The sequence below is a fragment of the Rhineura floridana genome, chromosome 3 (assembly GCF_030035675.1).
Source record: "Rhineura floridana isolate rRhiFlo1 chromosome 3, rRhiFlo1.hap2, whole genome shotgun sequence".
Taxonomy (NCBI): Eukaryota; Metazoa; Chordata; class Lepidosauria; order Squamata; family Rhineuridae; genus Rhineura; species Rhineura floridana.
In genome coordinates, this window is record NC_084482.1 from 88,299,308 (window position 1) to 88,587,665 (window position 288,358).

Genomic DNA, 288,358 nt, shown 5'->3' on the forward strand with positions numbered 1-288,358 from the left:
TGGGCACCCTCAGTTACTTAATTTTTTTGCATGTTTTTTCTATTTTTGTTTTGAGTAGATGCCCATATCTGTGCCCTGTGCCCAGCAGAAGCTCTGGGCCAGACAGGAAGCACTGGCATCTCACAGAGCACACCCTCCCATTTCCTGGGGTGTATGATTTGTCCTGGCCCAGAGCAGATTGTTAGGTGGGCACCCCCAGTTACCTAATTTTTTCTGCATGCTTTTTCTATTTTGGTTTTGCATATTTATTTATTTATTGCACTTGTATACCGCCCCATAGCCGAAGCAGTCTGGGCAGTTTACAGCAATCAAAAACATTAGAACAAATATACAATTTAAAAACATATTTTAAAAACAATTTAAAACACAATTTTAAAATCCAAAACAATATAAAAACAATTTAAAAAACACATGCTAAAATGCCTGGGAGAAGAGGAAAGTCTTGACCTGGTGCAGAGAAGATAACAGTGTTGGCGCCAGGCACATCTCGTCAAAAAAATCATTCCATAATTTGGGGGCCACCACTGAGAAGGCCCTCTCCCTTGTTGCTACTCTCCGAGCTTCCCTTGGGGTAGGCACCCGGAAGATGGCCTTTGATCTTGAACGTAGTGTACGGGTGGGTTCGTATCGGGAGAGGCGTTCCAACCGGTATTGTGGTCCCAAGCCATGTAAGGCTTCATAGGTCAAAACCAACACCTTGAATCAAGCTTGGAAACATACAGGCAGCCAATGCAAGCAGGCATTGCAGTAATCTAATTTGGAGGTTACCAGAGCATGGACAACTGAAGCCAGGTTATCCCTGTCCAGATAAGGACATAGTTGGGCCACCAACCGAAGTTGGTAGAAGGCACTCCCTGCCACCGAGGCTACCTGAGCCTCAAGTGACAGAGATGGTTCTAGGAGAACCCCCAAGCTACGAACCTGGCCTTTACAGTTTTTGTGTAGCTTACTTCCGTTCCGAGTATGCCTTTGTCCGGGACATTTTTTGTAAGCTCCCATTCAATGTAAAGCCCCAATAGATACAATGCACAACACATAGAGCACAGGTAGGGAACCTCGGGGCCAGGGGCCAGATACAGCCCTCCAGACTTTTTATCTGGCCCTTGGAACTCTTCCCAACCACCCCTCTCTCCTCAGCCACACCCCTCACCAGCCTTACTTCACTCTCCTTGAGTGTTATTACCAGGCTGTAGTGTATATTTGAACTCTGATAACACCTTGTTGGTTGCTTGGATGGAAGATAGAGAGGGATGTAGAAACTAGCCTCTAGTACAAAGGTACATTTTACATTCATTGCTTGACCTAGTTTTGCTTCTGGCCCCTCCCACCACTGGTATGTCAACTGTGCCCCCCCTAAGGTTGCCCAGATGGGAATGTTGTTCTCCGGGCAGGACTAATGTGTGGCTCCCTCTGATCCAGCGTAGGAGGAACAGAGGTCCATCCACAAAGAAGGGATTCAGGAGCTTAAGGAACAGATTTACCTCTGGCTCATGTTTCTACTGTATATGGAGGCTAGAGATGTTATGCATAGAAATGTTAACTGCCCTGTTTTTCCTTTTCCTCCACTGCACTGATCCCCACAACTGTTTTGGCATGAATCTTAGATCAGGAATGCTGTGCGTACAGGAGTGCGGTATCCCAGCTGTAGCAGCAGAAGCTCTAGGCAAGAATCCAATCTATGTCCTCAAAACAAGATAAGGAAAGTACAAGCTGAGCAAGAAACTAATAGTTTGGTTCACAACATAGTAGTGCTTAGTTCACAGTACAGACCGGCTAGATCTCTTGACCCTTCTTTGACCCTGTGAACCTCCTGTGGTCTACCTCTTGGCGAAATTATGTATTTTTGGAAACAGGAAATACGAGCATCCCAGCTGACTACATGCATAAGAGGGGATAAGATGAAATGCTTAAAATACTCTTCTTTATTTACCCTAAAGACACAGGCTCCCTCTTCCATTTATCCACTTGCCATGAGGTTCTGCTGAGTTAAGACTTCCCTAGAAGGGATTGCAGAAACCCCCCCCCCCCGTTCCTCTCCTTAAGAATTTAAGACTTGTTAGGATTTGTTCATAAAGGCTTTTATTCATAGATTGTTCATTATGTACATACCTTCAGAGCCTGTGTTTCACTAGGGATTTATTCAGTCTTGTATTTTTTTGTATCTGATATTTTTGTATCTTTATAACTGCTACATTTTGTATCACATTTATCTTTTATTCAGTTTTATTGAGTAAAGGTTTTAAAATGTGTCCAGTGCCTTTCACTGAGGTATTAGTTTAGTTATTTACATGCCGCCTGTCCACAGTGAGGGGCTTACAACAAACATCCACTGTTGGTCTGTATGTCTTAACATCTTGAATGGCCTAAGAGGGTGACGGAATACCACATTGTACATACAGCTTGCCCTCCAGCCTTTTGGATCAGTCATTTTTCAGTAAATGCAAGCTGTAGGAATCTCCCGTTTTTAAAGTATGATTGAAAAGTTATAATGGAAGCAAACACACTTTATTAGCACCATATCATTCTAATGACTGATCCCAAGAGGTCAACAAATAATAATTGCTGTTAATAGAAACTTGACCTCAGACATCATGCTGATTGTTTGGATTCCTACAATTTGCATTAACTCTTTGTTTGCTGGGAACAAAGCAGAGAGAAGCTTCTAGTCAGTTTCACCTCAGCTAACAGTCCAGCTTTTTTTTTTATTTACATGGTTTGATGTCTGATGAAACTGACAAAGGCCTTTTCCACATTTTGCTTGGAGAATAGTTAGTATCAGTTTTAGTTCTATTTTTTCCCAGTTAAAACAGTCATGTTACCCTCACAACACAGTATAACCATGGAGGGTGAATTTGTGGTGTTTGTCACACGCTTTGGCTTAGAATGATCTGCAGGTGGGAGCCTCCCTTGAGCAAAACTTTGGCACTTCTGGGAATGATGGCATTTTTCTCTTCCCGCTGCTGCCTCTGTGCCCCTTGAATATCTGCTCCGAGGGGGGGGGAATGATGTCCTGCCTCTGCACCCCATTGGGAGCTTCAACTGGCTCCCAGTTTGCTTTACATAGTGAAGGAGCCCTTCCATTCACAAAGGGCCACTTAGGATCTAAGCCATAACCCCTCCCCCTTACCACTGTTACAAGCACATTCTATGCACCGCTATAAATTGAAATGGTCACATCAGCCAGCTTGAATCGAATGTGCTTCAAAACCCTGAAATACAAGGTTTGGCAGTCAGATGTTTAGAAAGGTTTCCAAATTTTGGGTTCTTCCAAGAATTCCAAACCATCTCCATGTTCTGTCTCCAAGAACCTGTTCTGAACTCGTATGTCCCAGCCCAGTGACTTGCTGCGGGCACAGGAGTTCCCAAAAGCTCCCAAATATCCCACTTCTACAAGGCTGCCTCTTTTACTTCTGTACGGAAGACAGTGGCAGCTCTGCAAACACAAGTCTTTGTGAGGGGCTCTGTTGATGTGAATGGGAAGCCAACACAGAAAGAGCATGAAAGAGTCCACAAGGTATATTTTATGCTGCACAGAACTACATATGAATCCAGCAGATCGGCAATAAACATCTTCTTCAAAAGTCTTCATGTTATGCTAATCACCACCCAAGCTTTATTTCCATCACCAGAGATTGCCGTAATTATGCAGGAGTCATGTTTGCAAGGCAGTGGATTCTATTCGATTGGCTTCAAATGAACAACAAAAGCAAAAAGAATCACCCAGCACTTTTAGCTGTTCATGTTGTCAAACAAATTAACCCAACTATATTCAATACAAACAATTGCTTACAAAGAGGGCTGCAAAACAGAATTTAAGGGGAGCTGTATAGCACATTATAACAGAGTTTTGAACCCTTCAAATAAAATGTTTGGATAGCATGACACAAAAGAGTTTGATCAGCTGTTTATATGTACATTGTTCCACATTTTATAGTTCCATTATTATTGCACATACAGGGATTGGGAAACCAAAGTAGCGCAAGCATTTTCCAAATCACTCACAAAAACTACCAATAGGGAACAATCAGATTTTTTTTCAAACTCTAAAGCCAACAGATAGAGGGTGGCATATCTTATTTGCCTATACTACCTAAATGGGTACCCACAGAGTGCTTTTTCTGGACTGGGACATCATGAAATTCCACTGGGTTTTCTTTACAATCAGTTCCATGCTGATCAATTTTGGACTGGTATGTACTTTTTTACAGGCAGCCAGTTCATTATTGGAACAATAGCTAGACCACCGCTGCATAGCTGGCACAGCTGTTTATCCGAAAGAAAAAACTGGTGAACTGAGTGTGTTTGGTAACAGATCGGAGTGTCCATCAAACAGCTCCAAAGCATCCCTATTAAGTATATTCCCGTTTCTAGAGAGAGCGATCCTGGGTGGGATCTTGTTCCTTATTATTTCCATTATTTCTGAATGTCAGCACCTTTAGAAGAGGGAGAAAGGCTAATTAAAATAAATAGATAAATGCAAATCTTTTCTACTTGCTCATTATAATTTTTTTCTTTAAAATAAAATTTTCAAGTTTTGTTTATTCAGTGCAAGCCAGAGCTCATATTCATGGGCATCAGCAGTCTGCTAATGAAGGGGCGTATAGAAGGCAGGGTAATGGACTGCTTACCGTTTCTGAACAGGGGCTATTTTAGGTCCTCCCTTAGACATGTGAGCACCTTCTCGGACAGCCTCTGATCAAATTACATTTTTTTAAAGAGGCAAGTCATGTGAGCACAAGGCTATCTAGTATGATGTTTACAACCATACCCGAAGGGACTCTGCAAGCTCAAAAAGATAAGGGGTGCACCAGAGCTAGCTATGCTCCAACTGGAAGTTATTCACAAAGATCTCTTAAGGAGACACAAAAGGAGGCGTTGCTGTTGTTGTTGTCATTTAAATTTATATCCTGCTCTTCCTCCCAGTAGGAGTCCAGGGCGGTAAACAAATACACTAAAACACTCTAAAGCATAATAAAAACAGACATTAAATTATATTAAAATAAGACATATTTTAAAACTTACTTTAAAAAAAAATCTTTAAAAACATCTTAAAAAGCAATTCCAAAACAGACACAGACTGGGATAAGGTCTTTATGTAAAAGGCTTGTTGAAAGAGGAATGTCTTCAGTAGGTGCCAAAAAGATAACAGAGATGGCACCAGTCTAATATTTAAGGGGAGGGAATTCCAAAGGGTAGGTGCCACTACACTAAATGTCCGTTTCCTATGTTGTGCAGAACAGACCTCCTGATAAGGTGGTATCTGCAGGAGACCCTCACCTGCAGAGTGTAGTGATCGACTGGGTGTAAGATGACCTTTCAGATATCCTGGTCCCAAGCTATATAGGGCTTTGTACACCAAAATCAGAACCTTGAACTTAGCTTGGTAGCTGATGGGCAGCCAATACAATTATTTCAGCAGTGGGGTGACATGTTGGTGATATCCTGCCCCAGTGAGCAGTCGTGCCGCTGCAGCTTCCAGACCAACCTCAAGGGCAGCTCCACATAGAGCACATTACAGTAATCCAACTGGGAAGTTATCAGTGCATGGACAACAGTGGTCAGGCTATCCTGGCCCAGAAATAGCCATAGCTGTCTTACCAGCCAAAGCTAGTAAAAGGCACTCCTAGTGACTGAGGCCACCTGAAGGTCACTGAAGTTGTGATTCAAGTATCTGTGGGTCAGATAGTTACAGCCTGAGCAAGCAAGTGCCAACTTTCAAAAATATTATTCCTTGTGATTTTAACATTAAAAAGTTGTAAAAATATTGAAGTAGTTGGGAACCTTGGACAGACAATATACTATGCAGTTGTTTCATAGTTTTTGCTTTCTGCTTACCTGGGTTTGCTCCAGATATGTCCCTAGTCAGTGGTGGTGGTGGTGATGGGAAGACTTCACAAATCACATCTGATTGAAACAAAAGGAACAACTAGTAGAATTGCTTTTCATTAGCAGTGGATAGTGAGCTACATAATCCTATCAATGTGCAGCTGTTCACAGACAACCAAATCAAAAAAATTTCCCATTTAATTCATGTTATGGAATGTATGACCAAGTAAGTGTGCATAGGTTAATGCATTCTGTTGTTTTGTTATTACAAAACATAGTGCAAACGAAACATACATAATATATTCACACTATAATCTATCTTTATAAATGGTTCCTAATATTCTAATATTAGAATAATGCATCCTAACTGTGGCCAGACTGAACTGCACATCCATACAAAGTGCCTTGTTTGATGTGACACCGAACACCATGTTTCAAAACCGCTGTCTTTATTTTTATCTTCCACTCTAAATAACAAAAAGACTCACATATTTAATTCTTCATTCAGTGGTACACAATATATGGGATATTTGAATTATACAGAAAAACAGGCATCTTTGCTTCAATATCAATATTGACAAATGCTTTTGTAAATTTATTGGCTGATCTCAGTTCACTGTAGCCACATCCTTCATTTAATCAGTTTCCTACCAGCTCCATCATCACAGAGGAAGTATGGTCTAAACTACATTTTAGAAGGTGTTGACATCATAATTTTGGAAGAGGTGATACAGACTGTTAGTTTGAAAATTAATAGCGATGCTTCAAACACCTACCATCAAGACAGAACTCAGCAGCTGGAATTGCCCTTGTGTGAAAAGAAGATAATGGGTTTCAGTTCACAGAAAAACATAATAGTATCAGATGAACAGTCACACAAATATAGGGGAGCTTCCTAGTAATCACAGCACCAAGTCTTCAATCCTATACCCACCTACCTGGGAATAAGTCCCAGAGAACTCAGCAGGTTCAGTTCAATGGGGCTTAGTCCCAGGTAAGTGAGTGTAGGATTGCAGCTTTAATGACTATAATATCATATGATTGCATTCATGTGTGTGAATGAGCCATCACAAGCCAGATGCCACAGAGAGACTTTTAATGTTACTTCATTGACTGAAACACATTGCTCTTCGATAGAGCTAGTTCACAAAATCAACTGTGAATTGGCAAAGCCCTAGGAAGAAATCCATTGCCATTCTTCTCTATCCATGGCAGGGGCAGGTCATGACTGCAGCAGTATTGCTCAACCCCTCCACGGGCCAAATGTCCATGTATACATAAGAACATACATAAAGAAGCCTATGCATTTAGGGCCTTGTATGTCTACTCTAAACATGCAGATTATTCAGTTCATATCTATGCACATAGGCAGCAATAAAGCAACCACTGCTTTTTTTTTTTAAGTGAGGTGTCAGTACTTATGCCTTGACAAAAGCCCTGTAAGTGCCTGGACACAATGTTTGTCAAGGGCAGCAAAAAAAGAAGTGACAGTATGCTGTACTGGTGAGTACTAGGGCTATGCATCCCGAGCCAAATTGAGCCAATTCAGAGGCATTTGGGCCTCAGCCAAGTTGGGCTGAGATAGCTCTAGATCTCTAGGCGTCGGGTTGGGTGGCCTAGAGTGAACCAAGGCTATCAAGGGGTAGGTGCAGGCATGCACCAGCTGGGATGCAGGATGATTCCATCCTGTGTGGCATTAGTGGCACCTGCCTGTCCTCCATCAGGATGCGGGAAGAAGGAGACGCTCCCTCCCAACCATATTTTTAATTTTTTAAAAACCCTTAGCCCCACCCCTGAATAGGTTCAGAGATAGATCCAGGGCAGTCCGGGTGGCCCCCTCTTTGGAACAAGGCAGATTGGCTCTCCCCAAGGCCCACAGATCAGGGTCATAGGGAGAATAGGAAGGACTGTGCTCAGCCCTAGTGAGTACTGTTAAAAAAATAAAAGCCCTGGTGGCAGCTACGATGCTGTGTCCATGGACATCAAGCATACAATGAGCCAGGGCTATTGCCATGCTCACACTTCCATTTTCCATGTATAAAGGAGACACCGAACATTTGCACATAGTGCAAGAGTACTGAGCGAATTTGCTCCTTGATAAACAGGAACCCACTTTACGAGAAGTGTACTGAATTCCAGTATGTGAATTCCTGTATCGCAACCCTCAAATTAACCATGTTTTTTTCTCTCTCTCTCTGACCAGAGGAGTGCTTTTATTTTTAGACTTTGGTCATATGAAATACATTTCATATTATAGATCAGTTTGTTGAGTCAGGAGCAGGTAAAAACATAATTCCATGTACATAATCAAAACATTTTTGTCTTATTAATTTAGAACATTACAGGTGTAGTAAATTACCTTACCAATTTATTCCATGTATTCAGGGAATCAGATTTTACAATTGATTATCTGACCTCATTTATTTTTTCCCTTTTCCATTTTCTCAGTTCCCAAAAAGTTCTATTCATCTGCGCCATATTTCTACATAGACCGAGGGTATTGGGTACCTATGTGTACCGTCACTTGTATAAGAAATAAAATCCTGCCATATTACTAAAAATTAATCTTGTGTAGTTTGTCCCCTAGATGCCCTCAGATTGTGTGATATTTTCTCTAGCAGGACTGTTTGCTAGACCTTCTTATACCAGCAATCTAAACTGTGCAAATTGAATACCTTCCAATGCTTCGCTATCAATGCCCTTGAAGCTATCAATAAGTGTGTGACCAACTCTTTATTTTTTATCTCTCTATCAGCACTGATAAACAGATTTTAAAAAGCCAAATAGGAGAGGGAGAAAGATTTTGTTTAATTATTAAATAAATTTCTGAAAAGACCTTCCAAAAGGCTTTTCCTTTTATACATTCCCACCATATGTGGTTCTGGCACCAGCACATGGGGAGAATCCTGGATGTATAAATGAGAGCTGTTGGGGAGTTAAATGCCAGCCATGTGCTCATTTTAGCAAGAGTTCTGTTGTTTGTGACAAAAGAGATTTATATGGTAGTTTCGTCCACCCATTTTGAAAACTTTAAATTTACACCTATCCTGTCTTTCATTCAACAGCTGATCCATTAAAGGGCATTAATCCTAGTGCCTATTGAATGCTATGTTTATTTCAGCAAAAAACAGAGTTACTTGTATTGTAGGAATTCTGCCCAACTCTTGGTCTTTATTATTGTTTAATATATGAATTACCATTTATTCTATAGGCACTGTGGTTTGTGATCATTTTTCATAGGTTTCATCTAGAAATAATCATTCACTAATTAGATTTTCACAACATAATCTTTTATGAAGGAAGATATGGGGAATCTGTGGCATTTATCTAAAGTATGACTTCCACTCTTGCTTAAGCATTCTTCTTCCAAATTCTCAGGGTTCCTAAACTTAACCACAAATGAATGGAAAACACTATGTCAGATGTGATGCACATACTGAAAAACAAGATGGGATTTACCTGCTCCACTGTGTTTGGTTAATGATTTTACCTACAAAGAGTAACAAAAAAAGAACAAGGCTGCTGATTCATGCAAAACCACAGTTGTAATAGGAATTTGTTTCTATAAGACCCATTGCGAGGGACAGATTTGGCAAGATGAGGTTTGGGAAGCAAACAACCTGGTGAGCTCCCATGGGCATGATCCAGCATGTTATTTGTGAAAGTTAATGCAGACATTCAGAACAGGGTAATGAACCATCAGGAGGAGAAGGATGAAGGCTCAAGGCAGGTAAGACTTAGAATAGATGTTCTCTTCATGTTTTAAGGCAGAGGCAGCCAGATGGAGCCCCCCAGATGTTGTTGGACTACAGTTTCCATTGTCCCTGATCATTGGCTATGTTTGAATTCACAGAAAATGAATTCCTCATTTGATGCCTGAATTCAGGTGCATCACTAATGGACAACGGACATTTGAGTGAGGCAGTTGGCTTTTGGAGAGTGTGCCATAAGGTGCTGAAGAAAAAATGAGATCTGACTCCTTTGGGAAAACAATCCTCTAGCACTGTTATATTTCCAATTTGCCTGCTTTATAATAGCTAAGTTTAGTTCCATATAGACAGTGGCAGGAGCTCCTAACTGTTTCCGCCCCTTGGGAATCAAACAGCTCCACCCCTAGCCCAGGATCTAGCCAACATACCACTAGAGAGAACCTTTATATGCAGTCACCTGTGAGGAGACACAAATTGCCTAATAAAGATTTTGCATCACCAAAATATTGGGAGACATGTAAAATGTTCAAGAAAAAACTAGGTAAGAAAAATCTAGGCCATCAGTCCCACAGTAGTTCTACTGCTGACCAGTTACCACAATCTATGCTTTTAGATTAATTGCAAAGCATATTTGGCTAGGTTATCTTTTGTGTCTATGAGTAAACAGATAAAATTAGATTGTACTCTATGAACGCGTCAGTGAAAAATATGCAGGATGCCAGTAGGGTAATTCAGGTTGTATATACATATGTTACAGTAAATGTGTGAAATAGGAGAATGTGCACAAAATGTGTTTGTGCATATCGTGTTAAAGTGTATAATCTCTAGTTATTTCTTGTACATATTTGTATATGTGCACATTTGTATATTTTCACATTCACCATAACGTATATAGCTTAATGAACACTGCTAGGATACAATAAGTGCACTTACCATGTACTACTTGCATCAGGGTGTCAAGGTTGGAAATGTAAAGTGCTGTGTGACTTCTCACATCCTGAATGTCTGACTGATCCAGATGCACTGTTAGCACTTCCACACTGTCATTGCTGAAATTTTGTTTCTTAATCCTAGCATGCATAAGAGGTCATTCAGTTAACCTGATTGTAATAGCTGCCACTTCTACAAGTAAATACTATGTTAAATTATATATCGGGTATGAATAGAAGAGAGTGCGTTTGTTATAGCTATTGGGTGGAATTCCATTGGTGCCCTTGCACTCACAGGAGGGGTTTTGATCCAGTAGAGTTGTCTGCTAACGGAAGAGATAGGGAGGTGATTTTTTGACAACCCCCCTTGCAGTCTCCCCCATGAACCTTTCAGCCTGCTTTAGAGGGTCTGCTGACTCTCTGGGGCACTAGGACTGCAGGGAGAGAGGAAATAAGCAAAAATTGCCTCCCCCCCTTCCCTGAGTGGACAACTCTGTTGGATCAAAGGGGAACCAACTGCAGTCCACCTAGTATAAGCACAATTATTGAATATTATTCAATTATTGGTACTGGAGAGGCAAAAGCACTTCATAGGAACCTAGGAAGCTGCCTTATCCTGAGACAGACCATTGGTCCATCTAGTCCAGTATTGTCTACACTGACTGGCAGTGGCTCTCTGGAGTCTCTCCTAGCCCTACCAGGAGATGTTGGGACCTTCTGTATGCAAGGAGGATGCTCTATCACTGAGCCACAGCCCTGAAGGTAGGTAAGCTAATACTTTAAGATGTTGCTTGCAGTAGGATGGGGAAAAACTCAATAGTGCCAGGCTTTTTATTATCTAACAATGATTCATTTTACTGGATCTCCATAAGGTATCACTTATGTTTGGAGAGAGGTGCAGTCTATGTTACATGCGAGCAAACCAGAAGGTGTGGTGTGTAAATTACCTCTCTTGGGCCAGTTGAAAATCCTACAAAATGACAAAAAGAAAAAGAAATTGTTTTGACTGCAAACAGAGAAAGGGAGACATCTTGGAAATTAGACTTTACTTACTGAAGCAAAACAAAAAAGCTGCTTACTTTGAGGAAGAGGCAAGCATCTGTTTGCTCTGTCAGTGCCTGTAGCTCCTGAAGGCCCTGGAGAGCCATAGCCCTCTTCTCTGCTACTTGCGTTTTCAGCGCAGCAATGTCAGCCAGCTGCTTTTTCTCGTTGGACTGGATGTCGCCTAGGATTTGCTTCTCTTTTTGATCTACCTGAGACTTGATCTCTTGGAAGATCTTTGACAGCTGATCTGTGAACATTTTCTTATTGTTCTAAGAAAAGAAAGAGGTCAAGTATTAACAGTCGAGTGATTGGACTTAGAACATAAATCTAGGGTGACTTAAGCAATACTCTACACTAAACAGATTGTTAGCTGCATGGTCAGAGCCCTTCCTCTGGCTATAAAACTCTCTATAAACAGCATGGTGTGAAGATTATATATGTCAGATAACATTTTTATAATGAAAGATGACATTTCATTTCTGCTAAGGAAGAATTTAAAACAGGCCATCAACCTATCAAGCTTATAGCTCTCCTCCATCTACAGAGTATGCTGTCAGTCGGTCTGAAGAGCACTGGGGGCATTAAACTCTCAGCAGATGACTACAAAATATTTTTCTCTCAGCTATCCTGTGGCGACCACCACTGAGTAATGTGCAGTGCAAACTGTTGGCTCTATGTGTGTGTGTGCCTCACATGAGTAGAAGAGCAAAATTGTACTTATGGGGTTAATCCAGCCAGGATGAGCACCAAGGACGTTGGCAGGCAGCTGTGCCCAGCGAGGCCATCCTTATCTACAAAAGGCTGGATGGAAACCGAAAGAAGCTCTGTGGGGGAAGACGTGGGGGAAGAAGTTCTTGTATGAGGTTTTGTAGCTGTAAAAGTCTTGTGAGCTCTCTGTGTTTTTTTGCTGTCTTTAATGTCCACAGTAAAGGACTCTTACTCAAGTTCTCTGCTTGTGTTTGGATTCTATACGCTTCTCACTGTTCACCTGTAAGGAGCCAGACACGCAATTCCTTCACACACCAACACAAACCTATGCATATTTACACAGAAGTAAATCCAAATATATATAGGATTGCAGCCCTAATGTCAACAGATTGCTAGATAGTGGGATTCAGGCCTTGCCACCTCCCCTCTGCGATTCTTAATTCCCAAATTCCCTAATGCAGCACAGTTGGGCTGCTGAGGCTGATAGGAGTTATAGGCTGGGGAAGGCTGCCCTAACAGTTCACCCGCCAACATCTCTTCTCGGGTGAGTGGGCTTGCGTGTTCCAGCGAACCCTGTGAGTGATGCCGTCAGGAGTCATGTACTCCCAGCAGGGTCACCCATGGCGGTAAGGTCAATGGAGAGGAACCAGACAAAGAACGATCCAAGAAAGTCCTCAATGGCAGAACAGGCGGAGGATAACAATGTGTATGTTACAATGGCTGTGAAGGTGGATGAAGGCTGCAGCAGATAAAGGACTTCCAATCATCATGGTACCCATGCCATTGGATCAAAGCCTTTTTCTGTCAAGATTGCATGTTGATTGTGGTGCACCGATCTCCTCAAATAAAACAAATTTACGCACAGGCGTCTTCCATAAGAAAAGTCCCATGGCGATTGGCGAATGGCGATGGGGGCAGGACTGTGAAATCCAGAAGCCCCTAGCCATGGTCTGGTACATCAGCGGTGGATACAGATTCAGATGGATCCATTGTTAAAGACTATATTTTGGAAGACAATCTTACTCGGTCATGAGTGATCGCCAAGACGAAGAAGATGAAGAGAAGCTATGGCTGGGATCTCTTGCCCCTTGCCTGGCTTCACTTTGGCTTCCTTACCATGGGATGCTCCATCCTTTCCTCATGCTCTGCTTGCTTGTGCCTCAGCCGCTGAAGCACAAGCACCAAAGCAGCCCCTGGAGGCTCAAATCTCACCCATCTTCTGGTGCTGCAGAAAAGGCTGCCTGACATGAAGTGCCACCTTGACAGCCACCTAGTGTCCGTTAGTAGCCACACTCAAACCACCTCTTTGCGGTGACCCCTGTTTTCTGGCACTTAATCCCTGTCAAAATACTGTCCCTAATTTGGCTGTTGGGGAGATTTTAGGGATGCTTTAAACAAAATGAAAGTGAACATACCCATGCACTAGAGTCATCATTTAGGAAACACCAGTCCTTCTCTTGAGGTTAAATGTCTGAAGAGTGGGCAGAAACACATGCAGAGTGTTGACGTTGCTGGATTGGGGAAGGGCTGCAGCTGAGGGGTCGAGTGTGCGCATAGCATGCAGAAGGCCAGAGGTTCTGTCCCCAGCATGTCCAGGTAGAGCGGGACTGCATGTCTGAAGCCTTGGAGAACTGCTGCCTGTCAGTGACAATACTGAGCTTAACAGACCATTGGTCTGACAGTAGAAGGCAGCCTCCTATGTTTTGAGTTGCAGCTACTTAGTAACTACAATCAGATCCACTGTGAAAGCAAAGATTCCCAAGTGTTTTTAAAAGAGTATACACTAGCTAAGATAAGTGTGTGTGTGTACATGTCCACACCAATGAAACTTGTGGTGAACAGAGTATGCGGTAAGTCTGGTTCCATTAACAGATAGTTTTAAGACCAACAGGGTCTTAAGAATTTTGCGGTCTGAAGCACAACTGTAAATGGCTCCCGCCTCCACCCAAGTCAAGGTGCATCGTACCCAAGGCCAGCTAAGTTATTTTGGCACCTGATGCAGAAAATCCTACAAACGCCTCTCCACCCTCCCCAGCAATAAATATACAACAATAATAAATTAAGCAACTAACCATTTCCCCCTTCCATGACATGATACCCAAAACTGCTGCCTGAAGCTTCTACCTCACTTTGCCTAATGTGGGCAAATTAGGGCCAACTCTGAAGACCAATCTGTAATAGCAGTTATTTCCGTTTCCAACCAGCCTTTCCTTCCTTTCAAGCATAGATAAAGGATAAATATTCTTAGAAAGTAGTCCTTAATTGAACCCAGAGTCAAATTCTAGCCCCCTAACTTAATATAGGCAGGAGTCCTTGACCTGGGCAAGGGGAATCACTGGCCAAAAGTGTATTGTATTGTATGGTCAGAAAGAAAAGATTTGGTGCTGGAAAAAGCATACTGGAGACACTTTTATCCCACCTGACACCTGAAAGTGATGCTTGGTGTCATGAAGTTAGTGCACAAACCTTTATCTGATTCTCACTTTTCTGAAGCTGCAAGAGGGTCTTGTTCATGGCAGTTTTGTTTTCCTGCATTGATTTCATAATCCGAGGGAGAATTGCCTGATTAAGAGAAAAGCAGAAAAATAGAAGGGAAATCATATAATGGTACACTTCAATATGTTTATTGAGTAGACTAATCAAGTATATCCATAGCTGATTAATTGAAACTCTGCAATTTTGAAAGGAGTGCCAATTTTATATAGTATACAAAACAAAATATTAAAGATGGGCTTTCCCTCTAACAGTAGAGACTGCACTATAAGATACCTTATTCTTCCTTCAAAATATCCAATAGGCATCTATACTGAAGTTTTGTTAATAATAAAATTTATGTAAACTGAATTATTTAATGGATTAAAAAGCAGTGATCCTTCATGAACTGATAGCCAATGAATAGCATAGTATAAATAATTGCTAGGTTTTATAGTCTTGGTCACTGACTTGTGTGATCCTATTATTTAGAAGTCCCATAAGATTAGAGACTTTTATTATATTAAATAGTATATTTTTATATAAATACATAAGATTTGGTATTTTGGGGTTAAAACCAAAAGCATGGATTATGATCAGCCCTGTTTGTGAAGTAGCTGCCAGGCACAATAGCTGAAATTATTTTAAAACAAGGCAACAAGGGAGATCCATCTCATACTACCCCTTAAAAGCCATTGACAGCCATTCCTTTTCATGTTTACTCATAAGTGGCATCAGTGGGGCTTAATCCTGTGCAGAGGATTGCAGCCTCATATATATTACGCTAGTGTGTGCTAGTGCTTTGTGGCAGTGCTATGGGGACTATAGCTATGCTATAGTGCTATGGGGGCAGTGCTAGGGGTGGGGGACTGGCAGTTTGTGGCTGAGATTTGGCCTCCAAAGCCTTTCAGGCTGGTCACCAGTCTCTCCTCAGCCTCACAATGCCATCAAAGTACCCTCTTCAAGAACTACTACTGCTAGTGGTTGTTGAAGGGCGAGGTGGGAGAAGCATTGCAAGTATGAGAAGGTATCAGAAATACCTGATGCTTGCAATGCTCCCCTGACCCTCATCTTGGGCCCCATCCACACTTTACATTTAAAGCACTATTATATCACTTAAAGTATGTTTGTGACTGCAGTATAAGGCTGGAGTACACAGTGACTTGGGAGTAAATACCACTGAATTCTGTTGGATCTATATCCAAGGAAACACATATATGTTTGAGCTGCCATCATGGCGAACTTTTGCTTTATTGGCCTTTTGGGTTTTCCTCCCAAGTAGCTACATTCCTAATGATTCAAAGCATGATCAAGTATATAATGAAGCCTGCAGAAGTGTTCCCAGGCTTTTCTGTCCCCATACCACTGGCACAAATTTAAGCCAGCATGCTAGTGTAATAGGAGGCTTTAAGAGGGGCCAAAGTCCCATTAGCCTCAGCAGAACTCATTCTCTGTGTAAATACGCATAGAAGCAGACTGCACATTCTTATAGAAGGCGATCAAAGGCAATGTAAGGCAATGGCATTAGTCACCGCTAACAGTTGCTCATCTATGCTTTAATCTAGCATGGGGCGACTGATAAGGCGTTCCCCAGCAAGGGCTGTTAACATGTAGTGGAGAGTTCATTACTACTGGCTGGCATACTGCCATGCTGCCAGAGGACAGGAGGTCAATGATCAGTGTCAAGAACTGAGAAATTGTTATTGCCACACACACAGAGCACATTGCCCAGCATGGATTTGCTTCTTTTAAAAAACGAAGGTACCTGTAGAAAGCACAGAGATGAAGCAACTTCAGATTATGAACAGGCAGTGTCCACTGTTGATTTAAGGTCATTGCTCAGTTCAAAGAGTCCTTGTAAAAAAGAGTCCAGCACTCCCTAGGGCAATCAGTCAGTGACAAGGCAATCCTATCCCTGAAAGGGCAGCAGAGGGTGTGACAGCCACTGCTGCATCTGCTGTCCTGCCAGTCAGGCTGGCCAGGGTGGAAGGCAAGGACCAGGCAAAATCCTGCTCCATACTACGCCAGCTTGGAGCTTGGAGCTGGCATAGTGATTAGGCCCAGATCCTGGGGTGGTTCTGCCCCTCCCCGCCCTGCACTACAGAGCGGAAATCCCTCCAGCACTTTTGAACAGAGAGCTCCATGCCAGAGGAACAAGGCTGGTGTCACTCTGTGGGCAGAGGCTGGTGGAGATGTTTTGGGTTGGGCAGACAGCAATCTCTGCTCCATCTAAATCCTGCCCGCAGCGCAGCAGTTTGGGGGGTTGGACTGCAGCCTAAGTCTCACTAAGTTCAACAGGGTTTACAAAGCAATCTTTTTTGCGGATACGCAAAAGGAAGGCCTACTGAATTCAGTGAGGCTTACTCCCTGGTATGTTAGTACAGGATTGCAGCCTTACTCACCACCTTATACCAGATCAGACTATTTGCTCATCTAGTCCAGGATTGTTTGCCAGGCAGTGGCTCTCCAGTAGGGTGGCCTGTTGCAAAAGCGGATATGACTTTTTTGCACGACAAGCCACACCAGCGGAAATCCCCTTCTCTACACAGCTACCACATTGTGCTGCTTGAGGTGGGTTGCAGCTGTTGTCTCCTCCTCTGCTACCCAGTCCTTCTGCCTCCTTGCAGGATCTCCAGAGCCATCCTTACCCCTCAATGCCACATTCTGAGGAAGGGATCCTTCTTTGGAGAGGGGCATTGTGGTTGAGGTGACTGTAGAAATTGACTGTACTGCCATCACTTTGCAAAACAGCAGTGGCACAGCTGGACTCTGTGGCTACCACAACTGTAATGTCTCACTTTGAGGAGGAAGGACCCCTTCGTCCCACGGCAGACTAGTACCTGAGCAGCAGGTGGATAGGCCAGTGACCGACCCATCATCCTCCAGTGCTCCAAAGAGTGTTGCCAGCTGCTTCCTTGCAGGAGTGGTGGCTACGCTCTGTGGCTGGTTGGGAAGTGGCACATGGCAGATGGAAGTGGCAGCAGCAGAAGGGGGACCGCCACTGCAGTTAAGCAGCACAAAGTGGGTGATGACCGGACTAGCCACAATACTCATGGGCATCAGATGGCAGGCACAATCTGACACACACACACTCCCACATCCGCCACCTGATCCACCCATGGGCTCATGATCAGGCCAACTCTGGGCAGGAGCCCTATCCTCTCTTGCATCTGGCCATTCTGCTCTCCAGGTTTGCAGGCAGATGGTCTTTCCCCTCACTGGATCCTTTTAAATGTAGATGCCAGGAATTGCAACTAGGATCTTCTGCAGGCAAAGGATTGGCCAGTGGTCCCTCCTCTCTTGTCTCTTCCCTGAGTAACACACAATCAGGCATGCTATGGATGGCGGTCTTAAAGACTTTTGTTAAATGGCTTTAAATGTGCTGTTTTAACTAAGCATTTAAAAATATTAATGGGAAACTAGGAAGGCTGCTTTGATAGGGAGAAAATAAACATGATGAAAGCAGGCTCATGTTGGCTTCGAATGCTAGTCAGCGGGGGGAGATCTCAAGCAGAGAAGCACTTGGCAGGAGGGAGGTGCTGAACCACCCTCTCCTTTCACCCACTCCCCAAAGCCTCCCCCACGCTCTTTTCTTATATCTGGTCTTATTTCTGGTCTTGGAGCCTGGTCAGAAGAAAAACAGGGAGTAACAGGGAGGAGAGAGGTTGCAGGGGGGAAAGCAGTGAGTACAGGAATGATTCAGTGCCCCTCACCAGCTGCCACTTGAAACATCTCCCCCATGCTTTAGAACTGTTTGGAGTGACCTGTGTTTAAAGACACAAGCCTTCAGCCATCACATCTAGGTCTACCCATTAACTCAGTCAGAGAGCTTCTTCCTCTGTTCTCGCCCATCTTGGAAAGATTCCCCATACTAGAAGAGACTCCAGAGCAAGCCCCTCCACATTGTCAAGGAGATTGGGACAGACATCATTCTCATACTACTTCTGGAAGAGCCCCTCTGCCTTTGACCTCTGTATGGCAGCTTAGCAGAAATCAAGCGGGGAAACTTTCCCCCCCCGGCAGGTGCATCTATGGTTGAAAAAGCTTCACCCGCTGGAATTTTGCTTGACCTGCACCTATTGAAAACGCAAGAATTGTATTAGGAAAAAACCCTGCTAATCCTAGACTTATGCTGCTCATGCCTGGAAGTCATGTCTGGGAGGCGGGGAGGAGCGGGGAGCAAAGCAGGGCCTGGCCGGGTCTCTCTTGGTTTGGGATTGATTAGTACTGGCTGGATCATGGAGCTATATGGGTTTGGAGGTTGACTAAAGGTATGCAGCCTTTGAGGGTGGCTGGAACTGCGTGCTTGGCTGGTGTGCGGAGTTACCTGGGAGCATGTGAAATGAAGTTGATGGAGAAAGTACATTGGGGCTGGTGGGCAAGGGCCCTGAATAACTTGGAGGGCAGCTATGGGAGAAAAACATACTGCTTTATTGAAATTCTGCCCCCACCCCCAATATTCCACTGCTAATGATTTTATTCTTTCCCGCCCTCACTTGCTGACTGATCCTTCCCCATCATGAGTCAGGCAGGCCATGTTCGTCACCATCCAGCAAATTCCTTCAAGGCACAAAAAATACTGCAAGAAGAGAAAACTGGTGTCAAAAGAGCTTTCACACCTGAAGCCAGAAGTAGAAGAGTCTCAGAACGTGTCTCTGTTGAATCAACAGTTCTATTATTGGTAATAGACAGGTATGGTTAAGAAGGACTACAGGAAGCTGCCTTATACTGAGGCAGCGCATTGGTTCCTCTAGCTCAGTATTGGCTGCACTGGCTGGCAGCAGCCCTCCAGGGTTTCAGACCCGGGCCCTTCCCAACCCTACCTGAAAATGCTGGAGATTGAATGTGGGACTTTCAGCATGCAAAGCACATGTTCTCCCATTGTGCTACAGCCCTTCCTCTAAGCACGTATTTATCTGTAGAAATGCATACCTCACTCCGGGGGGAGCGGGACCCACAAGTCTAACTTCCTTGCATTCTGCATTATCAGGCTTTGACAGTTATTTGATGTTTGAAGGCAATTTGATGTTTTTTGTTTTCTCCCCCAAATACTTCAAAGTCTTGAAGGATCCTTCCTTCCGCATTCTGACACCAGTTTCTCTGATCTACTATGTTTAACTGAAGAACCTCTTGGGAGTGTGTCATGCCCAGAATTAGCTGAAGCCTCTTACCATCTGCTTGTCATACTCATCCTTCAGGGTGACAATGCTGTGTCCCTTGTGGGAGCCTGTGGTGGAGCACCATATGCACACCAAGTCGTCTTGACAGAAGCACTCCAGCAGCTTTGCATGCTCTAGACATTTCTTCTCCTCCTGGGCCCCAGCAGTGTTGAGAGCTACCAAGGCATGGTCCCTCTGGGTGGCCTTTGAATTGTGTTTCTTCAGGTGGGCCCAGCACAGGGATGCCTCACAAGTCAGACACATCTTCTCCGCTGAGTGAGGCTTCTCTAGGCAGAAATCGCAGGGAATCATCCTTCTTTCTTTCTGACAGGCTCTTTGGGCTTCCAAGGAGGCTTTTCCTTCTGAGGAGGCAGCAAGGGACTTAACTGTGCAGTGGAACTGGCAGCTGTCTGTTGGCAACCTGGCATGAACCTTGAACACAGGATAGGAGGTGCAGACCTTGGACTCATGCACTGCATTTAGTACGTCCTGGGCATACTCCTTACAGAACTCCGGCAGCCACAGCTCAAGGACACAGGATTGCTAATGTGTGCCTTGTACTGCCATGTTTCAGCAAGGAGGTATTCCAAATTTTTGTCTGTCTGCCGTGAATTCAAAAGCCACAGTGACTATCTATGTTCCTAAGTGAATGGAAAGCTGTATGATCTTCTTGTTTCTTCTTTTTTAAAAAACTGCTTCCATGTATTTGGCACTATGAACTAGGGTTGCCAGGTCAGAAGCATTCCAAACTCTGAGATTTCAGGGGTGGGCCCTAGTGATGTCACAGGGAAATCCTGAGTGATGTCAGGGGGCAGGCCCAGTTATGTCATTAAGCATCAACCACAGTTGCTTGGAGCATACCACTCAAAAAAAAATTGGAAATTATGATAGAAATCTTAGCTAAATGAGGGTGTTCCCAGGTCCAGCTGAAGTGACAAGATAATTCCTTCTCACCTGCTTAGGGAGTCTGGGTAGGCAACATGTAATCTAGTCTACTTGCTTCTGGCAGGAAGGGTTTAAGTGCCCTCAGGCCAGGCAAGTCACCAGAAGACCATTGTAGGAAGAAGGGAACCTAGTGTTGTGGAGATGTTAGCTGGAAGCGCTCAGGAGTAAAGATGGATGCCCCTGAGGGCTGCAATTCTATCACACTTATTAAGAGACGAAGCCTCATAGAACTCAACAGGACGTACTGCTGAGTAGATATGGTTAGAATTGTGTTGTAGGTAAGGCTTGACTAGGGATCCTCTGCAAAGATATCCATATCAAAGCAGGGTTGGCAACCCTGAGCCTGAGATGCCCTGCCTGCCTTTTAATGTGGTTGCTCCAAGCATCTTTACAGACTTGACCCTTGTAGAGAGAGGTTTGAGAAATGAGTAAGAGTAAGAAGATTTTTTACCCTTTTCTGCCTACCATTTGGGCTGCTATAAAACTCACTTTGACAGCCAACCCAATTCCAGTGAGTAATAATTGCCAGAGAGAAAACATACATGGTTTGGTCTACCTTCACAGGCAGTAGATTGGGAATAACAGCAATTGAAGCCACACTTCCCAGTATGTGAATTATCTTTTACCACTATTGGGCAAGAAGCAAGCTGTCACGCAACCAAGAAAGTGCATCATCTGTGGGTTTAAGGGGGTAGAGCTGAGCACATGGAATTACTATTGTTGCTTTTATGGATGTAAGGGAGTGAGGTTAAAAGTAAATGAAATGCAAATAGAAAAAGGAAAACCAAAGACAGTGATGATTTCTTAAATGCAATACCATACCAACCACAAGATTCTTATGAGTAAGGCAGAAAACTCAGCATCCCACAACCAGTCAGGTTTCCTAACCAAAACTAAAAAAAATCCTGGCAGCCAGTCAGCCAAGGTTACAGAAATCCCCATACAGCACAACCTGACCCGGGGGCTGAAGTTAGTGTACTTGTTCTGCTCTTGTAAGAAATGGATCCTTTAGTGTGGCAGCACCTATGCTCTGGAAGTCCCTGCCTATTGACATTAGGCAGTTGCCTTCATTGTACTCTTTTTTGGCACCTGCTCGAAACATTTTTGTTTAGGCAAGCCTACCCAGGCATGTTGAAGCTACAGTAGGGCCCCGCTTCTCGGAGCCCCGCTTTTCAGAGTTCTGCTAATATGGCGCCAGTGGGGTGATCAGCTGGAGGGGGGCTGGAGCTCCCCGCACTGCAGCTGATCTTCTCCTCTTCTGGCGTGATCAGACTCCCCCAATCCAGCTGATCGCGCCGGAGGAGGGGAAGATCAGCTGTAGCGTGCTACAGCTGATCTTCTCCTCTTCTGGTGCGATCAGACTCCTGCTTGAGCTGATCACGCCTGAGGAGGGGAAGATCTGATCATCTCCTCCTCTGGTGCGATCAGTGGATTAGGTTTGAGACCCCCACGCTACAGCTGATCCGCTTTTCGGCGGTTTTCACTTTCCGGCAGAGGTCTGGAACCTAACCTGCCGTATGAATGGGGCCCTACTGTATTATGTTTTTTATCTGTTTTTAACTTGTCGGTTTTATTATTTTGAATGTTTTTAAATACCTATCTAACTGTTTTTGCCAATAATGTCATTGTTTTAATTCCTTCTGTAAACCGCTTTGAGGTTTTTTACAATAAAGCGGTATATAAATGTTGTAAATAAAATACATAAATAAATTTCGGAGTCACTGTGGTCCTTGGGTCTCTTTCCTCTTTTAGGAACTAAGGAGTCTGCCTTATACTGAATCAGGCCATTTGGTACTATCTAGCTCAGTACCAGTGACATGGACTCTTTGTGAAAATAACATACAAAACGCCTGATTTAAAGAGAAGACAGGATAAACAATATACCTTAAAAACAACTGGTTAACTTCCATGAAAAGGAAGACAAAAAACTTTAAAAACAGACAAAGCAAGGCCTTTACAATGTTTGTTCCTATCTGCCAAAAGCACATTTCCGGAGAGGCCTGCTATTCTTCAGAAGAGAAAGGTTTTTCTTTTCAGGAAGGCTTTCTGCAAGTAGCCCATGGTTAACAGAGATCTTATTACTAGTTCATTTTACTCTGGGTTACTATGATGGAGATATTGATTTTGGCTTTGTAATTTTATAGTGTTAATCATCTAATTGCAGTGAGCTATTGACACGCAAAAAGGGCACAAGAAGCAAAGACTGCAAGTAGTTCCCTTTCCCCTGAAAACAAATGTGTCTAGGCAAGAGCGTTGAAACAATTTAGGACTGGTGCATTTTTGTTCCTACAAACACACTACCTTATCATGGAGGCTGGGTGAGGCCCACAATGATGGAGCTGTAACGATGGCTCTCTGGCTGAATCCACTCAGTGTTCTGAGCAGCACTGAAGTCAATTGCACTCAGCCACAGATTTGAGTGCTGCTATTTCCCAATGAAACATGGGAATTATGTAAAATCATCCTCAAAGCAGTGTGGACTTAACCTGGAGCCTGAATCTCTGTTAGAAACCACAAGGTAGCTGGTGCCTTTCTGTGGTTTGGAGACCTATATTTGTAAAAAGGATCTAGGATAGGTCTAAGGGTCACTGGACTGCTACCATGGATGCAATTATTTTTGGAACAGAAAGCCTCCAAAAAATGGGACACATAATTCCACACACACAGAGTCTTAAGCAAGCAGGACATGTTGGACTTCATAGTATATTTGTTATGATTTATTTATTTATTTATAGGCAGATCACTTCACTATTTACAGTACATGAATGTAGAGATTCTACAGTCTTTGTGATGTAAACAAGTAACTCCACAGCATGGGAGTTTCAAAAAGAAGCCAGTTCTGAAGTATTTACACAATTTAAAATAGAACTTTTGTATACCCACCAGATAGATATAGAGAATACATTGAGCAATTTGGTTAAATCATCTACGAAACTATAGAATCTGACAATGTAAAAATACAAGAAAACGTTCTCTCATTTAGAAGGTAGACATTGAAATCACACTAGAAAGAAATATTTCTTTAAAAAATGACAGTAACAAGGGAGAGGCATAAGAATCTATGCCAATTAAGGTTAAAGTATAATACATAAATAAGGACACAACAGAATGTGGGGATTAAGTGAAATATAAAAATCCTCTACTATTTTTTTTTAAAAAAACTGCAAACGAAAAACTTGATTTTATCGATTATGAAAGGGGTCAATCCTGCTGCTTTTACTTACCAAGTAGTAAGTTACCACTTAGTTAATACATGTAAAAGAGAACCTGAACTGGCTCCTTCTAATTATTAGCAGTGTCCTCTTCAAAACAAAAAACAAAAAAGATAAAATCTAGTTTTTATTTATAAATAACATAGCAAATGTACCCCTCTTTTAGGTGAAATTCTTATACCTTTCTTAAGAAATGCATCAATTTAGTCTCCTTCACTCTCTCTGGCTCACATACACTCATAAACACACGCCGCAATCAGTGGTATTAATTCATTCTTTTTCACCTTCCTAATAAATAATGCCTCTTCAAGCACCAAGGGCTATATTATAACTAGACTCTCCAGGGGTTTGTCTTGCTATTTACTTCATATATAAATTCTTCCATGAGGAAATGGGAAATGTTTCTGAGACATTTTAAAAAAAACTTCAATGTAAAATGACCCTTTGAAAAATTCAGCCCTCCAGTCCAGTGGTTCTGGTGCATTCTTATGCACATAGAGCTCAGTGCAAACTGGGCTACCCATTCTCTTCAGTGTTGTGAAATGCTTTGAAAAGCAGAATTCCCGAACAATGAAGAAAACAGAGCATTCCTTGTTTTTGCAGAGCTTGGTGTGCACATTGGATCATAGCCTGGGGTGACATATGCCAAGGAGGGGGATCTCCAATTGCCATCAGCCCCAACCACCATGGGCAATGGTCAGGGATGATGGGAGTTGTAGTCCAACAGGTTCCCCATCACTTGTCATATGCCATGCATTCCAAGGACAGAGAGCCTAAGGCTGATGCACGTGGTATATTGTCGTCTGCCTCACTGATCTTAAATTTAATATTAGGGTGACAATATACTTTGCTGTCTTTTTCCCCAGAAATTCACAAGCCAGAATTGGATATCTTGCTCCTTAACACTGGGAGATATCAGTCTAGTTTTCACTGAGATTCTACACATTACCTTCTTCCTGACATGTTAATTTTCCATGTGTAGGTAGTGTATGGAGATGCATTCAATCACATGGAAAGCTCAGATACAGATTGTCAGTGACAACCTAACCATTGATATCACTTCATTAAGGTGCCTCACATGCAGTAATGCTTGTGTACTTGTTACATATTTGTAGCATTTATTCTAGAATAAATTAGTTTTACTTCATCATAGCTGCTCACTTCTAGTACATTTCTTTCATCCATTGCTTATGGTAGACTTCCAGCTATAAAATGTGGAAAGCATAAACCCCCAGGTTATTTGGGGGGAAAGGATGCATTGTGCCTTAAGTGCAAGGAGGTACCTACAATCACACATACATGATTTTTTTTATGAGTGAGCCAGTAGTCACATAAAAATGATGTATGGGGAAATTGTCAAAAAGTATGCAAATGAGAATGAGGCCTAAACAAACAATTCTTTGCAGCATCTTCAACAAAGAAAAGAATGGAAAGCAGAAGGCTTTGAATCCTTATATTGCTAAAGTGTGTCACAAAAAGACTACCCTGCTGTAAGAACAAATTGAGGAAATGCTCAGCTACAGATAAGGCCTTGTTATTTTCACCTGACAAATGAAAATAAAAGAGTCCTCACTCTCTGATTCCTCTAAGGCTTTTTGACATGGGCTACTGAGAAAATAAGATGCTAATCATGGACACACAAGACAAAGCTGACATGAGAGTTTCATGGAGGTAGAAGATGGGATGAATATTTCAGTTAACATTTGGAACCCAAGCTCTTCCGCATGCAGTCTTTTTCTGATGCTAGTGTTTGCCTCTTTGTCCAGATGCTGAATTTCGCAACACAGATTTATGTTTCACATAAAAAGATGATTATTAAAAGGGCCAAGGCTAAGGAAATGGCTTATGACTTATTCCTATCATTAAGGTATTTTTCCTAATTTTTAAAAAAAGTTAGGAGGAATTTCTCTTTCAATCACACCTACACCCACACCCACCCCTACATATATACAGATAATTCTGTTTATTCAAAATATAAATGTCTCCCTCATGATTGCCTTTCTTAATACACCCTCTTGTTCCGAAACACCCTGGAAAATGATTTCCCCCCCTTTTTTTGGTTTCTCACCTGATCTCACAAGGGCTTGGTTTATTCTGCTGCTACTCATTGTTATGGCTCGGCCTACCCCTTGAACATGGGGGCTGTTGGCTTTATGCATATTATTAAGAAAAGAAAGAACATGGGAGTAAATTAGACAGACTTTGCAAAAGTCTACGGTGGTGGTGAGAAGCACAGGAGCATGCTCTTTCTAAATGGGATAGAGGAAGCGACCTTAAGGTAATGAATGTCCTTCTCTAGCTGATAGGCAGCCCTCTGCCATTTTTCTTAGCCAGAGGGCCTCGACCTGCTGCCTCCTATGAAGTCAAAATGAGCTGAACTGCACCAAGATTGAAATCTGCCCAAATATGGTAGCGGCAGTGATGGCTATAGCAAAATGTAGAGCTCATGTTAATTCCCCAGTCCTAAAGAAGGAATAACCTTTTCTTTCCCCTTCCCAGCTCCGAATGGAGTTCTACAGGCTGTAGACATATAGTGGCTCCATACATAAGTGAGGACTGCACTAGGGGCTTCCAAGGTAGCTCCCGACACAATAGCAGATAACGTGGTGGGGTGGCAATGCTCACCTGTCCTCCTGACAGCTAAGTCACTGCTGCTTACCGCAAAGGAGAGGGGGAGGAGTGAGGCAGCAGGGAGGTTGGTGCAGTGCAAATCCACCGGCAGGAGTGCCATATTGGCTCCGCCAGTCCACCCTGCTGCCTTGCTCCTCCTGGTAAGCAGCAGTGGCTCAGATGCAGGGAGATCAGATGAGTGCTGCCACCCCACTCCACAGCCTGCTATTGTCCCCATAGTATGACCAGGACTGCAGAACCCACCAAGCTGGCCACAGCACACCAGCCATCTATTGAGGCCTGCAAGATACTCTGATCTCCACCCTGTTCAAGACAGGAAGCACAAAGAGGCTTATCAAGCCTCTAGCTGGCTGGCAGCTGAGTGTGGTTTGGTGAGCCACAAGTTATGTGATAAAAGGATCCACCATGCTGATCTGACATGTGGGTCCAAAACAGGACCTCCACAATTCCTGTGCTGTGCAAAATCGAGCTTTTTGCCATCAGCATCTCAGAACTACTTCCTGCAGTGTGCATGTGACACTGCAGTTTGCTGCTCTGCACAATGAAGGATCTTGAGGGTAATCTGTCCCTCCAGGAATATACTCTGATACAGACTAGCAGCCTAAAGTCCTCTCCCATAGTACATGGAGCAACTTTCCAAACTATGGAAAGTGTACGTAAAAGCCAAGATTTTTCACACTGCTGTTCCCCCTGTGTAACCAGCGCTAGATGTGTGTGCTTTTCAAGCCATATTGCTAGGTTCTACATTCAACCGTAATGGATTCACAGCTGTTGCTGGGGCCAGCTGCTGTCAGAGGGGCTCAGTGCCCCGCCATTACCTTTCCCCTATGCAGGTGTGCGTTGGTGCATGTGTGCGTATTGCATAAAGTCCTCGTGAAGTTTCTTGCAAAAAATAAAATAAAATAAATATTTTATAGGCTTCAGGCAACACAAAGACCACTTATTGCACCTCTCCCTACACCTAGGTTTGAGAGGCCATGTGCGTTACAGGATCTTCCTCCCTCCTCAATATGCATGCGCTTGCATGCGCTTGCATGCTCTAATATCATTGGCAAGTCCAGCCTCTTGAAAGTAACTTGAAATATACAACTAGATTAAGTACAAACCCATGTTTGCAAGTACTCTACACTGAAGGCAGCTCATTCTAGATAGCAGAACAGCTCCTCCTCCTCCGCAGCTGCATTCCACACTTTCAACATGCTTAAAATTTGATGCATTTTCCATCTCTCTGACCAAAGCCAGCTGTGAACTTTGATCTACCCTTGCAACCAAGCCAGGAGATGGAAGAATTCCACTTACTGGTTGTTGGGGTGGTTACCACTGGTTTTTGTTTTTGTTTTCTGTTCACTTGTTCTCTGAAAACATCAGTACAGCACAGGACAGGACACAACAGTCCTACCCACCCTAAATGTGTCGCTATGTACATTCTACAGTAAGCTCTATAGCAATCACATGTAAACATCATTGTGGTGAGGAAATACTAGGACAGAAAAAGGCAGAGCTACAATGAGGCACTTGTCAATAGCAGATGCTTTGTTTGGGACAGACTTGCTGTGGGCTGATCAAGGGAGGATCTAACAGCCTTGTAATCTATTAGTAAGTTTCTAAACAAAGGTGGTGCAAGCAACATTTAAGCAGTCAATACAGTGACAATGATTTTTGTCAACAACGTGAAATTGTGACATTACCATGTGAAAAAGTACTGTTGTTATAAAAGCTCCACATGAAAAGACAGAAACTGTCAAATATTATGTGATAACATGTAGCTGACTCCTTGACCTCATTCATGGTGTTTCTGACACCATGTTTCTGTGATTCTTACTGAGTCAGGCAGATAAACCTTTGGATGACAAGAGTTAGACCTAAGCCAAGCAGTTGCCAAGGTCTTCGACAATTTGTGCCTTTCCATTTAAATCGAAGACAGGCCAATGCCAGAGAGACCTTAAGAGAGGATAACCTATCTATTGGCAGAATTAAGGCTGTTGTATTCTATCTACATGGTATGGCTGAGTGCTGGAGGTCTTGCCTTTTTGTAGAAAATAAACCAAAGACATGGTGACTAATGAAGGTCTTAGTAAAGTTATTTGGTCCCCACCAGAAAATGCTATCTCTTGGTGCATCTGCTGGTTTCTTGGTCTGCCTCTCAAGTTCCTGGACATTACTTCAAAGTACAGCACAAAAGCAGTGATACTACAAGTTCTGCATTTAGCACAGTATACTGTGGCAAGTTCCTAGTTGCTTTAGAATGTAACAACTGTGGCAGTTGTGTGTAGTGTCGTTTATTCAGTTTTCTGAGCAGGAGGCTTGCACACATCCTCTGCCCATGTTTGTGAATCCATGAGAAGCCAGTGAAGAAAGGGTGGGAGGAAGAAAACAGGGCACAAGATCAGAGCCACGAGGACGTCAAATGGAATGGCCACAACAAATAGGCAGTGACACCCAAGTCTTTCCTGATAGCGAGTGGGAGAGAGGGAGTGTGGGGAAGTCATTTCACAGAGTTTATAGCAATGACTGTATGTTTTATGGCTTCTTCAATTCCACTCATAAGGAGAGTAGTGTTCAAAATGGGGCAGGGATGCTCAGCTGATGAGCCATGTGCTACTAGCTAGCTGTGAGCTTATGCCCAGCCCAAGGTGCAAGGAATCCTTTGACCCTTTTCTGTTAGGTATTGCCCATGAGACAGGACATTTTGCTTTGGTTAGGTGACCAGATGGGTAAAAAAAACTATTCCTGAGGCTACTAGTGATCTGATGTATGACTGTGAAGGAATTACTCCATGTTCCTCCACCTCAAACTCCCACATCGTGTTTAATGAGACCTCATGAAACAACCACTGCTATCATTACATAGTATATGCAATGCTAAGGAACTTTTTGGCATATTCCTTCTGGGGGTGGCTCTCAAACATTCTGTCTCACCATAGACTTAGCCTCCTGGAGGATAAGCCTATCAATGCCTCCTAGTCGTGATGGCTATATGTAGCTTTCAGGATTTGAGGCTCTTTACCTCTTGAGTACTAGCTGCTGAAGAGCAGCAAGGGATGCCCATTGCCATCATACTCTACTTCCCAGCTGTGTCTGGTTGGCCATAGTGGGAAACAGGATGCTGAACTAGATAGGTCTTTGGCCTTTTTTAATGTACAGTATCATTTCCCTGCTTTGGAAGGCATATGGAGCTTCACTACCTTGTGACCACTGCCAATCCAGCATAAAGAAGGGAGAAATGCACACCCTACCTTTACAAACTTTTCCTCTCTCCCACCTCCCCCCCATTTTACTCTCAAAAAGTTGCCATCTGAGACCTACATTCCTATAAACCCAGAGCCAGCCCTGGACTGTGGAACCACAGCATGCTGTGTCTCATGGCGTCAACAATTGCGAAGGGGCGATCCCAGAATTCAGTCCATACAAATGGAAAGAATGGTTTATATGGCAATAGCAGAACCTCATTCAGCAACACCTTGATTCATCAAGGGCAGGGCTGAATGCTCCACCAGGGAGGGGAAATGAATTTCAACTGAGCCACCAATTGAAGGGGCATTCTTCTGGATGGGCCACATCTGCTGAGGGGCAAGTGCCTCATTACAGTGCATAGTTAAAAATCAAGGAAGCGGTACAATAAATCTGAATTACAGTACATCTGAGCCATAAATACATTATAAGTATATATTTCTTTCTTCTATTAAAAATTAGTTTACAATCCTGATTCTATTCACAATTAACAATTTCATCATCACACACTACAGACAAAGAAAAAAAAGTCATGGTGAACAAAGCTACAACTCCATGGTGGAAGTGGGGAAGAGGGAAAGGGGTGGATAAGAAGGGGACAGGAGGCTTTTGCAGGCTCATCCTAACACAACCAGTCAGAAGCAAAGATACTAATGTGTGGCAGTGGAACATCAACACCATGGGGACTCACAGACAGAAGCAGCTTGTTCAATGTAAACATCAATTTAAAGGGACAGCAGTCTCTCTCTCTCTCTCGTTCTTGTTGTATACTTAATCATTTCTTTGAAAACGTAAACATATTGGAAGTGCCTTGACTGAGGTATTGAGGTATTCCTCAAAGGTTAAGGCTGTTACCGATGCAGGCTTTCCTGGGCCTCCTGCAGCAGGCTGTCGAAATCCATGGTTTCGTATTTGCTTTTTAATGGAGCTGGGGAAGACTCCTCTGTACTGGAATCTGGTACCAGGAGAGACAAAGTGCAAATGTTGGTCAAAGAAAAACACAGGAACAGTAAGTAGCCCAAACAGGAGCAGTAAAGAGCCAAACTATGCCTCCCCCCCTCTCTCCCCCCCACACACTTTTGAGGGAGTTAAGTAATTATTATTTATTAATTTATTAGATTTATATCCCACCCTTTCTCCCAGTACGAGCCCGTGGCAAACAAAAGCACCAAAAACACTTTAAAACATCATAAAATATATTAAAACAAAACAACCATTAAAAACATATTAAAACAAAACATCTTTAAAAACATTTTTTAAAAGCTTTAAAAACATCTTTTTTAATGTTTAAAAACATATTAAAAAGCAATTCCAACACAGACGCAGACTGGGATAAGGTCTCTACTTGAAGAGTAGAAAGGGGAAAGTGTTCAGTAGGTACTGAAAAGATAACAGAGATGGCGCCTGTCTAATATTTAAGGGGAGGGAATTTCAAAGAGTAGGTGCTGCCACACTAAAGGTCTGTTTCCTGTGTTGTGCAGAACAGATCTCCTGATGAGATGGCATCTGCGGGAGGCCCTCACCTGCAGAGCGCAGTCGACTGGGTATAAAAGGGATAAGACGGTCTTTCAGGTATCCTGGTCCCAAGCTATATAGGGCTTTGTTCACCAAAACTTGAACCCTAAACTTAGCCCGGTAGCTAATAGGTAGCCAGTGCAATACTTTCAGCAGCAGGGTGACATGTTGGTGATACCCTGTCCCAGTGAGCAGATGCACCACTGCATTTTGCACCAGCTGCAGCTTCCGGACCAGCCTCAAAGGCAGCTCCACGAGGTTACCAGTGCTTGGACAACCATGGTCAGACTATCCTGGTCCAGAAATTGCTGCAGCTGTCTTAACAGCTGAAACTGGTAAAAGGTACTCCTAGCCACTGAGGTCACTTGGGCCTCTAGTGACAATGATGGATCCAGGAGCACTCCCAGACTATGAACCTGCTCTTTCAGAGGGAGTACAACCCCGTCCAAAGCAGGAAACTGACCAATTATCCAAACTCGAGAACCACCAACTGAGAGTGCCTCCGTCTTGCTGGTATTCAGACTCACCAGTGAGTCCAGGCACCAGTCGAGGGCTTGCATGGCCTCTTCCAATTCAGATGTTACAGAGAAACAGAGCTGGGTATTGTCAGTGTACTGCTGACACATTGCCCCAAATCTCCTGATGACCTCTCCCAAGGGCTTCATATAGATGTTAAACAGCATGGGGAACAAGATGGTACCGTGCGGCACCCCACAGCACAACTGCCAGAAGGCTGAAAGACAATGACCCAATGCTATTCTCTGAAAATGACCTTGGAGGTAGGATCGGAACCACTGTAAAACAGTGCCTCTGATACCCATCTCACCAAGTCAGCCCAGAAGGATACCATGGTCAATGGTATCAAAAGCTGCTGAAAGATCAAGTAAGAATAACAGGATTGCACTCCCCCTGTCCTTCTCCAAATAAAAGTCATCAGGGCAACTAAGGCCTATTCATTCCCATAACCAGGCCTGAACCCAGACTGGAATGGGTTAAGATAATCTGTTTCATCCAAGAGTACTTGCAATTGCTGTGCCACAACTCTCTCAATCACTTTCCCTAAGAAGGGCGCATTTGCGACCAGTCACTGGTTGTTGCAGACCAATGGGTCCATGGTGGGCTTTTTCAGGAGCAGTCGGATCACTGCCTCTTTCAAGGCGGCTGGAACCACTCCCTCCCACAACAGTGCATTGACCATACCCTGGATCCACTCAGTCAATCCCCCTCGGCAAGCTTTAATAAGCCAAGAAGGGCAAGGGTCAAGAGGACACATTGCTGGCCGCATTATCGGCAGACGTCGCACTGGACACCTCATTGGAACGTGGATGGGGTGTCAAGATTGCTGCAGAAGAAAGCAGCTTTACCTCAAAGTGCCTTGCAAATAATTCACAGTGGGCCAGTGTCGGAAGGCAGAGCTGGGGTCCCAATCCCGGGGAGCTGGATCCCGGAGAGTTGGGAGAAGAGTATTCGGATGGATGGCAGAGGGAAGGGGGAGGAACTTCCCTCCTTTGGAGCGAAGACGAAACAGAGGAACTGCCAGTGATAAGGTCGCTTAGCAACGGGGAGCCTGAGCCCTCCCTGGACATTCTCACGCCTCCCCCTCTTTCAGGCTCAGAGCAAGAGGGGAAAGAGGGAGGGCTGCTCACAGCCGAAAAGCGGGGAGGCAGTTTACCATCAGCCCCTCCCCTATCCCCCATCCTGGAATCGGAAACTTCAGAAGAGGAGGGGGTGATGCTTCCCCCCTCACCGCGCACACGCAGACAGCTGAAAAGACAGGAGAGAAGGGGGGGAAGGCGGGCAGTATCTGAGGGGCAGTTAAGGAGGAGCGAAAGATTGCGCGCCCGTTTGGCCCCTTCTTAAAGAACAGGCGGGAAGAAGTCCCTTGCTCTGTCAACTTTCTCCCAATGCCGCAGGACCTGTATCCCTGTATTGCTTCATGAGAAAACGCAGTCTTTGTTTGGACATTACCCTAATAAAACACGAATTAACTACAGCCGTTGGTCTGGTTCCTGAGTCACATCCTGGGCCTGACAGCCAGTGAAGGGTCTCCTGGAGTTGATGTCAACAACCACTGACAATACAGAAAAGCTCCACTGGACGGCTCTTTGAGGATGCGATGGTGGCAGAGAAGTGAGTCTTCTTTGTTGCCCTCATCACAGCACAGTAGGCATGGTTATGTTTTACTTGTGCCCGATTAGCCTCACAGCATGTCTTTCACCACTTGCGCTCTAGCTGTCATCCAGCTTGTTTCATTGCCCTTAGCTCACTGGTGTGCCAAGGTGCAAACTGGGCTCCACAATGCCGAAGAGGGCACTTGGTGGCAACCGTGTCAAGAGCCCAATGCACCTCGCTGTTCTACAGGGTGACAAGGGCTTCAATAGGGTCACCTATTTATTTAGCCATAAATCTAAACGTCACCAGGAAGTGGTCTGACTATGACAATGGGGTGACATCCACCTCCCCATCTCCAGGACACCCCCTCCTCTATCTGGAATAAAAACCAAATCGAGGGTGTGCTGTGCCCTATGCATCGGGCTGGTGACAACTTGACAGTCCCATGGTTGTTATGGAGGCCATGAAGTCCCGCGCTGGAACACTCGAGGCAGCCTCAGTATGGACATTGAAATCACCCAGGACTATCGTTCCGGGCTCCTCCAGTACCACAGCTGAGATGGCCTCCGTCCGACGAGCTGATGTCAGCTTGGTCAGAGAAGCTGTTGGGCAGCAGGGGGGACAGTACACCAGTAGTAACCTTGGCCTGACACCAGGTGCAGGCCCTCACAGCCAGCTCCAAGACAGAATGGTTTCCTGGTGACAGAGATGGAAGTTCTGTAGATCACAGTAACTCCTCCCCCATGTCCTTCCAGCTTGTGCTGGTGTTGCACCATGTATACAGGTGGACAAAGCTGGGTCAGATCAACTCCTCCCAGCTCGCCCACCCACGTCTCAGTAATGCACACCAAATTGGCACCATCATCCATGATCAAATCATGGATGAGTGTGGTCTTATTGTGTACTGATCTGGCATTAAACAACAACACACACAGGCCAATGAGCACAGCAGATGAGCAATGAGGAACCCATCCATGAGAGGAGTGGGAGCGAGGAACAAGGCGTAGATAGCCTTGCCCTCATCTTCTCGTTCACCACCTCCCCATGGCTATACCTCCTTCTACCCATGATCTGGGTGGCATCACCCATGTTCCTCCTTACTAAGACTCCTCCTAAACACCTGATATGGACCCAACAATACCTACCTGATCCAGTTATACCAGTAGGCCCCTGAGAGAATTGGGGACAGTCAGACCCACTTAATATCTTTCACACAGGGCACATCTACTCGCCCCCGTCTCACACCCAGGGAGGGCCAGCCTTCTGCCAGTTACAGACTCTTACTCTGAAGGCATCTGACAACTTTCTGCTATCATTCAGTTCACTGCACAGGCTTTCACCCTGCCTGCACAGAAACTACACATGCACCATACACCCTCCCCACTACCAATCTCCTCTAGATTGGTTTTTTTTTAAAGATAGAAGGGGGCAGGGCTCTTGCCCTCAGGACTCCCTAAAGGGCTCCCCAAGGGCAGCCAGGCTTTTATGCCCCCTGATCCAGTCATGAGCTGATGCAAGAGGCTGCAAGATTGACTTGCAGCCTCTCTCTAAAGTCAGGGTCAGGCAGGGGGTCCCAGTCCTAGCAGCACTTACTAGGGACTTCAGCTGTCTCGAGAGACAGCAACCCAGAGAAGCGAGCAAGCAAGCACCCAGATGCTCAGGTACCAACTCCCGGGGCAGGTCTCCTCCTGTCCCCCAGTGCTGCAGCTGTTCCCTAGCTGTTACTACGTAACATAATCAACTGGGAATGAAGGAGAATTTCTAATACGCACCTCTTGTACTAGTACATTATCCTTCAGATTTTGTGTGTCTCCGGATCTTGTGATACAATTCTCAGCTCAAAAACGCACCAAAGTATGTAAAATAATGTGTATTTAAAGTATGTTTAGAAATGCATACATTGAGATAGAATATGTATTTAAATACCAATTGTTCATATGTCTTTCTTAAAAAAATAGATTAATGCAGAAATTGAACAGACAATCAATACATGCAAAATTGACATGGACTGATTCATCCTTCTCTATATTCAACCATGTGCACAACAAGAAAACTGAAAATGAATGTGGTGAGTTGTGGAGGGACAATGACGCAAGTTTGGCTCCCCACTTATGCCAGATGTCTGGAATGAAGCCCAGGTGGATTGGAGGAGGCAGGGGTAGGAAAGGAGAGGTGTGGAATGAGCAGGAGGAGCCATTTCCACTTTATAAGCAGCACAGAACACTGAGGAGAACAGAGGAGGAGGACTTAAAGAAGATCGTGGGGGATGAAATGTAGCAGCAAACATACCAGAGAAGAAGAAGGAAGACGCTATGAATGGTTAGTTGGTTTGCAGGAGGGTCTGGGAGAGATAGGCCAGGGCTAAGGAACCTCTAGCCCGCAGGCCAATTTTGGTCTGCCAGGCCTCCCCATTTGAGCACTTTTTCTCCAAACTGCACCCATGTTCTCCATGGGGCCCATGGGAATAAGAGGGGGTTGAGAATACTCTGAGGAGTCCTGGGGAGAGTCCTACAATGGATAAATTCTGAATGACAAAACTACATTTCATTTGTTATTCAGTGAAGAATAATATAATGCAAGATGTTGTTCACAACTGACAGATTCACAATGATGACTTGTTATAAAGAGTGGCAGTATACTATTGCCAGTGTGGATTTTTCACATTCTGCAATGTTAAATTGAAAATACCCCCCTTCCCATAAGCTCATTTGAAAATAAAACCTTACAAAAATTATAGTCCTGAACTCAGAAACGCTTGCTTAACCCTGTAAATTGTCATGGCGATAAACAAAATAGTCAGAAAGAGTCGAGAGTTCAAAGTCTAAAGAGAGAGGAAAAACCCCAGAGCCCTTTTAGACTTTTTTCTCTCTGAGTTCTCATACTCTGTTGAAATTCATTAAAAATCAGCCAAGGTCACAGAGGAGCTGTAATCCTGTTAATGACCTTGCGCCATACACTGCCCTTCATCTTCTGCAGTTTAAAAGTTAAAAACATGTCTGGCTGATTTTTAATTAATTTAATAAATTTTGGCTGGAACCCTATGATAACGTTGGCCATGCTGAGTAAGAACCAACTGTCAGTGTTCTAAAAGCCAGACTCCCAGCTGCTTGGCTTGGCTAATCAGGGGGTCACACCCACACCAGACTTTGATTTCACTTGAGACAGTCATGGCTACCCTCACAGAATCCTGGGAAGTGTAGTTTGTGAAGGGTGCTGAGAGGAGACTCCTATTCCCCTGAGAGAGCTCCAGTGGCCAGACTGGTTTAACAGTCAGATGCTCTGATTGAAGCTCTGTGAGGGGAACAGGGCGTCTCCTAGCAACTCTCAGCACCCTTCACTGACTACACTTCCCAGGATTCTTTGAGAGAAGCCATGACTGTTCAAAGTGAAATAAAGGTCTAGTGTGGATATGGCCTGGGACAGCTTTAGTTTAAATTTGGGTGGGAGGCTACATGTGCCTGCTGTAGAATAAAAAGGCGGGGAAAATGCTGAAAAGCAATGATACTGTTCACAATGTTTTCCTTTTGGAAAGGAAAGGGGCTTTCCCTCTGCCCAGTGCCAACCCAGCCAATCTCCTCTCCTCCCCCTCCTCCTACCCTCCCTGCCCCTCTCCCAGGTCAGTGTTGGACTACGACCTTGGAGACCAAGGTTCGAATCCCCACACAGCCATGAAGCTTGCTAGGTGACCTTGGGCCACTCACTGCCTCTCAGCCTCAGAGGAAGGCAATGGTAAAACCACCTCTGAATACCATTTACCATGAAAACCCTATTCATAGGGTCGCCATAAGTCGGGATCGAGTTGAAGGCAGTCCATTTCCATTTTCAAACATATTGCACAGAAATAAATCCCACTGAACTCAAAAAGTATGCAACTTATCAAACCCACCCTCCCTTCTCCTCCCTCCTATCCCCTCCCTCCTATCCCCTCCCTCTTGCCCCTTCCTTCCCCTCCAATCCCCTCCCCCTCCAATCCCCTCCCCCTCCAATCCCCTCCTTCCCCCTCCCCTCCCCCTCCCCCTGGTCAGTTTTACCTATCTTAAGCATGATTGCATAAATACTATTGAACTCAATAAGCATGCAAATGATCAAACCTGCCCTCCCCTGCCTTTCCTTTGCCCCTCCCCCTCCAATCCCCTCCTTCCCCCTCCCCCTCCTTCCGCTCCCCTCTCCCCTCCCTTTCTCCTTCTCTCTCCTCTTCCCTCCCTCTGCTCCTCCCCCATGGTCAGTTTTACCTATCCTAACCATGATTACATGGTTAACTCAACCCATTGAACTCAATAAGCATACAAGTGATCAGACCTGGCTTTCCCCTCCTTCCCCCTCCTCTCCCTTCCTCCTTCCCTCCCCTCTTCCTTCTTCCTCATGATTGCACAGGAGTAAATCCCACTGAACTCAATAAACATGCAAATGATCAAACCTGTCCTCCCCCTCCCCTCCCCATCCTTTCTGCTCCCATCCCACACCTCCCCTCTGCCCTTCCTCCCCTCCCTCCTCCTCCTCCCCATCCCCTGTGGTCAGTTTCACCTATCCTAATCATTATTTTGGGGCGAGTAAATCCCACTGAACGCAATAAGCATGCAAATGATCAGCAAACTTGCACAGGATCCCATTTCTTACCTCCCGGATTAAAAAGCAGAGAAATTCACTAATAGGCAAAAAAATGTGCAGTTTAAGATCGTTTAAAAAGGAGGGCAATTGGGCAGCTATAGTGAATGCACCAGAGGAGCAGGAGACCTGACCTCTCGGAGATATTGTACTGCCCTACAAATTTGTCAAAATACAAACACAATTTGGTTGGTCTTTCACAGTCCAATGCACTTCCTGTATTATAGAAAGCTCAGCTTCATATTATATATTTGATAAGAAATATATACATAAGACATATTTCACTGTATAACAGTGCTATTATACTAAATATCATAGTATTTTCTAATCCTAAAATAACACATCAAATAAGTACCTATAATACCTGATGAAGGCACTCTACTAGTCCATTAGTCATTAGTCAGTGAATAAACTCCAGTTCTGCTAAGTTCCTGCCTACCTTCTTTTATTTTTATATACCTTATAAGCTTAGTTATTATTGCAATACAACACATTTTTGCCTCCCATTCTGTTATTACTGGGATTTGAATGTTTTTCCAATATTTTGTGTAACATGTTCTTGCAGCTGCAATCGTGTATGAATTCTCTTAGCTTGTATAGGCACTTTTTGTGTTTGCCAATACAAATAAAGCAGGTTCTAAATGCAGCTGCACTTTTGTTATTTCCTGTATTATATTCTTAGTCTTAGACCCATTTTTGCCTTGTGACACAACCACAAGACACTTTTATTGTATTCTATTGCTGCGTATGCTGTTTTGGAGGCCCTTTGGGTAAAAAACAGGCCTTATAAACTGAAATAATCAACAAGGAAAACAAAACAGTGAATGGCCAGAGAAAGTGAGCAAGCGTGTGCAACCAGCCACTTTAGATGACCCCGTGATAGTTTAAACAAGCCATCAGTGATAATAAATAGAAAGAAACCTGCTGTGAAGTAAACGAACAGTAATGGTAACAAACTCAATGGGAGACACTACAGCGAAGCACTCACCACCACCATCACCAAAACAGAGGGCTGGAGGAGGACGTAAACCCCTCTGGCCTGACATGGTTGCTGGCTTACCCAAGTCAGTGTATCTGGTCCAGAAGAAGTGCCCAAAGCTGCCAGAACTCAGCTGGAACAAGGGCTCGTTTCTTTTCCTTAGCGAGGCACCATTCTTCAAGGACAAGGCGGCATGTTCTGAACACCGATAGGTGATAAAGCCATATTTATCTCCCCTGAGTAACAAAGTGGAGAACTTAAGCATAGCCAACAGTATATCACTATTCATTTCTGTTACTTTTTTTGTTAACCTAGGCTTCCTCCAAAGGTGCAGAAGAACATCGCTTTCTTCTCAAACAAGGTAAGTTAGGCTGAAAGATAGTAAGCATCCCAATGGGCTTTATGATTAGCCAGGAAATAGAAGCCAGATCCTCTGCTTGGTCCAAGCCCAACCACTTTCTCCAATATACCACACAGGCCTTTCTGCTCGCTCTGCCTGCTTTGGGCAAGTACATTTTAGAAGAGGGTTATGTGTATGCTAAAAATACATAAACACATCTGAGTATGGTAATTCAATTAAGTTCTATGGGGAAAATGTTGCAACCTCTATAAAAGATCAAGTCGAGAATACTTGCTTAGGTTTACTTATTTTGCATAATTTGGGGCTGCTCCTGGATCCATCTTTGTCGGTAGAGGCTGATGTGACCTCAGTGACTAGGAATGCCTTTTACCAGCTTCAGTTGGAAAGACAGCTGCGGCTGTTTATGGACCAGGTAGCCTCATCACTGTTGTCCATGCACTGGAAACCTCCAGGCTGGATTACTGTAATGAGCTCTAAGTGGGGCTGCGCTGAACGTTGGTTCGGAAGCTGCAGCTGGTGCAAAATGCGGTGACATGACTGCTCACTGGGGCAGGTATCATCAACAAGTCTCCCTGCTGCTGAAAGAATTGCACTGCTACCCATTAGCTTCTGGGCTAAGTTCAAGGTTCTAGTTTTGATGTACAAAGCCCTATACAGCTTGGGTCCAGAATACCTGAAAGACTGTTTTATCCCTTATATACCCAGTCAATCACTGCGCTCTGCAGGTGAGGGCCTCCTGCAGATACCATCTTATCAGGAGATCTGTTCTGCACAACACAGGAAACGGACCTTTAGTTTTGTGCCACCGACCCTTGGAATTCCCTTCCCTTAAATATTAGACAGGCGCCACCTCTGTTATCTTTTTGGCACCTACTGAAGACCTTCCACTTTCAACAAGCCTTTTAGGCGGAGGCCTTATCCCAGTCTGCAGCTGTGCTGGAATTGCTTTTTAAGATGTCTTTAAAGTTGTTTTTTAAATATATTTTTCAGATGTTTTGTTTTAAGGTGTTTTTAAATATGTTCTGTTTTAATATGTTTTATTTTAATATGTTTTAAAGTCTTCTGTTTTTAAGATGTTTTAAAGTGTTTTTAGTGTTTTTGTTTGCTGCCTTGGGCTCCTTCTGGGAGGAAGGGTGGGAAATAAATAAATAAATAATTCTGCTTGTCATAACAACATAGGAAGCTGCCTTATACAGAGTCAAACCATTGGTCCATCTAGCTCAGTACTGTCTACAGTGATTGGCAGTGGCTCTCCAGAATTTCTGACTGGGGATGTTCCCAGCTCTACCAGGAGATGCCGGGGATTGAGCCTGGGATCTTCTGCATGCAAAGCAGATGCTTTACCACCAAACTTCAGCCCTTCTGATGATCAAGGGAACGGAGCAACTCTCCTCTGAAGAAAGGTTGCAGCATTTGGGGCTTTTTAGTTTAGAGTAAAGGCGACTAAAAGTTGACATGTTAGAAGTGTAAAAAATTATACATAATATGGAGAAAACAAGTGGAGAAAAGTTTTTTCTCCCTCTCTCATGACATTAGAATTCGGGGACATCCGATGAAGCTGAATGTGGGATGATTCAGGACAGAAAAAAGGAAGTACTTCTTCACACAGTGCATAGTTAAACTATGGTTTTCACTCCCACAAGAGGCTTGGATGGCCACCAACTTGGATGGCTTTAAAAGAGAATTAGACAAATTAATTGTGGAAAAGGCTATCATTGGCTACTGACTATGATGGTTATGCTCTGCCTCCATAGTTGGAAGCGGTATGCTTCCGTATAACAGCTGCTGGAAACTGCAGGAGGGGAAAGTGCTCTTGCACTCAGGCCCTGCTTATGGGTTTTCCATGGTCCATGGGCATCTGGTTGGCCACTGAGAATAGGATGCTGGACTAGATGGGCCACTGGCCTGATCCAGCAGGATTTTCTGATGTTCTATGCCCTAGCTGTAGGAAGCAGTTCAATGGCTTATGCAGGATATGGAAGCCCTAGCTCCTGAGATTTCACCTGCCATTAACCACACACATTCAAACCTACTTTTCCAGCCATAAGGGCTAGAAATTAGCTTGAAAATAATAAAAAAGAAAGAAGAGATAAAGTAAAGCAAAGTTAGATCGTCAGAATAGTGAATAGTGCACTCAGTATAGTGGTGCTATCACAGACTGCCTGCAGCCCAGAGTATCAGCTGGCCAACTTAAAGGATGATATGCACATTTGAAACTTTAGCATAAGAACCTAAGAAGAGCCTCTTGGATCAGGCCAGTACCTCATCAAGTCCAGCATCCTCTTCTCATAGTGGCTAACCAGATGCCCATGGAAAGTTCACAAGCAGGACCTGAATACAAGAGCACTTTCCCCTCCTGCAGCTACCAACAATTGTTTTTTCAGAAGCATACTGCATCTGACTACGGTAGCGGAGCATAGTCATCATAGCTAGTAGCCACTGATAGCCTTATCCTCTGTGGATTTGCCTAATCCTCTTTCACAGCCATCCAAGTTGGTGGCCATCACAGCCCCCAGTGGGAGTGTATTCTATAGTTTAACTATGCACTGTATGAAGAGGTACTGTCTTTTGTCTGTCCTGAGTCTTCCAACATTCCCCTTCATTGGATGTCCACAAGTTCTAGTGTTATGAGAGAGGGAGAAAAACTTTGCTCTCTCTACTTTTTCCATACCGTGCATAACTTAATACACTTCTACCATGTCACCACTGACTTGCCTTTTCCCTACACTAAACAGCCCCAAATGCTGCAACCTTTCCTCCTAGGGGAGTTGCCTCCCCTTAGCTCTCTGTTCTTATATCCCAATACACCTCTCCCCATGGCCTTTGCTCCTCCAGCCCCACCATCCTCAGCCACCCAGAAATTCCTGCTGTTTCTATTTGTTTTATTTACTGCCCTAAACTGATGCATGTAAGCAGTATACAGTAAAATCAATACATAAAATACAAAAGGCAAAGTAGGTTAAAATACAAATCCCATATCCAGCAACGTATACAAATATATGATACAGCCACAAGAGTGGCTGTATACTACAGTAGGGCCCCACTCATACAGGTTACGTTCCGGACCCCCACTGTAAAGAAAAAACCACTGTAAAGTGGAACCCACTGATTAACATTGACCAAAATGGCGCCCGACAGCAAAAAAACACCATAAAAGCAGAACAAGCGCTATAAGAGCGGGGCCTTTCTGCAATTGACAACCGCTGCATTAGCGGAACGCTGTAAAGTGAAGCGCTGTAAAGTGGGGCCCTACTGTATAGCCAGCATGGATTTTTTTGCATTCTGCAATGTTAAATTGAAAATACCCCCCATGCTATTCTGCTGCTTCCCATAAGCTCGTATCAAAACAAAACCTTGAAAAACACAATACTGTTAACAGTGGTCTCCTTTTGGAAAGGAAAGGGGCTTTCCTCCTGCCCAGTGCCCAAACATGCCCTCCCCTTCCCCTCCCGATCTCCCATCTCTGTTTCCTTCCTCCTCCCTCCCCTCTCCTTTCTTCCTTCTTCCCTCCCCAATCCATTCCTCCCTCTCCCCCAGGTCTGTTTCATCTATCCTAAGCATGATTGCAAAGGAGCAAATCCCACTAAATTCAATAAGCATGCAAACAATCGAACCTGCCCCTCCTCCTCCCTGCCCCTCCCCTCCCCTTCCTTATGGTCCATTTCACCTATCCTAAGAATGATTGCAGGGAAGTAAATCCTATTGAAATCAATAATGCTCAGAGGCACGTTACCGAATTCTTCCTAGCTACACAGGAAGTGGATTGGATTGTGAAAGACCGACCCAAATTGTGTTTGCATTTTTATGAATTTGTAGGGCAGTCCAGTATCTCAGACAGCCAGACAGCAAAAAAGTTTATTTTCCCCTCAAGCCTTTTCTGATTAATCCTTAATTGCACAGTGTTCCAGATGTTAATGGGCAAAAAACCTTGAGGTTTTAAGAATGTACCTATAGCCAACAGAAATTTCTATAAAACTTTAAAAAGCAGGGAAATTGGGCAGCTATAGTGAATGCACCAGGGGAGCAGGAGACCTGAACTCCTCTCTGAGATATTGTACTGCCCTACAAATTTGTCAAAATGAAAGCACAATTTGGGTTGTTCTTTCACAGTCCAATCCACTTCCTGTGTAGCTTGCAAGAATTTGGTAACATGTGCCTCTGAGCATAAGGTGAGTGGTGGCAACACCTGCCATCTCCAAAGATGGAGAATTACATTTTTGTATGCTTTTTGGTGTTCTTCTTAACTCTGCTTCTTTCCTGTGTTGCTACTGTTTCTACAGAGAATCTAACCTAGAAAATTTTATTTCCCTCATTATTCATCCTAGAAATCTGTGTCAAATTTATTTTTATTAATTTCAAAGCCTTTTTATTGGTCAATGTCATATGATGGTGAAGACAGACATTTGTGTTTCAAACGGGAGGTTTCTGTTTCTATTTTGGGTGCATTAACAGTTGAATCTGAAACTGCAGTTTGATTTAAAATCAGACTGATTACAATATGTTGCTGCTTAAGCAATGAATCTAGCTGTTGGAAAAAACAAACTTGGCCTACTCAAGATGCATGTTTTCAGCCTGCTATGCGTAACCACTCCACTTAAGGAAAGGTGGGCATGGTCAATTAAAAACATAGAGCACACCTACAATTTTGCTAGAATATATTTCACCTCCCACTATTTTATCTTGTGCAAACTGAGACACTCCTCAAGTCCATTGGAAACTATTCTGCAGAATAGTCAGTGCCCAATTCCACAATTGTTTTTGGAGTTTTTTAGTCTTGCAAAGTGTTACTTTACTTCACATATTCACAGAAGCAGAAGCAAAAGAAAATGATTCACTAAAATAGCAAGGTAAATCAAACATATTTAAAGTGACTATCTGAACTATATCAACTGTCTTAATATTGTTGCTTCCTCCCTGCTAAAACAAGATCAGCACAGCACATGTCTTGTTTCTGTTATTTGGGTTGATTGCAAGTGTTGCCACCACTCACCATATGCTCAGAGGCACGTTACCAAATTCTTCCAAGCTACACAGGAAGTGGATTGGACTGTGAAAGACTAACCCAAATTGGGTTTGCATTTTGACAAATTTGTAGGGCAGTCCAATATCTCAGAGAGGAGGTCAGGTCTCTTGCTCCCCTGGTGCATTCACTATAGCTGCCCAATTTCCCTGCTTTTTAAAGTTTGATAGAAATATCTGTTGGCTATAGGTACATTCTTAAACCGCAAGGGTTTTCTCTGCTTTTTAATCTGGGAGGTAGAAATGGGATCCTGTGCAAGTTTGCTGAGAAGAGATTGATCATTTGCATGCTTATTGAGTTCAATGGGATTTACTCCCCTACAGTCATGCTTAGGATAGGTAAAACCGACCACAGGGGATGGGGAGGAGGAGGAGGGGCAGATGTAAGGGACGAGTAGGGAGGGAAGGGCAAAGGGGAGGAGGGGGATGGGAGCAGGCAAGAGACGGAGGGGAGGAGGAGGGCAGGTTTGATCATTTTCATGCTTATTGAGTATTGAGAAGCGAGAGGGGAGTGGAAGGAGGGGACTGAAAGGGGAGGCGTGAAGGCAAAAGGAAGGGGGAGGGAAGGGGCAAAAGGGAGGTGATGGGAGAGAGGAGGAAGGGAGGGCAGGTCTGATCATTTGCATGCTTAATGAGTTCAATGGGATTTACTCCCATGCAATCATGCTTAAGGTAGGTAAAACTGACCATGGGGGAGGAGGGGGGGGAAGGAGGGGATTGGAAGGGGAGCAGGGAGGTTTGATTATTTACATACTTTTTGAGTTCAGTGGGATTTACTGCTGTGCAATCATGCTTAGAATAGGTGAAACTGACCTGGGGGAGGGGCAGGGAGGGGGGAAGTGGGAGGGGAGGGCAGGAAGGGGAGGGGAAAAGATTGGGTGGGTGGGCACTGGGCAGAGGGAAAGCCCCTTTCCTTTCCAAAAGGAAAACATTGTGAACAGTATCATTGTTTTTTAGCGTTTTCCCCACAGTTTCATTCTGCAGCAGGCACATGTAGCCTTCCACCCAAATTTAAACCAAATCTGTCACTGGCCACATCCACACTAGACCTTTATTTCACTTTCGACAGTCATGGCTTCTCCCAAAGAATAATGGGAAGTGTAGTTAGTTAAGGGTGCTGAGTGTTGCTGGGAGATGCCCTGTTCCCCTTACAGAGCTTCAGTCAGAGTGGTTGACTGTTAAACCATTCTGGTCACTGGAGCTCTGTCAGGGGAACAGGAGTATCCTTTCAACACCCTTCACAAAATACACTTCCCAGGATTCTTTGGGGGAAGCCATGACTGTCTAAAGTGAAATAAATGTCTGGCATGGGTGTGGCCCCGATTAGGGAAGCCAAGCAGCTGGGAGTCTGGCTTTTAAAACACTGTGAATTGGTTCTTACTGAGCATGCCCAACATTATCATTCAGTTCAAGCCAAAATTTCTTAAATTAATTAAAAATCAGCTAGGCATTTTTTAAACTTTTAAACTGCAGAAGATGAAGGTCAGAGTATGTGGCAAGGTCAGTAATAGGATTACAGGTACTCTGTGAGCATGTTTGATTTTTAATTAATTTCAACAAATTATGGGAACTCTGACAGAAAAAGTCCAATGGGTCTGTTTTTTCTCTCTCTTTTTACACTTTGAACTCTTGATTCTCTCTGACTGTTTTGTGTATTGCCATGAAAATCTAGAGGGTTATTAAGCAAATGTTTCTGAGGTCAGGATTGTAAGTTTTGTAAGGTTTTGTTTTGAAATGAGCTTATGGGGAGCATCAGAATGGCATGGGGGTATTTTCAATTTAACATTGTGAAATGTGAAAAATCCATGCTGGCTATAGCATACAGCCACTCTTGTGGTTGTATAATATAAAAATGGTTTCCAGAGCATGTCATTAAATACATATGTTAAGTATCTGGAAGATTATTGTGGGTAAGTGTAGTGAGCTTGACCCTACTCTTCCTAAAAAATTATATAACAAAAGCTATTTATCAAGAGGAAGACACCTGGATCATCTAGTAAATTCCACTTAATGCTTCATATCAATATTATTTCTCCTTTACACAGTTAGAAGAGGAATCTAATGGCATTTCTTTTTAACTGATTATGCTGTAGCTGAAGTAAGTATGAGTCTTAAGCTGCTCTACTACATCCACTTACCTGGGAATAAACTCAGTGGGGCTTATTTCTAAATAGACATGTATAAGCTTGCACTGGATGCTAGGCAATTTGATCAGGAGGCTATTTGGTTCCTGCTTACTCTGGTTCTCTTTTCATGCCACACTCTGTAGGTTTACCCTTCAGACTGAATATATAACATGTGCCTCCACATTTCTCTTATTTAGGAAAGAGAGAGAGAGGCTTGTTGTTTTATAAGCCAGCAGATCCATAGAACAAGGGGGGCATATCAAAAGGTAATAGTCCCATGGAATAATGCACGACAAAGCATTCTGTCTTCTTAAAATCCCATAAAGTGGCATCTCTTCAGCTCACTCTTGTGCCGCAAGAGCAGATGCTTCCCCAAAGAACACACATTTTGTGAGTCTCCCAAAAGAAACATTCCCACATCTCAATCTCCAACAAAGACAGAAGTCATGGCCCTCAGCTGCAGGATAGACAAGCTAGCTTCCCAATGCTAAGATCTCCAAATAATGCCTGTAGGCACTAGCGGTGAGGGAGGGGAAGCATAGCTTTGACTCACCTTTTATTCCTGGTCAAAACGCAACACTCAACAATCTCTCCAAACACTTCAAAGCGCTTCTTCAGTTCACTGGAGCTCATACTGCTGGCAAGGTTTCTGATGTACACTACTCGGCCTTCTCCCTATTCAAGGATAAGAATAATTGCTTAGGCCTGTCCTGATAGAACTCTTTTTTTTCCTGATTGAACTCTTCCTACACACACACACACCCGCTTTAACAACAAGGCAGCAGGCTGACGTGAAACAAGATAGCCCCAAATTCACAAAGTCTATCTGTTGAAACAGCTCTTTGAGGAAATGCTGCCTGCTAGTTTTTCATGGCTACCTTGCCGATCATCCATCCGTTATTTTATTTTATGCCTCCTTTTCAAAGGCTGAACTTTCCCTTTTTCCAGCTTTACTACAAAGTTATAGTAGAACCGTGCCAATCTATTCCCTTAGTGGTATCTATCAGCAGGCCTGCCAAGTGCTCCCTTATAGCCTTGCTTAGGATATTGTTTTCACTGCGAAATTGATCCCTAGGTGACTGCTGTTACAAGAAAGAGTTTTTATTCCAGTCAGTCCAATGTTTCAAGAGTCTGATGTGGGTGGGGTGGGAGAAATGGACAGAGGAGAACGAGAAATTGGTGTCAGGGAATGGTGACCAGCAGGGGGATATATAAGAGAACAAGGGAGAAATTGAGATAGCATATCTGTAACTTTTAATCATCACCAGCAGCATCAACTATTTTTTATTGCAGGAGAACGGGAGGCCCCACCCAGCATCTTCTCATAGTTCATGGCAACCTCAGTAGATTACATGAGAATCCAAGAGAGAGGCAGGATTGGAAAATATATGAATGGGCAGGACCAGTCTAGAAGGATTCAACATATATTCTGCCCTTGAATTCGTTAGTCCAGTCACATTAATGGGTGACCACAGAGCTTTCGGCAATCAGGGGAATTAATGGATTAGGCTGTCGTCTTAGAAAAGGAAGGAACAGATGCCTGTTATTGTTTTGTTTGAAGGCCATGAATTCTCTGGGGGATGGAACAGGATGTAGGAACTAACCGAACTAAATCCCACAAACTCGTCTCCCCACTCACTCCCCCATAATTTCTATTTTCTTTTTGAAGAACAAGGCTTGCGAGTGAAGATGCTGGCACTGCAGGTAAGGCTTGGAGAAGAGGCTGCAAGGATCTGAGTGAACAAGTGGGAAATCACACCACAGCAGACTTCTTTGCCTTCACATGCAGTCTCTAGGATCACCCAAATAGGGTCACTGTTTTTCAGATTTCAACTAGTACACCAGCAATTTAGGTCTGCACAATTAAAATAGATTAAAGTGATCTGGCACAACACATCCACTTTTTAAAAAAGAACTTTTTTCCAGTTAGGAAAGTGACAGGAAGTGCACTGAAAAGTGGGATAACAATCGACTGATGGGAAGACATATAACCTCCCTGCACACAAATCAGAATGAATGCTCAACAAAGGCTGGGCAAAGTCTAACCTCCACATAAGTTTTGTGCAAACAAATCAGGATGAATGCTCAATAAAGAGGTAATCTGAGGGAGCCCTGTGTGTGGTCTCCTGCTCCACTTGAAGTGCAGCAGAAAGGGTTCTTGCGATGTTACACGCTGCACAGACATCAATCATTAGTGGGGAGGGGCAGTTGCAGAAGAACCTTTCAACAAATGTCAGCGTTACAACCAACCTCCACTGAATTCCTAAAATTTTATTGTACAAAGATGGCATATGGAATATGGTGGAACAAGCACTAGAAATCTGTGACCCAGAGGTGTGATCTGAGGGCACATGATGCAGGCATCTTGCTGAAGGTAGGAAATGCCATGACGGGAATGCTTCATACCACAAGCTCCACAATGGAAGGAAGGATGGATATCAATATTCTAAACATATAAATGAACGAATCTGTTTCACCAAAAGACTGTAGAAGACCAAACCAGTGGCTTTAAGTGCATTAGTCTCCTACTTTAGTGATCTTGTACATATTTCTATTGTCCTTGATTGGCCTGACTTTCAGGTATTCCCAAGATCCCAATTCCCACTGCTCTTTATAAGTGTGTGCTGATGAATTTGCACCAAGTTTTTTTCTGTGCCAAGAACTGAGTGTGTTGCCAGTTGCTTCCACTTTATTTCTAATTCACCAGCTTAATGTGGTGTTGTGCCATCAGATATTGTAACATCAGCAGATGCACTGCATTACCCTTATTTGGAGTAGAAGTGGAACCAAAATTGCTTTGTCCCCAAATTCAGCTGAATTTTAGAAAGAGGGAGTCATCTGATCTGGCTGGACAGCACAACTTCCACTTCATTCATTGCAAAACCCCATGTAGAGCAAACAGGTCACTTACAATGGCTTTTTCTCTTCTCTTCGCCATCTGCCCTTGGTTGCTCACAGTTCCATCATGACACCGCTTGCCATTTCCGCATCTGTTGGTAAACAAGGAGGCACAAGGATTCAATCCTGAATGGATCCTGGCTGGTTTGAGTATTAGAAATCACAAACAGCAGAGGCAGGCTTGCTGCTTGCAGGGACTTTTCTCATCCATTTAGAAAAAACACACAGGATGCTGTGCCTACGTTAGCAGACTTTCAGAGACATAGGCTTGGATCCAGAGTAAAAAAACAGGAAGAGAAACAGGAAGGTAGCTGTGATGTTCCTGTATTAATGTATATATGGTAAGTGCTGTTTGTATAGGAGATACATGGTAAGTGGAATGAAAGAGGAGGGGGAGTAAATGGGCAGTAGAATGCTGGATGATTGGCTGAGTGTTTAGAATGGCTGAGAGTATAAATGGAAGGATGACAGTTAAATCTGTGTGGACGTGAGTGGGTTGTTTTGGTGGGTTTTTGAGAGGAGATTGTGTGGAGAGTTGGTGGATGTGAGGAAAGTGTGGAGTTCGGATTAATACTAAGACAAGTACCAGAAATAGATGAAACCATATGCTTATGTGCCTTTATAAAGTAATCTTGTTATCTCTGTTATTTAATAAAAACTATATTTGGTTTACCGAAGGCCGGATCCTTGGCTGGGGTTATACAGACCAGAAGGGAGGGCAAGGTGCTTACCAAGGCTGAAGGGAAACTGTAACAATTGGTGGCAGCGGTGAAGGGAAGAATATAACACCACAAGTATTCAGAGCAAACCAGGATTGTATGCTTTATATATAAAGATCAAAGGGATTGGGGACAGCTTAAGCACTCAGTCACAGAGGTAACCTGATAGAGAGACTCAGGCAGAGTCTCTGGGAATACTGGTTATAGGACGTGACTGGTGGTGCTGCCTAGCAGGGGGATCTGTTGAGATCTGTGCTAGAGCGGGGAGAGAAACCATAAAAAAGGACAGTCCGGACTGGTGGAGTCCCTGGTGGTGCCTAGTGACAGGCAGTAACCACGAGCAGGTAGGAACCTGACAGGGAGAGCCAGGGAAGGGCGTCACATGTGGTGGCAGTAGCGGTGGGATACGAACAAAGGAGAATACGTCACAGGTGTTGGCTGTAGTGGTGGTACGAATACTAGAGAATCCCTAACAGTGGTGTGGCAAACAGAAATAACAAAAAAAATATTACTTGTGAGAGTGACTGGCAAAGAGTGTGTGAACTCCAACAAAATGGCTGAATACATAAAAAAGAGAGGAGCTGGTGGAGAAGTGCATAACATTCAATTTACCTCACGAGGGTAAAGGGGTAGATGAATTGAGGGTGGCACTAACAGGATTTACAACTGTCTAGCACAAACAACCTGTCAGGGAAGAGACCCCAGAAGGATATTTAAGCAATCCCGCTTATATAGAGTATTTGAGAGAGAAGTTAAGATGGGAGGCTGAGGAAAACGATAAACAGCGAGAGTTAGAAACTGAGAAGTTGAGGATGGAAGGTGCAGAGAAGGAAAAGCAGTGGGAGTTGGAAATTGAGAGATTGAGGAGTGAGGCGGATGAGAAAGAAAAGCAGAGGGAGTTGGAATTTGAGAGAATGAGAGTGGATGCTGAATTACAGGTAGAAAAGTTAAAATTTGAAAGAGAGAAGTTTCATTCTGATGAAACAAGGAAGGACAGAAATGAAACAAAGATAAAGGGTACACCAAAAGACTTTGCAGTGTTTGAGCCTGGACAGGATCCACAAATTTACCTCAGTACTTTTGAAAAGGCAGCTCAATTGTGGGGGCTAGCAGAGGATAAATATATGCAATATTTATCAAACCTGATCAAAGGGGAATTGGCTGAGGTATACAAATATTTCCCCTCAGACAAGCCCGTCACTTATGCTGAGTTTAAAGAGGCAGTATACAAAAGATTCAGACTGGGACCTGACTATTTTAGAAAATTATTCCGAAACTGTCAGATCCAAGCAGGGAGGTCTTTTGTTGAACTGGGAGCAAAGTTGATGGATATATTTGGAAAGTGGATGAGTAGTGCCAAAGCTCAGTCAGTGGAAGAGGTGAAAGCCTCATGATACTGGATCAATTATTCCATCAGTTACCACCAGAAATAAGGCTCCTTGTCAAAGACCGTTCCCCTACATCGGTGCAGGAGGCCGCAGAGATGGCGGATCACTTTGCCTCCAACAGAACTGGCTGGGTGGGGAAAACATCAAGAGAGTTTAAACCCAGACCACATAATGGTGGCAGAAAGGATGTGGTACCACAGCGAGTGAGTCCTCCAGTAAAATCTGAAGGGCACAGGACACCCCAGAGTGGATCTGTGTACCCTAAAACAGAGGAGAAATTATGCTATAAATGTGGTAGACCGGGGCACCTACGTTTTCAATGTGAGGTTGCCAACCCCATTAGTAATCCTGCTCAGGCAAGGGCAGTAAAAACAGAACCAAAAGATCTAACAATGAAAAAGGTTCAGTTCTGCCAGATAAACTAGACAGAAGTAAAAGACTTGGATTCGAGTCTAAGAGAAGAAGTGTGTGTTCAAGGGGCAAATTATTGGGCATTGCTTGATACTGGTGCCGCTCAGACGTTACTGAGGCCAGATTTAATAAAATCTGAGGAAATATTACCTCAGGAAACTGTGACTATTCAAGGAGTGAGGGGTAGACCAGAAAGCTTGCCTATGGCCCTAGTAAAAATGGAGTGGAGAGGCTGAGAGGGCAAATATAAAGCAGGTATTAATGCCCAACAACAAGAACCAGTGATACTGGGAAGAGATGTTATGGGGGCACAAGGGAAAATATATGTGGTGACCAGACAGCAACTTGGCAAAGAAACAGAAGCCATGTTAACACAGGCTGAAGAAAACAGGGTGGAATCTGTTTTTGAACCTACGGTCACCATAGCAACCCCTAGCAAGCCTGCTGAAAGAGACAAATTGTATCAAGTGGTCTCTAGTGAACAGACAGAGCAGTTCAGGGAAGAACTGAAGAAAGATACAAGTTTGAGGCAAATAAAGGAGCAAGCCCTGACCCAACAGATTCCTTTCACTGACAAACTGAGGAATCAAATTGTGTGTGAGAATGGGATTTTATATAGACTGTGGATGCCTGCTGAGAGAAAGGATGAATGTGAACCAGTGAAGCAATTGATAGTACCTAGCAAATACAGAACCAGATTGCTAGAGGTAGCCCACGATGTCCCATGTGCAGGACATCTGGGAATAAAAAAGACCAAGAGGAGATTGGCTGCACACTATTATTGGCCAAATATCTCCAAAGATGTAAACAACATTGTCTATCTTGTGGCATATGCCAAAAGGTGGGAAAAAGTGGAGTAAAGACAAAGGCACCCTTAAAGCCCCTTCCTATAATTGGACAACCCTTTTATAGAGTGGGAGTAGATTTGGTGGGCCCTTTTTCCAAACCCACAAGGCATGGCAAGAAATATCTACTGGTGGTGGTGGATTTTGCCACCAGGTACCCAGACGCGGAAGCATTAAGATCCGTAGAAGCCCCTGTAGTGGCAGAGGCTTTGTTAAAAATCTTTATGAGGCTGGGTTTGCCTCATGAAGTGCTGACGGATCAAGGCAGTGTATTCATGGAAGACGTGATGCAATGTATGTGGAAGTGTTATGGTCTAAAACATCTAAAGACCACCACTTACCATCCAGCCACTAACGGATTGACTGAGAGATTTAATGGAGTTCTTAAGGGCATGATAAGAAGCTATGTTCAAGATCACCCACAAGACTGGGATGAACGTTTGGGGTGCTTCTTATTCGCGTACAGCGAAGTCCCTCAGGAGTCAACAGGCTTCTCACCCTTTGAACTGATGTTCACTAGAAAAGTGAGGGGACCTTTGGAACTATTAAAAAATTCATGGGAAGGAACCCTGGGAGAGTACAAAACATCTGTAGTAGATTTTGTATTGGAATTCCGCAATAAATTAACATCAATGATGGAAGTAGTGAAAGAGAATTTGAGTCAAGCACAGGAGAAGCAAAGTTACTGGTATGACAGAACAGCCAGGGAACGTGTGTATGATGTGGGAGATATGGTTATGGCATTCATACCCAGGAAACATGACAAATTACAGGCTAACTGGGAAGGACCATATACCATCAGAGAAAGGCTTGACACAGTGACGTATGTAATCACCACAGACCAATTAAACAAAAGCAAAGTGGTTCATGTAAATATGTTAAAGCCTTACCATACCAGGGATGCAAAGGTGTTGCAAGTTACCTTATTCCCTGAGGGAAGTGGGCCTGAACTTCCAGATTTGGTACAGGAAAGCAAAGACAAAGGAGCGGTAGATCAATTGGAATGGTCAGAGGAGGTGCAGGAGGAAGTAAGAGAAGAGATTCTGAGAGTTTTGAAAAACTATGGAGATCTCTTTAGCAATAAACCTGGCCGAACCAGTATAACCAAACATTCCATTGATACTGGAGATCATGCTCCAATCAGATCTGTTCCGTACCGTGTGAATGGGAAAGTTTTGAGTGAGATCAAAAAGGAGATCGAAGATATGCTGGAACTAGGAGTGATCAGGAATCTATCAGTCCCTGGGCCTCAAGTATTGTCCTGGTTCCGAAAAAAGATGGAACGACAAGATTTTGCATTGATTATCGGCTAATCAGTAAAATTACTGTCCCAGATGCGTATCCTATGCCTAGGATAGACACAATGTTAGAGTTATTGGGGGCAGCAACCATTATATCTACAATAGATCTCTGTAAGGGATTTTGGCAAATGGAACTAGACGAGCAATCCAGAGCCAAAACTGCCTTCAGTACACCAGATGGGTTATATGAGTTTGTGCCCTTACCCATGGGACTAAGGAACTCACCAAGTTCGTTTCAGAGGCTAATCAATACTGTGTTGCGAGGCATGTCAGATTTTGCAGTGGCCTATATCGATGACGTGGCCATTTTTAGCAAGTCGGTGCCTGAGCATGTCCAACACCTGACCACAGTATTAGAGGCATTAAAAAAGGCAGGCCTCACAATAAAAGCTAAGAAATGCCAGTTTGGGCTAAAGGAAGTAATCTATTTAGGACATAAGGTGGGGAGTGGGAAAATCACCCCCTTATAGAGCAAAGTGGAGGCAATACAAGCGTGGCCTATCCCCTTAACCAAAAAACAAGTTAGGGCATTTCTAGGTGTGGCTGGTTTTTATAGGAAGTTTGTGAAAAAATTTTGGGAAATCGCAACCCCCTTGCATGAATTGACAAAGAAAAAGTGTTCTGAGAGGGTGGTATGGACGGATGAATGTCAGAAGGCTTTTGATCTGCTGAAGCAAGCCTTGTGCCAAGGACCTATATTAATAGCACCAGATTATGAGAAACCATTCATCGTGGCTACGGATGCGTCAGACCTCGCGCTCGGAGTCGTCTTGCTGCAGGAGAGAGAAGGCACCAGACATCCAGTGGCGTATCTGAGTCGCAAGCTGACGCCGAGAGAGAAAAACTATTCATCGGTCCAAAAGGAGTGCCTAGCGGTCGTGTGGGGACTGAATAAGTTGCGCCCATACGTGTGGGGACGAAGATTCACGGTACAACGGATCATCGGGCCTTGTTATGGTTACAGACTATGAAAAACCATAATACTATGCTGCAGAGGTGGTCCTGGGCCCTACAAGACTATCAAGTGGACTTCTAGTTCATCAAAGGCAAGGACAATGTATTGGCCGATGGACTGTCAAGGCAGGTGGCTGGGACTGCAGTGACGTGACCAGATGGAGGAACAAAGAAAGACATTTTCCCCAGAGAGACTTGTTTTATTTGTTAACGCGGCGTATGAATCCTGGAACAGGAATAATACTCTGCCGTTATTTTAAGGGGGGGGAAATGTGACGTTCCTGTATTAATGTATATATGGTAAGTGCTGTTTGTATAGGAGATGCATGGTAAGTGGAATGAAAGAGGAGGGGGGAGTAAATGGGCAGTAGAATGCTGGATGATTGGCTGAGTGTTTAGAATGGCTGAGAGTATAAATGGAAGGATGACAGTTACATCTGGGTGGACGTGAGTGGGTTGTTTTGGTGGGTTTTTGAGAGGAGATTGTGTGGAGAGTTGGTGGATGTGAGGAGAGTGTGGAGTTCGGATTAATACTAAGACAAGTACCAGAAATAGATGAAACCATATGCTTATGTGCCTTTATAAAGTAATCGTGTTATCTCTGTTATTTAATAAAAACTATATTTGGTTTACCGAAGGCCTGATCCTTGGCTGGGGTTATACAGACCAGAAGGGAGGGCAAGGTGCTTACCAAGGCTGAAGGGAAACTGTAACAATTGGTGGCAGCGGTGAAGGGAAGAATATAACACCACAAGTATTCAGAGCAAACCAGGATCGTATGCTTTATATATAAAGATCAAAGGGATTGGGGACAGCTTAAGCACTCAGTCACAGAGGTAACCTGATAGAGAGACTCAGGCAGAGTCTCTGGGAATACTGGTTATAGGACGTGACTGGTGGTGCTGCCTAGCAGGGGGATCTGTTGAGATCTGTGCTAGAGCGGGGAGAGAAACCATAAAAAGGAAAGTCCGGACTGGTGGAGTCCCTGGTGGTGCCTAGAGACAGGCAGTAACCACGAGCAGGTAGGAACCTGACAGGGAGAGCCAGGGAAGGGCGTCACAGTAGCAAATACAGGGAAAAGCGGGGAGGGGAAGAAGATTGTAAATGCACAGAAAGGAATTTACTGAGCCCAACACGTTTCAAACTTCTTCTTAAGGGCATTCTTAGGCACAACCAGTTTAAGTCTTTGGCTTCCAATTCTGTTGCAAAAGGTCTTAAACTTATTTTTGTGCACATATATGCTTCCTCCCCTTTTTTTCTGTAAAGGGAACTGCTTGTTCCATTTGTAGAAGGAGCTGGCCATCCAGCAGAGGCTGCTGCTCATGGAAGGGGGAGGGGAGAGGATTCCCCTTGATTTCCCCTTCAGTCTTTTCTGCCACTGCCCAGGCTGTTCCAGTGGGTCCCCCAATCTTCTAGAGCAGATCACCAGGGGACAGAGGGGGAAAGGGGAATTGGCAAAAATCACCTCTGCTATTTCTGTAAGCAGGAGGTTCAGTGAATGAACCTCTACTCGCAGGGATCTCTGGATCCAACCCAAAGTCTTTGAGATTAATCATATTATTTATAAATCACCATCTACGTGCAGGGCACTTCATGGAGTGAAATAAGCAAAAGGACAAGTCCTTGCGCTGAGGAGCTTACAAAGCCTTACACCTCTACTGGAGGGCCACCTAGAGAGCAATAGGTAGTTCTGCATTATTTCACTTGCCATTGTCAGGGAGCTTTTAAAGGCCAGCCAATGCAACTCACTGATGACTTGCCCACTACTGGCCTCCCTGAGCCCCTCCCCCAAGGACCTTGTGAACTCACATTTGTACCTGAAGGCCTACCTGCTGGCTGGAGATCTGGACCTGCAGCACGAAGACTCAGAACTGGACCTGCTTTGGGAGCAATAGTGCAAACCAGCCCTAGAAAGAGGATTCTTGTATGGACACATCTTGGATTCCAGTGGACTTGTGCAGCACTCTTCCTCTTCCTCCTCCTCCAATGGGGAACCAATCTCACTGCAGCTGTCCTCAAAGACAGTGTCGTATTCAGGAGTCTTGCAGAAGGCTGTCTCCCCAGCATCAAGGGCGCTGTCCAAGAGCCCAAAGTGTTTTGTTAAGCTGGCTCTGATCTCCTGGTCCCTCAGCTGTTTGCTTCCCTCCTTGGATGAGGTCCCATCAACACCCTCCTGATCTGCATGATGATAATGCACATCAGACACCCTTCGCTTGTGTTGGCTTTCCACATGGCGCAGGGGCTCCCAGGATTTCAGCACCTTCCTCTGGAGGGAGGCTTCAGGCTTCAAGACCTGGCAATAGTCATGGTCACCAAACGAGCGCGAGAAATGGCGCTTCAGCATCCCATGCTGCTCTGGGTGGGACGGATGGGTGGCAGCCCGACACAGGTGTGCGTACAGTTCAGTCCGCACTGGGTGCTTCTTCTGGTGCTTTCTAGAGGCTGCCCCATCCCCTGTCATTGGCTGTGGCTCAGAGGTGGTGATGACAGCAGTCTCCTTTCCTGGCCTCTGGTGAATGTCTGGCTTGTACAGGTCCTCCTCTGAAGGCTTGTATGGTGGAGTAGTTGGTGGTGTGAGACCTTATCTCCCCCAAGAGAGCAAAAAGGGTAAAGCTCTTTTAGTACAGAAGCACAAAAGTAAAAAAGCCGACATTGCAAGAGGAGTTAGGCCTGTTTATTCATAGTATACTCCCACCCCTTTGTTGATCCTTCAAATGCTGTTGTATAATTGATCTTGAGCCAATGGCCCTGCTATTTATATCTAGCTTCTTAACTTTGGGAAATGGCTACAGCAGCTCCCAAACAGTTACTGATTTACACAGGCATGTGCTGTTACAACACTGCCTTTTCAGATGAAGGAAAAAAGGGGGGTGCTTAGAGGTGTCTGGGTTCCCCTTCCTTCAGGTAAGTGGGTGTACAGAGCCTTAACATTCTGAAGTTACTTGCTGGCCACGATGTTTTTGGCATTGCCCCACCCTCCCTCCACCGTTTGAGGGAAGTGGCAGACTCTTAAAATGAACTCTGTCCTTACCTGCAGTGCCACACAGCTCTACGGTCAGCACTTGCTCAAAATTGCACTTTCCAAATGCCGGTTCTCTAAAGAAGAGAAGAAAAGTAGGATGCAGAGGTCATGGAAGAGCCAAGGTGTACATAAAAGATGGAGACATCACAATGTACATATTACAGCAGAAACAAGAAGTCGGTAAAGATAAAGTAACACTGGTGCAGGATGTTGATACTGTTCCCTTCTACTAGTCAATTCCCATGTTAACAGGCTTGTAAATGGTAACAACCAGTGCGTAAGGATCACCTCCAGGTAACTATGCCAGGAAAGTCTTGCAAACGGAACTCTTTAGGCTACTGAAGTGCCACAAATGATCAGCATATGCTGGTAAAATATGTATGGCATAATACATAGACTTATTTGCACAGCTGCATGTTACCTTTTTATACATTTCCAATTTGCATCAACAGGGTGTCGTTTAAAAGCCTGTAGCAGCATGTACACAATATTTTTGGTCAATCATCTGGGAGACAGTCTCTCCCACACATTCCTATATGCACACAACTTCCAACTGCAATATGGAGCTGTTAGTCAGAAGTGAAACACTTTTGCACTCAGCAGGTTCCCTTTAGTGCACTAATAGTTTAGCTCTAAGCTGCTGTTCCTCTCTGTGACATCAGAGCAGGATGGCCAAGCAGAGCTGGTCAGCTATTCCATGCCACTAAAGAGCGTGGAGTGAGAAAGAAGCTTGATTACGCTATACAGCAAAAATTGCAGTGCTGTAACCATTCCCATATTATAAACAGCCACATTCTTGACACATGGAAAGACCTACATATATGAAAGCACAACATGGAAACTAGTCTTACATCCCTGATGATCAGGAGTTTCGACAACAGAAATTAAGCCTTAGCAATAACTTCAAAAAAGCATTCACCAGATGCAGGTATCTATATCCCAGAAATGACTAAGTTCATCTACATGACAAGTACTACCTAGAAACACTCTTTGCTTCCTCGCCATTGGGTGTGCAACACTTTGGAGCCTCCCCTTCCAGCAAAGAAGCCACAATTAATATGAAGTCTTGGTATCAGTCATAGTATTGATAGATCAGCGGACTGAATCTCCACACCAGAATACTATTCTGCTTCCTTTTTGCTCCTATGTCTATCCAGTGAAACAGACCCTATGATGCCATTAGCAGAACATGAATGAAATCAAGTTTTGGTTTGAGCAAATACTGCTGGGTTATTAGTGCTGCAAAGTTCTGCAAATACCATTTGCTGGGCTCCTGACATCTGAAGCCATCCTCTTTCTCTAATAAGATGTATTTTTAATATTACACTTACGTTTGCGCCAAGGGCAGCGACAGACACCTTGGTGCTTCTGAAAGAAAAACAAACAGAGAAAAGCAGAATGACTCAATGAGACATGTCTGTGCCCTCAAACTGGACCAAGCTGCCAATGACAGAGAAGGCAGATTAAGGCTAAACAAGGTGAGATGCAAGAGATCCATGATGAGATCTATCAGCATCATATGTTTTACACTTAAAGCCAGCAGTTGTGGTGGGGAGAGGACTGGATCAGGGCTGCAGTGTTGGGGGAGTTGGGGATTAATCCTATCCCCCAGTGCAGTTTCCCTGATTTAAATCTATTTTTATTTATTTATTATTTTATTTTATTTATTAACTTTATTAGTTGCCCATCTGGCTGGTTACCAGCCACTCTGGGTGACGTACAACATAAAAACATATAATTCACATTAAAACCTTAAAATTCCAACAATAAGACTAAAACCTAACCTGCCCCAAAAGCCCAAGAATCTCCCCTTCCCACAACCTGCTATTAGGAAAAAAGGCAGATGCTTGTATTGCACCTGTCTCTCCCCACTCCACTCCACCCCTGGACCAATGACTAAAAGCAGCTGCAGGGGGAAGAGTTAAATTGGGGGACTGTCACAGGAAGGACTAACTGCCCTCTCCCAGTACTAAAGCTCTGATCCAATTCAGGAGTCTCTGCAGTTGCTTATCAGTGGTGGTGGGTGGTGGCTCCATGTCAGTGTAACAGTGGAATCTGCTCCGGGTTTTATTTCAAACTTTTGAAGTGCTGTCCAAGGTGCTTCAGAAGCACCTTGGACAGCTCCTTGAACGTTCGTAATAAAATCCGAACAGGATTCCACTGCTCCACTGACATGGAGCCACCAGCTGCCACTGAGGCTTATAGATATAAAAAGAGACCTGAGGATCTGATCATGGATTGCCCACATCATGTCTGGTTTGATCCTTAGTGATCTGGGTTATGAAAAGTTGGGAACTCGGAATTCTAGACTCTTTCTCTACTTCTTTATCTGTATGAGAGTTCCTCCATGGAGCATGTCACACTTTCAAAGAACCTTCCCCTCCACCCCCGCAACCCTGGCCACACTTTGCCCAGCTTTAACCAATACTGAATTCCTTCTTTGTCACAACTTTGCTACCATCCACCCTCTCAATACTGAGTGTCCTATTGCAGTACAGGATTCCTGTGTTTGACTTGAGGCATGAACCTTCCCTTACAGGAAGGGCTGTGGCTCAGCAATAGAGCACCTGCCTTGCATGCACAAGGGGCCAGGTTCAATCCCCAGCATCTCCAAGTAGCGCCGTGAAAGACCTCTGCATGAGACCCTGGAGCGCTGCTGCCAGTCAGTGTAGACAATACTGAGCCAGATGGACCAATGGTCTGACTTGATATAAGGCAGCTTCCTACGTTCCTTCCCAATTACTCAATTTCCCATTGGTTAAACTGGGCCACATAACATCAGACTCATACTTAGAGCGCCATGGCTCCCCACCCTTCTGTACCTGTTTGATGCAGGAGGGCGCAGCACTGGCTCTCATTTATCTCGCACACTTCGCTCTCCCCAGAGCTCTCTGGCGAGGGGGTTTGCAACTCCATCGGGAGGCTCTGGTACCTGCCATCCACCTCTCCTGTGCCACTCACTTCAACCTCTGCTGCTGGTGCTTCTGTATCAAAGTTTTGCAGAAGGGAGGAGCACAGGGACAGATCTGTGGAGGGAAACTTGTTCCCTGCTGCCGCTGCGGGCACAGCAGGATCTAGGGGAGGCTGGTCAAGGAACGAAAGCCAGAGACTAAGCTCGGGGTTGAGTCTTTTTGAGCGCCGCACAGCATAGAAAGAGCTCTCCTGCTTGCGGCCCCCTTTCCCAGAGGCTAGGTGGGCCGGGAGAGTCACCCGCTTTGCACCATCTTCTTCTGCAGGGCTGCCAGTCTCTTTCTTAGCTTCAGGCTCCATTTGGGGGCTCTGCCTGGGCTCAGTTTTCACTTCTGGTGGTGTTTTGGCTGCAGGCTTGCACATCTGCAGAGATTCCCCTCCAGTCTGAAGGGGTGGAGGCCGTGGAGCTTTGGGAGGCTGTGACCTGGCCAAGGAGGCGTACACGGGCTTGGCCAACCTGTATGGCTTGCTCACATCACACGGGAGGTCTCTGGCAAGCAGCTCCTTCAGGATGGAGAAATCAGCAGAGGGGGCCCTGGGCTGTTTGCAGCCTGCTGAGAGATGCCAAGAGTTGGAGGGGCAGAGTGGAGGCCGCTGCAGGGGGCAATCTGGCTTGGCTCTTTTGGAGGGGCTATGAAAATGCTGATGTTTCGCACCATCAAGGTCTGTGGGGGGCACCTTTCTGGGGGGAAGGCAGTAGGTGTGCATGTAGCGGATGAGCTCCACGGCAGCATTCAGCTCCTTCTCCCCAACGCCTTCCTCAGAGGAAGAGGGTGGAGTTGCCGCAAAGTTACTGCAATTCAGCATGTCTTCGCTGGAGTCGCTGTCCTCTCCGTTGTGGACACAATGTCTTTGGGGCTCACTGCCACCATGGCACTCATCTTTCGTGTGTGGGCAGCGTGCACTGATGGAGGTGAGGTGCTTATGAAGCTCGGTGCAGCTTCGACTCTGAGCCTGGAGGAAGCTTGACTTTCGGTCTCGGATACCTTCCACCTTCAAGAGCGCAGAGAAAAGGGAGTTAGACTAACCAAGGATGAGCTTTCCACACACACATCCTGCCACACCATATAAAGCATCCTCATCTCTGTACATTCCTCATTTGGGTGGCTCAGCACATTACAATAAGAAACTGCAGCAGATTTCATTAGAAATGTTTACGTATTTCACAGCATCCCAGAAATGGCTCTTTCACAAGTTGACACCAGGCATTTATTAGTACAGACAAAGAAGCTTGCGGCACCAGTTGGAATTTATGGAAATCCATTATCGACCCTGACAATATATATACTTATTTAAAATAAGAACATGAGGAAAGAACCATACAACTTTTTCTATGGTTACCTTGGCGATTTATCAGTGACATTTATTACTGCCTATGGGAGCTGTCCTTAATTCAAACACTATTGATTTATCAAAATTATAAAAAGCAAATATTTGCATCCTTGGTATAAATTAGTGCTCTCTTCTTCCACAGGATTTCCAGGCTCTGGCTTTTCTGTTTCAATTTCGAATGTAATAAATGAAGGGCCTTGCATCCAAATCAGTAGATGACACTGTGATGCCCCTGTAAATGTAATTACTGTAAATATGGTAAGTGTGGGTTTATTAGTGTATATGTGGTAGTAGACTGAGGGAGAGGGGGTAGTACATGGGTTGGAATGTTTATGAGTGTTGTATGATGAGTGTCTGGCTGTCTGAGGTATAAATGGGAGGATGACAATTGTGAAGGGGTTTGAGCGCTGAGAGGGGTTTTTGGAGGGTGTGGTGGTTGGTTCTGGGTTTTGGAGGGGTGGATTGGATTTAGGTGGGTAGTTAGGCAGGTTATTTATGACTAAGAAATATAAAGAGTAACACATCTTATGAAACCACATGCATGTTGACTGAACCTTTAAGTAATCTTGTTATTCCCTGTGTAAATAAATAACTAGTTCTTGGTTTACCAAAACGCCGGATCCTTGGCTAGGTTTCACAGACCAGAAGGGTGGGCAGGGCATATACCAAGGTTGGGAAACAGTATTAATGGTGGCAGCGGTGAAGAGATATCGTAACATCAGCAGGTATCCAAAACAACCCAGGGCTGTAATCTTTATAGGCACAAAGATACAGGAGGGTTGAGGCCTGTAAGTGCACCCAGACAAAACGTAGCAATAGGCCAGGAGGAGATTAAGGCACAGTCTCAAGGCTTTATTGTTTACAGAGAGTGTCAGGTGGTGGTGCCTAGCAGTGGGATCTTGAGAGATCTGTGCTAGGGCTGGTGAAAGAACCGTTTTGAGAGCAGGACCCTGAGGTGGGACCGTGACAGGTGGAGAGCACGGAAGGGGTCCTGACAGATACCTGTTTTCTTTTTCTTCTTTGGGGTAAATTTCAGCCAATTTTTCTAGTATCTAGCTTTGAGATGTCTTCCAGCATTCACACCTCAAATGCAGGTTGCTGCTTAAATGCAAGTCTCCCTTTAGCCTGCGCTTCCATTCCTGCCAAGTTTACTGCATTTACGTGATTGAGCAAATACCGTGGGCATTTAGCGGATGAGCCCCGAGACCTCATGAATAATAAGGGGTGTCTTCCTTGCCACCAGGGGCAAGGAGCACTTTGCCCTGCCTGATTCAGAAGAAATGGGATGATGGTCCATCCACCTCTGCATGGATCTCTGCTATCGCTCAACACAAAGTCCCACAGCATACCTTCAAAGCAAACTCATGGGGGAACATGCTCATTCTGTGCTCTAAGAATCATTTGTGCACAGCTTGAAGGGACATAGTATGAGCTGGGTGGATTTCATCCTTATCCTTAACCAAAAAACGATACAACAATCTTAGAGATATAACCTGAGATACAGAGCCTCATTCACTCAGAGAGTGCGCACTGGGTATGAGAAATCAAATGGAGATTTGGGGAGGACCCTGGAAGTTAATGCAGGGTTTGAAGCACCAGGCCGGGAGACGAGACCAGACAGAATGCTTGTACACTTTTAACAGCTCCTTTTGAGAGCTGTCCAAAGCAAGATGGATCAAAGAGATTCTTCATACCCCTTGGATCGAATTTCTTCCTAGCTGGTGTATGTGACAGACAGCATTATTTGCATTCTCTTTCTTACAGCTGGCGTGGAAGGGTCAATGTCCCTCTTCTCCGCCACCCAATCCCCTTTGCCCTGCCTTTCCCATCCAATTGCAATCCACTTCCCTGGTGCACTGCACAATTTCCAACATCCAAGTGGAAAATCTTTCATGGCATCTTGTGTGGATTTCGGGGGATTCATTTAAATGATTGGACTAGTCCTGCAAGTTTACATGAAGCGCTTTGCCCAGCTAAAGTCAACTCAATCAGCAACTAGGAAGCTCCATTCTAATGATGGGGTCAGGAATGGGAGAGAGGGGAAAGATTGTCATGAGCAAATTTAAAAAGGAAGAGGATCTGGAGGGAAATAAAAGACTCTTTGTGCACTGTGCTCAGGGACGCAGCTCCAAAATGCACACAGAGAAAAGCCTTTTGGGGAAACGCCATTGTCTTCTTGTTTTGAGAAGGCTCACTCCGACATTACTATCAGTCTCCTCTTTTTCTCTTCTCTTTTCTCTCCTTTAATATATATATGTATTGTATTTTATGTATTTTAATTGTATTTTATGTATTTTAAATTTATTTTAATGTTTTTGTGATTTTACTGTTTACAATTTTATTATGTACATGTTTGATTTTATTTTTGTAAGCCACCCCAAGTATTATAGGGTAGAAGGTTGGGATAGAAATATTTTAAATAAAATAAATAAATAAATAAACCCAAGTGTGGCCACCTTCTGTATTCTTGGTTTTTTATTCCTGCTATGGCAAGCATACAACCAAAATCCTTCAAGGGCGGACAGACTGTGTACTAGAGTGGATGCCACCTGTCTCATAGCTTATGGAGCACATGTACCTGGACGCATGGCTGGGGCACTGGTAGGGTGGCCAGATGCAGAAGAGGGACAAGGCTCCTACAACATTAATAGCTGTGCGTGACAAGTTACGCTGGGTGAAATCACCTCCTTTATACAACTATTAAAGGGGCAGGAGCCCTGTCCTTCTTTTCCTTCTGGCAGCCCAAAGTGCTTGATTCAAAACCCCACTGAGATATATGATATTAAATAATGAAAAATCCCTCTCAGATTTTGAAATAAAAGAGGAGGGGGGAAGAGGGAAAGCTTCGTGAGTGAGACTTTGTCAAGTTTTTTTTAACACCTCCCTCGATTAAAACTTGGTATGTTTACAAGGGGCCAGATAAAAATGCATTGTGGATGCAGGCTGTCAATTGATGATCTTTGGCTAAATAACAAAGATGCAGGCTGCCAGGTGACCGTCCCGATATTAAAGCTTAATAGCAGCATTAAAAAATCATACTTACGTCAACATGACCAAAACGCATTGCTTCTGTTTAAAACAGTAAGCAATGATGTTGCTTAGCTAGGCTAGAGTCTTATAACACAGCTTAAGCAGGGCTGCCCCTAATGGCTCATGCAGATGCTTTCGGGTAGTGCAGTATGCAGCTGAGTCACCTGCTGGTCTTCTGATGTCACTGCTCTGACAGCTACCATTAGTTCAAACTGCTCTGATGACACACAGGGCCTGGCAAGCTTAGCCCAGGCTCCTCAAGCACTCTGTGTGAACCAAATGCCACCCTTCCTTTGGGCAGTGTCATGGGCTTTCAAACCCCAGGTTCTGGGTGCATCTCAATTAAATGATCTCAGAGCTGTTCATCAGTCAACTCTAGGTTAGCTCTAGAAATATATAAATATATATATACCTACAATACACAGCTAGCAAGGGTGGCCTGCTTATGCATCACCAAAAAAAGAGGTGAAGAGAGGACACAGATTTGCATGTGTTCATTTATATCCATAGACAGAAACTTAGAAATAATTACTAGACTTTAAACAGCAACTCAATACATCTCACCATAGTGGGGAAGGCTGTGACGAGGTGATCTGTGTGCCCGCCCAGGTACTAACTGTGGATGGGCAACTCCAAGGCCTCTGCTCTCCTTTCTTAGGGTTCTTTATGTTTAAACTGGCCTTGGTTGGGACAACCCCTCAAATAGAGGACTGTCCACTGTAAAGACGTAGCCACCCTAACAAGTAGTAAATTACTCTCTCAATACAGTTACGATGTCAGCCTGAAGGATCATCTCCTTCCCTACGAAACCACCTGCAGTTTGTCCATGATCTGTTTACTGCATTTGAAGCACAATGGCTGGGGATGCACAACCCTGATTGTGGCACCTAGGCTGCTGAAGGCCCTCTCCAAAGAGGTCCATACATCTATCTCCCTGCTGGTCTTTTGGCATGCAACCCAAACCTGGCTTTTTCAGGAGAGGTTTTTGGTTGATTAAGGACCCTATTTCCGAGTTGACATCCCTATGACTGCACAAAGAGTGGGCAAAAGAACTGTCTTTGGCCGCTGTGGCTTCCTTATTGTTGGCTGGTAAAGTGTTGCTATCATTTTCTGTTTTTATTGATGATACAGTTTTAAGTCATGTTATTGCAAGAAACCTCAAGTGTTTTATGGAGAGGCAGGACAGAAGGAGTTTAATGGGGAAAAAATCTAGAAAACACTTCTAACAATATTGATGTCACTGCCCCAGTGCTGACTAGGCCCACATGACTGTACCTTTTGCATTTAAAATAGGATATCAGCTGTGATTAAAACCCTGGATTTGATCTTAGGTAAACATAGTCCAGCGTGTTATCTTAAGGCAGTCTTTTCCATCCTTCGGGTCATAAGAATGCAAGAACAGCCTGCTGGATCAGTCCAATGGCCCATCTACTCCAGCATCCTGTTCTCACAATGGCAAACCAATTGCCCATGGGAAACTCACAAGCAGAACCAGTAGCGCAAGGAGCATTCTCCCCTTCTGGAGTTTCTAGCAACTGGTATTTGGAAGCAAAGTGCCTAACCATTGGCCATACTGGCTGAGGCTGATGGGAGCTGTAGTGCAAGAACATCTGGGGGCCCAAAGGTTGGGAAAAGCTGTCTTAGGGTGGCTAAGGCAAACAATACCTTTGAACAGGGACGGTGGGGCCTGGATTTGGGAGCTCCTTGACGCCATACACTCCCCTCTTTCTGAACCTCATAGCTTGGAGGCATATTGGACGGAGAAAGGAGCAACTTCTTCAACTGGAAAGGAAAGTGGTGAAAGAAAGAGTCGGAATTCCTACATAAATGAATAGCCGCATTTCGTTAAATCCTCCAATGCTACCCGCCCCCTCCAGTTTACAGGATAAATGGTTGGGAGTGGAGATCCAAACTAGAAGCCACTATGCCAAAACAGTGACTCTGATTTACGCAAGCCAGAGTTACAAGGCTGCTCCCCCCCCATTAGTTTTGGCAGTCACAGCTTATTCAAAACATCACATGAATCAGGATCATGGGAAGGCTCCAACACACGCTGGGACTGAAAGGCAACACGCAAAGCCCATTTCTGAATTTCTTGCCTTTGAATTCATTCTGGCTTGCAGTCCCAACAAGCATTGGATACTTACCAAGATCCAGTTCCATGCGGTCTCATTGCCTTGTTGTTAAAGCTCATCAAGGTGATTGCAAAAATTCATTCACAGGTATGCATAATGAAAAGCCGGCATGTGTGATCATCACACATGACGACCTGCCTGCAGGTTTTGTGCTATTTTCTACATGGAGATGCTGTGCATGTAGAAATTATGTAACATATGAAGAAATCCTGAAAGAAATGCACTATATTTACTTCTTTCCAGAGAGCTGATCAGCTGCAGCTATCAAACATTATTGCTTATGAGATGAACAATGCCTTATCAAAATACTTACCACGTGTTATATCTTCAAAACACTTTATAAGCCTTCTCTAAGTATTCCTCCTGACATCCCTGGAGTGTCTGCCAGGCAAACCAATATGCACACCACCCTCTACTGCCTCCTCTAAGTGGGACTAGACCGATTATGGCAGTGAAGAACCTAACCAAATCAAGGCTAATTGTGCAAAATGAATGTTCTGTTGCTGTAATTACATAGGAGCCCATGTGTCGAGTAAGTCTCCACTGATGGTAGAGACCCCTTAGGTACCCAGGAAATTATTAGGCTGTGTGTATCAAAATTATCCTACCAAGCCCTAAATATTGACTGCGTATGCACACTGCCTTCATGGTGCCTTAGAACACAGTGGCAGAGAGATGCATTCAGGCAGCCCCCAGGTTGGGGGTTGGGGGGAGATGCCATTTCACAGTTTGAAGGCTCATTGGTGTTGCTGAATTGGCTTCTGAAGAGTGGGGCTAATTCCGCCCCCCCTTCACCTTAATTTGTTCAATTGTGTCACTGACATGGAAAGCGAATGCATTGCCTCCTGCAAAATCAATCAATTGGATATAACATTCCAACAAGGGCTTTGATAAATTCATTCATTCATCAGCTTGCCAAGTGTTTTGAAGATGTACTTTCTGTCTGAATGCCAAGTATTTACAGGGTATTGTTGTTTTAGGACAGATGCTGCTTTAATCCCATCAAGAAAGTTGTGGATAAAGCAGCAAACTGAAAAATTATCTCAGAGTATCTGGTATCATGATCCAAATGTTCCTGATTACATGGCTAGAATATTTCTGTTAAAAAGAAATGTGTTTGTGTGTGTGTGGGGGGGGGGTTGCAGCAGGATTTCACAATTCAAAATCTCACACTGAAAGCAACATGGGATCAGTAACAAAATGCCAGATTTGACTCTTATAGGAACATGGCAACAGGGAGAAATCTTCAAAGGCAGTCTGGAAACTCAAAAACCTTTTTAAACATTAAGCGTCTAATGGTGATTCAATCAGTCAGTTCCCACAGTCAAATGCCTGCTCTTTCCATCACAATATGGTGAAAATTTCTGCTGTATGTGCAAAACTTCTCATAATCATTATAATATAATATAAATGAAAAGTTTCTTTCCTTCCCCCCTGCAACGTATACATTCTATATATACACATATGGATTTGTGTGATATATATGGTATATATATAAATATATAAATATTATACACCCACACGGATGCACATTTTTGTGTGAAGTGAAAATGCATACAGTTCACCACTAGATGCTGCTAGAACACTTTTAGAAATCATGACATTCATTAATGACACATAAGGTGGTGGTGGAGAAATGATAGGCTGGAGCCTGTGATTGTGCACCAGGTCCTCTAAAACCAGCTCTCTTGTAAAATGATTTTTATAACATGGCCAAGTAACAGAAGGGTGAAGCACATTATGGAGGACTAAAGGCTCTGTAGCTTCCACTCTAGGCAAGTACTACGTAAAACTAAGCTCAGAAGAGGTGACTTTCTTTATTAAGATGCCACTCACAGCACCCTCTGCCTCTTCTATCATTCTCTCTTGTAGGTTGGCTAATAAGTGATCTCAAACAGAATGAAGAACAGGCTAGGGCTTCAGCCTAGCCAAGTCCCCAAGCTTCAAGAGTTGTACAAAGGGCACTGTGTATTCTGCACTTCTGGGTAAGCTCAAGATGGGAGGGCGCGGGATTGAAAGGTGGTTCTATGCATAGAATTTGGCCTTCCAGATAATCCCAGTTTTCAGTATAAAGGCAGGTTTCAGGCCCTTGAAAACGTGTAGGCAACATCTGAGGAAGTCTCAGAAGCATGAAAGGTGACTAAATTTGGCTCCTTTGGGAGCCAGGGATATACATTTAATAAATAAATAGTTAATTTTGCAGGGGACAAATAGGCTAGCAGTAACCCAAGCAAAATTAAATTAAGCAACGTGAGAGCAAAAATATGCAATCTGGTTAATTTACATAATGTATAGCGTGGTCACAGAATCTAGATTTTCAGGTCACAACACTATTTTTCTATTAGAAAAAGCAAAGGCAAACTTTCCCTCTGCTTTAAATGCAGAGATCCAAAGAAGCTTACATTATAATCATAGAATAGTAGAGTTGGAAGGGGCCTATAAGGCCATCGAGTCCAACCTCCAGCTCAATGCAGGATTTAGCGCACAATTGTTTGCTTCCTTTTATTTCCTTATTTCTTTACATTATGGCTGCATATACACCATACTGTCAAAGCACATTCAAAGCACGTTTCCCATCCCTAAAGAATCCTGAGAGCTGTAGTTTATTAAGGGTGTTGGCAACTGCAGCTGTGAGAAATAAACTACAGTTCCCACAATTCTAGGGGGGGGGATGTGCTTTGAATGTGCTTTAAAGGTACGGTGTGCCTGCCACTTTATATCCTGCCTTTCTTCCATTATGGAAGCAAAGTCAGCACACACGGTGGGGATGTGTGTCACCCATCCGGGCACTGACCAGACCCAGACTTGCTTAAGCGTCAGCGAGATTGTGCAGAATACACTCAGCTTTGCCCATAAGGGCTCAAACAAATGAAAGTAACCCGATGCTCAGGGAGAGTAATGAACATCGTAGCTGGGAGAGAGCTTTTCTCATGCTTCTGATCATGCAAGTGAGCAGCATTTGGAGACTTTCTGGCACGGAAGGGGGTGGGTGGGTTGGGAGATGTTGAGAAATGAGATAAAAAACCCAGACAATGAGGCACCACTAGAGTGGGGCTTGTTTAAAGATGATTACAGATGTCTTAACCCACCCCATTCCCCTCCCTTCCCTGCGACAATCACACTCTTCCCGCATAAGGATGGCAATGGAGCAAACCAAGTGAGAGCAATGGTGCGGCACATGTATACGTATACAATAACAGGTATATGCTTTTGTATTGTTATAATTGTAAGCCTAGAATGAAAAAATTCAGACCTTTGCTTCCTATCATACCCATGCAGCCGGCTTATCAGAGGCGCATCCAAATCCACCTTAAACAGTAGGAAGTGGGTTCTTACTAGAGACAGCTCATCAACCTCTGGGGCCAGAGGAGGCCCCCTCGGGACAGGGGCAGCAGGTTTGGGAGAGGGGGCAGGTGATGCGCAGCCGCTGTTGGGCATGTCCCCCTCGTCCATATTTCCGAAGGCAGCCAGACCCAGGTCGTCTCCCTGGATGTCATCCAGTGTCTCGGTGAGAGCCGCCAGCAGCGCTTCATTCTCGCTGTCTATAATCTGGTGGGAGGAGCCAAAACAAAGACAGAGAGAGAGAGAGAGAGAGAGAGAGAGAGAGAGCGCATAAGAAAAGGTGTTACCCAAGCAAAACGCCACCTGCAGGAGAATAACTCTAGTGACATTACATTCAAGGAATGCATACAGGTTAGCAGCCACCAGGCCGGTGAAACAGTTGAGGTTACTTATATAGTCAGAAAAAGCAAAAATAAGCTACCAACTATAAACTACATAGGGTTGTCTTCAAGGCTAGCTTTACTCAGAGTACACCCACTGAAAACAATAGATACGGCTAACTAACACCCATTAATGCCAATGGCTCTACTCTGAGCACAACTTAGATGTAACCTACAGTGGAGTTTGTTAGAACAGCCTTTCCCAACCTTTGGGTCCCCAGATATTTTTTGGACTACAATTCCCATCAGCCCCAGCCACCATGAACAATGGTCAGGACTGATGAGAATTGTAGTCCAGCAACTTCTGGGAATCTAAAGGTTTGGAAAGGCTGTGTTAGAATCCAAAATATAACAACCCACTCCCATGTGGAATGTGAACTGCATATCATAAAATGGAACCCAGACTTTCCCTCAAACCCAGGGCCAGCGACAGGCATGACTGGGCCCTTGGGCACCAGCCTGTCCCAGGTTCTCGGCGCCTGCCCGCACCTACCTCTCCCACTGCAGTAAATGCTGGCAGTGCTATGAGCGCATCTCTGCCATCAACCAAGATGGCAACCGAGGCTTCCCTAAGGGGCTGATGCCCCTGCCACCATCTTGGTTGATGGCAGATGTGTGTACATGCGTGCCATCAACCAAGATGGCGGTGAAGGCGTCAGCCCCTTATGGAAGCCTTGGCTGCCATCTTGGTTGATGGCAGGCATGCACGCAGCATGGCCAGCATTTACTACCATGGCAGAGGTAGGTAGGGTGTGCAGGCAGGTGTCGTGGGCCTCCATGGTTGTAAAGGGGGATGCCTGGGAGCTCCCTGCCTGGAATCCACGGGAGGGTTGGGAGCCGATGCTGCCACAGTTAGTGGAATGGGAGTGCTACCTAACCACCCTAAAGAGGAGCCCTTCAGGGGCCTCTCAGCCAGGGCCTGACCTGGCCGCCCTCTGGCACCAGCCCTGCTCAAACCTAAGCCCTCTCCTGTGATCCTTATTTGCTTGTGCAAAGCTCTTCTTCTTTTAAAAAAGAGAGATCTTACCTAATCTCTGCTTTTCCCCATAGAAGTTGTAGCAAGGCAAAGCATCATTCTTTAAGTTAAAGATTGAGAAGCTGAGAGGGGGAGAGAAAATCCCTTATGCAAGACCAGGCAGGGAAATTGGCAACTCAGTTGTGACTGAAAAAGTGGTCACTTCTAGCTTTAAAACATACCTACACTCAGCACAGTAGGTCTGCAATGCTTGTGCACAAAAAAATGCAACAGGTGTGTTAGAGCTAGGGGGACACTTTTTCCAAAATACACAGTGTAGTCACATTTCGCAGCAATATGGGAAGTGTCATTCACTTGCCTAGGATGACTCTGAATGTGCTGCATGTGCACACTACTATTCAGAGTCGCTGCAAAGCCTGCACTGTGTGGATCAGGCCTTCCTTGTTCCTTCACTCTCTCTGTGTGACTTTGGGTCCAATCCATTTAATGGAAGCCATGGACTTTGAAGAGGCATTGTGACACCTGTATGTGTTGATGATGCCATATGTGTGAGCCTGCACCGAGAAGCCTCTATTAGGCTTAGCAAGGTCTAGAAATTTTTTGGGAAAAGTAGCCCCTAAATGGGGAGGGGGGAAGGGGTATAGATCCTCTTCCAAAAAATTCTCTTTCTACTTCTACTTTTTTAAAACCTGGGGTTTTATTGTCTTCAACACCACATTATTTGACTGATGCATTGTTCTACTGAGTGTTTTGTAAACCACTGAGACAATGTAGGGTGAAAAGCAGTCTACACATATTGAAAACAAATAATAAATGTCTGTCTCCTGATGGCTTGTAATCACCTCAGGACAGTCTGAAAGCTGGCAAAGCAAGTTTTGAGAAGCCTTTAGAAGCGTCACCCATCAATGAACATAATTTCTACCCTTAAAGGTTTTATTTTTTAACAGCATTCACCTAGGTTTGTAGAGATATGATTTGATTTGGCGGTGAGCTTTATTTCTGCATGAGCGATAGATCTTATCTCTATAGAGCTATATTTCTGTTTCAGAAAAGGGCTTACATTGGAAGGATTTTGCTGCCTGACTTATGGCTGGTGCATATTGTTTTTAAAAGAAAAATAAAATGCCCATCACTATCTTAAAATAGCAGATGTCAGTGAGGATACCCTGATTTCCCTGTAGACATTTTTTGTCTTTGTTGTTCCTGGCCTACTTTGCAGCCCAATGCTGTGAAGGTTTTCTTGGTATACCTACCTGAGAGTAAGTCCCACTGAATTCAATAAGACTTCCTCTCAGGTAGGTATGCCTAGGATCACAGCCTTAGATATGTTTCAGCCAGGACAAATGACTTACTGGATGACGTATACCTTTCATTGGCACACATCAACTAAGGGTGCAATCCTAGCACTCTTGCAAGGGCTAAGCCCCATTGAAGTAAATGAGATTCAGTTCTAAGAAAATATGCTTAGGATCACACTGCATAGCTTTGATCTCAGATTAAAATTTTTCCCTCAATTAATTGCTGGGTTTGAGTCTGTTGGATACAAACTCCTATGCAGACTGCACATGTGTAGTAACTCTTGCTTCTCTGTACTAAATATGATAGAAAGAGAAACTTACAAACAGCCTTTCCTCCCCATTGGCATCCATACCTAACAGTTATTTTGCACTTTTTGACAAAAGCACTTTTTAGCAATAAAAACCACAGGCAACTAAAGTACTCGGTTGGAATCAATGCACATGATGCAGCCACCGTTAGTTATTTTTAAGTTCCAGTTTCAATGAAAGAATTATGCACATTCTTAAAACTATTCCACTTAAATCAATGGGACAACAGTGCTCAACTTTAGCTGGGTTGTGCCCACTGGGTTTTACTGGTGTGACTATTCCACACACATAATCCCTGATGTATAGAATCTGTATGCTGTAATGAAGGAGAACCAGCAAGCTGCCTACACAGTTTAAGGCACAGTTTAGCAAAACACCTCGGATGACTCAAGCAGGATATGCGCAGTCACAACATGCTAGTATTGCAGTGGTTCTAAAGCAATTGGAATTCATTTTTAATTGCTAGGAAACCTGGCTGAGGGTGCCTAATCAATTTAGAATGTTATCCATTTGGCACATGAACGTACGCAGGACTATATAATCTTGCATCCCACTTTTGTTTAGATCCTCCAATCCTTCCCAAAACTGTACAATTGCAGGTATCTGTATGATGGACACTGAAATCATTCCTGGAAATCTAAAGACTGGATAAAAAATCTGACCTGTTTAGGTCAGATTATAGTTAAATGATGCAGGGGAGGGTGAGCCAAGTATTTTAACAACCAGATGTCCCACCAAACGTGGGAGGGAGCAAGTGTTGCTGGCAGGATTCCTGCCAGCAGCAGCCAATGGAAAGCCCTGAAATGGGGCATTCTGGGGCAGGGAGAGGCTGAGCTGGCCCAGGATCCATTGTATCCCAAGCCAGCCTCACTGCTGTCACATGACAACATCTGGCCCAGTTCACGTCCAATTGCTGCACAAGCTCTAGGCTGGCACAGCCATTTGCCACCCCCCCTTCTGTTCCACTAGCTTGTGCAGCAGGGCTGCAAATGCAGTGCCCACCCCACTTTGTTAAGCCCTGCTAGACAGCAGTCAAGCTTTGGATTGCACCCTTAGTTGAGTATAGTACTAGGAACTCCAGTCTAATCTGGTCAGAGCGGGCATGGGGAACCTCTGATAGAGCCAGTTAAGTCTTTCTTGGAGACATTTGATAAGTCTCCCACGTGACTTTGTGGCCTCACAATGAACGTAATGCGCTTGCTTGTGTTAAAACCTTCTCCCCAATACATCAATTTTTGATGTAATGCAATCAATCCTCCATGTGCATTCTGATGTGGTACAGTCTCATGGAGTTTTGCGTCACGTGTTTGCCTGAACATTTGAATTGGCTCTCGGACATAAAGAGAGGTGCCTAACTTTGAAGAAATGAAGAGTCCCCGCTGACTGTGTGTGTGCTTATTTGGATTTGACTGCAGCCATCACTAACCCCAAATATTCATGTCGGCTCTGTTAGCAATGATAGTGGCAGCAGCCGGGAGGAAGTGCACCAAGGGAGCTGCATTCTCTGAGCAAATTTATTTTCCTTCCAACATTACCAAGATACTTCTGCAGGCAGGACATCAGCAGGATACGTTTCATCAGGCTCCACTCATTCCTAAAAGACCTGCCTTTTGCTTTTTGGCTCTGTTTATCTTTTCCTCAGGAAGTTCAGTGGAAAATATGTATCCCGCAATGACGGCATGTCAGTCATTCTCGACCTTTTACATGAACAGCATAAAGCTGGAATGTGAAGGTGTCACTGTAGGGAAGGGAGTCTTTAAAAGTTCACTGAGAGTGGATAATACCACTACAAAACATGATCTGGCAGGCACTTGTAACCTGAAATCCAAAAATCATGCTAAAGAAAAGAACTCAAAAGCACCGTCTCTCCATATACAGCTAATAAACTGGTCACCCTGAAGTAGGAGATACTGTATTAAAAGGAGGGTAAGCAACAGAAAGATGTCTTTCTCTGCCAATTTCTTTATTCTACATTAGCCTAGGTATCAGCTCTTATACCACACTGTTGTTGTTCTTCATTCTTGGTTTCCTTTCTCAATTACTCCTGTGAGGCACTTCAAACAGCCTCTGCAGACACCCCCCTCCCCAGCTCCTGCCAAAGATCATCAAAGGAATCCGTGTATAACTCTTCTTTTATTACAGGAACTAAATGGCAGTAATATAAGTTTTTCACACAGGAAGCAGTTCTTTTCCAACATCCTCGTTCCTATTGAGTCAGTCAGTGGGGATTGTGTGGGGCAGCATGCAGAACCTAGACAAGCTAGACCAGCCTGTGGCAGGATGCAGTAATGGGCCAGGCCCTTTTCTTGCTCAGCCTCAAGATGAAGCAAAGCTTACCTGGAAGGTTGTGCTGGGGTTCAGAAGAGGTTGGTGAGGCACCGTTATATGACCTGCCTCTGGTCTGTTGGGTATTTGGAAAGCTGTTGGGATTTGACATAAAAAGGCAACAGCAGGTGTATCACATTCATGTGAACTGAAATACACTGGAGGGTAAGTCAAGGGGAAGGGCCGTAGGTCAAAGGCAGAGCATCTGCTTTGCATGCAGAAGGTCCAAGATTCAATCCCTGGCATCTCCAGGGCTGGGAAAGACTCCCTGCCTGAAACCAGTCTGTGTAGACAATACTGAACTAGACAGGTCAATGGTCTAAGACAGCGGTGTCCAACAGTTCTTTCATACTTGCCAAATCTGTGATGCAAATGCGCATCACAGAGCCATGTTGAGCCACAAACTGAAAACAGTTTTGGAACTACTGTATTTAGAACTGCGAATGCTGTGATTGTTAAGAGTGGAGGGTGGACCCTTTTTTGAACTGGTAAATGTGCAAAAAAAATTATGAAAAATTTCATTTAAAAACCACCAATTTGCCACAGGTTAATAATAGTGTTTCGCCACATGTGGAGAGTGGTAACCATGTTGGACACCAGGGGTCTAAGACATATTGCTATGTTCCAAAGTTAAGAGGGAGAGAACTAGAGCTAATAGTCACAATATATCCTGATTATGGGAGCACTATCTTGAATACATTACAACCTAATGGGAGACAGCACACTTTTTTGTGGAAAGCCAAGAGTAAGGAGGTAGAGACGTGTGGGATGTGCAAAGGGGTTTTTGTCACCCACAGCTGATCTGTGCAGTCTTAATCTTCCTTGCCGGCTCATTGCTCTATCCACCTGCACCATGCCTCAGCTCGGCACATGGTATAATGGGACCACACATATTTTTGGAGAGCGCGAGCAACACACTGAGAGGGAGCCTCAGCTATAAATATCCATGTGCACAGAAATGTAGAGGTGACGCTGAAGCTGGAGTCAGATAAAAGAGGAGCTTTTCTGTGTGCTGGAAATTAACCTTCCTGGGCCATGGCACTTTGCGTGCTGTTTTCTATGAGCTTTCCCCTCATTTCCTCCTTTTGCTGCCACCCCCTCCTCCTTTATTGCCTCCCACCCACTGCTGAAGAATCCGTCAGGTTTAGAAAATCAGGCTGGGTGGCATAAGGCACCATCCTGTAATTTCCTTTTAATAATAGATTGCAGGAGGATTGGCTCGGCAGCCCTCTGCTGCTCTTCTGCTTCCTCGTTAGCTTTACTACACTTACTCCATTTAGAAACCAAGCGCAAATTAATGGAGCACTAATCATCTGCAGAAGAGATATTAATAGTGTGGACCCCCTCCCCACCCACAGCCACCTTTTCTCAGCTTCCCCAGGCTGTTCCAGGAAGAGAGGAGGGAGGGAAAACCCGAGCCTCTGTGATGAGGAATTAATGGGCGGGTGCCGATAGTATTCAGAATCTCCTAGGCCTGTCGAGCATCTGTTGAAAGGGGCAAAGAATCAGGGAATGGACAGAGGAAGAGGATTATTGATTTGTGTGTGTGTGTGTGTGTATTTGTGTATGAGAGAGAGAGAGAGAGAGAGAGAGAGAGAGAGTCTGCAAGAACTCCTTGAAATAGTTTGGTTTCTTCCCTTTGAGGGAGATGTTTTACACTCTTACTCTACCTGTGGTAGACCACATGCTTTCTGTGCACAACATGGCTGGAAAAGAGCATTGGCTGAGACACTGGAGAATTGCTGTCAGTTGGAGGAGACAATACTCAAAGAGATGGGCCAGTGATAGGAACTGAGGGCCAAACCAGACAAAACATTCAATTTGTGATTGCCATCTGCAGATCTTTCATTAAAAAAAAGAAAAAAAGCAACTGCAGGGCCCTAATCCCAATCAGGACTGAGAGGTGCAACAGTGTTTACTTTTGCAATCTTTCTAATAAAAATTGCTCCCCCAAGCTGTCATTTGCTCTGGAAGGAAAGTAGCTTCCCTCCTGGGGCAAATCACATTTTGGGATAAATTATTTCTGTCAGGAACATGGTGCTGGGAGTTGGGAGAAAGATTACTCTTCCCCCCCCACACACACACATTGCACTATAACTGTGATCTGGACTGAGGCTCCCACAGTTGCTATTTTTTTAAAAAAAATGAAAGATAATCAAATGTGAACACACATTTACTGTGTAGTCTTACACATATCTACTGTATCTGAATTAAGTCCCATTTAGTCCAATGTGGTTTACTCAGGTTAGTGGGCATAGGATTGCGGCGATGATGTATTATCTAATTTGGCCTTCAGTATAAGCAGCACAGCCTCAAATCCCAAATGTACCCTGAAACAACTGCTCTTGAAGCTAGCAAGCCATATATTCGTACCTTAGAGCAGAGTTGTTCAACCATGGGACCCCAGCTGTTGCTGGGCTATAACTACCATAATTCCCAGCCAGCTTAGCCAAAGTTCAGGGATGATGGGAGCTGTAGTCCAACAACATCTGTGGACTCAAGGTTGAAGAAGGCTGCCATTGAATAACAAGAGCTCACCCTTTCATTTTTCCTTGGACAAGCAAACTAAGGCCTGATTACAATATGTTTTTCCTTCACAGAAACATGAAGAAAACACGTTAAAAACAGTAGCGGACATCGCAGCAGGGCAAAGGCGCTTATCTGACCTCCTGGCTAGGGAGTCACTGCTGCTTACTGGAAAGGGGAGGGCCAAGGCAACTATGAGGTGCAAACCACCAGTGGACCCAATCCAGCAGTGCTCCTGCCAATGTGTTTGCACCGTGCCGCCCACCCTTCTGCCTTGCCCTTTCCCCTCCCAGTAAGCAGCAGCAATTCATCTGCCAGGAAGTCAGGTAAGCGTCTCCACCACCAGTCCATCTGCTAATGGTTAAAAATGTTTCATCAGAAGACCTGCAAGCAGAAGACTATATGTCTTCGTCCTACCTATGGATGATTCCTGCATAATCCATGAGTGCCAAATGTATTCCTGCACTGTTATCCTTTAGAGGAAGAATAAAGTTCTGTCAAAATTGCCCACAACACAGAAATGTGCTTCTTCTCTATAGTGGGCTCCTAGAACAATCACAGGGATATTGCCAATGATAGTATTATAGTTACATGTAAAGGGAAGCAAACTTCCCACAGCATCACAGAAAATCCCATGGTGAGAGTACCTGAAAAAGCTCAGAGTCATCTGTACTGTACTGGCTGGACTCTGTTTCGGAGCGCTCACAACACCACTGCAACTCACTGAAGCAATTGGCTGAGTCAAAGTCACTGGCATCCAACTGGGACAAATCGATCTCTGGGAAATCAGAATAAAGGTGCTCCTCACCAGACACTTCATACTATGGAGAGAAATGAGAAAAGGACGGTGAGCTTGGCAATTTCCACTGCTGGCTTGCAAATCCTGTGGGAAGGTGAAGGGGACCAAATAACACACGTCTTCACAAGTTAGAGATCAGATCATGGGTGGCTTTAAGTGGTGTCCAAATGTTGCTCAGTAAAAAGCCACGCTAACATGAAGCCAGAAGCCCAAAGGCCAAACCTTTCTAAAACAAAGTGGATTTTAACATATTTGAAGCCAGACTCCTACTTGTAGAAAGCCTTCAAGCTCCAAAAATTCAACCTCCATTTCCCACATTTGTGAGTTTATGTTCAACTTGCTCTTCAAAAGAATTTATCCAAGGCAGTTTTTAAAACATATTTTTAAAAAATCAATAAAAATTAACAATAAAAACAAAACTAAAATAAAAATAAAAATGGCAGATGTAATATGATTCCAAGTGACTCCCAATGGCTCTTATTATTAACCGCCTTGGTATTACTGATGTTTAAATGTTTTAAATAAATACATAAAATGATTGAGGAAACACAACTGACAACATTGCATAGCAGGGATGGGATCCGTCGGCTGGTGCTCGTTCGAAAGCATTCCATCGACCTAACAGGCTGGCATCAATTCGAGTTCATTCTATATCTGCTAGTTGCTGCTTTTACCGATTTGTTTTGTTCAGAAAAATATCAATATTAATATCTATATTTTTAAAAGAAATATCAGTATTTTGAAGGAAATATTTATTTCCTTTTAAAATATCTATATTTTAAAAGGAAATATAGACAAATTATCATTCTTACCATCAATGTTTTAGATGTGTGTGTGTGTTTTAATGTGTTTTCAGAAATAACTGTGAAAATTTGTTACATTAAAATCTAATCCCCAGCAATTGAGAATAAGTGAATTAATGAAAAATTCAGAACCAAACCAAATTGGGCGGAATTCTAGTACATCCCTTGTGCATAGTAAGAGTTGTGCATCTAAAGCAAACTTGACACAATCAATTTTACAACTTTAAGAAGAATCACAGAGTTGGAAGGGACTTCAAAGGCATTCAAGCACAACCTTCTGCTGATGCTGTAAGTATCCCTAATAGGCATCCATCCAGCATCCTTTTTAAAAAAGTGCCACCTTCTGCGTTTCAGCTGTGAAACAGCTTGTACTGTCAAGAAGTTCTACACCAGGGATGGGGAACCTGTGGTCATCCAGATGTTGCTGAACTACAACGGCCATTGCCCCTGACCACTAACCATATTGGCTGCAAGTGATAGGAGCTGCAGTTCAGCAACATCAGAAGGGCCACAGGTTCCCCACTCCTGGTCTAGACCTCTTCCCCTTTTTTAAAATTCTGGTCCTAATCTCTGGAGAAAGGGTAACCAAGGACTCCAATGCCAGTAAGTCCCGAACAACATGGCTAACAGTCAGGAAAGATGGGACTTGGAGTCCAGTGACACATGGTAGGCACCGCATTGGTTACCTCTGCTCTGGAGAAACGGGAGGAAATGGATTCATCATCTGTTTTATACCCTTCAAATATTTTTAAATGACTGTCATTTTGTTTGCTGCAACCAGGAATGTAGGCATCCGGAGTTGCAGGGGGGGTTGTAGACCCCTTATTTTGGGGGGAGCAGGTCCCTATGTAAGAGTCAATCAGCATGAAATGGGAGTGTGATGCCACTGAGAAGAGTCTTCTCACTTGGCTAACAACATGCTTTCTTTTCCTTTCGTGCGGATTAGAGCCAATCAGAGTGAATGGAAGTGAAGTGAGTCACTGAGAAGTTTCTTCTCAGTAGCTAATACACGTCTCCCCTTTCATGCTGATTGGCTCCTAGGGTGAGAAGTGAGCTTCATAGCAAAGTATCTTGATCTCCTAAATCCTAGTCCCACACTTGGCTTCATTTCAGAATTCTTAAAATCAAAATGCTTCTAGCAATGTTTAGCCCTCAGAGAGAGAGACTGAGCGGTGGTAAGCCTATGCACACAGCAGTTTTATTTTGGTTCTGTAATTCTGTAATTGCAGAAAAGACATCCACACCAGACATTTATTCCACTTTAAACAGTCATGGCTTCCTCCAAAGAATCCTGGGAAGTGTAGTTAGTGAAGGGTGTTGAGAGTTGTTAGGAGACTGTTATTCCCCTCACAGAGCTCCAATTCTCAGAATTCTCTGGGAAGAGAGGCTGACTATAAAACCACTCTGGCCATTGGAGCTCTGTCAGGGGAATAGTCCTCTAATAGCGCTCAACACTCTTCACAAACTGGGGAGGAAGCTATGACTGTTTATATCTGGTATGGATGTGGCCGGTAAATCCTGGGGGCATGGCTGTGAGGGGGCAAGGTGTGACTGTCATGAAGGGACCCTGCACTTCTGACTTTACACTACTGGCTAGGATCCTCTCCCAACCCACTCCCTGGTCCAGTGGCAAAATGGTATTATGTATTTCTAGTAACCTGCTGTCATCAATGGTTGTGATACTGGGGTGGGCAGAGTGCCCTCAATTTTGGGGAATTCAGTTCAGTACTATATAATAACACTATATAAGAATATATCCCTAGCTTTTAAAACAAAATTAACAATCAGTTTCTCCCAAGGGGTGGGGTGGGATGGGGTGAGGATGATATTCTCATTTTATTGGAAAAATCCAAATACTCATCCTAGGTTATTATTTACTTTATTTTAAAATATGTTGAAGGGCAGCAATGTTCTGAGACATTTTCTGCCCCTCCTCCAATGTGCCAAAACTAAAACGTTTGAAGTGATTTTCTTTTCCACATTATTACCTGCAGGGATATTCCTGGCTTATCTGAATGATTATTAGAATTTAAGTATGTTCTCCTTCTCCTTCATAGGTTATTAGTGAGAACTTGTATCTGATTGTGATTATTATTTGTGCCTACTTTGAATATGTGTATGAATGCCATTCAAAAGAAACTGAAGGATAAAGCAAAATAAAAACACTTGCCACCAGATCTCCCTATTTTGCAAATAGTATTTCCATCAGCGAATGATGCTGCAGCTTTGGCCAGCTTTCATAAGAAATGCTTGGGTTTTGTATTTCCAGTGTCAATATGATAATATCCTATTATGCAGATTCAAATATTAATATTTCTGTGCTCTTGGAAATATCACTCCCACTATTTTCTAGTGTGAGAGAGGCCAAACCCCCTGAAGAATAGCCCAGATGCTTTGTTTCCCTTTGGCAAAAAAGAAAAGAAAGAAAAGAAAAAACGTACTGGTGGGTGACTGACGACGTGCATCTTTTAAGTCTGTCTCTGTTCAAAGGAACAGGAAAACACCCACCCACCTATCAGCAGATCACTCGGATTAAATGGCTACATTTCTAGGGACAATCTTTCAAAATGAAGAATGTCTGTTTCCTTCACAACTAGGAGGGTCCTTATTTATTTATTTACTTTGAAAAAAGACATCTTCAACATTTCTTGGGACAGTTGGCATGACCGTGAAGTGTTGTTTGTTGCTAGCCTTCCCCATTCATCCTGAGGAGATATTCAAAATATAATAAAACAGCTAAAAAAACCAGTTAGAAAAATAACAGAAGATGAATTTAAAATAGTTTCCCTCTAAAGAGGGAACTATTGATGATTTCCTCAGGTGAACTACAAGACAGACCCCCCTCACACACACATACACGCACTGTGTACTACCAGAGCAGCTGTATGGCTTCTTAAGGGACATTTAAGCTACTCCAGCCCCTAGTGATGAACTGCGGACATTCAGGTCTAATCCTACTGCCCTGATAGCCAGCAATTAGGAAGGAAGGGAAGAGGCTTATAGGATACACCAGACAGTCACGAATCAGCCAAGCTCTGGACATACTGGCTCCTAACCGCTCCCCTCATCTGTCAGTGTTCAGCCTTCCTTTGCTCTCCTAGGCCCTTCTACCCCCAGCTCTACCCATCACCTAAACTTAGCTCTGCCACCACACTCTTGACATCGGCAAGCAGGCCTTTGAGCTGCAATATTTCCTCACACCTGTGACAACCTGTCCTTATAGAAACAAGCTTCTCCAGACACCAATTCAATAACGGCTCTAGCAATCTACTGTATTCTTCCCCTACTTCTCAAACCCAGCCAAAATGAGAGTATAATAGAGCAGAATCAATGGCTGGCGCATGTAAGGCAATCCAAGCTCTAAGAACTGAGCTAAAAATATCCAGTCAATCACACAGAGCAGCTGAGACCCGGCCCCATTTCCACCACATTCTCAAGGCATACGCAATTGCATTAAACTCCCAACACGGATGGTGAGAGCGAGTGACCGAGAAGGACACAGTAATGCTGCACTGCACCATTACTGCTAAGCCTACCAAAGGTCATGGGCATGATAGGGATGCTACTTTTGAAGGTCCATAAGGCATGAAGAGTGGGAAGTGGGGAAACTGTTTAATATCAAGACAAGGCCTGCTCAGACTAAGGATGAGGTAGAAATTAGACTCAGTATGCATTTAAAGGTGAACCCACCTAATTTGCACTTTCCAAAACAATACGCGACCAAAGCAGCCATCCTTTGAAATCTCTGCTTCACCAAATTTTGCAATGTCATTCTCCAGCCTAGTAATGTATGCAAAAATGCATATACTAGTGTAAAGTGTGCCTATAAATGAATGAAAAATGGAAATGGACTGCCTTCAGGTCGATTCCAACTTATGGCGACCATATGAATAGGGTTTTCATGGGAAGTGGTATTCAGAGGTGGTTTACCATTGCCTCCCTCTGAGGCTGAGAGGCAGTGACTGGCCCAAGGTCACCCAGTGAGCTTCATGGCTGTGTGGGGATTCGGACCCTGGCCTCTCAGGTCATAGTCCAACACTCTAACCACTACACCACACTAGCTCTCATAAATGAATAATCAGTGAAAATAACATACAAAAAACATTATATTAGGGAAAACTGCTTTGCAAAAATATGTCTATTAGGCAAAATTGTGTACTAAAATGTGTCTATAAGGAGAAATTCTCACTAAAATAATAATAATAATAATAATAATAATAATAAATTTTATTCTTAAGTCGCCTATCTGGCCGCGACAACGGCCACTCTAGGCGACGTACATAAAAAGATAAAAGGATAAAATACAACATTTAACCAGAACAACAGTCGATGAAAATCTAAAACCGCCCATCTATACAGCTAACCCTAGTCCACCCCAGCAATCCCGTATGCCTGCCTGAATAGCCAGGTCTTTAAAGCTTGGCGGAAGCCTACCAGGGAGGGGGCATGGCGAAGATCATAAGGCAGGGAGTTCCAGAGGGTGGGGGCCACAATTGAGAATGCCCTCTCTCTGGTCCGCACCAGCCTAGCTGTTTTAACTGGTGGGACCGAGAGAAGGTCTTGCATGGCTGATCTTGTCAGGAGGCATATTTGGTGAATTTTCAGGAGGACCTTTTTTCCCCTTTAATCACAAACTGATGTGGAAATGTGGAGAACTGAATTTAAGATTGGAAAAATGAGAAACTGAAATTGACATATTCATCCGTCCCTAGCTCAAACGAGGGCTTCTGTGCAATTGTGCCACCTGGCGCTGCTGATATCTACACCATCCTCAGTGCAGGGAATAATCCCTGTCTGATGTGTCAAAGAGTTTTGCCAGCCTTATTACTCCATTGTTACTTTCTTGAGTTACGTGTGACTTTATTGTTCATATTTTAATTCTGCTCTTCCTCAAAGACACTCTGGCCAGTGTACATGATGCTATTGTCTCTAGTAGCCTTCACGTCAATCCTGTGAGGTACATTTAACTGAATAACACCTTCATAGCTGAGCAGGGATTTTAACCCAGAGTTCCTCAGTCCAAGTTCAATGGCTAAAGATACTTATTTGACAGCCTTGAATACTGAGGTCCCCCTGTTCTCAGAAAACACTCTTTATCTAAGAAAGCACAGCTCCAGCCTGGAAAGTTCTGATCCCTACTTGGTGGCGTCAATACTATTACAGTGTTCACTTAATTCAGCAGAGTAGTCTTCCTTTCTGAGTCGACAAGTCCATTCCATGCAAGCCACCACAGAGCTGGTAGATGATAAAAGCCTTTGTCCTCATAATAATCAAGACTAGCATTCAAAACACTACCAGAGAAATGAAAATTCATGAATCCCTTTTATGTGAAGACCTGCTGGTCTGTGGAAGCTTCCAAACAATGGGGAGAGCAAACTTATTTGTTTTGCATTTAGCTCTCAACTCGTAAGATCAACTGAGCATTTGAGAAGCTGTAATGAGAGAACATCCTAGGCACTGCTTTGAAGTTTTCCAAATAGTCTCCCTAGGACTTAACAATCCATTTTCACAAGAAGTTACAGAAACTAAAGAGACAGCATTTCCCTCCCCCCCCCTCTCCATTCTCTGTTTATTCACTGGGATAATCTCAGATTATATGGCTTGTTTCCCGCAGGAATGGGACTATATGTCTTCTCTGAGTTTTACAATTTAATTTAGGACATAGTGTCCAATAACAGTAAATGACTGGTCCTCCTCCCCTTCTGTACAAGCATCAGGTGAAAAAAAGGGTGAATGGTCATCAGCTTACAAAGCAAAGCCTTGAGGGAAGAGTCAATCTTGGGGCATGGAAAGAGGCCTAGAGGCAGGCAGAAAGAGAGAACAGCACTGGAAGAAAGTTGCGAGCTGAGCTCCATTAATCCTGTCCAGGGTAGTGCAGGGTTTCACCAAGCCACATACTAGGGAAGGGGTTGAAATTAGATTCAGTTCACATTCAAACAGCCATGGTGCCCAACTGCCACTTCCCCATCATTCAATTCAATGGGAATTACAGAAGCTTTGGTTATTTAGATGATAAGGGCAGGAGACTTGCCAACTGAACAGAAAAACAACAATGTTGGCCTGGCCTGTTCCTGAACCATTTAAAGAAGATCAATATGGAAACATGACCAGATAGAAGCTTTTCACATCATGGAGACACACATTACTGCCGACTCATGTCTGCATATCAGGCTGTTGTTAAAGCACATCTATAGCAACCAGTTAAAATGTTGGCAACTGCAATGGTGTATGAGCAGGTTGGCTGAGACAGAGGCTTTTCTAATCTGTTGCCTTTCCACACACTCCCCTTGATGCAATGTGCATGCAACACACATCTTAGTACCTCTATTGTCTGAAGGAAGTGCTGTTAGAATCAGAGCAGCCTTTAAAATTATTGCCTTTAAACCATCTCGGATTGAGAGGGAATTGTATTATATTGTTTCAGTTTACAGTCTAACCCAATGGGTGCAGGACAATACTTCTCATTTCAACCCCAGGGTATTTGCAGGGGATGCATGCTGATAGACCTGTGTCTTGTAGTCTTAATTCTGCTCTTTGTTGCTTTCTTGCTACATTTGTCCACAATTCCCTGGTACAAATTCAGCTTATTTTCCACTTGATTTGTGGCTGGGTGTTTTCCTTTTCTCTTGTCTCTAATAATTTCAGCGTTACTCAAACTACACATTGTGCAACGAGCACAAGAAGCTTTTCTCCACAAAGTTGATCACGGAAGACTGAGACACAAGCAAATTCATCCCATGCATCCAGAGGCAGAACCAAGTAGTCTTGGACCACCCAATGCACATGGACAGAGCAAGAAGCAGCCGATCAAAGGCAAATAGGTTCTAAGCGCATTGAACCGAATACAGCCAGGACATCCTGCACTACAAATCCCAGGGCTTGTCAGTGACTTTCAGATTGTCACCTGAAATAATTTGGAACTTGTTTGAGGAGGGTTGGGAAATTTGAATTTGCCAGCTCAGGAAGCCAAAGTTACAGCCACTGTTGACCACTGAAGTCAACTGGAATACTACAGGAAAAAATTGATTGATTGGCACAGACTTAATGTTTCAGTGTGTTGAACAGAATTTGGATATACTTCAGCTTTGCAGGTGTTTAAGCCTTATAAACTAGACAAAAGGGCATAGGGTTCTAATTAAAACTGAATCATATTCTGCATCCTCAGATATTTCTGTCCCATAAACCACATCTTTCCTAGCCCTATTTGGATGCTCTAATCCCCCATGTGACTAGAACTGTGTGAGGGAGAGAGGGGACAAGCATGTTGCCCTCTGCAAGTTGGCAGCAAAGACCTACTGTGAGGAGCCTGCTCTATTTGTACAGGTTCCCATGCAACATAGATCTCAGGAAAATCAAATCATGGGGGGAACCTACAGGAGTAGATAATGGTTCCTGAGTACATAAGGTTTCCATATTGAGTGATCCCTGTAACTCGTAGAGGGCGATGGATGGGCAGAGCTAGTATGTGCATCTCCCCTCTCCCTCAGCATCTGAGGGATTCAAATGCCTGAATAGGGCTCCTGACTGCTTAGCATTCACACTTTATCTGATAGCATTTGTCCAACATCTTGTCTTGCCCACCAGAGATCTTCTGAAACATAGAGAGAATCCTGTTCCTTGCGCTAGCTGGTCTGCCAATATTCTGCTGCTGAAAACAATGACAGTGCTCTGTGTTGTAGAATGAGGGTAAAGTGGCCATTTTTTTAGTTACAGCGCAGGGCAGAGTGAGCACCTGTTTCCCACTGTTATAATTTTATCCAATAATAATACAACAGTGGCCCCACTTTAGCTAGGAGAAGCTGTTTGCTTGGCTTAATGGTTAATCCAGCCTGAGGCCTCCCAATTCTTGCACCACCTGTTGTAACAGTTAGATTCTGATTTCTATCAATATTTCTTCTCCTCCAGGCCTCAGAGAATATATGTATTCATCAAATGCTCTACTTTTCCTCAAGTTTTTCTCGGGGAACGGAGACAGACATTTATTTTTAGAATAACTTTTAATATGCATTTGCAATTCATATATGAACTTCTGCAAAACACTTAGTTGACTTTGATATGTCACAAGGGAAGAGATCCCAGTTCTGCAATCACAAGGTGCAGCTGACGCTAGCACTTGGGATGTCTTTTGATAATCTCTACAGACGTGACACCTCCCCACTGCCAACAGAATTGGGTATAAATAAACTCCTGCAATCCAATGCCTCTTTGGGCTGCCTACTTGGCATGCTGAGTTCAGCAATAAGATTCAGATGGTGCCCTGGCAATGCCATGTTGTTCAAGTCCAACTCAAGGGTCACCTGGGAGACAAGTAGCAGGGCAGCTCACTCCTGACTGCACATATGAGTCCATCCCAAGTCATCTGAACAAACATTTCACCAATTGACTCTGGATGGGAGGAAATGTGTGTTTTGCTTATGAGTGTGTAAGTGACATTAACCATAATACCTCAATAGTTACTGGGATCCACCTTTAAACCTGTCCTATGACACACAACCTATACAATCATCATCATCATCTCGTATACATCTTCTTTTGTTTTTCTCTTCCATTTGCCCTTTTCTCTCAACTTCTTTTTCTCTATCTTTTTCTCTGAATATCATTTGAACATGAGAAAAAATAAAATGTTGGTACCACCACCATATCCGCATGAGGTAAAGGCAAGGCTGACTTGAGACTCCTGACCCACCAGTACCTAAAGCAGCTGTAGCCTTCCAGTTATCGCTGTACTAAAACTCCCATAATCCCTGACCATTGGCCATGCTAGCTCGGGCAGATAGGAGTTGGAGGCCAACAACATCTGGATGTCCACAGCTTCCTTATTCCTGGCCTGAAGCTTCTGAACTAAATAAAGGAATTATTTCCAAGCTAACACTGAGTGCCATTCAGCTGAGGCACCATAGCCAGGAATTGGACCAATCCTTGCTTGGCTAGTTCTGTCAATGAAATATTTTTCAGTCACTGGAAGGATCTCTGAACACCAGTTTCCTTCCTACATTGCTTTGGAAACAAGAAGAAATACGCATCTTTGGCTGCATGCCTTGGAAAAAAGAAGAACTGAAGCACTCAACAGAAGGCAGAACATCTGATGATATTTCCAATTCTTCTTTCCACCCCCAGTTGTGGGCAGGTGGATGGTACAGGACACTACTTTGATAGGCCCAGTACTTAAGAGTGGGTAATGGATCTTGGCTGTTGTAGTGTTCTCATTTGCTGCATTTCCTTTCTCTGCTTGTGAAATAAGTGAACTTTGTTCTAATTTTACCCAGGAGACTGTAAGAAAAGCAGCCATTGGGCCTTGGAAGGCAGCCAGCAAAATGGCTAGGAATTCTGAACTATCTTTCATTCCAGACACCTCATTCATGTGTACTGGAGCACAGCAAACATAAAAACTAGCCCAGGAGCTCAGTGGAATAAGTCCATTCCCCCTTTTTTAATCTACCAGGGAAGTCTAACAGTCTACAGTGGGCCCACATGTTACTTTGCTTTAAAAACGGGATTGGAAACTTAGATTATGGGGAGGAACCATGGCTCAGTGATAGAATAATCTTTTTGCATGTAGAAGGTTCCAGGTTTGATTTATTTTATCTCCATTTAATAGGATCTCAGGTAGGTGGGCTAGAAAAACCTCTGCATCCTGGGAGAGCTGCTGCCAGCAGCAGTAAACCATTCTGGCCTAGTTGGACCAATTCTGGCCTAGATGGACCAGTGATCTAACTTGGTGTAGGAAGCTTCTTGTATTCTTCCTCATAGGTAGAGCAAATGGAAGAGTACACTTTGCAAAACTAGCCTGGAAGTATGCCATAAAGATGGGTTCTGAGTAAAAATTCAGATAGGATTAGGATTTCACATACCATTATGGGGCCAGGATCTCTTCTCAATCATCCCAGAGGGCAGGGCAGGAAATAACGGACTCAAGGTACAAGAAGCCAGATTTCAGCTGAACATCAGGAAAAAATTCGTAACTGTTAGAGCAGTATGACAATGGAACCAATCACCTAGGAAGGTAATGGGCTCTCCAACACTGGAGGCATTCAAGAGGCAGCTGGGCAGCCACCTGTCAGGTATGCTTTAAGTTGGATTCCTGCATTCGGCAGGGGGTTGAACTCAATGGCCTTATTGGGCCCTTCCAACTCTTCTAGTCAATGATTCTATGATTCTATATATCCCTCTCAATTGAAGTTATTTTGAAGCAGAAAGGCTGGATTTGCCCTTGTCAAATGCATGATGAAGCATCTTGGACCTCAAACTGTGATTTGTTAATTAGGACATACAGACACCTAGATTTTGCCAGTATTTAGAGCAGTCAGGCAATTTATCTTTGAGACGCCCATTTCAATATTGCCCCCGAGTCTTTCCTTAAAATGTGAATTTCCTGTACATAACTGGTGAGGAGACATTGCAATCCTTGATTAAAACAAAAACAAAAGAAAGCAGCCAACGGATAGATTTGTGTGTGGCATAAATCCACAGTCGACAGACAGACAATGACTGGCTGGATGCAACACTTAAATTACAATTTTTTTAAAAGTACTGACAGAGGTCTCTGCCATGGGAAATCTTTAATCTAACCAGAGGGTGCAGAATGAACTGTCAGGCTGGCGGGAAGCCTCCTTCTTGGAGTTTTTTGTTTTTGATGTCTTAATTACAAGCCAATGGGTGACACCTTATTAACAGATGCAGGATGGCAATTGTGAGCACTGGGATAAGATCTGAAATGTGGAGCTCGCCCACCATGACGAGGCTTGTATGTGTGACATGAAGGGCTGCACTGATACTTGCTCTAAATTGGTCACCCTCAAACTCACAGAGTTACCTTCAAAGGGAAACACACTGTGCTGAAGCACTGGCATCCAGGCCTCCGCAATGAAAGATAGACAACTAGATAATTACAGAAGTGGAATTTTAGCTTCTCCTTCTCTCTCATCAGCTTGGGAGAGAAAACCAAATTCTGAGCCAATGTGCAGCATTCAAGCTCTCGGATGAAAGATATATTGTCAACTGGCACCAGCAACAAAACGGTCTCCTTGAACTTGACTCTCATTTGGCTATGTGTCTCATTTGGTTATGTGGACAGTTAGCTAATTGCCACACATCACAGACAACTGGCCCAGGACACAATCCACAGCCTCACATGCTATTCAGTGTCTTGATATTTAGACAGCGACTGAAGACATTTTTTATTGATGAAGGCTTCCCCTGAAGTGTGACCCAGTCATTTTATGGAAGATGACAACTGTATAATTGTAGAAATGCTTTGCTTTTAATTTACTGAGTTTATAATCCTTCATGTTTGATCTTATTGTACGCTGCTTGGGTAGCTTTTGGTTGTGAAGCAGTTATCTTAAGATAAATAAATAAAGATGCCTCTGCTGTTGGAACTGTACCCACTGGGTGTGGGTGATTCAAGTGCTTGAATCCTTCCCAATATGAAAAAATCCCTTGAACACAGAAAATAGGGTAGAGTCTATCCTAGCTTTCATCTTGTATGCTTGTTGTGTTTGTGAAGGGTGTCCCTTTACCTCCTGACCCAGAGGAAAGCATGTCTCTTCTAGTTATTTCTGTGGATGCACCTTATGAACATATTTAGTGGGTAAATGAAAATGAAAACTCAAGAAGTGTTATCGTGATTTATTGAATTTGATAAGCTGCCTAACACACAGTCCTCTTGTGGTGACGTACAATCAAGTTTAGAAACTTACAAAAGTGTTTAAAACAGCCCTCAAAATGGAACAAATCAATACACAAAACATAAAACAAACCAGCTTTCACAGAAAATAAACAAACAAAAATTTTACTGGTGTTTTCCATTTTGCTTTGTTTTCTAAACTAAGCATGGGCTAGTGCATTTCATTGTATGATTGTCCCAGTCCTATTACTCTAGATCCTTTCAACTGGAGATACCAGGATTAAACGTGGGACTTTCTACATGCAAAGCATGTGCTCTTCTACCGAGCTATGAGTTCGTTCTTCTTCTTTAAAGCAGATCTCAATCAGTCAGACAGGCTTTGCTGGCGGGAGGTCCAGAGGGACTCTTGAAGAGGCTGAACGGACTCTGACTGGAGAGACTAAATCATTGCCATCATACCAGCTTTCTCTTAATAAGAGCCCTGAGCCACATGCTTAAATGACAGACCAAAAGTGGGATGTTTGTGGTTTTCTTCTCCATAAACTTCAGTGTGAAGCACGATCTGAGTTGGCAAATCTTTTCAGGGGAAAAGCAGAAGGTTTTGTCAGCTGGTAGCTAAAGTGCCCTTTTACAAAACTTGCAATCAATGCCTGCTGAAATCTCCAGAAGCCAGAGGTGTACTGTTTGTTTTTCTACTGTAGTAGCAACTTGTTTTCTCTTTAGATGGGCTTCTATAACATGGTTTCCTTTCCTTTTTTTTATCATTAATTTTTATTCAAATTTTCAAACAAAACAAAACAAAACAAAAAAGAAACAAATTAAACAATAAAATAAAATGTTGACTTCCGATTTGTCGCAGATCAGTTATAGGTCTATGATATATAACAAACCTGTCTCTTAATACATTACAAAATCACTTTCCTCCAGTAGTTATCTTAATTAATCATCAAATCTCATTAACATCACTTTATTCTTTCCGCAAAAAGTCAAAGAGAGGTTTCCACTCCTTGAGAAATATATCCATCGATTTTTCTCCAAATAAACATGTCAATTAATCCATCTCATCAAGTCTGCTAGGTCCAGTAATTTCAATAGCCATTTTTCCATTATCAGTGTTAATTCCATCTTCCAACTTCCATCCTTGCACCCATAATAATCTTGCTGTCATAGTCATAGTCATATAGTAAGAGTCTGATGGGAATTTCCTTCATCACAAATATTTCCTTGCCATCAATTCTGAATGTGTTGCTGAAATATTGTTGTAAAGTCATATCGCTGTTCCTCTTTTTTACGAAATGCACTAGCACATCTCTTGAGAGTTTTTCCATTGTCACATATCTGGAATTAATTCTATAAATTTTCTCTATTTCAAGTTCCATCAAATCATTCCAGTCCAGAAATTCCATCGAAACATTGATAGCTTTATCTCTGATATCTTCATCAATTTCTCCAGGGACAACACCGAATTCCAAACAGTAATCTTTATCTCCAGGATCCACAAACTCCAAATATTTTTCCAGTTCCACACTTGATATATCTGTTCCAATCTCCAGGACTTGCATCCTCCCTTCAATTTTTGCCATAAAGTCCAAATCTTTTTCCAATTCCACATTTGATATATCTGATCCAATCTCCAGAATTTGTTCCTTCCCTTTAATTTCTTTTTCATCTTCTATTGCTTGTCCATCTGCTTTTTTTCTCATATAATCCTTTATTTCTTTCAACTCCTGTTTCACTTTACCAAATTCAGTTGCCATCTCTTGTCTACTCTGTCCCAGTTCTTGTTTCGTTATCTTAATCTCATCCATTATCTTCTGAAACATATCCAGAGGGGAAAACCCTTCCAGGGGTACATCCAGGGTCTCTGCCACTTCTTTGATTGTCATTCTTAAAGCCGAAGAAAAAAACCTTCAAATTTCCAATATAGCCACAATTCCCAAGCAAAGAGTAATTTGCTTCTTTTTCCAGCAATAAGGGAGTTAATATTCCAGGCCTGTTGACATCATCTGGCCAGCACAGTTCTTATCTCCCGCACGTCCAAGAATGCAAAACAAATTTGGTTCACAGCACTGAACAATTAGTAACATACACGAACAGCAGATTCGTCTAAAGAAAGTAGTCCAAGAAAAAGTAGTCCCTCTTCGGGTAAGTTGCCCCTCATCCATTTTAATCTTTATAGTTTCCAAATTCAGGCCAGCTTTTTGCCATAAAAAATAAGATAAGCTTTTTAAATTTTCTTTCCTCCTCCTTAATTCCTTGTATAAAAGAGAGAAGTGTAACTCACCCAGGTATCTTAATTGCTGATTCTTAAACAAATCTCTTTTACTGTAGTAATTTAAGCCAAATGATAAGATTAGACAGAAGAAAACTCGCCCGTTGTGGATCGTTTAAAAGAAAAAACGTCTCGCTTTTTTCAGCCTAGCTTGCTGGAAGTCCTAACTCCGTCCTCGGCTGCTAGGTATGCCTTCTTTTCCCAGGGAATTCCTGATCAATTCTAGCCACCGACAGCCCAACGAAGTCTTTGTGGATAATCTCTTTGGTTCACCCTTGCCTGGGAGAACATTTATACCAGTCAAAGTTCCCTTTTGACTGATTTTAAACTGAAAAAAGCTTCCTCTGAGACAGAGCTCATCTCAGAGGCAGCCACAGGCGGAGCAATCCTTCCGGGAAGTCAACATGGTTTCCTTTCCTGACGTTCAGTGGGAGAGGGGTGATATGAGCAACACTAATTTCCTACAGATCTATTAGGGTAACAATACGTATCTATAAAATGGTCCTGATGAACATTCAAGGAGAGATTGGAGCTCAAAACAGAACACACACCCTTTGCATTGAACACCTTCACTTCAGGGAACTGGCATCTAAAGTTAAAGGGATCTGAAATAGCAGGGTTTGGAAAATAACCCTGGAGGAGAAGCATGGCTAGACACTGTACACAGTACTAGACTAAATGGACTTCTGGTTTGACTCCATATACTGCTGCTCCTTATGCATCCTTCTAATGCTAGCTGCTGTGCCTGGAGTGCTAGTGGTGGCGGCAGTGGGGAAGGAAATAATTTTCATCAGGATTGTGACTGGAATGGAAGTGATAAACATCCCCAAGGATTGTAGTTCAGTGTAGAGTATCTGCCTCGCATGTAGAAGGTCCCAGATTCAGTCTCTGGTGTGTTGAGTTCTAGCTGGGAAAAGCTCCTTTCTGAAACCTTGCAGAGTTACTCCAGTCAGACAATACTGAGCTCGAAGGACCAATTTGACTAGGTATAAGGCAGCGTCCTGTGTTCCTACCTGTGTGATATGGTCTCCATGAAAATCCCCCCCCCAGTTTAAAGCAAATAAACAAACAACATAAATGTGGCTACTAATCATGCCATTAAAGTGATCCTATTCATTTTGGCCCCTAGAAGCCAGATGGCTGACTAAGATTTCCAGTGGCTGAGAGTGGGGTTTCAGTGCCCTGCATAGGACATTTCCCAAATTCATGAGAAGCAAAAACAGGAAATTGTGCAGAATACTTACAACTGCTGGATAAACTAATTAAAATGTGAGGCATTATGAAATTGTTTAGTTTGCATAATATAATCAAGTTGCAGAGCTTTTATTGCTGCAGAATTTGGGTTGTCTGAGCACAGAATTGCTTTGTTTTTTACCATAGAGCCCTGAATATACTGAAATGGATACAAATTACACTCGCAAAAATTTCATTTTTTTTATATAAACATGCATGAGACTGAAGGATGATTCTCACCAATGTAAACTGGGCTTGTTGCAGACAATCCACAGTAATACTGAGTGCATACAAGATGGCCTTTATCATAGGATCACCACAAGTACAAACTGCAAGCATATGATCCGTAGTGCACTGTGTGGAATGGAAACAGAAATCTACACAGACTGAAAAAAAGCTGAGTTTGCCGTTGTGTGAAAATGGCCCTTAGTTACTAAAGCATCTTAAAAGGATGACTAACTTTTTTCATTTCTTTTCTTTTTGCGTTGCAGCAGAAAATACAGCATAAGAAATCACATGCAAGTCTGTGAAGCGGTAAGCTTCTACCTAACGGCTGCTGCAGCAACAGCTAAAAATGCTGCCGGATGGACAGACTGCAGCAGCTTCTCAATAACCTAATCCCGTTTTAAGCCTTGAAGGCCAGATTTATGTTGTCATTTGCATAAACGCCACCAGGATGCTTTGCAAGTGCTTGTCAAGCGCTGCTTCCCTGCTCTCTGTTTGAAGGTGGAGGGATGATGGTTCTACTTGGGAGTCTAGGGGGCAATGGCCCAGGAGTAGCATCTGGAACAAAACGACCAGCTAGGCTCCTCACAAAAGAAATTGTGGCTTCTGCCAATGATTCATCCAGTTTGATTCAGAGCCTCCCACTCATGAGTAAGTCCCTACGCATGGCATTAAGAGATAAATATAACTTCAGCACCAGCATCCAAATTAGCGTGTAGCATTTAGGTAGATGGATCGCAAATCAGCACAAGGTGAGATAATTTACAAACAGGCTTCAGTGAGGAAGATGGCAGCATTTCTAATGTGGGGAAGAACTCCAAACCTTATGGATTGGAAGGAATTGGGCAGGCAAATGAAAGCGTCCACACATCTTTTAAAAGCTAATGGAAATTGTTTGGTTCCCTGATTCCACCTCTCCTCTCTGCCCCCCCCCCCAATGAAATAAAATCCCTATGCAAGGAGATTTTGTGAGATCTGTCTGGACTTCTCAGGGAAATCCGGAATTACATACTAAAGGCAAGGTGGATTATGGACAAGCTGGGAAGATATATATATTTTTTATTATCATGAACTAGTGACCTCTCAGATGGGACATTCTCTTTGGAGACTGCACCTGTGCAATTAGGGATATTTCAACCACTTGAGGGACACATTATTTACATCCAGTGGAGATAGTCAGTGGGATTACAGGGTGCCCAGACATGTAGCTGAGAATTTTATTTTGAACTAGCATGGCTTGTTAGAGCTCGCATTATTATAAAAGAGAATAAAAGCTAGATCTCGTTTAGAGTTCTTGCCTAGTTCTTCAAAAGTGGAAGGAAGCTGGCAGAAAGGAAGTTAAGGAGCAAAGGGCAGATGTGACTGTGAATGGGTCCCTTTATTATTTTTGCCATATTCAAAAAAGCAGTATCAGTAAATGAAGCCTGATGAAATCAAAAGTCAACCATCCAAGCATATATGCTACAAAACATTGCAGTGTAGAGTGTTCCTGCTCAGGGTATCAGCCATCTACCCATGCCCTCTTCTAGGATACTCCATTCCAAGATGGTAGAATCAAGGAATCATAGAGTAGTAGAGCTGGGAGGATATATATATATATATATATATATATATATATATATATATATATATATATATATATTATCACGCAGGAATCCAACTGATACCATACCTGACAGGTGGTTGTCCAGCTCCCTCTTGAAAGCTTGCTGTGTTGAAGAGCCCACCACTTCCCTAGGTAATTGGTTCCACTGTCATTCCACTCTTAACAGTTAGGAAGTTGAACTACAACTTCCATAATCCTCACCATCGACCATGCTGGCTGGCGTGATGGGAGACAGACTCCAGCAACATCTAGAGAGCATAACATTGGCTATCCTGGCTCCATTCCATTCCTTCCCCCCTCCCAGTTTTCCATGCCCCACCCAACAGACACTCTGTATTCTGTAGACACTGAGCATGCTCAGTCCTCACTGGCTTGTTTGCTTGTTTTGACCTTAGTTTTTTCCCCCCTAAAGATTTTTTGGACTTCTCCAAACCTTGGGTTGCTGCTGATACCTCTCTCTTCTTTTTCAGTATTTCTGGTTTATCTACAATATTATATGCACTGAGCAGCTGCTTTAGGAGAGATGGTTACAACTAGTCAAGCCCCAAGGGAAGTAGGGATGGGACCCATTGGCTGGTGTCAGTTCAAAAGCATTCCATTGGCCTAATAGGCTGACATCAATTCGAGTTTGTTTTGCATCTGCTAGCCGCTGCTTTTACCAATCTGTTTTTTCACTTGGAAAAAATATAAATATTTTAAAAGGAAATATTGATCAATTAACAATCAACGTTTTAGAAGCGGATTTTTTTTTAAAGTCCATTTTCAAAAATAGCAGTGGAAATTTGCTACATTAAAATCCAATCCTCAGTGATTGAGAATAAGCGAATGAGTGAAAAATCTGAATTGGGCAGAATTCTAGCATGTCCCTAAAGGGAAGGTAGAAGCAAAAAAGCCAAGGGCAGGAATCACATAATCATCAGCTCCTGAAGGGACTGTCAATAGCCTGCAAGAAGTTAGGGCAGCCTACCTTTCCAGGGGCTATATAACTGTGTAGAACTGCGTGCTCTAAGGGAATGCAGAAGAGAAGCAGCCCAGGCCACATAGTTAATGGCAGCAGCTCCTGAAATCAGCCTGGAAACATTTTGTACAATTTGTTTGTGTTAATATTTTAAACTATAAACAATCTTGGGTACCTTGACAGAAAGGCATTATAAATGCAATACATAAACGTATGCTGTTCTGAGATCCTGGGGCTTGCAGAAATATCATACAGATTTTAAAAATCAAGAGCTCTACAGGATGATTAAGATCATAAAAAGATTTTTTTTGTATTGGAGAAAAGATCCATCTATCCCTGTACCATCTTCAACAGTGGACAACCAAATAACCTATGGAAAGGTCATAAACAGGGTACAATGGTGATAACCATCCTCTGTTGTTTGGCCCAAGCATCTGGTATTCACGTATCCTGCCTTAGAACATGGAGGTTCCATTCAGCTATTTGTAGTAAATGATTAATTAATAACTGCCAGCTATAAATTGGCTAAAACCATTTAAAAGAGTGGCCTTTCCATACCTTATAATATGTAGAACAATTTCCTTTTTTGATAGTGGTTGGCCTGGCAATCAGTTGTACTGGATGACCCTGATCTTTGAATTTATTGCACGAGAATTTTTTTTCCTTCAATCCATTTCCTCCACATTTGTATTCTTTCATGTAAATGTATACATGCAGTAGGGTGCAGTTGTGTTTTTTGAGGTTTTCATGAGATTTTGAGGCAAGAGATTCCCCCATCTGCACTGTGAAGTGGCACAGTCCACAGCAGGCTGTATCACATGCTTTTGACTGAATAAGTAACATTGTCACAACAGGGTAATTAACACGACTATTCCCAGTCGAAAATTAACTCTCACTGCAGCACAAGGGCTCAAGAGCTTTCACTTACAACATGGCAAAGAGTCTGGCTTGCTCTGGTTTTGGCGCTTTAAGAGAATCCAAGCTGAGGATCTAATAAGCTTTTATGTATGGTTGCCCCTTTGCTGTAAGTGCCTTAAGGAGGAAAGGAACTGGTTGCTGGGAAATAGCATGGCTGGGCTATCAATATGGGTATCAGCCTTCCTCCCTGATAAGCTTTTCCACCCCTGAGAACAAACATCTATGCATAAAAGCTACCTGATATCATCAAAAGAAAGGTCACATTTTTAAGATGTGGTTCTGGGATGGGAGGGAGGGAGGCAGACTCATCGCCCCTCCCCTTGTGTCTCCTGCATTCTCAGAAGCAGCTTCCAAGATTGGGATTATTCCAGGCCAAAGCTATTTTCAGAACCTTCAGGCCGAATACCCAAGATTCAATGGATTCTGCTGGGGATTCAAAAAAAGGTAGGAATTTCTGCTTTGTGAGCCCTGCCTCCAAAGGGCAGTCTATGGTATATGCGCCTCTTTTTTCCACAGTTTTACCCAGGTAACCACCCTTAGCCAGGATGATAAAAATCAGAAGAACAATAATGGAAACTTTACTTTGGTGCTGAGACTAGACTACAACAACAAACAGGATGCAAACCCATGAAGGGATCTTAGAAATAAGCACAGTATGAAGAAAGAAAGAAAGAAAGAAAGAAAGAAAGAAAGAAAGAAAGAAAGAAAGAAAGAAAGAAAGACAATCTGGCAATCAGCATGAAGGTCAATGCTGCCAGGAGATATGCCAACCCCTGCGATGGCATTTGACAAAATGTCATTTTAAATGGGTAAGTGTAGTGCTGACTCGTGTCTTTTGTCAGGCTGCTCCTCTTGACAGTGCGATATTTATAGCTGAGGCCTCGGAAGAAACGACTGGTACTCCCAGGGAGTTACGACTGGAGAGGCAGCCCAGCTTGCACTGGCAAACATAAATATTTGACATGGAGGGAGAGGAGGGGAATGATGTCCTGCTGGGCTAAGGAAAGGAGACAGGGTGTCAAATGAGCCCCCTGCATAGGCCCCCCATTGTTTGTTCATCCTTGCAGGATGCAGATGGCCCACTCAGAGTCTGTGCCAAGAGCCTCCAAAGGGGCTTCAAATTATAAAAACAGATAGGCTGTTGCAGTCAGCAAGCTCTCATTAAGTCCTCCGCTGAGCTTAGATTTTGGGCACAGGAATTATGAGAAATAACCATGCCAGAACTTAGGATGCACATCTGAGGCAAAAGTGATACAACCTGTCTCCACACCTTTCTACAGGCAAGGCCTCCACCTCTCCCCCATATTGTGACATATTACTGCTAACAGTAATCTTCTACATAGTACATTTAATTTGTACAGTGCTTTAAAATATTTAATAAATTTGACCTCTCAACAATCCTGCAAAATAAATCACTAAGGGTCATATTCAGCTAACTGTTTACACTAGCAGAAATCAGTGCAAGGATTCCTGCTAGCGCAACAGGCCTTTCCCCACCACTCCTCCCCCAGTGTGCTCCCCGTGCCCTCACCAATTCTGCTCTGGAGAGGCCGGAAGAACCTCCCAACAGCACACAGTGGGGAGATAGAGAGATAGTTCCTTTGGGAAAGAAGAAATGCTTGCAATGACAAAACGATCTCTTTAGCGCTACATAAATACAACTCTGTGTTTCCCATTTCACAGATAGAAAATAGATGCGACAATTTGCCCATGGCCACCTAGTGATAAAAAGCAATGCCTGCCTCTATATACCAGCACACAACCATTACAACTGAAAGGTGATTGGGATAACTGCATAATTATTCAGTCATTTCTCATCATGATTCATTTGAGAAGTAAACCATCACTATGCTTGGCCTTTCATAAAATAGATCATAATAACAGTATTTTGCTCTTTTTAAAATGCATCTGTCTAAGCTAGCCAGCAATTACATCCAGTGTGTGGGAATTAGCCTAGGCTTAATGATGGGAAAGTTAAGACACTATGTCCCATTGTAAGGCCTGTCTGTGACTGTAACGCTCATGTAGAATTGCTGTGAAAAAGAGCCAGATTGGTTCAGCCTTTACAGAGAGGAGTGGTACTCTTGAATTCTCTTCAGTCTAAAACCTCACTCAGTCATGAAGCTTGCTGGATGACCTTGGGCCAGTCAACAGATTCTCAGCCTGACCTACCTCACAGGGTTGTTGTGATTATTAAATGAGGAAAGGGTGAACTACGTATGCTACCTTGTGCTCCTTGAAGAAAAGGTGGGAATATAAATGTAATAATAATAAAAAAAAAAAAAGATGCAATAAATAAGAAAAGTTAGAAGAATAAGGTAAGAACCTTAAGAACTTGCAAGGACATATCTGAGAGTGAGAGAGAGAGAGAGAGAGAGAGAGCGCAATCTGCCACATGTCATACATTACCTGGAAAGAAAAAAGAACAGCACAAGATATAGCTACTGTTAATGATGTGCAGGGTAAACAAAGTTAAGCAAGAGTATTTTTAGAGAAGCTTGGGAAGGATTAGGAAGAAAGCATATTTCGTCAAAATTTAATTTATCTACAGTTCCCCCCCCCCCGCCCATCTGAGGCTTCTTAGTATTTTAACAGTCCACATTGCTCACATATTCCAACTATCTGTGGTTTAATCCAGTGCTACTGATATTAAGCACTATATGAAACCCTTGCATGTAGAAACTGGTCCCAAAAAATTCAAAGTCCCTTCTGACTTCACTGTAAAGCCACAGAAGTATGAAAAAAAAGATGCAGCCAAGTAAGTCAGCGCTCTTCATCTTGAATGATTAATTATTCGTAACTGATCAAAGATAATTTTGCATAAAATGCAGCCAGAGTTCGGGTGAAGCACAGCATCCATCTAATAAAGTACTCAAGATGATGATGATTAATAATATTAATAATAATATTTATATCCCACCCTTCCTCCCAGTAGGAGCCCAGGGCAGCAAACAAAAACACTAAAACACTCTAAAACATCAGAAAAACAGACATTAAAATATATTAAAACATCTTTAAAACAAAACAGGTTTAAAAATATCTTTTTTAAAAAGTGTTAAAAGCATCTTAAGAAGCAATTCCAACACAGATGCAGACTGGGATAAGGTAAAAATCTGGTTGAAAGAAGAAGATCTTCAGTAGGCACCGAAAAGATAACAGAGATGGTGCCTGGCTAATATTTACAGGGAGGGAATTCCAAAGAGTAGGTGGCACAAAACTCAAGGTCCATTTCCTATGTTGTGCAGAACGGACCTCCTGATAAGATGGTATCTGCAGGAGGCCCTCACCTGCAGAGTGCAGTGAGGGGTAATGTGGTCTTTCAGGTATCCTGGTGCCAACCTGTATAGGGCTTTGTACACCAAAACCAGAACCTTGAACTTAGCCCAGCAACTAATGGGCAGCCAGTGCAATTCTTTCAGCAGCGGGGTGACATGTTGGCGATACCCTGCCCAAGTGAGCAGTTGCACCATTGCATTTTGCAGCAGTTGCAGCTTCCGGACCAACCTCAAGGGCAGCCCCACATATAGCACATTACAGTAATCCAACCTGGAGGTTACCAGTGCATGGTCAGGCTATCCTGGTCCAGAAACAGCCACAGCTGCAAAGAATATATTATCTTACAGTTTTAGGCAAATAACAAAACAAACCTTTTCCCAAGACAGCAGGAGAGACGTGGCAGAATACAACCAAGTCCAGGATAACTCAAAGCTTGGTTTTCATCATAGTGGAAATATATCTTTGGGTGCAGGTATATGGTGATAACTATATTCTCATATGAGTTGGTTGTTTTTTGGGGGGGAGGTTATGTGGGTTTTGACCTGCTGCTGAACATTTGGAAAGGGGAAGAAGAGAAATAGAACTAAATAAAAACTTCATTGACACCAGTCTTATAAATAAGTCCACAGAAAGTTAAAAGCCTGTAAAAATATTTACTAGCCGGCAGAGGAGGGAAGGAGAGCATGGTTCCCTCTTGCAACAGGCTAGCATGCTGCATTTCTATTCTGGGTACAGAAGAGGGGGCTCTCCTTATCTGGCAGCCCACTTGGTGTCTCTGCAAAGTAGAGGAGGGATGGAATTCCTGTCCCTCCATCAGCCTGCTCACTTGCCTGCCCGCAATTCCTTGTCCCCTGGGGCTACCAGGCAAGTGCTTATATGTAAGGCTGATTGGACACTGACACAGGCCAAGCCTGAAAAAGGTTCTAGGGTACCGGATATGGGGTTTTGGATACTTGTATTGTTAAATGATCTTCTCTAATAATCTTGTCACCAGTGATTCCTTGCAAACAACCCCAGATCCTTCAAGGAAACAAATACTGCATTCAGAAAAAAAAGGCAATAAAGCACACTGATTTAGGGTATGCACAGTACATAATTTTACATACATCTTATTGAGTGGCTTCATTTTGACTGCAGCATTTGTGCTTTATTGGTGCAGAATGTGCATTTCCATATCACAGAATGTGGATTGTTTTCCTGGCGTAAACACACTCGTGCTTCTGGCCATGAGAGTCATCAATTCAACAGCTAAAGTCTACGCAAAAAGATGCTACAAACATTATCAAAGTCAATGAGGTTTCATGGTGTTGAGTTTGGTCTAAATCAGGGATGGAGACCTATTGGCCCTCCATACATTGTTGGACTACAGCTCCCATCATCTCTGACCATTGGCTATGCTGGCTCAGGATAATGGAAGTCAGAGCCCAACATCATCTGAAGGTCCATAGATTCCCCCCTCCATGTCTCAATCGAGCATTTTTTTGTGTGTGTTCCACACATGGGAACTGACACAATGTGGTTATCACAAAACTCTTATTACTAATAGTGCACATGTACATATACACCAAAGAATATCTACCTGTTTTTCAGGTATGGTGCTACTGTAGTGAGCATGAGATACTTTCTTACACAAATACATGTAATAGCACTGCTCACATTCAGAAATGTGATGGCACACACATCCAATTATTATGCAATTTTGAACTACCCATATGAGCTGCAGCTGGGCTAGTGCCCATGCAGAAGACAGCAATTGATAGCAAGTTCTAAATCTCATTATTGTAGCTTCATTGTTCACAGAGTCTGTGGAGGAAAAAAAATGCAAAGCAAAGGGATGGTTTAAGATCACACAGCTGAGATCTCAGAGGCGCCTTGAAGCCCTAGCAATATTTTCTAATGAACTTGGTGTTATCTCCTGCTACACAGGAACAGAGACCAGGATAAATGAACAGCAATAAGACAAAGTATGTCTTGGGCATGGCGCAAAAATGTGAGTGGGAAATAGGATCCAGGTGTAACAAACTGTCCAGAGCAGTCTCCCTTTGGAAATAGCAGTAGTGTGGGTATACAGGGAAATCACTGGGTAATATCCAAGGCATATTTTTTTTACAAAATCTGATCTTTAAAAGTTTCTTGAACTTTATAACCTCCTCCCCAAAATGAATCCTTTATAAAAAGTAACGTGAATTCACTGCAAAGTAGGCCGAGACCTAAAATTAATCATGGTTTATTAGAACAGGTTAAATATAAATATAACTAACCTACAGGTCTCCAGCAAACATCATGACAGAAAGGCCATATTCCCACATAAATAAACAATCAAAGAGGAAATAGCAAAGTTTTGAGCTATAACAAATATGCCACAATAGGTGGCATCTCTCGGAAGGGCAGGGCCCTCCAGATGCTGCTGGACTGCAACTCTCATCACCTGTGACCAGTGGCCATCTGGCTGGGGGTCATGAGAGTTGTAGTTCAACAACATCTGGAGAGCCACAGGTTCACCATCCCCAATTCATTCATAGGATCAAGAACTTCTCTATCTGTCTGTCTGTCTGTCTGTCCATCCATCCTCTCTTGCAAAAGCCACAGTGAAAGAAAAAGAAATCACACAACTGCTGTGCATTTAAGTGGGGCCAAAGTTACGGGTGAACAGTGAGGTGCCCAGGTTTGCTGATGACACCAAATTACGCAGAGTGGTCAAAACAAAAAATGATTGTGAGGAACTTCAAAAGGAGCTCTCTAAACTGGATAAATGATGGCATTAAAATGTCAAATGTGGTCACTATAAGCAAGTGTAAAGCCAATCCTAACTTCACACGTACGCTGATGGGGTTTGAACAGATGGTAGCTGACCAAGAATGAAATCAAAGGTCCTGATGGATAGCTCAAGGAAGTGTGTTGATCCAGTGCAGAGCAGTGTGAAAAAGGTGAATTATATGTTAGGGATATTTATTTATTAAATTTATGTCCAGCCCTTCCTTCCAGAAGGAGTCCATGGCGGCAAAGGATTGAAAATAAAACTGCAAATTTCATAATGCCTTTATACAAATCCATGGTGAGACTACATTTGAAATACTGTTTACTGTTCTGGTTGCTGAATCTCAAAAACAAACAAACAAACAAACAAATAAATAAATATATACTGTAGACCTGGAAAATGTGCAGAAAAGGGCAACCAAAATGGTGAAGGGGTTGGAATGACTGCCCTATTACACTGTTTGGAGCTTTTTAGTTTAGAAAAAATGCAATGGAGGAGGGACATGATAGAGGTGTATAAGGTAATGCATGATGTGGAGAAAGTGGACAGTTTCTTAGACTATGGCCTCCCACTTGCAGACTTCGCTATCTAGGGAGGCTCGCCTGGCATCTACACTGTTATCTTTAAGGCACCAGCCAAAGACTTTCTTATCTCCCAGGTTTGTTAATCTCTGCTGAATTATTTAAACACTGCCTTTAACTGCTGCTTTATAGTTCTGTGACATTTTTATCGTTTATTGTACTTTCTTCTTGTACACCACTCTGAAACGCATTTAATTGAGGGATGGCATAAAAATCTTTTTTAAAAAACCAATACAAAGTGGTGATGTTATGTATGCTTAGTAATAACACCTTGTGCCTAGAATGATGCTTGAGGAAAAAAATACTGATCTGAAGAGGATGAGGTTGGAAAGAAGTTCCACTGATAGATGTTGGAGACCTGCATTTAGGGCATAGCATAGTACTCTTTCAAAGATGACCCTTCATTTCTAGTAGATATCATACACCAGTCTGATGGGTCTGAGGAAACTCTGGTAAATCTCAGAGGAGATTATAACCAGGAGTCATGAGACCCTGTATAAAAGTGGATAACCCAATCCAGTCTGGTGAGCTGGTTTGTAAATGGTGCTTCCCCACTAAAATAAACCCAGAAGTAGGGACTGGCAAATATGACACTTTCATTTTCTCATTTTTTCCAATCTTAAATTCAGTTCTCCATATTTCTACATCAGTTTGCAAAATAAATAAATAATAAAAAGTTAAGTCCTCGTGAAAATTCATCAGCATTTTCATTAGAATGTCTCGTAACATACACATTTTTGTATGCGAGTTTGCCTGATATACACATTTTGCAAAGCGATTTCCCCTAATGTAATGCATTTTTGAATGTTATTTTCACTAACATATGCATTTTTATGCACAATGTACCCTAGTATATGCATTTTTGTACACATTACTTGGCTGGAGAACTGCATTGCACAATTTGGAGAACTGCAGATTTCGAAGGATGGCTGAGGTTTGGTTTTCGCATTGTTTCAGAGCCTGTGAATTAGGCAAGTTCACGCTGAAATGTGAACTGAATCAAATTTCTCCCCCATCCCTGTCCAGAAGTGAAACAGGAAGCATGTGGATGTTTGGAGCTATCACTGGTTGATTATCTGAAGTAGTCCTGTGCTGATCCTACTAGCGCATTGCCAATAACAAGAAGTGATCAACCTAGAAATAGGCACAGCTGAAATCTGCCTTCTGAGAGTCAAAACCTATTGACATGTCAGTGGGCTGGTCACCCACAAAAGCACAAAAATCATGGGGAGAAAACAGGCATCTGAAAATGGCTTAGCTGCTGCAAGGCCCAGAGAAGACAGCTCTCACATTTCACAAGGACATTTCTCCTCTGGTTTCCCAGTCCTCCCACCTTTCCCCTCCCTCCCTCCCTCCTCTTCCTTGCACCTGCATGAATGATGGATAGCTCTGTCCCCATTCATGGGTCTAGCCAACACGCAGGGAAAGCCGCAGGGAGGGCTCCAACTGGAGCACTTGCAGCAGACTAAAAAGGAAAAGCAAGCAAGCTTTCAGAGAGAGTAGATCATGAATCAAATAAACGAACAAAATAACTAAACAACCTATGCCTGTCTCCGCCCCCCCCCCCACATGCACACCACATCTAGCTCCTCAACCACGACTCCCAAGCTGTGAGAAAGGAACTGGTCTTCAGAAGCTGAGAAAATGGGTGAGGAGAGAGGGATGTTGCAAAGATACTTCCTTGATTGTCAAGATGACTGTTAGCTCTGCTCTGGCAACTCTGTTGTGTGGGGTGGAACAAATGATTGGGTAAAAAATTTAAAACATATTATTCTACTAATTTTTCTCAGAGAGCATGGCAAGAGAACAGATCTGGCCTTTTGGAGATTCTGTAAGGTATTCCTCAAGGATACACAATCTTGCACGAGGGGAGAGAAGAAAACCTCTTTGCTTTGTTGTCCCACATTCCTTACTTCATCGCTTTCTTGGGGATTCCGGGAAAACAGACTTCTCTCTGTACTGTGACTTACGGTGGCTTCCGGGCTTCTGGTGGCTTCATTTCAGATTTGGGTGTCTTAAAAGAATAGCAAGCATGTCTGCTTTTCAGAACCTGTTTAGAGAAGGCATGCCTTTCCTGCAAAACTGGCATGCCTGTTGTTCTTACATTAAACTACATACAAGCTTCTAAAGAGCTTGTACTGCTGTGATTTGTTTTTCTTATGAAAGAAATTAACGGTTTTAAAAAATTACATGCAACTTGAGAAATGGCAGGAGCATTCATCAGAAAGCCAGTAAGGAAACACGCTAAAAAAAGCATACTTAGCACCAGAAAAAAGGACCAATAGTTCAGTTCTGCTGACTTCATGCAGTCTCCAACACTGGAAACTATGCAGGAAGAATGCATTCCCCGAGCCCTGCCTATTATAGGGTGTGTTTTGGAGTCCTGCTCCCATCAGCCCCAGGGAGAATGGTCAATGATCAGGGATGATGGCAGTCCAAAACCTCTGGAGGGCATGAGGCTGGGAAAGGTTGCCATACCGGTTCAGCTGTGAGTCTCAAGCACAGAAGATTCTGGACTAAGCGGCTCTTGAGTCCCAGTAGCAGCCATGGAGCTGAGACAGAGACCACATTCACACCATGCATGTAAAGCACTATATGCCACTTTAGCAGTCATTACTTCTCCCAAAGCATCCTGGAAACTGTAGCTTGTTAAGGGTGCTAAGAGTTGTTAGGAGACGCCATTCCCCTCACAGAGCGACAATTCCTAGAGTTCCCTGGGAAGACGGTTTCATTGTTAAACCACTCTGGGAATTACAGCTTTGTGAAGGGAATTCTCCTTACCACTCTCAGAACCCTTAACAAATTACAGTTCCCAGGATTCTTTGGGGAAAGCCATGACCCTTAAAGTGGTATAATAGTGCTTTAAATGTATGGTGCGGATATAGCCAGGGTAAATGTCTGTGAGAACGTTGCTATGGAACCTACTTCTAGTTAAGCATGCTTAGGATTGCAGCTGTAGTGAGCATGGCTGAGTGCCAATGTTTATTGACACTGCAGTATCTAGCCACCAGTCTTCAACCTTTACAGACCTGTGAACTGACCCACCTTTAGCCCAAACATGCATATGGGGATCCACTTCTCAATTTTCTTTACCATATATCTGCATAGTGGTAATGTTGTTGATGAAATCCATCTTAGGCCAGGCTGTGGCTACCCAGTAGTGAGTCCCAAACGCACCAGCTGAAGACCAATGACCATTCTAGGCCTTCTCAGGTGTGTTCGGTCTGAAGGATACTTTTCAGATATACTGTTGTTTCTCAGCAAAACCATGTGAAATGTTTTGTGACCAAGAAAGATCTCAAACATATAGGGTGAAAAGTCAGGAACTAAAGCTAGCAACAGGGTCAGGCTCTCAAGCATGCACTGAGCTCTAGGGCCTTTGGTCCACGTTCAGATTATTTTTATCCTGTCACGTGATCTCTTCCCAGTCCCTGGAAATCCCATTCCAAAGAAAGGCTGGGAAAACTGAGCCGAAAGCCCAACAGTTTCATATCCTGTTCAGTTTTCTCACTCCAAAGAGGGGAAACAAATTCTAAAAACAGCATGTATGATGCCTTGGGCTTTCCATCTTTAGATTAGAGAGTTGGGGACAGAATTGTACTTGGCTGTCATTTTACATGGGTGTCTACATAGGCTTGGGAAATATGTGTATCAGGTCCAAGTACCATGGGGCATGTATATTATAGCTTATCCTCAAATTCAAAGAACCTTGCAAATGCTTACAACTCCTCTCCCCTTACAGCTGTGTGAATATGTATCTGCAGTTGAGGATTACACTTCATGAATCTGATAAAGTTGACTCTAGTTAGCCTAAGAGCCTAACAGAAGTTATTTAACTTTTGTTAATTGTATTATTTTATTGATTTATTTTATATTGTATTTTTATATTTGTGTTTTTTGTAAGCTGCCTTGAGGGCCTTTGGCCGGAAGGTGGGGTATGTATGTATGTATAAATAAATAAATAAACAATAGTTCATGAAAGCTCATGCCTATCTCAACGTTAGTCATTAAGGCAGGGATGGCTAGTACTGCAGATGTTGCTAGACTACAAGTCTCATCATCCCTGACCATTTGCCATACTGGGATGGAATTTAGCTGTGACTAATTTAAGACTCATTCCCTCACATTGGTTTCCATGGGATTTCAAAAGGGTTGTCAAAACGCAGTGGGAAAGCAACAGAACTCAACCCACCCCACCCCACCCCACCCCACCATGCACTCATGAGTAGGGGTGGAGCAAAGTGGCTTTGATTTTCTCCCTGTGCACAAGCATGCTATGCATTCATGTTTAAAACATAGTTAAGCTTAACTGTGGCTTAAAGTGACATACAAATTGAGCCAGAGCCTCCTCAAGGACCATTTCAACTTTTCTCCATTCAGCGACTGATCTCCATTAACAAAGGAATTAATTTTACACAGGTCTGAAATTGTATACAGTCCAGACATTTGAAAATAATTACCTGCCATATCATAGTGTTGGTATTAACCTATAAAGCCTTATACGGCGCGGGACCTCGATATCTGTCGGAACGCCTCTCCCGTTATGAACCGGCTTGTGCACTACGGTCTGCTACGAAGGCCCTCCTCCGGGTCCCGACCCATAGGGAGGCCCGGAGGGCGGTGACAAGATCAAGGGCCTTCTCAGTGGTGGTCCCCGAACTATGGAATAGTCTCCCCGAGGAGGTCCGCTTGGCGCTGACACTATCATCCTTTTGGCGTCAAGTTAAAACCTTTCTCTTCTCCGAGGCATTTTAATTAATTTTAATTAATTTTTTTGTTAATGATTGTACTGTTTGTAATTTGATCTTACCTTATGGAGTTTTAGATTGTGAAATTTGATTTTAGATTGTGATGTTTTTGTACTATATTGTATTTTATTGTATTTATGTTCACCGCCCAGAGAGCTATTGCTAGTCGGGCGGTATATAAGTTTTAAAAATAAATAAATAAATAATATCACCTGTGGCAAATGAGAACTTCTTCCAGGGAAGCTCTTTAAAAGCTAAGTCTGTGTGTCTGTGTTTTCCACCCCACCCCATGCTTTTAGGCCACAAATAAATAACTAACACAGGTATGTGTGGGTATGCAGGCTAGTGAAATGTGTATAGGCTGCAGTTTGGTGCTATTCATTTGCAAAGCTGACATAGATCTTTCTATTGCTTTCAAATGAGGAGGCAAAATATTTTCTGAGCCCTCCAGGCCAGCTGAAATCTAGCCCACTCATGCTTACAAATTTCACCAGCAAATGGATTGTAATGCAAATTTTCTCTGCTCGTAATACCAAAAAACAAATCAGGAAAAAAAGGACAAAACAGGATGCAGATTGAAGAGCAAGCTAGGCAATCAAAGGATACAGAAACGTGGCAGAGTTCAGGAATACTTTTTTGTTTGAGCAAGGCTTAACTGCAAGAGGAAGCCCTGTTATAGCCCTTTCTGTCCAGCAGAATCAAACCTGGGTGGCCAGGGTGAATACAGGGGAGGAGTAGGATCCCTATGCTGGTGCCAGTTCGAAAGCATTCCATTGATTTAACAGGCTGGTATCAATTCAAGTTCGTTCATTGTCTGCTAGCCGCCACTTTTACCAATCCATTTTTCCCCTCACAAAAAATATTGATATTAAGATCAATACTTTCAAAGGAAATATAGAGAAATGAAAAGAAATATCAATACAATTATCCCTCAATATTTTAGAGATGATAAAATACCGATATTTTAGAGGTGATTTTTTTTTAAAAAAAAATCATTTTCAAGAATAGCTACAGAAAATTGCTACATAAAAATCCGATCCACAACATTAGGGAATAAGCAAATTAATGGAAAATTCAATAGCAAATCTGCATTGAGCGCAATTCTAGCATATCCCTAGTCCATAGAATCATAGAAAAGTAGAGTTGGAAGGCTATCGAGTTGAACCCGTTGCTCAATGCAGGAATCCAACTCAAAGCATACCCAACAGGTGGCTCTCCAGTTGTTCTGAGCCAGAAGGTAGTAAACCGCTTATGCAGAGGACTTGCAGTTCAGTGGCTCACCACACGGGACACCTGCAAACAAATCCAAACGCTCCCAGTTCAAACCCCAGCAGCTTGTGCCAACACAAGTACAGAAACTTCCCTATTTCACACTGTATTTCATTTATTTATTTATTTATTATTTGATTTATATCCCACCCTTCTTCCCAGTAGGAGCCCAGGGTTGCAGTTCAGACAGCTGTTTGTCCAGATTTGGTGAGGTAAACTTGCAAGGTGAGAAGCATGTCTCCAAAACATACTGCAGATGCATGCCAGGAAGTTGCAGCCAACTGTAGTTATGGGGTGGGGGTGTAAAATGCTGGTTCCAAAGTGTTTAGATATGTAGGTATCCACTTCATAAAGAGTAAACATGAACCAAACATAGGTGTTCCTGCAGCACCATAGAAATGTGAAGAAAGAACCTTCATGCTAACTCAAGGACAAGCAAGGTGATAGAGAAGTTCATGGTTAAGAAGGCACAAGAAAGCTATCAGCATCCACTGTTCTCCTTGAACATTAATCAAAGTCCCATTGCACCCAATGTCATAAGCGTATCTAGTAGTGTCAGGTGATCCTTGCAGCCAAGAGAAATGGAGCCCAGTTAATGGAGAGAAAGGTCTTGACAAATTTACCAGATTGCAATCCTCTTGAAGGACTCGAGGTCAGGCCAGCAAGCTCCACAGCCTTTCACACCAGGCCCTGAATGCACTTAGGGGCAGCTCACAAATGGCAACAAATCCAAACAGACTTCTTCCTCTCCACTACTACACTTATCTCTCACTTTACATTACATGGATGGAAGGAGGTACGAAATTAAAGGTGAAGAGGGCAAGGACTGATTTTCTGTATTAATCCTTCCCATGGGTCAATAGCTGCTTTTGTATTACAAAAGTGGTCAACACCAGTTTCTTATCAGATCGACGGGCTACAGTTTATTGCTCCATTGAGCCCAATTGTCTCACCCTGACTTGTCCTTAACCAGGTTCCCCCTGAGGGCCAATTCAAATGTTCAGCTGTTACAACAGTACAGTCCACCTGCCTGAATGTACTACCTCAAGTTCCACATTGCAGTAATTTTTTTTGAAAGTGCCCCCTCATAAAAATGACTCAACATGTCAAAATCATTTTGAAGAGGATGTGTTGTGCCCAACTAAGTTTTACTCAGAATATATCCATTGAAATTAATTAACCTAAGTTAGTCATGTCCATTAATTTCAATTTGTCTAGGACTAATTCAATACAACATAAGGCTCCTAGCTTCCTAACTTTTTTTGGAGGGGGTACATTTCAACATGAGGCATGATGTTTATGAGGGAACACTTTAAAAAGAAGCAACACAACATGAATAAGTGGCACAAACTCACAGGAGGCACGTACAACCTCAGTGCCTCCATTGACTCTAAAATGGGTCAAAAAGCATCCGTTAATGCCTGGCAACCTTGAGAGGAACAGTACAGAAATGCCTCAACTAATAGAGAAAAGGAGAGACCAAACTGTATCTGAGTTGGCTTCTTCCTGATACTATACAAGGAGAGGACTCAGAATTCCCTCATACTGCAAGAGTCTCACTCATCATTTCCTCAACTGACAAGCAGCATAAACGATGAAACCAGGTCTCTGTAGCTGCCACAATACTTGTGCCTGCAGTACTTGGCTATATGATCTGGTATCTTCTTAATGACCAGAACTGCCCTCACTTCCAAACCTGCTCAAGTCTCACTGTGCCTTCTACACTCCTGAGAAAATGCTAGGAAAGAAAGAGCAGCCAGTTTCTCAGGACGCAAAGGAAACCTTGGGAAGTAGGTATTGTTTTAAAACAAATGACAAAATATGGCCAGGTTCCCAACAATGGAATTGCCCCTGTACTCAAGAGTTTGAGGCATCTGAAATGTATAGTTCTGAAATGAATGTTTACATTTTGGGATAAAGCCATAACAAGATATCTACAGAATATAGAGCCCCTCCAGACTAGTGGTTTTTTTGCAGGTATATTCTGCAACATGCCATTGACACAATAATAGTGGATTAGTAGTGGATTTATACTGGACCATCCACACATCATTCTTCTTTATTAGTTGCTCTGCGATGCTTCCTCATTGTTATCGTATCACTGCCATCCTGAGGAGCACTCTAGCCCTATAGAGCAACAAAAGTGGGACAAAAATTAAACCGAAACATTTGTGGTATAAGTAGTTCAGCAGGAAGTTACAGGACATACCCTGATGGGAAAAGAAGCAGTATGTCTGCACAAGAACTTTTGCAAGTGCAAAAAGTACTGAAAACGGGATTGCATATAACCTCTCCAATACCATCATGAGCAGAAATCACAATGAATGCATAATAAAAAGGAGGGGCTCAAGAAGTGTACTGCATCATCATAATATAGACACTGTAATGTGAGAGGAAAAGCACTGGATCTTTTTTTTTTGTTTCTTTGGCAGCCCTACAATTTATTTCCACTCTGCCTTACTCAATAGGACACACCTTCCACCAACTCTGTTATCTGCTGCCCCACCTCCCCCGCCCTCTAATTTTCTCTCTGTGATACAGTTGTGTGAGTCTCATGGTTCTGGGCCTCCAGTGCTGGTAGGAAACAGTGATGACGGCTGTTGTATTAGAAACTCCTATAACCACCTGCTTTTCAGTAAGCATTGTAAGTATCACACACTTTACTCAGATTAACTCATCCAGAATAAAAATAATCTCCTGGCTCTATGATCACAATTGCTAACACCCTAATGTTACTTGAATTACCTGGAAAAACATTCATACACTTTTAAAAAGATTAAAACAACCACTTCACATTTTGAGCTACGTACTCAAGATCACATTTTCATTTATCCTTAATATGTTTTACTCAGCTATTTTTCTTCACACAGATTTTCCCCACTCTTAAAGTTTTGGGGAAAATATTTATCTGTCCTCACCATCCCCTCTGTGAATCTTTTGATCAGGACTGGTGTTTTTACAATCACAAATAAATTTTAGATTTGCCATTCCAACTTTTCAACCTTACAGAAGAATGGAAAAAGTCCACTCATAAAAAGCTCCAATAATTAGCTATGACAATTTAACAATGCGGTGAGAGAACTAATATTTTCCCTAGGGCACTCATTAAAAAAACCCAAAAACTCTGAGACTGCAACTCTGCAAAATTGTCAAATCAGAAAGAGCCACCCCAAGCGCTTTCCTAGTTTATAAATATTTCATCTTTTCCTGGGGCCAACGTGATACTCTCTTTACCCCCATTGTTTGCACCTCATGCGCTTTCAACATTGCCATCAAATGAAAAGGGCTCTTTTGTTCCTTCTTTACATCCATCTATTAACACATTGCTGCAACATAACTTCCCCTCCCAGTGGAAAACTTCGGAAGATGGTGTGGCATGACCAGACACATTCCCCATCACGACAACAATTATCCCTGCTCCACTATGATCCCTGTTATTAGATTTTTGGGAAACATAGTCAGGGGTGTGCACAGTGTAGAGCCACTCTTGCCTGAAGGCCAACACTTTTGCAGTTTTCTTCCCAGCACCGCAGGAAAGTATAAAGTGAAGTCAGTACAAACAGAGTGGTTGCAGTTTTAAAACAGCACCCATATTTTCCATTCTGCCCTATTTGGGTTTTTCTAATATTCTTCCCTCACTATGGTATCTGAGTTACCAAGGCACCAGTGTGCTGACACCTGGCAAGCTGAGGGATAAAGCCAACTCTGAGCTACCAAGCTTAAAAACCAAAAAGCAGATGAGGAAAACCTATATTTTTTCACGGTATCTGAATAACTCGTTGGTATTAACAATGTACGTGCAAGTCAAAGTTAGGGCATTTGCTTAGGTCTCAGGGATTCAGAAGGGAATATAAACATGTCCTGAACAAACAAATGAAGCTGGGAAGGAATGGTAGGGCAATAGAATCTGCCTGGATTTAAGCCAGGAGTAGAGAACCTTTGGCCCTCCAGATGTGGTTGAACTACAACTCCCATCAGCTTTAGCAAGCATGGCCAATGGCCAAGGATGACCTGAGTTGTCGTTCAGCAACATCTAGTGGGTCAAAGGTTCCCTATAACTGATTTAAGCATTTGCCCTGTTCCACCCCACACCTTCGAGATTTAGTCATTTCTCTCCAACAACTCATCATGGACTGATAATTCCCTAGTGAAGTTTGGGTAAACGCGGCTACCTCATGTTTCAGGGGTGGAGTGGGGCTATTGAGATGGTCCACTCTTGGAGACTTATGGAATCTGAGGGATTTCTGAACGCTCTGGGGAATTTTCTGGCTGAAATGGCTGGTGCATCTGTTGACACTCTAGTCTCACTGTGGAATGGTGAGATGTGCAGAGCCATCTACATGATTACTCCTGAGCACCCTCTCACCGTCGCTGTGGAGCATGTAGGTCACCTTGGTACTGTAGTGATCTGTGTGTGATGAAACAGGAGGATAAGACGGCTACAGTGCAGATGGCATAAATCTCGCTCTCAACTTGACAGAGCCACGTGTAAGGTCACATTATTGTACCTATCAGGTGGCAATGGTGGTGGCAAAGAAAGCCTACTTCTCTGCTACCATTGCGTTTTCAAGGAGCCACCTGGCAGAGCTTTTCCCAGTGGCATGAAGAGGCTCTTGTCATCTGGCCAAGAGAGCTTTGCTCTGACACCCTCAGAAGCTAGCTATAACAACTTTGGGAGGCACTTTAGGGACAAAATCGCTCAGATTTGGACCAAGTTGGATGCCATGGTTAGAGCAAGTCCAACAGAGGCATTCAGAGCACTGTCTGTTCCATCTCTACTGGATCAGTTTCAATTATTGTGGCCTGTGGATATGGACAAGCTGCTTGAAGAAGTGTTACTGACCACCTGCCCCCTTGACCCTTGCCCATCATGGCTTCTTAGATCTAGCCATAAGGGGTTGACTGGGTGTGCCCAGGGATTAATTCTTCACTGGAGGAGGGTAGGAGTCTTTCCTTGGGCCCAGAAGTGTTACATAACTATCACCCAGTGGCAAATACCCCTTTATCAGGCAAGGTGCTTGAAAAGGTAGTGGTGGTCCAACTTCAGGCATGCTCGGACTGAATATCTGGATCCATTTCAGCCTCGCTGAAACTATCTTGGTCACCCTGGTCCATGACATTTGTTGACAGAGAGATTGGAGGAGTGCAACCCTGCTCACCCTTCTTGACCTCTCAGCGGCTTTTGATACCATTGACCACAGTATCCTTCTGGAGCAGCTTAGGGAGGTGAGGGTTGGTGTACTGTACCTCAGTGGTTCTGTTCCTACCTCCAGGGACATTTCCACAAAGTAGCTATGGGAGGCTTATGATTGACACCATGGGAGCTTTCTGGTGGTGTCCCCCAAGGTTCCATTTTGTCCCCCATGCTATTTATTATTTATTATTTATTATTTATTATTTATTTTATTTATTGCACTTGTATACCGCCCCATAGCCGAAGCTCTCTGGGCGGTTTACAGCAATCAAAAACATTAAAACAAATATACAATTTAAAACACATATTTTAAAAACAATTTAAAACACAATTTTAAAAACTAAAACAGAATAAAAACAATTTAAAACATATGCTAAAATGCCTGGGAGAAGAGGGAAGTCTTGACCTGGCGCCGAAAAGATAGCAGTGTTGCCACCAGACACACCTCATCAGGGAGATCATTCCATAATTTGGGGGCCACCACTGAGAAGGCCCTCTCCCTTGTTGCCATCCTCCGAGCTTCCCTTGGAGTAGGCACCCTGAGGAGGGCCTTTGATCTTGAACGTAGTGTACGGGTGGGTTTGTATCGGGAGAGGCAGTCCATCAGGTACTGTGGTCCCAAGCAGTGTAAGGCTTTATAGGTCAAAACCAGCACTATTTAACATCTATATGAAGCCACTGGGAGCGGTCATCAGGAGTTTTGGAGTGAAGTGTCACCAATATGCAGATGGGCTGGATGTGGGCCAACAAACTGAAACTGAATCCTGAAAAGACAGAGGTGTTGTGTGTTCCAAGTTCTCTTGTCCAGAAGATGGAAAGACAGCCTATTCTGGATGGGGTTGCACTCTCCTAGAAGGAGCAGATTTGTAGCTTGGGGGTACTTCTTGATCTGACATTGACACTGGAGCCTCAGGCAACCTCAGTGGCTAGGAGGGCCTCTTTCCAGCTTCAGCTGGTTTGCCAGTTACAGCCCCTTTGGGACAAAGATGACTTGGCAACAACACTGCATGCTCTGGTAACTTCCAGATTGGATTATTGCAATGCGCTCTCCGTAGGGATGCCCTTGAAGATGACTCGGAAACTTCAACTGGTCCAAATGCAGCAGCCAGATTACTGGCTGGGATTCCTTTTAAAACTCATATAACCCCTGTTCTAAAACAGTTGCATTGGTCGCCAGTTCATTTCCAGGCCCAATTCAAAGTGCTCACGTTAGTGTTTAAAGTGCTAAACAACTTAGGCCCCAAATATCTCAAAGACCATACCCTTCCCTAAAGACCCTCTTGGGCGTTAAGATCAGCAGAGGGGGCCTTCTTGGTATTTCTGCCACCCTCGGAAGTTCAGGGGATGGTTGCTTGGCGAGGGCTTTCTCTGTGGCAGCCCCTAAGTTGTGGAACTCCCTCCCTACAGAGATGCCGTTGGCGCCTTCGCTATACATTTTTTGGTGACTGCTAAAGATACACCTCTTTACCCTGACCTTGCTGCTGAGATGTATGTTTTCAGAACCCATCCTATTCTTGTGATTGAAATATGTTTTAATTCCTTTTAATATTGCATTTCAGATTTTGTAACCCACCCTGGGACCTATTGGTGAAGGGCAGGCAATAATAATAATAATAATAACAACAACAACAACAACAACAACAACAACAACAATAATAATAATTCCATGACAAGACACCTCAGATTGAAGGTTAATAATTCACAACTCTGGAAAAAAGTGTGAGTGGAGTGTGAATTAGGAACAGGACCATGTGGCCATAGGTCATGCTCTCAAGGGTTGAAACCGTTTGTAGAGCAGCCAGGGGTCTAAAATCTTCACTTTGGTTACAGATATAAATACAGCTGCTGAAGAGACAAAAAGCTACAAGGGTGGAGGAGGGGGTCATAATTTTCAGGCTCCAAATTTAAGCACTGCAGATTCTCCTCTTCCTCCCACACCAACCACAGTAGCTTGCAGGACAGGAGCAGGGAATCTGCGGGCCTGCAGATATTGTTGCATTCCCAGCCCCAGCCAGCATGGCCAGTGGTCAGGGACAATAGGGGTTTTAGTCCAGCAACAACGTCTGGAGGGCCACAGGTTCCTTATCTCTGCTATATCAAGCCTGGGGAGCCTTTTGTACTCCAGATGCTGCTGAACTACAACTTCCATCAAACATGGCCAATGGCCAAGGAAAATGGGAGTCATGGTTCAGCAATGTCTGGAATCTGCACTGGGGCTGTCAATATGAAGACCGTCTGATTGTGGACTTTACTATGGGGTTGCCCAGATGTGTGAGATCTCCACAGCCAATCTCACTGCATGCTATTAGTCATGACTGCCTTGCTAAGAAGAGAATGCTATTCCCTGTTCGCCTCAATGCAGAGCTACTGGGGGGAGGGGTGGTGGTAAAATGGGAACACAGAATTGCCCTTGATTTAAAGAGCTGTTTCACACAAGTCTCTGCTCATTCTGAGAAAATATGGGCCAAACTATCATGTCTGCATATAATTTACTTTCACAGTATCAACGAATATGGTAATCCAACCAGCAATCACATTGTTAAGAGTATTTTTTTAAGATGAGAAGATGAATCTTTGGAAGTGGGATATAGATCACAACTAACTTGTTAGATAAAGACATATCCATCTCAGAACTGTGCTTAGAATGCAAGCACTAGTTGCATGTTGTTTTTTCAAAGCAATAATTTAGAAAGGGCAATTATTCATTTGATTATGAAAGGTAATAATTACCATATTATAAGGGATCATGCTATTCTCCCCCGAGGGTACAACAGTTCAGGATAACAAATGGCAGTAAGGTGCCAGGAACTGTGTAATATATAATCCTTTGGGATATTTTGCAGAAGGTTGACCCAGTGTAAACGTGTACATATAAACATACATACCCACTTACCCTATAACTCAAACCTGTCCCCAAGCCATGCTTATTTGATCGCTAGAGCTGCCTAGGACCCCTGTGTTCACATCACTATCTCCTTATAAGTCACTTGCCTTAAGAAATTTCATTTTCTGGATCATGAAGAGGACATGGGAGAGATATCATCTCCAGGATCCCGTGAGCCTGGGAAGTAGACTCAAAGTGACAAGAGACAGTGTCTGACTAGACACAATAGATCTATTATTCTATTATTCAGAAAAGCATTATTGCATTGTGCTTGCCAAGGTAGAACTTAAAAAACAGTTCCACTGTTTGTACAAAAGATAACCCCCAACCTACAAACCCTTTCTGCAGGGGAAACTAGAGTTCCACACAAATCAGAAAGTGCTGCCTGTTCTCCAGACCATCCAGAACCAAAATCTTCTTGGTGTATACACAGATGGATGAAGGTGTGTGATCCCCCATTATGATGCCTTCAGATAGATAGATCTCCAGGCACCAGTGTTTGACATGCTATTTGTCCAAATCAGAGGAAAATCAATGTCTGAAAGCCCACATTTGGGGGAAGACTGGGGCAAGACTTTCTCTAAAAAGGGGAAAGAATGTTAATACTTCCATCCAAATGTTCTGAAGAAACTTAAATCTGAATCATGCCCCCTTTTTTCAGCTCCAGGTTCAAAAGTACCCCTGAGGCCAGAGGATGAAACCCTAGATGAAGTTTCATCTCTGGAGGAGCCTATTTGCTAAAATGGGTTTGCATGCCTGGCTGGCACGGCACACAAAAGTATTTAAGGTGCCTGCTTAATAAGCCACCTTCATAAACTTTGAACAGCACCAGCTCTCTGGCGGCACAGAAAGCTGCTTGCAAAAGTTACGTGAGGGGCAGCTCCGGCAACCCAGGATCCATCTGTGCTGTATCTCTGCCTTGCTTTTATCTGATCAATCTCCCTGCTCAGAGGAGACCATCGTTCTCTCCTTTGCTGTTGCCACTGCTCAGCTTTCTGTGGCTTGTAGCTGCTGGACTCAGAATGCAGCCAGTGCCCTTGAGCAAACTCCATTGCTTCCAATGTCACCTTGGCAAGAAAAACTGCAGTTCAAACTTTGGAATGGGGGCTGGGGAGCAGGAAGAAGATAAAGGCGGCATGGTGAATCTGCTTGGGGAAGAAGAAAGAGCCATGGAGAATGGGAATTAGGTTCTGCCACTGCAAAAAGTGCCTGCTCCATCTCTGCCCACTGATCTGCCAAATAAGGGTACACAGAATAAAATGGTACCAGCATACAAAGCCCCATTGGATGCCTGTTGCACTCCTTCCTTGCCACCCACCTGCAGACTTTGTGCCCCGGCCCTCTACGCCTATCTCCATCACAGACACCCCCTGCTATACAGAATGCACAGCAAATTGCATTTCTTTCATCAATGTGCAGAAAACATTTGGCACCCTAGTTTGAGATCTGGTTCCATAGTTCTGCAATCCTGCTTTTCCAAATGATGGATAATCCAGAAGATGCAAAATGTTACCTAAGAAAAGGTTTAATTGACTCATGATTATATACAGAAATAGAGGTAACTGCAACCAGGTATATTTCTTTCTGCCACTCAGACTGCTACAGCCACTCCTTGCGCCCCCCTGATGCCCCCACTCCTGGCATGCTGCCACTACTCAATGCTGAACAAGTCTTGTAGAGATGCCTTTCATTTGTCATTGCATGAGCTTCCCAAGTCACTCCACATTGTTTTCACACCAGTGTAGAACTGTGGGGCATACAGGAGAGGCTCTTTGCTGTGGCAGTTTCCTATTGGTAGGAGCTGGATTACCGATACCTTCTCTTCCTGGTAGTACAAAGAGAAAAAGGCACAGAGTGGAGCGCCTGGTAACTGTGCCCGTCAGCAGCTTTCTCAGACCTTGAAGTGCCCTCAAAAGCTACCGTATTGATGATGCGAGGCAGGTGCCGCCAAGGGTGGTTGGAGGAAAAATCGGCTTCATACACACAGACAGCTGATATCGACTCACTTTCCTTACACTGCTGTTAGCACTGCAAGCCAGGAACGGCAGAGTCACATGCAATGAAAACTGAGAAGGGGGGGGGCTTTAATATTAGAAGGGAAAGGACTGCATATAAAACTACATCCAAGTACCTCTTCCTTCAGATACATATCTCTGTGAAGCTAAGAGAATATGAGGAGTGATGAAACTGGGCCAAAACAAATGTGACACGGGACAATATGCGGTTACATCTTAAAATCTTTTTCTTTACTTCAAAGCTGCTGTGGGAGAGAGAGAGCGGGGAATGCTAAACTGATCTGGGAAGTGGCACCAGTGGAGTGGATGTTTAACCCTTGGCACTGGGACTATTTCCCTGTTCCAAATCCTCCCCTCTGCCCAAATGTACCTTTAGCTGTGCTGGGAGAAAAATACTGTTAACTTTATAGTGGTTTTTTCCCATGGGTGGGATCTGGGTAACGGGGGGGGGAGGTTAAAACACATAATCCTGCACCACCACTTCTGAGATTAAATTAGCAGACCCCCATCCCCCGCAGTTGTTTTCAAGATATGAAAAAAGGCATCAGGGTGACAGATCTCCCACATCACATCTGTTACTCTGCACTTTGTCTCCATCTGCAAGCAACTGAATTCTCATCTGGACTGAATCCATTTGGGGAAAAAATGCTAGTGAGCACATTGGAGATCCAGGCAAGGTACTTCCCTTCTGACTGACATTTTACATTATGTATGGTCTATACATATATATACAGAGCAGACTTACAACTCCTGTCGCTCCATCGACTCTATACCGGTATTTCCCCAAGCAATCATGATAACATGCCCACTGCATGCTGAGGATATTCATTTCCCCACCACACTTTACACCTTTTCTGCCCCAGACACCAGTGTAAGAATTAGCTCTTCCTGTGTAATGCTGTGGGGTGGGGTTGGGGTTACACCATTATTTATGTTTGTTCAGAAAGTGGCTGTGGTGGTTGGCCTATCAAGATATATTTTAGGATAAAACACAGAGGGGGGATATATCTTCCTGTAATATAGATGACATGGTTTAAGGCTGGGAACCGGTTACAGGAACAAAGAGGTAATAAGGAGCATAAACAGACCATCTGTCATGCTGCTGTGGCATCTGTGTCTTCATTGTTAGCCACAGGCAGCCAACAGTGTATGTTCTCTGGCCAAACGTGAACCACAGTCTGCTCTAGAGAACATAAGGAGCCAGCAAAAAGGGCTGATCTTCTCAACACACAGCATAGAATAGGACTGTAGTGCATCTGTCCATATTCTATTTAGTCTGAGTTTCAAGGCTGGCAAAACCTGACGATGTGGAACAAACCAGGAATAAGAAATCACGGGAACTTTTGCAGCATGTTATATCATAGCTCTGAATCATAAGTCATCAGACCCTAATGGAATGAACTGCATTTCACAAGGAATGAAGGCTATACAGGAACTTTGTGGAGTATAGGCTGCATGCAATGGTTGGGCATTGGACTTCCTACCCATGACTCATGCTTTACTCGACTGTCCTCACCTTCCCATTCATGAAGTACTTTATTACATGGGTTGTACCATGATTATTCAGTTCTTATGCTATTCAGTTCTTATGCTCCCATCTACTACTGGTATAGAAATCTGGCAGTCTATTACTAACCGTAGCTGGCTTTCCTTCTGTATCAGGACAAATGCTAATGGGCCACCATTTCTGGCATTCTAAGTACAGTACAAATGGAGGGTGGCTCTGAGCCATGTTAGCTGTGATGTTGTGTTACAAAGTCACTGGAAGCCAGAAGCCCAGCTGAACTAGAACTTCTTCTTTGACTAAATCCAAGGGGTGAGGATAATCCACGTGCAGAAATTTGTAAGTTGCAGAAGTTCCCTAGTTCAGAAATCTTGACCCAGTCTTGGGTTTTGCTAAGCAGTCAGACTTTTCATACTGTTCCTCTCAAGGATGACACACTGAGGGTTATAGCAGATCTGCGGGCAGACTCTGTCCCTGCACATGCAAGAAAGCAGGATGCCCCCAATCCCTGTCAAAAGTAATACAGAAAATGAAGATGCCTCAGGAATGCATGTATTTACTATAAATGTTACTACAAATTTCCTTGCAAGTACGTGAAAGCTTTGCCAAGCCAAATGAGCTGACAGCCAAACTCCTTGGATTTGACTCTTCTCTGACCCTCCTTTGCTGTATGCCAAACTCAGAGTATTTGCTGTAGCCTGTGCTGGATCTTCTCTAAAAGCTTCTTCCAGCAGTGGCGCCAAGGAAGACAAGAAAAGGAAGCAGCAAAAATTGTCAGTATTGTGTAGCAAAATCCACTGGTAGTGCTGCGACACTCCTTTGGTCTATGCATCTAAATATAGCATCTGAACTTATTACCATGCCTGCTGCTGGGCTTGGTTCTAGATGAGCCAGGATGCTTCTGATAAGACTCCCCATGTTCCCAGAGATAATGCAGAATGGAATATGCAGAGATAGATGCAAGCGGCTGGCTAGGACATCTCAGTCAAGAGCTACAAAAGGACAACGGAGAAGGAGTTTGCAACCCACAAAAAGTCTTTCTTCCACCTATACTTTAAATATATATGGGCTATGATGCATGCAAGCCAGGAGGAAAAATCTGAATGGATCTCCCTCTAGGTATTATCACATCCATCTGCAGGCAAAGAATAAACTGCAGGAGGGTATAAAAAAACTGGAATATAAAAAGGATTTTAAACAACAACAACAATTTATAGTAATTGCCACACTTTAAAAATAACTTGGCTTGCAAAGAAGCCTGGATTTAATACAAACAGATTGAGGTCCACACTTCTAATCTCTTAAAACTAAATCATTTATTAAATGGAATGAATAAAAGGCTGCTTTGCATGGTGAAAAATCTATCTGTGGAGGTTTTAAATTTGCAATCCTAAACAAAATTATTAGGGAATAAGCACCACTGAACAGAGTTTTACTTTCAAGTAAATATGCAGAGGATTACTCTGCACACATTAGAAATGGCACAGTAAATCATGTTTCATGTGGATTTTTTTATTGGAGCCAGAGGCTAGCAAATTAATGCAGATGCTACAATCCAAGGATCATCCACAGGACTCATATGGATGATCTTCTACTCTTATTTCATGTGTCCAACTACCTGAGGTGTGTGATGTGTTCAGTTTTCAAATGATGTATGAACATTATGACCCTATTAACCAAACAGCATGGACACCAATGTTGGAAAGCCTATTTTGCCCAATATTTATTATTTTTATTTATTATTTGATTTATATCCAACCCTTCCTCCCAGCAGGAGCCCAGGGCAGCAAACAAAAGCACTAAAACACTTTAAAACATCATAAAAACAGACTTTAAAATACATTAAAATAAAACATATTTAAAAACATTTTTTTTAAAAGCTTTAAAAACATCTTTAAAAAATAAAAGGTTTAAAAACATATTAAAAAGCAATTTCAACACAGACGCAGACTAGGATAAGGTCTCAACTTAAAAGGCTTGTTGAAAGAGGAAGGACTTCAGTAGGCACCGAAAAGATAACAAGAGATGGTGCCTGTCTAATATTGAAGGGGAGGGAATTCTACAGGGTAGAATTCTAAAGGTCTGTTTCCTATGTTGTGTGGAATGGACTTACTGATAACATGGCATCTGCAGGAGGCCCTCACCTGCAGAGCGCAGTGATCAGCTGGGTATATAAGGGATAAGACCTTTCAGGTATCCTGGTCCCAAGCTGTATAGTGCTTTGTACACCAAAACTAGAACCTTGAACTTAGCCTGGTAGCTAATAGGTAGCCAGTGCAATCTTTCAGAAGCGGCGTGACATGTTGGTGATACTCTGCCCCAGTAAGTAGTCTTGCCGCTGCATTTTGTACCAGCTGCAGCTTCTGGACCAAGCCTCACACAGAGCACATTACAGTAATCCAGCTTGGACCTTACCAGTGCATGGACAACAGTGGTCAGGCTATCTTGGTCCAGAAACGGCCACAGCTGTCTTGCCAGCTTAAGCTAGTAAAAGGCACTCCTAGCCAATGAGGTCACCTGGGCCTCTAGCGACAAAGGTGGATCCAGGAGCACCCCCTGACTACGGACCTCCTCTTTCAGAGGGAGTACAACTCCATCCAAAGCAGGCAACTGACCAATTATCCAAACTTGGGAACCACCAACCCACAGTGCCTCCGTCTTGCTAGGATTCAGACTCAGTTTAATAACAACCAGCCCCTTGCTTATGGAAAGGTATGGATACTTGCAGCCCAATTCTATTCAAGTTTATTTAGGAACATGTCCACCTTCATTCAATGAGACCTAAAAAGGAGGGAGGTGCAGCTCTGTCAAATTTACAAAAGCATTCCTGTTTAGCCACCTGGAAAGGAGTTTTATCATTCCCATGCAACTGGGCAAGTGGCTATTTACAAGCTTGCCCTAAAGATAGTGACTCCCCATGAGATTTCTCCTCAGACATCCAACTACTGCCACAGAAGATGGCAAGATATATCTCCACTGGCTCCAGGAATCTGTATTCTCCCAGTCCAAGTATCAAAAACCCTCAAAAGCCCAGCCTTCTCATGAGGCATCAAGCCAAGAACTAGTGTGAATCAGAACTAGCATCTCACCTGACTATCATGGTTGAGAACCTACTGAATGCTGGTATGTGACTTTGGGTAGGACTGAGACTTTCACTTCTTGCACCACAGATTTATTATTTATTTATTTATTTTATTTTATTTCTAGACCGCCCATAGCTAATAGCTCTCTGGGCGGTGTACAAAATGAGATTAAAATACAATATAGAATAAAATCAATAACAGAAAAGAACACATTAAACGAAAACATTAAACATTAAAATGCCTGGGAGTATAACCAGGTCTTAACCTGGCGCCTAAAGGAGAGAACCGTAGGCGCCAGGCGTATTTCCTCCGGTAAGCTGTTCCACAATTCAGGGGCCACCACAGAAAAGGCCCTAGATCTAGTAACAGTCCTCCGGGCATCCTGGTGAGTTGGTACCCGGAGGAGGGCCTTAGATTCTGAACGAAGTGAACGGGTAGGTTCATAGCGGGAGAGGCATTCCACAAGGTATTGCGGTCCCACACCATGTAAGGCTTTATAGGTCAACACCAGCACCTTGAATCTAGCTCGGAAACAAATAGGTAGCCAGTGCAAGCGGGCCAGGACAGGTGTTATATGCGCAGACCGATTGGTCCTTGTCAACAGCCTGGCTGCCGCATTTTGCACTAGCTGAAGTTTCCAAACAGTCTTCAAGGGCAGCCCTACGTAGAGCGCATTACAGTAATCCAATCTAGAAGTTACCAGAGCGTGGACAACAGAGGCGAGATGAAACCACAGAACATAGATGAGCTGCAGTATTATAACCGAGGGGTTGCTGTTGCATCCGTTATCAGCCCTGATTAACATAGCCTTGTTCTTTGCCTTGCAGGTTCTGGGAAGGACCCTAGCACAATAGTAGAACTTCTGGCCCAATTGGACTTTGGCCCCTGGGTCCTGACAGGGGCACTATAAAGGCTGCACTGGAATTACAAGCAGCTGGCTTGCAGAATTGTCCGAAAGCACTGTAAGCTGAAGCTTGCGGGAGAGAGAACGACATACCTAGCCAGAGTTTTGCTTCGCTCATGGCAGTTCCCACTGCTGAAGAGGAAAGATACTCTTGAGAAAAGAGCTTGTTCTTCAGTAGTGGGAAATGCTACCAATCTAGCAAGCAATACTCCAGTTTTGTGGCCTAAGCACATATCCCTTTCTTTAGCTCCTGACTTGTACATTTGCAAGATTGTTTTAGAAAGCTGGACAGATTCTAGCTTACTGAGTATGCAACAGATAAGGGGCTGAGCAAAATGAGCACCTTACAACAGAGGCCATTTCAAAGGCTTGTTAGCTGGTCCTTAAAAAGAGTTTCAAGCATAATGAGCAAAAATTAGTCTCCATCTCTCACTGACAATAGCTTCAATCAACACACCCTGACTTGAAGAATTGGACAAGAGAGCTTGGGCTTTTAAACACACACACATAGACAAGGACAACAGTCAATAATTCTTGTCATAACAATAGCTAGCCAATCTGAGCTAACTGCAACAGTAGCATGAGAAATCTCCAGAAATCTTAAATTATATATATCCTTTTAAAAACAAGCTAAACATTGGCCACAGCTGAAGAAAAACAATCACCAGATTGTTCTGCTTGCAAAAAACCCTCAATATAAGCCTCACCATTCTTTAAGTAAAAGAGACAAGAGACAAACCGGTCACCAAATTCCCATAAGCTGCAGGAGCTCTTGGGCTACAAGGGATAGAGGTGCAAGAAGAGTTTGTAAAGCCAGTGAGACAAAAACTTAGTAAGCAGTTTTCAAGTATGCACTTTAAACTTATCTGGGGCAGGACTTTTACAACTTGCTTTGAGCATTCCCACCATGACTCCAATAAGCAAGGTAATCTGGCACAAAATCCAGGAGGCAGAGAATATTTGTAAAGATACAAAGATTTTTCAAGAAATCAAATAGGGGTGTTTGTAAAAAAAACACCCCTGTTGAATATTTGCACGTAAATGGAGGTTCAGCAGAGCCTGGTTTGTACCCTGTTGCAAGCAGGCTATGAACAGGGCTCGGTTGACCTGCCCCTTGAGCAGCTATTGCCACCTTCACCTATGCCAGAGAAGTGGGAGCCACCAAAGAAGGCAGCAAGCACTGCAGCTCCTCCTCCACTCTGAGAGTCTTTTTTGGCTGAAGAGAAGGATAAACATTTTTTAAATAAAACAACTAAATGTTGCACTATTAAAAATGTGAAGGAATCAGTAATTACACCCAGCTCTACCCCCAAAAGCAGGAGCAGAAACTTACCTTAAGGGGCAATTTAGGAAGGTTATTCAAGGGGAAAATAATAAGCTCTCCTTCGGTAATCCTACTGCCCTGCTCAGTAGGAAGCAATAAAAAGGCAGAACGTGTAAGTTAGACAGTTTTAATTATAGGCCCAGGCGTACTGAAAAGCCTCAGTAGCACTTTCAGGGCTGGTTCCAAAGGACAGCAAGGTGGAGCACTGGCCCAAGGACCACTGGGGCTACAGGGGCCCCTGAGGGGCCCCTCTGCTCCCCTTCCACAATTCATGGCAGTTTTGCTGCCGCAGATCGCATGCATGCATGCTTGCATCCCTGTCATGAACCAAGATGGTGGCAGAGGCTTCAGCTCCTTAGGGAAACCTCAGCCACCATCTTTGTTAAGGGCACCGCTGCGTGTGCAACTGCAGAACAAGGTAGGTTAAGCAAGGGAATGGCAGAGCCCCGAAGCTCTTGCCGTGCGATCCACAGCAGCCATCCTGCCGCAAATCGTGGAAGGGGAGCACTGGGGCAGGCTTGTGCCCAAGGGCCCCAGCATGTCTGCGGCCGGCCCTGAGCACTTTGCCTGTTCACACTGGACAGGCCAGTACTATCAATGTTTTTTTAAAAAAAATTCCTCCCACAAATCTCGCCTGAAAAAAAGGGGGGGCAGAAAACACTGAAATGCAACCATTTGTCACAGTGGTTGTCTGAATTCTCCATAAAAAGTGAATGAACAAACTATGGCAATTCCAGACAAAAGGGAGCAGCCTGGCCTAATATGAAACAAAACCATTCCACTGAATTTTTGCTCCCAAGAAAGACAAGCCGGGTCCAGTGGGACTTCTCCCAAGTTAAATACATACAAGGTTGCAGTCTAAATGTTCCTAGACATTCCCTGCTCCTAGTCTCCAAACTAATCTCTCACTCTGCACCTTTCTCTCATTGCTCTCTGCCCTTGAAGTCCATTTTCAAGGCTTCTACGGTGGACTGTAGTAGAGGGCCCAACCTGTGCTGAGTTTGTTAACAAGATGACTCTCCCATGTATATCTTGCTGCAAAAGCCACCTTGGAGGTGAGAGTCCAGTCATGTGAGTTGGCTTGAAGAAATAAAAGATAGGGCTTGTGTACTCCATTATAGAAAAATAGTGCAAAGTCCAGCCTGCCTTTCATGCTCAGCTCAACAACTAGATCCTATTAACATGAACATGACACCAGACACTGTATACATTCAAAGAAGCATTTTTAAAAGCAAGACTCCTCCCTTTCCCTCCCCCCGCCCCATTTAGAGTGTACAAGGAAGGCAAGTCTGAAAGGTCCCTACCTATGTAACCTGAGCAACTTCCCCACCTCCAACTTTGTATGGATTTTTCACTTGCTTTCTGAGTTCTGCTATTTTGGTAGGTTTCAGAAGCCACAAGCCCCAATAATGAGTCAATTCTGGCATGTTAAATATCTATCTATGGCAATTGTCTTTTAACTTTAGGGAACCCTTTCCAGTGTCAATCGGTTTGTCTAGGGATGCTTATGCTTTGCAGAGGATTGTTGGGCTTTCACCATTTTCACTTGTTGAGAGAACGAGAATGTATCCAACACTCCCCTGCAGCTGCGCATGGCAAGGAAAGACTGGGAATTACAGGCAGACAGAGGAGGAAGCTTGCCTGTCATTACATAACCTGTCATTGGAAGAACAATGAAGAAGGGCCATAGCTCAGTGGTGGAGCACCTGCATTGTATGCAAAAGTTCCTAGGTTCAGTCCCCAACACCTCCAGGTAAGACTGGGAGAGACTCTTGTCTGAAATGCTGGACAGCCACTGCCAGTCAGTGTAGACAATATTGAGCTGGATGGACCAATGATCTTATGCGATATTAAGGCAGGTCCCTATGTTCTTAGCCCATTCTGAAAGACCTTTGGTTTCCCTGAAACACAAGTCTGAAAAACCACAGACCTAGTTGTTCTGATTTCTGTGCCAACTACCCACCACCCATGTCCTCAGAACAGAAAAAGAGCTATTGTCTATGCTCTGAATTTCTTATTTGCAAAGGAAAGTCAAAGCTGTTGTTTTGCAGAATATCTCATTCTATGAATAGTGCCAATTGTCATTTGTAGATTAATATATACCCTCAGCAACTTCATCGGCCTCCCAACTGGAGTTGTACTCACATACAGGGCTCTGAAGGAAGAATTTTTGACCCTTGGTTAAATTATGTAAAGTTCTTAAAAGAAATGACACTAATAGGGATACTTAATCCCCAAGAGCACATAAATGCTGCAAGGCACCAGTTTGGATTGACACAGCATCCACAACACAGGAGATTCATAGAATCATAGAATAGTAGAGTTGGAAGGGTCCTATAAGGCCAACGAGTCCAACCCCCTGCTCAATGCAGGAATCCAAATCAAAGCATTCCCGACAGATGGCTGTCCAGCTGCCTCTTGAATGCCTCCAGTGCTGGAGAACCCACCACCTCTCTAGGTAATTGGTTCCATTGTCGTATGGCTCTAACAGTTATTTCATTTAGTTAAAGTTAGTTATTTTAAAATTTTATATCCCATTCTATAGCCATATGCTTTCAGGGCAGCTAGCACTCAGATAACAGCAATTAACATATCAGAAGTAAAATAAAAACCATAATGAACCATAACCTCGTGTTTGGACTACTGCAATGCGCTCTACGTTGGGCTGCCTTTGAAGACAGTTCGGAAGCTGCAGCTAGTACAAAATGCGGCTGCCAGATTGTTGACAAGGACCAAGCGGTCCAATCACATAACACCTGTTCTGGCACACTTGCACTGGCTGCCAATATGCTTCCGGGCCAGATTCAAAGTGTTGGTATTAACCTATAAAGCCTTATACGGCATGGGACCACGATATCTGTTGGAACGCCTCTCCCGATATGAACCTGCCCGCTCACTGCATTCTGCTTCGAAGGCCCTCCTCCGGGTTCCGACTCATAGAGAGGCCCGGAGGGTGGTGACAAGATCTAGGGCCTTCTCAGTGGTGGCCCCCGAACTGTGGAACAGTCTCCCCGAGGAGGTACGCTTGGCGCTGACACTGCTATCCTTTCGGCGCCAAGTTAAAACCTTCCTCTTTCCCAATGCATTTTAACTTAAGGTACTGATTTTTCATTTGTTGTAATTGATTTTAGACTGTTTTATTGTTATATGTTTTTATTGTATTATATTGTGTATCTTAGTATTTTTGTTGTTCACCGCCCAGAGAGCTTCTGCTAGTCGGGCGGTATAAAAGTTTAATAAATAATAAATAATAATAATAATAATGAAATTAAAATGGCAGGAGCAGTAAAACACACACACATATACTCACACACACATACACATCATAGCAGCAGCATAACACCAAATTCCGCTAATATTTTAAAAGAACCTGGAAAATTAAAAAGGCCTTCACCTGATATCATAAAACATAAAAGCAGAAGCCAGCTAAGTCCACGATGAGAGCATTCCCAAGGTATGGCATCACAGGTGGAAAGGCCCTCTACTGAAGTTGACACCCACCTAACTTCAGAAGGTGAGGGCACTTGGAGAAGAGCCTCTGATAATTATCTTAGCAGACAGACCAGTGGATGTGGGAAAAGGCAATATTTTGGGTACCTAGATCCCAAGCCTGATGGGGCTTTAAATGTCCGCAAAGAGCAGCACCTTAAATTGTGTGAAGTTATTTCAAAACTGGCAGGGTGTGCTCCCTTGAGCCAGTCCCAGTTAACAGCCTAGAGATGTTTCCTTTGTTTCTGTTCCAAATATTGGAACCATTCTGGATATACCTCTGGCATCAGGAGAAGGAAAGGATGGGAATAAAAGAGCTAAGCCCCCCTAGAGAAGCCTTAGCTGTGGCCTGGGAATGATTTTCAGCATTATTGTGTCAAGGCAATGTATATAATAGATCTAAAACTACTGAATGAAGATTGTGCTAATTGCATGCACAATGCACTTGACTCATTCCTTGTTACCTGCTTGGGCCAGTGTCACTGAACCCACTTCAGCCAGCAATCTCCATGATGCATGGGTAAGGAGCATGAGTTCATTGCCTGGCAAGGCTGAGAGAGAGGGGAGAAATGTGTTGTGCTCCTTACCACCATAGGCTCTTGCTCAAGTGCATGAGACTCATCCCCTGCACAGGGTGCCCGATGCTAGTGCTATTGTGGGGGGAGGTGGACACAGAGGAAGGGAAGAGACACTGAACATGGAAGCATCAAGCAGCAGCACATGCATGGGCATATATCAAGATGCTCAATCGCTACAAGGGATTTTCTCAGGAGAGCCCAAAGTTCTTCAACATCTTCCCAGAAAGACCTTCAAAGGGACTCCTGTGGTCAGTAGGGCTTAACAGCCAATGTTGTTCTTTAAGCTACTGTATGGAAACATTCCCAGGCCAGCCTTAATCGTGCTCTCCCACCAAGCGAGCATACTTTGGGCTCTCCCCTGTTAAGCTTAGCAGGAGGCACATTCCATGAAATATGCTACACCAAACCCCAGAAGGAAGGAGGCTATTACAAATAAATAAACAAATAAAAATACTTGTATTAGTTGCACAAACAGTCCAAGCTGCAGAGACTCTATCTACTGATCTGGAAGAAGGTTTCACTGCCATCACCAGAAATCTGGAAAAAATGCCATTGCAAGAACCTTTCCAGGCCTGTAGTGAAACTAATGTTCTTTCTAGCCCGGAGTTCTTTAGAAACTGAGCTGAACCTCTTTCAAGGCATGAATCAAGCAGCCAACCAGAGGGGGGGGGGAGAGGGAGAGAGAGAGAGAATGGTCTCTTGATCTTAAGGATAAAATATGTTTAAGCTAAAATGGATGAATGTTTATTTTAAAAGGGAAGAGAAACAAGTGCAGCAAACAAGGAAAGTGTAAAAATTGAGCACTCAGTACACATCATCAGTAGACATGTAGATCATACTGTCAGTTATAACAAGGGTGAGGAGAAAGTAGATTTCTGGAAGGTTTGCAGTAGATCGGCAGGGGTTTCTGTCTCCCAATTGTTTAACAATAACATCAACAAAATGACTTTTCCCAGCTAAATTAGGCCACTGAAATGAAGACAGCTTGGACTTGTGTGGGAAACGACAATGGGCTCAGTGCAGTTCTGGGACTCAAAACAAATTCTTAGCCTCAGTGTGCTCAGATACTAGGGTTGCCAGGTCCATGGCCTGAGACTGATCCTGTATCTTTAGGAGAAGAGAAAGTCAGCCAAGTGGAGGTTTTCTTGCAACCCTGTAATGGGAAAAACCACAAGGTGGACTTCTCCCTTCCCTCTGCACAACTTTTAAAGATACAGAAGACCTCTTGGAGGCTGGGCCTGGCAACCAAGAGGTCTTCTGTATCTTTAAAAGTTGTGCAGAGGGAAGCGAGAAGTCCACCTTGTGGTTTTTCCCATTACAGAGTTGCAAGAACACCTGCACTTGGCTGACTTTCTCTTCTCCTAAAGATACAGGATCAGTCTCAGGCCAAGAACCTGGCAACCCTAAAATGCACCCTCTCCTTTAACTCTAACTGTATGTCTTTTGCACCTGGCTCCAGTTGATATATCTAGTAAAAAAACTAATGTAAATCAAAAACCATGAAGTGTGCCCATCCCAAATTAGGATGCCAACACTTTTAACAGCTGAATTTACACTCTCTTGCACAAACTATATTTTTGCCATGCAAGGCCCAAACATGGTGAGACCTTTGAAATGATTATGAGCTAGCTCAGTCATAGTCGGCCCTCCCAGCCAGTCTGGAAGTTGAACAATGGGAGACAGATCCATCCTTCCTGACCCCAGCAGGAAGCCTGCAGCTATTGAGGTTTCCCTCAACCTCTTTAAACAAAGTGAATTAACAAAAGAAATACCTGAACAAATATTAATTATAACGTGCAAGATTTCTAGACAGGACAACACAAGCAGCAGGAAACAAAAGGTATCAGCAGTTTCACCCTGGGAGACTGCATCCACAAACAGGCTCACCTAAAGGTTTGCATTTGGAAGGTACAATACCAGGCTGGAATTCCAAGAAGCATGCAAATAAATACATATGTTATACCATAAGATTTGTCTCAAACAGATTTTTAAAACCTCATAAAAGATTCCAGATTTGTCACAAATGTTGTTCAATGCCATGATTTGGGTTCTAAGAAAATGCCTGAGGGGAAAAATCAGGGAGTGTATCTTTTGTATGGTACAGGGAGCATACAAAGGGACAACATCCTATTTATGCACTTGAGCAATACCATCATTACAGAAATTAATGTTGCTTGGAACTGGCTCCCTGAAGCAACGGATGGGAAATTCCCAAGCCAGAAACTGGCTTGCAGTACTCCATGTCCTCACATGCAGCAAACATGTGGGGCAAAAAGGGTGTGGAAGATTTAGATATCAAGATAGTGATATCGTTATCATTTTTAAAGATTTTTTTTTTAATGTGTTTTAAAGTTTGTTTTTATGATGTTTTAAAGTTTTTAGTGCTTTTGTTTGCTGCCCTGGGCTCCTGCTGGGAGGAAGGGCGGGATATAAATCAAATAATAAATAATTAAATAAATAATGAATAAGATAGTGAAGGAAGGTGTTCCCTGAATTTACCATGTGCAAATACTTGTAATCTGGAAACTGCTAGTCCTATTCTGGCTACATGCAGAGTTCTGTTAATGATCTCCTCATCCCAGATTATTCAAACTAAAATCCCCAAATCAGTCTACTCCCTAGCCCTGAAGTGAGGAACCTATGGCCCTCCAGATGCTTGTGGAATATAGCTCCCATCATCCACGGCTCCACAGCTGTTGGCTGTGCTATCTAGGGCTGATGCAAGTTGGGAATCTAGCAGCATTAGCAGGGCCACAGACTCCCCACCCGCAGCCTAACTTCTTGTCAGTGCACTGCTATATTGATCTCCATGGGTTCCAATTTCTTTGTGATTCCTGTTCTCTAATCTGCTAATGCATCTACATTGCTATTGTAACCTAATCCACCACCACCACCTTGCAAACATCCATAGAACCAATTGCATCAAATGCATGAAGTGTTCACCATAATGGGTAGGTATACCTTAATTATACCTGCATTACAGAGAAAAGAGGGGGGATGGTGTAAGCAGTTCCAGAAGGGCAGCTAGGAAAGTCTCTTGCAGCAAGACAGCAGGCTCCTGTGGCATCTTTAAAGGCCAACAAAGTTATTCTGGCATTAAGCTATTGTGGGTCAGAGTGTGAAATGTGATCCTCAGTTGTCACTCACACATACACACACAAAGGGATGGGCAGTGCAAGAGATAATGTGTCACATTACAATGCAGAGCACAAATAAAAACAATATCCAGCCAATAGAGTAAAAGAACCAATCAGGGAAAAAGTGACTCACACTGGATTGGTATGAATAAGAATAAACAATGCAGACTGAATACTGTATATAAACATTTCCTGAAGAGCAACAATTACTTGCCATAGTGAGGTAGCCACTCCCAGTCTTTGGGCTCATCCAGATGACTGTATAATGTGCGATATGATCGCTTTGTGTATTCATTAATTTTCGGTGGTCCATATCACGTTGTCCGTTTTTGCGCATTTTCTTTTTTTTTTTACAATAATTTTTATTCAAATTTTCATAAAACAAACAAAACAAAATCATAAAACATTCAAAGACAAAAAACAAAACAAAACAAAAATGATTAAACAAAAAAATAAAATGTTGACTTCCCATTTGTCGCAGATCAGTTATAGGTCTACAATATATAACAATCCTGTCTCTTAAATTATATTATAAAATCACTTTCCTCCAGTAGTTATCTTAATTAATCATCAAATCTCATAAACATTACTTTATTCTTTCCACAAAAAGTCAAGGAGAGGTTTCAATTCTTTAAGAAATATATCTGTCAATTTTTCTCCAAATAAACATGTCGATTAACCCATCTCGTTAATAATAATAATAATCTTATTGTCATAACCATAGTCCAAATAAACATATCGATTAATCCATCTCATCAAAATCTGTTAGGTCCAATAATTTCAATAGCCATTATTCCATTATCCATATTAATTCCATCTTCCATCTTCAATAGTCCTGTTAAGTCCAGTAATTTCAGTGTCCAATCTTCCATTATCAGTATTCCATAATAATCTTGCTGTCATAGCCATAGTCATATAATAAGAGTCTGATGGGAATTTCCTCTATCCCAAATATTTTCTTGCCATCGATTCTGAATAAGTTGCTGAAATATTGTTGTAAAGTCATATCTCTGTTCTTCTTTTTTACAAAATGCACTGGCTCATCTCTTGAGAGTTTTTCCATTGTCACATGGCTGCAGTTAATTCCATAGATTTTCTCTATATCAAGCTCCATCACATCATTCCAGTCCAGAAAATTATCCAAGCCATTAATAACTTTATCTCTAATATCTTCATTAATTTCTTCAGAGATAACGTTAAATTCCAAACAGTAGATTTTATTTCTAATATCCATAAACTCCAGATCTTTTTCCAATTCCACATTTGTTCCAATCTCCAGGGCTTGTATCTTCCCTTTATTTTTTCTTTTCTCATCTCTGATCTCATTCTCCTCTCTCACAGGATCCCCTATTTCTTTAAGCTCCTGCGTCATTTTGCTCAGTTCAATTTTCAGCTCCTTACTGCCCTGTCGCAGGGTTTGTTTCGTTATCTCAATCTCATCCATTATTTTCTGAAACATAGTTACTTCCAGATTCTCAGCCACTTTCTTGATTGCCATTTTTAAAACCACGAAAACAAAACAAAACAAAAATAAAGAAGAACCACTTCTTATTTCAGCAACAATTGGGTTAATATTCCAGGCTTGATGACATCACAGTATAAACAGAGCAGCCTGCCTTATCTCTCTATGTTCAAGAATACAAAACAAATTTAGTTCCCAGCATCAAAACAGTTAGTGGCGTCGTGAAGAAGCAGATTCGTCAAAATAAAATAGACCAAAAAGAGAATAGTCCAGGACAATATAATGTTCCAAAGTTCATATTTTTTATTTTTTTCTCCTCGGAATAGAAATCCCTCTTCTGTTTATATCTTTAGAATGCACTTCCAGGACAGCTTTTTGCAATAGAAACAGAGATAAGCTGTTAATTTCGTGAATAACAGAGAAGAGTTATAGCTCACCCAGAAGTTCTTTAAAGCTGAAAATCTCTTTTTGCTGCAACAATTTAAACCAAGTAAAAAAAAGAATAGAAAGAAGGGTGCTTGCCTGTTAGTCCGTTTTCTCTTTGAAGAAAAGATAAACGTGTCGCATTAATCAGATAGAGCTTGTTCGGAAGTCTGTCCGGCATTGCTGGCTGGACCTTTTCTCATAAATTAATGAAATCCAGTCCTCCCAACAAAAACAGGCTTTTGAGGTTGATCTCTACGTTTCTCCCTGCCCGGGAGAAATTTCATCAGTCAAAAAAAAAAAGTTCTGACTGATTTATATCTGAATAAGCTTCTTCTGAGGCGGGAGCCCGTCTCAAAAGCAGGCACAAGCGAAGTCACCCTTCCCGGAAGTCAGTTTTTGCGCATTTTCAAGCGGTTAAATCTGCTTTTGCAGTACCACAAAAAATGCAATATGCTTTTTAAAATCGGGAATCATCCTCTGTACCTTAAGGCGCTCGGATGCAATACCACGGACTTTAGAGCTGTGGGCGGTCCATGGGCGTTTCCCCATATCCCTTCCCTCGTTCCCAGCCAATCATGTATTTCCACTTTTGCGCATGTGCGCAAATGTCCGGGGAAAGCCTGGGAAAACTGAACCAATCAGAGCAATGGTGTGGTGTTGGGGGGGGGGGTTCTGCAACTTCTACTGCGTAGCTACAGCCATTTATTTTTAGCCAGCCTGCGAACTGGGTGGCCGCTCCAGGTGAGATCTGCAATTGTGGTTGTTTGTAAAGCCACCCTTTTCCTGGCTGGTCTCACTCAAGTGTGGCTGGTTGGTGCAGGGAGCTCACTTTGCTCTTTCCTTCTCGCTCGGAGACAGACAGACACGCACAGGCACACACAGCGGAGAAAAGCGAGAGCCTGGCGCTTTGCAAATGGCCACGGGAAGGAAAGGGAGAAGGAGGGGTGTGAAGGCAACAGAGCATCAAGTTTTGCCCAAAGTGGCTGGGAAGCTGCTGGGAAGCCTCTCTCTGTGGCTCTTCCCTGACGCTGCCGACGCCTATGCGGAGAGCGAGAGGCAGGCAGAGAGAGAGAGAGAGAGCGAGAATGGGGAGGAGCTGGGAGCCGCTGAGCACTGCACTCTAGAAAAGCTTGCAGTGAAGCCATGGGTCCCAGCTGGCATTCCTGCGTGGTATTTGATTTATTGGACATTGGGGGGGAATGAAAGGTACAAGGACAACTTGAATCGAGAACGCGCCTGGGCGGGTGTGCACAAATACACAGAGTCACAAAGCTGCCATGCCACCCCAGGAAAAGTTGGTTCTGGAAGAAGGGGGGTGCTCCCCATTAAATGCTCAGCTTTCCTGCCATTCTTTACAAAAGAAGCAAGTAGTAGCAGCTCCTCAGTGCGCCAATACCTCCCCTTTCCGTTCTGGAGAAATAAGTGGAATTGCCAGCCGTGTGTATCTCCAGAATTATTGGCATATAAGTGGTTTGCTAGAGTGTCTCGGATGCCCACAACCATAGAGACTGGTGGTCTACCTTCCTAGACATGACACGTCGTTACTTGCAGTTCTGGAGAAATAAGTGGAATTGCAAGCTGTGTGTATCTCCAGAAACTGTAATATGCATAAAGGCAGAAAAGCATACAGTCGGTTTTGCGAAATATCGCAAACACAAGCAAACAAAAACACAGGAATTATTGGTATATAAGTGGTTTGCTAGAACGTCTCGGATGCCCGCAACCATAGGGACTGGTGGTCTACCTTCCTAGACATGACACGTCATTACTTGCTTGCAGTTCCATGAGAAATAAGTGGAATTGCCAGGAGTGTTTACCCCCAGATAATTTGATATGCAAAAAGGCAAAAATACATACATTTGGTTTAGCGAAATATCGCAAATGCAAGCTGTGAGGCGTCCTTCCCTGGCTCTCCCTGTCAGGTTCCTACCTGCTCGTGGTTACTGCCTGTCTCTAGGCACCACCAGGGACTCCACCAGTCCGGACCGCACTCTCTTATGGTTTACCTATCCGCTCTAGCACAGATCTCAACAGATCCCCCTGCTAGGCAACCACCAGTAACGTCCCAATACTAGTATTCCCAGAGACTCTGAATACTGGTATTGTTATTCTCTTCACCGCTGCCACCATTTGTTACAGTTCCCCTTCAGCCTTGGTCATTACCTTACCCTCCCTTCTGGTCTGTGAAACCCCAGCCAAGGATCAGGCCTTTGGTAAACCAAATTAAGTATTTATTAAAGATAACAAAGCTAACAAGATTAACAAGATTTCTTCTTAAGGCACATAAGCATATGGTTTTACTCAATACTAATCCGAACTCCACCTCCCTCCTGGTAAACAACTCTCTAAAGCCCACCAAGCAATCCACTCTTTCTCTTCTCCTCCCTATTCCACTCTCACTCTTCTTTTATACATTCAGCCATTTTAAACACTCAGCCAATCATCTCGCATTCTACTGCCCATTCACTCCCCCTCTTTCACTCCACTTACCATGTATCTTCTAAAACAACAACACTTACCATATATACATTAATATAGGAACATCACATTTCACCCCCCTTAAACAACAGCAGAGTATTATTCCTGTTCCAGGATTTATACGTCGCGTTAACAAATAAAAGTCTCTATGGGGAAAATGTTTTTCTTTGTTCCTCTGTCTGGTCACGTCACTGCAGTCCCAGCCACTTGCCTGGAAAGTCCATCAGCCAGTACATTGTCCTTGCCTTTTATGAACTGGAAGTCCACTTGATAGTCCTGTAGGGCCCAGGACCACCTCTGCAGCATAGTGTTATGGTTTTTCATAGTCTGCAACCATAACAAGGCCCGATGATCCGTAGTCACTGTGAATCTTCGTCCCCACACGTATGGGCGCAACTTGTTCAGTCCCCACACGACCGCTAGGCACTCCTTCTGGACCGACGAATAGTTTTTCTCCCTCGGCGTCAGCTTGCGACTCAGGTACGCCACTGGATGTCTGGTGCCTTCTCTCTCCTGCAGCAAGACGACTCCCAGCGCGAGGTCCGACGCATCTGTAGCCACGATGAATGGTTTCTCATAATCTGGTGCTATTAATATGGGTCCTTGGCACAAGGCTTGCTTCAGTAGATCAAAAGCCTTCTGACATTCATCCGTCCATACCACACACTCAGAACACTTCTTCTTTGTTAATTCATACAAGGGGGTTGCTATTTCCCCAAAATTTCTCACAAACTTCCTATAAAATCCAGCCACACCCAGAAATGCCCTTACTTGTTTTTTGGTTAAGGGGATCGGCCACGCTTGTATTGCCTCCACCTTGCTCCATAAGGGGGTGATTTTCCCACTCCCCACCTTATGTCCTAAATAGATTACTTCCTTTCCTTCCAAACTCATATAACCCATCTGGTGTACTGAAGGCAGTTTTGGCTCTGGATTGCTCATCTAGTTCCATTTGCCAAAATCCTTTACAGAGATCTAGTGTAGAGATAATGGTTGCTGCCCCCAATAACTCTAACATAGCGTCTACCCTAGGCATAGGATACGCATCTGGGACAGTAATTTTATTGATTAGCCGATAATCAATGCAAAACCTTGTCGTTCCATCTTTTTTCGGAACCAGGACAATACTTGAGGCCCAGGGACTGATGGATTCCCTGATCACTCCTAATTCCAGCATCTCTTCCACCTCCTTTTTGATCTCATTCAAAACTTTCTCATTCACACGGTACGGAACAGATCTGATTGGGGCATGATCTCCAGTATCAATGGAATGTATAACTATACTGGTTCGGCCAGGTTTGTTGCTAAAGAGATTCCTATAGGTTTTCAAAACTCTCAGAATCTCTTCTTTTACTTCCTCCTTCACCTCCTCTGACCATTCCACTTGATCTACCCCTCCTTTGTCTTTGCTTTCCTGTACCAAATCTGGAAGTTCAGGCCCACTTCCCTCAGGGAATAAGGTAACTTGCAACACCTTTGCATCCCTGGTATGGTAAGGCTTTAACATATTTACATGAACCACTTTGCTTTTGTTTAATTGGTCTGTGGTGATTACATATGTCACTGTGTCAAGCCTTTCTCTGATGGTATATGGTCCTTCCCAGTTAGCCTGTAATTTGTCATGTTTCCTGGGTATGAACGCCATAACCATATCTCCCACATTATACACACGTTCTCTGGCTGTTCTGTCATACCAGTAACTTTGCTTCTGCTGAGCTTGACTCAAATTCTCTTTCACCACTTCCATCATTTGTTTCACTGGTTCACATTCACCCCTTCTCTCAGCAGGCATCCACAGTCCACATAAAATCCCATTCTCACACACAACTTGACTCCTCAGCTTGTCAGCGAAAGGAATCTGCTGGGTCAGGGCTTGTTCCTTTACCTGCTTCAAACTGATATCTTTATGCAGCTCTTCCCTGAATTGCTCTGCTTCTTCCCCAGAGACCACTTGATACAGTTTGTCTTCTTCAGCAGGCCTGCTAGTGGTTGCTATGGTGACCTGAGGCTGGTTAACAGATTCCACCCTGTTTGTTTCAGCCCCCCTTAATATGGCTTCTTTTTCTGTGCCAATTTGCTGTCTGGTCACTACATATATTTTCCCCTGTGCCCCCATAACATCTCTTCCCAGTATTACTGGTTCTTGTTGCTGGGCATTAATACCAACTTTATATTGGCCCTTTCGGCCTCTCCATTCCATTTTCACTAGGGCCACAGGCAAACTCTCTGGTTGACCCCTCACTCCTTGGATAGTCACTGTTTCCTGAGGTAATATTTCTTCAGATTTTATTAAATCTGGCCTCAGTAACGTCTGAGCGGCACCAGTGTCAAGCAATGCCCAATAAGTTGCCCCTTGTACACTCACTTCCTCTCTCAGACTTGAATCCAGGTCTGTTACTTCTGTCCAGTTTATCTGGCAAAACTGAACCTTTTTCGCTGCTTCTAAAGCCTTGGGCTCTGTTTTCACTGCCCTTGTCTGAGCAGGATTACTAATGGGGTTGGCAACCTCACATTGAAAACGTAGGTGCCCCGGTCTACCACATTTGTAGCATAATTTCTCCTCACTTTTAGGGTACACAGATCCACTCTGGGGTGTCCTGTGCCCTTCAGATTTTAATGGAGGACTCACTCGCTGTGGTACCACATCCCTTCTGCCAGCACTATATGGTCTGGGTTTAAACTCTCTTGATGTTTTCCCCACCCAGCCAGTTCTATTGGAGGCGAAGTGATCCACCATCTCTGCGGCCTCCTGCACAGATGTAGGGGAACGGTCTTTGACCAGGAGCCTTATTTCTGGTGGTAACTGATGGTATAATTGATCCAGTATCATGAGGCTTTTCACCTCTTCCACTGACTGAGCTTTGGCACTACTCATCCACTTTCCAAATATATCCATCAACTTTGCTCCCAGTTCCACAAAAGACCTCCCTGTCTGTATCTGGCAGTTTCTGAAAAGCTTTCTAAAATAATCAGGCCCCAGTCTGAATCTTTTAAACACTGCTTCTTTGAATTCAGCATAGGTGACGGGCCTGTCTGAGGGGAAATATTGGTATACTCAGCCAATTCCCCTTTAATCAGGTCTGATAAATACTGCATGTATTTATCTTCAGGTAGCCCCCACAACTGAGCTGCTTTTTCAAAGGTGCTGAGGTAAATTTGAGGATCTTGACCAGGCTCATAGACAGCAAAGTCCTTTGGAGTAATTTTTATTTTTGCTCCATCTCTCTCTTTCCTTGTCTCCTCAGAGTGAAATTTCTCTCTATCAAATTTTAACTTTTCTACTTGTAATTCAGCATCCAATGCTCGTTGCTTCTCCCTCTCCTCAAACCCCAATCTCATTCTCTCAATTTCCAACTCCCTCTGTTTTTCCTTCTCTGCACCTTCCATCCTCAATCTCTCAGCTTCCATCTTCAATCTCTCAGCTTCCAACTCCCTCTGCTTGTCTTTTTCCTCAGCCTCCCATCTTAACTTCTCTCTCAAGTACTCTATATAAGCGGGATTGCTTAAATATCCTTCTGGGGTCTCTTCCCTGACAGGTTGTTTTTGCTGGGCAGTAGCAAATCCTATAAGTGCTACCCTCAATTCATCTACCCCTTTACCCTCGTGAGGTAAATTGAATGTTATGCACTTCTCCACCAGCTCCTCTCTTTTCATTTTTATGTATTCAGCCATGGTGTTTGAGTTCACTCACTCTTTGCCACACACTCTTTGCCAGTCACTCTCACAAGAAATCTTGTTTTGTTATTTCTGTTTGCCACACCACTGTTCTGGATTCTCGAGTATTCGTATCTGGATTCTCTGTTGTTCGTATCCCACCGCTACTGCCACCACATGTGATGCGTCCTTCCCTGGCTCTCCCTGTCAGGTTCCTACCTGCTCGTGGTTACTGCCTGTCTCTAGGCACCACCAGGGACTCCACCAGTCCGGACCGCACTCTCTTATGGTTTACCTATCCGCTCTAGCACAGATCTCAACAGATCCCCCTGCTAGGCAACCACCAGTAACGTCCCAATACTAGTATTCCCAGAGACTCTGAATACTGGTATTGTTATTCTCTTCACCGCTGCCACCATTTGTTACAGTTCCCCTTCAGCCTTGGTCATTACCTTACCCTCCCTTCTGGTCTGTGAAACCCCAGCCAAGGATCAGGCCTTTGGTAAACCAAATTAAGTATTTATTAAAGATAACAAAGCTAACAAGATTAACAAGATTTCTTCTTAAGGCACATAAGCATATGGTTTTACTCAATACTAATCCGAACTCCACCTCCCTCCTGGTAAACAACTCTCTAAAGCCCACCAAGCAATCCACTCTTTCTCTTCTCCTCCCTATTCCACTCTCACTCTTCCTTTTATACATTCAGCCATTTTAAACACTCAGCCAATCATCTCGCATTCTACTGCCCATTCACTCCCCCTCTTTCACTCCACTTACCATGTATCTTCTAAAACAACAACACTTACCATATATACATTAATATAGGAACATCACACAAGCAAACAACAATACAGCAATTATTGTCAGATAAGTGGTTTGCAGTTCTCTTTTATCAGAGGAAACACTTCAAAGCGGAGAAAGAGGAAAGGATATTTAGCAGCACTAACCTCATTCCCCCTGCATGCCTTCCTATTAGAAATTGTTCCTGGAGAATATGTCCAGCGCATGTGTGTGTGCAAAAGGGGGGAGGAGAGGCCCTGGACTCAGCACCACCACCACCAGCCCCCAAGAATCGAGGGATCCAGCAGCCACGTGGAGTTCCTTAGCTAGGAAAGGCTGCTGGGGGCTGTGAGGGGGGGAGATGGAGATCCCCCTCCCCCAAGCCCTGGCTTGTGAACAATGTTGCCAGAAGGGAGGAAAATGTAGCTGCCGCCGCCACCTCCCGCAACACTGAGCTTGCTACATTGTGGTGCTTCCTATCCCGAAGCTTTGCCAGTGCAGCTGCTGTGAAGTAGCCTCCTCCACCACCACCCCGCATGAGCCGAGGAAGCTCAGCATGGCTCTGGCGCTGCTGGGCTGTGGGGTGGCACACAATGCTGTCCAAGAGCCCATTGGGCTCCGGCTGTCCTCAACTGCACAAGGCAGAAATTTAATAGCTGTAAGCGGAGCTGTACAAGAGCCAAAAACTCAGTGAACTCCATTACAGCCACTACTAGCAAACCAACAGGAAATCCAAAGTTTCGCACTCTTACGTTCAAGTGCATGCGCGTTATTGTGCTTCGGTGCAAAGGGGGAGAGGAGCAAACGTCATATTTTGCGGACCAATTGGCTGATAGGGGTGGTGTTACAGGAGGAGCTGGGAAAAAGCGAAAAGAATGTACGGGTCTTCCCGCTGCGTGTGTGGGTGCAAAAAAAGCGTATTTTTCAGATCAGAAAACAGAGAATTTCAGGCAAAGTGGGGACTGTTAGATGACAAAGCGAATATGGAAAACGTGGATTATCCGGGTCAGTTTGGACAAGCCCTTTACTGAGCCAAAATCTCACTACTTCCACATTACAGTCTTCTGCTGAAATCTTAAGTGTGGCAACTTTTAAGCCTGTTGCTTTGTTTGAGCAGTGCAATGGGAATAGGAAGCTGCCTTATAATGAATCAGACCATTGGTCCACCCAGCTCAGTACTAACTGGCAGCAGCCATCCAGGGATAGAAGAGATTGCAGAGATCTCCATCTACTGTTTGAAGACTCAAACAGTTGTGAATTAGGACTATTTAGCAAAACTCTGTAACCATGCATGCTGTGGCTTCACAGAGATAATATCCCTGATGGCATACAAACCATCTTTGTGTGAAATGTTGGTTTAGACTGAGTGCTTCTACATCCACAGTTGTCAGAATGGTGTCACCTCAGATATTGCCAATGAACCACAATCAGAAGGCCCGTGATGTCCCACAGATAACCAGGAACGCTGGCTGCATAAGACCTGAGGAAAGAGTCCCCATAACCAGAAATCTCTAGTTCAGAGTGGCCCACACTCAACACACACTGGTTTCTGAATACACATGATTAGATTCTGTATTTATCTGTGCTGTGTTTAATATTGTGATGCACTCTGTTGTCTCTTATACTGCTTGAGTTTTACCTCACTTTGTGAAATAGCTATTTCCCCTGCCTCCTGCACCTTCTCCTTAAATTATATTACTTACCTATTCAGGTATCTGATGAAGCGAGCACTGCTCCCCAGAGCTTATTCCATTTATTTATTTATTATTTGATCCTGCCCTTCCTTCCAGCATTGGAGGCCACAGCTTATGCCACGATAAAGTTGTTAGTTTTTACGGTGCCACACAAGGCCTTTTGTTGCATTTGCTGCAACACAGCTACCCCTCAGCAGTTTAATCTTCAGTATCTCTTATATGCCAAACCAATTCACTTGGCATGCAAGATTATGTTTTTCAATGCTCTGAGAACTCCTCCACCAATTGGATGTGTAATAGTGGAGATAAAGAATGCTATTGTTCTCATCCACTGCATAGACATGAACATCAAGAAACACTTCCTTCTTGACTGAAGCTGGAAATACAGAGTATGACAGATTATCTGTTGTTACCTTAAATCTGATGCATTATGGTTGACATCTGATGGGAGCGGCCCTTTCATAGTAAATTTCAAATGTCTCCCCCAGAGAGGCCAGTCTTTGGTACATGGATTATTAGATTTGGACTGTGCCCACGTATCTCTCATGAAGCTGTGCCAGTTTAAGAGGCCCTTGGCCCCAAGGGTGCAGATTAAGTATTACAGTGAATTTCACAACCACCGGGGTTCAGCTGTTTCTTTGAGCTCAGAGAGAACCATCTGGTTTATAAATCGAGGAACACTACAAGAATGGACCACCAGTGTTGAACAATCCTAACAGCCTGGAATACCAGGATTAATCTGCTTGGGAACAATAGTAGTACAGTATAACAGAGGTTGAGGGTTGGTTAAGATCCTAGTCTGGCAGGACAGAGGGTGGGCATGACATTGCTCAGAATATATTGTGTAGTGTGGGACGTGAATCCTTTAAAGCAGAGTTCTTCTCATTTAAGAATCAGAAGCTGAATTTAGAAACCTTTTGTAGACCCTACGAAATAGGATTGTAAGTGGTTTTTCTTCAAAAAGAATAGCTAAATACACTGAATAGGGACACACAACAGCTTTGATGACACACAAGTTGATAGAGGCCTCTAACTGTGGATTTCTTGGGAAAGTTGGTCTTTAAGCCATTCCCTCACTGAAATAAACTACTTTAGTAGCGCCTCACATGCTAGGTGTGTAAAGTTAAGATTGGGGGGGGGGAAGAAAGTGAGAACCTACTGTGAAAGGTTTTTGAAACACTCAGAGGGCAAAATTACTTGGATCCATGCTGATTTTGATACCACTGTTAGTTGACTCTAGACCCTCTGGAGGTCTCAGCAGACCATCTAGTTTCAGTCTGTGGGATCAGTTTCAATTGTTGTAAATGGATGATGTGGAAAGGACACCTGTGGCAGTGAAGCCAACCAGGTGTCCTCTCAATCCCTGCCCATCGTGGCTGACAAAATCTAATAGGAGGGAATTGACTGGATAGGTCCAGTAAGTGGTTAATGCTTCATTATGGGAGGGAGTTATGTCCACTGCTTTGAAAGAGGTGGTGGTGAGGCTCCTCTTGAACAGGCCCTCTGTGGATCCAAAAGTATTAGACCATCCAGTCACTAATAATCCCTTTTTGGGCAACATGATTGAGGGAGTGGTGGCCAGCCACCTTGGGTGTGCCTGGAGGAAGCAGATTATTCAGACCCATTTTGATCTGGCTTCAGGCCTGGTTTTGGCCCTGAAACAGCTTTGATTCCCTGATTAATGGCCTCTATTGGGAGAGAGACAGGGGGAGTGCAACCCTGTTGGTTCTCCTCGATCTCTAGCAGCTTTTGACCAATGCACCATGGTGTCCTTCTGGAATAACTCAGAGGGATGGGAGTTGGAGCTGTGGTGTCCCGCAAGGATCCTCTCTGTCTCCGATGCTATATAACATTTATATAAAACTGTTGGGAGCTCACACCCATGGATTTGGAGCATGGTACCATCAGTATGCTCTACCATCAGTAGGCCTCTGTCTCTCCATTCCACCTAAATCAGGAGAGGTTGTGAAGGAAGCAGTGAAGGGCTGGATGGGAGTTAATAAACTGAGGCTAAATCCTGATAAGACAGAGGTGCTGTGGATGAGTGGTTCCTGTGTCTGGGAATTAAGTGTGTGACCTGTCCTGGGAAGAGTTGCACTCCTCCTGAAGGAACACAGTAGTCTAGGAGTACTCCTGGATTCTAACTTGTTGCTGGGGTCCCAAGTGGCTTCTGTGGTTAGAAGTGCTTATGCCCGCTTAGGATGCTTCACCAGCTGCAACCATTCCTGGACTGGGATAGTTTGGCCTCAGTTGTCCATGCTCTAGTGACCTCCCGCTTGGACTACTGTAATGCACTCTACATGGGGCTGCCCTTGAAGAAAGTATGGAGACAGCAGCTAGTGCAGAATGCAGCTGCTAAGTTGGTAAGTGGGGCAGCCCAATGGGACCATGTGTCACTGATCCTGAAAGCTCTGCACTGGCTGCCAGTGAGCAACCAAGCCTAATTCAAGGTGTTAGTATTAGCATACAAAGCCTTAAGTGACTTGGGACGCAAGCACCTAAAGGAGGAACTCCACCAATACCAACCATCTCAGGCCCTATGATCAGCAGGGGAAGCCCTGTTGATGGTGCCACTTCTGGCTGTTGCCCAGTTGACACTGACTCATGCCAAGGCCTTCTTGGTGGTGGGCCCCCATTTGTGAAATGCTCTTCCTGGTGAAGTATGGCTGTATTCCTCAGTATGGTTTTTAAAGAGATCTTTAAATATTCCTGGTTACCCAGGCATTTGATGGCTGAGAGACACTGGCCATGGCAACTGTGAAATTAATAATGGTGAGGGTATGCAATTGCTTTTAAAAGTTTTTAGATGTTCTAAATATTAAATGTTTTAGTTTTTAATTGTTTTAAAATGTTTTAAATATGGTTTTATTTTATTTTCAATTGTGCTGTTTTAACATTTTGCTGTTTGCCACAATGGGCTTCATTAGGAGGAAGAGCAGGCTACAAATTTAATAAATAAATAATAAATAACTTGGAATATGGTCTGTATTGTGGTTTCTCACTCTGATAAGGACCTAGTTTTCCATCAGACCAATCAATGCTTTTCCAGGTATGATACAAGAACAAGGGATTTCCAGTGTACTGTGGCAGGTTCTTTTAATTATATACTGGTTAAGAGATCGATCTTAAGTCCCATCTGCACTATACATTTAAAGAAGTATCATACCACTTTAAATTATACAGCCATGAGAGTGGCTGTATACTATAGCCAGCGGGGATTTTTCACATTCTGCAATGTTAAATTGAAAATACCCCCATGCCATTCTGATGCTTCCCATAAGCTCATTTCAAAACAAAACCTTACATAACTTATAGTCCTGAACTCAGAAACGCTTGCTTAACAACCCTGTCAATTTTCATGGTGATACACAAAACAGTTAGAGAGAATAGACAGTTCAAAGTGTAAAAAGAGAGAGAAAAACCTCAGAGCCCTTTTGGACTTTTATCTCTGAGAGTTATAATCTGTTGAAATTCATTAAAAATCAGCCATGTTCACAGAGTACCTGTAATCCTAATACTGACGTTGCCCTATACTCTCACCTTCATCTGCTGCAGTTTAAAAGTTTTAAAAATGCCTGGCTGATTTTTAATTAATTTAATAAATTTTGGCTGGGACCCAATGATAGCACGGAGCATGCTCAGTAAGAACCAACTGTCAGAGTTCTAAAAGCCTCACAGCTGCTGGCCTTGGCTAATCAGGGGGCCACACCCACACCAGACTTTGATTTCATTGTGAGACAGTCATGGCTTCCCTCAAAGAATCCTGGGAAGTATAGTTTGTGAAGGGTGCTAAGAGACTCCTATTCCCCTGAGAGAATGGTTTAACAGTCAGCCACTCTGATTGAAGGTCTGTGAGGGGAACAGGGCGTCTCCTAGCAACTCTTAGCACCCTTGACTAACACACTTCCCAGGATTCTTTGAGAGAAGCCATGACTGTCCAAAGTGAAATAAAGGCCTGGTGTGGATATGGCCAGGGACAGCTTTGGTTTAAATTTGGGTGGGAGGCTACATATGTCTGCTGTAGAATAATGCTCAGAGGCACATTTTACCAAATTCTTCCAAGCTACACAGGAAGTGGATTGGACTGTGAAAGACCAACCCAAATGGTGTTTGCATTTTGACCAATTTGTAGGGCAGTCCAATATTTCAGAGAGGAGTTCAGGTCTCCTGCTCCCCTGGTGCATTCACTATAGCTGCCCAATTTCCCTGCTTTTTAAAGTCTGATAGAATAGCTGTGGGCTATAGGTACGTTCTTAAACTGCAAGATTTTTTGCCTCTTAGTGAATAGTCATGGCTTCCCCCACAGAATCCTGGGAACAGCAGTTTGTTAAGAGAGCTAAGAGTTGTTAGGAGACCCCTATTTCTCTCACAGAGTTACAATTTCCAGAGTGGATTAACCACCAACCCCTCTTCCCAGGGAAGTCTGGGAATGGTAGCTCTGTGAGGGGAATAGGGGTCACTTAACAACTCTCAGCACTCTTTACGAACTACAGTTACCAGGATTCTTTGGGAGAAGCCATGACTTTTTAGATTGTTTTGACACTGCTTTAAATGTATTGGGCAGATGAGGCCAGACGCCCATAGGGATGACCCACTAAGTTGCTTGGGCTATCTTGTCCATCACCACTGTGAAAGAGAACACATTATTTTGCACCAAATTCATATGTACAGCAGTTCACATCTCCCTCTAAATCTACTTCAGCACTCTGATCAAAACTTGGCTGACTTCTTCCTTCCCCACTGGAGTATTGGGCTAAAATAGGTTAAAACAGGGAACACTGCTGAGAATCAGCAGCAGCCTCTGTGCATGTCAGCTGCAACACTCTGGGTGGGAAGAGGCTCTGCTGAATGTTTTAGAGCAACTTCTTTGCTCTTGGCATGGAATCCCATTGAGACAGGGCCAAGGAGGATGGGAACTCCAGGCAAACTGCCTCATAATGCCAACACTTCCAGCACATTGGTTCAGTTTAGGACACCTGCAACACCACAGGCTGGAGGGAGCCTGTGTTCTAATTGGCCGGTTGTGCAGTGTTGCCACTATCCCATGGTGACATCTTTGCTCTGAATGCTTTTGCCTTGTTACTTAGATGCCAGCCAACCAGTGTGCCAGAGATACTGAAGGGGAATTGATGGTGGGGAAGAAAAGGGAGCAAGAAGGAAAGGACAACCTATCAGTAGGCATGCAACAGATGTATCTGAAAGCACAAAACAACCCTGCCATATTTCTCCCGTTGAACTCAGTAAGACTTAAAACCATTGAACTATGGTGGGATTACAGCCAAAACTGTGCAATTCCCTCAGCTTTGAACACCACTACAACCAAGCTTCAAGCATAAGCAATTCTGGAAATCATCAGGCAGGTCCTGAACGGTTACTGTTGGTATTTTTAAGAACACATTTTAAAAGATATCAAATGAATGAGCACTAAACCAGCAGCAAAATCTGCTTCATTGGACATATGGGTGGATTTCCCCATTACAGTATGTGGCAGGAAAGCACAGGGGTGTGTGCATGTGTGTGTATGTGAGAGAGTGTTATGCTTTTGCTTTTTGCCATGTGTTGTGTTAGGTGGAAATGGAGCTCACACATATCTTCCTGCATCCTACTGTGCGGAGATGCATAAGCTCCACAGGCATCCAGAGCCGACAGAGATTTGTAGAAGAGAGATGCACAAGCTCCCTTTTTGAACAAGATAATTAGCAAAGCAGAAGTGCCGGCCAGTTGTGCATCTACTTGTCTGTCATATGGCGTGATGTGTGAAAAAGTTCAAATTTCAATACTGATTTTTTTAAAAGGGAGAGAAAAGTTGATCACGGTGTATAACAGGAAGTCTACTTTTCCTAGTGTAAGGGTGCACATGGGAAAGAACTGTTTCAGAGGTGATGCTAACAAGACAACACAGTCTCCAGGGGAGCATGAGCTTCCTAATTATTTGTTTTGATTTTACATCATGTTTCTACAAGAGATTAGTTCTCCTTATATTAATTCATTGCAGTAATACATACAGGGCTGGTCTGCATGAATCAAAATAAGTGACTTGCTCACTGACTATATCCGCTCACAGCTGCTAGCCATATTTTCTGGAAAGGCTCCCCATGCCTAACACCTACACAAGAAGCAAAAATTCAGCAGATAAAGCTGCACAGAAATACAGTAAGGAGGAAACCTTCATTAGTTGACTTCTATGCACAAATTTCATTTACCAACCACAAAGCCCTAAGAAACTTTGTGATGAAATGTAGGGTTTCATGTACCAGCCCCAATAAGTGTTATGCCTGAGACTTCTTATGTAACTTGAGATAACTATATTGCTTGCCCATTCTTTCAGTAAATATGGCTCTATCAATAGTCCACATTTCCAAATGAGTGTTTATCTTTATTACGCCCCTGAATCCTTGGGCCATTTTAGATACAGAAAGCAATACAAGAGCATACACCTGAAAACAAAGCGTACAGAGGTGACTACTTTGTATTGTTTTTAAAATATATGTGCTGTTTTCAGTGTTGGTTTTAGCTGTTTTTATTGTATCTTGTACACTGCCTTGAGATGAAGTTATAAAGAAATATACAGTAGGGCTCCGCTTCCCGGCGCTCTGCTTCCTGGCGTTCCGCTAATGCAGCAGCTTTCCTCCCCTCTTTTAAAGCTGCTTTTGCTGCTTTTGCGGCATTTTCGTGCAACGCGCCCCATTAAAGTCAATGGGGTTCCACTTTACGGCGATTTCCGCTTTATGGCGGGGGTCCAGAACGGAACCCACCGTATAAGCAGGGCCCTACTGTATACATAAATAGTGGCCTAATTTACATGTCACTGTAAATTAGTTAATGTTTTACCACGAGGTGGGGAACCTCAGGTCTGGGGGTCAAATGCAGCCTCTGGGTCTCTCTATTTGGCTCTTGGAACTTTTTCCAGCCCTCACCCTGCATTGGTCCTGCTGTGCACCCCGAGTGTTTTTCCCTGGATGGAATGTGAAACTCTGATAATGTCTGTTGCTTGTCCGGATGGAGGACAGAGAGGGAGAGGGGTGTGAAAATGTGTGTAGAAACTAGCCTACTGTATATAAAGGTAAAATTTACATTTGTTGCTTCACCAACTTTTGCCTCTGGCCCCACCTACCACTGGCATGTGAGTCTTGGAAGTTTGCCCAGAAGGGGATAAGGCCCTAGGGCTGGAAAAGTTTCCTTTCTCTTAGTTTATTGGGAGTGTTGAGATCATTCTCATTTCATTCCACCCCTAGTGACAGCAATAAACTATGATCTCTGGCTTTGTTTCACTCAAACCACAAACAGGAAGCAAAGAACAAACCTTGGTTACATTTCATGGTTTATTTGGAGTGAAGCAAACCACAGTCCCCAGTTTAGATGAAATGACAAGTCAGGAATCATGGTTTGTTGCTCCTGCTTGTGTTAGAGTGAAGCAGGAGCTATCTGAACATTCATGGTGAACCATTAACTATGGTTTACTGTGATGCATGAATGAAGCCAGTATGCCTGAATTAACAATAAACCACTCCTCAACTCCCCACTGGCTTGCACTTTTGAGCTTTTGTTTGTTCCCTTTCTTTGCAATGTAATGAAACAGGTGGTATTAATTAAAAGAAAACCAATTTTTAAAAATATTAATCCCTTAACACACTTTAAACAATCCTTTGTTTTAGTGAATGAAATGGGAAAGCATAGCAAAGCAGGGGGTGGGGTGTTTCCACACTTCCATTTTTAAAAAGTCTGCAGATTCACCTTCAGTTGTCCTCAGTCATATTAGTTGCCTTGTGTTAAAATATATATGACAAATATATATGCCAAAAGGGATAATCCTGTACAGGAAATAAAGCAAAGGAAATTAAGGGCAGAAAAAGGGTAGAAAGAGGAAAAGGGTGCTAGTCTCTCCTTTAAAAATTGATCTAGAATAAAAGATATTCATGAAATCAGTGTCACAAGACTGAATGTGGAGGGGGGAAGGGGGCGTTGCTGTAGCTGGGCACATGACCAGAACTTTAGGCAACCTAGAGGGAGATTATATTATTAAACATCAGGATGGGGGGGGACCTTTTACCTCTTATAGTTGGGTAACAGACCACTCAGCTTTGAAAGCATCATACATGCCAGCCAAAGTTGGCAAAGAGACAATAAGCTAAAATAAGAGTTGGCAAAAGCAGACCCTGGATCTTCAGCAATTCAAGAGGATTCTGAAAGCACAGGGAGGAAGAGGGCAGAGGAACAACCTTTCAACTCTGTTGAATGGCAATGAAAATCTGTGGCAGTCCAGCTCTACCTCACCTTCCCCATCTCCACAGGGAATTATCTCATTGTGCCTGCCCAGTGCTAGGTACAGGATCTTGCTCCTGTCCTGACTCTTGCAAATACCCCAGAGGCCCTCCTCTTTCCAGGTGGCAGCAACCAGCAATATTCATCTGATTCCGAAGGCTGGTTTAGAAGAAGGTTTCCAAATATAAATAATACTTTGTAGAGCTGGCAAATCAGACTACAGTGGAAACCAGGCTGTAATCAGCAGAACAGCTGTGCATCCTTCACATCTCATCTGGCTCCTTCTGTCCTTCCTCACAGCAAAGAAATAGCCACGCATGCTCCAAAAACTCTCCCACGGTTGCAGATAAACATCCTGGGATACGCAAGGATCCAGATGTCTTGGGAGGGAAGAAGGCAGAAGGGGAGCGAGCAGGCTGGGGAGAGCAAGGAGAGCAGGTGGGAAGGTTGTGTATGTTTGTGTGTATGCAAGAGGAGTGTAGTCCCACTGAGATTCTGCAGTTACAACCATCCTGTGGCCTGATCCACACTAACTACTGACCTTTGAAGGGTCATTCATTTGATGCTAATTATTCTAAGGGTAAACAGACAGGGATTCCAAGTATGGTGGAGCTAATTTTGACAGACATTCTCTGCCCTGAAAACAAAATACCACAGAACACAGGCAATGTGTGTTAAAACAATTTCCACCACATTTTTGTGTTCATACCCAAGGATGCATTATGGAGTGCAGTGGGATTTGGACCTCACTAAGAGGGGTCTGAGTTCTACCCCAAACTGAGTTTGGTCTTCTTTTATTTCAGACTGTGACATTTCAAGGCTGAAACACGACAAGATATTTTCCTTCTCGGCTGAAATGTAACCCCCTCAGAGACCCCGTTACACAGAACTGCTTGAGCTCAAATTGACCCCTTTGCAACTCAAGCAGCCTTTCACCCTGGAGTTCATGCTGGTTTCACATCACTAGTTAGTTTCATGCATAGATCAACTCAAAGGGAGAAGAGGCTTGGAAAGGTTCTCACTAGACTTAACTGCTGAGCAACACACTCCTCAGTTGGTTGGGGCTTACACAATGACTCCACTAGGCAGTAGGGTTGCCAGGTTCAATCCCTGAGACTGATTCTGTATCTTTAGGAGAAGAGAAAGTCAGCCAAGTGCAGGTGTTCTTGCAACATTGTAATGGGAAAAACCACAAGGTGGAATTCTCCCTCCCCCCTGCACAACTTTTAAAGATACAAAAGACCTCTTGGTTGCCAGGCCCAGCCTCCAAGAGGTCTTTTGTATCTTTAAAAGTTGTGCAGGGGGGAGGAAGAATTCCACCTTGTGGTTTTCACAATTCCAGTGTTGCAAGAACACCTGCACTTGGCTGATTTTCTTTTCTCCTAAAGATACAGGATCAGTCTCAGGGATTGAACCTGGCAACCCTACTAGGCAGTCACATGTCCTAGGCAGTCACATACCCATTTCCATGCCTCTTGTAACCTGTTATCCAGGCTGGATAAAAATCATTACATATATTTTTAAATCTCTTTTTTCTTCAGATTTTTTAAAGCATTACATTATCTCTTTTAAAACAGAAGAACATCTGGATGTAATACAAACTAACTTGAAGTCCACTCAAGTCTCTTAAAATTGAATTATGATTATCAAACAGACTGAGTTAAAGGTTGCTTTTCTATGTAAAAATAAAAAGCATTATGAAAGACAGAATAATACTGAAATCCTAAACACATTTACTAGGGAGTAAGTTCCACTGAATGTCATGGGATTTACTTTGAAATAAAAATGCACAGAATTGTAAGTCTTGTATTGTGTTTATTGTTTGTGGGCTTCATACTACACCCAGCAACCAGCAAGTCATCAGAGGTGCAGAAATCTAGAAGCCATCCTATCACCAGGATCATCAGAGCCAGTGTGGCATAGTGGTTAAAGTGCTGGGCTAGGCCTGAGGAGACCTCGGTTCAAATCCCCACCCAGCCATAAATCTCACTCACTTGGTGGTTGTGGGTCAGCCATCACTTCTCAGTCTAACCTACTTCACCAGGCTGCTTTGGTCTCTTGGAGGGGAAGGCAGGATGTAAATGTAAATAAATAAATCCAAGGACATAGATGACGTAGCTTATAAGTCTAGTTTAAGTTCTCCAATTTCCTGATCTTCAAAGTGTGTTCAGTTCTCAAATTATGCATGAATACTTATGACTCCATTAACCAAACAGCATGGACATTTACTTTCCATCTTATGAAGAAACATTTTTTCTTTTGCCCAGGAACTACCAGCCTCTTGCTTATGGAAAGTTCTGGACACTTACAGCCCAATTCTATGCATGTTCCAGTTTATTCACCAGGCCTCACTTCCAGATAAGGATTGCAGCCTTAGCCTTAAGGTAAGTGGTCTTGTTTGTAGACTTGCATATCTACAGAGAGACAAAGGGAAATGTTTCCTAAGCAGAAGAAATTCCACAGTGCATGTGGGCTATTGCGTTGTAAAAGGCCTGGTTCTCGCTGAGGTAGCAAACCTATATTTGGGCTGTACCACCTCGGGCTTCACACAGGCACTCCCATGACCTAATAAGTCCATTTTAAAAAAAAGGGATTCCTACACATAGGAAGCTGGGCATATTAGTGAGGATAGGCTAGAACCCTTCTTCCTGACCTGTTAGTGTCTGTGTCTGTGTGTGGGGGGGTGGGGGGGGTGGTCTAGGAGCATTTATTCATGGAAGCCCCAATCTGCAATCAGAAGTGATACAGTCCACACACAGCTTTACTCCCAAAGTGAGAACTAGGCTATTATTGTATGAAGAACTGTAATTCAGTGGCAGAGCTTAAATTTTATATGAAGGACCCAGATTCAATCCCTGGCATCTCCAGTCAAAGTGATCAGGTAGTAGATGATGTAAAAGACCTCCACCTAAGATACTGGAGAGCCACCTAAGATACTGGAGAGTAGATCTGGTTTGGGGAACCTGTAGCCCTCCAGATGCAAGATGAGAAAAGAAAAAGCTTGGAGGTATGATGTATCTTATCATTCAAGGTCAGTACAATATGGAAAATCCAACACTGATTCTACTGCTGAAGTTGCACAGATTCTAGGATGTCAACGACAGAAGCAGTGCAGTGCAGACCTTGCAGCTTGGGTGTTCTGTTGATGTGCAAGCAAGCAGCAGCACATGAGCCACAAACACTGGTCATGCATCCCTACCCAGCTGAAAATAAGTAGTCCTGAACTTTTGCACCCTCACAAGCATAGCCTCTCCAATCACAAGAAGAAACATTTTGTTTTTTCTTATTCTCAGGGAAAGAGCTACAGCTCAGTTATAGAGCATATGCTTTGCATGCAGAAGGTCTCAGGTTCAATTCTTGGCATCTCCAGGATGAGGTGGGAAACACCCGTGTGAAATTCTGGAAAGAGACTGCTTGTCAGTGTTGAGTAGATAATACTAAACTTGATGGTTAATGGTCCAATTCAGTATAAGGCAGCTGCCTAAGTTCCTAGAGGTGGTACTGGACTGGATAAGAGCCAATAAACTGAAGCTTAATCCAGACAAGACTGAGGCACTGTTAGCAGGTAATTCCCTAGAGTAGATGGATGGCATGTGGCCTGCTCTGGATGGAGTTACATTCCATCTGAAGGAGCAGGTATGTAGGTTGAAGGTACTTCTGGATCCATTACTGTCACTTATTTATTTATTAGATTTATATCCCACCCTCCCTTCCAGTAGGAACCCAGGTTACGTGAGGCTCAAATGGCCTCTGGCACAGAGTGCCGTTCATCAGCTTCAACTGGTGGCCCAGATGCGTCCCTATCTGGGTAGGGACAACCTAACTTCAGTTGTCTATGCTCTGGTAACCTCTAGGTTGGATTAATGCAATGTGTTGTGTGTGGGGCTGCCTTTGAAGACGGGTTAGAAACTGCAGCTGGTGCAGAATTCAGTAGCCAGATTGTTGACCGGGACAGGATGGTCAGAACATATAACACCAATTCTGACATGACTGCACTGGCTACCAATTAGTTTCAGGGCTCAATTCAAAGTGCTGTTTTTGACCTATAAAGCCTCATATGGCTCAGGATCCCAATACCTCAAGGACTGCCTTTCTCAACATGAACCAGCCCGGACCCTGCGTCCATCTGAGGCCCTTCTCCAAGTGTCCTCTTCAAGGGAGATGTGGAGGATGGCAACATGAGTGCCTTTTAAAGGGTGTTTCCCTGCTTGTGGAATGCTCTCCTGAGGAAGGTACACCAGGCACCATCATTATCTATTTTTAGGCACCAGGCAAAAACCTTCCTTTTTACCCTGGCTTTTTGCGCTTAATTTGAAGGGCTTCAGGTATCAATGGCCTCTTTTAATGTGGCAAGACCTGTCTTTATCTGTACTGATGTGTTTTCAGGTTGTTGTATTGTTCTTGGTGTTTTTAATGGGTTTGTTACAATTGGTTTTACTGTTTTATTGTTGTAAGTCGCTTTGGGTTGTTTTGCGAGGAAAGTGACTTAGCAATAATAATGATAACAACAGATTTCTGAACCAGCCACCTGATTCTCCAGTAACTGGTGGACTGTGCATGAAATTCTGAACAATTCAGACATGCTAAAGAATAGCTTTGCCCCTATTTCAATCCTACGCTCATATCACATGGAAAATTTGGTCATTTCCCCTGTTTGTGATCCTATAAAGTAATGGTCTCCTGGCCAAGTCTCAGTTATCCAAGTACAAATTACTTAATGGCTGTAAGGGGAGCTTTGCTGCTATAAAACACTTCCATTTTCTGAATCTGAGAAGCCACCTAGGCAGCCAACTGGCATCCATTGTCAAGTGCTGGCAAAGACAAGCTTATATTGATAAAAAAGAAATCCTCTATCTTCCTTGCTGGTCTCCATCCATACCCCAGGAGACCTGCATAACCGCATTGTTGATAAACACTTGTCAGGAGCTATTTCCTCTCCTACTGCTTTTATTTCTGTTTGAACTGGATGGGGTAGCCTTAGATTCAGGCTCTGGAAAGAGGGAATGGGTGCCAGGGCACAGCACAGTCAGGACAACCAAAGAAGGAAAGGAGCAGGACAGAGAAGATTATTGGGCTTCCTTAGGCAAGCAGCCCATACTGTAAAAGGAATGGGAACAAGACTGAACGGCTGAGCTCTGGCTGTGTTAAAATGGCTATGAATCTGCAAGCAGAGCGACAAAGAGAAAAGGCATAGAGACTAACCCTTTTAGCCAGGTCCAATAACATCCAGATAGGTCATCTGTAGGGAGGAAGAAACCACCACCTCACATTCCAAATGTTATTTGAAGAAAACCTACCAATTCAAATTTACCTGCAGCCAAGAAAGACTCAAGGAAGGGTCCCAAACAGCATTCAAAATCCCTGCATCATTCAACATTTGGAGCTGTCTCCAGTGGATCATCACAAACCAATTGCCCATCTGACAGATTCAGACCGGGTGCAGGGCCCAGAGCCATACATGAAAAATGGGAAACGGAGCATTCCCGTCAAAGAAGGCAAATGCAAATGAGGTAGAATTGAGGACACTTGATCCACTTTAGGAATCCCAATGCTCCAAAAAAAGTGAGTTGGCAGTGCTGAGGGAAGAAAAGTTATAGCCAACTACTCTTGCAACATCAGTGCATATACTCAAATCAGCTCTGTGTGAGTTTACTTCAGATGTATACGGGATAAGCAAAAGCATAATCCCATCTACTTTTTTATTCACTATTTGCAAATTCTCAGTGATTCTGTCAATGTCAAGATGTCAGTCATGGGAAGAACAGCAATCAGTACAAGGAAGATAGCCGCTGATATGCAAATCTTTCACCTTTGGTCTGCTTTCACTTGTCTTTGAAATTTTGCAATGGCATTGAGCTCTTGCCTGTTCCTACAAAGTTAAGAGCAACAGGCTCTAGGTGAAAGTTCAGCAGTTTTGCAGTTACACACAGTGGTAATATTTTACCTGGTTGTAACAAGACGGCAACAGACCTCATGTGATTAGTGTCGTTCAGTGCCTGTCTGACCTTGTCCCTGCCCGCCCTCACTCATTCACATATACACACCCAAATTTCCAAACCTTTCCATTGAAAAGGAAATGGGAAAGGAGAATATACTGGCAGAACTACTTTTTAAGAAACCATTGACCCCAAAGACCTCCTTTTTTTTTCAGTGCCTGCTCTGCTCTGCCCCTCCACAGCCAAGCAAAAAATAAATCTCCTACCATTGGGCTGGAAAAGATCTCTATAATACACCTACTAAAATACAATAAATGAGCAAGTTGCAAAAGCTCAAATGAAAACCTCAACAATTCCACCAACTCCTTGTATTTTAAAAATCCATGATCTAATGATAAGGTAATATTTAAAATGCCAGCTTTTTCATAGGATAGTTCCTGTGCCTTCTAGCAGCTGCACGGTACACAATCATTATACAGGTGAAGATTTTCTCATTGCTGTGGAAAACTACCAGTTGAATTTCTGCATGACATGTAACCGGTCAGGAAAAAGGTGGCAATCTAATGCTAAACCTGAACAATCCCTAAAACCCATTCAACTTTTGTCCTATCAGAGAAGACTAGCATTTCACCCAGCATATAATTAGGTAGATTCATGCTCCATTTAATACGAAGCCCACAATCTCCAGCTCAATCTAATATCCCGTCTTGCACTATGCTACAGTTGGCCAATGGTCAGTCAAATCTGCACTAGAAGTAACAAGGACTCTAGATTTGTTGTCAAATCCAAGATTGGTTATAACTATAGGCTAAAATGGTGCACATGGAACAAATATAATCAACACCTTAACTAGTAGATATAGAGTTGTAAATTAATGTTCTTCCACTGCTACCAATGGAAGGATATGAAGTAATGAGTTCAAAATGCCACTGTGCAGTCTTAGCTGAAAGCTGTGAAAACTTTACCATCTTAACTGTTGAAAATGTCAGGAAAATTGTAGGCTCTCAGAGCAAGTTTAAAACACAAAAAGAATGAAGGAACGTCTGTCAGCAGTGTGAGATCCAACAGGTCCTCCCAAAATACAGTGTACAAAATACAAGTAGCCTGATTCTATGCAAGTTTACTCAGAAATAAGTCCCACCAAGTTCTACGAGACTAATTCCTGAGAAACTATGCACAGGATTGCAGCCTGACCATGCAGTCTTTACTCACTGATATCAACAGCTTTCAACAGATTTAAAGTTTAGGGTTACTGTGCTGGTGACCTAATAGGGCTATTTAGATTGATACAACCATCATTTCCTACAGAAACGTATTTCATTTTCACCAAACCTGGCAAGATGACCAGATGGCATCAGGCAAGGCTATGATCCAAACCATGGGCAGGGTTGCCAGTTTCTTTTCTAGCCTCGCTCCTATGTCTTTTAATATCATCCCAAAGCCCATAAATAAACTCCTAGTTTTTCCTAGAGCAGGGATAAGGAACCTGTGGCTCTTCAGATGTTGCTGGACTTTCGCTCCCATCAAGCCTGGCTTTTGGCCATGCTGGCTGGAGCTGATGGGAGTTGGAGTCTAACATTTGGAGGGACATAAGTCTCCCATCTCTGTCCTAGAGCTTCACTTTCTCAATTTCTGTGGGTCAGGCTTCTTTTAAAGATATAGAAACAAGGTTGATAAAAATCTGACAACCCAATTGGGGAAATGGGTGAAGAACAGCTTGGCACCGATTTTTTTTTAACAGAGTTTGATAGAATCCCAGAGCTGGAGCAGGCCTTGTAACCATCTATCCAACTCTGCTTGGTGCAGGAACTTGAGAGCTCGATCATTCCTCAATAGGTAGCTCCTGACTCTGCTTGAATTCCCCTATTCTTCAGTAATGGATGTAAAAACCTCAGTACAAGAACCAGTGGTAGAGTGACCCTCAGCCACACTAAACTCAAGATTTTTCCAAACATTATGATCTTGGATCATTTTACCCAAAGGATAAAAAGCACTTCTCCACTTTTTATCTCTTCCTACCCACAGTTCATGCATTCCTTGTGCCTGTCTGGCATTAACAATAGCTTCAGCATAGCAAAACTGTGCCCTTCACCTCTATTAGCAAGTTCTGAGGGATGCCGTTCACTGCTGAGGTCATAAGAACCCTGTCCCTCTAAGGGAACCATCTTTCTTCGAACACAAACACTACATTCAACCATATTCATCAAATAGCAATGGGAATCTAAGAATAAAATTATCTACAGATTAGCTCTGTCTGCATAGTGTATGTTCATTTCCTCACCTCACACCAGGGTTGTTGTTCTTGCTTACATCTACACTCACATTTTCTTCCTTGATGTGGGAATCCCAGAAGATGCCGTTTTAAGGCTCTATATCTGAAGAACTCCAGTGCCCTTCCCTTAGTGTTGCAATGCTGAATAATAGAAAGGGAATGGGAAAGAAAGCAGGTGGCACCAATTACAGTGTCATATTGAAGATGGAATTGGAACCAATCCCCAAAGCTGTCCATTAAATCACCCTGTAAACTCTTACCGGTAGTGTTACTACATAATGCAAATAGTCATACATGCCACTGCATGAACAACTGTAGGCATATGTTCTTCTACAGGAAAAATGTCCATAAGCACACCCTTAAATTCAAATTATATATCCTTTTGCATAAATATAAATAGTTTCATGTACATATTTTGCAGGTAGCTTTTCCTAGAACATGACATGGCAAACCTGATGCTTTAACTGGTGTGTTTAAATTCTCATTCAGCTTGTAACTACCATTTTAATGCTTCCATATGACGCTCACATATACATGCACTTTGTTTCCTGAAGAAATTCTTGCTTTATATCTTTAACTATACGTCTCTGCTCTTCATTTTTCTATAAAACATGGTGGTTTTTCTCAGATTACTGTAGCTAGGTGTTTGTGTGCTGCAAAATAAGGAAATTCATCCCTTAGTAGCATTGTGACAAGACACAAAGTAGTACAAAACTCCTACAACTTTAATGCTGCAATTCTAAGCATACAATATATCCCACTGAAATCTGGCAGATGCTGCTTGACATGCAGGGGCAAGAAAAGCTGGAATTCATTTTGAACATAGCTGTTAATGTGACAGGAATCTTGTCCTTCCTACAGCAGGAATAGGAAGCTTTTTTTCTATCGAGTGCTGCATTCCCTTTGGAGGTAATCTGTCAGGAGCCACATGCCAGCAATGGGCAGGACACCACCTTCTGTCTCTCTCTTTGCCACCCACTTTCCCTCCCATTCCACCCCCCTTTGCCAGCCACATAAAATTAGGCGGATAGCTGCAGCTTGTCCAACCCTTTCTTACATAAAGGGTCTCAAGATTAATCCACATACGATAGAGAAAAAGAAGAGAAGCAAAAGGGCCATAGTTCAGTGGTAGAGCATCTGCTCTGCATGCAGAAGGTCTCTGGTTCACTCCCCAGCATCTTCTGGTATTGCTGAGAGAGACTGTTGTGTGAAATACTGGAGAGCTTCTGCTAGTCAGTATCAGCAATACTGTGCTACATAGAGGAAGGTCTGACACCTTCCTATACCTAGAAGGAGGTGAAGAGGATTAAAATAGGAAGGTTACAGGAGAAGAAGAGGAAAAGGGATGCCTTTTGATACTTCCTGAGACTGGGAAAGAGAAGGAAAAGGGGCTTTGCAGAATAGACATTTTCAAATCTTCCCAGGAAGGCCAACACTTCTCATATGGTGAGCTGTAAACATACCCAAATGTCAGTGGAATTACAACTAGCTGAGAAGCTTCAAGTTGGCAGAATGCATGCCTATGCCTTTTCCAAAACCTGAGAGCAGTAACTGCCAGAAGCTCAGGTTTAGTATGCCTGAGATATTATGAACACTGATATGATCTTGCTGTTAACATGTTACAGTCCCATTGCACGGTTTAAACTTCAGATGCTAAATTAAAGACTGTAATCCATAAAGCCAAATGATTAAAGAGGATTTTACTAGGCTTCACGCAAATGGACGGTAAAATGGTTGTCTGAATGGGTTCCCAGAGCTGCACTAGTAATCCCCAAATGAGCACAAAATAGAATGTGCAAGAATCATCTTCATTTGTACTGTACAGAGGTAAAAAGACACAGTGACACCAGCCAAAGTTTACTGAGTTTATTGCAAATGTTACCATTTCAAAGGAATTCTTAAGCACTGCATGCTTAAGAAAAAGAAGAGTTGTACAAACATTATCTCAGTGTCTCTTTAATTAGAGTTCAAAGCAAGAAAGTACACAAAATGCAGAAGACTCCAGAATTTACTGCTTTTTTCATTTAAGAAAATATTGTTAAGACAAACTAAAAAAATGAAGGTGTGTGTGTGTGTTTATCTCATGATCTTAGAACAACACTGAGATTCTCCACCTTGATCCCAGAGGCCAGAATTGGGCTGCTCCATGGACTGCACCTTCAGATACCCTCAAGTCAACAGGTCCATAGTTTTGCTTTAAAGTGTCCTGAAATAAGACTTGCAGGACAATCAGTCTGGAGCCAGAGAAGCCCTAATCCCACAAATATATTAACATAAAGATCCAAAAGTCATATCTTAGTTCAGTAGTGCAGATCCACCTTCCTACCAGTTCAGAGACTGCTCCTAGCGTTGAGTTTGAAACATGCCAACCTGTTTTCCTCATGGATGTTCAGAGGAAAAGAAATATGTCTCTGGTGCAGTCTGAGCTTGAGAGAAGATAAAGATGGCACTCTTAGGAGGGAAAGAAGGATAAAACAAACTCACATGATTAAGTGCATACAGGAAAGCCACCATGGCAAAACCACAATTTTGCTTCCACTTTGATAAAGAGGTCTTTTTAGGCATTTGTTGCCCACACTTAAACGGAAAAGTTGGCAAGCCACTGAAGTGAACATTGTCTGCGTGTGGGATGGGAGGCAAGAAAGATCTCACTTCTGTAAATTCCAGAGATTTTAGTAGACTTCCTTGAGTGCTTTTCTCACCACTAGAACTACAAAATGCGGCACTCTGAAAGGAAAAATCAAGGACCAGGTCTTAAATTTCTACACTACTTCTCCACATTATACAGGTTGCCCTATGCCACAGAAGGCAGCTTGATACATCATCAAGTCTGAAGTGTGGAATTCCTTCATTTACTCCAACAAACAGTAGAGTGTGGCAGCTTTCAATCCGATTCCTACTGCAATCTTTCCCAGAGGAACAGTGTGCTTTCTTGGGCTTCTTTATATATGCGAGGTCTTGAGTGAAGAGGATGAAATGCTCCTAAGCTATCCCTGAAACATCATGTATTTTCCCTGCCACTTTGTCATGAGGTAAAGTTGACATCCCAAAGCTCTGACATGGCTGGGAACGACAAAACTCTCTCTCTCTCATTTTTAAAAGGTATTTCCCCTCTTATAAACATCTGCTTCTCCTATCCCAAAACAAAACCCAGATCAGCCTCTCACAGAAATGAGCAGGGGCTTATTATTTTTAGATTACTAGTGTGTCTTGCATGGGAGTTACACCATGAGACTGCAACCATACTGGTTACCATGACAACTTCATCACTTCTTCACAAGACAGCGACAGAGGATTGTCAAGGAAAGTAAGCAAAAGGAGGAGGGATTGGGAAAGGAAGGCGTTTGGGATTCGCCTGAGTGTACACTGAGTTACATGTATACCAATCTATTTCAGGCAGCCTACCACTACCGGGAACTGGTCAGGTTTTTTTAAAAAAATATTCTCACCAAGGAGGATCTTGTAGCTTAGCTGAGCTCCAAGGGACTCATCCCTGCTCATTCTCTTGTCAGGTCTCAGATTCTACCTGTAAAGATGCCATCTTCAGCATTCATTTGGGCTATATTAAGAGCCAAAGGCTTAAGAACTGCTGAGGCAGTCCCTCCCCGCCTTTGCTGAGGCTACTTAAGCCCTCTGTGTCCTGAGGGAAGGTAGAAGTGAGGGGAAACAGGCCATCAACTCCTGCAGAGACCATCCATCAGTCTGAGGGGACTCCTGTTGCTCTATATGTTTTATACCATTTGTTTGTTTTAGTATTTTAAAACTGTAAAATACCTTGGCAGAAAGGCAGTATATACATGCAATTAATTAATTAATTAATTAATTAAATGAATGTAACAGTATGTCCGACTAGGCTTGAGGAGCCTAGGGTTCACGGCTACCTTTACATACAAAAAGTAAATAAGTTGCAGATGGGCAACTGAATGGGCATAGGCCTTTCCTCCATACCTCTGCATAGAGCTTTCATTTGAACCATTTGAGGCCTTCAAGAGTAGTGGTCTGGACAGTGGATAACAGGCAGAATATTTTAATGAAACTACTGGCCTAAGTTTCAGGAGCAATCAGACTCAGCTGGTATTCCTCATTCTCCATATCCCTACCTGACAAACTCCTCTGGGAAATTCCCCCTAAGATAGGAGGCGAGCAGGGCTGGAGCCAGAGAGTGGCCAGGTCGGGCCCTGGCTGAGGGCTCCTGTGCCCCAGAGGGCCCCCTGAAGAGCCCCCCCTTAGGGTGGGAGGGTCACATTCCCATGCTGCAGTCTGCAGCAACGTCAGCTCCTGACCCTGCCGTGGATCAAGAGAGGGAGTTCCCAGGTGTCTCTAACATACAGTAAGTGCAGGGTTCAATATGCCTGCACACATGCCCCACCTACCTCTCCCGTCCCTGTGAATGATATGAGTGCTGTGCGTGCACACCTACTATCAACCAAGATGGCCGCAGAGGCTTCCCTAAGGGGCTAATGCCCCTGCTGCTATCTTAGTTGATGGCAGGCATGCCCGCACAGTGCACACGTCATTCACAGGGACGAGAGAGGTAGGTGGGATGTGTGAGTGGGGGTTATTAGCACCGTGACGCCTGTATGGGGGGGTTGGGCCACAGTGCTGCAGGCCCAGTGCAGGCTGGTACCCATGGGCTCAGTCATGCCTGGTGCCAGCCCTGGGAGTAAGGAACCTGTGGCCCACCCAACAATGTTGGACTTTTAACTCTCATCAGCCCCCAGCCAGCATGGCCAACCATCAGGGATGATGGGAGTTACACTCCAAAAACATCTGTCCTAAAAATACAGAACCCCCAGGTATTACTTCAGGACTGCGAATGCTTTACTTTTCCTAAAGGAATTAAACCACCTGCTGGGTTTCATACAGCACTTAAGCTTAGAAAAAAATGAAGCCCCTTTCCCAACAAGCCAGAGACACAGTTCTGCCCTCAGGAAAATGGCCACAGCTGCACCTTAATTCACCTCAATGAAGATCATGGAACTGGCTGAATGAGTGATGCCCAGCTATTTGTTCTTCTACAAGCTCTTTGCATTTGTGTTTTGTCTGGCAGATGAACAAGCTCCTCGGGACAAGGAAGACCACATATTTTTACAGTCTGTGAATCACCCAGATGGTTTTTTGGCACCACTTGGATGATGATGATATGACTGCCCTCTTCCTAATGTCCACCTGCCTATCTGGAGTCTTACCCAGGATAACAATGCCCTCAACATGCGGGTTCAAATCAAAATTGGCTCTACCTAGTTGTATGTGTTATTTTTTCTGCTGGCAGTCACAACATAAAATCAAACAACAGAATTAGGTCTAATGAAAGCGAATCTGGAGGCAACCAAAAAGTACTCATGAGACTAGAGGGGAAGTGGGAGTGCTCCATCAATAGACACACAACTCTGTATCAAACTGACATTCACAGACATGCTTGCTGACAGGGCTGTGGAGTCGGAGTCGTGGAGTCGGAAGCAATTTTGGGTGGAGTCGGAGTCAGTCGGAAGCAATTCTGGGTGGAGTCTGAGTTGGTAGAAATGTACTGACTCCGACTTCAAAATAAAAATAATATTTTAATATTTAAATTAATTAATATTATTACATTAATATACATTTGCCATTTATGAAGAAGTCAGAGTCGGAGTCAGACAGTAGAAAAACTAATATACATTTGCCATTTATGAACGAGTCGGAGTCGGACAGTAGAAAAATAGAGGAGTCGGAGTCGAAGGTTTGACATACCGACTCCACAGCCCTGCTTGCTGAAGGACAGAAAGGAAGCTACATTGCAATCACCACACAAGGCAGAACTTTAGGAACTGGCATAGTCCCTTGCCACCCCACAATCTGCTGAACTCAGCTAGGCAAGGATTTTACAAGGGCCTTCTCTCCAGCCTCATGCTCTTGATCAACTTCTGAAAAGTATAATTGATGCAATAAAATAATTTAACATATTTATGCCTGTTTTCTGTATGGTGATAGAGTTACAAGCCAGATCCCAGCACTATGGACTTCAACTGGTTCCTCTTGTCAATTGGTTTAACTCCCTAGCATGGCCCTGCTGACCAGCTCTCCGTCTTACAATTAGCCCCACTGACCTCTGAAATCCCCAGCCTCTCTAAGCAGCCATGCATTAAATCCTGGATCCAAGAGTGGAAATAGACTTTGTAAAAGACTTAGGGCCCTATTTATTGCATTGTAAGCATGATGGGTTCTGATGTCATGGCATAAAACTGCATAGGTTTACTTTCCCAGCCTCCATGCCCAGGCAGGCCAGGTGGCTATTGGAAAAAGATGGTACATTCTCAGCACTTAACTGTCATAGTCAATGCTAGGTGCTGAAAAGAAAATAGCATGATCCCAATATTTACAAAATATTAAGCACTAGGATCATGATGCCAAAGCCAAAATTTGTCTACACATATCAATCTCTCAGCCAGAGGCTCTTCCCTTAATTCCTCCTATGTGAAGGCTCTCTCTAATTACTCAATGGTGAGAGAAATGCACTCTGTACCTGCTCAGGACTACTTCCATCTATCTTCCCTTAATATTGCAGGTTTGGTCCCTGATATTAAAAACAAATGCTACAGCTTAGTCATGATACAAACTTAACTTTGTAATGGTGTGTTGTTATATTAAATACTTTATATTTAATATATGAGGAAAGGAGACAAAACAGCACTGAGGGCTGAAAGGAGTGCTTGCACCACTGCAGTCTCACTATCATCATAGGGTATTTCATCATCATAGTGGAATCACAGGGTAAGAAACTTGCTCCAGTCTGTTCCTCAGTACTGGGCCACTGGTGATGAAGAGAGGTACTTGGGGAAAAGCTAATAAAAATGTCATTCACAAAAAAAAAGCAAGGAAACAAGCAAAAAATAACCACAGCCTCCTTTCCATAGGTTAACTCTCCAGATAGTTCAGAACATCCATCAGTTTTGAGCATACACATATTTGCATGAAATCAGCTGCATACTTTGCAAACACAGCAATGTAGTTCAATAGCTCTGATACATGATGCTGCTGGGTATGAGTAAATAGGAAAACTAGCAACTGAGGAACCTTAATAGAAAGACAGAACAGCATATGTCTGATGTGGCAATATTCTATGTGGGGTGGTGAAAGAAAGAAGGTGTGTGTGGGGGGGGTGCGTGTGTGCACATGTAAGAGAGAGAAAATGAGAATGTTTCATACGGGGCCAATAGGCTATGCAGAATCAAAACTCTGAGCATATTTTCCTTTATTAGCAGATTGATGCCTTTAAAAGGCAACAACAGGAAAACCACAGAGCTAAACAGTCAAGTAACCAAGGGATCCTCTGCATCCCTGTGGAAAATATAGAGCAAGCCTTATCCTGTGCACGTTCCAGTCAGCCAGAGACGAAATCACAAGACCGATCAGCTAGCACTTCAAGCAGCTTGGCTGAATAACAGAGTCTAAATCAGGAAAGCCTCAATCCAAGTATCTGCACCACAAAGGAGAGAGTCTCTCTCTCTCTCTCTCCCCCCCCCCACACACACATAGGCAGATAGATGGTTGTAGAGCCTCAGGCAACACAAAGTGTACCTCTTGCCAATTGCTGCACTGGCACATATGCAAAATCAAATGAAGCTTCTCTTCAGAGAAAATGGCTAGCTAGCAGGTTCTGGACCAAAACTGAGAGCATATGGGTGAAGTCAGTATTAGTGTCACTCTGCTGTGATAGGCTGTCAACGGAGACTTGGTGCATACTTCAGTTGCATAGGAGTACATAGGAACACTTCTAAATGCAAAATCTATTGGACCATAAAAGAAAGCCATGCAGTATGTTACAATAATAATAAAAAACAGAATAAATCAATGAGCAAAATGCCACAGACATCATGAACGTTGAACAAAAACAAAAAACAAAACCATGTCTGCCCCAAGGCACAACAGGACACAAGTGAATCATGGGAGGAGGGGACTCTGCTGCAATTCAATCTCTCAAGATCTGCCTTTCTCCTTACCTGCGTAACGCCATATATCTAGCTGAGGATGGATGCAGAAGAGCAGAATAGTAAAAGTCTGGGCACTACACCAAGAGGTGCTTGTTTCACTCATGCAACCATATTCCACTCTACAATCTATATCACAATCAGTGAGATAACTGAAGAAGGAAAGGTGGGGGGAGAGACTATTTTTCTAGCAACACAATATGACACTTCTGAATACTGACTAAATGTCATTTCTTCAAACAGACATGCTATCTGACAGAAAGACCACAGCTGAAATCACACAGGCTTTAATAATGTGCTTTACTTGTGATCATTCAGGAATCTTTCCTGATTTCACCTAATGCACATTACTACTGTTCACAAGTTATGTATTTACCACTTTAAAGTGTTAGCGCACCTGCTCCAGCTAGTGATAGAGAAGCATGCTTGCCCGCTCTGGATGTTGGCCTATACTGCCCTGCCAGTAAATGTGGATGTACTTTGATCATGACATGGTTGGCAATAGTATGACAAGGGCATCCCCCCCCCAATTTGGATCACTTGCCTGCCCATTCCACTGTCATTTCTTTCTGTCTCCTATGTCCAAAAGGTCATGAAAGCCTCGTCAGTTTCACCCATGCTTTGACTTTTTTTTAAAAAAATGAAACACTATTGAGGTATTCAGTTTGGATACACAAGGGCAACAGTGTATAGAAGGATGGGGGCGTACCTGCCAAGCACCTCTGCTCCACCTCCAGCCATTGCATATTGTAAGCACATTTGTCTGAACATGTCCACAAACCCCCTTTCAACCTTCACTGGAGTGGAGGAGAAATGCCTGGCAATGCTGAGGACAGGGCCTACCTACACACCCCTGTCCCTCTACAAAATTTTGCCCTCATGTGTCCAGCCTGGATTCTTGAAGAGAGCTACAGGTTTATGAACTTTTGGGATGGAGTGAACAGGGCTGGGAGACATGCAGGTGAAACTGAGAAAGGCTTTTCCCTAACCACTTAAGTTTCCCACTGAAAAAGAAGGGACAGGGTAGTAAGTGGCTATTCTTCAGATTTCATTAATCTATTCTTCAGATGCTCACATTCATAGAAAAGGAGAAGGCATTCAACGTATGGGATGATGGTTGTGTTATGGCTCCTTCTGGCTAAAGTTTCCCCCTAGGTCTCTCACTCAACATTGAAACATTGGGCTGGATCCCACCTCTCACGGCTGGTCTCTGCACTGTTATTGGGACTTTCAGCTGAAGGATGAAAGCAAGTTTGCTCACTCCTTCTATAGGGCAACACTTCTCCATATTCACATACTCTCTTGTCGTTGTTATGTGCCTTCAAGTTAATTATGACTTACGGCGACCCTATGAATCAGTGACCTCCAAGAGCATCTGTCATGAACATACTCTCTACTTTTTAGTTATAAGTTGCAGGGATCCACACATTTCGATTGGCCTTGATAGCGAGTCCTTATCTATAGTCATTCTTCCTTGAGTCCTCTAGTAGATGTAGAGGAGTTGGTGGAGCAGAGGAATCAGTCTCTCATTGAGTGGGAAGCTTTCAGAAGCATCCCAAATCTCTCTTCTCACCCTTTATGAGTGTCTCAAAAGCACAGGGGGAGGTGCAATAACAACCCCACTCTTCCCCTGAGTTTCAGAAGACTCAGTGGTGGGGTCATTCATTCTGTCTTGTCCAGAGCTTGGAAAAGTTACTTTTTTGAACTACAACTCCCATCAGCTCCAGCCAGCATGGCCACTGGATTGGGCTGGTGGGAGTTGTAGTTCAAAAAAGTAACTTTTCCAAGCTCTGGTCTTGTCACACCCGGCATTAGAAGGAGACTCTTGGTGCTTCAAAGTAAAACCCCAAAATCCAGCACAAAGAGAAAGAACAACCTCTTGCTCCAAATTCAAGAGTGAAGAAAGAGAGGAAACCCAGATCAAACAGGAGTGAATTACAATATAAAAAATGAGAGAGAGAGAGAGAGAGAGAATGGACAGGACCTTGGGGTACACCAGATGAAATAAAGTGTGGATGCAATCATTTCATTTAAGCTCCAATCATATTGTTTGATGAGAAGGCATTACAGAACATTGTAGGTGGAGCATTCTGTCAATGTAGCCTTGTAACTAAAGATGTCCCCAAGCTCTGTTATTCCTTAGCTCAGGATATGAGACTTGGTGACTCACAGTGTTTGCTTCTAATATGAAGCAAGTATTGTGCACCCCTCCCCCAAATTATTCTCTAGATTGGAGGCTAGTGGGTAGGTGGGAGCAGACCACAGGTTAGTGACAGGAAGGCAGAAAAGGGTTTGGAAGCTTATTGGGGGAGGGCTGCAGAAGAAATGAAATGGAGCCATTTTCTGATTTGGGGGTGAAATAGCTCTATATATTCCAAGCCAATCTGAGAAGAGCTGGAGGGTAGAGGTTTTTGCCCATCACTATTTGTGACATTCCTCTGCCCACTCTTGAGAGCAAGCCCCAGCCGTGCTACAAGATACAATGGCACAATACTCAAGGCACCATGCGGTACAACCCAGCTGCCATAGTACAACCTCACCAGAGAAAACTCAACCAGTTATACCACTTCTGACAACGTGAGAAAGTGAATAGTTAAGGGCTCCAACTTCTGTCTGCGTTTAGATCACATACATTGTAACCACTGGATGCAATCACACTCCATCACACTGCCAGAGATAGGCATGGTGGTTTTAAACACCTACTCAACTACGGCTGTCTGGATGGCCTAGATCACTGTCTTTCAGCTAACCTACCTCCCAGGCATCAGATATAAGTGCTCCTGTGCATCACACCACTGAAATAAAATACAGTACTCTCCAACGGGCACCTATCTAGCCTTTGGTCACAAACTTCCAATGATGGAGATTCCATATCCTCTTGAGCAAAAATTGTTCCAGTGTGCTCCAGCTGCAGCAACTGCTGTACAAGGAAGAAAGATTAACAATGAAGTGTTAGTGATAGGAGAGTCAGTGTCACAACCAGCAGAGGAACTCTCTATTCACTTACAGGTATGCTTTCTGGCATTTCTAGGGTCTCTCTCAGATGCTGTCACCACTAAACCATTCAGCCAAACAGGTGAAGAACATAATGGCAACAAGCAGCCTTGGGAAGCCATCCCTAACTAATAGAAATAGCACCTATTGGTTTGTGTTGCTATTGCAGGCTTTTAAAGGGCAAACTGCAGATTTCCCTCCCTCCCTTCCATTAAATGAGCTAAATGTATTCTTAATGTACTCGGTGTCCCAAATATCAGGGCAGCGGAGGGCACTCGCCTCGCCTTGTTTTCCTCCTATCCCCAAATGTCACACCTGCTGGTCGTGCTGTGTATCCTGGAATTCATCATTCTGAGGTGTCACAGCCACTCTTTCCTTTGCAACTCTGGCTGAACACAAAACCTGCTCACAAGAAGGCAGGATGTTTTTAATCACAAGGCAGAGGTGTGCAATGTGTATAATTTAATGCAATTCTTTAACGTTTGTAAAAGCAATTGCTGCTTATGGGACTCTGAATACACTTAGACTTTTTGGGAGGATGGGGGCTGTACATAACTGCAGCTCACCTTTCTAACAAGTTATTTCATTATCATATTCATTTCAGTCCTACCTCTGAATGTCAATCTTGCTGAAAAATAAAGAGAATAATTCCAAGTAAATCAAGGCCAGGCTTTCTAAAGTCTTCAACGTTCTGAGCATGGATCGTGGTGCACTCTGGAAAACTAAAGCATGTGAACTTTGCAGATGTCTAAAGATGAACTATGCCAACAAAAATCCTGCAAACAGGGCTTCAATCATCTGGGCCTTTAAGAGTCAGAAAACAGGACAACCACTGTTCAAATTAAGTAGGATGTAATATAAAAAACAAACTCAGCTTTTAAGACTCACCGAAGAAGAGTTTGAGGTAAAAAGCCAGAAAACTGAAAGATGCCTCTGTCCTAAAAAGATCCTGGCTACAAAAAAAGAAAAGGGATGGGTTTGAAGGGACTAGTGCAAAGTCTATGAAGATCTAGGGCTCAGGGAGAAGGCTGGGTGTACTTGATTTAGGAGCCATCTAATGAACTTCCAAGTGAGAGAATACACATATCATTGGCATCACCTTGTATCTTGAGAATCAGGGCCACAAATATAGGGTGACTACATGCCCCCTAGATAAATTAATAATATTGCAGGCAACTTGCCTATGGGCGCCACATAAAATTAACAATGGAGGTGGAATACTAATCCAGTTCTCCTCCAGGTCTAATAATCTTCAGTTCCTCATAGCTTGGTGAGCAGTTAATATGTGTGTGTGCATGGGTGTATACAACATAACAGCCAATATATTGCAATGTATCATTGATGGAGAAGAGAAACTGTGAACTACAATGGCTGAACCCAAGTATAAATGCCATAACCAGATTCATAGATACTAACTGGGGACAGGCAGTGAGCAATATCCTGGTGCACTTAGAGCTGAAATTACCTTAGTAGGCAACTGATCCAGTGTGCCTGCTGTGTGAGTAAAGAGATCTTCTCAGGCAAGCATGTACATGCAAGCACACACATACATACACCCCAACACAGAACCTTCTAAACACTAAATTAAAATATGACATCAGGCCAACAAAGTGAATTAAGTAAATCCACAGCAACTATTGGGAAGAGAGAAGCCAACATCACTAAACTCTTGTCCCAGAGGCAGAGCAATGAGCAAATAAAGATGCTAGTTCAGTCCCTGAACAAACCCGAACAATGACTGAAGGGGAAGAGTAGTGAATAATTAATAAGAGATGCACATAGAATAGGAGAGAAAGCTAAACCACAAGGAGTCAGTTAGAATGTTTGATAAGTTTGCTTTCAGGCCTTTCCAAGTGATACTCAGTTGCTGTTAAAACATTCCTATTCTTATGCAAGAAGGAAACAGCTTTCTTTATAAATGAAATACTCTTACATTCTGTTCTAATGCACTGGTGATGGTGGTAGACTCATTTAAACCAAACCAGGACTTTCATTAAGAAAGGCTCCTCCACAAACCATTCACAGCAGATAAACCATGGAATTCAGTTCCATAAGATGTGGTGATAACCACCAACTCTGATGGCTTTAAAGGGGGATTAGATATTCATAGGGTTTTAAAGAGAGAAGGAAAGCAAAAGCGAAAGGAGACAGAAACATGGTTAGAACCCTAAATGCATCAATACAGCGACTAATACGTGGGGACAAAGAACTATTACAATAGTTATTGTATAGAAATAGAACAGGACAACAAAAAGGGTAAAACAAGAGCCCTATTCCAAAAGATTAGAGAAATTAAAGGGAAATTTAAACCAAGGGTAGGGATGTTGAATAATCAACAGGGGAACACACTGACTGACCAAGATGAAATAAGAGGAAGATGGAAGCAATACACCTAAGTACTCTATGAAAGAGATGCAAGGATGACAGATTTGTTCATAGAGGAACCGTATGAAGAAGAACCAGAAATTTGAGAATGTGAGGTGAAAGTTGCTCTTAAAATACTTGGAAGAAACAAATCACCAGGAATAGATGGCATACCAATAGAGTTGCTATAAGCTACTGAGACTGAATCTGTCCACATTTTGACAAAAAATTGTCAAGAAATATGGAAAACTAAACAATGGCCCACAGATGGGAAGCGTTCAATAAACATCCCAATTCCAAAGAAAGGAGATCCCAGGGAATGCAGTAATTATCGAACTATTGCCTTAATATTCCATGCAAATAAAGTAATGCTCAAGATTCTACAACTAAGGCTCTTACCATATATGGAGTGAGAAATGCCAGATGTCCAAGCTGGATTCAGGAAAGGAAGAGGCACCAGAGTTCATATCGCAAACATACGTTAGATAATGGAACGGACCACGGAATTTCAGAAGGAAATCACCCTGTGCTTTATAGATTACAGCAAAGTCTTTGACTGTGTAGATCATGAAAAACTATGGAATGCTTTAAAAGAAATGGGGGTGCCACAGCATCTGAGTGTCCTGATGCGCAATCTATACTCTGGACAAAAGGCTACTGTAAGGACAGAATATGGAGAAATCGACTGGTTCCCAATCGGAAAGGGTGTGAGACAGGGGTGTATTTTATCACACTATTTGTTTAATCTATACACAGAACCAGAGCTTGGAAAAGTTACTTTTTTGAACTACAACTCCCATCAGCCCCAGCCAGCATGGCCACTGGATTGGGCTGATGGGAGTTGTAGTTCAAAAAAGTAACTTTTCCAAGCTCTGCACAGAACATATCATACGGAAAGCAGGATTGGACCAAGATGAAGGAGGTGTGAAAATTGGAGGGAGAAACATCAATAATTTCAGATATGCAGACGATACCATGCTAGTAGCAGAAACCAGTAATGATTTGAAACGAATGCTGGTGAAAGTTAAAGAGGAAAGCGCAAAAGCAGGACTACAGCTGAACATCAAAAAGACTAAAGTAATAACAACAGAAGATTTATGTAACTTTAAAGTTGACAATGAGGACACTGAACTTGTCAAGGATTATCAATACCTCGGCACAGTCATTAACCAAAATGGAGACAATAGTCAAGAAATCAGAAGAAGGCTAGGACTGGGGAGGGCAGCTATGAGAGAACTAGAAAAGGTCCTCAAATGCAAAGATGTATTACTGAACACTAAAGTCAGGATCATTCAGATCATGATATTCCCGATCTCTATGTATGGATGTGAAAGTTGGACAGTGAAAAAAGTGGATAAGAGAAAAATCAACTCATTTGAAATATGGTGTGGAGGAGAGCTTTGTGCATACCATGGACTCCAAAAAAGACAAATAAATGGGTGTTAGAACAAATTAAACCAGAACTATCATTAGAAGCTAAAATGATGAAACTGAGGTTATCATACTTTGGACACATAATGAGAAGCATGATTCAATAGAAAAGACAATAATGCTGGGAAAAACAGAAGGGAGTAGAAAAAGAGGAAGACCAAACAAGAGATGGGTTGATTCCATAAAGGAAGCCACAGACCTGAACTTACAAGATCTGAACAGGGTGCTATTGGAGGTCACTGATTCATGGGATCGCCATAAGTCATGATCGACCTGAAGGCACATAACAAGAAGACATTCACAGAGAATAGTTACTGTATATACTATCTCCAGCTTCAGAGGCACTGTATGACAAAGAAGCAAAGTTTCTAGATATTCTACATGACTATTCCCTAGACCAGTTGGTCATGGAACCGACCAGAGGGACGGCAACCCTGGACTTAATCCTCAGTGGGGACCGGGACCTGGTGCGAGATGTAAGTGTTGCTGAACCGATTGGGAGCAGTGACCACAGTGCTATTAAATTAAACATACATGTAACTGGCCAATTGCCAAGAAAATCCAACACGGTCACATTTGACTTCAAAAGAGGAAACTTCACAAAAATGAGGGAATTGGTAAAAAGAAAGCTGAAAAACAAAGTCCAGAGGGTCACATCACTCGAAAATGCTTGGAAGTTGTTTAAAAACACTATATTAGAAGCTCAACTGGAGTGCATACCGCAGATCAGAAAAGGTACCGCCAGGGCCAAGAAGATGCCAGCATGGTTAACGAGCAAAGTCAAGGAAGCTCTTAGAGGCAAAAAGTCTTCCTTCAAAAAATGGAAGTCTTGTCCGAATGAAGAAAATAAAAAAGAACACAAACTCTGGCAAAAGAAATGCAAGAAGACAATAAGGGATGCTAAAAAAGAATTTGAGGAGCACATTGCTAAGAACATAAAAACCAACAACAAAAAAATCTATAAATACATTCAAAGCAGGAGACCATCTAGGGAGGCGATTGGACCCTTGGATGATAAGGGAGTCAAAGGTGTACTAAAGAACGATAAGGAGATTGCAGAGAAGCTAAATGAATTCTTTGCATCTGTCTTCACAGTGGAAGATATAGGGCAGATCCCTGAACCTGAACTAACATTTGCAGGAAGGGATTCTGAGGAACTGAGACAAATAGTGGTAACGAGAGAGGAAGTTGTAAGCTTAATGGACAATATAAAAACTGACAAATCACCGGGCCCGGATGGCATCCACCCGAGAGTTCTCAAAGAACTCAAAGGTGAAATTGCTGATCTGCTAACTAAAATATGTAACTTGTTCCTTGGGTCCTCCTGCGTGCCTGAGGACTGGAAAGTGGCAAATGTAACGCCAATCTTCAAAAAGGGATCCAGAGGGGATCCCGGAAATTACAGGCCGGTTAGCTTAACTTCTGTCCCTGGAAAACTGGTAGAAAGTATGATTAAAGCTAGATTAACTAAGCACATAGAAGAACAAGCCTTGCTGAAGCAGAGCCAGCATGGCTTCTGCAAGGGAAAGTCCTGTCTCAGTAACCTATTAGAATTCTTTGAGAGTGTCAACAAGCATATAGATAGAGGTGATCCAGTGGACATAGTGTACTTAGACTTTCAAAAAGCGTTTGACAAGGTACCTCACCAAAGGCTTCTGAGGAAGCTTAGCAGTCATGGAATAAGAGGAGAGGTCCTCTTGTGGATAAGGAATTGGTTAAGAAGCAGAAAGCAGAGAGTAGGAATAAACGGACAGTTCTCCCAATGGAGGGCTGTAGAAAGTGGAGTCCCTCAAGGATCGGTATTGGGACCTGTACTTTTCAACTTGTTCATTAATGACCTAGAATTAGGAGTGAGCAGTGAAGTGGCCAAGTTTGCTGATGACACTAAATTGTTCAGGGTTGTTAAAACAAAAAGGGATTGCGAAGAGCTCCAAAAAGACCTCTCCAAACTGAGTGAATGGGCAGAAAAATGGCAAATGCAATTCAATATAAAGAAGTGTAAAATTATGCATATTGGAGCAAAAAATCTGAATTTCACATATACGCTCATGGGGTCTGAACTGGCGGTGACCGGCCAGGAGAGAGACCTCGGGGTTGTAGTGGACAGCACGATGAAAATGTCGACCCAGTGTGCGGCAGCTGTAAAAAAGGCAAATTCCATGCTAGCGATAATTAGGAAAGGTATTGAAAATAAAACAGCCGATATCATAATGCCATTGTATAAATCTATGGTGCGGCCGCATTTGGAATACTGTGTACAGTTCTGGTCGCCTCATCTCAAAAAGGATATTATAGAGTTGGAAAAGGTTCAGAAGAGGGCAACCAGAATGATCAAGGGGATGGAGCGACTCCCTTACGAGGAAAGGTTGCAGCATTTGGGGCTTTTTAGTTTAGAGAAAAGGCGGGTCAGAGGAGACATGATAGAAGTGTATAAAATTATGCATGGCATTGAGAAAGTGGATAGAGAAAAGTTCTTCTCCCTCTCTCATAATACTAGAACTCGTGGACATTCAAAGAAGCTGAATGTTGGAAGATTCAGGACAGACAAAAGGAAGTACTTCTTTACTCAGCGCATAGTTAAACTATGGAATTTGCTCCCACAAGATGCAGTAATGGCCACCAGCTTGGATGGCTTTAAAAGAAGATTAGACAAATTCATGGAGGACAGGGCTATCAATGGCTACTAGCTGTGATGGCTGTGCTCTGCCACCCTAGTCAGAGGCAGCGTGCTTCTGAAAACCAGTTGCTGGAAGCCTCAGGAGGGGAGAGTGTTCTTGCACTCGGGTCCTGCTTGCGGGCTTCCCCCAGGCACCTGGTTGGCCACTGTGAGAACAGGATGCTGGACTAGATGGGCCATTGGCCTGATCTAGCAGGCTCTTCTTATGTTCTTATGTTCTTATCTGTAAATACCAGTTGCTGAGGATCAACATAATGAGAAGGCTATTGCACTCATGCTTGCTTATGGGATTTCCAGAAGTTGGCCACTGTAGAAAACAGTCTGCTGGACTAGACAAGCCTTTGTTCTTATCTAGCAGGCCTTTTCCTACATTCTTACAGATAAACACTTAGCTATCTCTCAATTCTCAACCTCCTGCCCTGACCACTCCAACTTATGCCCCAACATTAAATGAAATATACACACAGCACATAATTAAATCAATCTACAGCTATGGTTTACAAAAGGTGTTCGTGTGCGCGTGCAAGTGAACCAACATCAATGCCTCCTACATGTTATCATTAACTTAGGGAATCACTTCCTGGTATTTGTCCACAAGAATTGCTAATGTAAAAGAAATCCAATCAACCAACAGTTAACTGTCCCATCTACCTTGATAGTTGCTGATTTATTCAGATACAGAACTAGGGCAAACTCCATCAAAATTAGTTTGGATATCAGCCAGTCAACCCTCATTCAAATGGCAGCTTCGCCAGCTTCTTCTTTGATAAACCCTCATTTTGAAATTGATTCTCCAGCTAGCTATCATTGTATCTCTAATCTTCATTTTAGGGAGGGGAAGAGGGCATAAAAGTTACCGAATAAGAGATTACCTTGCAGTTCTGGACATACCAGTGTACAGGCATACCGCGCTTAAAGTCGCTTCACTTAAAGTCGCCTCGCTATAAAGTACATGCTCCATACTCCACCATACCCCACTTTAATGTACGCGCTTTGCAATAATGGACACTTAATGGCATGACACCGCTGCCATCTAGTGGCGATTGCTGTGCAGTACATGCATAGATAATTGCTTCACTTTAAGTACATTTTCACTTTACATACACGCTCCGGTCCCATTGCGTATGTTAAAGCGGGGTATGCCTGTATTAATTTTCTGAAAATTGTCAATCTTGCTTCTTCCTGGATATGCAGCCCCAAATTAGAACTACTCTGATGTTACTTTTTCAATCACAAATATTTATTTATTTTATTAAATTTATATCTCGCCCTTCCTCCCAGAAAGTGCTCTGTATCGGGTATGACATCATTCACCTGGTTGGCTGGATTGTTTAACTAGTGACTGCTAACTTCATGATTGTCAGATCTATTTTGCTCTTACTAGAACCAGAGCATGTGCAAAAAATATATTGTTAAAATTGAAGGACAGGATGTCTCTGCACACATTCTGAACCTAGGAATTAGTTTTCAGTGCCCAAACTGAACTGAGCTCACAGTCCTTTCACACAGAAGTCCCCCCACCTCAACAGATAGGTTTCTTCATTTGAACTCTGAAAAGTAATTTTGCTGTTGTTATTGTCTAACATTATGTCTGACGCCCTTCTTGTACTATTGCAAATCTCCTAGAGATCTACCTGTAGATCTCAATCTACCTTCTGTCCGCCTCTGGCCTAGAAAAATTCTGAAGTGTATCTATAAGGGAATAGAAGTCCCTCTTCTGATTTTGACACCGAATCTCACTCTTGTTGTACAGCTGTCATGGCAGCTGAATGTGCACTGGGACTAATTTTGCTCAGGAGAATAAAAAATCTACATCACTGGAGTTTTTTTAAAAAACAAAAGGTCTGAGAGGTAACTGTCAATCAGCTCTGTGTTTCTTATAATGTGTAGTTTGGCCCTATGTCTGGGGAGGGAGGAGGGGACAGAATGACACTTTCACTGATAAGTTTCAGTCTCCATTAATCATTTACATTTACAGACCTGAGATGCTTCAGATCTTATCACCGTGCCTGGAATATCATTTGGAATTGAAAGCTAAGAGTGGTTTCACCAACAACTCCATCTGATGAGAAACCCGCAGCCCATTCTTTGGGATACCAGAAAGATGGTATCTCAAGTCATAGCTGGCAGAATATGTAATGGCCCATTCTCTGTTAAGTGTAAGCAGTTGGGATCACACAATAACGTTACCCAGGTCTGTGCTACTTCAGAGAGCAATTTCATGCACTAGGTTTGAGAAGGAAGGTGTAAAGTGATTTCACACAAAGTAACCTAGAGATCATCTCCTCCTGTTTGTAATAAGTGCAGTCAGACAAAAACGACAATGCCATGGAAAAGTGTTTAAGGATAGGTAATCTGACTATTAGTGTTTTAAAATATTTTATATTTGATTCTTTTATAAATGCTGCTACTAGCACATTGAGATTGGAAGCACAGGATTAAGTTGTGCATAAAGAAAAGGCTACACTTTCCAACCAGTTCATGGAAAAATCTTCCATAGTTGTTCTGCTGGGGTACAATCCACCAGGGAGTTCTCCTGGGCAAGCCCCACTGAAATGAATGGGAGCTATGCAAGGGCACAATAAGTGCCTTTTGTCTAGGTAGGTGGCCTGAGCCTTCCTACAGAAAGGATCATTTGCCCTTGGCAAGCCAGTTAATCAAGACCACAATGATTAACCAAAAGGAATTTTCCCTCATGTATACATTCACTTAGTAAGTTTCCAACACGGTTTGAGGTTCTCTTTTCTTTTCACTGTAAAATGCTTGAATTCCAGGTGGGTCAACAGCTCCCACTTTCCATCCCCAAAAGGTAAAATTTGAAATTCAGCCTAATCGCAGCTTAAATCTCTCTTAATTAGCAGAAAGGGAGCCAACTGATGGCCATTTCGTGAAGCTACTTTCTTCTACTATGGAATTACTAATGCCATCACCCTTAACCATCTGTCTTGTAAAAGGATGATCAAGAATATATGAAGCTACTGTATACTGTTGGACCATTGGTCCATCCAGTCCAGTACTGTATTGTCTAGTCTTTGATGCAACCTATTGGTCTCTCTCTCTCTCAGAATGGCGTGCTACCTTCTGTGGTGGCTGTGGCTGCTCTTTTCCTTGTATCCTGCTGTTACTACATGCCTAACTATTGCTCCATTGTTTATGCCATTCACACCTACTTGGGCTGGGTTAGAGTTGGGATTAAGACAATCTTACCCGGATACTTATATGATGCACATGGAGGCAATCCAGTTGCTGAAATTAAGTTATTAACATTTTGGAGTTTTCACTTGCATAATGCAGGCTCACCAATGAGACATTACTAGATACTATACAACAAGTGAAGGGTGACCCTTCACCTTCTCCATCCCCACTACTCTGATAATATTCTGGGCCTGAATTTGAGACGTGACGCTAACCTAGTATTCTATATATTTTAAAATGTGTGTCTGCCTATTTTATACAGCTCTAGGCTCCTTGCAATAAAACTGGTATTCGTTCTCAGTTCTCTAATTGGAGAAATGTCGGGGGTGGGTGTGAATCAACTTACAAGGGTAGAATTTGATGGGAGGGCAACTTACCCATTTATTATTATGTTGGGAGTCCTGCTATTTTTAACCATTCACTCATGTTATGTTCTCAGTTTTTAGCCTTTTACTTTAATGGAAAACAAAATATCTAGAAAATTAACTTTCAGTTTATATTTAAACTTTATTTTGATCCAAAACTTATACATCAATTTTGGTTAAAAACACTACAATAGGCTCCAGAACACCTTATGGTTTTTTGGCACATGTTTGTTTGGCTGAGTTCAGTAGTGCCTACTCCTCCCAAGTTAGGATATTCCTGGTCAACAATAACAACCTTTGTCACACACTTACATATGGTTCCAGAGACTTCAGAAGGGTATCTGATAAGAAACTCCTTCTACTGTAACTACTGGCAAATAAATAAAAAAGGATGCCCTTAGTGGTAGATGCACAGGGCTGCCCTTAGAATCTGCCTAGCTTGATCTTGTGCACATTTACTCAAAGTAAATCCCATTTTACAATGGGCCATGGAAAAAAATGGACTGCCTTCAAGTCGATCCCAACTTATGGCGACTCTATGAATAGGGTTTTCATGGTAAGCGGTATTCAGAGGTGATTTACCATTGCCTACCTCTGAGGCTGAGAGGTAGTGACTGGCCTCAGGTCACCCAGTGAGCTTCATGGCTGTGTGGGGATTCGAACCCATGCTTCCATGTAAGACCTTTCAGGAGTTATTATTTTGTTTGGCTTTTAACAGAGTTTTCTAAGATCACCTACAAGGTTGTGACCCTGAACTCTCTAACAATCAAGTCCTGACCATGTTTACTCAGACACAGGTCCAACTGATTTCACTGGGACTTACTTTTAAGCCTACTTAAAAGTAATTAAGCTTCACTTAGTAGTGAAGCTTTAGAACAAAGAAAGGTGAGATGACAGTAGTAACAAAATACCACACACATACATACAATCTGAAAGAGGATCTGAGCTTTCTAACTTAGGAGGGCTTACTTGGAAGAAGATCTCCTTTCCCAGGCTGCTCATTGGTTGAACTGCAGGCAGCACATTCATAATTTTCAAGGGCAACACGGCGGGGAGGGATAGAGGCAGGAAATGGGGAAAAAATCAATTAAAAGAAAGTGGCCCTCTACTCATGTTACTGCCAATGCTGGAGGGTCATATTTTAACTTAAGCCATATTTTATTGCTCCCTGAGCACCAAAATAAAAAGAAACACACAGCACTGTCCAGTCTCAACATGAATACAGGAGAAATATAGCTCCAACATTCTCAATGCCTCCCCCTCCTCCCCCTTCCTCATTACAATATTAGAGGGAGCTGAAAAATCCTTCCTCTAGATACCACCCCTTTATTCATACATCATGTATCACTGAACACTAAAGTCAGGATCATTCAGACCATGGTATTCCCAATCTCTATGTATGGATGTGAAAGTTGGGCAGTGAAAAAAGTGGATAAGAGAAAAATCAACTCATCTGAAATGTGGTGTTGGAGGAGAGCTTTGCGCATACCATGGACTGCAAAAAAGACAAATAATTGGGTGTTAGAACAAATGAAACCAGAACTGTCACTAGAAGAAACTGAGGTTAGCATACTTTGGACACATAATGAGAAGACATGATTCACTAGAAAAGACAATAATGCTGGGAAAAACAGAAGGGAGTAGAAAAAGAAGAAGACCAAACAAGAGAAGGATTGATTCCATAAAGGAAGCCAGACCTGAATTTATAAGATCTGAACAGGATGGTGTATAACAGATGCTATTGGAGGTCACTGATTCATAGGGTCGCCATAACTCAAAATCGACTTGAAGGCACATAACAACAACACTTACATCTATAACAATGGTTTGGTATCATTTTGGACAGAGATGGCTTGGTCACAGTACTCCATGTTCTGGTAAGTACCAGACTGGATGACTGCAATGCGCTCTGCCCTTGAAGACGACTGTTGAAACTTCAACTGGTCCAAAGTGCAGCAGCCAGATTACTGGCTGGAGCTCCCTTTAGATCTGATATAAACAGCTACATTGGTTGCCAGTTCGTTTCCGGGCCCAATTCAAGGTGCTCACACTAGTAGTTAAAGCCCTAAACGACTTAGGTCCCAAATATCTGAAAGGCCGTCTCCTTCCCTACAGACCCTCTCGGGTGTTGAGGTCAGCAGAGGGGGCTCTTTTGGTAGTTCAGCCACCCTCGGAAGCTTGGGGGGTGGCCTGGGTAAGGGCATTCTCTGTATGGGTTCATGAGATGACTACTGAAAAACACTGCCTGCACAAAACCATTAAGCTGGCATTGGCCCAATATAGTCTTGAAAGCAGCCTGATTTGGGGCTGGAAAATATCCTTCTGATGATTCATACAAGTCGTAGCATGTTGAGTACTCAGGACCACCCAGTTATAAAGTTGCAGAGCTAAAGGATCCTCCTCAATGTTAGCAGCACCGCACCATACCCCCAACAGGCCCTTGGAACAGGTGTCACAAATTCCACAGAGAACCCAGTTTGCCAAAAATAAGAGAAAAGTCATTTGCTGCCATGAATGCCTGCCACAAACAGCAGTACCAGAGCCAACTCTGGGACTGACTGGCTGGCTGACATTTTGTGTGGCTTAAAAAGCTTCCCTCTCCCCCGCTCCTGCCAGCAAAACTACCCTATTCTGCCAGGGAAGCACAAGGAATATAAGCTCTACAGCAGAGTTGCCATTGTGTAGGCCTAACCCACTGAACCAGAACCTCATGGGTGGACTTTTCCTACCATAGAGCTGTTGTCTGCTGCCTTATGTGAATGGCACCTTATGCTTGGCTTTCTCTTATAAGGCCACATGTATTGGCTTCTAGTCAATGTGTCCCTAGATTACAGTTGCCAGTTGATAGACACTAATGCAGGCCGTTGAGTACAACTGTGTGCCTCACTGTCCAGATTTTGGGAAGTTGCAGATGACATACTTTTAGATCTATGAGACTGTGAAACCGTCACTCACTGCAGTTGCCTAATTCAGTCCATAACCATAAAAATGCCCTTTGTGTCAATCAGCTCTTAGCCAACAGTAATCTGGAGTCTATATCATATTTGGTTCATTTGCTAACTCTCCAGCAGAGAGGTCTAGAAGCAAACAAATCCAAAATAACTAAATTCCCAATATTATTCTTCTGGAGAATCCTGGTTCAAGAAGGTCTGGCTTGTCTCTGTCTGCTCCTGGCCGCTGCCCACACTTCATATGATCTGTGAATAAACAGAGGGTCTAATCTATACAGCTGTCTGGCACTAAATTCACACCTCTTTGAATGGGATCCATATTGAAAAAGCAATTTTAATCAAGTTTCATTTACAATATTATGCCATAAAAAGACACTACTTCCAGAGCTTATATACTCTATTCTCCTGCCTTGCCATAACCACATGATTTCTTGTACCCATAGCCCATATGTATTTAACTGGAAATAAATCCCACTTACTTTGGCAGAGAGAAGGCTGTGATAAAACCTTGACATGCTAGCTTTCTGATGGCAGAGCATTTTTCACATGAGGGCTAACATGCCACTCTCTGTCTGCAATCTAAAGTGGTGCAGTCCAGAAAAGGACTCCATATACACAATTCTTCTGAATTTATAATTCACCCTTTAGGGCTTGCCCACAGGTAAGCAGTATCTCGCTGAAAATACACTCCTTTTACCTTGGAATTTGATTAAAATGGTCCACACACCAGGATCAATTTGAGCTACAAAGCCAGTATTTTCCGGCCATACCAGGGCGTACCAGTGTGGTGGATGTTTGTTTGCTGCCCCACCTTCTAATTTGATATTCCCACTCCCTCCATTTCTGAATGAACTGGGCACACGGGAGGTTTTTTGACCTGCGTGCAAAAGCCTTTTTCTAAACATTTGTATCATCCCAGGAAGTACTCAGTTATGCACTTCTAGAACAGTGAGAGAGAAAAAGAGTACAGTGCCCAGACTTTTCATTGCTTATCTTCTGGATACCTGGAAATCTGCCTGTCCTTAAAAAAAATGAAGTTCCAAATGTAGAAATTTTTAGCGTGGCTTGCTCATTTATTTTTTTTTTTTTGTGCAAATCTGAAAGGTCAAAAGAAATAGATATATACACATACAGATACACTCCTCTGTTCAGGAGCACACCAAAAATAGTTACAAACCCGGCTGAAAAACAAATGAAAGCATGGAGGAAGTAGTGGACCCGGAAAGTGGAGTAGCAGATTCATCCACCCACCCAAAAATACCAAAACAAATCGTCTGTGATCCCAAGAGGAGCGGTTTGGAGTCCAATTTTCCTCAATTTATTGGATTGTCCCTATATTGGGTAAACCCAAATTTACAGGGAGAAAGCATAGAAACTGGTGTTGTTTGAGGGTAACATCATGTGGACTACATATATTAAATGAGAACACAAACATCTGCAAACACACAGTAAACTCTGCTGTGGACAATTCCTTAGTTTCAGTTCATTGCTGACACTTGCCAAAGTGCATTTCATTGCACTTGCCAAAGACAACAAAGCAAACACTGTTAAGAAGAAAATAAAAGAAGCATCTAATTTTTATGTATCTAAGTGACATAAAGGAGAGCCAGTGTGGTGTAGTGGTTAAGGTGTTGGACTACAACCAGGGTTCGAATCCCCACATAGCCATGAAGCTCATTGGGTGACCTTGGGCCAGTCACTGCCTCTCAGCCTCATGAAAACCCTATTCATAGGGTCGCCATAAGTCGGAATTGACTTGAAGGAAGTACATTTACATTTTTTAAGTGACATAACCTATCAAGAAATAAAAAAGTCTACTATCATCACCCCCTATAGAGCACCCACAAATGATCAGGGTCACCTAAGGGCCATATTGATGTTTGCCCAAATGTCGGTGTGAACAGATCTGTGCAGTATTTGAAGATGCTTGAGGTGGTGGTGTGATGGCTTCATCTCATGCCCATTCAGGGCTGGAAAACCTATAACAGGTAAATAGAATCCCCTCCCCCCTCCTCTCCATAAAGCCACTGAAGACAGTGGAAGTGCAACAAAGCAAACCATGGTTTTCGTCTCTCCAAACAGGGTGTGCTGGCCACATACTCAAAAACACCCGCATATTGTTTTACCAAGAAATATCTTGCTTGTTCTGTCAAAAACAAAACAAAACAATACTCATGCATTTGCCTAATTTGACTGATGGAGAAATAAGCAACGGTGATAACTCATGCCAGCCAAAAGGAGCATTACACAGATCTATGAAATAGTTGGAAGTATGTATGTGTCTGAGAGAAGACAAATCATTTTGTTTTGGTCAATAATAGTTTACGTCTCCAGCTGTTAATTAATTGAGCTGTTAACAAGATGCTGACAAAATCAAGAGGAAATATTGCCCAGGGAGGCTCGAAGCAGAAGTCTGAGTTATCACAACGGTTATTTTCCTTCAACAAATGAAAAATGGAAACATTTCTTGCTTTTCTAGAGAGACAGAAAAGTATATGCTAGTAATTCCTGATACCTTCCAGTGCCCGATGAATTAACAACAATGGCCACAAACTTGAAATGAGTAGACCAGAAAGCATCACGTTGCCTTGCGCATAAATCATACATTTCATACTGCTGCACAATAAGCCCATTTTGATGAAAAATCAGACTGCAGAAGAAAAGGCCTTTAATCTCTATCTGTTGCAATGCAGTCATTTTGTGAAACATCCTTTTCCTCAAAACATAACAGCTGTCAAGGTGAGTATAAGACAAGGCAAATCAGGTTAACATTTCATTGCATTTCCCCCCCCAAGATGCCTTTAGTTGTGCTTGGACAGGGCTCTGGTTCACTTGTATTATGAAGCTCATAGCACCTTGATATGAATTTCTGCAATGTTGCTGCAAAGAGAGGATGGGGAAGAAAGTGCCCACAGTATTGTGATGGGAAGAGTTGAAATCCTTCAGGGTCTCCGAAAGAAATAGATAATATTCATATCCTGTGCAAGGACACAGGAGGCTTTGCAGAAGCAGCTTTCAGACTTCATTGAGAACTCAGCAGCCCAACTGCAAGGAGAGGCTAGCACAGTACAGTAGTAATGGAGAAAGACGTCAGAGAGGCGAGCCTAGGAACCACCTCCTGCTTACAGTTACAAGGAAAGCATGTGACAGAAGCCAAGACAGGAGCCTTCACTGCAGTTTCATCAAAGGTTAAGGTACAAGTGCAAAGCACACTTACAACTTCAGTCATTTTTCAAAGAAATCACATGCCACTCTGCTTTACTCCAGACTTTAACCCTCACAGACGTGCAGAGGAGGAGAAAGGGCAATCCAGAAATTAAAAGCACTTCCGAGCAATACAGAGCGATCAAGCAAAGATCAACCCACCACAAGTATTAGCACAACTGGTTTCTAAAGCATATATTAGTAATTATGTTACCTATGTACAGACAGCTGCTTGTACAACAGAGTGAAGATATCCTTGTCTATCCAAAATTCAGGTTTTCGGGACTATTTTCACTCACTGGTCTTTCCATAGCCAATATACAAAGATACATCTGTCTCCAAAACATTTATTTTACAAGTGAGATGTCTCAGCTGTCCCAACCGCCACAAAGCACGCAATATTGTATGTTCTGCTTTTTAGGTATGCAGAGACAACACAGTTATTTACTGGGGTGGGGGGAGAGATCTTTTCTTCCTTATCAAAAGGCAACTGGAGTGTTTGATGCAATCCTCTAAACCCTTTTGTCCCAAAAGATTTTTTCCTCCAAAGCAAACATTTTTAAATGATCCATTAGAGTTTCCTAGTCATTTGTCTGATATTGTGTAAATAAACCTTTGCAAAGGAGAAAATGTAGACCCTGCTTACAAAATATTCTGCCCTTAGTTCTGTAATCAAGCTGTCAGCATCTCCTACTTAATTCTCTGAAAACTCCTCCTTGCCAACATGTCCCATGACAAACTGGTAAGCTCTAGTCCTGGCCCTGGAACAGAGGGCGCTCAGACTACATGAGTCCAGATTGGAACAGGTCCAGCCTAGTTCTGTCTGGCACATAAGCACACTTAGGCGAGGGTCAAATCAGACTGATTGAGACAGGGCACTACTGCTTGTTTGGGACCCAAACATAGCAGACTTTCCTCTGCCTTCTTATAAGCAACTAAATATTTAAAGCAAGGACGGAGGGGAGGAGGGAATGTGCCAGATCCCAAATCAAAGTCCTTTAATAATCTCTGCTTATGAGAAAAAGCAGGAGAGCCAAGGGAGGTAGCGGCATCGTAACCATGGACAACTCTTTGCAATTGCAACAAGCTCTGGGCTTGAGAGACGCATGATGGTCTCGCAGCATACTGGCTCTACAGCCCCTCTCTTGCTTCTCCCCAGGGAAAAGAATGCAGCCCGCTGCCTTTCCAAGAAGGCACCTGCTCGTGATCAGGCGAGGGCTGCCAAGAAACCCTTAATCTGATTTTAACATGCAACCCGGTCCAGAAGGGCCAGAGATCTGCAAAGTTTGCGGGGACGAAGTCCCCCCCCTCCACTTTTCTCTCACCCTCTCTCCAAGCTGCAGGTATATAACCAGCAACCCGCATGACTCACGCGCACCACTAAGAAATTAAGAGCTCCCACCAGCAAATGTCGGGGTAGGGGGGAGGTGTTCAGCATCCATATATTCTCGCTGCCCCACAGTCAAACTGAACTGCTCTCAATCCTGCTTAGGGAAAAAAGGGGTAGCCGCACTTCCAAAGAACAAGCGCATAGGAAGAGGCGGTGGGAGAAGTTGAATTAAATACACACACTTTAAAAAATACTGTACTGCCCCTCTCCCGTCGATTGCACCTCCAACCTCTCACATCCCAACAATTTCCAAGAGGGCAAAGAGCCCCGATAGAGAGAATTGTCCCGGGATTTTGAGGGGGGGATGTCTGTACAGCTCCAACTAGGAAACGCTGCAAAAGCAAGATAGCTTGCTTGTATCTGGGGCAGCAGCAGCGTGACCCACTTGTCCACGTGCGAGTGGTGCTGAAAAGTGGTGCTATAGAGTTCCTCTTTTCTTCCCCCGAGCAGTTAGGCAACGGTGGCGGCGTGGGGAGGAGGACTACCCGCAAATAAAGGCTCTCTGGGGAAAGTCTACATCTTCCTTCCGCCGGATTCTCTTCAGGCAGGCGCTGTGCGGAGAGGAGAGTGCACACCAGCACACACCAGCCTCTAGGGCAGTCGGCGGCTTTTGCTACTCAGCCGGGCTGTGTTCAGTCTGCACAAGCATGCCGGCTCGCCTCCCCACGTTCCTCCATTCTGACTGATGTCTGAAGGAATCCAGGCGCACAGATCTCCACAGATCCAGGCTATGTGCACTGGAAGCTCTCAGGGCAGCCCTGCATCTAGCTCTCTCTCCCATTTTCCACTGTCGGGCCCTGAGAAGGAACAAGGAAGGGATCCGCTATAGAGAAATCAAAAGTCCTTATACGCACACACACTTCCCGCCCTCTGAAATACGCGAGGTGTCCGGCAGATCTAAGCAGGCATAATTATGCTTTCTTCTGTGCACGGCTGTTCTGGGGACCTTATGCCTCAAGACTTCTAAGTTGGGTCTGAGCACACACACACCCGGTTCCTTCTCGGCGCCCTGGATTGTATGCAGAGAAGAGGGGCGTCCTTGTAAGCCCCAAACTCTAGTGCATGTCAGATCAGAAATCCCTACGTTCCAAGCTCCCCAGTACATGACGGACCTTGGTCCCCACGAACCCCAGATTTTACGGTTCATGGCAGATCCGGGATCCTTACACCCCCAACTCCCTAGCGTATAACAGATCTGAGGTTCCCCTAAGCCCCAGTTACACGTTGGGTTCGGAGTCCCTGCGGGCGAGACTTGTCCATGCGTGGTGAATTTGAGGTCCCTGCGCCCCAGGACCATAGTATCCCTTTGCTCCAGACTCAACCCCCTCCCTTTTCCCGCCGTGCACTGGAGTCCCCGCTACCGCTGAGTGCTTGCGAGATCTAGACGTGCCGGGTGCGCCTCGAGGCTGGGCTGCACAGTCCGGAGCCGTACCTGGCTGTCGGTGAGATAGTTGAAGACGAAGGAGGAGAGGTCTTCATCCAGAAGCGAGCTGCAGTCCGGCCCCGGCTCCGCCATCTTCCAGCTCCTCCAGCAACGGCACGAAATAACATGCGGCAACAGCAAGCAGCAGCAGTCAGGAACCAGCCGGGCGGCGGGGCGGGGCTTGGAGCCCGCCGGTTGAGAGTGGGAGGAGCCGGGAAGACAGAAGAGGAGGAGCCCGGGCGGCGGGAGGTTCGTCTGGTCTGGGCTTCCGCAGAGACGGCCTGCTTCTTTCGTGCGTTTCGCTCTGCAAGAACCGCTGAAGACAAGGAAGGGTTTGCGGCCCGCGCTTTCCGGGCCGGGAGACACGCGCACCACACGGAGCTCGCCTAAAAAAGGGTTAATCGGGAATGAGCATTAAGCAGTAAGGCGAGGTCCTTCGTTTTTCATTTTGGCCAGGGGAGTTCCCCTGGTTCTATTTCGAGAGGTTTCTGGCTTAAGATCCTCCGTAGTGCAGAGTGGTAAGCAGCGGTAACGCAGCTGAAGCTCTGCTCACGGAGTTCGATTCCAAAGGAATGAGGAAGTCGAATCTGCATTATCTCACCCCGTGTATACGGTCTGCCTGGTAAACGTCGCAAGACGTCACCCTAAGAGTTGGAAACGACTGGCACTACAAGTGCGGGGACACCGTTACCTTTACTTTTTACCCCGACTTTTATCTCAGTTGGCGTTTTCCTTTAGGCTAGTCCGGTGTACAGTCTTTCCATTATAGAATGTGCCGCTTCTCAGAGACTTCCTTTAGCGCCCCCCTGTTCGACTTTGCAGAGAAACGAGGGGGCAGAAAGAACGCGCCTTGAATCAATGTTATCGCCAATATAAATCTATTAACTGCGATTCGCCAATTTGAGCGTACTTTTCATCAACATTTCCTTAAGCTGAACAGGTTGGCTCAATAGATACACACAATTTTAAAGTCTTCACTTGATTCTTTCAAGCCCTTGCCAGCCATACTGCCAAAGTGAACCAGTAATCCCCACCTACACAACAGACATGGGGGGCTAAACCAGCCAATCTAACTCTTAAGGAGGGGGAGTTCATGTCCTGCTAGTTCACTTGGCCACAAACAAGCATCTGTTAGGTTGGGTAAGTCAAAAACAATCAGGTGTGATATTAGCCAGCTTGCTGTGTGCAGCATGAAGAGATCTCCATGTACATGGAGAATGGAACATTGGGTAGACCTGCTGTGCACATTGTTCTCATAGATGATGTGAAAGCTAAAGCTGCAGGTAATGCTGCTGTATGGACTTTCCCATTACTTCAGTACAATGCCTTCTCCCCACCCGCTTTCTCAGCCTAGTAACTTGTTTTGAAAGGCCTGCTGAGCTGACACATTGTGGTTCTTAGGCATGGAAAGCTCTCATCTCTTCTCTCAATCAATATGTTAGACAAGAACATGAAAAAGAACACAATGGTAAAGAAAGAAAGAAAAATCCATTAGTACATGCTGCTTCAGGCCAGCAACCAGAAAACACTCCACTGAAAGGTGCAAAACATGTAATTTAGATACCCTAGATCAGAGGTGAGCAGGCTTCAGGCTTGCATGATATACTTTGTTTTGTACCAGAACCCCAAGATCTACCAGCCAGAGCCAGGTGCAGAATATACACACTTTACAAATTAAACATCAACATCTGAGTGACTCCGAGCACATTCTCAACCTTAGAAATTTGCTTTCAGTGCCAGAGCTGAACTGAGCTCATACTCTTTTCACACAATTCCATTGCTGCTTAGCTTTCTTCATATCAGCAGCCTAATTTAGGAGGAAAGGATTTGTTATTGCTCATAGACAACTGAGAGTTGGAAACCCCACAAGAAATTACCCAGAGATCCAGTCAGAGACCCAGATCTATCCTGCCCAGCCTTGCCCTAGGCTCGAAGCTAAGCTATATCATGCTATTTTATTTATTATATTTCTCTCCCACCCTTCTGCCTGTAGGAGAGGAGGGTGGCAAACAAAGCAGTAAAACAATACAATTAAAAATAAAATAAAACCCTATTTGAAATCTTAAAAACAATTAAGAACATCTACAAACATTCAAAAATAGTTGCATACCCTCACAGCTAATAATTTCATGGTTGCTGGGAACAGTATTTTTCAGCCATCAAATGCTTGGGTGAACAGGAATGCACACCTCAGTGTTAATAATGAGGGAGACAGATGCACCTCACCAGGTACAGCATTCCACAAATGGGGACCACCACTGCAAAGCCCTGTCATGGGTTAGCACCAACTGGGCACTATGAGAGCTGGCATAGGATAGCAGCTGAGCCTGTGTAGTCCCCAGTTCAAATCCCACTTTGGCCACAAACTCACTAGGGCTGCAATCCTATATTCACTTACCTGGGAGCAAGTTGCATCTAAATTAATGGGACTTGCTTTTGAATAAACCTGTATAGGACTGCACTGTAGATGAGCTTAAACAAGCCACTGCAATATAGGGATGATAATAGGAACCTATACAGCACAGTAATTGTAAGGATGGATTATATGACGTGTTGAGATGCTCAGAAGTACTTTATGCAAACAGGACGGACTGCAGTTCAGGGTCAGGGCTTGTTATGGCCAGTAAAGCACTTTAAACTGGGCCATAGTGCAGTTTCCTAATCCCTCTGCAGTTCCATCATCCCTTTTGTGACTTATGTCCCAGTCCATTCAGCTTAATTCACTTTTCTTTCCAATGGCCCATAGGTCCAGGTTATTAAGTGCAACTTGAAATGTGTGCTTGTTGGATTTCTTTTTTTAATCGCAGCAGGGGGAAGGAACAGTGAACATTGAAGAATTGGCTCATATTTATCTCTGCACACACACAAAAAGTGGTGGGGTGTGGGGAGGAGAATCCACCATAGGTACAGGAAAACTTTTTTAAAAAATCCTGCTGCTATAAAATTACTAGCAGAATTAGACAAAGGCGAATTCAGAAGAACTTGGGTGAGGCTGCTTGGCAAGATTAGATACATATTCTTCCGGCTTTTGCTGATGAAGAAGCTGGTAAGTTAAATATACAGTTTTAAGGTCATTCTCCCAAAGAAATGTTTGCATGTTGGATTTCTTTTTTTTAATCAAAATTAATCCTTTTTTTTTTTTTTTGGTCTTTCTGCACCCGTGGATTCTTTTTCCCTTTTTGTGCCTTCCCCTTCTTCTTGTCACACTTATCCCTAACATTTGCTAGGAACAGCGAAAAGCGAGATGTTTAGCACCTTGGTAAATTATCCAATGTCATCATGGCACGATCAGAGTTTAAACTCTATCTTAATTTTGCTCTCTGCTACCACTGTTAAAGCCCTATTCTACTCATGTTAGTGCTAAGAAACATGCTTCTTATTATTGGTTGTATGGTAAAACTTTCTAAGACATCTCTCCCATTACAGTGATGCTGCTCATTGTACAGAGCAGTAAATAACATGTAGGGCAATGAATGCTGGCAGAGTCGGTCCTTAATTCTGAAGAGATTTCACAGCACCTTGGGCTATGTTGGCAGTGAGCCCAAAGCCCAAAGCTTGCTCCTTGTTGATGTATAAATGCACATAGTCATTATACGTGTTTTTATGGTTTACTAGGCTGTGCTGATAACCACAGGAGAAGTGGCTGCTGAATATTCTGTACACCTGAGCAGAACACATGCTGAGCTAAATTGAAGAATGCAAATAACAAATCTTTCTCCTTAGCCAGGGCTTTGTTTTACTGGCTGGTTACTCTCTGTGGTGCGGGGAATGCTTTCATGTTTCAGACATAGTTTGTTCTCATGTTTTATTGCACATAGACGAAAAGTTTCTTCTGAAGGAATTAATAACAGAACTGAAATCTTCTTTGGCGTACCTATTTCTTTATTCAAACCAGTTCAAATGGAAAGGGCAGCTTTTAACAATGCAGGCAGCTGAACAATTTAATTAGTCAATATATAATTGCCCTGGGCAAAAGCACGTGCATGCTTGATCCCTCTACAAGCCCATCAGACTGTCTATATGATACTGACCTGCATAAAAGGATTATGCTACTGAGAGATATGTACTTAGTTGCATTGTGCTTAGGGTTCCTTGGTGGGGTGTATATTGAAATTGTTTATTGTCAAAGTCCAGTTACAATAGAATCCTGTCATTTATTTGCTGTGTCCTCAACTGTTTTACAGCAGTCTCTAGTTTTTCTTTAAGACTTTTATAGACTGCATTTTAAAAACTCAGTCAGGCAATACCTTTAGCACCAACCAAAATGTCACAGAATTGTGAGCAAGCTTTTTGAGTTCTCCAGAATGCTTTACCAAGCTGGATGTTAAAACATCCAGTGTGATGAGGAGTTCTGGATAACCTGAATGCTTGCTTATTATTTTGTGACACATTTTGGTTGGGTTCTGGGTTTTATTTATTATTTATTTTATTTATTAATTAAACTTATATACCGCCCGACTAGCAATAGCTCTCTGGGCGGTGAACATCAATTTTGTTTTCCTCCTGGACCAACACAGCTTCCTTTATTTTCTGTGATTCTTTTTAATACTATGGTCATAGCCTCTATTTTATATTTTATAAAAAACATTTAAGGGATCTTGTTGTATTCTAGTCCAGTCCTAAAGAAAACATGTATACACCACATATTAACATTCTGGTCTGATTTGGATTTTATGGCTGTGATGGATCCTAGAGACAAATATTACTATTTGGAATTCAGCGCTGTCCCTGAAGGAATTGGTGAAGAGATTAGAGATAAAGATATCAACGGTTCGAAAAAATTCCTGGATTGGAAGGATTTGATGGAACTTGAAATAGAGAAAGTTTACAGAATTAATTCCAGATATGTGACAATGGAAAAACTCTCAAGAGATGTCCTAGTGCATTCTGTAAAAAAGAGGAACAGAGATACAACTTTACAACAACATTTCAGTAATACATTCAGAATTGATGGCAAGGAAATATTTGTGATGAAGGAAATTCCTATCAGACTCTTATTATATGACTATGACAGCAAGATTATTGGGTGTGCAAAGATGGAAGATGGAATCAACACTGATAATGGAAGAAGAGCTATTGAAATTACTGGACTTAGTAGACTTGAAGAGATGGATCAATTGACATGTCTATTTGGAGAAAAATTGATGGATATATATCTCAAGGATTGGAAACTTCTCTTTGACTTTTTGTGGAAAGAATAAAATGATATGATGTTAATGAGATTTGATACTAATTAAGATAACCACTGGAGGAAGGTGATTTTATAATCTATTAAGAGACAGGTTTGTTATATATTATAGACCTATAGCTGATCTACGATAAATCGGAAGTCAATAGTTTTTATTGTATTAGTTATTAATTTGTTCTTTTTCTTTTTGTTTTGTTTTGTTTTTGAAAATTTGAATAAAAATTAATGTTTAAAAAAAATATATTAACATTCTGGTCTACAGATTCACCTGGGCTATAATACACTGCAAGCAGCGAGAACTACATTTTTAAAAATCAGCTTAGTAAAACAATCCAGAGTGAGGCAAGCCTCATGTTACAATAAGAGAATAAACCCACCAGGTTACCTAGATAATCTGATCCAAAGGAAAATTTCTATGGGGTCAGATGTAGCAAACCTATACATACATGGAAGTAAATCTTATTGAACACTGCGACCTACATTTGAGTAGACATGTATGGTATTACATTGTAAGCTTCTCAAATAATTGACCATTTATTTACAGATGTCCCTGCCCAATGCTCCCCTATCTCCAGTCGTGTAAAAGGCAGAAAAAGAAAGGAGCAGGGGAGAATCCTTTTTAATAAATACTAATTTAGGAATGGAATTAGAATTATAAGCTATCCTTATAAATTTATCCAGCTTAAACCAGGCCAGCTCCAGACACTCTTGGATGAGACCAATTATCTGGATCCATTTCAGTTGGGTTTCAGGCCTGGTTTTGGCACGGAAACAGCCTTGGTCGCCCTGTATGATGACCTCTGTCAGGAGAGAGACAGGGGGAGTGTGACTGTTGATTTTCCTTGATCTCTCAGCGGCTTTCAATACCATCGACCATGGTATCCTTCTGGGAAGACTGGCTGAGTTGGGAGTGGGAGGGACTGCATGGCAGTGGTTCCGCTCCTACTTGGCGGGTCGGCTCCAGAAGGTGGTGCTTGGGGAACATTGCTCGGCACCTTGGACTCTCCAGTATGGGTTTCGCAGGGGTCAGTTTTGTCCCCCATGCTGTTCAACATCTACATGAAACCGTTGGGTGCGGTCATCCGGAGCTTTGGAGTGCGTTGCCATGAGTATGCTGATGACACGTAGCTCTATTTCTCCTTTTCATCTTCTTCAGGTGAGGCTGTCAATGTGCTGAACCAGTGCCTGGCTGCGACAATGGACTGGATGAGGGCTAATAAACTGAGGCTCAATCCAGACAAGACTGAGATGCTGTTAGTGGGTGGTTCTTCTGAGTGGATGGTGGATGTCCAACCTGTCCTGGATGGGGTTGCACTCCCCCTGAAGGAGCAGGTTCGTAGCTAAGGGGTTCTCCTAGAACCATCTCTGTCACTTGAGGCTCAGGTAGCCTCGGTGGCAGGGAGTGCCTTCTACCAACTTTGGTTGGTGGCCCAGTTACGCCCCTATCTGGACAGGGATAACCTGGCTTCAGTTGTCCATGCTCTGGTAACCTCCAAGTTAGATTACTGCAATGCACTCTATGTGGGGCTGCCTTTGAAGAGGGTTTGGAAACTGCAGCTTGTGCAAAATGCAGCGGCCAGATTGGTAACAGGGACCAGACGGTCCGAACATATAAAACCGATTCTGGCCCGCTTGCGTTGGCTGCCTGCATGTTTCCAAGCTCAATTCAAAGTGCTGGTTTTAACCTATAAAGCCTTACATGACTTGGGACCACAATACCTGATGGAACGCCTCTCCTGACACGAACCCATCTGTACACTACATTCAACATCCAAGGCCCTCCTCCAGGTGCCTACTCCAAGGGAAGCTCGGAGGATGGCAACAAGGGAGAGGGCTTTCTCAGTGGTGGCCCCCAAATTATGGAATAACCTTTTTGATGAGGTGCACCTGGAGCCAACACTGTTATCTTTTTGGCGCCAGGTCAAGACTTTACTCCCAGGCATTTTAGCATGTCTTTTTAAATTGTTTTTTTAAATAATGTTTTTAAATTTGTATATTTGTTTTTAATGTTTTTAATGTTTTTAATTGTTGTAAACCACCCAGAGAGCTTCGGCTATGGGGCAGTATACAAATGTAATAAATAGTAATAATAATAATTAAACGTATGTAAGTAACTTTCTTCTGAAATTAAATAAGTGCATTGCACTGACACAGAAATTTATACCTCTGATACTTGGACCATTCTGTTTTTAGAAATGACACTTTATACCCATTTGTTGTTGTTACATATAAACAATTTTGCGCTCTCTACTGGGTTCATTTCACTGTATTTATAAATTGATGTCCCATCACTTCACGACTTTCCTTTTTAATAATTCTAAAGAAGCTTATCAATAAATGTATTTTTTGTAGGCCATCCTATCATATTAACTCACTACAGGTAACTGCATTTTAGAGTATGTTTTAAAATATATTCAGCCAATAAATAAATACTTGTCTTTGGTCCAACTCAGTACAGCAAGATCTTGTGTTCCTTACTGGAAAGTTACTGGTTTTTGAATACTGGAAGGGAACTGGGGTCTGTAACTAGAGATCAGCCACATAAAAAGTTTATTCTCTGAATTTGCTGTTCTATAGAAATACACTTTGGAGATGCTACTGTGTGTGGAGGGGGAAAGTGTTGTGCACTTGAAAATTTTTGCACCAGGAAATACAGGTTGTGCCTCTATTGCAGCAATCTCAGCATTGAAACTGGTGGGGTGCTAGTTAAATGTGTTCTCAGTCACCACTACCAGATAGTACCTGAGATTGCTGTGAGCCAAAATGGATGTGGTACATTAGAAATCTAAACCTGACCACCTAAACCCAATTTAAATGAATATGTCTTTAATTTATTTCAGTTTGGGCTTTGGCAGGTCCAAGGGAAAGAAACCTTGTAGTTGGAGGGGGCAGACCAATATTCTTTGTTGTTTGTATTTCCTTTTCTAGTTCATGAATGGAACATCTAATTCCAGAATAATTATCAGCTGAGGCATCATAATAGGACACAGGGAGGAATAGTTTCTTCAGTGTGTATGCAAACATGTAAAACATGTTTAGGGTGTACTGCATTCCCATTCTTCCAGTCTCAGGAAGTACTGTTCTAGTTATACCCACTGAACTCTGCCTAAGCAAAGCCCTTATCAATACAGTATAGCAGTATTTATTTATTTATAAAAATATTTTTATACCACTATTTCATTAAAAACATCAAAGTGGTTTACAACTTGTTAAAAACAACAACCAGAGAATTTTAAAAAATCAAAATGCAATAAAAACAAAGGTCAACTGTTGTGAAAAGAGCATCTTGATTGCCTTCATAAGCCTGTATATCATACAGATTATGGAAGCTAGCATTAAAGCCTTCCTACATGTGCCTGCTAAAAACAGCAGCATAAGAAGCTGCTTTGTACTGAGTTAAACCATTGGTCCATCAAGCTCAATGTTATCTACACTGACTGGCAGCCATTCTCCAGGGACTTAGACATGGTACATTCCCAGCCCTACCTGGAGGTGCCAGGGATTGAACCTGTGACCTTCTGTACATACAGCCGATCCTCTACCATTAAGATGTAGCAGGCATGCTGCAGCCATACATAGCCTGAAGTTCCAGATACAGCAACAGAGCCAGCTTCCAAAGGTGATAAGCCTAAGTAACCAAATGATGCCCTCAATGATCATTGTCTTTCCTCTTCCTTTCTTTATGCTGTCAGCTATCATCACTTCACCAATCTAACCAGCCTCAGGCTTGTCCTAGTTCATTCAGTGAGTGAGGCTGATACTTGGTAAGTATTGATATTCCAGAACCCAGGTCACATATAAGGGAGAGGCAAAACTGGATGTTGTCAGTGTACCAGTGGTACCTCATTCTCAATCTTCATATATATAATGTCTGTTGAAAAGGGATGAGAGAGTTGAAACCAGTGGGACCTTACAAAGAGGAACTGACAAACCACCACCACCATGGTCCTCTCTGACTGTTCTTTAGTTTAACAAGAGAAACTACCCAAGAGTACCTATCACATTATGTAGACGTGTCACAACCCCACCCAGTGATCAACCATATCAAAGGACAGGTCACTGTGAGATCTAATGGCATCAACAATCCACAGTTTTTCCTATCCAGGTTTTGGTGCAGAGCATTGGTCAGTGACTTAAACACAGTCTTTCTGCCATAATCAGACAGAAAACCAGAATGGAAGCAGTACAGACATCTGATAGTGTGCAGAGCTGTTAAGGAGCATTCATTCAACAACATTCCCCTAAAGTAAGGCATTGAAGAAAGTTACTGGCCATAAATTAAGGTTTGGTATCCTGAGCAGGAGTCAAAGGATCAGAAATACAAGGTTGCCCAACTTGCTTAGTTTATAGTAGGCTTGATAATTATTACCCACCAAACTGAATGTAGCCTGGCTACCAGGCATGTACAGCAACTTACTAGGTCCTCAATAAGCCTTGTGGTTTTGTTGCATGCCTGGAATGAGTCCTTCAAGCACATGGCAAATAGCAGAACATGGCTGCCAGACAACAAGTTTTGTAGGCCTGGTTTAAACCAAGCATGTAGTGACTACATTTGTAGTCAAAGTAACTGAAATCATGGTGAATATTAACTAGTTTGCTTGCAAAGTTAATGCTATTTCATGAACTACAAACAAAATAGAACCCATTCCTCTAAGGGTTTGTGCATTTCCTTAATAGTACTCTTTCATATTGACATATTAGGGATACATGTGTAAGATCAGGGACACCTCTGGAAATCTAAGAGACTGTCATGGGTATCACAAAATATCCATTTCACAGAAGATGGACTGGCAATGCTCAGCTTCCTCCCTAGCACCACTACCAAAAATAAAGCTCAAGACAAAAAAGCAGAGAACCCTTCCCCCCAAAACAGGCACCCAAGCAACAGCAAAGGCCTTAATTTTTTTAAAAATGGGAGGGGAGGTGGTCCTTTGCAAACTCCAAGGTGTATGTCTGGGGGCACTGTGGTATCCATGGATGCCACGTTGGGGATTCCAGCATTTGCTTATTATAAATAACAAAATAAACATTTACTAGCATACAATGCCAGGAATAGTGAACCATTTCATAGATACCAATCCAATCTAGACAATCATTTCCTGACTGGGGGCCCAGTGAGAAGTTTCTTGGTTTGGATATTATGTCACCATATTAGCCACAAGGAAAACATGGTGCCGATTTTGAAACAACTTGATTGGCTTCCAGATTGTCTTGGAGCTCAATTCAAAATGCTAGTTTAAAGCTCTAAATCGGGGGTCGCCAATGTGGTAATAGCACCCTTAAGGTCTTCTCCTGGAATGCATTAAATATCTGAGCCCTCCCTCCACTGCCCTCTTGGTCATGAGGTGGTGAAAGTGGTGAGCTTTTTCTCCTTGAAAAGTGCATAGACCTGAAGGATTAAGTTGAAGGGATTATGTTCTTTCCCACTTCCTATTTTAGTTCTTATGCGCTTTTCAAGGTTCATATTAATTCTTGTGGATCTGACTTTTGCCCAGCCTTTGGAAAAGCTAAGTGGGGGTGCATGCACTTTCTTTCTATCTCTCAAGGGGCGGGGCAAAGCTGATCTTGGTCATGAAGGAGAGAAAATAGCACTCACTCAAAAATTCAGCGGTGGACTGGATGAGGGCCAATAAACTGAGTTTGAATCCTGGGAGGGATACCTGCTCCTTTACAGGGAAGGCATAACTTGGCCACTGTAGTCCGTGCATTGGTAAGCTCCAGGCTGAATTACTGCAATGTGCTGTATGTGGGGCTGCCCTTGGGCTTGCAGCGGCTAGACTGCTGGTACAGGCAGACAGCCAACAGCATGTGCATCTCTACTAAAACATCTACATCTTTGATATGCAAAGCCCTGAAGAACTTTAGTCCAGGATACCTTACGGACCACCTGAGCCCTTATATTCCAACCTGATCACTGAGATCATATGGAGGAGCTCTGTTAGTTGTTCACTGTGTTACAGAGGCCCATTTGGCCTCAAGCAGAAGTTGGGCATTTAGTGTTACCATCCGATGCTGTAGAATGCTCTTCCAGCAGAGATTTGTCAGGCAACCTTGCTTTTGATTAGCCAGACATTTTAATGATTGTTCTGTACTGCTTTTAACAGTTTTTTTTAATGTTGCTGTACACCACCCTGATGTTTTGTGAGAGGACGGTATATAAATCATTTTTTATACATAAATCAACATAAATAAATTCAAATGTCCTCACAGGCCTAAAAAGGTTGGTAATTCCTGCTCTAAATGGTCTTGGCTCAGCAGGATACTTCTAGGACTATCTGCTTCCATAAGTGCTCATCTGTACCTTACTATCTCTTTCAGAGTCCCTGCTCCAAATTTCTCCACCATCCAAAGTATAGGCGATTATTACCTGAGACAGGACATTTTGACAGTGGCCCTCAGGTTGTCGATTCCCTTCCAAAGGAGGTCTGTACTACTTTTCTCCTGGTTTTCAGATGTTTAGATATCAAAAAACCCAAGCAAGCAGTTTCCTAAGATAAAGAATTACAGAGCCCAAGAGAATTTTAGGAAGAGTAAGGCAGTTGCCTCAGGTGCAGATGTTGGAGGTGATGAGGTATGGAGGACAGAACTGTGTATGTCACTCAACCTACTCTACAACCCCTTAGCTAGCCTTCTCAGATGCAGAGGAGGATGCTGTCCCATCACAAGTGTTGAAGCAAGATTCAACCTGCCACTCTTAATTTGTACACGGAACGGGAAGAACTTCTCCTTTGCCTCAGGCTGCAAAATTCCTTGGGCTCACCTTCTCTTTAGGGAAACTGCTCACTTCAGTTCTAGTTATTTTTTTGCTGTTCGCATGTTGAACTGGACATCTTTTCATGATTGTTTTAATTCGTATTCTCAAAATTAAATTTTAAACTTTCTTGTAGATCCTTAATGCCCAAAGGCAAAATACTATAATACACTTTTTTCTGTCGGTGTATTAAACCATGATCCCCCATTGCCAAAGACCATATGCTACCAGATATTTCTAGACCTCAGATGCAGAAAGAAAAACAAGCCTTTTTAGTAACAACACAGGATAGTTTAATCTCTCTCTCTCTGGCCAAAATCAAGGCAGATGAGAGAAGCCTTTATAAGACACTTTACTAGCAGTAATACAGTCTGCTCCATGGGTGAAACAGAAAAGTCTCAGGAGTTGTAAGTGGCTCATAGAAACAAAAGTTCAATTTTGGGCACATATATAAATGGGGAGGGGGGCTGAGAAAAATGTTCCCAAAGGACTGAACCTAGTTACTGAGGATCCCTCTGCTGTTATTTTTACCCAGAACTAAAAAATATGCAAGGTGCTCTAAAGGAAATGTTGTCATTGGCCAATAAATAAATACATAATGAACATAATATTCTTCAACAGCAGTATGAGATTGTTTTCCAAAACAACTGAACTCTGGCAAGAGCAATGATATTTGACAGCCATCAAATGCTCTGGAGGCCATATCCAACCATCATCTTACTTCATACACATACCACAAGTGTGGATATAAAGTGTACATTAAAGTAGGAAAAGCCAATGCTCAATACCTGACCCTGAAAAATGTCCATATATCTTCTAAATCTCATGATGCACCAAGAGCTAAGGCTAGGTTCTCCCACCTGTTTCCTTCCCATGCCTTAACTGCAGGTAATCATTTAATGTGCACGATTTTTTTCTTTAGATATCAGATGAGTAAGCATGATAAAGATCTTGAGGATGAGAGTTAACCCTTTCCCCATGCACAGGACACACATTGTACCCCTCTCCCTAATTTTTTTTTATTAGCTCTGGGAGGTAAGATTACATGGGTGTCAATGGAGCCCCTGATCATTTTGTTTCTTTATCTAGTTGGCCTTTCTAGGGAAATGTAATTTGCATTTATTCAGCTTAAACTTCCAGTACAGGGGAGGTTGGGACTAGACCTTGGAAAAGTTACTTTTTTGAACTACAACTCTCATCAGCCCCAGCCAGCATGGCCACTGGATTGGGCTGATGGGAGTTGTAGTTCAAAAAAGTAACTTTTCCAAGCTCGCCTTGGGACAGATATGTCAGTTAGGAGTTATGAAAATAATGCATACTTATTGAATGTATAATTGCACAATTACCTTTTTAATTATTTCCTTGTCACATTTCATTGAAATGTAAGCAGCAAGAAGTATCTAATTATTATTACCCCCTCTCACACCTTAATGTAACTTGTGAAAATGGTCAGACTAATTTCAGAAACTTACTGGGAAGATACTTTGTGGGGTTTTTTATTTTTTTGCATCTCTTAAACTAATTAAATCTAGGCTAATGTTTGTGAGTGAGGTGCAAACCTCAGAGAATCAAGGTGGTGTATTTGCCTTGTGGTTGTATGCAGAAGGTGCAGAAATGCCAATAAAATAAGGAAGGTGCTGTAAGAGTTTTCTATCTTGGTGAAAGGGCCAACCTAGATATTGAAAAATAATTTTTTTTTTACTATGATACAGATCTCTGGTAATGGCTCCGGTGATCTTCTCTGTGGTGTGTGGACCTGTGCAACAGTACTGAGAAGTCAGCCTGCAGTCCATACTGACTTCGGTGTCAACTTTGTGCTTTATACAAAATGTTCAAAGCATCTTGCTTGGCCATAATTTTATATGGTTGTGAGTCATGGATTATAACCAGAGCAATTTCCAAGAGATTAAATGGCTTTACAGCCAGCTGCTGTGATGTGATCTAGGCCCAGGGAGACTGTGTATAAAGTTACCAATTTAAAGTGTAACAGGAAAAGTCTGCCAGTGTCCTTTCAAAATAGCACAGTTCAGAGACCAGCTAGTGTCACTAGGCCACTGGTCAGGAGGAGTCACAAAGTTTATCTCTACCCTTAGCCTACCAACGGCTGAATGTGTGACACAGAAAAGAGAGCCAATGGAAAGCAGCTGAGCAGGAGACACCCCAAATGCTGTGTAAACTGTACAGCTTTGGTTTCAGATTTCAGATGCCTCTGATACTTGTAAAGTAAATGTTGTAACAACTGAGATGACATGTGGTTAAAGGCAGAAATCTGTAGGTGCCTCTTCAAAATTACAACAACCTCTTTCCCCCCCTTCAAGTATCCATACTTGCCCAAATTTTGATATATTCTCATTCTTGCTAAAATTACCTGTAACAAAATCCCACCACCACCACTTTGTTGTCTGAATCCCGATTTCTCTTAAAATTAGCTTTCACTAACCAGCATACCATTTCACTTATTAATATTTGCAACTGAGTTTCTGAGGTTGGGGAGGGGCCAGTATTGTTTAGGAACCTTACAGCAGATGAATTATATAGAAAGCTGTTTTAAAGCTGATGTCTCATTCTTTATTCTGTCCCGTGGATGTTTAGCTGACATATAGCTGGTTTATAATATGCTAGAAATCTGCCAAAATTTGGAGCATATATTCCACATATTCTGGACCCACATCAATTGATTTTATAAATGATCATGGTTTCTCTAATCCCCACACTGCTGCTGGGGCATCGGGGACTACCATACCCAGGGGCAGAAGAATGAGCAGCATGGAAATGTGCACAGTCAGGTTAGGGGATGGGTTTTGCAGACACTCTGGGTCTGGCTAAGTATCCTTATATGGGGCAAATTGAGTTCATTTGCAAAAAACGTCTTGTCCTATTTGCTCTGTATGTACCTTACTACAGTGTTCATGCTCCCTGTATTTGGCAAACTCAGAAACATAAAGACACTGCCTTATGCAAGTTGGACTTTTTCTCTGTCTAGTCTGATTAGCATTGCTACTCCATGCTCTCAGGCAGAGGTCTTTCACATCACCTGACCATTTTTTTTAACTGAAATGCCACAGACTGAATATTGGGCCTTCAGTGTGCAAAATATGTGCTATGCTACTTATCTATGGTTCCCTATTTGGATCTCATAAGTTGATCAGTGGTAGATGGAATGGCCTGCATCATTGGATGGGACTGGACTAAAGGGCTCTGCTATCCTATATAACCTGCGACAAAAGTTATTTCAGAACTTGAAACGTAAACGTTGCCTCAATGTGGTTTACAGAGGAAAGTTAGTGAAGGGAAGGAGGCTGTAGTTTAGTGGTAGATAGAGATCTCCAGAATACAGAGCAGAATGGAAAAGGAAACAGAAATTGCTGCAGTTCACATGTCCCTCTGTAGCCAGTAACAGAAATCAGTCAAGTGAATCCAATTGGTATTTGTTCACATTGTTGTTTTTAAGTCTGCGAACGATACATAATGACATGGATTCTTTAAACATTGTTTTGCTGTTTCATTTACACTGAAATGAATATAGCTTAATGTAACTTACATTAAATAGCAGATAGTGAGATGAATAATGTTTTATTTGGCGGAAACTGAACTGCAGCAGAACAGAACCTGTACTGATTGTGATGAGTACAGATTGGAATGGAAACCACTGCCTTCTTACATCCCTAGCACTGGTAGAGCATCTGCTTTGCATGCAGATCCTAGGTTTAATTCCCAACATCTCCTGGTAGAGCTGGAACTGGAAAAGAGCCCTGTCTGAAATACTGGACAGCTGCTGCCAGTCAGTGTAGATAATACTGAGCTGGTCTAAGGAAGCTTCCTATGTTCCAGCCACAAGGCACAACATTTTTTAGGGAAAAAATGGAGGAATAAAGAGCTGCTAGAGTTTCTTCATTAGGCATTCAATTTTTTAAACCCATTACAGAGTAGGGTTGCCGGCTCGGGGCCTGAGACTGATCCTGTATCTTTAGGAGAAGAGAAAGTCAGCCAAGTGCAAGTGTTCTTGCAACACTGTAATGGGAAAAACCACAAGGTGGAATTCTTCCTTCCCTCTGCACAACTTTTAAAGATACAGAAGACCTCTTGGTTGCCCAGCCTCCGGGCCCCTGGTTTTTCCCATTACAGTGTTGCAAGAACACCTGCACTTGGCTGACTTTCCCTTCTCCTAAAGATACAGGATCAGAATTAGGCCCTGAACCTGGCAACCCTATTACAGAGGCAGAACCTCAAATGAAGCCCCTATGCTTAACTTCACTGCCATTCTGCAGTCTCCTAACCCATGATGAAGTAATGCCCAAATATAAACTGGGGCACCATACAAATTGTCATCTTCTCACCATTCATTGCTGTCACTTTCCTACAGGAAGGTAAAGACCAGTACTAAACAAGAAATGGGTTGCATTAATGGAATCACATCCTGCACATACTTTGTGCAGCTGCTGCTGCAGTAGCACATGGGAAATCCAGGAGAGCAAAGGGAGGAACTCAACAACTGCAAAACTGCACTCAAAATTTGTGAGATGGAATGAATTTCCTGGACATTAAATATAGGGCTGGCATCTTGTTTAGTAGGGTCCTCTAAGAAGCATCTACTTTGAATTGGATTAAACCACAAAGTGAGGCCATGTGTATGTGAGAGGGGAATGTGGCATGACAGGTTTTATGATCTACGGGAAATAAGCAACAGCTAAAATTAAAACAAAGACTTTCATCATGGATATGTCTTTCACATGGCCTTGACTTTAACAAGTACACACATTTGATGGTAATTTAAGAAATAACAAAAGAGTTGGCTCTGAATTCCAGAAACACCCAGAATGTAGTTATGAGGTTGTGGCCAGTTAGAACCTGCAGCAGAATTTAACGGAGATATGCTAAGCAGGTTCCATTTGAATCTGTACTGCATTTCTTGTGCAAAGCTGCAGTAGGCCTGCTGAGAAACCTTGGGGCCCATGTAAGGCATGACATCATTGGCATTCACCAGAATTTGGAAGGTCTTCTGACTGCTATAACTGTTCAGAATAGTTAGGAACTTACCATTGCTGTTATAAAGTTATCTGTTCAGACAGTGACAAGATTTCAACTCTTGAGATCTGACAATCCCATATGAAGTCACTAATGGGCAAAAAACCTTACGGTTTAAGAACGTACCTATAGCCCACAGATATTTCTATCCAACTTTAAAAAGCAGGGAAATTGGGCATCTCTAGTGAATGCACCAGGGGAGCAGGAGACCTGACCACCTCTCTGACATATTGGACTGCCCTACACATTTGTCAAAATGCAAACCCAATTTGGGTTGGTCTTTCACAGTCCAATCCACTTCCTGTGTAGCTTGGAAGAATTTGGTAACATGTGCTTCTGAGCATATGATGAGTGGTGGCAACAGCTGCCATCTCCAAAGATAGAGAATTATATTTTCGTATGTTTGTTGGTGTTCTTACTTTGCTTCTTTCCCGTGTTACTAATGTTTCTACAGAGAATATAATCTAGAAAATTTTATTTCTCTCATTTTTCATCCTAGAAATCTGTGTCAAATTTATTATTGATTTCAAAGCCTTTTTATTGGTCAATGTCATATGATGGTGAAGACAGCCTTTTGTGTTTCAAACTGGAGGTCATATTCTATTTCTATTTTGGGTACATTAACAGTTGAATCTGAAACTGCAGTTTGATGTAAAATCAGACTGATTACAATAAATTGCTACTTTAGGAATGACTCTAGCTGTTGGAAAAAAGAGGGTGCATGTTTTCAGCCTGCTATGTTTAAACCACTTCATTTAAGGTAAGATAGGCACGGTCAATTAAAAACATAGAGCACACTTAGAATGTTGCTAGAATATATTTCACCTCCCAGTGTTTTATCTTGTGCAAATTGAGACATTTCTGATGTCCACTGGAGACTATTCTGCAGAATAGTCAGTGCCATTATTCCACAATTATTTTTGGAGGTTTTTTTAGTGTAAATTTTGCAAAGTGTTGCTGTACACATATTCACAGAAATAGAAACAAAAGAATATTATTTCCTATAGGGAACTTCACTAAAATTGCAAAATAGATCGGACATATTTAAAGTGACCATCTGAACTATATCAGCCGTCCTAATAATGTTGCTTCCTGCTAAAACAAAATCAGCACAGCACATGTTCCTTTCTATTATTTGGGCTGATTGCAGGTGTTACCACCACTCACCATATGCTCAGAGGCATGTTACCAAATTCTTCCAAGCTACACAGGAAGTGGATTGGACTGTGAAAGACCAACCCAAATTGTTTTTGCATTTTGACAAATTTGTAGGGCAGTCCAGTATCTCAGAGAGGAGGTCAGGTCTCCTGCTCCCCTGGTGCATTCACTAGAGATGCCCAATTTCCCTGCTTTTAAAAGTTTGATAGAAATATCTGTGGGCTATAGGTACGTTCTTAAGCCATAAGGTTTTTTGCCTATTCGTGAATTTCCCTACTTTTTAATCCAGGAGGTAGGAAATGGGATCCTGTGCAAGTTTGCTGAGCATGGATCGATCATTTGCATGCTTATTGAGTTCAGTGGGATTTACTCCCCTGCAATCATGCTTAGGATAGGTGAAACTGACCACAGGGGATGGGGAGTGAGGAGGAGGAGGAGCAAGGAAGGGAGGAAGGGCGGAGGGGAGGAGAAGGTTTGATCATTTGCATGTTTATTGAGTTCAGTGGGATTTACTCCTGTTCAATCATGCTTAGGATAAGTAAAACTGATTGGGGGGGAGGGAGGGCTGGAGTGGGCAGGGGAGGAGGAAGAAGGAAGAGGGGAGAGCAGGAGGAAGGGAGAGGAGAGGGGAAGTAGGGGAAAGGCGGGTCTGATCATTTGCATGCTTACTGAGTTCAATGTGATTTACTCCTATGCAATCATGGTTAGGATAGGTAAAACTGTCCATGGGGGAGGAGGAGGGGGAAGGGGAAGGAGTGGATTGGAGGGGACAAAGGAAGGGGGAGGGGAGGGCAGGTTTATTTTATTTATTTATTTTATTTTTATTTTATTAAATTTCTATACCGCCCCATAGCCAAAGCTCTCTGGGCGGTGTACAAACTAAACTTTGATCATTTGCATGCTTATAGAGTTCAGTGGCATTTACTCCTGTGCAATCATGCTTAAGATAGGTAAAACTGACCATGGGGAGGAGGAAGGGGAGGGGGAGGAGGGAATTTGATGGGGAGGGGGAGGGAGGGGCAAAGGAAGGGGGAGGGAAGAAAGAGGGGATAGAAGGGAGGGTGGGTTTGATCATTTGCAAACCTTTTGAGTTCAATGGGATCTATTTCTGTGCAATCATGTTTGAAAATGAAAATGGACTGGCTTGAAGTTGATCCTGACTTATGGCGACCCTATGAATAAGGTTTTCATGGTAAATGGTATTCAGAAGTGGTTTTACCATTGCCTTCCTCTGAGGCTGAGAAGCAGTAACTGGCCCAAGGTCACCCAGTGAGCTTCATGGCTGTGTGGGGATTCGAACCCTGGTCTCCCAGGTCATAGTCCAACACTGACCTAGGGGAGGGGCAGGTTGGCTAGGAGTAGGGGGAGGGGAGGCGATTGGGTGGCTGGCCACTGGGCAAAGGGGAAGACCTTTTCCAAAAGGAAAACATTGTGAACAGTATCATTGCTTTTCAAGGTTTCCCTCACCTTTTTATTCTACAGCAGGCACATGTAGCCTCCCACCCAAATTTAAACCAAAGCCGTCACTGGCCACATCCACACCAGGCCTTTATTTCACTTTGGACAGTCATGGCTTCTCTCAAAGAATCCTGGGAAGTGTGTTAGTGAAGGGTGCTAAGAGTTGCTAGGAGACGCCCTGTTCCCCTCACAGACCTTCAATCAGAGTGGCTGACTATTAAACCAGTCTGGCCACTGGAGCTCTGTCAGTGGAATAGGAGTCTCCTCCAAGCACCTTTCACAAACTTCACTTCCCAGGATTCTTTGGAGGAAGGCGTGACTGTCTCAAGTGAAATCAAAGTCTGGTGTGGGTGTGACCCCCTGATTAGCCAAGGCAAGCAGCTGGGAGTCTGGCTTTCAGAACACTGACATATGGTTCTTACTGAGCATGCCCAACATTATCATTGGGTTCAAACCAAAATTTCTTAAATTAATTAAAAATCAGCTAGGCATTTTTTAAACTTTTAAACTGTAGAAGATGAAGGTCAGAGTATGGGGCAAGGTCAGTACTAGGATTACAGCTCCTCTGTGAACATGGCTGATTTTCAATGAATTTCAACATATTATGGGGACTCAGAGAAAAAAGTCCAAAAGGGCTCTTAGGTTTTTTTCTCTCTTTTTAGACTTTGAACTCTCTGTTCTCTCTGACTGTTTTGTGTATCGCCATGAACATTGAGAGGGTTGTTAAGCAAGCGTTTCTGAGTTCAGGACTATAAGGTTTGTAAGATTTTGTTTTGAAATGAGCTTATGGGAAGCATCAGAATGGCATGGGGGTATTTTCAATTTAACATTGCGGAATGTGAAAAATCCCCGCTGGCTATAGTATACAGCCACTCTTGTGGCTGTATAATGTTGTGAGTGTCTGGGAGGCAGGGGGAGATAGCTGTTTTTTTGTTTGTTTTTTAATATACCAGAGAATGCTCATAATCACATTTAGGTTTTGGGTCTTTGACTTTTCTGGCATTCATGGACTTTGAATTTTCAGTATAATATATATAAGCAAGAATTGATCTTTAGAGGTAGACTTTTCTGGTTGCTGGTGTACTGTTTCCAGTAGTTCATAGGCAGCAGGTATAGCTGTGCTAGTAAGATGCATATAACATAATTACAATTGGCTCTTGAAGTATACATTCACCTCCGGAAACCAGATCAATAATGCATATTTAATCTGGATGCCCGGTATTTGTAGTAGAGTTGATTGAAGGAAATGGTACAAGGGGAGAGTAATGGCTATGCAGGACTATTTTACCTTTGTGTCCTGGCTCATTGGTACTCCTTTTAACTTGCAAGGCCTCAGTGCTGATATCGGAGGAATCGGACACTGTCTGGTTTTTTTCCATGATTTGTCAGTGTAGCAAACTCCCCTTGTTTTGCTGTGTGCATTGTCTCAGGGCTGGAGAGAGGCCATAAAAGTCTTTAGTTCCTTGCTATGTATTTCTTTAAATCTAAGATGAAATCAGGAGGCTTATGTTACCTCTAATTATGGGAAGACTAGTGACTTTTTTCAGGAGTTTGCTGTGTCCTTGGCTGACTCTGAGGCCTTCTCTTTCATTTCTGCTTTCTATCTCTCACCTAATCCCCCTCTAAAGTGATTTGTTCCTTTGAAGGAGATCTAGGTAGATAGAGGTAGAAAACGATTTACTTTTTAAGTGGCCAGACATAGCTGCATCCCAGAGTACCTTACCACACATTTCATTTAGTCTCTCACCCTCCAAATGAACTCTGCTTACTCTGCTGCACTGTACCACTGCAGGCTATTACACTCAGCTTACGTTGTCTGTCATATTGTATTGATGCCAATGTGTTGTACTGCTAAATGTGCTGCCTTGCTGTATTTGATCCTGCTGCCTTTCCTCCTGACTCTCTGGTCCTTGGCTTCTCATGCAATCAGTTTACTTCACCATCTGGGCTTTGTGGCTAATATAATATAATGTAATGTAATTCTCTTTTGGCACTGTGTATGTGCATACTATCTTGTACAGATTTCTTTCTCTTAATGTTGCTTGGATTTGTCTCCATCACATAGTTGGCAGCCCCTATTTTCTCTTCTCTTAACAGTAGTGCTGGGTACAATAAATGATTCCAGCGGGGACGTTTTTGGCATAAACAGAAATGTGATTATTCATAATTCTCCCAGGGCTATCTGTAGAATCCCTATTACCTAAGCACAGTAGCTGACCAGGAGTCAAGCCCATGTAACCAATAACTGGACCAAAGAAATCATATCATGATGAATCATATGAAGCTGTATGTAAACTGAGTCAGGCCACTGGTAGAAAGGCCATAGCTCTGTGGTAGTGTTTCTGCTTTGTGGTAGTGTTTCTGCTTTGTGGTAGTGTTTCTGCTTTGTGGTAGTGTTTCTGCTTTGTGGTAATGTTTCTGTCCGTGAGTGCTACTGAGGCAACAAGCCATTCTACTATATAACTCTTTGAGCTTCCAAACTCTAGAGATATAAACCCAAACTGGAATTCCCCACATGTTCTCTCTGTACAATACTACTCATATTAGAGAGTTTTGCTGTTAATTTCCTAATGTAAACATTGTCCCGTCTTTTTAAATGATTGCGTGTAGCACTGAAGCCATTCATTGAATGCCAAAGTTCTTATTAAAGTCAACAGGATTCTAGATCACTTAGTACTATTACAGTCAAAACCTCCTTGGATCAGACTTCAAAACATTATTCCATGCCGGGATCTTGGTTTCATGATTCATATATAAATTGTTCGGCACTAAGATCCCTGTTGAGCACTCTACAAACATTAACTAATAAAAGTAATAAAAATATCACTCCTCTTGCTTTTCTGTGCATGCTTAGCTTTGCATTCTCAGTGCAGGTGTCCACAGCAGGCAATGGGTCATGCATATATCTATTTGGAGAATACACCAAGCATATATAAACAGTGTTCAGTCATGCTCATGCTGAGAAATTCTGAGGTGTTTCTTCCCTCCACCCTTTCAACAGAGCAAGTTTGGTATTTGAAGATGTTGACTATCACTTATGGATGCAGGCTGAAATCTATAAAGGACTGGAAAGGAGTTCATTTTCCCTGTTTTTCTAAATGGGCCATCATCATCCAAAGCCAATGATCAGCAGTCAGCTCGATTCAAGGTGCTGGTTTTAACCTATAAAGCCTTACACGGCTTGGGACCACAATACCTGATGGAACGCCTCTCCCAATACGAACCCACCCGTACACTACGCTCAACATCAAAGGCCCTCCTCTGGGTGCCTACTCTGAGGGAAGCTAGGATTCTGGCAACAAGGGAGAGGGCTTTCTCATTGGTGGCCCCCAAATTATGGAATGATCTTTCTGACAAGGTTCGCCTGGAGCCAACACTGTTATCTTTTCAGCGCCAGGTCAAGACTTTCCTCTTCTCCCAGGCATTTTAGCATGTATTTTTTTTTAAAAAAAATTTTTTTAATTGTGTTTTAAATTGTTTTTAAAAGATGTGTTTTAAATTTGAATATTTGTTTTTAATGTTTTTAGTTACTGTAAACCGCCCAGAGAGCTTCGGTTATGGGGCGATATATAAATACAATAAATAAATAATAAATAAATGTATTATGAGCATAGGTTGGCCCTCATAAAAAGTATTATATTACTAATTCTCTGACTTCTGTATATTCAGACATAATTAACATAATAGGCATAAAAACAGCATTAACGTGTTTAATCATCTTACACTTATGCTGTAATAGAATTAGCAAATTTCCCCTTTGAGGTGAATTTTCTCTTACAGATTCTTTCATTTTACTGAAATGATTGAGACAGCCTTGTTACTAGTCTTTCCAAAACATTAAATGATATTATTAGACCACAAAATCTGATACACAATTGTGTGATAGTCAAATGCTGTCTGATGGTTGATGAGCTAGACTGGTGTTTAAAATACCTGCTTAGTCATAGTATATCTGTATCTTGTTTGGCAAACTGCTCTCTCCCTCCATCAGCTTTTTATCTGTAAAATGGCCATATAAATAACCTTGGCTAGTACAGTTGTTTCAATCCAGCAAGGGGGATCCATATGGAAAAGCAGGCTTCTCTATATGTACATGATGCAAATTCACACATGGATGTTCATCCATATTGCCCCCACTGAACCACCTGGATGCATCTGGGGTGGGTTGTGCAGCTAGTTGTCAGGCAGGACTTAAACTAGATGTCTTTAAAAGTGTTATAGAAACAATAATGCCCATGGTTTCAAGAACATAGTGAGGCATACACCTGTATTGAGGAGAAGTGAATATTGCTTTGGTGTCCAGCTCCCTCCACAAGTGCTGAGATCACTATTTTCTTTTGTCCCTCTCTGTTTATTTGGCTTTTTGATGGAAGATGAATATCTTATAGAACAGGCTCTTGATCTCTTCTCACTGTCCTCAACTTGACAGATGAGTAAGAAAAATGAGCTGAGCAGCAGTGGATTGAGTTAAAATGCCAAAGTAGAGTTTAACAAGAAATCTTGGAAGTTGCAATAGTTGAGATTGCCACAGCGGGACACCCTCTCTTTTCCTCATTCAAATCAAACAGTGGATGGCAGACAGCTTGTATTATGCCATTGTATTAAACTGCGGGAACTTGACACAAGATGAAGTCTGTGACTCTCCCGGTAGGAAAGAGGCAGTTTGAATTCTTTACATAACAGTATTACTAAGAGGTGTGTGTACTGACAATCACATAAGCATGTCCCACCACCATCTATTGAGTTTTACTGGCAAATAGGCAGAATGACACTTTAACTCTAATGCAAATGGCCAGTTCCACTTTGGGCATGTGATTTCTTGTCCTCTGGGTGACCAGCAAAAGGTGACCTATCCAGCAGCTCTATCTACGAGGCCTTCGGCAATCTGTTGTGTGCTCCCAAGAATTACTTCCCATTTATTTAAATGAATACACCATGCTTGGATAATTGCTTTGCAGCTCAAAGTGCTTCTTAGCAACAGCAATTGCTGCAGTTTCTAGGCACCAGCTGCAGGAATGTCATTTGAATGCTATGGCTGGCCATAAGAAGCAAAAACAGAGGCCACTTTGGACACACAGGCTTATGACATTGGTCTTCCCTCCTCCCCTTGCTGTCACATGAAATGTTTTTTATAACACAACTTCATGCCTTAGTTTTTCTCCAAGTTATTCACTCCTGGAGCCCTTTCTAAATTATTACCAGATCAGTATTATCAATCAGTTGTACATGGATGCACATGTATATCTGATAGATTCCATGTAGTCACATTCATTTTCAGAGTTTTCTGGTATCATCTTAGGGAAGTGAGGAGGGTGTGCCAACATGGAAGGGATTAGTACAACCACTTGATACTGCAGCAGGACACTTGCCACAAAATAGGTTCTAGCGTATCATGGATGTTCAGAATGATAAATAATTTTAATAATGTTTCAGTAATTGCTTGAATCCAAAGAATCTCTCACATGAGTGGAAGCTATTTCCACACATGCAAAGAGGCGCATCTAATTTCTGCATCTTCCCTATCCCCACCATGACTGTATCCTCCTGTGCTACATTGTAAGCCATTCCAAAGCATCCCCCAATCCCTAGAAGTGGCTTTCCTGTAGGTAGAAGGGTTGAGGGAGGCAGCAAGAGAACCCCCTTTCACAAACAGAACTCTACTTGCAGTTCTCTGGACTTATAAATATCCATAAATGGAAACACATAATCATCAATAAATAACACTACTATAAATAATATTTATGTATAGTTCTTTAAGTGTTCAGATACTTTATCATGCATTGCATTGTTATTCTACTCAAGCAATGGATCTTCCCCTCCAGTCACAGTCACACCAGACATTTATTCCACTATTATTCCACTTTAAACAGTCATGGCTTCCCCCAAAGAATCATGGGAAGTGTAGTTTGTGAAGGGTGCTGAGAATTATTAGAAGACTCCTATTCTGTTGACAGAGCTCCAGTGGCCAGAGTGGTTTAACAGTCATTTCCTCTTCCCAGAAAACTCTAGGAATTGTAGCTTGTGATGTTCCTGTATGTGAATGTAATGTAAATATGGTAAGTGCAGATTTATTATAGGAAATATGGTAAGTGGAGTGAGTGAGAAGGGGGAGTACATGGGCTGTAGAATGCTGGATGATGATTGGCTGTGTGTTTGAATGGCTGACGTTATAAATGAGAGGATGACAGTTGTCGTGGGGGTTGGACGGTGGGGGTTGGACAGGGTGGTTGTGGACAGGGAGGTTGATGTGGAGAGTAAGAGGTGGCTGTTGAGATATTGGATTGGGAGTTCTGAGGCAAATAGTAGGAATTAGGAACATAAGAGAAACATATATGAAACCATATGCTTGTCAATGAAATCTATAAGTAATCTTGTTATTCTTAGTGTTATCAATAAATATTTTCTTGGTTTACTTAAAGCCTGATTCCTCAGCTGGGGGGGCACAGACCAGGGGGAGGCAGAGTAACCAAGGCTGAAGAAGAAATAGTATCAAATGGTGGCAGCGGTGAAGGAAGAGATATTGTATCAACATCCAGTACCACAGAGCAACCCAGAGCTGTGAGCTTCATCGGCAAGAGGCTTCAGGGGGGTTGGGAATTACCTATACACACAGACACAAGGTATCAAGATAACCAGGAAGAGACTAAGGCACAGTCTAGAGGTTATATTGGATACACAGAGTGTTGGGTAGTGTGGCCTAGCAGGGGGATCTTTTGAGATCTGTGCTAGAGCGGAGAGAGGTAAAACTAAACACGACGATCATGACTGCTGGTAGCCACGAGTGAGAGCGACACAGGTAGTGCCAGGGAATGACATCACATAGCTCTCTGAGGCAGGAGGCAGGGGAAGTCCTCTTGCACAAGTGGAAGTTGTTCTGCTGAAGTAGTAACTTCGTTAGATACAACCCTGTATCTAACAAATCTCTGTAAATCATTACAACAGCCCTGTCAGGTAAATAAGTATTATTATCTTCATAGTACAGAGAGGACATCGGAGAGACAGTGGCTGAGGTGAGATTTGAACTGGCAACTTCCCTGTCCACAGCTCATAGCCAATACCTGACCCCCCCATAATTTACATGTTTATTATTGTTGTTGTTGTTTATTAGATTTATTAGTCGCTTGGTACCTGAAGGTCTCCAGGCAACTTACAAAAATGTTAAAACAAAAGCAAATTTATCAAGCTATAAAAACAAAGCGATAAACAACACACCCCCCCATGCAGCCACAAGAAGCTTTGGCAGCATACTAATAACAGACAATATTGTCTCAGTCTATCAAATACCTGGGGGGAAAGGTACATCTTTACCTGGTGTAGAGAAGCTGTCAATGAAAGCATTAGATGGAGCATATTCCACAGATGGGGAGCCACAACTGAAAGGGCCCTCTTCCTTGTCACCATCCTCCAAGCCTCACTCAGAGGAGGGACTTCTAAGGAGTCTGTGTAGGTTTATATTGGGAGAGGTGTTCAAGAGGATATTGGGGTCCTGATTATGGGGCACTTCCTGCCCTGTCTTTCAGAGATGGGGGGGACACTTCCACTGTTGTAGAGGACAGGGTACTTTGATGCTATTTGTAATACCAAAGTGTATATTGTGATATGGTCTTAGGAAGTCCAGGTAACAATGGATAACTGTGAACTATGTGTTCTCACTGAGGTTGGTTTCAGTGACCCTGAGCAGAAGGTCATGCCTCATTCCATGGCAACAATCTAATGGAAGCAGTGTTAAGACTTTGGTGCAGGTTCTGAAAATATGTAGTGTTTCAGCACAACTGTCTGTTGCAATGGTGTATTGCCTTGTGTGGGCAGACCCTCTAATGTTCTCCAACTAACTCATGCAGTGTGGAATTGCTGTGTCTGGATACAAGAGATGGCTCAAGCTGCCTCCCTAAATAAAGTCACTCTTCTCCTGGCAAATGGTTTTTCCGATTGATTTTACAGCAATTTTTCTGCCTTTGATATGTGAACTTGGCAAACAACTGAGCCCAGAGTCATTAAGGCCATCCTCTGCTGTGTACTGCTCCCCACCTGCTGCACATTCTTCACTCAGTGCAGCCCAAGTATGGATTTTTGGGCAAAAATAAAAGTTCTGAGCCTGTAATATGTCTATGATGTATTAAAACTATCTTGCAGTATAGCAAAGGGTAGCACTTACTGCCTCAGATCTTTACAATTTCATACTTTTTTAAATTCCCTTATCCCTACCACAAATGATTATGCTTCAAACACAAAACGTGTGTCTCTCTGTGTGTGTCATGTGCATACATAGCTGTCATGTGGGTACACACACTGGAAATTATCTGCCTGGCTGCTTTTTGCTTCACAACTAAGTCAAGTTACTTCAAGACATTTTCTTTGTATAAAACAACTGATAAATGCAATAAATAATAACAATCCCAGCCTAAACAATCCTGACCTAAACATTGCCACCATGAGATTTCTGTTGAACTTCCTCATCCTTCCAATGATGACGCATGAATAGCACCAGGGGTCAGCATCATCAGGCACTTGCCAAGGCTCCACCCTAGCAGGGGACCCACTGATGAATCCCGAAACCCCCTGGCATTGTTACTTCTCCTTATTGTCGCTGCCTACTCTCCTGCCCTCTCCAAGTGTGAAACAGTGACAAAAACAAGGAGAAGTAGCTGCAGCCTTTGCTTGTCTTGCCCTCTCCTGGGCAGTTTGGTGTGGACTGGGCTCAGTAAATTGAACTGGGCAAGTAAATGGGAGTGGCAACAGTGGCAAGGAGAAGACCCCACTGAGGGCAGACCCTCCCAAAACTGAGCTAACACTGACACACACACACATATGGCTGCCAAAACATTGAGTAGATTACAGTTGAGCCCTGTGTTATCAGAGGCTCTCCAGTTCCTTCTTCAACAATTAGGTCCTGTTACGCAAACAGCTCTAATAGTTTTTTTTAAACAACCTCAATCTTTAATCACAATAAAATCTATTGCAGTCAATGAGTCACCAGCTTCCATGATACCTCAAGACCAAAGAGGGACTGAGGCTATTCATTTCCCCCATTGGAAATGCTTGTTTCTCACACAACCACTTACTGAACCAAGCATGCTTCAGTCTCTGTCAGGTCCCAGCCGGGAGAGTCCTCATTAGAGGAAAATCAGGAGGCTCGTGGACCCAGCCATTGGTCAGGCCCCATCTGGGGGTGAGGAACCAGGGTCCTCCAATGAGACCAAGGAAGGGCTGTCTGTACAGTGTGAACTCAGCCTCTGACGTCAAGGCTGAATGGCTCCCAAGCCCAAGGGAGAGGCACCGCTTCAAGTGCCAATTGGAGACCCAGCCCATCCAAAGGAGTGCCTGACTCCAAGCTAGGACTCCTTGAGAGTAAAGGTCTGGCTGAAGGTGACTGACAGGAGTCAGCTGAGGTTTGGGGGGGTAGGTTCCAGCAGCTCCTACTCAAAAGCCCCAGTGGTAGGCTGGAAGAGTTGCTGGAACAATGTCTGAACATCAGTCCTGTACCTGACCTGTCTGCTGCTCTCCTGTTGACTCTAGACCTGACCATGGATATCCTGGACCTGCCTCTTACCTTGACCTTCTTTTCCCATGGACTGCTTGGATCTTCACCTTGGACTGCTCTGACCTTGCTTCTTGCCTGATCCCTTCGTTGTTGTGGATACTGCCTTGGTATTGCCCTTATTTGGGTTATTGCTGGGAAGTCTCTTCTCAGGAGCCTGGTGAGAACAGGACAGTCTGAAAGGAAGAATAACACTATGAAATGTTATGTTGTTGGAGTTTTGTGGTAGTTGGATATACCCTGAAAATAATGTAGTGGCATATCAACCAAACCTCTGAAGGTTTGCCATACATAGGGTGGCCATTTACCCATCACCAAAAAAGAAGAAACGTGTCATCAAAAAAGGTGAAAAAGCAGACAGATTTGCATATGCTATGTGTATAGAAGCACATTTATAAATAATTATACTTTATTTTAAATGGAAAGACAATACATCTCACCAAAGTGGGGAAAACTGTTTCTAGATGGCTCTGAACAATCTGCTGTCCAGCTATTTCAAGGCCCCTGTTCTCTCTTCTTAGGCTTCTTTATTTTTAAACCAGACTTGGACTGGACAATGCTTCAAATAGATGGACATCCTCTAAAGTAATACACAACCATATTAGCCATGCAGCCCAATCCTATGGTATTTTGTCAGAAGTAATTCCTGTGGTTCAATGGGGCTTATTGCTAGACAGGTGCCACAGAACCTCTTCCACAAAACCCGTCATATATCAAGCTGTTTCTGGCTCCCCTCAGGTGTTCAAAGCTATATTGAGCAGCTGATGTGCCCCATCATCTCTTGCATGTGCCTTATAGCATAACATTTTGCCCATTTGCAGCAGATTGTTTACCCCCAGGAGGCTTGCCAGCATAGAAAAGTCAACAGGTGAAGTTGCTCTGATCAGTGCAGTTCCATGCTGGAAAAATTTGCAGCCATTGAATTTCTGGCTGTGATGATTTTTTTTAAAGGTACAGGGACCCTGCCAGAAGAAAAGGTGGCAGCTATAGCTTCAAGAGGCCTAAACAGCACCAACAGCCTCCAAAGGTCTAATCCTCCCCAGCAACTTGCTAGTCATATGACAGCCATGAGGCCATAGGTGCCCCATTCACCAAGCCCCCTAGCTCTGGCTCCTGTAACTGCTATCTCCCTCATCTTACTCTTTAGAGGGTATCTTAGGCACCTCACTTTCCTATGCCTCCTTCTAACTGATAGAAGCATGAGCATATGGGCCCCTGCTGGGAGGAAGGGCAGGATATAAATCAAATAATAAATAAATAAATGTCTTCCGGAGGCTGGGATTGTTCTACTGAAAAATCCATAACCATTATCCATCTTTTGAGACAGGCCCCATGTACCTTAGTGTGTCTCCTGCCAACATCTACCATGTTTTACTGTACTGTGGAAGCTGCCAGATGTTGAAAGGATGATGCTACAATGTGACTTTTTCCCCATCTAGCCCATCCTGATAGAAGGAGTAAGAGTAGTATGGAAGGGTGGTGGAAAAACCTGTGAGTACTAGTTCTGAAAAGCTTCAGGCTTGGAAAAGAGAATGTTCTACATCCCACAGAAAAGACAGAGGATTTGAAACCTAGCAACATTTCAAAATCCAAAGGTCACGTCCTGGCTTCGGGTCCAGCCCCCTCAATGAAAATCAAGTAGTAGTCACAATTCGAATGCATAAGGGGGAGGGGGTTGAATAGCCTCTTGACTGGATATTATTATCACCATTATCTGTGAGGTGAGTTTTCTAATTGGATATGCGTGGGACTACAGAACCCATCGATTGCCTGTAGTTCATTAACTGGCAAGCTGCCCTGATGCTGTACAGGGAGAACAAATGAACCTCTCCTTCTAACTTTTTTCCTTGGTTGGGCCTCAGTAAGAGCCAGGCTATGGGCCAGGGGTGAGGAACCTGTGGCCCTCCAATTGTTCTTGGACTCCAAACTCCCATTGGTCGCAGCCAGCATGGCCAACAGTCCGAGATGATGAGAATTGTAGTCCAGCATCACCTGGAAAGCTAGAAGTTCTCTATCCCTGCTCTAGGCAATCATCCTCCAGGACCCTGGGAAGCTGCCTGGCAGCTAAGTGGGCCAGACTGAAGCAGGTATGTAGTAACCAGCTAGGGGTCAGTTCAAGAGCAACAAACAAGGATCTGAGCAGCCAGAGTCACATGTATAGTAATTAAAACTAGAGCACTTAGGAAGACCCAACACGGCAATCAGGGAAATGGATTTGGAGCTTAGGCAGTTTCCTTACACCAGAGACACTCTGCTCTGACTCAGAGACAAGCTCTGATGCTAAGGCTTAATAATAAGCTAAAGTCTGGTCATGGACCCATTTGACTGAATTCTTTGACAGGCTGGTAATTGATGTCTCTATGGTGCCCTTGAACCTCAGAGCTGGCTACCAGACTTTCAGTGGAAACAGTGCATTGGTGGTGCAGAGGGAAAGGCACTGGAGCCTTTCTACTGGGACCCTAGTTCTAGACCTCAGAGCTGGAATTTCTCAGGGCCAGTTTTGCATTGCATTTTATATAAGGGGTCCATACTCCTGTACAAGGATGCATGTATATTATAAAATGGCAATGCCTGTGCTAATGTATTTTTATCCCAATATACGTACAAGGAATCAGAGGCAGGAAACAGCTTTCTATTAGTGCTTTAAATTTAGCCATTTATACCATTATTAATATGGAATAAGCCAAATATAGAACCTAAATAATCATATTGAAGATCACATCAGATAATTGCAGTTAAATATGTAAAAATATCAAAGCTACTGTCAAGTACTACTATTGTTATGAGTTCTGCTGCCTTGATATATTTATTGCATTTGTTAGTCATATATATATAAAAGTGTCTCAAAGCAACTTAACAGAATACATTTGATAAGATCAATTAAAAGCCAAATTTAATATGACATACAATACAAAATTCCTAAAATGTTCATTCAGCAATACAATAAGCAGGACAAGTCCTACTTCACCCCACTGCAAGATGAGCACGACAACAGGACTTGGCTTAACTACCAAAGGCCTATGTCAGGTATGAGGAACTTTTGGCCTGCCAGGTGTTGCTGAACTACAAATCCCCTTAGCCCTAGCAAACATGGCCAATGGCTAGAGATTATTAGAATTGTAGTTCAGCAACACCTGGAGGACCAAAGGTTCCCCACACCTGGCCTTGGTAAATAAAAATGCCTTAGTCTGGCACCTAAAAGCTGACAATGAGGGCATCAGGTTTCCCGGGGGAGAGCATTCCACAGAGAGGGTGCCATCACTGAAAAAGCCCATACTTGGGTAGCCAGCCACTCTCCACACCACCTTTGACTGAGGTTCACAGAGAACGACCTCTGAGGAAGTCTGCAGAGTCTCAGCTAGTTCATGAGAGGAGAGGTGGTCCTAGAGGTATTGGGGCCCTGAATTGCATAAACCTTTATAGGTCAAAACCTGCCCTTTGAGTTGAGTTCAGAAACTAATAGGTAGTCAGGCCAGAATGTGCTCAGACCTTCTGGTCCCAGTCAGTAATCTGGTTGCTGAATTCTGCATTAGCTGTTTCCAAACTGTCTTCAAAGGCAGACTTGCTATAATGCATTGCAGTGATCTAACCTAGAGGTTACTAGAGCATAGACAACTGAAGCTATGTTGTCCCTGGTAGAAGACACTCTGCATCACTGAAGCCAGTTGGGCCTCCAGTGACAGCAGTGGATTCAGAAGTACCCCCAAGCTATACAGCTGCCTCTTTAGAGGGAGTGCAACACCTTCCAGAACAGGTTCCCACCCATCTGGTCTAGGGGACCATGTACTAGCAGTGTCTTGAGTCTTATGTGGCTTGAGCTTCAGTTTATTGGCTTTCATCCAATCCATTACTGAAGGCAGACCCTCCTCCAACACATCTGTCAAGCAGGAGAGGAGAGGGCACTCACAGGTAACTGTGTCAATTACCCAGGTCATCTGTGATTTCTGCTGGGCCACCTGGGCTTCAACAGGATCACCAATTATTAACTGGGAAATCCCCTAGAGCTGTCTGAAAACCAATTGGATCCATCATCTTTGAAGGGAAAACCATTCTAAGAGATCCCCCATATCTGTAGATGGGGAAGCCATTGAAGGTCTAAATCTCAGAAGGTGAGAATGAGGGTGATATTATTTAAAACTGTTCTGACATTAAGTAGCAACATCTGCTAGTCCAAGAGCTGGCTGACAGCACAACCCCAATTCCTCTGGGTAAAAGGGCTGACCCACAGCATAGCCACCAATGGTCTATGCTGTGTCCCCCTCACCTGCCTTGCCACTCCTATCTCAACACAACTCCCCTCTCCCAAGGTCACTGCAGTTGCCTCCCCCAAGCTGATCTTGTCACAGGCACAAACCAAAAGTTGGTGTCCAGCTGCTGCCAGTGAGAGAGAATCTCAAGTCTCCAGCTGAAGCATATGTTGGTCTGGGAAAGATATATCCCCAGGCTTCCAGAAGTCAAGCTTGGTAGGCAGGGCCAGGATAGGCTTCTCTGCTGGCTGATGATGGGGAAAGGCCAGCATCCTCAGGAGCAAGGGAGTTCAGACAGCTGCAGAGCAGGGCTGGGTGAGAAGCTCACTTGCTCCACTGATAATAATCTCTAGCTGCTGCCTCCGAGAGAAAATATCAAGAAAAGGAGTTGTCAGGGACTTTACAAAAGAATGTTAATGTTCCTTGATGGCTGAAATCTCTTCCCTCTGCTGTTTGAAAGGTGGCACCCTTATACAAAGGGTAAACAGATGGTGGCTGGCTTATTTATATATTTAAAAGGCTTCTATGCCACTTTTCAGTCAAGATAGCCCCTCAAAGCAGTTTACAATCAAATAAAAATATTTAAACTTTAAAAACACTTGAAGTATCCAACTGCACCCAGAAAGTATAAAACCACCATAAGATACAACAGCCCATGTAAAACTACAACTGAACATCTTGCATCCTAAATTACTCAAAGGCTACAGTAAAGAAATAAGCCCCATTTAAAAGAGACCAGAGATGGGACTTGCCTGATATCACTTAGAATTTAGATCTGTAATTGCACTGGGGAAAAAGTTCTGTTGTGCATACCCACCAGCTGTTTGAATGTGGGGAGAGATACTCTGGAGTTTTAGTTGGAGCTGACTAAAGCTGAAGCATTCTTGGGGAGCAGGCAGTTGCTCTGGGAATTTGACACAAGATTAGTATTTGTGCTGCCTGACTGTAGGAGTTTGTTTGCTTCCAGTAGCCTCTGCTTGTGTATCTATGAATAAAAACAGATATCCCAAAGACCTACCATAAGTCTGCAGGGCTCTCCCATTCGAAGGAAAGGAAACTAGATCACTGCCTCTGACTTCTTACCACTTGGAAGTGGGGGAGCATGTAACTATCAATCCTGAACGTTTTACAGATAACCAACCTTCACAGCAGTGTTATACAGAGGCTTGTGGAGGGGAAATGAGTGTCATTTTAGCACTGTAATGTCCAAGATTATGACTATTTCAGAGTTCTACACGAACACAGCTCCTATAGTGTTTGTAGCTCAGGTTCCACTCAATTCTTTTCACCGCTCTGCTTCGCCTTTGTTGGTATCTCCAAATATCCTTGTCTGATTTCTTCCATCAAGCTCCCCACTTCTTAAGACATTTATAAATATTTCACTGTGTAACACAACACTGTGTCAGAAGTTAGCTTCTAAGCAATCTCATTCTGCCATTCAACACAAAACAGCATGAGTGGGTGCGCACTGGCACTGTGGGTTACGGTGGAATTGTTGTGGATGACTCATCCAAATGCAGCGTTTTGTTCCAGAAACCGCATCACTGCAGTATGTGGCCATGTCTATATAATAACCCATGTTTTTCCTTGTTGCTGCTGCACCAGGTTTTCATAACATTAGACAATTCCACACCTAATTTCCATGGATAATTGAAAATAAATATGTACACAGACAAAAGTGTTTCTGTAAGAGAAAGCCTGCAGACTGTAAAACTGGCTTGATATCGACACACAAAAAGCTTAGAGATCGCATATGAATAAGGAGGTGAGGCTTTTTTCACCACACTGAGCATGGTTCCATGCTTTTATTGTGTGCCTCTAATTGGGCACCATGCAAACTTATGTAATAAGAACATAAGAACATAAGAAGAGCCTGCTGGATCAGGCCAGTGGCCCATCTAGTCCAGCATCCTGTTCTCACAGTGGCCAACCAGGTGCCTGGGAGAAGCCCGCAAGCAGGACCCGAGTGCAAGAATACTCTCCCCTCCTGAGGCTTCCGGCAACTGGTTTTCAGAAGCATGCTGCCTCTGACTAGGGTGGCACAGCACAGCCATCATGGCTAGTAGCCATTGATAGCCCTGTCCTCCATGAATTTGTCTAATCTTCTTTTAAAGCCATCCAAGCTGGTGGCCATTACTGCATCTTGTGGGAGCAAATTCCATAGTTTAACTATGCGCTGAGTAAAGAAGTACTTCCTTTTGTCTGTCCTGAATCTTTCAACATTCAGCTTCTTTGAATGTCCACGAGTTCTAGTATTATGAGAGAGGGAGAAGAACTTTTCTCTATCCACTTTCTCAATGCCATGCATAATTTTATACACTTCTATCATGTCTCCTCTGACCCGCCTTTTCTCTAAACTAAAAAGCCCCAAATGCTGCAACCTTTCCTCGTAAGGGAGTCGCTCCATCCCCTTGATCATTCTGGTTGCCCTCTTCTGAACCTTTTCCAACTCTATAATATCCTTTCTGAGATGAGGCGACCAGAACTGTACACAGTATTCCAAATGCGGTCGCACCATAGATTTATACAACGGCATTATGATATCGGCTGTTTTATTTTCAATACCTTTCCTAATTATTGCTAGCATGGAATTTGCCTTTTTCACAGCTGCCGCACACTGGGTCGACATTTTCATCGTGCTGTCCACCACAACCCCGAGGTCTCTCTCCTGGTCGGTCACCGCCAGTTCAGACCCCATGAGCGTATATGTGAAATTCAGATTTTTTACTCCAATATGCATAATTTTACACTTGTTTATATTGAATTGCATATGCCATTTTTCTGCCCATTCACTCAGTTTGGAGAGGTCTTTTTGGAGCTCTTCGCAATCTCTTTTTGTTTTAACAACCCTGAACAATTTAGTGTCGTCAGCAAACTTGGCCACTTCACTGCTCACTCCTAATTCTAGGTCATTAATGAACAAGTTGAAAAGTACAGGTCCCAATACCGATCCTTGAGGGACTCCACTTTCTACAGCCCTCCATTGGGAGAACTGTCCGTTTATTCCTACTCTCTGCTTTCTGCTTCTTAACCAATTCCTTATCCACAAGAGGACCTCTCCTCTTATTCCATGACTGCTAAGCTTCCTCAGAAGCCTTTGGTGAGGTACCTTGTCAAACGCTTTTTGAAAGTCTAAGTACACTATGTCCACTGGATCACCTCTATCTATATGCTTGTTGACACTCTCAAAGAATTCTAATAGGTTACTGAGACAGGACTTTCCCTTGCAGAAGCCATGCTGGCTCTGCTTCAGCAAGGCTTGTTCTTCTATGTGCTTAGTTAATCTAGCTTTAATAATACTTTCTACCAGTTTTCCAGGGACAGAAGTTAAGCTAACTGGCCTGTAATTTCCGGGATCCCCCCTGGATCCCTTTTTGAAGATTGGCGTTACATTTGCCACTTTCCAGTCCTCAGGCACGGAGGAGGACCCAAGGGACAAGTTACATATTTTAGTTAGCAGATCAGCAATTTCACCTTTGAGTTCTTTGAGAACTCTCGGGTGGATGCCATCCGGGCCCGGTGATTTGTCAGTTTTTATATTATCCATTAAGCTTAGAACTTCCTCTCTCGTTACCACTATTTGTCTTAGTTCCTCAGAATCCCTTCCTGCAAATGTTAGTTCAGGTTCAGGGATTTGCCCTATATCTTCCACTGTGAAGACAGATGCAAAGAATTCATTTAGCTTCTCTGCAATCTCCTTATCGTTCTTTAGTACACCTTTGACTCTCTTATCATCCAAGGGTCCAATTGTCTCCCTAGATGGTCTCCTGCTTTGAATGTATTTATAGATTTTTTTGTTGTTGGTTTTTATGTTCTTAGCAATGTGCTCCTGAAATTCTTTTTTAGCATCCCTTATTGTCTTCTTGCATTTCTTTTGCCAGAGTTTGTGTTCTTTTTTATTTTCTTCATTTGGACAAGACTTCCATTTTCTGAAGGAAGACTTTTTGCCTCTAAGAGCTTCCTTGACTTTGCTCGTTAACCATGCTGGTATCTTCTTGGCCCTGGCGGTACCTTTTCTGATCTGCGGTATGCACTCCAGTTGAGCTTCTAATATAGTGTTTTTAAACAACTTCCAAGCATTTTCGAGTGATGTGACCCTCTGGACTTTGTTTTTCAGCTTTCTTTTTACCAATCCCCTCATTTTTGTGAAGTTTCCTCTTTTGAAGTCAAATGTGACCGTGCTGGATTTTCTTGGCAATTGGCCAGTTACATGTATGTTTAATTTAATAGCACTGTGGTCACTGCTCCCAATCGGTTCAACAACACTTACATCTCGCACCAGGTCCCGGTCCCCACTGAGGATTAAGTCCAGGGTTGCCGTCCCTCTGGTCGGTTCCATGACCAACTGATCTAGGGAATAGTCATTTAGAATATCTAGAAACTTTGCTTCTTTGGAATCCTGGAACAACAGGATTGAGTTTCAGTTTGTTAGTTCTCAACCAGTCCATTGTCGCGTCCAGACAACGGTTCAGCACATCGACCGCCTCACCTGAAGAAGATGAAAAGGAGAAGTAGAGCTGCGTGTCATCAGCGTACTGATGAGAACGCACTCCAAAACTCCGGATGACCGCACCTAACGGCTTCATATAGATGTTAAAAAGCATGGGAGACAAGACCGAACCCTGCAGGACCCCATATTGGAGAACCCACGGGGTCGAGCAATGTTCCCCAAGTATTATCTTCTGGAGACGGCCCGCCAAGTAGGAGCAGAACCACTGCCAAGCAGTGCCTCCAACACCCAACTCCGCAAGCCTCTCCAGAAGGATACCATGGTCGATGGTATCAAAAGCCGCTGAGAGATCAAGGAGAATCAACAGAGTTACACTCCCTCTGTCTCTCTCCCGACATAGGTCATCACACAGGGTGACCAAGGCCGTCTCAGTGCTGAAACCGGGTCTGAAACCCGACTGAAATGGATCTAGATAATCGGTTTTATCCAATAGCGCCTGGAGCTGGTCAGCAACCACTCGTTCCAGGACCTTGCCCAAGAATGGAACATTTGCCACTGGTCTATAGTTGTTCAAGTCCTCTGGGTCCAAGGAAGGTTTTTTCAGGAGTGGTCTCACCGCCGCTTCTTTCAGACAGCCAGGGACCACTCCCTCTTGTAAAGAGGCATTAATCACTTCCTTGGCCCAGCTGGCTGTTCCATCCTTGCTAGTTTTTATAAGCCAAGAGGGGCAAGGATCAAGTACCGAAGTGGTTGCACGTACCTGTCCAAGCACCTTGTCCATGTCCTCGAACTGAACCGACTGAAACTCATCCAACAAAACATGACTATACTGTGCTCCAGACACCTCATTAGGACTAACTGTCATAAAATGGGAACCTAGGTCCCGACGAATGCATAAGATCTTATGCTGGAAGTGCTCAGCAAACTCATTGCAGCGGGTTACCGATGTATCTGCCATGTCCTGTGGGCCAGAATGGAGTAGCCCTCGGACAACTCTAAAAAGCTCCACTGGGCGGGAGAGAGATGCCTTAATAGTGGCGGCGAAATGTTGTTTCTTCGCCGCCCTCACCGCTCCTACCGTTTGGTAGAAGCACAAACCAGCGCATAATTGCATTCGTTGGGAGTTCGTCTCCATCTCCGCTCAAGCCGTCTCCTATCTTGCTTCATCGCTCTTAGCTCCAGAGTATACCATGGAGCTGTATGAGCTCTACAAAGGAGAGGGCGCACAGGAGCGATCGTGTCCACTGCCCGGGTCATCTCTGCATTCCACAGATTAGCCAGGGCTTCGACAGGAGCGCCAGTCCTATCAGCCGGAAAATCCCCCAGAGCCCTTTGAAAACCTTCAGGATTCATTAGTCTCTGGGGGGCGGACCATTTTAATAGGTCCCCCACCCTTCCAGAGGGAAAAGGCCACTGAAAGTCTAAACTTCAGCAAGCAGTGATCTGACCATGACAAAGGGAGAGATGTAAGACTCCCCACATCCAGATTACTATCCCCATGTCCAGTAGTAAAAACAAGGTCAAGAGTATGCCCCGATGTATGTGTTGGGCCACTAACACGTTGAGACAGCCCCATGGTTGTCATGGCGTCCATGAAGTCCTGAGCTGCCCCAGACAAAGAAGCCTCGGCATGGATGTTGACATCCCCCAGTACTAATAGTCTGGGGGATCTCAACAATACCTCCGAACCACTTCCGTCAGCTCAGTTAGGGAAGCCATTGGGCAGCAAAGTGGACGGTACACCAAAAGGATTCCCAGTCTGTCCCTCTGGCCCAACACAAGGTGCAAACACTCCAGACCCGTAACTGCATGGACATGGTGCTTGGTGAGTGAGATGGAACTCTTATAGACCACAGCAACCCCACCTCCCCGACCCTCAGATCTCCCATGATGCTGAACCAAATACCCCGGTGGGCAGAGCTGGGAGAGACTAACTCCTCCCTGCTCGCCCACCCAGGTCTCGGTTATGCATGCCAGATCGGCTGCCTCATCCATAATCAAATCATGGACGAGGGAGGTTTTATTTTGTACCGATCTGGCATTAAGAAGCAGCAACTGGAGATCTGAGGGTTGGCTGAGAGGACAACCAACAACCCTGAGGATATGAGAGGGACCGGAACAAGGCACAGCCACTACATGTCTGGGCCGCGTTCCCCTTACCTGGCATGTCCCTCTCCTAACACCATACCTCCCTCTGCCCGTCACTACGGCAATTGGGGCCCCCTCTAGTCTCCCCACTTGATAGAAAGATCTCTTCCCCAGGCACATTGTAAACTATAAAAACAAAACTCATATAAATAAAAAATACACACTCACTCATACCATCCACTCATACAGACACCCACACATTCAATTTACACTCTCACAGCAAACATAGTCTCGCACTCTGTGTGCGCAAACGTCAGCTCTAATAATTCACATTGTTAGACAAAATATTCCAGTTGCAAGGGTTGAAACCTCAGAGTTCCAAACTCAGCACAGTAATGATCACACACAAGATACACCCATATGGCAATTTTAAGCAATGGAATTGCTCCAGCAAGAGAGCCCACAATTACAACCCTGGAAGACTTTATACAACAATCTGAGCACCTTCCAGATTCTCAGAGTGACTGTGTTTTTCTCTTAGACATGATGACTACACATCCTTCCCATGTTGCAACATTAGGAGTAGCATGGTAGTGTGAAGGGACCCTAACACAAAATATTTGTGTCTTGCATCACTTCCTGAAGTTAATTAAATCAGGAAAAATGTGGTTCCAGGCTGGCATGATGGAGAAGTTAATCCTTCATAGAACACATACTGCTTTTTTTATTCCATTAACAAGAGTGTTCCATCCCAACTTAATTCCTGTGATAAAGTATGAGGCTGTTTTTAAATTCAGTACTTTCCAAGGGCTTTGTAGGCAGAGCATCTTCTTAAAACAGTCTAGAAGCGAACGCTAATGCGCCACTGAAACATTGTTCCCTGTGAATCAATGCCTTTCAAGATCTGAGCTGCTGTCATTTGTACCAGCTGTAGTTTCCAAATTGTCTGCAAGGGTAATTCCAAATAGCTTGCATTCCAATATTAAATTTATAAGGAAATGAACATCTATTGCAAGCTCTGTGTCTGAAAGCCACTATCTCTGCAGAAATAGAAATGGGCAGTGATCCTCTAAGCAAAAGACACAATCAAAATATCCAGGTACAGCCTGCAGCCTAGAATCACTCCAGTACTTTTGATAAATAAGTTATTACAATACTTAGCAAGATAACAAAGTAGTCTGTTGGCTGAATAGTATCCTATTGGCTTCCTCTGTCTTCTGGGCAGATTGTCAAAACTGACCTCCAGGTCAAAGACAGGAGCAGAGTGAAATTGCTGTTGTAGCCCAAAGGAGATTTTATATGCTCAATTCCTAAAGTTGACTCAAAAATAAATTCAACATATGCATGATGTACATTATATTAGAAATGATATGTGGTGGAGGGTGGGGACACTTACAATTAACATGGTGGTCATGAAGCCCAAATTTTCTATATTGAAACTTTAATCCTCAGCAACATATTGCCACCCTGGGCTCCTGTTGGGAGGAAGGGCGGGATATAAATCAAATCAATAAATAAAATATTGACTAAATCAGCCTTTCCCAACCAGTGTGCCTCCAGATGTTGTTGGACCACAACTCCCATCAGCCTCAGCCAGCATTGCCAATGGTCAGGAAAGATGAGAGTTGTGGTCCAACAACATCTGGAGGCACACTGGTTGGGAAACACTGGACTAAATCCTAGCAGTAGACTGGAGAAGTAACCCGTAAAATTGCTAAAAAAAACCCTAATGGCCAGTACTCCACTCTGTTCCCAAATGATTTTTTTTTGTCAGAACGGAAACACAAGGTGGGTACTTTGAAACCAATCCCATTATCAGCTCTTCCAGAAGCAACAGCTTTTTGCTGTGTGTCTCCCAATCATATTCAGAGTATGTACACCAGCTCTGGCATGCCCTTGGCAGTGATGATGCTGGAATTCATATGTTGTGTGTCATTGGGGATAACACAAACTAAAGAATATTTAAATGTTATTGCTTCTGTTTTTTAGGGGGTGGCACAAAGGTAAGGACTTTTTGGTAACTTTCCCCCATTTCAAGTAACCATCTGGTGTGCTTATAAATATAAAGCAGTGCAAAGTTCCTTGCATGCTAGAGTTCTTTGTGGAATTAGATAAATTATTCTAGTGCATGAGCAATTTAAGGCCACAGCCAGTTTTTATGAAGGATGGTTCGCTGCAGTGAAAATGGCATGCATCGCCGCCACCTCTCTTGCCCATTGCTAATATGAAATGTCATAATGCTCTTTAGTTTTCTCATGCCACTTGACAACAAGTGGTGGAGTAGGGGCACAGAAATTCAGAAAGCAGTAATGTCGTGTTTTGTATTACTAAACATCATAGAGGAGTGAGGTGGAAGAGAAACACAGTTCTTTTTCATATCTTGTTCTAGTTTCAGTGCACCTATAGCAATAAGTGAAGCAATGCACACTGCCATCTAAAGATGGTGGGGGCGGAGGCATAAGGCCATTAAGTCTAGGCTTTAAAGGCCAGACTACAATAGTGGGGATCCAAAGAGCTGCTTTAGGCATAGTCAGTGTTTTGGGCATGCTTAGTGGAATTTGTTATCACACACACACCCTTTGAATGACAGACCACCATGCCATATCACAGTTTATGAAATTTCCCTCAGTTTCGATAGGAGTTTGCCATGTGATATGGGGGGGGGGAATGCTCGCTGCTGTTTGAAAACTTGGACTGTTTTGGACCTAGAAAACCAGAGTTCAAATCCCCTTCAGTTTTGTTGTTGATCACAAGCTGAATATGAGCCATCAGTGTGAAGTGGCTACAAAAAAGGCAAATGCTATCGTTTCCAAATCGCATGAAGTATTAGTTCCCCTTTATTCGGCACTGGTTAGGCCTCATCTTGAGTACTGTGTCCAGTTCTGGACACCACACTTTAAGAAGGATGCAGATAAATTGGGATGGGTTCAGAGGAGAGCAATGAGGATGATCAGAGGAGGGGACTGGAAACAAAGCCCTAAGAGGAGAGACTGAAAGAACTGGGCATGTTTAGCTTTGAGAAGAAAAGAATGAGGGGAGATATGATAGCAGTGTTCAAGTACTTGAAAGGTTGCCACACAGAGGAGAGCCAGGATCTCTTTTCGGTCATCCCAAAGTACAGGACACGGAATAATGGGCTCAAGTTACAGGAAGCCAGTTTTAGCTGAACATCAGGAAAAACATCCAGGCTGTTAGAACAGTACAACAATGGAACCAATTAGCTGGGGAGGTGATGGGCTCTCTAGCACTGGAGATATATAAGAGGTAGCTGGACAGCTACCTGTTGGGTATGCTTTAATTTGGATTCCTGCATTGAGGAGGGGGTTGGACTTGATGGCCTTATAGGCTCCTTCCAAATCTATGATTCTGTGATGCTGTGAACCTCGTTGAGTGATATCGAAACAGCTGCCATCTCTAAGCCTATCCTACTTCACAGAATTCTTGTGAGGATAAAATTAGGAAGGGGAGAGGCATGTATGATACCTTGAGCTCCTTGGAGGAAAGGCAGGATCTAAATGTAAAAAATATAAATGTAAGAAAACAAGTCAAAACCTCCCTTGGGTGTGCAGAATTAATTGCATAGTTATTTGGATCTAGGCTGTTGGTATTGTTGTTGTTGTTGTTGTACCACTTGCCCTTCACCCTGAGGTCTCAAAGCAGGTTACAACAGTTTAAAATACAACCGGCAATCACAAAAACCACAAAAATAGAGTGGGTCCCAAAAACGCACATATCAAGTGTCAAAGGCTAAGGTAAAGTGGTGCATGCTCCTTGCCATTTTGTTCTACATGTTTTGTCAGGCAGGAGGAAAACGGAGAGTTGAACCAGTCTTCAAGTTTGAACCATGACTAATATATATAGCCAGCATGGATTTTTCACATTTCACAATGTTAAATTGAAAATACCCTCCATGCCATTCTGATGCTTCCTATAAGCTCATTTCAAAACAAAACCTTACAAAACTTATAGTCCTGAACTCAGAAACGCTTGCTTAACAACCCTCTCAATTTTCATGGTGATACACAAAGCAGTCAGAGAGAATAGAGAGTTCAAAGTCTAAAAAGAGAAAAAAACCTAAGAGCCCTTTTGGACTTTTTTTCCTCAGAGCTCTCATAATCTGTTGAAATTCATTAAAAATCAGCCGTGCTCACAGAGTACCTGTAATCCTAGTACTGACCTTGCCCCATACTCTGACCTTCATCTTCTGCAGTTTAAAAGCTAAAAAAATGCCTAGCTGATTTTTAATTAATTTAAGAAATGTTGGCTTGACCTCAATGATAATGTTGGGCATGCTCAGTAAGAACCAACTGTCAGTGTTCTAATAGCCAGACTCACAGCTGCTGGGCTTGCCTAATCAGGGGCCACACCCACACCAGACCTTTCTTTCACTTTAGGCAGTCATGGCTTCTCCCAAAGAATCCTGGAAGTGTAGTTTGTGAAGGGTGCTTAGGACAGGGCATTAAGAGGTATGCTGTATTGCTCACGGTTTTAATTGCACTATTTTTACATTGTTTTTAAGTATCTTGAGTGTATGTTAATGTTTTAATGTTGCAAACAGTTAATTTTAGCTTAATCCAGATTTTTGTATGTTTTTATTATATGTATCCACTTTTATCTGTAAGCCGCCTTGAGTTCCAATTTTGGGAAAAGGGCGGGGTAAAAATAAAGATAATAAATAAATAAGGGTGCTGAAAGGAGATTCCTATTCCCCTGACAGCTTCAATGGCCAGAGTGGTTTAACAGTGAGCTACTATGATTGAAGCTCTGTGAGTGGAACAGGGCATTTTCTAGCAACTCTCAGCACCCTTCACTAACTACACTTCCCAGGATTCTTTGAGAGAAGCCATGACTCTCCAAAGTGAAGTAAAGACCTGATGTGGATGTGGCCTCTCCCTCTTGCCCCTTCCCTCCACTTTCCTTCCCTCTCCCCTCCCCTCCTCCTCCCTCTCCCCGATGGTCAGTTTTATCTATCCTAAGAATTATTGTACGGGAGTAAATCCCATTCAACTCAATAAGCATGCAAATAATAAAACCTTCCCTTCCCTTCTCCTCCTTCCCATCACCTCTTCCCCCTCCCCCTCCTTCTATTCCCCTTCCTCCTTCCCTCTACTCTCCCCTCCCCCTCCTACTCCCCCCTGGTAAGTTTTACCTATCCTAAGCATGATCTCATGGGAGTAAATCCCACTGAACTCAATAAACATGCAAATGATCAATCCATTCTCAGCAGACTTGCACAGGATCCCGTTTCTTACCTCCCAAATTAAAAAGTAGAGAAATTCACTAATAGGCAAAAAAAATGTGCAGTTTAAGAACATACCTATAGCCAACAGATATTTCCATGAAACTTTAAAAAGCAGGGAAACTGGGCAGCTATGGTGAATTCACCAGGGGAGCAGGAGATCTGACCTCCTCTCTGAGATATTGTACTGCCCTACAAATTTGTCAAAATGCAAACACAATTTGGGTTGGTCTTTCATAGTCCAATCCACTTCCTGTATAGCTTGGAATAATTTGGTAACATGTGCCGCTGAGCATATGGTGCGTGGTGGCAACACCTGCAATCAGCCCAAACAACAGAAACAAGACATATGCTGTGCTGATCTTGTTTTAGCATTGAGGAAGCAACAATATTAGAACCGTTGATATAGTTCAGATAGTCACTTTGTTTGATTTATTTTGTACTTTTAGTGAAGTTTCCTATAGTAAATCATTTTCTTTTGCTTCTGTTTCTGTGAATATGTGAAGTACAACACTTTGCAACACTAAAAAAAGCTCCAAAAACAATTGTGGAATAATGGCACTGACTATTCTGCAGAATAGTTTCCAATGGACATGAGGAGTGTCTCAGTTTGCACAAGTTAGAACAGTGGGAGGTGAAATACATTCTAGTAAAATTCTAGGTGTGCTCTATGTTTTTAATTGACCATGCCCACCTTTCCTTAAGTGGAGTAGTTTAAGCACAGTAGGCTGAAAATATGCATCTTGAGCAGGCCAAGTTTGTTTCTTCCAGTAGCTAGAGTCATCGCTTATGTAGCAACGTGTTGTAATCTGTCTGATTTTACATCAAACTGCAATTTCAACTCTGTTAATGCACCCAAAGAAGAAACAGCATTACCTCCAGTTTGAAACACAAAAGGCTGTCTTCACCATCATATGACACTGACCAATAAAAAGGCTTTGAAACTAATAAAAATAAATTTGACAGAGTTCTACAATGAATAATGAGAGAAACATAATTTATAGGTTAGAGTCTCTGTAGAAACAGTAGTAACGCAGCAAAGAAGCAAAGTAAGAACACCAACAAACATACACAAATGTAATTCTCCATCTTTGGAGATGGCAGGTGTTGCCACCACTCACCATATGCTCAGAGGCACATGTTACCAAATTTTTGCAAGCTATACAGCAAGTGGATTGGACTGTGAAAGACCAATCCAAATTGTGTTTCCATTTTGACAAATCTGTAGGGCAGTCCAATATCTCAGAGAGGAGGTCAGGTTTCCTGCTCCCCTGGTGCATTCACTATAGCTGCCCAATTTCCCTGCTTTTTAAAGTTTCATGGAAATATCTGTGGGCTATAGGTACGTTCTTAAACTGCAGGGTTTTTTGCCTATTAGTAAATTCTATTTAGAGCTGGGACCATTAAGGGCGGCATTAAATGAATGTGTCCTGTCAGCACAAGTATTTCCACTTGCACTTCAGGACTTTCCTCCCTCTCCTTCCCCAGTGCCCTCCCCAATTCTGCTCTGGAGGATTGGGAGAACCCCTAGAACAGATTGAGGGGACACGGGGGAGGAGAGGGAAGAAAGGCTGTACAAGTAGAAATCCTTGCACTGGCAGGATGCTTATTTAGTTAGCAATACATTGGATACAACCCAAAATATCTACAAGTTGAATCTTTGTCAAGTAAGAATGAGCAACATACTGGGAAGAATATAAAAATCAGTACAATGCCCTTCCAATGGTTCCATTTGTCTGATTGTCAAAACTTCCTAAACCATGACTCATGAAGCTGTGGAAGAAGGGGTGGATGTCCACTTCTCCCTGACCCTTCTGTTGCATAGCTCAAGCACTCTGGCTTAATGCAAGCAAGGGGTTTTGTGCCAATGCAAGCAAGGGGTTTTGTGCCAAAGCAAAACAGGAAGAGGGGAGGAAAGGGGTGAAAGGGGAGTGTGCATCCACAGCACTCCCCCATGACTCTGATCACCCCGTTGCAGCAACTGTGTCCTATTGCACCCCACATATGTCTTACCTGTGGGCTAAATGGTCAGATTTTTCTAGCTATGTGTTAAACATGCAACTTTTCCTGAGTTATTTTTCACCTTTATGGAAGAATTCCATTGCCTTTGAACAGAAGAAGGGCCCTGCTGGCTCTGACCAAAGGCCCAACTTGTCCAGCTTCCTATCTTTATAGTGGTCAACCAGATGCCTGTGGGAAGCCCACAAGCAGAACATGAGCATAGCAGCACTCTGGATTATTAAACAGCACTTTGAATGATTACCAAAGCATGGTTGTTGTTCAGAACCCTTTCCAGGAAAATACCAGTGGCTGCTGCAGAATAATCACAATAGTAAACAAGAATACATCTACCTTTTAAAATGAAAGTTCACAAATCCAAGGCCAGTGCATGAATTTTGCCTTAAACTACTGCACATGGCAGCGATCTGCATTGGCTGATAATGACAATGGCTCATAATGTAGTTCTCTGTGCAGACTTTTTGTTGTTGTTTGGCTGTTTGTGATGCCATGGAGAAAATCTCCAGATTCACATGGTGAGCAGCTGTTCTTGAATGGCTCCTACTAGTACATAATGGCAACCTCCTCATGGACCAATTTAAAGTGGCTTCAGTGTGGCAGCTGTTATGCATGCTTTGGCTCCAAAGGAATCTTCACAATATGATCAGACATTACTGGAAGCATTTAAATAAGTTCTTCCTTCAGCACCCATCCTCATCACACCATACCTAACCCATCCACCCCTCTATACAAAGCTCCCGTAAGTTAGCGGCTGAGAGACTCAGCTACCAATCAGGAAGTCCTTGCCTTGAATCCTGCAACTTCCAGCTCACTAGGTGGCCATTTTCCTAAAGAAAGAAGCAATTCTCTGTCATCCTCAATCTTCCCATCTGCAATATGACTCCGGTTTTTGGAGGTCCTCTCTGGGTCTCCAGGTGGCTCGCCTTAATCTTTGGACTCTTAGCTTTCATTTTTTAAAAATTTTCTAGGTAGTCTGGTTCAAAAGATATAAACCAAAATGTCAACCCTCCTCCCGCAATTTGTTACTATTGGCTGCTCTAAACCTTGCCCTTTCAGGTTTTTAGCCAATAAGTGAAGTCAGGGTTGTGATTGACAAGATTTGTTAATCCCAGGCAATAGCTAAACTCACAGTTTCCTTTTCCTGCTTGTCTCACATCAGGAATTCAGTAAATATATAGCTTTCAGCAGCATAAAGAGTACTTTTTCTGTACAAGATTGGGACTTGCTTCTGAGTAAACATGCATAGGATTGCATTACAAAAAAATTACAGCAGGATCTTGGTAGGCATAAAATGTACATGCAGCGTTTTTAATTACTTACAAAAATGGCATATATATTTTATCTTTCAAATAATTTTTGAACAGAAGTTTTAAAAAGTTTACATGCTGCAGTGTTATACTTTTTTAAATAAGGAGTTTAAATTTTACTGGAAGAGGGCAGTTTATTTGTCTTATTCATAACCTGTTTTGAAAACCTTCCCAATATGAAGCTGTTCTGGGAGTAAAGCTGCCATGCTAATTCCACATACCTGGGAGCTAACCCCATCGAATTCAGTAGGGTTCACTTTTGAGTAGATGTGGTTAGGATTGTGCTGAAAATCAGTGGGACCTTGGAGCAAACATAGGAAAGGATGGTGTTCCCCCTCTGATCCTTTTTTAAAGCAGTTAGGCAAGGCTTACTTAGGTGTCACTGCTTTTATTTGGCAGGAAACGAATACAGTAGGGCCCCGCTTTACGGCGTTCCGCTTTATGGTGCTTTGTTCATGCAGCGGTTTTCAATTAGGGAAAGGCCCTGCTCTTACAGCGCTTGTTCCACTAATATGGCGGGTTTTTTCTGTCTCGTGCCATTTTGACATCATTTTCACGCGACATGGCCCATTATAGTCTATCGGGCCCCACTTTACGGTGATTTCCGCTTTATGGCGGGGGCCCGGTCCCTAACCCGCTGTATTAGCGGGGCCCTACTGTACTTATTTTTTTAAAAAAAATGTTCTGCAATGGCCAACTGGTTTTCACAATAAACTATTATATGGAGTGTATGAATTTTTACATCTCCAGTGGGTGTGGGTGTGTTTATGGAGTTTTTCCAACAACCCTGTGAGGTAGGGTTGGAAACCAAGGGAGCTCACAACAAGAAATAAAGCCATTTAAAATCCAATAACCATAAAACAAGCATAAAACAGCTGCAAAACAGCTTAAAGTGCCATGATTCTGAATTTTGGATTGGGTAGTGACGTTCCTTATTACTGAATTGCAGTCCTGTGCATGCTTCGCTGTCTGAGTACGCACCATTGAATACATTGGGACTTGCTTCTGAGTAAACATGTATAGGATTGCATCTTGGGGTGGTCATGGTCCTCCTCTGTTGTTTCCACCCTGAGGGGCAGATTAGGCTGAGAGACGGTGCATAGCCCATGGTCACCCAGTAAACTTTGTAGCTTATTTCCATTTTAAAATTTAATTAAAATGATCTATATGCTGGCAAGGTTTATGAAGTAATGCAGACCCACATAATACATTTAAAGCACATCCTACCCGCATATAAAGTGCATGACTTCTCCCAAAGAATCCTGGGAAGTGTAGTTTCCCCTTTACAGTTATAGTTGCCACCACCCATAACAAACTACAGTTCCCAGGATTCTGTGGTGGGATTTGTGTGCTTTAAATGTATTATATGGATCTGCCCTGGTATGCTGTGCATTCATTAGTGAAATGAAAAGAACAATTTTAAAAGATACTTTTTTAAACAGGGCTGTAGCTCAGTGGTAGGGCACATACTTTCAATGCAAAGGTCCAAAATTCAATCTCTGGAAGAGACTGTTGCCTGGAATCCTGGAGAGCCAATGCTAATCCATGTCAGCAGTACTGAGCTAGATGGTACCAAATGACCTGAGTCAGTATAAAAGAGGAAAGAGACCCAAGGGCCACAGTGAGTCAGAAATTTATTTATATATTTTATTTACAACATTTATTTATTTTATTTATTTATCTATTTATTATTTGATTTATATCCCACCCTTCCTCCCAGCAGGAGCCCAGGGCAGCAAACAAAAGCAGTAAAACACTTTAAAACATCATAAACATAAACTTTAAAATACTTTAAAATTAAAACAGAACATCTTTAAAAACATTTTTAAAGAAAGGTTAAAAACACACTTTTTTAAAAAAAGAAGGCTTAAAAACATTAAAAAGCAATTGCAACACAGACACAGACTGGGATAAGGTCTCAACTTAAAAGGCTTGTTGAAAGAGGAAGGTGTTCAATAGGCGCCAAAAAGATAACAGAGATGGCACCTGTCTAATAATTAAGGGGAGGGAATTCCACCGGGTAGGTTCCACCTACCCTACCCTACCTAGTATTTATATACTGTACTGCTTTATTGTAAAAAACCTCAAAGCGGTTTATAGAAGTTATTAAAACAATGAAATTATTGGCAAAAACAGTTAAAGACAGGTATTTAAAAACATTCAAAATAATAAAACCAACAATGAGTTAAAAATTGAAAAAACATAATAGCTTCTACATGCCTGGGTAGGCTTGCCTAAACAAAAATGTTTTTAGCAGGTGCCAAAATGAGTACAATGAAGGCGCCTGCCTAATGGAAATAGGCAGGGAGTTCCAAAGTGTAGGTACTGCCACACTAAAGGATCAATTTCTTACAAAAGCAGATCAAGTACTGTGTGGAACCCGTAAAGTGGAAAGCACACATTGAACTTGGCCTGATGGCAAATCAGCAACCAGTGCAGATTTCAGAGCAGAGGTATTGTGCTGATAGGTCTCACTCATGTCAGCAATTGTGCTGCAGCATTTTTCACTAACTGCAGCCCCTGGGTCAGGTTGGGCTGCATGGGGATTTCTGTGACCTTGGCTGACTGGCTGCGAGGATTTTTTTTTAGTTTTGGTTACGAAACCTGACTGGTTGTGGGATGCTGAGTTTTCTCTCTTACTCATAGGAATCTTATTGTGGTTGGTATGGTATTGCATTTAGAAAATCATTGCTGTCTTTTTGTTTTTCTATTTGCAGTTCATTTACCTCTGACCTTACTCCCTTACATCCATAGAAGCAACAACAGTGTATCCATGAGGCCAGCTCAACCCCCTTAAACCCACTGATGATGCACCTTGTTATTTGCATGATGGTTTGTTTCTTGCCCAATAGTGGTAAAAGAGAATTCACATACTGGGAAGTATGGCTTCAGTTGCTGTTGTTCCCAATCTATTGCCTGTGAAGGTAGACCAAACCATGTGTGGTTTTTCTCTGTCAGTTGTTACTCACTGGAATTGGATTGGCTGTCAAAGTGAGTTTATAGCAGCCCTCACAGTAGACAGGAAAAAGTATGGAATCTTCCTAACTCTTACTCATTTTTCAAACCTCTCTCTGCAGTGAAGGGTCAAGTCTGTAAAGAGGTTTGGAGCAGCCATGGTAAAAGGCAGGCAGGGCATTCTAGGCAGGGGGTTGCCAACCCTGCTTTGATATGGACATTGTTGCAGCGATTCCTAGTCAAGCCTTACCAACAGCACAATTCTAACAATATCTACACAGAAGTAAGTCCTGTTGATTCTATGGGGCTTAGTCCCTTAGTAAGTGTGTTTAGAATTTCAGCCTTCAGGGGCATCCATCTTTACTCCTGAGTGCTCCCATCTAACATCTCCACAACACTAGGCTTTCTTCATACAGTCTTCTGGTGACTAGCCTTGCCTGAGGGCACTTAAACCCTTCTTGCCAGAAGCAGGTAGGCTAGAGTAAATGTTCCTTGCTCAGAATCTCTAAGCAGGTAAGAAGGAATGTTCCAATCTCTTCAGCTGGACCTGGAAACACCCTCATTTAGCTAAGATTTCTGTCTTAATTTCCAATCAGAGATTTTTTTTGTTTGACTGTTATGCTCTAAGCAAGTGTGGTTGATGCTTAATGTATCATGCTTAATGACATCACCAGGACATGCCCCTATGACATCACTAGGGCACACTGTGACGGTCTTTCCCTGGCTCTCCCTGTCAGGTTCCTACCTGCTCGTGGTTACTGCCTGTCACTAGGCACCACCAGGGACTCCACCAACTCTCCACACAATCTCCTCTCAAAACCCACCAAAACAACCCACTAACATCCACCCAGATTTACCTGACATCCTTCCATTTATACTGTCAGCCATTTTAAACATTCAGCCAATCATCCAGCATTCTACTGCCCATTCACTCCCCCTTCCTCTTTCATTCCACTTACCATGTATCTCCTATACAAACAGCACTTACCATATATACACTAATAGAGGAACATCACACACACCCCCTATGAGAACACCAGGGCACATTCCTATGACATCACCAGGCCATGCCCCTATGACATCACTAGGATCCGCCCCCAAACCTCAGGGTTTGGGATGGTTCTGACCTGGCAACCCTAATAATAATACTTTTGCCATACAGGATTTTTGTAAGAATTGCAACTCTATAATGTATATAAAGTGTTTTGACCACTTGAGCGTGCTATACAAGTGTTATTTCATAAGGAAGGCATATATATATATGAGCACCTTTTTTAAACTTAACAGCGCTTAGAATTCATTGCCTTGGAATATGGAGTTTTATTTTTTTTTATCCAGCGTTCTAGGGACTCTTACTTTTTTGCCTGAGTGATTGTGTATTGTTCTTCATTTCCATGATTCATTAACTTGGCCCAGTAAAAACAAAACAAAATAAAACAAAAACCCTCTGATTTCATAGCATATCTTTCTTTTTCTGGCCCTTCACAGCTCTTCCATTGTTCTTAAAGTTGGTGTTTGGCTTGAAGTTTACATGGCTTTTTGCTATTTTTAGGATCTGAAATTAAAAGAGCAACTAAAGCTCTCATGTTGTCAGTCTCCTGGGAGGCAATGCAGGGTTGTTTACTACAGGATATTATTCTAGGGCTTTGTCCAGTCCATTTTTAGATGATATAGTTGATGAGTTTTCTGTCCCTTCCCTTGGGAGAGCTAAGAGCTCACTCTAGGCATCTTCAAGAGAAACTTCTCTTATATTAGTCTAGGAAAACAGGCTTTGAGATCATTTTGTTAAAGCTACTAAGCATAATTGCCTCTTCTAGTGTTATAAAACCTTATTTTCTCCCAGAATCTTCCAAGGAGGCCACTTACCATCACAAGCTGTTAAAAGGAGATGATTCTGGGACAAAATGAGCAAGGCCCTCATCCTTTTTTGTTTGTGGTTTAATTTTGTTTCTATTTTAGGACTTGCTCTTTGCTACAGTAATCAGCCCAAAAGAGCCATCACCCCCAGAGTTTTTGCATCAGCTCCACACGCCTGCTGTATCATGGCCTTGTGTGCTCTGTGATTCTAGGAATTTTCACAAAGTTTGGCAGTTTTTGCAGAAACTCTGTCTTTTCACAGAATTGAGGTATATAAAAAAGTCCTTTTTGACTACAAAATGTGACTAGCATTCTGCAGATAAAGCAGGGCTGATGGCAGACTTTGGTGGGGGGTTGCTGGGCATGGTACAGTGCTGATGATGGGCCCCCAACACTCTGCCTAACAAGGGCCTAGAGCCCAGTTCTGATTTTGATGGCTGTAATGGCAGACACCACATACTTTCTCTGCCACCACCGTTGCTGCTTTGCATTACAACATTTGTTTGAACAAGTAGGAGCCAGGCAGACAGATGGTTGAGCAGCAGTGAGGTGTTGGAGGACAAAATTGTGTGTGCCAGATTGCTGGCCTGTACCCCTAAACTGACCTGCACCATTAAGTTAGTCTACTGCCCACAGGCACAATGAAGGACATGGTCCTGTCTCTAGGGCAGCCTTTCCCAACCAGTGTGCCTCCAGATGTTGTTGGACCACAACTCTCATCTGCCTCAGCCAGCATTGCCAATGGGAGGCTGATGGGAGTTGTGGTCCAACAACATCTGGAGGCACACTGGTTGGGAAAGGCTGCTCTAGGGACTGGCAATTTTTTTGGTTTCTGTGTCCCATTTTTCCAGTTTTAAGTTTAGTTCTTCCCATTAGTTAGTGATTTTTTTAAAAAAAGTCCTAATAAGAATTCATCAGCATCTTAGTGCAAATCTACACATTTTTCTATGTAATTTTGCCAAATATATACATTTTTGCAAACCAATTATCCCTAGTATAATGCATTTTGTATATTATTTTCATGAATATATGCATTTTTATGCATTTTTGTACTCATTACTTGACTGGAGAACTGCATTGCAAAATTTGGAGAAGTGTGAATTTTGAAGGATTGTGATTTGCTTAGCATATAGTTTTTAAAAGTGCAAATTAGGTAGGTTCACCTTTAAATGAACTGAATTGAATTTCTCCCATATCCCTGCCTATCACCAATGTTTAAGTAAGATTTAACTGTCCACCTGGTTGGTATCATCTTGTCCTTTGCCTCAGGCAGCAAAATGTCCTGGGTCAACCTTGATTATTCAAGTGAGAACAAAACAACCCCCATGTTCAATTACTAATGCCAGCCAAGAATGAAAAGCAGCCATATGAAGTACACCTCCCCAGCTATAATCAAAAGCCTGGCAATATAGATAGGCCTTCACTGCTCTCTTAAAAATGCAGAGAGATAGCACCAGACAAGGGTCCTTAGCTGGGGCATTCGATAATAATGGAATTATTATGACTGAAAATGCTGTGCTCTGGGCTGCTGTTGATTTCACCTCTAGATTGGAGGGATCACTCCACTGGGTGGGAAGGCTCATGTGGGAGGTGTTGTATCAGGCCGAGATGCAAGAGAGCTTTATAGGTAAGTACCAGCACCTTGAACCATGCCTGGAAGCAAAACAGCAACCAGTCCAAGTGGAGGTGAAAAGTGGTGTTATGTGCCCTCTCTGCCTGGCACCTGTCAAATGATGTGCCACTGCATTCTGTGCCAGCTGAATGTGTTGAATCTACTCAGTTCCTAACCAGTCTACTGTGCAATATTTCACTTCTATGCTTGACATGAACTGCAGATGTCATCTGTCCTGAGTTTCTCCTTCAGCATTGCCTATCTGTTTCAAAGACTGAAAAACTATCCTATGGCCCTAGAGAAGCAGCAGAAAACAAAACAGGCCTGGAGCTACAAGTGGAATAGGCCACTCAGAATAGTAGTGGTGGTGGAGGAGGAAAAGCATAGAAATTCCATCCATGTAAGAGTCTTTAAGAGAGCCAGTGTGGTGTAGTGGTTAGAGTGTTGGACTATGACTTGGGAGACCAGGGTTCGAATCCCCACACAGCCATGAAGCTCACTGGGTGACCTTGGGCCAGTCACTGCCTCTCAGCCTCAGAGGAAGGCAATGGTAAACCATGGCTGAACACCACTTACCATGAAAACCCTATTCTTATGGTCGCCATAAGTCGGAATTGACTTGAAGGCAGTCCATTTCCATTTCCCAAGATCCTTTAAAAGAGGTCTGTCCAACCTGTGACACACCAAGCAAAACACAGTCATGCAAAGTAGCCCGCCACGTGCTTGATATGATCCCTGTTTTTGAACTTTCAAACTAGCTGCCAAAAGAGGATTACTGAGTCTTTAGTAGACCAATATCCATAGCTGTGCTTGGCTTGGTGGTTGTGCAAACCTGTATTAAATGTTCTGTTTTGCTATCTGTTTGTTACATTGAATGGTGCTATGCTGAAGCCCCTAAGATTGTGTTGTGTTTCAGTACAACCACTCACAGGATCCAGTTGAGGGGATCATCAGGACTCGGCACCAGCAGTTGTCTTTAGTAGTACGGTGCATTCCTCCCACTGTAGCTCTTGCATGGTACAGATGTGGCACTCAGGGGACCTTGCACTACTCTGGTGAAAGAGGGAGGAGGGCAGCCTCATCTCCTACGTTCTTGTGAGAAATCAAGTGAAATTTTTTGATCCACAGGAGCAGCATAGCCCAGCCATAGTTGATAGTATGGGAGGTGATAGGAGTTTCCTGGAGCCAGTCAACATGACCTGTCTTCTTATACAGTACATATAAGGTACGGTGTTGGGAGGAGAACGTGCCAGGTAAGGGGAACTCGTCCCAGACAAGTCGTGTCTGTGCCTTGTTCCGGTTCTCCTCATACCCACAGGATTGCAGGTTGTACTGTCAGCCAGCTCTCGGATCTCCAGGTGCTGCTTTTAAATGCTAGGTCGGTCGTTAATAAACCCCCCCTTATCCACGATTTGATTGTGGAGAAGGGCGCCGACCTTGCGTGCATTACCGAGACCTGGGTGGGTGAGGAGGGAGGAGTTGCTCTTTCCCAGCTTTGCCCACCTGGGTATTCGGTGCAGCACTGTGGCAGATCTGAGGGCCGGGGAGGCGGGGTTGCTGTGGTCTATCGGAGTTTTTTCTCTCTCACCAAGCGCCCTGTCCAGTCGGCGACTGGTTTGGAGTGTCTTCATCTTGTGTTGGGCCATGGAGACAGATTGGGAATACTGTTGGTGTACCGCCCACCTTGCTGCCCAACGGCTTCCCTAGCTGAGCTGACGGAGATAGTCTCGGAGATATTGTTGAGGTCCCCCAGACTGGTAGTACTGGGGGATATCAACATTCATGCCGAGGCTGTCTTGTTCGGGGCGGCTCAGGACTTCATGGCCTCCATGACAACCATGGGGCTGTCTCAAGTTGTTACTGGCCCTACGCATGTATCAGGACATACTCTTGATTTGATCTTCGCCACTGGTCATGGAGATGGTGATCTGAGGGTGGGGTATTTTTCATCTACCCCATTGTCATGGACAGATCACCGCTTGCTGAGCTTTAGACTCACGACAGCCCTTTCCCTCTGCAGAGGTGGGGGACCTATTAAGTTGGTCCGCTCCCGGAGGCTTATGGATCCTGTTGCTTTCCAGAGTGCTCTGGGAATTTTTCCGGCTGATAGTACTGGCGCTCCTGTCGAGGCCATGGTCGACCTGTGGAATACGGAGATGACCCGGGCCATTGACATGATTGCCCCCACACGCCCCCTTCAGTGCAGAACTCAAACAGCACCATGGTATACCCCGGAGCTGAGAGTGATGAAGCAAGAGAGAAGGAGGCTAGAGTGCAGGTGGAGGCGAATGTGATGCGTACTTCCCTGGCTCTCCCTGTCAGGTTCCTACCTGCGCGTGGCTACTGCTTGTCACTAGGCACCACCAGGGACTCCACCAGTCCGGACTGCACTCTCTTATGGTTTACCTATCCGCTCTAGCACAGATCTCAACAGATCCCCCTGCTAGGCAACCACCAGTCACGTCCTAATACTAGTATTCCCAGAGACTCTGAATACTGGTATTGTTATTCTCTTCACCGCTGCCACCATTTGTTACAGTTCCCCTTCAGCCTTGGTCATTACCTTACCCTCCCTTCTGGTCTGTGAAACCCCAGCCAAGGATCAGGCCTTTGGTAAACCAAATTAAGTATTTATTAAAGATAACAAAGCTAACAAGATTAACAAGATTTCTTTTTAAGGCACATAAGCATATGGTTTTACTCAATACTAATCCGAACTCCACCTCCCTCCTTCTTCACGCTCTCCTGGCAAACAACTCTCTCAAACCCCACCAAGCAATCCACTCTTTCTCTTCTCCCCCCCCAATTCCACTCTCACTCTTCCTTTTATACATTCAGCCATTTTAAACACTCAGCCAATCATCTCGCATTCTACTGCCCATTCACTCCCCCTCTTTCACTCCACTTACCATGTATCTTCTAAAACAACAACACTTACCATATATACATTAATATAGGAACATCACAGCGAACTCCTGATGGATGCAGTCATTCTTTGGTGAGTGCCTCCACTAAGGCGTATGTAAAAGTGGTTAGGGCAGCAAAAAAGTCTTACTTTGCTGCCACCATTAGATCATCTCTTTGCCGCCCAGCTGAGCTTTTTAGGGTGGTACGAGGGCTCTTACATTCTGCCCCTCATGATACTAAAGAAACATCAGAAGCCCGCTGCAACGAATTTGCGGAGCACTTCCAAGACAAGATTGCTTGCATCCGTCGGGACTTAGACTCTGATGTTATTACAGATGATTCCATTGGAGTGTCCAGAGCGCAGTCTTGTCCTTCATTGTTGGATGAATTTCAGTTGGTGCAGCTTGAGGAAGTGGACAAGGTGCTTGGAATGGTGCGGGCGACCACGTCCGCCCTGGATCCTTGCCCATCTTGGCTGGTGAAGGCCGGCAGGGCTGTAACCACCGGCTGGGCCAAAGAGGTGATAAATGCCTCCTTGAGAGAGGGAGTAGTCCCTGGTAGTCTCAAGGAGGCAGTAGTGAGACCTCTTTTGAAGAAACCTTCTTTGGACCCAGATGTTCTGAACAACTACAGGCCGGTGGCGAATGTCCCTTTTTTGGGCAAGGTCTTGGAACGGGTGGTCGCCGGCCAGCTCCAGGCGCTTTTGGATGAAACCGATTATCTGGATCCGTTTCAATCCGGTTTTAGGCCTGGTTTTGGCACCGAAACAGCCTTGGTCGCCCTGTATGATGACCTTTGTCGGGAGAGGGACAGGGGGAGTGTGACTCTGTTGATTCTCCTTGATCTCTCAGCGGCGTTTGATACCATCGACCATGGTATCCTTCTGGGGAGGCTCGCGGAGTTGGGAGTTGGAGGCACTGCTTGGCAGTGGCTCCACTCCTACTTAGAGGATCGTCGCCAGAAGGTAGTGCTTGGGAAACACTGCTCGACACCCTGGACTCTCCATTGTGGAGTCACTCAGGGGTCGGTCTTGTCCCCCATGCTTTTTAACATCTACATGCAGCCTCTGGGTGTGGTCATCAGGAGTTTTGGAGTGCGTTGCCATCAGTACGCTGATGACACGCAACTCTTCTCCTTTTCACCTTCTTCAGGTGAGGCTGTTGATGTGCTGAACCGTTGCCTGACCGCGCTAATGGACTGGATGAGAGCTAATAAACTGAAACTCAATCCAGACAAGACTGAGACACTGTTGGTGAGCTCTTTACCTGCCCAGATGGTGGATGTTCAGCCTGTTCTAGATGGGGTTACACTCCCCTTGAAGGAACAGGTTCGTAGTTTGGGGGTCCTTTTTGACCCTTCCTTGTCGCTTGAGGCTCAAGTGGCCTCGGTGGCGCGGAATGCGTTTTACCATCTTCGCTTAGTAGCCCAACTACGCCCCTATCTGGACAGTGATGATCTCGCCTCTGTTGTTCACGCTCTGGTAACTTCTAGATTGGACTACTGCAATGCGCTCTACGTAGGGCTGCCCTTGAAGACCGTTCGGAAACTTCAGCTAGTGCAAAACGCGGCAGCCAGGTTATTGACGGGGACCCATTGGTCCGTGCATATAACACCTGTCCTGGCCCGTTTGCACTGGCTACCTATTCGTTTCCGAGCCAGATTCAAGGTGCTGGTTTTGACCTATAAAGCCTTACACGGTGTGGGACCGCAATATCTGATGGAACGCCTCTCCCGCTATGAACCTACCCGTTCACTTCGTTCAGTATCTAAGGCCCTCCTCCGGGTACCAACCCATCAGGATGCCCGGAGGATTGTTATTAGATCCAGGGCCTTTTCTGTGGTGGCCCCCGAACTATGGAACAGCTTACCTGAGGAGATACGCCTGGCGCCTACGGTACTTTCTTTTAGGCGCCAGGTTAAGACCTGGTTATACTCCCAGGCATTTTAACGTTCATGTTTTATATTCAATGTTTTTTACTCTACCTTGTTGTGACCTTGTATGTTTTATTGTAACTTTGTATTTTAACTCTGCTGTTCACCGCCCAGAGAGCTATTCGCTATGGGCGGTCTATAAATAAAATAAATAAATAAATAAATATGACTGCATCTCAGATACAGTAGCGTAAATCACTACACGCAACATGATGGACCATAAGAAAAAGGGTTGTGTCCAAAGCTGTTGTTCTACTTGCACAGCAAACTTGTGCTTGCACAATGGAACTTCCCCCCTCCTCTCCTGTCTCCTGCAGCATCTCACGTACTCTCAAAATCTGTTCCAGAGAGCTGGGAGACCAGAGCAGATTTTTGTACACACAGGGAGGAAGGGAAGGTGAGCAGAACTCTGGTTGTGCAGCATTGGATACAACCCAAAATTTCAGACTGCATCATCATCATTATGGCAAAGTGCATGAACTTCTGAACACAAGTACAATCAGACTTCTGGCTGTAGCGATAACAGGGAGAGAAATGGGGGTGCTCCAGTAATGAATTTTTGCCCCTAGTTGAGTGAATTAATTGGTTCTCCTTTCTGGACTTTGCTGTGGAAAAGAACTGCTATGTAACAGGTGGTGGATCGTTTAGCACAGGTTCAGAATACATTCACCACTACTTTGTGGCCAGACATGAGCAAATTTTCAAGGACTAGGGAGACTTCCAAATGAGGGGGGGTTAATATCTGAAACCAATTGTTCAGATATCACAAATGGGTTGTTGGCAACAGGTTGTGGTGTTTGTTTATTTTTTTAATTTAACAGGTTTTCTGTGGAAAACATAAATCCGGTTTAAATGTGGGAGGCAGGAATGACTGGCATTTTGATCCCAGCGACACAGTATGGACGCTGCAAAAAACATTAATGTATAAGCAGATCCCAAAATAAACAGCCATCTAGAAGCACCCTGGGAGCATTTTGAATGCTAAACGCAGACTAGGAGCTCCACACTGAATGCAGCTTCAGGCAGTAACAAGAAGCAGCAGTAACTTGAGAACTATTATCTGTCTTTACTCACTCCCTGCTCCCCAAATATCAAATTATCTCTAAATTAAATTGTAAAGTAAAGCTATGCATGCATCTACCTCTAACTACCTTGTAAGTCTACAGTCTGATTCAGGTTATTTGCTTGTACTTATTTGATGCCAAATTCATGCTGGGTTTTAAAAAGATGTAGCTGATTTTTTTAAAAAAAATCAACAAACAGCCTTGGCTTGGATCTAGAGATCCTGCTGCATGAGTAAAAGGCACTTCTTGCTCACACATGTGTGTGTATATTGGCAATTCCCTCTCCCTGCCCCAATATTTATAAGAGTATTTTTATCCTGTCCCTCCATCATAAAAAGCAATGCTGAGTGTTGCTCACAAACAACATATTAAAAATAACCAAAAGGGCACATAAGTGTTGTGATGTACATTAACTGTCCTTTGATTTCACAGAATGCATAACAATGGCTAGGAAATTGCCTTGACACACATGTAAATGTCAATTTCTAAATTCATAAATAAATATTGTACTGAACTGATGGCCATGCACAGAAGTTGTAATAAAGACATAATAAACAAATGCTTTTCAATAATACATTCAAGTGGAAAGTAGTAGCCCAGTAGTTGAGAGTTTACTTTTGGACCTCATCAAAAGTAGAATTTACTTCCAGCTTCTCCACCCACAGTCTTTCCAATTAATTTTCTCTCACACAGGCATACACAGCACTTTCTCTTACAGTTCTATGTCCGTTTCTGAAGCTTCTTCCATAGCCTGTTGGTGTTACTCTTGAAGAAGAATCTTATTAACAACCAGCTTGACCCACCCTGTGCATCCTGGTAGCTTTTCTTCCCGTTTTTCATAGTGACTAAAAAGCCATGTTCAAAGGGTTCCCTGATTTTCTAGAACCTGTTTGCAGGGGGATGGATTTAAGGGAGCTGCAGGTGGAAGGAAAGGAAGCAGACAAGCCCTTTTGTGCTAATGGAAGTGGGTGGAACTGGGTTTGGTTTTGGTTTTGTTTGCACAACAGGATCTTTGGATCCAAGCCAATGTTTTAATGATGCTCAAAATACAAGAAAACCATATAATAGAAGACTCTTTCAAGAATATAAAATATTCTCCTGAAGTGGAAATCCAAATATTACAGCACTAGATTGGTGTTGGATCACTGGCACATGAAGGTGAAGTGAAAATGTGAAAGTATCTATTTTCACCTTCCAGAGTCAAATCATTTGAAACACTGGGGAGGCACAGAGTTGTCAGTACTTTAATGATAGGGCCTTTCTGGACTGCTTCAGTCATTACCAGTTTCCTACATAAGAATGTTCCTTCCATCAGAGATGGGTAAATATGTCAGTTTCGGTTTCTCTCAGTTTATCTTTTTCCAAATCTTAAATTGTCCATGTTCCCACATTGCCATTTTTAAAATAAATCCTCATAAAAATCCATCAGCATTTTAGTGCAGATATCTTTTAATACATTCATTTTTTATGTTATTTTCATTAATATATACATTTTTGCCCACATTACTCGGCTGGAGATCTGCACTGAAAAATTCGGTGAAGTGGGAATTTTGAAGGATGGCTGTGTTTCAGTTCTCATGTTGTTTTAGAAACTGCAAATTACTGCAAACGGAATCAGACCTCCCCCATTCTTACCTTCCATACAGGAAAAGGCTAATCCCAGCTGAGCCAAGATGCTCACCGAACGACCTTGGGCCAATCACTATTTCTTAGCCTAACCTACTTCACAAGGCTGTTTTGAGGATAAGATGAAATAACCCAACATACTCCACCCCAAGCTTCTTGGAGAAAGAGTAGTTGTTGTTGCTGTTGTTATAGAGCCACAAGAGTGGCTGTATACTATAGCCAGCGGGGATTTTTCACATTCTGCAATGTTAAATTGAAAATACCATGCCATTCTGATGCTTCCCATAAGATCATTTCAAAACAAAACCTTACATTACTTATAGTCCTGAACTCAGAAACGCTTGCTTAACAACCCTGTCGATTTTCATGGTGATACGCAAAACAGTCAGAGAGAATAGACAGTTCAAAGTGAAAAAAGAGAGAGAAAAACCTCAGAGCCCTTTTGGACTTTTTTCTCTGTTCTCATAATCTGTTGAAATTCATTAAAAATCAGCCATGTTCACAGAGTACCTGAAATCCTAATACTGACCTTGCCCCATACTCTCATCTTCATCTGCTGCAGTTTAAAAGTTTAAAAAATGCCTGGCTGATTTTTAATTAATTTAATATATTTTGGCTGGGACCCAATGATAGCACGGAGCATGCTCAGTAAGAACCAACTGTCAGAGCCTCACAGCTGCTGGCCTTGCCTAATCAGAGGGCCACACCCACACCAGACTTTGATTTCATGTGAGACAGTCATGGCTTCCCTCAAAGAATCCTGGGAAGTGTAGTTTGTGAAGGGTGCTAAGAGACTCCTATTCCCCTGAGAGAATGGTTTAACAGTCAGCCACTCTGATTGAAGGTCTGTGTGGGGAACAGGGCGTCTCCTAGCAACTCTCAGCACCCTTCACTAACTAAACTTCCCAGGATTCTTTGAGAGAAGCCATGACTGTCCAAAGTGAAATAAAGGCCTGGTGTGGATGTGGCCAGGGAACGCTTTGGTTTAAATTTGTGTGGGAGGCTACATGTGTCTGCTGTAGAATAAAAAGGTGGGGGAAAGCCTGAAAAAGAATGATTCTGTTTACAATGTTTTCCTTTTGAAAAGGAAAGGGGCTTCCCTTATGCCCAGTGCCCACCCACCCAATCTCCTCCCCTCCCACTCCCTGCCCCTTCCCTGGGTCAGTGTTGGACTACGACCTGGGAGACCAGGGTTCGAATCCCCACACAGCCATGAAGCTGACTGGGTGACCTTGGGCCAGTCACTGCCTCTTAGCCTCAGAGGAAGGCAATGATGAAATCACCTCTGAATACCGTTTACCATGAAAACCCTATTCAAAGGGTCGCAATTAGGGTTGCCAGGTCTCCGGTTTTCTGCCGGAGTCTCCAGCAAAAGGGGGCCATCTCCGGCCTCTGGCAATACTTTCTTTAAACTGGAGAATCTCTGGCTTTTCATTGGCCCCCTCAGCCACGCATGCGTGATTGACACACGCATACATTGGGCTGTGGCTGGCCGCTTTCCCGCCCTTTCTCAGTCAGGCAGCCGCAGGCAGGGACTAGAGACGAGGACTGAGCAGCAGCCGCCCCTGCAGGGACCCCTCCAGCAGCAGTCCCTTCCTGCTTCCACCACCCACAGAAGTACAGGTGAGGGTGATGGGTGGAGGCGAGCGGTGGCAGTGGAGGCCAGGCTGGGCCGGCTCCTTCTTAGCCCCGGTCCGGAGCCAGTTCCCCTGGGGCTCAGCAGTCTCTGGCTGGGGGGGACCCATCGTGGCCACTGCCACCCAGCGGCGCCCACAGCAGGAGGGGTGAAGCCACCGGCCGTCCTTTCCTGAGCAGGGGAACCGGCTCCGGGGCTAAGAAGGAGCCGGCCCTGGCCAGCCTCCACTCCTGCTGAGGCTGCCCGGCCGCGTGGGCCCCGTCTCCTAGCAACCGCTGCCGAGACAGGGCCCACGTGGCTGAGCAGCCTCAGCAGGAGCCGTGGAGGGCAGGCCGGGCCGGGACCTTCTTAGCCCCGGAGCTCCTGCTCCTGAAAGGACGGCCAGCGGCTTCATCCCTCCTCCCTCTGGCTGGGGGGACCCATCGCGGCCGCTGCCACCCAGCGGCGCCCACAGCAGGAGGGGTGAAGCCACCAGCCGTCCTTTCCTGAGCAGGGGAACCGGCTCCGGGGCTAAGAAGGAGCCGGCCCTGGCCGGCCTCCACTCCTGCTGAGGCTGCCCGGCCGCGTGGGCCCCGTCTCCTAGCAACCGCTGCCGAGACACGGCCCACGCGGCTGAGCAGCCTCAGCAGGAGCCGTGGAGGGCAGGCCGGGCCGGCTCCTTCTTAGCCCCGGAGCTCCTGCTCCGGAAAGGACGGCCGGCGGCTTCACCCCTCCTCCCTCTGGCTGGAGGGACCCATCGCGGCCACGGCCGCCCAGCGGCGCCCACAGCAGGAGGGGTGAAGCGGCCAGGTGTCCTCGGGGCTAAGAAGGAGCTGGCCCCGTCCGGCGTCCACTGCTGCTATGGGTGGCAGGCTGGAGAGAGAGAGAGAAAGAGAGAGGCTGGAGAGAAAGAGAGACTAACTGTCCATAGATGGGAGTAAAGTAGGTACATCAGGCTAGTTCTAATGACTTGGCCATCTAAAATCTGTTTAGAGACATCCTGTAAGTATTGCCATAAGCCTTTCCTCTCTCCTAGTTCTAGAGTAATGCTTAGAATATTTTTTTAAACCTGCATTTCCATTCATTTCTGTGCTTTGCAGTGTATTGGAGGAAGGCTATAGGTAACTTCTAAACTAGATTATTGTTGGCCACAGACTAAACCTTCAAATGCCAATAAAAACACAGTATAATATAATAATTTGGGATTAAGATGTTGTGTTGAATACCTGTTGAATGGGGAAGCTGATCCCAAAACTTGGCATTTCTGTAACATCTAAAGCAAGTTGATGGCAATATAGTTGGTGTAAAAAGGTGACTTGCTGTTTTTAAACTTCCTGTAAGTGTATTCATTGGCCTGTTCTGTAAAAGTCTAAATAAAGGTAGCTTTATATACTATTTTCTGTATTCTGCATTTACTGTTAAATAAAAAGCCCTTTATACCTGTTATTCGCCTACCAAAACCAAATGGTCTGACACAAACTAGAATTTTCACTCCCAGCCATAATCATACATTGAAAAGACACCAGAAATCTCATGTTGTGTTTAATTACCCCTCAAAACATTTTAGTTGACCTCTCATACCTAACAGTGGAGTCATTAATCTATAGTATGGATTCCTGAATGAGGCTTGGGAAGGGTTTGTGTGAAGGGGTATAGTTTTAAATGTGCAAAAATATTTTAACACTGATCTCCAATAAGGTGGTTTATTTGTTTTTTACCAGTGCCTTTTGAAAGTGTACAAGTTTCTTTATAGGTAGGGCTGCAAACATATTGGAAATCTTAATTTAATCATAGTTCCTAGGAAGCTGCCATTTGTCCATCTAACTCCTGTCTACAGCAGTGTTCTTCAACCTTGGGTCCCCAGATGTTTGTTTATTTATTATTTGATTTATATCCCGCCCTTCCTCCTAGCAGGAGCCCGCCAGATGTTGTAGGACTACAACTCTCATCATCCCCAGCCAACTTGCTAATGGGTATGGATGATGGGACTTGTAGTCCAACAACATCTGCAGACTCAAGGCTTCAGACCCAACAAGTAGTTGATGGTAGTTTTCCAGTGTTTCAAATAGGTTCTTAGCTGTACTGAGAGATACTGGAAGCTGAACCTGGGCCCTTCTGCATTTAAAACGTGCTCTTGCTGAGCTTACAGCCCTACTCACCACCCCATCAGATTTTGCATATGGGTAAAAAACTTTCTGAAGCAAGAAGACTCCTTTTTAGGGGAAGCATATGTGTTGGAGTAGGCAGCCAGTCCCTTCATTGTCTCCCTGGGCTCCTGCGGGAGGAAGGGCAGGGTATAAATTAAGTAAATAATAGTTCATGGTAAGAAAAGGGGAATGTCTCTACAGACTGCACTTGTCATCTTCAGTTTTTAGGTACTTGCATTAAATCTCTTAATCTGCTCATCTAGTTGGGTCACCTTTTTTAAGAAGTCAAACTGCATAGTCATGTAAAGAGAACAAGGCCAACTTTGTACAGTGGTGCTTATTCCCAGTAAGTGGGTGTAGAGTTGCAGGCTGAAGTATTTTTGCTACATTAAACTTGAAAATACAATTTATTTTATTTATGTGTATTGTATCCCACTCATCATAGACCTCTAAGCAGCAACCAAATCTTAAAATCCATTAAGAGCAATTAAAACATATCCAGCAATGAGAACAGACAAAACAGCAGTAAACGTCACATACTCATAAAAGCCTGAGCAAAGAGGTGTGGTTTTTCCTGGTGCTGAAACGCCAATGTACTCTTGGATGTGGCTTAGTTTCCATTGGACAATGAGCCCCCAGTTCTCTAAGCTGTTTGGATGCACTATTCAAATGTTTTACATGTACAAAGTAGAAAAAGAAATCCAAATAAAACTAAAGGATCAAAATTAGTTTTTAAAATTTGGGGGGATGTTTCACCTAAAAGGTGGCAGAAGGCAGGCCTTCCTAAAGTGGACTTTCCAAAGGCAGGGAACCACCACTACACAAAAAGCTTTCTTCATTTGCTACCTGCTGCACTACAAGCAGCAGAGGGATATGTGAAGAGGGAGGTGGATGGGCAGATGTCTCCAAGAGCATCTAACATGTTCTAGGTTGGATTTGGAGAGGGGGAAGGGCAGATAGTCTTATCAGCTTCAACTGGTGTGCATCAAACTTGTATGCCCACACCAGTATTAAGCTGGCAAATTCTAGGGTGTCCTTACAACAGACTGTTAAGATAGATTTGTTCTCATACTGGAAAGAGTGAATGCAGAAACACTGAGGTGATATTTTAGCCAGGAACTTTACTCCTCACACTTAGTCACTATGCTACCTTGTTCATCCCCCTCTTCACCCCTTTTCTGTCTTACTTTGGAAGTAATCCTTACTTCCTTATTCCTCAGGCCCAATTTGCTACAGTAGGTTTTACTTCATCAGGAATGAGTTGCACACTGTTCAGTAGCGTCGGAATAACAGTTATAAAGCTGACTGATTGATTCCACATAAATACCAACCACCACCACCCATGAGAGTATGCTGCTGTCATTAAAATGACCAACAGGGTCCAGTCACAGGCATAGGTAGTTTTATATTAAAAGAAATTGTTATGTGCCTTCAAGTCAATTATGACTTATGGCGACCCTATGAATTAGTGACCAACAGCATCTGTCACGAACCACCCTATTCAGATCTTCTAAGTTCAGGTCTGTGGCTTCCTTTATGGAATCAATCCATCTCTTAGTTTTTCCCAGCATTATTGTCTTTTCTAGTGAATCATGTCTTCTCATGATGTGTCCAAAGTATGATAACCCCAGTTTCATCATTTTAGCTTCTAGTGATAGTTCTGGTTTAATTTGTTCTGACACCCAATTATTTGTCTGTTTTGCCTAGAATGCCCTCCCTTGTCCTTAACATGGCTGCAACCATATCTACTCAGAAGTAACTCCTATTGAGTTCTATGGGGCTTAGTTCCTTAATAAACATGCTTGCAGTTGCTGCCTTCAGGGGCATCCATCTGTGCTCCCATCTAACATCTCTGCAACACTAAGCTCCTTTCTTCCAATAATGGCCTGACCTGAGGGTACGTAAACCCTTCTTGCCTGAAGCAAGTAAGCTAGATTAAATGTTCCCTAAAGGCATTGAACTGTGACCTGGCAGACCAGGGTTCGAATCCCCACACAGCCATGAAGCTCACTGGGTGACCTTGGGCCAGTCACTGCCTCTCAGACTCAGAGGAAGGCAATAGTAAACCACCTCTGTCTGAATACTGCTTACCATGAAGACCCTATCTGGGATCAACTTGAAGGCAGTCCATTTCCATTTTGCATCACCCTAAGCTTGTGAGAAAGAATGACCTTGTCACTTCAGATGGACCTAGGAACACCCTATTTTAGGTAAGATTTCTATTTTAATCTCCAGAGAATTTTTTTTTGAATGGTATGCTCCAAGCAACTGTGGTTGATACAATGTATCATGTTTAATGATGTCACTAGGGCCCGCCCCATGATGTCACTAGGGCCTACCCCCGTGACATCACCAGGGCCCGCCCCCATGTTCTCAGGTTTTTGGATGGTTCCGACCTGGCAACCCTAGTCGCAATAGGTGGGGATTGACTTGAAGGCAGTCCATTTTCATTTTCAAACATGATTGCATAGAAATAAATCCCACTGAACTCAAAAAATATGCAAATGATCAAACCCACCCTCCCTTCTCTTTCCTCCTATCCCCTTCTCTTGCCCCTTCCCTCCCCCTTCCTTTGCCCCTCACTCCCCATCCCCTTCCAATCCCCTCTTTCCCCTTCCCCCCTCCTCCCCTTCCTCCTCCCCATGGTCAGTTTTACCTATATTAAACATGATTGCACGGAAGTAAATACCACTGAACTCTATAAGCATGCAAATGATCAAACCTGCTCTCCCCTCCACCTTCCTTTGCTCCCCTCCAATACGCTCCTTCCTACTCCCCCTCCTCCTCCCCCATGGTCAGTGTTTCCTATCCTAACCAAGATTGCATAGGAGTAGATCCCATTGAAAATAAGCATGCAAATGATCAGTCCTGCTTTTCCCCTCTCCCCTCCTCTCCCTTCCTCCTCCCCTGCCCACTCCAGCCCTCCCTCCCTTCCTCCCCCGGTCAGTTTTACCTATCCTAAGCATGATTGCACGGGAGTAAATTGCATGGAATTTAATAAACATGCAAATGATCAAACCTGGCCTCCTCCCCTCTCTATCCTGCCTCCTCCCCTCCCAGTCCTCCCCTCTGCATTTCCTCCCCTCCCTCCTTCTCCTCCCCTCCCCATCCTCTGTGGTCAGTTTCACCTATCCTAAGCATGATTGCAAGGGAGTAAATCCCATTGAACTCAATAAGCATGCAAATGATCCATCCTTTCTCAGCAAACTTGGACAGGATCCCATTTCTTACCTCCCGGATTAAAAAGCAGGGAAATTCACTAATAGGCAAAAAACCTTGCGGTTTAAGAACATACCTATAGCCCACAGCTATTCTATCAAACTTTAAAAAGCAGGGAAATTGGGCAGCTATAGTGAATGCACCAGAGGAGCAGGAGACCTGACCTCCTCTCTGAGATATTGGACTGCCCTACAAATTGGTCAAAATGCAAACACCATTTGGGTTGGTCTTTCACAGTCCAATCCACTTCCTGTATAGCTTGGAAGAATTTGGTAACATGTGCCTCTGAGCATATGGTGAGTGGTGGCAACACCTGCAATCAGCCCAAATAATAGAAAGAAGACATGTGCTGTGCTGATCTTGTTTTAGCAGGGAGGAAGCAACATTATTAAGACAGTTGATATAGTTCAGATGGTCACTTTGAATATGTCTGATTTCCTTTGCAATTTTAGTGAATTTTCCTATAGGAAATCATTTTCTTTTGTTTCTATTTATGTGAATATGTGAAGTACAGCAACTCTTTGCAAAATTTATACTAAAAAAACTCCAAACATAATTGTGGAATAATGGCACTGACTTCTGCAGAATAGTCTCCAGTGGACCTCAGGAGTGTCTCAATTTGCACAAGATAAAACAGTGGGAGGTGAAATATATTCTAGCAAAATGCTAGGTGTGCTCTATGTTTTTAATTGACCGTGCCCACCTTGCCTTAAACGAAGTGGTTTAAACATAGCAGGCTGAAAATATGCATCCTCTTTTTTCCAACAGCTAGAGTCATTGCTGAAGTAGCAACATATTGGAATCAGTCTGATTTTTCATCAAACTGCAGGTCCAAATTCCGCTGTTAATGCACCCAAAATAGAAATAGAACATAACCTCCAATTTGAAACACAAAAGGCTGTCTTCACCATCATATGACACTGACCAATAAAAAGGCATTGAAATTAATAAAAATAAATTTGACACAGATTTCTGGGATGAAAAATGAGGGAAATAAAATTTTCTAGTGTAGATTCTCTGTAGAAACATTAATAACAGAGGAAAGAAGCAAAGTAAGAAGAACACCAGCAAACATACAAAAATATAATTCTCTATCTTTGGAGATGGCAAGTGTTACCACCACTCACCATATGCTCAGAGGCACATGTTACCAAATTCTTCCAAGCTATACAGGAAGTGGATTGGACTGTTGAAGACCAACCCAAATGGTGTTTGCATTTTGACCAATTTGTAGGGCAGTACAATATCTCAGAGAGGAGTTCAGGTCTCCTGCTCCCCTGGTGCATTCGCTATAGCTGCCCAATTTCCCTGCTTTTTAAAGTTTGATAGAATAGCTGTGGGGTATAGGTATGTTCTTAAACCGCAAGGTTTTTTGCCTATTAGTGAATTGTTAATACTACTACTACTAATAATAATAAATTGCAGATAGCTGATACATTCCAATTGAATATGTTTGTTCTACTGTATTATACATCCCACGGAGCCATCCATGACACTGGATGTAGCTTTCCATGCTTCTACATGTGATGGTATTAATTCATGTGACATTGTCTTGTGCAGCATTCTACTTACCATAGACTGAAGACATTTGAACGATTCATCATTTCTGAAGCAGACCCAAGTAACTCTATAATCTATACAGCAATACTTCATTTTCTTTCCTGATAGCATGCAGATTTGTTCTGTGCACAGCTGTTACTTTAAAAAAAATCAAACATTTTCATGTTGTTGATAGTCTGAATAAATCCATATCAAATGAGCACTAAATAAATTAAGAAGTGGAATTAGCTTCTCAAAGATCTTTGGTGTAAATAAAGTAAGACTGTTTAATCAAACAATGATCTAAGATTTTAATACTCTAGCTTTCTACCACCAACAGATGAAACAACCCCCCCAAAAATATCAGTTCACCAGAGAGTCCAGCTATTCTGACAGCTGCTATGAGAGCATAAACAGTACACTTGTAGAAACCAGCAACTTTATGTGCAAATAATCAAAATTGTATAAATGACTAGATAATTAGGCAGCAAGGCACAGTAAAATAACATTTCTTGTGGTCTGATCCTTTGAATTGTTATTATATCATAAAAACATACGCTCTGCTGGATCAGACCAAAGGCCCATCTAGTCCAGCATCCTGTTTTCCCAGTGGCCAACCAGATGCCCATGGGAAGCCTGCAACCAGGACCTGAGTACAGCCACACTCTTCGCAAATGTTGTAGCCTTTCCTCATAACAAAGTTGTTTCAGCCCCTGGATCATTTTGGTTGCTCTTTTTTGAACCTTTCTTAGCTTTAGAATATCCTTTTTGAGGTGCACCAACATGAAAGGATATTTTCACATCTGATGCTAAGAACATATTTATTCTTGCATATGTCACTTGTGAATGTTATTAATGTATTGAAAAGAGCTCAGTTTAAATCAAGTGTATATTCTAGTCAATGCTGGATTTTCTTTCTTGAAGAATTTGGATGTGTTTTGCAGACAAATAATCCAGCACATATCCTCTACATCAGAGATGGGAAATCTCTCCTCAACCCCAAGGACTGCATTCTCTCATACTTTTGGTGAATGAGTCCAAAGCATACACATACATAACACCATCCCCCGTTCTCACAAACATATGCAACACATTCTCACCAAGGCATTCACTCTTGCACAACCTCTTCAGCAGTATCTTCTGGTGTCTAGCTTTGTGCTTTAATTCCATGCCATTTTAAACACCTAGAGTTTCTCTGTGTCATCACACACACAGGTAGTATATGACCACAGGAAGAAAGGTTAGTAAGTGAATGGGGTCATGCATGCCATGCCTAGATCTTGGAAGAATTACTTTTAAAAAGCAATAAACTACAGTTACAATTACATGGCCCAAAAAGTAGTAATTATCATTGCAATTACAATTGCTCTGAAAGTAACTGATTACTTTTTCTCAAAAGTAATCACTACAATAACATTTTTGTTACTTTTTTATTTTAAAAAAAGCCTACAAGGTGCTAAACACACACATACAGAGGTAGTAGAATAATTCTTTTTATCCATAAGATAGCAATGGTGGTCTCTCCGCTAGTAAGGGAGGTGGGGAGGGAGGCAGAGGCCACAACTCAGATCTTTGCATGTCAAACGAAGTGCAACACCCCCCCTCAGCCAGCAAGCATAATCTGTCTCACTTAACCACCTCCCGGACCCTGTCCTGCCACCAACTAAGGGACACTCACCCAAGCAAACATTTTCCCCTGAGATGCAAAATAGTTAAAATACTACAAATGCAGCACAGTAGGCAGAGAGGGTGGTAGAGGCCACTTTGTGTGCCAAGTGCAAACACAGTATTCACACACACACACACAAATCATCTTTCACCTCCACAGTTCTATACCTCCATTCTGCTGCTGCCTCATTCTCCTTTATCCATGTTCTTGCCCTCTGGCTCCTTTCTCCCTCTACTCCATTCTTCACCACCACCGTCCATTTTAACAATTTTTTCTCTCAACTCCACCCTTGTCTCGCTGTCCACCTCCCTTGTTGCCTCCTACCCACCCATAGAGCATGAGGGAAGAGCGACGCTGCACAGAAGCCCAGTTTGAGGCACATGATTTTCATCCACAAATCAGAGGAGCAGAAGACTTTCCCTGCTTCCCCCCCCCAAGTAATGCCAAAAAGTAATGCTGGAAATATTACAATTACTTCACAAAAGTAATAAAATTACTCCTAGTTCTATTACAATCAAAACATAAAGGAATTATCCACTCGTTCCTCAAAAAAGTAATGAATTACAAGTAATTCGTTACTTGTAATGAATTGCTTTCAAGCTCTGGCCATGCCATCTTTGAGATTATGGCTGCTGGCAAAAGTGCAGCTGTGATCATTGAGATGTTGGCTCACCATGCACACAGCTCACTTTGTGCTAAAACTCCATGTAATTGTAGTATATGATCACATACAGAAGTCTGGCTTTGTGTAGTGATTCTGACTGGAAATATAATGACATACAAATGGTGGTACTATTCTTGAAATGTCATCCTTAAAGATTGGGTACCCTAAGCACTCATTTTAAATGGTTTTCTCCCATCCTCCCTCTCTTCCTTCCATGAATCACTTCTCCATTAAAAAAAGTATGCCAGAATTTACAACACGCCATAAAAGAGAAATGTATTACTGGGATATGGATACATGTGCATACATATACCCAGCCCTGTAGCCAGCCTTCCTTGTTAGGTGGGATAGCCACATTTCTAGGTAGGGCATGGGGGGGGGAGAGATGCATAGTTCTAGCCAATTCTCCCCTCCCCACTGGTGGAGAGGATGTGAGGGACAGGCCAGTGGAAGGGAAAGGCAGTGGCCTTCCCCAGGGACGGCTCCAGGCGTGCCAGGGCCCTTGGGCACCAGACTGCCTCGGGCCCCTCTGCTCCTCTTCCGTGATCCACGGCAGGAGCCACGGATCGCAGGCCAGGAACTTCCAAGCCGCCCGCCATCCCCCGCCTTCAACTACCTTTCTCTGCTGTTTTATGCAGCTGCGCACACTGCACGCACAGGGTTGCCATCAATCAAGATGGCAGCAGAGGCTTCAGCCCCTTACAGAAACCGCGGCCGCCATCTTGATTGATGGCAACCCTGCGCGCACTGCAAAAAACAGCAGAGAGAAAGGTAGGTGAAGGGGGGGGATGGTGGGCGGCTCGGAAGCTCCTCCTGTCCTGCGATCCGCAGCTCTTGCCACGCATCGCGGAAGGGGAGCAGAGGGCCCCTCAGGGGCCCCTATAGCTCCAGGGGCCCACAGGCTAGGGGCCCATCTGGCCACCCTTTAGAACCGGCCCTGGCCTTCCCCCTCTCTCCTCCATTCAGAGAATGTGTTAATGTACCCCTTTCTTGGGTCCTATGGGGCTCGTTGAAACAAATACTGCAAACACAATTACAATGTTTGTTTTATATATATATATATATTTAAACAATAACTGAAAGGAACATACCATGTATGCCAACAGAATATATCATATATCTTCTTAACATAATAATTCCCAAAGTCCAATGCATTCAGCAAGACATAAATGAAGAAGTTGCTTGCAGAAAGTCCAGTAGAGAAAATTCAGAAATTTCCAATTGCAAACTTCAAAACCCTAAATAAAATATAATTTAAATTCAAATACATAAAGCCACAAAAGAATTAATTTACTCTTCCCTCCCCTTTACACACATAATTGTAAAACCCCATTACCTAATTGAAGGTGACAAGGGCCTAGTCCTTACTCCCTGGCATTAACAGCTCCTTTTCTCTTCAGCTTCCTCACAGTTTGTACTCAACTCCAATCCTTCCATAAGGTTTCTCCACCCACTGGACCAAACCAATATAACCCATAGGGGTTACATTAACTTACATGAAGTTTAATCTTTTGAATTGTCTTACACTTTTTTGAGACATTCCTGGGAATACCAGGCTCAAAAACTTGACTTTGCCTATAGCTACAGTCCCCTTTCTCCTGTGGTCTGTTTCTGTGTTATGATTCTTCATGAACTGAACTACTTTGGTAAAGACAGTGAGCTATTGAGCTTGGCTTTGATGCTCATGCTGATGTAACTCATTTTTAGATTCCATCTGAAAAACAAACTTGTCCATACTACAAATTTAGGGAAGGACAGAGAGAAAATAAGTACTCTAGGGTGTGTTTGTTAACTCCTCCTTCAGAGTCCCTCTTTCTAGTCTTGTTCCTGGACTTTAGATTTTCCTTCTTGTTGGACAATCAAGAAAAAACTTAACGAGCTGCTATAAAAAGGACAAACTAAGCAATGGAAATATTGTGGAAAGTGACTGGAATTTCCTTTGCTCATTACTGGGTTGATTTTGTTCTCTTTTTAATCACTAGAGCTGTATCACATATGATGGTTTCCGTTATGGAAAACCTTATGTTACTGGACTACAACTCCCATCATCCTTGCCCATTGGCCATACTGCCTGAAACTGATCAAACCTGAGTTCCACAGGTTCCACACCTGAAAGTTAAACAAAGTGAGAGAAATTTGACTTTCATTCTTAAGACATTTACCTCTTCCTGATCTCAACACAATCTGTGGCACCATAGGGCAAAAGCTACCTTAGAAAATCAATATTTTTCTAATAGTCCATCTCACACAATGAGACTCACATTATTTGTATAACATTCCTCCACTGAGGGTCTATATCTGTGAAACATCTAAAGGGGAGAGAGCTAATGAACTAACATCAATCAGAATTTCCAGCTGCATTGTCTAAGTTGCCCCAGAAATTATTCACATCTTGCTGAGGCCTGGGAAATAATTTACTAAGCATCATCCTTAGCTAGCAAGTGCCCCAAATCCAAATGACTTCCATGGAATAAAGAGTGGAGCCTCTGACTCAAGGCGTATTCAGATAATCAGTACAAAACATGCCCCTGCAGCTGTTTTGTAGGTTTTGCAGTATAGCCCTGAAAGCCATTATTCAAAGTAAAGGGTGCAACACACACACACACAGAGAGTTGGGTACTCCAGTGGATGAAAGGGAGAGAACTCAGTTTGCAAAGTGGGCATGTTATTGACACAGAAGACAGGATCTCATTCCAGCCAGAAAATCCTGCCTTGAGAGTAGCATGCTTCTGCCTCACTATGCATAAATAAAAATAGAGAGAGCAATACAAATAATGAACCTGACAAGGGGCTTATTTTCCACTTTGCAGTGAGATTGGTGAATTAGTTTTAGCTCCCAAGCACATCTCCTAGTTTCAGACTTGTGGGAGGGGGGAGCTTGGGATTTGGGAGATGTATGGTTTGTTAATTATAAAAGACATCATAGTGCTCTCCAATAGCTGCCTATGACACCTGAACAATGATTCCATACTGCAGTAGTCCCACTTTCTGGAAAAGAATTGTATTTTCCCAGTAACAAAATATTTTGCTGTTTGAGCACTGAAAAAAATGCAATATCGGTGAAAGGCAAAGCCTCCTTTGAAGGAAGACATCAGAATCTCATGCAACAAATGAGCAGCAGTTGTGGATCTGTTTCGCTATCTGGAAAGGCCCTGAGTGACTAACCCTCACTGCTACTTGGTGAATCAGGCAGAGAATAAACTGTGCCCACACAAGAAATGCTGCAATTGTTGTGGTTTTCCTGCACTGACCAGAGAGATTTGGGGTTGTATCCAAAGTAGCACCAAGTCAGAGTCCTATCAGCACAAGGACTACTCCTATCATAATTGACTTTCCCCCCCTTCTCCTGCTGAATGCCCCTAAATCTGTTCTAGGGGTTTCCCCCCACCCTCCAAACTATTATTTTATTATTGGGTATGTTCTGCAACATGTCATTGATGCAATACTAGTGCTCCTTTGGAAGGAAGGATGGGGTAGAAATTAAATAAATAAATAGTGCATTAGTGCTGGGTTTATACTGTACCATCCACACATAATGTCACTTTATTGGTGGTTCTGCAGTGCTTCCCCAGTGTTATTGCATCATTGCTGTCTGGAGGGGCACTCTGGTGCTGTAACACAACCGAAGCAGGCCAAAACAAAAGCAAAAGCCAGCACAAAAAGTTACAGGTTTTAAGCAGGAAGCTATAGGACATGCACTGATTAGAAACAAAGCAGTATGTCTGCCTCGAAGTTTTGCATGTGCAAACGGGTGAAAGCATAACCACCTTAATTGCATTATGAACACAAATCATTATGAATGCATTCCCTGAGAGACATACCTGGTGCCATCTTTGTCAGTTTTTAGGTGCCATGCTAAGACTCTTCTGTTTACCCAGGCCTTTGGTTAATTACTTGCTGCCTTCTATGTATGGTGGTACCCATAAAATCATAAGAAGAGCCTGCTGGATCAGGCCAGTAGCCCATCTAGTCCAGCATCCTGTTCATAGGGTGGCCAACCAGATACCTGTGGGAAGCCTGCAAGCAAGACCTGAGTGCAAGAGCACTCTCCTCTCCTGTGGTTTCAAGCAAAAGGTATTCAGAAACATACTACCTCTGACTATGGAGGCAGAGTATAGCCATCATGGCTAGCAGCCATTGATAACTTTATCCTCCATTAATTTGTCTAGTCATCTTTTAAATCTATCCATGTTGGTGGCCATCACTGGATTGTGGGAGCAAATTCCATAACTTAACTGTGTGCTGTGTAAAGAAGTACTTCCTTTTTTCTGTCCTGAATCGTCCAACATTCAGCTTCATTGGATGTCCACGAGTTCTAGTGTCATGAGAGAGACAGAGAAACTTTTCTCTAAACTAAAAAGCTCCAAATCCTGCAACCTTTCCTCATAGGGAAGTTGCTCCATCCCCTTGATCATTTTGGTTACCCTTTTCTGAACCTTGTCCAGATCTATAATATCCTTTTTGAGGTGGGGTGACCAGAACTATACACAATATTCCAAATGTGGCCGCACCATAGATTTGTATAATGACATTATAATATTGGCAGTTTTATTTTCAATACCTTTCCTTATGATCCCTAGCATGGAATTTGCCTTTTTCACAGCTGCCACACACTGGATTGACATCTTCATTGAGTTATCCACTACGACCCCAAGGTCTCATTCCTGGTCACTGCCAGTTCAGATAGCATGAGTGTGTATGTGTAATTAAGATTTTTTTGCTCCAGTATGCATAACTTTAAGCTTGTTTACACTGAATTGCATTTGCCATTTTACTGCCCAATCACTCAGTTTGGAGAGGTCCTTTTGGAGCTCCGCACAATCCCTTTTTGTTTTAACAACTTTGAACTATTTAACATCATTGCAAACATGGCCACCTCACTGCTCACCCCTAACTCTAGATGGTTTATGAACAAATTAAAAAGCACAGGTCCTATCCTTGGTGTAGTCCAGTTTCTACATCCCCCCATTGGGAGAATTGTCCATTTATTCCTGCTCTCTGCTTTCTGTTTCCTAGCCAGTTCCTGATCCACAAGAGAACCTCTCCTCTTATTCCATGACTATTAAACTTAGGGTAGAAACACACTGAGGGCTCATCTACACTGTGATTTAGTGTGTATTTGGTGCTAGTCGCATTTCTCTTTAATTCACATAGTTCACATGACGTTACTGGCAAACAGAAGCTATCATGCAGTTTCCCCCTGTAAATCCGTACTAACCCAATCCACTGATAATACAAAAAGTTTTGAACAATATGGCTGCACTCCGCTCCACAAGTCTTTGAAGCTGGTTTGCTTTGATGGTTTTTAGCAGGCTCATGAATCACCACTTTCAGCTCTTCCCTTTTCTCTGCCCACTAACTTTTCCATGAATTCCATTTTGTTTTTGGTGGTTTATCCAGCAACTTCCAACTGCTCTGTCCTCCCCCCTTCACTGTTTGCTGCTGCCCTCCTTTCTTTCCTCTCTTTCTCCCTGAGTAAACTTCCTTCACTGCTTGTAACTAGCGATGGGAATTGCCATTGGATTTTATCATTCTTTCTCATATTCTCTATCTTTGCAGAGAAAATTTTGAAGTAAGATCTCTCCGTATCTGGTTTCCTTTCCCCCCCCTAAAAAATCTAAGTGGATTTTTTTTTTAAAAAGTCACCTCAAAGATATTGATATTAATATAAACATTTTAAAGAACATATCAGTATCGATATTATGTTCTCAAAATATCAATGATATTGATATTTTGAGAAACTATCAATATTGATATTGATATTTTTTTAAAATATTGATATTTTCTTTAAAATATCAATATATTTGTTTTTCCAGCAGGGAAAAATTAACTCAGAAAAAGCAAGGGGCAGCAGAGAAAGGGGAGCAGATGACCTCACTTCTTTTCAACCGTCAAACTTCAGAAAGTGGTAGGGGCAGGTGGAAATACTGTGCAGGTCAGAAATATTTGCACATGCCCAGTAATTGAGCAACTGGAGGGAGTAAAAATGTAAAATTAGAGGGCAGGGCCACAAGGAAACAGCAACACTAATCCTTCGCAGAGGAACACCTTCTTGTGTGAATGGAAAACAATGGATTTGAAGCTACCATTGGGCACTAAGTGGACCTTACAAATCTATTACAATGGTAAAAGCAGTGTATTTGCTACAAAGAAATGCTCCCACATGGATAAGCCCTTAATGTTCTGCCGGTTCCAGTGCATCTCCATCTCTCTCTTATGAAAATGGGGGCATACAACACTAATCAAACCCCACCCCCTTTTTACTGTAAAACCTGGTGGGAGCAACTTGAGTGCATTTTTTAAAAATTCAGCTTCAAACAGATTTTGCAGCTGATCGGCAGATCAACCTGTTCCCCTTCCAAGTGTGGCTAATGGAAACACTTTGATTTGACAACTAGTGTGTTCACAATCTTATGAGTCTTTGGTGAGGTACCCTGCGAAAACTTTTTGAAAGTCCAAGTACACTATGTCCACTGGATCACCTCTATCTATATGCTCATTGACACTCTCAAAGAACTCTAATAGGTTAGTGAGACAGGACATAAGATTAAGTCCAGGGTTGCTTCTCCACCGGTCAGTTCCATGACTAACTGTTCTAGGGCATAGTCATTTAGGGTATCTAGAAATTTTACCTTCTTGTTGTAACTGGAACACATATGAAGCCAGTCAGGGTAGTTGAAGTCATTACTACAACATTTCCTACTGTGGATGCTTCTTTGATTTCATTTTTCAGCTCAAGATCTCCCTCAGCATTTTGGTTAGGGTGACAATACAATGTCCCCAGTTCTAAATTATTCTTGGGGCCTGGTATCACCACTCTCAACAATTTTGTCAAGGAGTCTGCCTCTTTGCGGGTTTCAACTTGCTGGATTGAATGCCCTTTTGTGTATAGGGTGACACCACCTCTAATACGTCCTTCCTCATCCTTCTGATATAGTTTATATGCAGGGCTAACCATGTCCCACTAGTTTTCTCCACTCCACCAGATTTCAGTTATGCTCACTGTTATCAGTGTTGTCCTCTCAGAGCAAGCACTCCAGTTCTCCCATCTTGTCTCAGAGGCTTCTAGTATCATCATATAAACACTTATATACAGTATCTCTCTTCAAGTGTCTTTGACACTGTTGGTTTGGCCTGTGGTACCATTTTACTGGTTTTAAATTCTTTTTGTGTTGTGTTATATTTTATTTTGTCAAGTCGCTTTGAAACTTATTTATTGCATAAAGCAACTGATAAATGAAATAAATAATAAAAATTATGTCTGGAGGAGCCCTCAGTCTCCACTGGAGTTGCTCATCTCACTGGGTGATATTGGATGGTGTATGTCCACTGATGAGAAGAATCCATCAGCAGAAGTGGGAGGGGGGAAGCAATTTTCAGTAATTCCTCCTCTCCCACAATCTGCTCCAGAGGGTCCCCCAGCCCTGTGGAGGAGATTTAGGGAGGGCACTGGGGACTTCAGGGGGAACTGCCAAAAATTGTCTGCCTTCCCCTGTTCTGCTGATGGATCCCTTCCATCAGCAGACGGATACCATGTCTTCTCTCAAGCGTCCAGCATGTCTCTATCTCCAAATACTCTTCTGTGCTTGTTTTAAACTCTCTGGTGTCCGTAATGCTTCTCCCTTATGAAGCAAATTTCTAGTATTAGAGTGATCCCAGGAGACATATCACCTTCTGTGGTGATGCAGCTGACCTGGCATTAAACTGTCAGTAGAAAAGTGCAGGCTGGCTGCTACCGGCTGTGCTGTTACTTCTCTGAGAAGCTGGCACAGAATGAGTGCTCAAGGCTGGATCCTGATCTTTAATATGCCGGCACAAATTAGTAGCCAGCCAACTTCCACTGATAGAGCATTCAGAATCAAACCTCTCTGCCTGATAGACTCAGATAAACAAGAAAAGAGAACACTCAAGTAGCTATGTGTCTGTGCTTTTCCATAAGGACTTTGAAAATACAAAGGCTTTTTCAAGTAGGCCAGCAAAAGCATTCAGGAGAGATGGCAGCAGCAGGAGATAGAGAGAGTGGACAGAGTTTTCCAAGTGGAAACAGACAGCTGGTGTGAAGAGCTGACGGGTGAGACGCCCTCTGAAATCTTATTACAGCGGTGACTGAGATCGAAAATGAGCTTGCTGGCCTCAATTTAATTCCCATTTGTTATCATGTTAAAAAAACTGAAACCACTGCACAGATTGTCACCATTCAATCACAGAAGGCCAGGACTGTGGAAACAGGTGATTAGGGCATACGGATGAAGGAAGATATTGACCAAGGAGTATTGATAAAGGAAAAGACACAGAAATCCAGGTGAACATGCTGAGTTAGATTGGAAGCTGGGCAGGAGAATGATTGCAAATCTGGGGTGGGGGCAGGCCAGGATAGCTTTTGTCAGATGGTGAGAAGAAAAAGCAGCTATGTCGGATTTTTTTGCTTAGTATGTTTTAGTGGTTGATTTTTCAAATTGTGGCATGGCTGTAAACAGCCTTGTGGGCCTTATAGGCTGAAAGTCAAGATGTTAGTTGGTGCCATTCATGCTTATTAAGAATGATAAAGAAGAGCATTCAGATGACTAGGTGTGTCTTAGGCAGAGATGTAAGAAGGCATTGAGTTCCATTCTGCCCTTTATTTGTCACATGCAGCACTGTTTCCATTCTGCTGCAGTTCAGCTTTTGGCAAAACTATATTATTTTCACATTGTCCATTATGGCAAAATATTTCATAATTAATTCTGTAGTTAATTACGTTATCATTATGTTATTCCACATCATTCATTTCAATGCAAAGGAAACACAACACAAATTCAGGTGAAGGAGGGAGTAATCAATTACGTATTGTTATGTAACATTTGCAGACTGAAAACAACAGTGAATACTGATGGTATTTGCTGGATTGATTTCTATTCTGGACATGGGACAAATAAGCGAATTCTCTGACATCCCTAGTCTCAGGGACTCAGGGTCAGCAGGAATAGGATAGTCCCTTCATATCACCCCAAAATAGGAAACATATATGGGGTGCTGATAGAGGATGATCAAACAAGAGATGGATTGATTCCATAAAGGAAGCCACAGACCTAAACTTACAAGATCTGGTTTATAGCAGATGCTATTGGAGGTCGCTGATTCAAAGGGTCACCATAATCGACTTGAAGGCACATAGCAACGACAACTGGGAGGAAGGGTGGGATATAAATCAAATAATCAAATAAGTAAATAAATGTATGTATGTATGTGTGTGTGTATTTTAAAAATTCAATAAAATGTTTGTTGTTGTGTGCCTTCAAGTCAATTACGACTTATGGCAACCCTATGAATCAGCAACCTCCAATAGTATCTGTCATGAACCACCCTCTTCAGATCTTGTAAGTTCAGGTCTGTGGCTTCCTTTATGGAGTCATTCCATCTCTTGTTTGATCTTCCTCTTTTTCTACTCCCTTCTGTTTTTCCCAGCATTATTGTCTTTTCTAGTGAATCAGGTCTTCTCATGATGTGTCCAAAGTATGATAACCTCAGTTTCATCATTTTAGCTTCTAGTGATAGTTCTGGTTTCATCTGTGCTAACACCCAATTATTTGTCTTTTTTGCAGTCCATGGTATGTGCAAAGCTCTCCTCCAACACCACATTTCAAATGAGTTTATTTTTCTCTTATCTGCTTTTTTCACTGTCCAGCTTTCACATCCATACACAGAGATTGGGAATACCATGGTCTGAATGATCCTGACTTTAGTATTCAGTTGTACATCTTTGCATTTTACAATTAAATGTACTAAAAGCTAAATAAAAGCAAAATAAAAACAAAATGTAACTGTATATCAGAAACAAAAATGAGCAGTATACAAAACAAAAAATGAGGGGTTAGAGTCTAGGAAAGCTTGGGTAAACATTCAAGGTTTTAAGAGGCATGTAAAGGTCATTATTGTCTCCACCTCATGAATTACTGGAGAGAGGGCATTCCAGAGGACGAGTGCTGTCACTGAGAAGGCCTGCTTCTGCTTTGTCACCAAGTGACAATTGACAGTCCGCTGGTGGTTGTGGAATGACCACCATGGTCTCCTTGGAAGATCTTAAATATCGGCTTGATCTGTACTGGAGGACACAATCTGTTAGGTATCCTGGTCCTGAATTGTTTATTGGTTTTTATCTTTTACCAGTCTTAGACTGGTTCTGTGCCAGTCCTTCAAATTGAGGACTGTCCTCTATAACGTAGGACAGACATATGGCCAACCTGACCAGCAATATCTAAGAAACATTTATGAGAGAGACAGAGATCTGTGGTCTGGTTTTGATACAGAGTGAGAATTTTTCACATGTTCTCTCAGATGGCATTAATTCTGAATTGATGTTCTTGTCTCTTGATGATTCAGGCATGAAAGTAGAGTGCAGATAAGAGCAAAAAGGCCTTGCCAGAGGGTGTGATGACTTTTCAATATCAACATTCTGTAACTTTCCAAATTATGATGCTCTCAGATGTGAGAACAGGAATTTTGATTCCCTAGTAATTACATTTAGATTATTTATTCCAAGGGTAGAGAACAGGATCAGGCCCTGTCGCAAGCCAGTTTAATAGCTGGGTGGGGCCACCTACCTGTCAATCACTTGACATCAGCATGATGTCAGGTGACTCAACTTCAAAGGAAAGCGTCCGGAGTGTGCATTAAGTGCACTCCCAATGCTTTATTCCTTTGTAGACCAGGCTTAAGCTGATCAACGGATAGGAACTGGCTATAAATCCTGCTTTTGGCAGGGATCAGCTGCACTCAGGAGCTCCCATTGAGGACTCCCAAGTGGAACCAATCCTACTGGGCTTTTATTTGGTGCCAACTTTAAAAGGTACTTAAAACAACCCCCACTTGCCAAGGAATAACTGGAAGCATACTCTAAGGATCCTGATAGTTCCTTTGCAACAGCATCTTTACCTGTCCCACACCTGTGACACCAGGTGGGCATGGCTTGTGGGAAAGGGCTTGTGAGCCAAATTAGAACCCCTGCTGGACCTAATTAGACTTCAGGCCAGAAGTTCCCCACTGCTGAGGTATTGTGTCATTGCTACCAAATTGCATTACCTGAATGGCAGTATGTCTCGCCATGTTAACCTGGCTTTCTCTCTACCCTACCTCAACCTATGTGTATATGTGTCACTTGCTTTTCCAATGCACAATGTCTAACCAAGCAAATGCTTGCCAAGAGTTTGTGCAACAATAAACTAATTTTAGTTTATCAGGTGCCACGTAGAACATAAGACCCCTTCTAGATCAGTCCAAAGGTCCATCTAGTCCAGCAGCCAGTTCTCACAGCAGCCAGCCAAGTGCCTATGGGACGTCTACAATCAGGACATACCACCTCTGATACTGGAGGTAGTGCACAGCCATCATGACTACTAGGAACTGATAGCCTTATACTTCATTAATTTGTCTAATTCCCTTTTAAAGCCTTCTGAGTTGGCGGCCATTGCTACAACTTGTGGCAGTGAATTTCATAGTTTAACTAGGCACTGTGTGAAGACCTAATTTATTTTGTCTATCCTGAATGTCCCACATTCAGCTTCATTGTATGATCCCAGGTTCTAGTATTAGGAGAAATGAAGAAAAATATATTCCTATCCACTTTCTCCACATCATGCAAAATGTTGTACACCTCTATCATGTCTCCTCTTACTTGCCCTTTCTCTAACTAAAAACCACCAATGTTGTAACCTTTCATCATAGGAGAGTTGCTCCACCCCCTTGATCATTTTGGCTTCCATTTTCTGAACCTTTTCCAGCTCTACAATATACTTTTTTGAGGTGGAACAACCAGAACTGTTCATAATATTCAGGTAATAACATCCCACAACTTTGAACCTTATCCTTAGTGGGAAGTGCAACCCCATCCAGAAAAAGCCACTCATCATCTCCCAAGTCTGATGAACCACTTATAAACAGTATCTCTGTCTTATTGGGATTGAGCTTCTGTTTCTTGGCCCTCATCCAGTTCCTTACTGATTCCAGACATCAGTTCAGTACTTCCAAAGAAACCATCACCTGAATTTGATGAAAAGGAGAAGAACTGGGTCTCCTCAGCATAATGATGAGACCACACCCCAAATCCCTGGGATGATCTCATTCAGTGGTTTTATGTAGATGTTCAACAGCATGAAGGAGATAATAGAGCCCTGCAGAACCACATAGCATAACAATCATGGGGCACAGCTGTCGCTCCCCAGGACCATCTTTTGGAACCATGCATGTATGAATGGAACTGCAGCATGGTGCCCCCCCCCCCAGTCCTCACCTCGGATAGCCAGTTCTAAAGGATACTTTGGTTGGTACTGAAAGCTGTTGAGAGTTTTCATCTCATTCATCTTCACAATGACACTATGGAGTAGCTTCTAAAGTCTAATGATTTACATTTTACAGATAAATAACTACAGCCTGAAGATAGTGACTTGTCCAAGGCCACCAGACTCAGTGACTCCATGGCTGGGGTGGGTCTCTTTGCAGCATTTTAGCTACACTTTCTCTCCATCATTAGTTACATCTTACTACAATCACTGTGATTTACTAAAATATAGAAAATAATGGAGAACTTGCTAGAGATATGCTCCTGATCCTTTAATGTGGGCCCACAATTTGCATCATCCTGGCTGTACATTTTTTCTCTTTCCATCTTGTGACCTAGCCAACCTTGGCCCATGCTTTATTGATGCTAGTGCTATCAAAATCAACTTTGTAATGCATGAGTGCAGGAGTTGTTGTGTGACCTACAGACAAGGAGTTCATCTGGAAAGAAGTTTCTATTTCTTTTTTTCGTGTCAGGAGCTACAGGGGCTTGAAGTGGAACCTTCACATCTGTGTGTGGCTGCCCCATCTGGAGAGCCACTGAATTGCATACACTTTAGTATCCTCAAGCCCTGGGCTGACCCAACCCACTCAGCCTGGCTATTGGGTCCTCCTAGACAGGAAAGACTTTCAGAGGGCTTCCTGCCTTTTATTAGGAACAAAAAAAAAGTGTGTGAGCTTGTGAGTTCATCAAAACCAGGGATAGCCAACATAGCCTTCCAGATGTTGCTGGACTCCAACTCAATTAGAAAAGATGTTTTTAAAGCTTTTTTAAAAATATATTTTTAATGATGTTTTGTTTTAATATATTTTAAAGTCTGTTGTTATGATGTTTTAGAGTGGTTTTTGTGCTTTTGTTTGCTGCCCTGGGCTCCTACTGGGAGGAAGGGCGGGACATAAAATAATAAATAACTAAATAATAACTCCCATCAGCCCAGTCAGCACGGCCAATGGTCTGGGGTGGTGTGAACTGTAGCCCAGCAGCATCTGGAGGGCACCAGGTTGGATATCTCCGATCTGAACTCTTCATCAGGTGGTATGTTAAGCAAAGGATGACAAAGGAACCAGAGGGAGACAAACAAACATTACTGGGCATGGTGGAAAGCCCAAGCCTGCAGTTTGTAATAGTTTTAAGATGGAATGGAATATACATTATGCTAGTTTTCCCCAGCCTGGTGCCCTCAACTCCCAACAGCTCAAGTTAGCATGGCCAATGGTTTGGGATGATGGGTGTTGGAGGCCAAAACCCCTGGAGGGTACCAGACTGGGGAAGGCTGCACGACAGACTCACTTAGGGTAGGCCATGCTTGGAGCAAAAAAATCTCGTGGTGCACCATAAGTTACAGGGACAGAGAAGCATGTCTGCAATCCATTTTGAATGAATAAAAAATGGAAAAAAGTAATTGGACTGCCTTCAAGTCGATCCCGACTTATGGCGACCCTATGAATAGGGTTTTCATGGTAAATGGTATTCAGAGGGGTTTTTCATTGCCTCCCTCTGAGGCTGAGAGGCAGTGACTGGCCCAAAGTCACCTAGTGAGCTTCATGGCTGTGTGGGGATTCAAACCCTGGCCTCCCAGGTCATAGTCCAGCCAGCAGTTATCCAGCGATGAGCAGCAGAAGGGTGTGATTAGGTTGCTTTTGTCACCCGGCCAGACTCAAGTGAACATTCCTAACGAAATGAGGAAGAAAATTCTGTGAATGAAGGTAAATCTGGCCACTTTGACTCTTGGATCTTCTCCCAAGGCTGGTTCGCAGCTCTGGCATAACCTGCTAACCTCTACATAGATTTGTCTCCACCTCCTGCTGCCCATGCTCTTGGTGGAATGCTGGGTGCCAACTTCTTTGTTTAGTTATGGCATCCATGTGCATGAAAACATGGTGATGGTGGGTAGGCATCAGGAACAGAAGCACCAGAGTGTGCAGAAGCTGGGCAGCAGGAAGTGGGAGCTGGAAGTAAAACAGAAGAACTCCTGCTAGCTTTGCACAAGCTCCATCCTCGCATACCCTCCACTAACAGCAACGTGAAAACACATATAAATCTCAACTTATGTGCATACCCCTAATGTCTCTAAGCAGTGTGACCAGTTCATTGCCTGTACTCCCAAGATAGCAGTTTTTTATGATATGGGTATCCAAAAATCTTCTTTGAAATGCTGCAATAAATGCCCGTGGCTATATAGCAAATATTTCAAGAAGAGGCAAACTGAATCTACTTCCGTCTTTAAAGAACACTTTGTGTGTGCCATTCAGTACTGAGTACTTGGCTTTCGTTTCAGATCTTCTCATGAATGTTCTTACTATACTGCTGTTGATCCAATAAAGGTGTATTCTGCGCCTCTCCTGAGATGGGCTTGTTGGCCTCCTTGTGCTCTTCTACAGGGGTGTAGTTGTCCAGGGTCTTGGGGAATCTTAGACCCTTTACCTTTGGGGGAGCAGGGTCGCAGTCAGGTTCCTATGTCTCCAGCATCCTATGAGCCAATCAGCATGAAAGGGGAGTGTGTTAGTCACTGAGAAGAGTCTTGTAACATGCTTCCTGTCCTTTCCTGCTGATTGGAGCCAATCAGAGTGAAAGGAGGTGAGGCAGCCACTAAAAAGACTCTTTTCAATAGCTAATACTCCCCCTTTCATGCTTATTGACTTCTAGGGACATCTATTGTTGTGGAAGAAGGCATTAACAAGGATCTTGTTCTCAACCCGGGGGGGGGGGCATGGCTGAGACTATCATGAAAGTACTCTGCACGTCTGAATTTGCCGCTACACTACTGCTCTTCAGTACTTCTCCTGTTCTCAGTTTCATTGATCACTCTCTTTAGATCCTGATTGAGTAGATCTCACTGCCTGGGCTCTGAGGTCCCCACTTTGGGAGATGGGCTGAGTGGGTCAGTTGATCCTGACAGAAAGTTGTGGGTTTTTAAAAAATACAGAATTGTACACTCTCACTTTTCATATGTATCTCTTTTTAAAATGTTGATACTACCCATCGGCAACAATACACTTGAACCAGTTCTAACCTTTATTTTCGTAAGCAAATCTTCGTGCTAGAGTCAAACAGAAGAAAAAGGAATGTCATCAGTGGAGAACCTGAGGTTGTCCAGATGTTGTTGGACTCTCAATTCCCATTAACCCAAGACAGCAAGATGAGGGATAAGATCTGTTGGCTGATGCTGGTTCAAAAGCATTCCATCAACCTAACAGGCCAGTATTGATTTGAGTTTGCTCTTTGTTTGGTAGCCACTGCTTTTACCAATCAACTTTTCTCCTCGCAAAAAAATGATATAAATATTTTTGAAGGAAATATTGATATTTTAAAGGAAATATTGATATTTTGAAAGGAAATATTGGTAAATGAAATATTGATAAAATCATTGTTCTTCATATCAATATTTTAGAGGCAGATTTCTACAAAATCCATTTTCAAAAATAGCTGTGGAAAACCAATACATAAAAATCTAATCTGCAATGATAGAGAATAAGCATATTAACGGAGAATTCAGTACTAAATCTGAATTGGGTGGAATTCTAGTATATCCCTAAGCAGGATGGTACAGATGGTAGTAATAGTAGCCCAGTAACATCTGGAGGACCCCTTGATTGTCACAGCCCATTAACTGCCTATTGTAATAGAAAGGGAAGATTCACAATTGCCATCACAATGTCTGATATGAAGAGATATTCTTTATCGTGATCTATTTCTTTGTAGTGTAGTGGTGAGATTCTGAGCAATGGTGATCAGTTAAAACAGGCAGTGATTAATCAGAGGGAATAACAACAATGTGAGTTAATCAATCATGGCACTATTCAGACTTTGACTCTTACATATTGCAATCACAAGGAGCAAATAGTCACTGTCAACGTGAATAGTTTGGATTGTAGTGTTTTGTTTTGTTTTTATCAAAGGCCCATGAGACTCTTTTCCCAAAGCTACACCTCCTTGCTGTACTCCTGACATCATATATGATGTTGGGTATGGGGCAGGTAAAGATGCAGCTGCAAAGGAGCCAATGGGAGCCTTAAAGTGCACTCCTGATAGTTCCTTGGCACGCAAGACTTGCATTCCACACCTTTTAAATTTGGCACTAAATGGAAACCCTGCTGGGATCAACTGTACTTGGAAACTCCTGAGTGGAGCTGATCCCTGCTGAAAACGCAGTTTGCACTCGTCACCAGTCAGCTAAACGGCACTGACTGCAAACAACACTGGGGTTGAGTGCAGCAGATCCCAGTGGGCTTCACCGTCAGTAACAATCATAAGAACATAAGAACATAAGAAGAGCCTGCTGGATAAGGCCAGTGGCCCATCTAGTCCAGCATCCTGTTCTCACAGTGGCCAACCAGGTGCCTGGGGGAAGCCCGCAAGCAGGACCTGAGTGCAAGAACACTCTCCCCTCCTGAGGCTTCCGGCAACTGGTTTTCAGAAGCATGCTGCCTCTGACTAGGGTGGCACAGCACAGCCATCATGGCTAGTAGCCATTGATAGCCCTGTCCTCCATGAATTTGTCTAATCTTCTTTTAAAGCCATCCAAGCTGGTGGCCATTACTGCATCTTGTGGGAGCAAATTCCATAGTTTAACTATGCGCTGAGTAAAGAAGTACTTCCTTTTGTCTGTCCTGAATCTTCCAACATTCAGCTTCTTCGAATGTCCACGAGTTCTAGTATTATGAGAGAGGGAGAAGAACTTTTCTCTATCCACTTTCTCAATGCCATGCATAATTTTATACACTTCTATCATGTCTCCTCTGATCCGCCTTTTCTCTAAACTAAAAAGCCCCCAATGCTGCAACCTTTCCTCGTAAGGAAGTCGCTCCATCCCCTTGATCATTCTGGTTGCCCTTTTCTGAACCTTTTCCAACTCTATAATATCCTTTTTGAGATGAGGCGACCAGAACTGTACACAGTATTCCAAATGCAGCCGCACCATAGATTTATACAACGGCATTATGATATCTGCTGTTTTATTTTCAATACCTTTCCTAATGATCCCTAGCATGGAATTTGCCTTTTTCACAGCTGCCGCACACTGGGTCGACATTTTCATCGTGCTGTCCACTACAACCCCGAGGTCTCTCTCCTGGTCGGTCACCGCCAGTTCAGACCCCATGAGCGTATATGTGAAATTCAGATTTTTTCCTCCAATATGCATAATTTTACACTTGTTTATATTGAATTGCATTTGCCATTTTTCTGCCCATTCATTCAGTTTGGAGAGGTCTTTTTGGAGTTCTTCACAATCCCTTTTTGTTTTAACAACCCTGAACAATTTAGTGTCGTCAGCAAACTTGGCCACTTCAGTGCTCACTCCTAATTCTAGGTCATTAATGAACAAGTTGAAAAGTACAGGTCCCAATACCGATCCTTGAGGGACTCCACTTTCTACAGCCCTCCATTGGGAGAACTGTCCGTTTATTCCTACTCTCTGCTTTCTGCTTCTTAACCAATTCCTTATCCATAAGAGGACCTCTTCTCTTATTCCATGACTGCTAAGCTTCATCAGAAGTCTTTGGTGAGGTACCTTGTCAAACGCTTTTTGAAAGTCTAAGTACACTATGTCCACTGGATCACCTCTATCTATATGCTTGTTGACACTCTCAAAGAATTCTAATAGGTTACTGAGACAGGACTTTCCCTTGCAGAAGCCATGCTGGCTCTGCTTCAGCAAATCTTGTTCTTCTATGTGCTTAGTTAATCTAGCTTTAATAATACTTTCTACCAGTTTTCCAGGGACAGAAGTTAAGCTAACTGGCCTGTAATTTCCGGGATCCCCTCTGGATCCCATTTTGAATATTGGCGTTACATTTGCCACTTTCCAGTCCTCAGGCACGGAGGAGGACCTGAGGGACAAGTTACATATTTTAGTTAGCAGATCAGCAATTTCACATTTGAGTTCCACCAGGTCTCCGTTATGCTCACTATATCAATGCTCTCCTGTAAGACCAAGCACTCCAGTTCTCCCATCTTGGTTCGGAGGCTCCTAGCATTAGCGTACAGGCACTTGTAAGCAGTGTCTCTCTTCAAGTGTCTTTGGCACTTGTGGTTTGGCCTGTAATTTTGCCTGATCAGCTGATCAGTGCTGACTGCAAGCCTCTTTCAGCAGAGGAAAGTGTACACTCATTATTTTCTTTGAAGGTGAGTCACCTGATATCATGGTGACATCAGGTGGTTGACCGGAGGGGGGGGAACTGAGGATCTGACCCATTCGCAGGACCCTGTTCCCACCACTGTTCTAGGGTGATTGGGAAAAAGACAGAAGGCTTTCTGTGCCATTAGATAAAAAAATTTAGTCTGTTTGCTTCAAGATCTAGTTTGCTAACATTAACCAGGAAGGAGGTTGGAACAATGTCCCAATAAGAAGGGATAGTTCATAGGCTACTATACTAGAGCAAAGTCAGGCTGGAGGAAAGGTGTGGCTTGTTCTGCCTCTTCCCAATTGCTGTGGGTGCCTTTTGTTTCTCTGAGTATCTAGCCAATAGTTTTTGCCTCTCCCCTCTGCATCTCTCTCGATTCCAGCTCTCACATGGGAGTTTGGTGGATACAGAGATGCTGGATGATCCACACCTGTATGGCCCCTTACAGATGCCCAAATGCTTAGTTAAGCCAGCAGAATAGCAAAACTTATGAACGGCATCTTGTCTTCTGGAGAAAATAAAATCTGTCAGCAGCAGATGGAGTCGAATTTTCTCTGTTGCTCCAGTGGGTAGGACTAGAACCAAAGGGTGGAAAATGCAAGAAAGATTTTAGCTAAGCTGATTAGTGGAGCAGATTGTTTAGGAAGGGAGCAGACTCTCCTTCGCTGGAGGTGCTTAACTTGAGACTGGATGACCACATGTCAGAGATGCTGTCATTGCATCCTGCATGGAGTTGGACTAGTTGACCTCCATGGTCCCTTCCATGATTCCCTTCTGTGATTCTGTAGATAATTTCTTTGGCCACTCTATGGATTCAGCAGCACCACTCACACTAAAAACCCATCTGGAAAAGACCAAGTCCATCTGCCACCAAGATCTGATACCCCATGTACTGTCCACCAGATGCCAAGAATGGGGCATAGCTCTTTCCTGACTGCTTGGTTTTGCATTTGTGATATTCCATGGGGACCTGAGCCAAGCAATTTGCAGGTGAAGGGCTAATGTTTCAGTCATTAAAAATAAATATTAAAAGGCCTAGTTTTTTGTTCTCTTGAAGTCCGCATCCCAAGAAAGTGATACAGGAAGTAGAATTGACAAATAGATTTTGGATTCTTTGATGGAGCCGCAATATATATATATATAATAAAGCAAAGAAACTGATAACAGGAAGTAAGACACAGACTTCATCTACATTGTTAAAATTAACTCCCGAGGACATAGTTAAAATGCATTTCTCCTTTCACACAATTCAAATAAGAGCTCAGGTTGCTTACAGAGTAAACAAGGCAGAAGAATCATACCCTTTGTAAGGCCCCTTGAGCCTTATTCATATGGTTTGGTAGGGTTGACACCCTGATTTGTATAGAGCATAGAAACCATACTCTTACTACCAATAGGAGGAAGTTATGAAAATCATTTCTATGGCACAATGTTTTTCCCAAAGGAGCTATTTCTGGTTACTGGACCTTTCCAGACAATTGAGCAGATTTCGTGGCAGTGGTTGAAATAGTGCTGACAAGAATCCAGTACCCATAAGATGGTATCCCAAGTATAATGCACAAGAGTAGAAATAGCTCTGCTGCAGGGGAGACAGCATGGCGGCAGAGAGGGTCATGGTTGTACTATTATAGTTTTTTAAAAAAAAGCAATCAGGACAGATGTGCACTCCAGTGCAGGAGAAGAGGAACACATAGCTTCTATGTTAAACTGCTTAGCGGTCTTCTGTTGACAAAGCAGTACAGAAATTGTGTTAAATAAATAAGGAAAGAAAGAATGAGAAAACATTGACTGAATGGCAGGGTGTTGCTACCAGGAAAGGTAGATTTTCTGATATGGATCCATTTTTAAATTAATTTTGGCTTAATACAAGGACTTCAATCTCATCCACCCACCTACCCAATGAAGCGATCAGTGACAGGAAATGGGTTGTCCTGTTGATTTGGAAAGAGAAGGGCATTTCCAGATCTTGAAACCGTCTTCCTCATTTTTACAAACCTTGGAAGTCCCACCACTTATTCACAGATCCTCAAGTTCCTGATATAAACTTATGAATGTACTTATTTCTTCCCAAACACAAACTCAAGTGACTGCCATTTGCTGCCAAACCCCAGCCTAGCTGCCTAAAGCTTGATTGCTTTTTCTCTGTGCATCTGGTTCTTCTCTAAAAGAGGAAAGCAATGAGTAATGTGTCTGCCAGGAACAAAAATTCCCAAGAAAAGCAGATGTTGCATTGCCTGAAGGTGCAAAAAGCAATTTAGTTATAGCATCCATAGCACTCAAAACTGGTTCTTCAGCTCCAGATGCAAATAATGCAAATCAGACCAAAAACAGCGGAGAGCTATAGCAATGTAGAATATGCTGAAGGAAAGTTACAGAGCCACATCACTGCTGTTTTTATTTTATTTTTAGTAGTTGGCATTGCAAATCTGGTTGTTTGATTCATGTTAAACCAGTGGTAGCCTCAAGAGCCAGTGTGGTGTAGTGGTTAAAGTGTTGGACTACGACCTGGGAGACCAGGGTTCGAATCCCCACACAGCCATGAAGCTCCCTGGGTGACCTTGGGCCAGTCACTGCCTCTTTGCCTCAGAGGGAGGCAATGGTAAACCACCTCTGAATACCGCTTACCATGAAAACCCTATTCATAGGGTCGCCATAAGTCGGAATCGATTTGAAAGCCGTCCATACCCCTAGCCACATAAGGCAAGGCTGCATCACACAAGTCAGTTCTCTATGAGGCAGGGGCGGGGAACCTTGTATCCTCCAGATGGTGCTGGACTACAACTCCCATCATCCCTGACCATAGCTTAAAGTGACCGGAAGCTGAGGTCCAGCAACCTCTGGAATGCTTCAGGTTCCCTACCCCTCCTATAGGGCAATGGCCTTTTACAGTTAAGGTCAGGGCTGGCCTTAGGGGTGGGCAGTCACCCAGGGCGCCAAACTGAGGGAGGCGTGCACTATCTAAACCCATGTCGGTTACCTTTTTTTCAAGGTTCTACAGGTTGTTTGGGTTCTAACAACAAAAATGATCTTCCCTCAATTAGCTTTAAAGTATGTTTCTTTTTCCAGTTTCCACTTTGATGTCATTTGCCCTAGGTAAAAATCAGTGGAGTGAGTGAGTGAACGCCACCTAAGATTTACAGGCAAGGTGCCTCTGGGGAGTAATTTTCTGTGGGAATTAGCATAGGAAAAGGCATAGGAGTGGTGTGAGGCCAGGCCTTAAGGGAGGAATCCTTCCTGTGTGAGTAGCGGAGAAGGCCAGCAGCAGGCCAGAAACAGAAGACCTGTGAGACCGAGCCCCAGAAAGCAGAAAGAAACTCTGCCAGAAGCACAACCTGACCCCTCTTCTTTTATCCCCATGTAAGAAAAAGCGAAGCACATCTATCATTCTGCTTGATCCCAGGGCAAGGAGGAGCTGCAGGCAAAGATTTTCACATGCACTCCATGCATGCACTCATTCTTGCATATGGCCCCCAGCTTTGTATGCATACATACACACATCCTTGTAGGAGGCGGCAGCAGGGCCCCCAACATCACAACTGCACCAGACCTCATAAACCCACTGGGTAGCCCTCCAAAGCAAACACACAGCAAAGACACTCCTCACCCAGGGCGCTATTTATCCTAGGGTCTTATCCTTGGTTAAGGTATTTTGTTCTGTGGGACCCACCTCTTTTGCTGAATTTATGTTCTATTTGGAGCAGTCTTATGTATTTTATAATTATGATTTTATGTTTTTTTAAATTGTATTTTCTGTTGCTGTAATCTGCCTTCGGACTATGTAGTGAAGGGCAGG

At 43.2% G+C, this 288,358-nt stretch overlaps 2 protein-coding genes and 1 long non-coding RNA gene across 4 annotated transcripts; 1 reads left to right on the forward strand and 2 right to left on the reverse strand.

Annotated features, from left to right (window-relative positions):
* Positions 1-3,481: 3,481 nt before the first annotated feature.
* On the reverse strand, positions 3,482-20,160 carry LOC133378769 (tripartite motif-containing protein 29-like). Its single transcript, XM_061613394.1, has 9 exons — positions 19,861-20,160; positions 14,684-14,779; positions 11,545-11,778; positions 11,413-11,435; positions 10,470-10,606; positions 9,286-9,316; positions 6,603-6,634; positions 5,836-5,904; positions 3,482-4,433 (listed from the first exon to the last, which is right to left on the reverse strand). Exons 1-9 carry the CDS (start codon positions 20,158-20,160, stop codon positions 4,414-4,416), a joined length of 942 nt encoding a protein of 313 aa, XP_061469378.1. The 3' UTR covers positions 3,482-4,413.
* A 3,353-nt stretch (positions 20,161-23,513) lies between these two features.
* Positions 23,514-193,410, reverse strand: PPARGC1B (PPARG coactivator 1 beta). Of its 2 annotated transcripts, XM_061616839.1 has the most exons (12): positions 192,863-193,410; positions 79,392-79,565; positions 70,925-71,137; positions 67,119-67,235; positions 60,944-62,084; positions 59,453-59,489; positions 58,131-58,195; positions 56,929-57,679; positions 49,495-49,573; positions 47,137-47,258; positions 39,159-39,313; positions 30,623-30,821 (listed from the first exon to the last, which is right to left on the reverse strand). In XM_061616839.1, the coding sequence occupies exons 1-12, from the start codon at positions 192,944-192,946 to the stop codon at positions 30,718-30,720; spliced, it is 3,042 nt and encodes a 1,013-aa protein (XP_061472823.1). In that variant the 5' UTR covers positions 192,947-193,410; the 3' UTR covers positions 30,623-30,717. The 2 variants fall into 2 exon arrangements, with proteins under 2 accessions (XP_061472824.1, XP_061472823.1); XM_061616840.1 differs by lacking the exon at positions 39,159-39,313 and having other exon boundaries at positions 23,514-30,821.
* On the forward strand, positions 154,888-166,065 carry LOC133380153 (uncharacterized). The gene is made up of 3 exons (XR_009761371.1): positions 154,888-155,125; positions 156,955-157,071; positions 165,684-166,065. It is a non-coding gene; the product is annotated as an uncharacterized LOC133380153 (long non-coding RNA).
* Positions 193,411-288,358: the final 94,948 nt, after the last annotated feature.

What these genes read in the sequence shown, in the direction of transcription:
- LOC133378769 (XM_061613394.1), bottom strand. Translation starts at nt 20,160, where the DNA reads ATGATTCCCTGCGATTTCTGCCTAGAGAAGCCTCACTCAGCGGAGAAG. An exon ending in TTTCAACTGGCCCAAGAGAG is followed by an intron (nt 10,607 to 11,412) that starts GTAATTTACACA and finishes TATGCATGCTAG; the next exon opens with GATTAAGAAACAAAATTTCA. An exon ending in CCTGATGCAAGTAGTACATG is followed by an intron (nt 9,317 to 10,469) that starts GTAAGTGCACTT and finishes TACTCTTTGTAG; the next exon opens with GTAAAATCATTAACCAAACA.
- PPARGC1B (XM_061616839.1), bottom strand. Translation starts at nt 192,946, where the DNA reads ATGGCGGAGCCGGGGCCGGACTGCAGCTCGCTTCTGGATGAAGACCTC. An exon ending in AGGTTGATGAGCTGTCTCTA is followed by an intron (nt 67,236 to 70,924) that starts GTAAGAACCCAC and finishes TTTCCTTTCCAG; the next exon opens with TTGAAGAAGTTGCTCCTTTC. An exon ending in AGAGAAGAGAAAAAGCCATT is followed by an intron (nt 47,259 to 49,494) that starts GTAAGTGACCTG and finishes ATCCTTGAATAG; the next exon opens with GGAGAAGGCCGAGTAGTGTA.